The sequence below is a fragment of the Gorilla gorilla genome, chromosome 17 (assembly GCF_029281585.2).
Source record: "Gorilla gorilla gorilla isolate KB3781 chromosome 17, NHGRI_mGorGor1-v2.1_pri, whole genome shotgun sequence".
In the NCBI taxonomy this organism is placed as follows: domain Eukaryota; kingdom Metazoa; phylum Chordata; class Mammalia; order Primates; family Hominidae; genus Gorilla; species Gorilla gorilla.
This window is the reverse complement of record NC_073241.2, coordinates 57,188,986-57,477,343: the sequence shown is the minus strand read 5'-3', so window position 1 is coordinate 57,477,343 and position 288,358 is coordinate 57,188,986. Positions and strand designations below refer to the sequence as shown.

The window sequence follows — 288,358 nt, the reverse complement described above, 5'->3', positions numbered from 1 at the left end:
CAAAAGTTGAATGAAATGGGCTACGATGTTTTGCCTCCTTTGCCATATCCACCTAACCTCTTGCCAACTAACTACCACTTCTTCAAGCATCTCGACAACTTTTTGCAGGGCAAACACTTCCACAATGAGCAGGATACAGAAAATGCTTTCTGAGTATTCGTCGAATCCTGAGGCACAGATTTTTACCCTACCGGGATAAACAAACTTATTTCTTGTTGGCAAAAATGTGTTGATTGTAATGGCTCCTATTTTGATTTTGATTAATAAAGATGTGTTTGAGCCTAGTTATGATGATTTAAAATTCACAGTCCAAAACTGCGATTACTTTTGCACCAACCTAATATGTTTAATTTTAACAGTTTTATCATAGAATGATAAATACCATAAAAGACTACATGTCTAAAGTACACAATTTTATAAGCTTTGACCTATGTATACAGCCATAAAATCATCACCATAATCAAATAAATGAATATATCTATCATACCCCAGTTTCCTCACTTTCCTTGAAATCCCTCCTTCCCACCACTCTTCTTTATCCCCTCATTATCATTGATCTGCTATCATCATAGATTTTTTTGCATTTTCTAGAGTTTTATATAAATGAAATCATACAGTAAGGGCTTTTTTCCTAGCATTTTTCATTCAGCTTAATCAATGTGAAGTGTGTCCATGTTATTGCACATCAATAGTCCACCTTTCAAATTGCTAAATATTATTTCATTGTATGGATATGCCACAATTTGCTTATGCATCCACTTGTTGATAAACATTTTGTTTCTAATTTTAGTGTAATAAAAATAAAGCTGCTATGAGCATCCTTGTACAAATCCTTATGTTCATATGTGTTTTTTTAAAACTTTGGTTACTACATAGCAAAGACATGGCAAAAACATATGAAAGGTGTATGATTAGCTTCTTAAGAAACTGCAAAGCCTTTTTCCAAAATGCTTGTACCATTGTACACTCCCACCAGCAGTGTATGAGAGATCCAATTGCTCTAACATCGTCACTAACATTTGGTATGGTGAATCCTTAGAGATTCTAATAGGGATGTAATGTCATCTCATTGTGGTTTTCGTTTGCAATCCCCTAATGGCTAATGAGCATCTCTTTATGCCATCCCTTTATGTGTTTGTCTGCCACCCATTGTCTTCTTTGTGTCTGAATAAAGTTCTACCCATCTTTCCTTATTATTGAGTTTTAAGAGTTATTTATATATTCTTTATAGAAACCCTTTGTCAGTTATATGTCTTGCAAATATTTTCTGCCAATCTGTGGCTTTTCTTTTCATCTTAAGTGTCTTTAAAAAACAGATATTTTTAGTTTTAATGAAGCCTAATTTATCAATGTTGTTTTATTTCACAGCTTGCACACTTTTGGTGTTATAGCTAGAAATTTAGTTTATTTTGTAATAAAAAAAGATTGAAGTTCATTTTTTGCATTCTTTCAACATCATTTGTTGATATCTTTAATGTGTTTCATATTACAGATCATTATGATGAGTTCAGGTTAATAAGGAAAACTTCTAGCAATTTTTTAAATTAAATATATATATACACACATATATACACACACACACACACACATATATATATACACACATAGCTACAGAATAACATTTACCTGGTATTTTTTCTCTTATTCCATATATTCTTCCCTGAAAGTTCATTTGAAAATAGACAGTAATAAAGTAATAAAGTTAGATAAATGTTTTATGTAAATATATCCCAAAATATTTAAATAATTATATAGCTCATTATTTTATGGCCCAGATTTAATTATTAAAAGTAACGTATTAAGTCCAGAGTGTACAAATTAGAAAAGTTAAGAATCAATTGTTGACTTTTTAATAGTGCAAACCAACTTGGCCAACTTCCAGGGCATATTTCTATTTCAAAGTTGCTCTTTCCTTTTACCCTTTCTGATGGCAAACAGAGAAATGGAAACTACGTGCAGGGATGGGTTCCTGGGTGATCTTAAGGGGCAGAGCTCCCTATCTGCTTTTATGCCCTCCTGTGCATGAACCAGTACGTAAGATAAATATTTGTCCCATCTCATTTGAGACCTTTAGTCTCTATTAGAGCATCTTGGTCTATTCTCCATCATGAAAATTGATACTGGATATTTGGCACTTCCCTAAATAAAACAAAACATATGGCAACAGTGTAATAGTGTGGGCAGGAAGCTGGTGACTTCATTATGGTCATGCTATAATGAAAATTTGCAAAACTATTACATTGAAAACTTAGAAGATAGGCCTGATACACTAAGGCCATGGCCCTAGCAACATAGTTTAACAATGTCTGGGTATTGGTGCATGCTGTTCACTGTCTATGTCATGTAACAAGTGCTAAAAAAGAGAGAAGTAGATAATAACAGCTTCACGTTTCCCAAGCAGAGAACCAAAGAAAGGAACTTTGGCTAGGGGGAGTTCTCTGTCAATTTGCTGAGTGGTTTCAAATGTGAGCCAGTCAGGGGCAAAAGCAGTTTAAGAGTTGTCTTCTCACCAATGCCTAAAGTTTCAAATGTCCTCAAAGTAGCGAGGGTTAAATTAAGGAAAACAGAGATGGTCAAGAACAGCAACCGGTGAATAAATGAGAGTCTATATACCAAGAAACCTAGATAGGAAGAATTTTTGACCATGTTATTCTCAAATTAAACTAACTGGAAGCACTTCACTAAAAGCCTGTATGTTGGAGACAAGTCAGTACTAAAGAGCATGTCTTTCTGGGCCCAAGTCAGTATCACAGCCTGCTTCCCTAGGGGCAGAGGCTAGGAGCCCTGGTGAATGACTTAGGGGTCAATAAATCACCCCCTAACACTTTGGCCACACATGCTTGTGGCTTCTCTTCTTTAGCAATGAAAGTACCTCAAAATCTTGGTAAGAAAAATCTCCCAAAAACAAACCTGGGAGTCAAAGAGAATAATAAACAAGGCAATTCCTCAGAGAGTGGATCCACGGTAAGAACAAGGAATTTTCTTTTTTTTTTTTAATTTTATTATTATTATACTTTAAGTTTTAGGGTACATGTGCACAATGTGCAGGTTAGATACATATGTATACATGTGCCATGCTGGTGTGCTGCACCCATTAACTCGTCATTTAGCATTAGGTATATCTCCTAAAGCTATCCCTCTCCCCTCCCCCCTCCCCCCTCCCCCCACCCCACAACAGTCCTCAGAGTGTGATGTTCCCCTTCCTGTGTCCATGTGTTCTCATTAGAACAAGGAATTTTCTACATGGTCACAACAAAATCTTTACAATGTCTGACCTACAGAACTCCACTATTGCAATAGACCAGTGTATTAATCCATTCTCATACTGCTATAAAGAACTGCCCAAGACTGGATAATTTATAAATAAAATAGGTTTAATTAACTCACAGTCCCACATGGCTGGTGAGGCCTCAGGAAACTTACAATCATGGTGAAAGGGGAACAGGCACATCTTACATGGCAGCAGGTGAGAGAGAGCGAGTGTGTGAAGGAGGAGCAATCAGACATTTATAAAAACATCATATCTCATGAGAACTCACTTAGTATTACAAGAACAGCATGGGGGACACCGCCTTCATGATCTCATCACCTCCCACCTGTCTCTCAACAAGTAGGGAAGTTGAGATTTGGTTGGAAACACAAAGCCTAACAATATCAACCAGTGACTTCTGTGTCTTTCCCCATCTTCCATTTGCCAAATAAAAAAATTTATTGAGACTATTTTGATCATATTTGACTGTTCTTTATTGGATGTGGCCCAAGAGGTCAAAAAATGATTTTCTTATAGATCACTGGACATCAAGGACCCACTTGTGGACATGGTGGAATGCACAGCACATGACTCACAGATCCTGCACTTTGGGTTGGATACAGTAACTCCATGGGACTTTGGTCTTTCTTGCTTGGGGTTCAGGTTAGCGTGTCCTCTGTGAGAAGAAGGATGCACAACACAGATTGGGCCACAGCTGTGGACTTGGGCAACAGCAGTTGTCTGTTAAATTCTATTCTTCTTTTCTTCCTTTAACAGAACTATCCCTTGAGTTGTAGTTGGGCATGTGGCTGGATTTTCCAGCCTAACTTATATCAATTTCCTTTATTCCTATAAATGTCAAGTTTATTTATTGCACTTAAATAAACATTAAGATACCATTCTCAAAGGACCACCAAAGCAGAAGTGGTTGATATATGAAGCTGTTTGCCAGCATGGTAGAATGAAAAGTAGAAAAATTATTTGGGTCAGTCTGAAATAATAACATGTAAAAAAAGACAACTGTTTATCTGACAGTATTCAACAAATAATTCTCCATTTAATTTCTCTTTGAAAAAATCACCTTAATAATATTATTGCATTGGCCTTGATAAGTGTGAGCACTGGTCATATTTGTGTAAATAATGGTCACTTAGAGATCTGAAAAAATGTGGCTTTCTCAACATATCTAAATATATGTTAGATCTGGTTTAATGTGTGTATATGTATGCATATATATATATTAGAGTTATGTACATTAAATGTGGGTATGTATACTAGAGTTGGAATTGTTGTTTGAAAGCTAACAAAATTTTAACTAGAAAAAGATAGTTAATATCTAATCATAATTGACATGTAAATTAAAATAAGTAGTTATTATGAAAGTGGAAAAAGGTGATTTCAAGTTGATTCATAAGAACTCGCCCAGCAACTAAGATTGTATGATTTCCTCTTTTGAAAAAACATTGAGGTTCCAAGATGGCCAAATAGGAACAGCTCTGGTCTGCAGCTCCCAGTGTGATCGACACAGAAGACAGGTGACTTCTGCATTTCCAACCTGGTTCATCTCATTGGGACTGGTTGGACAGTGGGTGCAGCCCACAGAGGGCGAGCTGAAGCAGGGTGGGGCATCGCCTCACTAGGAAGCGCAAGGGGTCGGGGGATTTCCCTTTCCTAGCCAAGGGGACCCGTGACAGACCGTACCTGGAAAAACAGGACACTCCCGCCCAAATACTGTGCTTTTCCAATGGACTTAGCAAATGGCACACCAGGAGATTATATCCCACACCTGGCTCGCTGGGTCCCAGGCCCACAGAGCCTTACTCACTGCTAGTGTAGCCGTCTGAGATCGACCTCAGAGGCAGCAGCCTGGCGGGGGAGGGGCGTCTGCCATTGCTGAGGCATGAGTAGGTAAACAAAGTGGACGGGGATGCTCGAACTGGGCAAAGCCCAAAGCAGCTCAGCAAAGCCTGCTGCCTCTGTAGACTCCACCTCCGGGGGCATGGCATAGCTGAAAAAAAGGCAGCAGAAACTTCTGCAGACTTAAACGTCTCTGTCTGACAGCTCTGAAGAGAGCATTGATTCTCCCAGCATGGTGTTTGAGCTTGGAGAATGGACAGACTGCCTCCTCAAGTGGGTCCCTGACCCCCATGTAGCCTAACTGGGAGACACCCCCCAGTAGGGGCCAACTGACAACTCATACAGGTGGGTGCCTCTCTAGGACAAAGGATACAGAGGAATGATCAGGCAGCAATATTTGCTATTCTGCAATATTTGCTGTTCTGCAGCCTCCACTGGTGATACCCAGGCAAACAGCGTCTGGAGTGGACCTCCAGCAAATTCCAACAGACCTGCAGCTGAGGGACCTGACTGCTAGAAGGAAAACTAACAAACAGAAAGGAATAGCATCAACATTGCTGGTCTGCAATATTTGCTGTTCTGCAGCCTCCACTAAAAACCTTGAAAAAATATTAGATGAATGGCTAACTAAAATAAACAGTGTAGAGAAGACCTTAAATGATTTGATGGAGCTGAAAACCATAGCACGAGAACTATGTGACACATGCACAAGCTTCAATAGCTGATTCAATCAAGTGAAATAAAGGGTATCAGTGACTGAAGATCAAACTAATGAAATAAAGCAAGAAGGCAAGTTTAGAGAAAAAAGAGTAAAAGGAAATGAACAAAGCCTCCAAGATATACGGGACTATGTGAAAAGACCAAATCTACATTTGATTGAAGTACCTGAAAGTGACAGGGAGAATGGAATCAAGTTAGAAAACACTCTTCAGGATATTATCCAGGAGAACTTCCCCAATCTAGCAAGGCAGTCCAACATTCAAATTCAGGAAATACAAAGAACACCGCAAAGATACTCTTCGCGAAGAGCAACCCCAATACACATAATTGTCAGATCCACCAAGGTTGAAATGAAGGAAAAAATGTTAAGGGCAGCCAGAGAGAAAGGTCAGGTTACCCACAAAGGGAAGCCCATCAGACTAACAGCACATCTCTCAACAGAAACTCTACAAACCAGAAGAGAGTGGGGGCCAATATTCAGCATTCTTAAAGAAAAGAATTTTCAACCCAGAATTTCATATCCAGCCAAACTAAGTTTCATAAATGAAGGAGAAATAAAATCCTTTACAGACAAGCAAATGCTAAGAGATTTTGCCACCACCAAGCCTGCCTTACAAGAGCTCCTGAAGGAAGCACTAAACATGGAAAGGAACGACTGGTACCAGCCACTGCAAAAACATGCCAAATTGTAAAGACCATCAATGCTAGAAAGAAACTGCATCAACTAACGGGCAAAATAACCAGCTAATATCATATTAACAGGATCAAATTCACACACAACAATATTAACCTTAAATGTAAATGGGCTAAATGCCCCAATTAAAATACATCAACTGGATGAACACTCAAGACCCATCGGTGTCCTGTATTCAGGAGACCCATCTCATGTGCAGAAACACATATAGGCTCAAAACAAAGGGATGGAGGAAGATCTACCAAGCAAGTGGAAAGCAAAAAAAGCAGGGGTTGTAATCCTAGTCTCTGATAAAACAGAATTTAAAGCAACAAAGATCAAAAGAGACAAAGAAAGTCATTACATACTGGTAAAGGGATCAATTCAACAAGAAGAGCTAACTATCCTAAATATATATGCACCCAATACAGGAGCACTTAGATTCATAAAGCAAGTCCTTAGAGACCTATAAAGAGACTTAGACTCCCACACAACAATAATGGGAGACTTTAACACCCTACTGTCAATATTAAACAGATGAAAGAGACAGAAGGTTAACAAGTACATCCAGGACTTGAAGTCAGCTCTGCATCAAGCAGACCTGATCAACATCTACAGACCTCTCCACCCGAAATCAACAGAATATATATTCTTGTCAGCAACACATTGCACTTATTCCAAAATTGACCACACAGTTAGAAGTAAAGCACTCCTCAGCAAATGTAAAAGAACAGAAATCACAACAAACTGTCTCTCAGACAGACCACAGTGCAATCAAATTAGAACTCAGGATTAAGAAACTCACTCAAAACTGCACAACTACATGGAAACTGAACAACCTGCTCCTGAAAGACTAACTGGGTAAATAACGAAATGAAGGCACAAATAAAGATGTTCTTTGAAACCATTGAGAACAAAGACACACGTACCAGAATCTCTGGGACACATTTAAAGCAGTGTGTAGAGGGAAATTTATATCACTAAATGCCCGCAAGAAAAATTAATAAATGGTGCTGGGAAAACTGGCTAGCCATATGTAGAAAGCTGAAACTGGATCCCTTCCTTACACCTTATACAAAAATCAATTCAAGATGGATTAAAGACTTAAACGTTAGACCTAAAACCATAAAAACCCTAGAAGAAAACCTAGGCAATACCATTCAGGACATAGGCATGGGCAAGGACTTCATGTCTAAAACACCAAAAGCAATGGCAACAAAAGACAAAATTGACAAATGGGATCTAATTAAACTAAAGAGCTTCTGCACAGCAAAAGAAACTACCATCAGAGTGAATAGGCAACCTACAGAATGGGAGAAAATTTTCGCAACCTACCCATCTGACAAAGGGCTAATATCCAGAATTTACAATGAACTCAAACAAATTTACAAGAAAAAAACAAACAACCCCATCAAAAAGTGGGCGAAGGACATGAACAGACACTTCTCAAAAGAAGACATTTATGCAGCCAAAAAACACATGAAAAAATGCTCAACATCACTGGCCATCAGAGAAATGCAAATCGAAACCACAATGAGATACCATCTCACACCAGTTAGAATGGCAATCATTACAAAGTCAGGAAACAACAGGTGCTGGAGAGGATGTGGAGAAATAGGAACACTTTTACACTGTTGGTGGGACTGTAAACTAGTTCAACCATTGTGGAAATCAGTGTGGCAATTCCTCAGGGATCTAGAACTAGAAATACCATTTGACCCAGCAATCCCATTACTGGATATATACCCAAAGGACTATAAATCATGCTGCTATAAAGATACATGCACACGTATGTTTATTGTGGCACTATTCCCAATAGCAAAGACTTGGAACCAACCCAAATGTCCAACAATGATAGACTGGATTAAGAAAATGTGGCACATATACACCATGGAATACTATGCAGTCATAAAAATTGATGAGTTCATGTACTTTGTAGGGACATGGATGAAATTGGAAATCATCATTCTCAGTAAACTATTGCAAGAACAAAAAACCAAACACAGCATATTCTCACTCATAGGTGGGAATTGAACAATGAGAACACATGGGCACAGGAAGGGGAACATCACACTCTGTGGACTGTTGTGGGGTGGGGGGAGGGGGGAGAGATAGCATTAGGAGATATACCTAATGCTAAATGATGAATTAATGGGTGCAGCACACCAGCATGGCACATGTATACATATGTAACTAACCTGCACTTTGTGCACATGTACCCTAAAACGTAAAGTATAATAATAATAAAATTTAAAAAAGCAGGAAAGATCTAAAATCAACACCCTAACATCACAATTAAAAGAACTAGAGAAGCAAGAGCAAACAAATTCAAAAGCTAGCAGAAGGTAAGAAATGACTAAGATCAGAGTAGAACTGAAGGAGATAGAGACATAAAAAAACCCTTCAAAAAATCAATGAATCTAGGAGCTGGTTTTCTGAAAAGATCAACAAAATTGATAGACTACTAGCAAAACTAATAAAGAAGAAAAGAGAGAAGAATCAAACAGACATAATAAGGAATGATAAAGGGGATATCACCACCGATCCCACAGAAATACAAACTACCATCAGGGAATACTAAAAACACCTCTACGCAAATAAACTAGAAAATCTAGAAGAAATGGATAAATTCCTCAACACATACACCCTCCCAAGACTAAATCAGGAAGAAGTTGAATCTCTGAATAGACCAATAACAGGCCCTGAAATTGAGGCACTAATTAATAGCCTACCAACCAAAAAAAGTCCAGAATCAGATGGATTCACAGCCGAATTCTACCAGAAGTACAAAGAGGAGCTGGTACCATTCCTTCTGAAACTATTCCAATCAATAGAAAAAGAGGGAATCCTCCCTAACTCGTTTTATGAGGCCAGCATCATCCTGATACCAAAGCCTGGCAGAGGCACAACAAAAAAATAACATTTTATAGCAATATCCATGATGAACATCTACGCAAAAATCCTCAGTAAGTACTGGCAAACCAAACCCAGCAGCACATCAAAAAGCTTATCCACCATGATCAAGTTGACTTCATCCCTGGGATACAAGGCTGGTTCAACACATGCAAATCAATAAACATAATCTATCACATAAACAGAACCAATGACAAAAACCACATGATTATCTCAATAGATGCAGAAAAGGCCTTCAACAAAATTCAACAGCCCTTCATCCTAAAAACTCTCAATAAACTAGGTATTCATGGAATATATCTCAAAATAATAAGAGCTATTTATGACAAATCCACACCAGTATCATACTGAATGGGCAAAAATTGGAAGCATTCCCTTTGAAAACTGGCACAAGACAGGGATGCCCTCTCTCACCACTTCCACTCAACACAGTGTTGGAAGTTCTGGCCAGGGCAGTCAGACAGGAGAAAGAAATAAAGGGTATTCAATTAGGAAAAGAGGAAGTCAAGTTGTCTCTCTTTGCAGATGGCATGATTGTATATTTAGAAAACCCCATCGTCTCAGCCCCAAATCTCCTTAAGCTGATAAGCAACTTCAAGAAAGTCTCAGGATACAAAATCAATGTGCAAAAATTACAAGCTTTTCTATACACCAATAACAGACAAACAGAGAGCCAAATCATGGGTGATCTCCCATTCACAATTGCTACAAGGAGAAGAAAATACCTAGGAATCCAACTTACAAGGGATGTGAAGGACCTCTTCAAGGAGAACTGCAAACCACTGCTCAATGAAAAGAGTACACAAACAAATGGAAGAACATTCCATGCTCATGGATAGGAAGAATCAATATCATGAAAATGGCCATACTGCCCAAGGTAATTTATAGATTCAATGCCATCCCCATCAAGCTACCAATGACTTTCTTCACAGAATTAGAAAAAAATACTTTAAATTTCATATGGAACCAAAAAAGAGCCCGCATTGCCAAGACAATCCTAAGCAAAAAGAACAAAGCTGGAGGCATCATGCTACCTTACTTCAAACTATACTACAAGGCTGCAGTAACCAAAACAGCATGGTACTGGTAACAAAACAGAGATATAGACCAATGGAACAGAACAGAGGCCTCAGAAATAACACCACACATCTACAACCCTCTGATCTTTGACAAACCTGACAAAAACAAGAAATGGGGAAAGGATTCCCTATTTAATAAATGGTGCTGGGAAAACTGACTAGCCATATGTAGAAAGCTGAAACTGGATCCCTTCCTTACACCTTATACAAAAATTAATTCAAGATGGATTAAAGACTTAAATATTAGACCTAAAACCATAAGAACCCTAGAAGACAACCTAGGCAATACCATTCAGGACATAGGCATGGACAAGGACTTCATGACTAACACACCAAAAGCATGGCAACAAAAGCTAAAATAGACAAATGAGATGTAATTAAACTAAAGGGCTTCTGCACAGCAAAAGAAACTACCATCAGAGTGAAAAGGCAACCTACAGAATGGGAGAAAAATTTTGCAATCTACCCATCTGACAAAGGGATAATATCCAGAATCTACCAAGAACTGAAACAAATTAACAAGAAAAAAACAACCCCATCAAAAAGTGCGCAAAGAATATGAACAGACACTTCTCAAAAGAAGACATTTATGCAGCCAACAGACACATGAAAAAATGCTCATCATCACTGATCATCAGAGAAATGCAAGTCAAAACCACAATGAAATACCATCTCACACCAGTTAGAATGGCGATCATTAAAAAGTCAGGAAACAACAGGTGCTGGAGAGGATGTGGAGAAATAGGAACACTTTTACCCTGTTGGTTGGAGTATAAATTAGTTCAACCATTGTGGAAGACAGTGTGGCGATTCCTCAGATCTAGAACTAGAAATATCATTTGACCCAGCCATCCCATTACTGAGTATATACCCAAAGGATTATAAATAATGCTACTATAAAGACACATGCACACATGTTTATTGTGGCACTATTCCCAATAGCAAAGACTTGGAACCAAACCAAATGTCCATCAATGATAGACTGGATTAAGAAAATGTGGCACATATACACCATAGAATACTATGCAGCCATAAAAAAGGATGAGTTCATGTCCTTTGCAGGGACATGGATGCAACTGGAAAGCATCATTCTGAGCAAACTATCACAAGGCCAGAAAACCAAACACCACATGTTCTCACTTATAGGTGGGAATTGAACAATGAGAACACTTGGACACAGGGCAGGGAACATCACACTGTGGGGCCTGTTGTGGGGTGTGGGGCAGGGGGAGGGATAGCATTAGGAGAAATACCTAATGTAAATGATGACTTCATGGGTGCAGGAAACCAACACGGCACATGTATACCTATGTAACAAACCTGCACATTGTGCACATGTACCCTAGAACTTTAAGTATAATAATAATAAAAAAGAAACATTGAGTGGATATGTGTCATGTCACAATTAAATACAGAAATTAAAACTAACAATTGATGTTACCATTAAAGCAACATTAAATAGTTTCAGAGGAGAATAAAGAAGCTAAGAAGATGGCATCCGCACAGTTAAGATGCTCATGTAATTTGATATATTTAAACTGCAGAGCAGCCTGAAACCCATGCCTGCACAATGCTGAAAGAGCTAACCAGTGTTATATATTCAGTCTTAGATGAAATTGTGCATTTATTTTTTAAACACTGGTGTGCATTGTTTTAAAAATGTATAAAATAACAGTTAAGAATTAAAGAATCATAAGAATGAGGCTAAATAGGAAAAAAAATTTGCAATGCCATAACTTTTATGATGAAACAAATATATTTTTATCATATTTTATGCATAATATATACTAATACTTTTTGAATTCAATGAAATGTGGAAGAGTTTTGTGATTCTGATCTTACTAAAGCAATTGTTTCATAAACAAATAAAACAATTCAGGATTGCAAAGATGGTAAACTATTAAAAAGGTCTGTCGTTTAAAGTTTCATTTTATTAAATATCACATTATATTTATTTCTTTCAAGAAATTCTAGATAGGGTATGAGGGACATTTCTAATACTGATTGGGTATTAAATAATTCAACACCCAAGAGTTGTGATCAAACAGATCTGTAGGCATATGTAAGTACCACTGAGGTGAAAGTGCCAACCAAAGCAATTAGATTGAAAATTAATGTCTGGAGGTAATCAGTGGAAGAAGTGGCTGTGGACCTTCCCATCTGCATCATCTTTGTTTATTGCTGTAGCTGGGTATCACAGAAAAACCAACTCATTTCTCAAAGACAAACAGAGGATGCTTCCTTCAATGTAGGCATTTCTAAATTAAATTGGAATCTATAAGAAGTGATTCCATGCTCAGATCTTAAGCTGATTTTTATTAATGTTGCTGGCCAGTAATGAAGATAAATAGTAGGCACATCCACTGAAGCCAGGAACTGCAAATGCAAGGTTGGGAGACTTGGGAGTGGTTAATTATAGTCTCTCTGCAAGGGTTCAAGGGGGTCTGGGGTTACCTTTTTCTCTAATGATGTCCCTTACTCTGACATTAGCATCACTGATGTAGGATTTGGATATTTGACACTCTTTTTTTTTTTTTTTTGAAATGGAGTCTTGCTTTGATGCCCAAGCTGGAGTGCAATGGTGAGATCTCGACTCACTGCAACCTCTGCCTCCTGGGTTCAAGCAATTTTCCTTCCTCAGCCTCCTGAGTAGCTGGGATTACAGGTGCGCACCACAATGCCTGGCTAAATTTTTTGTATTTTTAGTAGAGATGGGGTTTCAGTGTGTTGGCCAGGCTGGTCTTGAACTCCTGACCTCAGGTGATCTACTTTCTCTTAAGTGTCCAATTGTGACTTAGAGGCATCATAATAAATGCTTCAAGGTGAGCCCATCTTGGGCATGTTCTTTACATTTTACAGTGTATATTATACCAGCTAATACAAATCTCAACAGGACCCATTTTAGATGGTATTTTATGTAAGGGAACCTCTGGTAAATTCTCATAAATAGAATTTTCTGGATAACTGGTAATTTAAATAGAAAAAAATTGTTTTGTTTCAACCTAAGTGGCTGGAAAAGATCTTTGCAAAATGTATTAGTCCACTTCACAGCCTTGCTAAGTACAGTATACTAAAGCTAATTTAATATTTCTTTTATGATTGATGACTCTCCAGTGCTTCAGGGCCACTATGAATTGTTGTTGAGGTAATAAGCTGTAGTATATTCAACACTGAATCTAAACTGACCAGATATTGGCTTATTTCATTGTGCCTTGATTCTTTCTCTCTAAAGCAGAGAACAGAAAAGAAATTTACTGGTGTTATGGTCCCAGTTACAGCTGTTACTGTGTATGTGTGTCATACATTGTGGTTCTTAGGACAAGTGTGGGATGTAAAACATCAAAAGTTTTCAATGGTCCTGACACATAGTCTTTGATGGACACTTCCACAAACCTGTTCCTGAATGCGATCAACTGCTACCAGCTCCAATTTACAGGTACCCCAGTGCTTACATGTCTTCTGAAGTTGCCATGATACCAATCAGTAAAGAAATAAGCACAAAAGTAATTGGACTGTCAGTATTGCTAACTGCTTCATGGTGAAATTGGCAGGCATGACACTTGTGCTCGGAATCCTGATCTTTTAATAAAGAGAAAATAATAAAAATTTACTGACAAATTACACCATCACTACAAAATTACATTCCATATAACTTGCCTACATGCACGTCTACAGAACTTCACAAGATTTCTCATTTTATTTGTGGAATATTATAGAAACACAGCATCCAGGATTTTTCCTAGAACTTCTCTTCAGGAGGTTAACGGAATCTGGCCCCATCACTCTGTTTCTGTTTTTGTTTTAGGATCTTTTCACTTTGTTCAGACAAAGAAACCACAATTCTGAAAAACCCTTGGGTAACAAATATAGAAACTGTGTAATGGGATAAGACTCTTCGGGAATACTATTTGTAAGAGCTGAAAGACTAGGTCTTGCTGTACCATTGAAAATATAAGAGTGGAGATGCCCATGGGAAATTAAAGAATACTGCATGGTAATGGTAATGGGAGATGGGTGAAGGTTATTCCCAATGTCCCCATAACTTTTCTAACCTAAAGACCCAAAATCCTTAAGTTTCATTTTGCTAAAGTTTCCACAACAGCACAACACACTCAAGAATTGGAGAACTTTTGGAAATATCTCTTTTGAAAGAACAAGGAAATTACTCCTTTGTTATATCAAGGAATGAGATGTAAAAAAAAAAGGGTGGGAGGAATAAAGGATAAAATCACTTATGGAGCACCTACACTGTGAAGATGCTTACGTAAGAGCTTCATATGTATAATTTAATCCACTTTTTACTCATATGCATAAATCAATGTTGGTCCCATTTATAGATGGAAAAATTGAGATGTAATGCTATTAAATAATGGGCCACAAGAATAATAACATTTACAATGGCAACAATAATAATTACCAATAGTTAATACTTATGGAAAGTCTAGTATATCTCAGGCATTGTTCTAGATTTTTTACATACATTATGTAATTTAATTTTCACCAAAACCACATAAAGTGTTACTTACTTTTTGCAGAAGCAGAAATGGGGGCTCAAAGAGTACGAAGTGACTCCCAATGTCAAAGTAAAAGGCAGTTGGGATTTAAATTTAGGCCTGTCTGGGTCCAAAACCTATGTTCTTTCCACTATACCCAACTTAAATAGGGAGATCGATGCACCCTGGTTCCCACACTTATTGGGTAATGGTTACAGATCCAATTAGGGTGGGCACAAATGGGAAGTTTGTTCATCAACTAAGCAAATGAGATTTTCAGAATATGTAAGGCAAAATTTTAGGCATTAAAAGGGTTTCTAAAATGCAAACAATATAATCTGTCTTCTAGGAATTTATAATCTGTAAAATACCCAAAAAAGAAACTAAAATGGCAGTTTATGATATATATCAAGTGGCTTCTAATAATGGCAAATATTTATGAGCACTGAGGTGCCAGACATTTATTATAAGCTTCATATGTATTAGCAACTTTGTCTTATAAGTGATACATGTAGGTAATATCATTACCTCCCATTTTATATAAGAGGAAACCTTACAACATAACCTATAAAGATATCCTAAGGAAGAGAGATCAGTTTCTCCTGGAGGCATTGGTAAATATTTTTTAGAAGCCATAAAGGAGATGGGTAGGGCTCTGTTAAGGTTTCAAAATGGATACTATTTTACACAGCAATAAAAATTGCATTGATTTTAATATCTTGTTAAGCCCTTCAGTAACAGTGGGGATTTACATGATGGAATATTTCTGATATCTTTATATAGAAATGGACAATAACAAGGAAGCAACAAGAATAGACAGTTTATATTTTAATCACTCAAACTTCTACATATATATTTATGTAAAGAACATAGACAAAAAATGTTCCATTTTTATTTCAATTTTAAAGGAATTATGGAAAAAGCCTTAATAAAAAAAGACTGAACTTTTGGTTAACTGAAAAAAAGGTAGGAGGAAGGCAATATAAATAACTTGAGATCATAATAAAATTAACATCATTTAAAAATTATCCAAAGGCAGATTTAAAGAAGAAATAGAAATGTTATTGTTAGAACTGGGCCATAGGGGAGGGTAAGAAATGACAGTGGCAATGGGAGATGGAACTCCCAAACACCACCCTGCTTTAAATAGAGTACCTATTCCCATCCCAGTTTGTTAGACAGCCTGGAGCAAAGCTAGGAATGAACGGGATTACTCTGCTTTGCCTAATTTTACAGAGTTTCATTGAAGAGCCAAGAACCACATTTCATCTAATATAAAAAGCCATCCCTTGAAAACACATCATTAGTTTAAACGTCATGAAGAAAGAAAAATTAAACTATCATAATCAACCTATGACAAATACTTTCTTATCATTCATTATAAGACAATCTTCATTTCAAAGATGTTAAATGTGAACAAATGAGTATAATATAATCAATGAAATAGTACACAATCCAATTCTCAGATTTTAACCTTAGTATACAAATCTATTCTGGATGAGTAAAAATCTGATTCTATGACTAGGCATAAATTAAGGCTGGAAAAGTTGAATTGATAATCTACTTTTAAGGCATAATATAACTGGAAAGAAATAGCAAATTGTTATAGAAAGCTCATGGGTTTTTAATTAAGGATACTTGAGTTTTAACCCTGTCTCCATGCCATAGATATATATCATGAGAAAAAATTATTTAATCTTTAATCTTCAATTGTCTAGTCTATACAGGGGATAACATCTCCTGGGTGTTCTTGTGAGGGTTAAATAAGGGTGTGTGTGTGTGTAACACATACTACAATTTCAGGCACAGGGAACAATTCACTGAACAGCTGAATAAGTGATTTGTAGGCTATTGAATCACACAACCAGGTGTGTTATTAATATTAATATTAAAGGCACAAGATTCTTTTCAATCTCATGAGCAAATTCACTGACTCTTCCTTTCTCACTGATGTTATCATATATTTCTCTAGTAATAACCTACCAAGATATGGAATCAATGGAAATAAACATTGAACAAAATAATAAATTAATTTTAAGCTAATTTCTAGATTGACTTCTTTAAGTGTATGTATTATAACACAAATGAAAGCAAAACTGGGGTGTAAAACATTATTATAATTGATTAAATGAATCAAAGTTTCATTGATAATATGTGGTGTCACATTCAAGGGGAAAGGGAATATCGGTGGCCACAAATTTTAACGTATTCGTTTTTCTAAGGAATAATTTGTTGTAAAAATGGATTTTGTTTGTTTTCTAGTTTTAATTTTTCTTTATGTCTCTTACAGTTATAATTATCTTTAGACTTAGATTTTGTTTCTCCCTAAGGTTATGATAAATTAAACTTTCCTATACTGTGGCTGATTACATTTCCCTACATTAAACTCATCTGATCTCTATCGTATGTGGTTGTAGCTTAGAAATGCTCTAGTGGACTTAGTTTTTTTCCCTTTTTCCTTCAGTAATATGTGCTGTCTATTGACTTGTAGCCACTGTGAAGAATAAGTTCAGAAAAATCAGACCAATAACATTCTGGGTTGTCTAAAGGACATTAATCAAGCAAATTTCCCTCTCAAAGAAAACGATTTTTTGAGAATTTGTTGAAATCAGGATTAAAAAAAAAAAGAGCCCTGACAATTTTAAAGAAATGCCTTATTTTCAATAATACCATTGAAGCAAGAGTCAAGAATCATATTTTATATCATTAAAATTAACAGCTAGCTAGAAATCTGAATATATATTTAAGGTTCTAATACTCACAGGGAAAAGCTTACATTGCCGTGTTTAGAAGTCATAATAGTAATTTTGTTTGCATAAAGTGAGATCAGGGCTAGGCATAATGGCTATCTCAAGTTCCTATTTAAACCAGACAATTAATTAAAACCAAGTCAATCTAAGTCAAGTAAAGTAGATTACTTAAACTAGCAGGCAGTATGATCTAAATAACAATTCTTTATAGCCACATCCAGAGCCTTTGCAAGAAGTGTATGAATTAAAATTAAAGTAACTACAATCAGGCAGAAATCACCAAAGGATTTCATTGCTTATGATTTTTATTGCAATCATCAAATATTTGACATGTGTAAATAAAACAGATTTAAGATCATGATTAAACTCTGAATTTTGGATGTGATACGTTGATCAAAGCAGTGCTTTTGAAAGGAACAAAGAAACACCATAAAACCACAGAGAAAATTCCAGTCCAAGCCCTTGTAGGCCAAATGTGTGTATATGAGCTTCGTGCCCACAGGTACATGAGGAAATTAAGATCAGTTAGTGAAGATCTCTTAAACAAGAGGTAACATGAGTTTCTGTGAGAAGATTCTTAAGGACTTTGAGGAAATCTAGTACACAGTTTCTTACTTTATTTTTCAAAGTTCCTCCATGATTGAAAATTATCAAGCAAGGAGGTTGCCTCTCCCTTCTCTGCTGCGGGATATAGCCACGAGATTTTGCTGGAATTACTACCTGGAATGGGCCCGGAACTAGTCTTCCCAATTAGGATAATCTGTATCTCTCACAGCCATATGGACGGGTGAATATGTGTCCTAAAATTGTCCCTGTCAGGTATTTTCTTCTATGGACATGATCAAGGAAACCTATAGCCTTCGTTGGTGCTAGCGGTGCTATCATTCATGATAAAAGCCACCTGAGGACAAAGCTGACTCACAGCCAAAGAAAGATCTAAAAGTGTCAGAGAGAAGTAAGAACATGCTTGAATTCTCTTCCATCCCTGAACGTTTTAGTTACATGGCTCAATAAATCCTCTTTATTATTTAAGCCAATGCACTTTCAATCAATGCATCCTAACTGAGGCAGTGAAATGGGCTGATCTGTTCATGCAGAACCTGGCTAGAGTCAGTGGACATATTTTCTATTTCCCAAGAGATAAGAATTAGTGACCCAGAATGTGTTGTGCCTTGACAGAAGCAAACATTCTGGTTTGTCGTTCTACTAGAAAATTTAGACAACAGCTACCTATTTGTGTCCTCCCAGCTTCAGTCGCCTAAGCAGACATCAGCTTTAGGTTGTCCCATAAAGCTATGGCAGTAAACCAATGTCCCTTCATATCTGAACAAATCTAGATATATTGCATATTGGAGTTTTAAATTTTATGTGAGATAATGACATTATAGTTTCAGACTTGGGTAATTGAGAGGCACTTGAAGACTTTTTTTTTTTTTTTTTTTAACCTAAAAGCAATCAAAAACCCTATGGAAATGACCAAGTTTCCAATGGGAACACTGGGGAGGTAAAAACTTCCCTTTCTGAATACAACTTTAAAAGGGATAATGGAGGCCAATATAAAGTTATTTAATAATTTCATTAAATTGGTTATCGAGGACTTTAAAATATATTCACATGACGAGATCCTTGTAAACAGGAAAGATTTTTCTGTAGGGAACATCTTGGCAATACAAAGAGGTGATGAAGTAATAGAGAAAAGGCACTTGGAAGGGAAAGGTTGTTCTTTATCTGATGGGTAAAAAAGCTTCCCACTCTGGAACAGAGAAATCATTCTTAGAGCAGACAGTACAATCTGTATATGGGCGGGATGCAAAGATCCGGAAGCTTTGTTGAATACATGAACAGTCTTTTATGTATAATGTCCATGCCTTTGAAATTTGTTATAGCCTAAATGTTTCCTTATAGTAGTATAATTGGATATAGTTAACAGTGAAACCTCACTAATGTATAAAGGTAATGTGTGTTTGTTTACTACTACAAAAATCCAATATTTTTATCAATATTCATTATAACTCTATAGCTCATGTTTCCTCCAAAGAACTCAAACCAAAGCAATTACCTCAGGTGCCTCTGTGACATAGGCAAGATAGCTCATTATCATGATGATTTTCCCAAATTCCCACAATGAAATGACCCATGGCAGCTAAAATTAACTACCTTTATATTGATTTCTAGTTCAGCGTTCAAGAGCATTAGCATGACTGCTTACCATTTTCTTGTTAAAATCTTAAAAATCAAATCAAATCACAATGAGATACCATCTCACACCAGTTAGAATGGTGACCATTAAAAAGTCAGGAAACAACAGATGCTGGAGAGGATGTGAAGAAATAGGAATGCTTTTACACTGTTGGTGGGAGTGTAAACTAGTTCAACCACTGTGGAAGACAGTGGTGATTCCTCAAGGATCTAGAACTAGAAATACCATTTGACCCAGCAATCCCATTACTGGGTATATACCCAAAGGATTATAAATCATTCTATTATAAAGACACATGCACACGTATGTTTATTGTGGCACTGTTCACAATAGCAAAGACTTGGAACCAACCCACATGCTCATCAATGATAGAGTGGATTAAGAAAATGTGGCACATATACACCATGGAATACTATGCAGCCATAAAAAAGGATGAGTTCATGTCCATTGCAGGGACATGGATGAAGCTGGAAACCATCATTCTCAGCAAATTAACACAAGAACAGAAAACCATACACTGCATGTTCTCACTCCTAAGTGGGAGTTGAACAATGAGAACACATGGACACAGGGAGGGGAACATCAGACACTGGGGCCTGTCAGGGGGTGGGGGCTATGGGAGGGATAGCATTAGGAGAAATACCTAATGTAGATGATGGGTTGATGGGTGCAGCAAACCACCATGGCACATGTATACCTATGTAACAAACCTGCACGTTCTGCACGTGTACCCCTGAACTTAAAGTATAATATAAATAAATAAATAAATAAATAAATAAAGGATAGTCTGAATTTGTATTCATTAAGTCAACAAATATTTTTTTGGTGCCTACTTTTCCAGATGCCACACAGTTTTAATTATTATAAACTGGCAAAACAGCCATACATACTAAGAATATTAATAATTATGAAAGATATTAGTAAGTGATTTAATTTTGTTACTAACACAAATATTTCAATTTTGCTTTTCCTAGCAATGGAAAAAGAAAAAATTTAGTCATGAAAGATTTTGGCTGAGTCACTTTCAAGTTACATCCAGCCAACAGAGACTTTATCTCACTAATTGGAAACAACAACAACAAAAATTGTATTTTGGATATCAAGGGCTTATTCTGTTTTCAAATATTCAAATATTTAGTTCTTCATTTACTTGTACTACATTACTTTTGCTTTTTGTTATTGTTTGTAATACACTATTCTTTTTTTTTGTATTACTGTAAGAAGCCAAGATATGACTCTTTCTATGTTTTTTTTTCCTTACCACAAAAGTATGTTAGCAAAAATCAGTCTTAGAATGGATGCATGCAGGCTCTGGTGGCTCTTGTTTGGCATTAGTTGAAACAAAAACTTTTTATCAACATCTACTGTGTAGCTTATCAATAAAGATATAAATACATAAATATCTGTTGTTCTTATAGAAGAACAGAATAGAACAGTGGTTATCAGAGATGAGAGGAATGGTGAGAGATTGATCAATGGGTACAAAGCTAGTGAGATAGGAAGAATAAATTCTGGTGTTCTATTGCACAGTAGTTTGCCTAGAGTTAGCAATATTATATTGCATATTTTGAAATAGTTAAAAGAGGCTTCTGAGCACTCTCATTATAAAGAAATGACAAATGTTTAAGATAATGGATATGCTAATCACTCTGATTTGATTATTGCACAATGTATATATGTATTGAAATACCACATTGAAACCTATAAATACATATGCTAATTATGTCAATTATAAATAAAAATAAATAAAAACATAAATACCTACAATCGTTCCCTTTTATACCAAGCCATTTAAAAAATCAAATCAAATCAAATTCACAATCTATGTTAGATTCCCAAAACCTCTTTGCCTTTACGTGAGAAAACACTGATACCCACCTTTCACATCAGCTCACCTGGTGCGTACTGCCTCAAGGTTTCAGAGACAGCCCCCACCTTTTTGGGCAGGCCCTTGCTCAAGACCTCTGTACCTTATCCCTAAAACCGTCCACTCTCCTTTAATATGTTACTGATCTGCTCCTGTGTAGCCCCTCTCAAAGAGACTGCAACCTCCATACTATCTCTCTTTTAAACTTCTTGGCAGAACAGGGGTACCGGGTCTCCCCTAAGAAAGCGCAAATATGCACCCCCTCAGTCACCTATCTAGGCCTAGCTCTTACCTCGTGAACCTGAGGGCTCACAACCAACCGCATATCCCTCCTCCTGTACCTCCTGCCTCCGCAAACTAAGAAAGAAATTCTCTCTTTTCTAGGACTAGCAAGATATTTTAGGCTCTATGTTCCCTCCTTCGCTCTACTTGCCAAACCGTTATACCAAACCACAAAAGGCCCTCTCCATGAGCCTTTAAACCCTGCACAGCCTATTACCCAACCTTTCCGTCTACTCCAGAAGGCTCTCACCTCAGCCCCTGACCTCACTCTCCCAGACCTCACCAAACCTTACTCCCTCTATACCAAGGAACAGCATAGAGTTACACTAGGTGTTCTACCCAGTCTAAGGGACCCACCTTCCGGGTTGTTGCCTACCTCTCTAAACAGCTTGAAGCCACAGTTCTCAGATGGCCTGCCTGCCTCCGAGCATTGGTGGCAGCTGCTATCCTCACCCTTGAAAGTCTAAAACTATGTCTCCATGCCAACCTAACAGTTTATTCAACCCATAACATCAAAGACATGCTAGCTCACCACAGTGTACTAAGTCTCATCTCTGCCCCATGGCTCCTCCAACTGTATGCTCTACTCATAGAAACTCCCCACATCATCATGCTAACCAGCTCCCGTCTGAACCTGGCCACGTGCTTACCTGAAGCTACAACCGCCCAAGACCCTACATATTTCAGTGTGAACACTGTTCAAACCTTTCTTATACCTTTTCCAAACCTAACAGACCAACCCCTTCCAGACAATACCTATCCTCCAAAGTTTCCATAATTCTTTCCGTGTCAGTTACAAACCTCTCTATAACTTCTCTGCCCTGTTCTCACTTGTTCTTACCTTTCCAGCTGTGCTCGAGAAATCACCCAGTCTTGCTCTATCTGCCACTCAGTGTCACCCCAGGGCTCCTTCCGGCCGCTGCCTTTTCATTCCCACCAAGCCTGGGGCCAGGTACCTGGGCAAGATTGGCAAGTAGACTTCACTCACATGCCGCCTGATAAATGGCTCTGCTATCTTCTAGTCTTTGTCTGTACTTTCTCCAGGTGGGTAGAAGCATTCCCAACTACTTCAGAAGGTGCAAATGTCATCACACAAACTCTCATCATGCATATAATTCCCCATTTCGGACTCCCAACTTCCATCCAGTCCAATAACAGGCCCGCCTTCATCAGCCAAATTAACCAAGGCATCTCTACATGCTTAGGTATAAAATGGGTTCTCCACACACCCTACAGGCCTCAATCTTCAGGCAAAGTTGAAAAAATTAACTCTGTCCTTAAAGCCCAACTCACGAAGCTCACTCTAGAAACCCACCAGTCGTGGACAAAAAGTCTCCCTTTTGCCCTCATAAGACTCCACACAACACCAAGCCACCCTCTTTTTACAGTCCCTTTGAAAACATGTATGGCCAAAATTTTGTCTTAGGGCCTCCACCCTTACCAGTCTCTGAGCCACTTGGGAATTACCTCCCCTCCTTAATCCAGACAGTCTTTCATTCGTGAAACAGCAAATGAGGCCATGCCCCTCCCTGTCAACACCTCCTTGTCCTCTCAACATAACTGTCTTGCAGACACAGACATGTTTATCTGCCAACTCAACCCTCACAAAAACCTACAACCAAAGCAAACAGGCCCCTACACTGTGATACTAAGCATGCCAACTGCAGTGAGAGTCCAAGGACTCCCCCATTGGATCCATCGCACCAGGGTCAAGCTCACTCCCAAGGCTACTCCTTCCTCCAAAACTTCAACAGCAGGCAACACCCCCAGAGTCCCTGTATATAATAACCTAAACAACAACAAAAAAACGATCCTTAAAGGTAGGAAGAAGGCAAGATGGCCACAGGACAATGGCCTCTGCAACAGATCATCAAATATTACGGTCCTGCCACTTGGGCTGAGGATGGTTCATGGGGTTATTGCACTCCCATATATATGCTAAATAGAATAATTAGACTTCAGGCGATTCTAGAGATAATCACTAACCAAACCGCCTCAGCCCTGGAAATGCTCGCCCAACAACAAAACCAAATGTGTGCGGCAATTTATCAAAACAGGCTAGCACTAAACTACTTATTAGCAGAAAAAGGTGGGGTCTGTGGTAAGTGTAATATCTCTAATCGCTGTCTTAACATAGATGATAACGGAAAAGTGGTTCTAGAAATCGCTTCAAACATCAGTACCAGCCCATGTACCAGTCCAAACCTGGAAGGGATGGGACCCAACAAACCTTCTAGGAGGGTAGTTCTCTAATTTAGGAGGATTCAAAACGCTGGTAGGGAATGTAATCTTCATCAGTGGGTTCATCCTGTTTCTCCCCTGTATTATCCCACTAATAATAAAAGCCATTAAAACTCTTGATGAAACTACAGTTAGCCACCAGACAATCGAGACGATGCTCCTGCTACAATGACAGGATGAATACCAACCCATCTCTCAAGAATACCCCCAAAATTAAGTTTTTCTTTTTCCAAGGTGCCCACGCCACCCCCTATGTCATGCCTGAAGTAGTTATTGAGAAAGTCATCCCTTTTCCCCTTTTATGACCAAATAGACAGGAATGAAAGATTCTCCCCGCTGCCCGAAAGCTTAAGGGAATGAATTACTCCTCCCTTCTCAGGCCCAGTCCCAAGGTGCAAGACCACTTGTGCCAGCAGCGTGTGTCAGTAAGATAGCAGAAGCAGGAAGAGAGCTGGCTGGAAGACACACACCCCCTGAAGACCGAAAGAGAGGCCGTCTGGGTACACATAGCAGTTACATCAGACTGAGACACCTCCTGTTTACAGGAGACTATAAAACCCCTGCCCCATTCTCATTTGGTGCTGATGCCATTTAGGGCCTCAGCCCGCCTGCACCCAGGTGCTCATTAAAACAGCATGTTGCTCCACACTTCCTCGTGCTGTTTGTTGGCACGCTCTCAGGGTTCGAAGCGATACAAGAGCCTTGCAGGTGCAACAGCCAGCATTTACCCATGCAAGCTTCCAGCTTGCTTGTCTGTCTGCAGCTCGATTTTACAGTCTGCTCTTTGTTAGAAAACCAAATGATTTGGGGGCTATTTTTCATTAAAAGGAAAACCTTACTGAGGACTTCCTTACCCTCACTACCTGCCTAAATAATTCCTTTTTAACTCCTATATCAATAACAAGAGTGACTTTTGCTCCAGTTCCCAATAACTTTCTCATTTCCATCTGAAATCTTGTTGGCCTGACTTTCACTGTCCTTATTTGTCCTGCATTTTGGTCACAACCACTCAACAAGTCTCTAAGAATATCCAAATCCCCCGTCTTCCTGTCTTCTTCTAAGAACTCCAACCTCTGCCTATTACTCAGTTCCAAAACCACTTCCACTTTTTCAGATGTCTTGACAGCAATGTCCCCACTCCTCAGTACCAATTTTCTGCACTAGGCCATTTTTGTGTTGCTATAAAGAAGTACCTGAGACTGGATAGTGTATAAGGAAAAGAGGTTTAATTGATTCACAGTTCTGCAGTATGTGGCATCGCACCAACATGTTCTTGGCTTCTGATAAAGGCCTCAGGAAGGTTACAATCATAGTGGAAGGCAAAAGAGAGCAGGCACTCTACATGGTGAGGTACTCTACACGGGAGCCAGAGAAAGAGAGAGAGGAGGGGGAGGTCCTAGACTCTTTTAGACAACCAGATCTTGCATAAACTGAGCAAGAACTCACTCGTCACCCAGGGGATAGTACTGAGCCATTCATGAGGGATCTGCTCCCATGATCTAATCATCTCCCACCAGGCTCCATGTCCAACATTGGGAACCACATTTCAACATAAGATTAAGAGGGGACAAATATCCAAACTATATCAATCACCTACTTTTGTTCTGTAGATAGTTGTGATCACTACTGGTAGTCTTCTGTGGCTTTAGAAATTCCCTGCCCTAAAGACAAGAAATAACAAAAATCAGAGCTGAACTGAAGGAGACACAAAAAATCATTCAAAAGATCAAAGAAATAGGAGTTTGCTTTTTGAAAGAATTAATAAAATAGACTGCTAGCTAGACTAATAAAGAAGAAAAGAGAGAAAATCCAAATAAACACAGTTAGAAACAATAAGGGGGATGTTACCACCGACCCCACAGAAATACAAGTAACCATCAGATAATATTATGAACAGCTCTATGCCCACAAACTAGAAAATCTAAAAGAGATAGATAAATTCCTGGACACATACACCCTCCCAAGACTGATCCAGGAAGAAATTGAATCCTTGAACAGACCAATAGCAGCTCTAAAATTGACTCAGTAATAGCTTATCAACCAAAAAAAAAAAAAAAAGATTATTACCAGATGGATTCACAGCAAAATTCTACCAGATCTACAAAGAAGAACTGGTACTGTTCCTACTGAAACTATTCCAAAAAATTGAGGAAGAGGGACTCCTGTATAACTCACTCTATGAGGCCAGCAAGAATTTGTAAACAAATTTACAAGAAAAAAATAAACGACTTCATTAAAAAGTGGGCAAAGGACACGAACAGACACTTTTCAAAAGAAGACACACATGTAGTCAATAAGCACATGAAAAAAAGCTCAACATCACTGATCATTAGAGAAATGCCAATCAAAACAACAATGAGCTACCATCTCACACCTGTCAGAATGGCTATTATTGGCTATTACTAAAAAGTCAAAAAAAAAAACAGATGCTGGTGAGGTTGCAGAGAAAAGGGAACACTTACACACTGTTGGTGGGAGTGTAAATTAGTTCAAGCATTGTGGAAAACATTGTGGCAATTCCTCAAAGACTTTAAAACATAACCTACCATTCAACCTAGCAATCTCATTACGGGGTACATATCCAGAGAGATATATCATTCTATCATAAAGACACATGCACGCATATGTTCACTGGACCACTATTCAGAATAGCAAAGACATGGAATCAACCTAAATGCCCATCAATGGTAGACTGGATAAAGAAAATGTGATACATATACACCATAGAATTCTATGCATCCATAAAAAAGAACGAGATCATGTCGTTTGCAAGAACAAGGATGGAACTGGAGGCCATCATCTTTAGCAAACAGGAACAGAAAATCAAATGCAACATGTTCTCACTTATAAGTGGGAGCTAAATGATGAGAACACATGGACACAGAAAGGAGAACAACAGACACTGGGGCTTATCAGAGGGTGGAGAGTGGGAAGAGGGAGAGGATCAGGAAAAAATAACCAGTGGGTACTAGGCTTAACACCTGGGTGATGAAATAATCTGTACAGCACATGCCCATGACACAAGTTTAACAAACCTGCACGTGTACCTATGAACTTAAAATAAGATAAAAGAAAAAAGAAATTTCCTACCCCTTAGTAAGAGAGTGGTAAATTTAAGAGTTAACAGAGATCTTCAATGAATGACCTTTGCTTCCCCGGTCATTCCAGAAATGAAGAAAGTATCTAATACCTTCTATTAAGTCATCTCCTGTCTGATAAGCAGTTGTGCTCATCCAGGTACGATTTTCTGAGAAAGTATTTGGCACTAAATGTGGTCCTAAGAAACAGTTTTTGAAAATGAGGAGGATCTGGGGTAGCTTATCTGCTTAGTTAAGATTAGAGATGGCCGGGCACGGTGGCTCCTGCCTGTAATCCCAGCACTTTGGGAGGCCAAGGCAGGTGTATCACCTGAGGTCAGGAGTTTGAGACCAGCCTGCAGCCTGGCCAACGTGGTGAAACCCCATCTGTACTAAAAATACAAAAATTAGCTGGGCATGATGGCGGGTGCCTGTAATCCCAGCTACTTGGGAGGCTGAGGGAGGAGAATTGCTTGAACTTGGGAGGTGGAGGTTACAATGAGCTGAGATCATGCCATTGCACTCCAGCCTGGGCGACAGAGCAAGACTCCATCTCAAAAAAAAAAAAAAAAAAAGATTGAGATAAAAGATTAATATCAGTACCAGTAAAGAATGGAATATCCGTATACCTGTGATGTTCAAAGATTTTTAAAAAATATTTAATTATTAATGTAAATACATAATTTAATACAATTATTAAATAAAGGACCTATTAAAGACAAGGATTTGGGAAATAAAGAGGCTGCTATATTAAAACATTCTATTATAAGTAACCACGAGGACTTTGAGGTAGACTATTTCTAACTGCACCACTTCTTTCTAATAAAGACAACTTAAAGATCTCAGGATTCTAAATGTTGAGCTCAAGACATGTTAAGAAAGCAAAAGAGCTTCTTAAAATGTAACTTACTTGCATAGCCAAATATGAGACAAATGTATTTGAAAACTAGACTCAAAGTCTGATGCTTCATATTGCAGAATTACAAAACTTGGTATCTCACGTAAAAGTTGACGCATTTATTGAGAGAGTGGGGACTTTTGGGTGGATCCTGATGGATCTGAACCTCCAAATTTCACTGAACCTCCTTGTAAGTAGAAGAAACCTTTCCTAATCCATCTGAAGCAGCTGTAAGGGCCATACTTCAGGCATTTACCTTCGTTGGTGTTACTGATTCTCCACAAGATTTGCCCCATCACCCTGTCTTGCTTCCAGACCCATTCCTAGAATCAAATTACAGGAGGACGGGTACAAAGGCCGACTTGGGAGGAGAGAGTTTACACATAGAAAGAATTGAAAGGTTTTGCTAATTTATATTGGCGGGAACTTGGCAAGGAATGGTAGGAATGGATTTTAGGGACCTAGACCAGGGAGAAAAAAAAGAGAGGCTTGTGTTAAGACACAGTTATTAATGTAATTGCACTTTTCAGATATTCTGGATTCAAAATGTATGATACTTGAGTATACGCTTGTGGCTCACCAGATTACGTGTTCAGTAGACTGAAACCTGGACTCCATGGTGGTCAAGGCTAAATAAAATTGAGGTGTCAGAACTTCCAGGAAATAATGTAGAGGAAGGTACACGAAAAAAGACAGAAGTCTAGTGTTGATGTATCATGCGTGACCTGCTTTATATCCCCTCACTATGTTATCTGGGAAGGCCCAGAGGACCTCCCTTCACCAAAGCACTAGGAAGTAACACTGAGGTGGTAACTACAGGTAGTTACCCTCATTGAAATGGGCTTTCAAAATTCAGTGAGGATAATGGGATCGTGGAGAGTGTCAGAAACCAAGTGACTGCACTTTAGTGTGAAAGCCAGAAACAAGGTGGGCATCATTCCCAATGTGGGCAGCAGGTTAAAGCAGGGATCAAAATGGCTTACGCCTCAGGAGTCACTGGTGATGGCTAATAGATCATAGCATCCCCTGTACTGAAAGGAACTGCTGCCTATTAGCTACTTGGTTTTCATAATTTAAAACATCATAGGTCTCATTATTAGAGTTTTGGCACAATAAAGAATTATGGCCTCTTACTAATCTCCAGATTCAGAGCCCTGGAATGAAAAGTATGCTAGGTTCCTTTGAGGAAGTGCCTTGCGTCTTTGCCAAAATAATAAATTCTAAATAACCCTAGAGATTCTGCAAAGGAACCTGCGGTCATTGACCAGGGTGACTGTGCATTTTATAAAATGAGGTGATTTCCTCACTTTTTGAATGTACACAGTGGGCAAAAATACACTCTGCTGATGCCAGAATACCTATATTAGTTCTTAAACCCATGAGATATTAGGAAGGGATGCTTCTTAGCCCTTTGAACTGCCTTTTTCCTTCAAATAGTGAACTGAATTGGGAATGACACAAATTAGTGCCACCAAAAAAAGACTAGAGGTGTGCAGATGTAAGATTCTTCTCATATCCACATTTAACTAATTATTTAACCAGGCTGAGAATAGATGGCCTTAAAGAAAGATGGTGGATTATTACAAACATAATCAGGAAGTAAGTCTAATTGCAGCCACTTTGCAGATGTGGTCTCTTTTTTTGAAACTAGTCAACATATCACTGAGGTCTGTTATATAGATATTGATCAGAGGCCGGGCTGAGTGGCTCACACCTGTAATCTCATCATTTTGGGAGGCTGAGGCGGGAGGTTCACCTGAGGTCAGGAGTTTGAGACCAGCCTGACCAACATGGAGAAACCCTGTCTCTACTAAAAATACAAAATTAGCCGGGCGTGGTGGCACATGCCTGTAATCCCAGCTACTCGGGAGGCTGAGGCAGGAGAATCACTTGAACCCAGGAGGAGGAGGTTGTGGTGAGCTGAGATTGCACCATTGCACTCCAGCCTGGGCAACAAGAGCAAAACTTCATCTCAAAAAAAAAAAAAAGATATTGATTAGGCGAATGCTTTTTCTATATGCTATTAGGAAAAAAATAATACAGTAAAGATCTTTGATTTCCCCTTATGAGGACAACAGTATATCTTCACTTTACTTCACCTCAGGACTGGGTCAACTGTCTGCCCCTCTGTCATAATCTAATCCACAGGGATTGATTATTTAGTCATCTCATAGGATATTTTGCTGATCTGCTGCATTGATGACTGTGGCAGATTTCATTTTCCAAGATGGATGATGGTCTGCGTAGGTTTCTTTTACTATCTGATGAATCCTATCCAAGACATGTGTCTCTTTTGTTTGAGAAAACACTGAAATGGGACTTTTCGATATGAAACATAAGGTGCTGAGTACTAAGAGGAGACAAAGTAAGCTAAATTATTCTGGTCCTTTAAAATCAATTTCCCATTTTATTTTGGTAGCTCAAGGGAGAAAAGTTGTAGAAAAGTCCCTCGACTTGGAGGAAAGAGATGCCAGAGAAAGACCTCAATAGAGACAGTGAGAGCAGGAGTCAATCCCAAGGCACAAAGCTAGGCCCTCAAAAGACAGGCAGTTCCCATGAAGGGAATCTCCGTGGCTCAGAAATCATGACATCTGATACTGATAGGCAGGAGCAAGTGGCTTATTGCTTCCGGCTGCAACCCTAGTTCATTAGCCCCCTACGTTTTAGAAAACCTCCATACACTGTAGAAATTACAACAGTAAACTAAGCTGATTTTTTTCAGTGCTGTTTTGTAAAACTTCAGCTGCCACATATTAGTGCTCAATAGGAAAACAAATGGATAAATTGAATGGGTTAATAGTGGTTTTAAAAATGTCTACAAGATGTTCTGTCTGTGCTTTGAATGAAGTGTGAGGAGTACAGAATGATAGTGCACAGATAAAACAACAACATGTGTGTGGGGGCCATGAGTTGGAGTTCAGAGTAAGAAGTGTGGACAATACCACGTATTAGGCATGTATACTCTGCACCCACTGAAGAATCCCTAGAATAGTGAGGAAGTCATTGGTTTTCCATCAGTTACTCGGAATGGAGGCTCATGTATCAAAGAAACAGTTGACTTCAAGAGGCTGAAAGATGTGGGGACATTAGATAACACATAATAGATTCATTTCAGCTAAATCTCATAAATGTGCACTCAGCTTTGGTGAGAGTTATAAATTACTGACATAGATCTTGTCAGCATAGAGAAAATGCAAAAAGCAAAGATGCACAATTCAATTTTGGGCCAAACCAGTGCAAAATTGAAGAGCCAAACCCTACCAGCTGTCTAAGTAAAGATGCCATCTGACGGGCTCTTACTTTTTACACTGGACCCTTGAAAAGAGAGAATCCCACTTCACTGGAGACTGAACATTGTTATTTGCTGTCCGTGCGTGAGGCCCCTGAGCGAATCATAAAAGGGGCACTAAGTCTGTTCGTGCAGGGGCCCAGATGGAGAACTGGGAATGTGGGAGCAGTGTTCCAAGCACACAGATGTTCTGCCTTCTCATAGTTCTCAGAAGGGCTATCCACTCAGACATAGCTCCTGTTTTCTCTGTTCTTTGAAGAGGCCCAGAGGATGAGTAGTATAATGGTGGTGCTGCGGCTATAGAAACATTTTACTTCTAGGCAGGTTAAAAAGCACAATGCTGCCAGGTGCATTGGCTCACGTCTGTAATCCCAGCACTTTGAGAGGCTAAGGTGGGAGGATCTCTTGAGGCCAGAAGTTCGAAACCAGTCTGAGCAACACAGCAGGACCCTGTCTCTACAAAAAACTAAAAAATTCAAACAATTTAGAAGAAAGATTTAGTGTAACAAAGCACAAAAACATCCTTTCAGGATGTTTCCTTTCCTGGAGTCCTAAACTTGTATTTAAAATTTAGTTCAGCATTTGTTCTAATATTGAGTACAAACTGTGCTAAATTTAGTACAGACTGGATACTAATTTTCATAGTAATAAATTAGACTTAGGTGTGCACCTGGTCAATTTCTTTCTCTTCAACTGGACTGAATTTAGCCCTCAAGCCCTAATTTCTGCTGTTGGTAAATTTTTGTGGCAGTCAAGGTTCCTTCACTCAAACTGGTGATTACTTAGCACTTTTGGGTGTAAACACCGTCTATTTTGGGTGACTTCTCAGGCTATCAGGATGTGTTTTCTCTTCCTCTCTCACTTCTCCCCAGGGGCCATTTAAGTTCTGGGTATGTGTGCAGAAGGGTGGCGAGCAGGGTGTGGGTACCATCTTAGACTATTTGGTCTAGGACAGTGCTTTTCAAAGTGAGGTCCGTGGCCAGCAACGTCAGAACCGCCCAAGAAATTGTTAGAAATGCAAATCCTCGGGCTCCACCCCAGACCCACGGAATCAGAAACTCTGGCTGAGGGGCCGAGTCATCTGTGCTTTAACAAGGCCTCCAGGTGATTATGCCTTTGAGAAGCACTGGTCTGAAGGCATCAGCAACCACCCACCTTGGTTTCTGAGAAGATGTACTGGCATTGCTGAGCTTTGGTTTTGTGGCTCCCAACTCATCCTGTCCATGGCTGGAATGTCTTCTCCTGCTCACCAGCCATCTCTGTGGTCATCCTGCTCCCTCCTTAGCCTGACCACAGTGCCTGGTTTCCCACCCTTTTGTGCCTGCTCAGAGCTTGGGATACTCTGGATGCTCTTTTCTAGCCACTTCGACTTTACTGCCTACGTTCCACGGCCAACACAGTTTCCCTAAAGGCTTGGATTCTTTCTACTATTGACTGGAACCTGGGTAATGCATCTTTTCTCTCAATTCCCCCCAACTACATGGAGTTTCAATCATCTTTACTTACCAGAAATTCATCTTAGGAGTGGACAGGGTGGTAGGTCAAGTTTTCAGGCCCCTGAGCCATTACTTATTACACATAGACTTTTTTTTTGAGATGGAGTTCTTGCTCTGTCACCCAGGCTGGAGTGCAGTGGCACGACCTCAGCTCACTGCCACCTCTGCCTCCTGAGTTCAAGTGATTCGCCTGCCTCAGCCTCCGTAGTATCTGGGATTACAGGTGCCTGTCACCATGCCCAGTTAATTTTTGTATTTTTAGTAGAGATGTGGTTTCACCATGTTAATCAGGCTGGTCTTGAACTCCTGAACTCAAGTGATCCACCTGCCTCGGTTTCCCAAAGTGCTGAAATTATAGGCATGAGCCACCACACCTGGCCTACACATAGACTTCTAAACCTACCATTTTTGAAAAGACCCCTGCTTTTTTGTACAAATTATTTTTTTCTCTAAGAATGACCATGCTTGTCATTAAAGCCCCCTTAACTTGCAAGACTATTGACTCTTAAGTTTCAAAATCTGTTTTACATCTCAAAAACTTAACACTGATGGTTCTTTGCAACCCTGCCTTAGTCATTCTAATTTTCCTTGAAACCTCTGACTGAATAGAGGAAAATGAAGTAGAAGGATGTGTAGAAAAGCAACACAGTTAAAATTTCAAGATATTATCATGCCACACCTGAATTGGAAACACTGTAACAGTTTCCCAAGTGTACTCCAATTCTAATCACCAAAATCATTCTACTACTAAAAAATTCTCATTAACTGTCCCTCTAACATGATTTTCCTCTTTGGGTTCTTTCAATAGGTGTCTCTTTTCAACTTCATGTGTAGATAATTCTTTAAAATTCACATTTTCATACACATGTAAAATGCTTGAAAATGAATGAATGAATTCCAAACCATCCCTGACCTGGTCTTGCCTCTTGTATTAAATCTTATTTCTAACATATCACTTACTCCACTTACACTCAGCCTAACTGACATCATAAAGAGACACATATTAAAACTGTAGAACGTTTGTTATAGAATTCCATCTTCTGGCGATGTATTCCCACTGGATCCCCATTTGTGGGCTCAGCCAGGCTCCAGGATCTAGCATCAATTTTCTCTTCGACAAGGAATATTTGAGCAACATCAGATCAAATGTCTGGACTCAGAACCAAATTACCCTGTGTCTCACCTGGCCCTGTTATAAATAAGGTTTCGACTTTACTCCCAGGAATCGCCCCTTGCCATATTCTCAGTTATTACTTGTTTAGTTTTCTTTTTAACTGAAATTTAACAGATACAGTACATATTTTAAACTGTTTTAATTCATTGAGATTGTTTTCATTTTCATGGGTTCTATGAAAGGATTTCCATTGCCATTTGCAAAATCAAAACTTCCTTCCACTTACTGCAGTATTACTACTATGCTATGACTCAGAATGTATTCCATTCATGAGGATTTCACAGGCCTGAAAGATTGAGCCCGCTTTAATAATTTATTCTGACACATTGGATTCAATAAAATAGTCATATCTAAATTCACAGTAACTAATAATAATTTATGCACTTGTATAATGTAATATTTGGCTGAAAGGTTTTTTTCATTAAATGTGATATATAAAAGTTGAAATGACAGTTTCTACTTTATATTTATAGTCTTATATTTCTAATATTTCATATTTCACTGTGACGTGAATATCTGAAACATAATGAAGGGAGCTATAATAATTCTTCAAATATTCCTCACCAGCAGACATAGTCATACTTCTTACAGTTTTGGTGTTCTGTTTGAAGACAAAATCATTTCCAACTCCTTTCCCAGGTATTATAGAGTATTTTATTGCAATGATGTGTCCTCTCTGTTCCATATCACCACCTCTCAATGCACTTCTGTAAGGAGATTGTGGCAATACAGAAGTGCTTCGTGATTATTTTGTGGTTCTCTATGACTCCTTTTGAAACCCTCTTTTTCTCACTCCCTCTTTGTCCTGGCAGCCTTTCAGGTTGGAGAAAGATCCACTTGTTCAAAATTACCCATATAGCCATGCGTTGAATTAGTTATAGAGAAAGGATCTCTGTTAAAATCGAAGGGCTCCATGATAGCCACATTCTGGTCTCCCAGAGAGCTGCGTAGAAAACGAAAGACACAGACTAGCCAGGATTCTTTTAAAATAAAATTTATGAAATGCACATTCAACTATGCTTACCTAATATATTTCTATTATGGGCACCTAATTCTACTGAGTTGTTTTTTAAAATTTGAAATAAAAATATTACAATATCTAAAATATAAACAACTCAGATTTCATGTCGCAGAATAACTATTTTGAGTGTACATATTATTTTTGAGTATTTGTATCATTGGGTTTGGAAAAGAATCAAGTCTTTTTTAAAGTATGTAAAATATTATACCTATAGGGAAGCTAATGTGAGTCCATTTTTAACCTACAATGATTTTTACAGCCAAATAATAGAGCTTTGAATAACAGAACTACTATAATTAACTCAGTTGTCAATGAAGGCAGTTTTTCCAGGGTGTCCATTCATAGTTTTAAATATTTCTAAATACTCTAGACTTTTGTCATTACTATAGCATTATAGAAAAGAACACTTGCCTGGGCCTGAATCTTTTTGTTAATCCTCGATTTAAAAAACAATTAAAATTGTTTCTCTGATGGGTTTTAAGAAAATAGCAACATGTAACTAATATCGTGACAAGAACTTCTGGAGAAATTGGTGGCTTTTTATTTGCAAAACCAAAGCAAAATTATAACTCTTCTATGTCAACAAAAACCATTTCATTCTGTAGCATAAATTGCTGTCTGAGTCAGAGCAGCGTCTGACCCAAAGGCCTTTATATTTATTATTTCTGCTTTAAGAAAAAAAATACTACAGCAAAATAATTTACTTAAATTTAAAAGCGGCAATCACCACATTCAGTAGATTCACCAGTTCTAGAAAAACTCATTTAATCTTGTTAATTATAAATTACACTACACACAGGATTATTTGATAAGTCTTAGACTAATAGATTGATTTAATAAAAATGTCTTTATAAGGTAGACAAATACATCTTTCCCTTTCTTAGTTATTTTCTTTAATTGTCTTGAAAAAGCAAATTGAGGTATTTATAGAAGTAAAGGGAAATATAAAAGTACAAAAGTATACAGATGCTCCTTGACTTATGGTGGGGTTACGTTACATCCCAATAAACCCATTCTAAGTAGAAAATATTGTAAGTCAAAAATTCACTTAATACATCTAACCTTTTGAACATCATAACTTATCCTAGCCTACCTTAAAAGTGTTCAGAACACTTACATTAGTGAGCAGTTGGATAAAATCATCTAACACAAAGCTAATTTATTATAAAATAACATTGAATACTTTATGTAATTTATTAAATACTGTACTGAAAGTGAAAAACAGGATGATTATGTGGATATTGGAAGTATGGTTTCTACTAAATGCATATCACTTTTGCACCATTGTAAAGTCAAGAAACATCTAAGTCAAACTATCCTAAACCAGGGACTGTCTGTATTCTAAAAAGATTGTGATAATTTATATGAAAACTACCTAAGTCTTCAAGTCTTCTTATTTTTTTTTCTTGCTATGTTGCCCAGGCTGGCCTTGAATTCTTGGGCTCAAGCGACCCTCCTGCCTGAGCCTCCCAAAGTGCTGGAATTACAGGCATGAGCCACAGTGCTAGGCCTCAAGCCCACAGAGAAAACAAACAAAACAAAACCTAGCAGGCCTTGGTAAGATAAAGCCTTCTTCAGACTCTGCTGGCGAGAAAAACCTTGGCTGTTTTTAGCCTTACATTGCTCAGAAATGGAGCCGGAAAGGATTAGGTAAGGGAGATCACAAAGTAAGAGTGTGCAGAAGGGGCCGGATGCAGTGGCTCACACCTGTAATCCCAGCATTTCGAGAGGCTGAGGCGGGTGGATCACGAGGTCAGGAGATCGAGACCATCCTGGCTAACACGGTGAAACCCCGTCTCTACTAAAAATACAAAAAATTAGCCCGGCGTGGTCGTGGGTGCCTGTAGTCCCAGCTGCTTAGGAGGCTGAGGCAGGAGAATGTCGTGAACCCGGGAGGCAAAGCTTGCAGTGAGCAGAGATCATGCCACTGCACTCCAGCGTGGGCAACAGAGCGAGACTCCATCTCAAAAAAAAAAAAAAAAAAAAAAAAAAAGAATGTGCAGAGGGCAGAGCAGGAGCTTAGGATGCTAGTGCTGTGCCTCCTGACATACCACAACTCCGCTGTTTGACTCACAATACTGGGGAAGAGATCTGGTGACCACAGAATTGGTGGAAACTTGGGACAGGTGAGGAGAGCTTTCCAGGGAAGCTTCAGCAGGAGCCAGGAAAGCAGGAATGCACTCCCGACAAGGCAGAGAAGGTGGTGCTAAATGGAACTATATCATGAGCCTCTAATGGGGAAATAAGCAAGCAGTTCAAAACAAAGCAAGCAGTCCAGACTTCAAAAATAAATCTCTCCACACCAACTAAAAAAGCATTTCTGTTAAGTGAATGCAAGAACGTTTCACTTCACCCCAAATGTTTAGCGTCTTGTGAAAATCTGTTGATCAAAGGTCATGATCAGAAAAGAGCATGTAGTTTGGGTTCAGTATGTTCTTGAAAGAGAGAAAAGAGTCTGGTTCAAAGATTTGACCCTCAACATTTTCCCCTTTCCTCTGATGTATGTGAATAGCAGGCTAAACAATGGTGGAAATAATTAGGTTGGTGGCAATTTTTCCATCTTTATGTTCTTAAAGGGCACATCAAATCTTTTTGATCATACTAGACTTAAAAATATATTATTATTTTCTAACCAAATTCAAGGGTCACTGATCCTCATTTAATCTTTAAAGGACATGCTTACCACCATGAGGTCTTGTCTTTACTGCAAAGAGATTTTATGAAAAAAGACTGCATGGGGAGATTAATATTACTCCCTAAAGACCCCTGACAATTTTGCTACACTGATTTCTACCACATTATGAAGTCTATGTCTTCTGTGCAAGTTAGCTATGTAGCAGAATTTCCCAGATGTCAGATGGCAAATGAGTTCCCTTTGTGGCAAATTTTTACTAATTCACAAAATGTGCATTTCTGAAAAAGGCTTCGGCCGAAATCAACTGGTGCAAACTTGTGGGTCCCCTGCCAGTGGCCCCAAAAGCCCTAGTGGTCTTGCAATAAGATCCAGATCTCTGGCACCAAAGACTCAGGGCGCTGCCCCTCCCCACTACCACTCCCTCCCTCAACAACCATTCCTCCTCCTGTCTGCCTAAGATTTCCAGGAGCCTCATTCAACATGGATGGTCTAATTTCTGTGCTTTAAGTTTATCCAATATTGGTCACAGGCTTATTCTGAGCCAGTTACTGCCCAAGGCACTAAGAGTCTCAAAGTAAGTAAGAAACCAGCTCTGCTCTCGAAGAGCTTAGGGTAAATAGAGGTAGTCAAACACTAACAGATGAGGGAAAGCTCTTCACAGGCAGGAAGGTGCCATGCAGCTCCAGAGCTTGTAGCTTCACCTGAGGATTCAATCAAGGCTTCCTGGTAGGGATGACCCTTCAACTAGTCTTGACAGATGAAGGCAAGTTGTCTATTTAAGGAAAAGTGGGAAGGGCTTTTCGGCCTAGGTTATAGTACGAATGAAGTCCTCAAGGGTTATAGCACTGCAATGTATGCCCCCAAAATTCCCATGTTGAAGCCTAAATCCCAATGTGACTGTATTTGGAGACAGTGTTTTTAGGGGGTATTTGTAAATTAGGTCATAAGGATGGAGTCCTAATCCAATAGAATTTTAACTTTATAAGAAGAGACAGAGATCTACACCAATATATCATGATAAGGCCATGGAAGCACACAGAAGAAAGGTCGCCATCTGTAAGCCAGTAGGAGGGCCCCCACCAGAACTCCATCGTGCTGGCACCCCATTCTCAGACTTCTAGCCTTCAGAACTGTGAGAAAAGAAATTTCTGTTGTTTAAGTCACCCAGTCAATGATATTTTGCTCTGGCAGCCCATGAAGACTTAGATAAGTATCCTCATGCATTTTGGGTTACTTTAAAAACTACACTTTTTAGACTGTAAAGTTTGAGGCCTGTGGTGGGTAAAACAGTACTGGAGATTCAAGGAAGTAGGATAGGGGAAAAGAAGGGAACAGGGAATAGAAACATACACCGCTCCCAATAGAAGCTTTGGATAAGGGGAAAAGAAAAGCTTATTCCTAAGATTCTTGGAAGTATGTCATGAATTTCACATTTGCAGAGCCTGGGAGGTCAAGCCTGCAGTGAGCAGTGATCCTGCCACTGCACTTCAGCCTGGGCAACAGAAAGACAGAGACCCTTTTAGCCATTCTTTTTTCTTTTTTTTTTTCTTTTTTGAGACGGAGTCTCACTCTGTCTCTGTCGCCCAGGCTGGAGTGCGGAGTGCAGTGGTACAATCTCAGTTCACTGCAACATCCACCTCCCAGGCTCAAGGGATTCTCCTATTCTCCTGCCTCAACCTCCTGAGTAGCTGTGATTACAGGCATGTGCCACAACACCTGGCTAATTTTTGTATTTTTATTAGAGATGGGGTTTCGCCACGTTGGCCAGGCTGGTCTCGAACCCCTGACCTCAAGTGATCCACTGACCTTGGCCTCCCAAAGTGCTGGGATTACAGGTGTGAGCCACTGCACTCAGCCCTTTTTCCTCATCATTCTGCCTACTGTGTATGGAGGGGTTAATTTTACTCCCTTTGGCTGGCTGCCCATATTTAGTGGAATTCTGATTCACTTCTACCTTAGCTCTAAAGCACAAAGAAACGAGAATTTAGGAACAATTCTCTTGGCCTTCAACTTGTGACAGTAGCGTTCCTACAACCACTGCAAACAATGACTACAGAGAATAAAACTAATGCTGAAAACTCAAAATAATTGGCATTATTAGGGTAATACAAATGCAACCACTTAAAAACTCCGATTTCTTGAAAAGAGAAATATGTATAGATGTATTAATGACAAAGTTTATGTAACCAGATTAATTATTAAAGACTGAGAAAGATATGGTAAAGGAAGTACAATTAATAAACAAGAGTCTTCTTATTGCTATTTTGATTAATAAACAGTTATGAATATATCTTAATAATTATGAGATAACCACAAACAGAATTAAACACTGGATGTCTGTGTTCTGAAGTAATGAAAAGACAAAGTAAACAAAACAGCCTATGGAAGAGAGGCCAAATGGTGAGCAAACAAAAAAGCAGACAACAGGCTGGGCACGGTGGCTCATGGCTATAATCCCAGCACTTTGAGAGGCTGAGGTGGGTGAATAGATCGAGCCGAGGAGTTCAAGCCTAGCTTCAGCACCATGGCAAAACCCTGTCTCTACAAAGAATACAAAAATTAACCGGGCATGGTGGTGCCCACTTGTAGTCCCACCTACTCAGGAAGCTGAGGTGGGAGGATTGCTTAAGCCTGGGAGGTCAAGGCTGCAGTGAGCAGTGATCCTGCCACTGCACTTCAGCCTGGGCAACAGAAAGAGACCCTGTCTCAAAAAAAAAAAAAAAAAAAAAAAAAAAAAGATATGTCAGGCCAACATAATTAATGAATATAGTTCATACTCTTCTATTAAAAAGGTGAAATGGGCTGGGCGTGGTGGCTCACGCCTGTAATCCCAGCACTTTGGGAGGCCGAGTCGGGCGGATCACGAGGTCAGGAGTTCAAGGCCAGCCTGATCAATATGGTGAAACCCCATCTCTACTAAAAATACAAAAATTAGCTGGGTGTGGTGGTGCACATCTGTAGTCCCAGTTACTTGGGAGGCTGAGGCAGGAGAATCGCTTGAACTAAGGAGGCGAAGGTCACAGTGAGCCAAGATCGCACCACTCTACTCCAGCCTGGGCAACAAAGTGAGACTCCGTCTCAATAAAAAAAAAAAAAGTGAAATGTATCAGGTTGAATGAAAATAATCCAATAATTTATTATTTTTAAGAAACAGATTTAAATAACAATAAACAGATGTGAAAATTTACACAAATGGGACTAAAAAGGGTTATTATATATTGACAAAATTATATAAACAGTAAAAGAAATAATACTGAATTTCTAAAGTTGAATAGTTTAAAATACATAAAATTATTAAGAACATAGGGAATAACATTTTAAACCTATAACCTTATCATTTATCTATCATCTGTCTATCATCTATATATACTGTTAAACATAGCAACATTCTCTGTATCTATAGAGATAGCTAGATGGAGACAGAGATAAAGAGATAGTTACACATGGCAAACATCTCTGTTTTTACATCTATGGCTATACTGAGTTGACAAAAACAATTTTGAAGACTTTGATCAAGGTAGAACTAATATAGATAAAAATTTATCCTCTACTCATATCTCAGGAGAAAATTATCCATGGGTGTCTTGCATTTCTGCACATCCTGCAAATACAGCCAATAGATGCCCTTGTTCCAGAATGTATTTTCTAGGATGTTTGTATAGACAATTACCTTGGAGTAAAGAGATAATGTGTCCCTCTGAAGGAAAGAGCTGGTTTGCTTATAGTCCAGGAAGATGGAGAGAGTGTCTCCCTCCAAAGCAAAGGTCAGACATGCTTGCAGCCCAGCACAATGAAGATATCTCCTTCCAGGAAAAAAGGGAGGCATGCCTACTGCCTTTTATAAAAGAATCAGATGCCCTAAGTTTAGGATTCCTCTCTTGTAATGCATCCATTCTGTGTGTTGGTGTCATCTCGCCCTCTTCACCCATCCTGTGTGAATTGGGATATGGGGAACTGACACAAAAATGATGATACTCTAGCTACTGCTATTACTGTGAATAATAAAATACATTGTCTCTGACAATGTACTGTTTGTCTTCCATACAACCATGAAAGGTAACTTTTTAAGTAGGGTAAAATCTCAATCTGTCATAGTTCTTGACATAACCAGTAACTTCCTTCATGTAAAATATGCAAGAAGCATGAATGAAAATTGGTATCAGACCCAAAACAGTCAGTAATCCAAATAAACTGAAATCATACACCATATTAACTGACAACAATTGAATGTAAAATATAAATTTTTCTGTTACTGGAAACAAGACTTTACCACCTGAGAATGAAAACAAACCTGTTAAAGTTACTGTTGGACTAAGGAAGAGATAAAAATAAACAAAACCATCAAAGCAAAATTGGTGCATAAAAGTTAATTCATAAGTACAAATATTTTTCTATATGTTTTAAAGAATGCAAACATACTAAATTTTAGAAAAAGAAAGTAAGACCAACATGGATTAAAAGAAGAATTAGATAACAAAATTAGTTAATAGGAAATTGTTTAAATTACCAAGTATTTAAAAAAATAGAATAAAAGCAAATGTCTAATAACATTATTAGCAAATATGAAATAAAAATGTGATAAATACAGTTAACATTGCTTTTAGAAATAGATGAAATGACAAATTCTTCCAAGGATATCAATTTTTTAAAAATGCCAACTCATTTCCAAACGATTTTTTTATATAGTGCTAAGCTCTATTTGTAAGATTTCCTTTGTGATTTTAAACATTTATATTCATCAAGTAGGATTTATTTCAGGAATGCAGAAAGAATCAATATTATATAGTTTATTATTATAATACCTTAAATTACTAGGTTAATTAAGAAAACATGATCATAATTTTTGAAATAAAGCCATCAGATAAAATTCAACAGTCACAATTTTGGGAAATACCAGTGGGTACAGAATCAACATGATTAAATTATTATTAATAATCAAGTTATTAATAATTAAAACATTTATTATTGATAATTAAAATATTTATTCACAATTACTTAAAATCAATATGATTTAAAAAATTCCTAATGATAAAACCCATGAGACCCTACCATTAAGTCTAGAAAAAGCTATTGCTTTTTCTAAATAGCATTTAACGTTCTTTTTTTGTTGTTTTTTTTGAGATGAGTTCTCACTCTGTCACCCAAGCAATGGCACGGTCTCGGCTCAATGCAACCTCTGCTTCCTGGGTTCAAGCAATTCTTCTGCCTCACTCTCCCAAGTAGCTGGGATTGCAGGTGTGCACCGCGCTAATTTTTGTATTTTTAGTTGAAATGGGTTTTCACCATGTTGGCCAGGCTGTTTCTCGATCTCCTGACCTCAAGTGATCCACCCACCTCAGCCTCCCAAAGTGCTGGGATTACAGGCTCAAGCCACCATGCCCAGCCTCTAACATTCTTACTAGAAGGTTTTAGCCAATGTTTTAAGACATACAGAACTAACAGATATAAATACAAGACGAAAAATAGTAACTCATTTAGAGAAAATGCAAAATGTCATCCTATGGAAAATGCATACAATTATTTTGTTTTTTACAAGAGGAAGCTACAAAAGCAGTAGCATACTCATATGCAGATACTATAGCAAATGTAAAAATAAAATTATGTAAAAAACTCTTAGGGGTTATAACAAAATATAACATTCCAAGGATAAATTTTTATAAAAACACATTTAAGATGAATAAAATTACAAATATGTTGGAGAGATAGAAAATACTTAGATGAGAAGACTTAATATGTTATTAATTATTATAGAATTAATCTGTAGTTTCATGCCAGTTAAATAAAATCAAATGTCATTTGTGATAATTTAACAAAATAATGCTAAACTTTTCCTGGAAGAATAATCAGGTGAGAATTACAAAATTTTTTAAAAAACATATCAGTAAGAGGAAAAAGAGGAAGTAAGTGAAAGTCTTCTCATACAGTAAATGCATCATGAAGCTGTAACAATTAAAATAACTTGGAAGTGATGCAAACACAGAAAGACTGATCCATGACAGAAAAAGATGTTCCAAAATAGAGACTTAGTACATGACCACATCACAAATCAATGGCTAAGGGGAGAAATATTCACTGATTTTCCTTGGGACTCTTTGCTAGTAATTAACCGTGGGGTTGGAGGCAGAATTGACATTTAATCTTCACTTCACATCTTTCATTATTAATAATCTGAGATTGACAGGTAGTGTGTGTAAGAATGAAACCTTTGTCAGAGTTTTAGGGAGTTTTTTTGGCACAGCATAATTTAGCTTATATGAACTGATAATCATATTCCAATAAGACTTTTCTAGTGAAATTTAACTTAATTCATAAAACAAAAGTACAGATTTCAAATATATTTTAGATAGGTAACAAAGGGCTTCAGTGTCTTATGGAACTAGGGTGCAAAATCCTGTCCTGCCAGTAGGTGTCATCATCAACATTATGCAGTGCACGCTTAATGCCTCTCTTAAGTCCTAGCAAATGCTTGGACTTAAGACATTATGAGTTGGGTGCCAAAGAAATGAAAAGAAATAAGATAAGCATTCCCATTTGCTAGGAGTTGACTCCAAGTAATAATAATTATTTTAAAGTTAGGCCAGGTGCAGCGGCTCACGCTGTAATCCCAGCACTTTGGGAGGCCGAGGTGGGTGGATCATTTAAGGTCAGGAGTTTGCAACCAATCTGATCAACATGGTGAAACCCCGTCTCTACTGAAAATACAAAAACATTAGCCAAGCGTAGTGGCACATGCCTGTAATCCCAGCTACTCGGGAGGCTGAGGCAGGAGAATCGTTTGAACCCGGGTGGCAGAGGTTGCAGTGAGCCGAGATTGCACTCCAGCCTGGGCGACAGAGCAAGACTCCGTCTCAAAAAATAAATAAAATAAAATAAAATAAAGTTTGCTTCCTGTTTTCTCAGGCATATAATTTTGAAATTTTGTGCATTGATTTCCTTTAATATGGAAAATTTTAAATTAAAATTTAATGTCAATATTGATTGTCACACTGAACTTGATAAATGACACAAGATTATGGAAGACATCATTAAATCAGTTAAGTAATTCATGCATAGCATTTCATGCTTGTACTATCTGTACAAACACCTATAACCCCTTAACAATAACTTCTATTATAAATAAGTAGGCTAACATTGTTTACTCTCCTCCAAACAGTGCTTTAGGGGCCAATGAAAACCCACCAAAAGATGGCGCATACTTGTCCTTCAGCCTTCTTTGCTCCAAACATATCCACACTTGTGCCAAAGGCTCGTCAAGTTGCCAGTCTGGGTCTGTTATAGCAAATAAAAAGCAATAATGGTAAAACAAAAATGAAAAAGTAACGGTGTGAATGTGTCTATAATAAAGAGCTGTGAGAGTGGGCCATGGTGACACGAGCCTATAATCTCAGCTACTCAGGATGCCTGAGGCAGGAGAATCACTTGAACCTGGGAGGTGAAGGTTGCAGTGAGCCGAGATAGCGCCACTGCACTCCAGCCTCGGTGACAGAGCAAGACTGCGTCTCAAAAAAAAAATAAAAGAAAAGAAAGTACACTCTACCCTGTAGGCATATTTCAGAATACAAATATGCCCTTTACTTTACAAAATTAGATATAGCCCTTGGAAACATTTCCTGAAGACCACTGCCTTACACCAGTTAATATCAACCATTTCTCTCTGAAAGCAAAATAGCCAAGAAGGCTTTCCTTCTCAAATACATGTTTTTCTTTTAACCTGATGTGGTTGTCTGAGGGCCTATTGGTGTTCTGTGGTGATAGATGCCATAAAACATTTGTTTTTTGGACTAATTGGATGACTTTGGTTCCCAGAGCTGTCAGCTACACAATTTTTACAAGTGGTATGTTCAAGTGAAAGAAAATTTCTGAAATTAAAGTTCTACAGAACAGAAAAACTAGACAAGTCTTAAAGGTCTGAAGAGTTTGTTCTAAACTGTGAGCACCTCCTAATGGCTGGTTCAAAGAGCAGGATTCCACCATACTCCCTTTAAGATTAGACATTTAAACAAAGCATAGAAAAAGTCAACAGTTCATAACTGAATTTGTTTTGTTTCTTCCTCCCCTCTACTCCCTCCTTATTTTTTCTTTCCTTGCTTATTTTTAAGACATTGTAAGCTGACTCAAAATAAATAGACCTTTTAAAAACTGCACCAAGTAAAGAGAACTAAGAAATTATATTAGCTAAGGGTTTCAAATCAAAGGAGGACAAAGATGAAAACTGTTTAGTGAAGAAGATTGTGGTCAAAAGCAAATATTTCTAAATGAAAACAGAAGTTAAGAAAATAATAGCTAGGGATACAAAGTATTTTTATGTTCAAAACTTTGTATAAAGATTTAAGAATTTTATTTCTGGAAAAAATATTAATTATGATATTGGTTATTTAAACACACGTGGGGGCACATATGTATTTTATTACCTAGATGGTAAAGATGATTAAACTTGTATTTTTAAAATATTAGCTTTTAAAAACTAAAAAACAGCAAATATATTATTTTGCCTTTGGTAATAATCCAATTATGCTGTATTGATTATAGGAGATGCTGTCAGTAATCCAAACTGCAGAACTTAGAGGGTGCAAAGGGATCTCTTAGAGGTTTGCAATGTGCAAGGAACTGGATTGACTTTGTGATTCTTAGAAATAAACAAACAAAAACATGTTCTACCAAGGAACATCTTTAAGATTTTAGTCAGCATCTTGAGTTAACTTTTCTAGGATCTTCTGAACCAAATGAAGGATTTTTTGTTTATTGAGATCTTAGGATGTTGCTTTTCTTCAAGGAGAAGATATATGAACTTAACATCTCTTCACTGCTAGCGTTTGCCGGACACACAGAGTTTAAGAATCTCATTGGAGCCTTCATGTGTCCAAGCTCCTGCTCACTATAGTGCTCCTTCCCTTCCACACTGTTGGTGGCCCCATCATTTCTTTTCTCATGCACTCTGTAGTCTGCGCCATAGCTGTGCTAAAGCCAGCTTGTCCTCCGTATGGCTAAGGGTGAAAGAAAAAGATAGGCAGTATTGGTCTTGTACTTTTTTGTTATTCTCAGGTAAGTTCTCCAATTTTGGACACAATCTTTAAAAAGTTACCTCTTTTTAAGAGAAGGTATTTGCTATGTAAATAAAAGTAGGATTTTTTCCTCTGGTATGTTTACAAATGTATTACTAGTAGGTGGTCAGCCTACCCAATTTTACTGTAAGGCAAAACTGGATATTCTAAGCAGTAGAGATGCATTTAATAAAACTAAGTATTTGGATGTAACTTCGGGTGAAATGGTGACTGATTTCTATGCATCTGTTCAATGGATCCTAATATCCTAATCTATTGAGTGAATCGTAGTATTTCAACTCCAAGCTTGAGAGCATCATGTGAATAAAATATTCACAAATACCTATAAGGTGAAGTGATGGCACACCACTGAATAGCAAGATAACATTCAACCTCATGAGACTTCAAATGAATACAGAAGATTTATACTGAATGAGAGTGAAGAGCAATTAAATATTAAATTGCGATTTTCAACAGGAGGAGTGTTAGCAGGAAAAGTAGCAATGACCTTCCCTAAGAGGAACATGTCACAATATTTGGGATAAAGTATAATAAAAGCACTTATTGATCAACGTATATTTATAAAGTACACCTTCCAAATGAAAGATGCTATTTCTAGGACATGTTAGCAAATACATTATGACAACAACAACAACAAAATTGAAGATAATTCTACTAAATGCTTTAGTTACTGACGTGTTTCTATCCTATCTACTGTAAATAGCAGGGTTGCACTACCAATATTATAAATTTATATTTCTTATTGTCTATTGAACACATACATTTTTTCATATTATGGAAATGGCTACTTCATTCTGGATAGATTCCGTTAGTGTGAATGGAGTGAACGCATTAGGGTGAAGGTACCTCCATGGACTGCTTCCACATAAAACCTTGAAAATCTGATTTCACATAACTGGTTTTTTGTTTTTTGTTTTTGTTTTTTTTGAGACGGAGTCTTGCTCTGTCGCCAGACCGGAGTGCAGTGGCATGATCTCGGCTCACTGCAACCTTTGCCTCTTGGGTTCAAGCGATTCTCGTGCCTCAGCCTCCCGAGTAGCTGGCATTACAGGCACGCACAACCACACCCAGCGAATTTTTGTATTTTTAGTAGAGACGGGGTTTCACCATGTTGGCCAGGATGGTCCTGATCTCCTGACCTCGTGATCCACCCATCTCGGTCTCCCAAAGTGCTGGGATTACAGGCATGAGCCACCGTGCCCAGCCCATGTAACTGTTATTATGTTATGCTGAGGATAAAGCATTTAGATTTTTTTTTAAGCTGAAAACTATAGGGGCCCAAACAAATAATTTGGGGTGAAGTAATTTGTGGAGATGACACTATTTCTCACAGGACATGAAGCACGGGAGGCCCATCATTAACTTCAGAAAGGGCCATGTCACAAAAGGAGTCCTAAGCTGAAAGCCTCTGATGATACTGATGTGTATCTCATCCTCGGGAAGAGGTAGATGACCAACTCAGACAAGAGAAAAGCGTTAGCAGTCATCCAGAAAATAATTTAGGGCTCCTGCTTCCCCTTTTATCAAGGAATAAATCACAGGTGACATCTTGTCACAGATAAGTAAGGTCAAGCCCCCCGCGGAGCACAGTGTGACTTGAGCCAGTCTCACCTGGGGAGGTTCTTTAAACACCTTTACAGAGCAGGAACTAGTCCCATGGTGCAGATGGGAATGAGGCATCTGGTGTAAGTGAGGGAATAACAACCCGTTTCCTCAGAATGGGAGGAGACAGTGGTTAGAAGAAGTGTGGAGGAGAAGGTTCCTGGGAAGAAGCCTTAGGGACAATCCGTGACCTCTTGCTTCAAGCAAAAATGAGGCAGGGTAGGGTGCCTCATTAAAACCTGGTAGGAGTAGGGCCGGGAGCGGTGGCTCACGCCTGTAATCCCAGCACTTTGGGAGGCAGAGGCGGGCGGATCACGAGGTCAGGAGGCTGAGGCCACGGTGAAACCCCGTCTCTACTAAAAATACAAAAAAATTAGCTGGGCACGGTGGTGGGCACCTGTAGTCCCAGCTACTTGGGAGGCTGAGGCAGGAGAATGGCGTGAACCCGGAAGGGGGAGTTTGCAGTGAGCCGAGATCGCGCCACTGCACTCCAGGCTGGGCGACAGAGCGAGACTCCTTTTCGAAAATAAAATAAAATAAAAATAAATAAATAAATAAAACCTGGTAGGACTAAATGAAATTCTGCATACTAAATAATATCCTCAAGAAAACCTCAAACATGAGACAAAAACAAACACTGCCAAAAAAAAAAAAAAAAAAAGAGAGAGAGAAAGAGAAGAAACTCAGATAAAGCAGAAGAAGAAAACTTTGAACAATATGTAGAGTTAGGAGAAGCTCTTAGATTTATTAAATGAGAGCAAAGTTCTATTAAAAATAAATCAGAGAATATTAAAACCTCTTGGAAATCAAAAATATTATCATCTCAACAGAAGGGTAGGAAAAAAAGGTAAAGAAACTCTCCAATTTTTTTTTATTTTAGAGAAAAAGGGAAAGAGGGAGAAATGGAGAGAAGAAGAGACGGAGGAAGAGAGAAAAAGAGAGATCAAAAAATTAAAAATCAATACTCTGGAAAGTTCTGCACCCAAAAAAACAGGGGTTCAGAAAATGAGGCAATAAAATTAAGAAAGCCAACTTACATCTTCTTCAGTTAAAGCTTATACTATCCCATTTATTTTCAGTCAAATAGTGCTTATTTTTGACTGAAAAAGACTGTAAAGTACAAAAACCATTTCATATCATTTCCATCCTTATAAAAACAAGTTGAGAAGTATAAATAGGTATTTCACATTTGTTGAAGTAGCAATTTTAGAACTGAGGATAACCCCACACATCCCCAGCAAGCATCTCATGAGAAGCTGCTCTCCCTCATCAAGAACTGTGCAAATCTAGGGACAGTACCGGGTGAACTGGCCTGGATGAACTGTTACATATCAGGTACTCCCTTTGTGTGGAGCTTCCTATCAGTTCTGGATACCGAAAGACTTGTCCCCACCCTCCTGTCCAAATCCCATGTCCTATTTTCCTGTATGACTCACTCCTAAATCTGGGCAAGTATTTATTGAGCAATTGCTATGATTATGACCTTCCCCAGATCCTATCGTTTGACCATAGTCCACACTGTATCCACATCATGAGCCCCTTCTGCTGACAGAATACAAACCTCAAGTGCTTTAGTCCTTCCTGATGTCCACTTGTGACCTTTATCCCTGTCTCTCACCTCCTTTCCCTCACAGCACTGACCAGCAGGCTCCTCAAAGCCCTCTTCCCTCAATTTGAGACAGCCTGTGTCCTGGCCTGCAAGACTTGGAAATTTCACATGGCTTGGATAAATTGGTCTTGGAATGCAAATGCACTTTTATTATTGGCTCTAGTAAATACTTTAGAAATGAGACTATCCCCATCTCTTGCAGACAGGTCTTTGAAAACCTTTCTGAAGGATGAGTCAAAATAATAGACCTCCCAGAGATCATGCTTATCTGTGATAATCACTCAGCTCTTTTTAGTTACTATGTAAAAAATGGGTCAGAGTGACATACATTGTAAATTCTGTAATAAATAGGAATATTGTTGATATTTTACATTCCCTGTTTAAAAGGAAAACTCAGACCATATCTGCCCAGCTGGTACTGGAATATAAGGATGGGTAAGCATAATCTATGAATGTTTATGATGCATTTAACAATATAATTTTCTCAAATATCTGTGAATGTTGCCTTTGTAATGAGAAACATAACTTACTTTTAAAATTTATGAATAAGTGGGAAAAAGGAGAAAAATTTAATAAGCACTTGGCTTGTTGATTATACCACATCATTAAAATGTGACTTAACGTTAGACACCAATCATTCCTCTTATAGTTGAATCCACAGCCTTAAAGAATAACATGTACTTATGTAGAACCTCTCTATGAAGAACTAAGTGGATTTTACTGACATTGTTTTCTTAGTCCTCTCAGCATTCTTATGAGAATAGTGGCATTATTTCTGTTCTATGGATTAGAAAACATTTAGAGAAATTAAGTGTCACACGTAAGATTATTCAGCCAGCCATAGACCTGGGAAGAGAAAACTGGTCTCCTGAATCCAAGCCAATACTTTATCCACTGCCTCAATTTTCACTGGAGGAAAGGGCACAATCAAATATAAGTTCAGATAGTAAATATGTTTTACTATCCTCTAAATACTGACAGTTGTGTTTCAGAACTTTCCTGAAGACAGATCATTGCTTTTAAAAGGACATGAAGGCAAAAGTTTTGCACCACTAAGAGTTACCAAAGTCTTCAGCATGATTTGTTTCATTTTCTCAAGATTTGTTTATCTTGCGAAATAGGCTTTCTGTCTTTTAAGTGATCCAAAGTGCTGGTATTCCCCTGTAAGTATCCATGCTTCTGGTGCAGAAGGTAGATTTCTTGGATATCATGGAAATCTTATTTTCTCAAATACAGCTGATCTTTAAACAAGACTCATGAAATCAACTATGCAAACCCGACTCTGGGAGCACACAGGCAGAAAGCATTCAAGAAACCATAAAAGCCAGGTTAGCAAAAGAAAGGTCCTAAGCAAAATGGAGTTTTAGCCCTGGTCTCAGTATTATCAATTTATGAGTTAATTCAAATATGAATTCATTCTCCTATACCAAATCAATACATTAATACTGATTATATTGTTTCCTGTGAATACTTTATGTCTAGACTTATTTTTCTGCACATTACAAAGCCACCAAATTTTTATTTCTTTTACCAGTCTGTAGATTATTTACTTAGCCATTGCTTTTTTACATTAGAGGTTTTGTGTTGTTTTGTAAAATTTGAACCTCCCAAATAAAATTTTGATTAAAAGCACTTTTTTAAATTGCAGACAGCAACTGGGAGAGGTGAAAGGGTGTTCACTCAGATTCTTAAGTAACTGTGCTCTGAATCCTCTGTGGAAATCAGCATACCTAATACACTATAGATAAAATGCTAAGGCCCTACTGTGCTCTATTGTGTTCCTATCGGACTTTATAAATACTGTCATTATCTGCATTTTCGAGATAAAAGAGCCTTAGACATGTTAAGAAATTTACTCAAGGTCATAGAGCTAGGTCTACTTGAATTTATAGCCATATCTGTTTATTATACTATACCCCTCTACATTCCAGAGTCAGAATGGGATTCTTTTTCTGTTTGTTTGGTGGGGTTCCTTGTAATTCAGGGCCTGCTTATGAATTACTCGCCTCTGTTGAGTTGCTCATCTGGCAACTTTATAACTCACTTATGTGACCATACGTACTTCAAGTTACTTCTTTGGTTATATGTTCCATGAAAATGTTGATTTTGATTTTCAAATACTGAAAAACAATAGGTAAATAATATCTTCAAACAAGAGTAGATTTTTTTTAAATAACCAGGTTTTTCTTCTAATATTGGATCAGATCACTACTTCTCTGAGCACCAGATGAATGGCTAGCTTGTGTTTAGCAGCCAGGTTGTATCAAATATATGGATCTTTAAATGCCAAAATCATAATAAATAAGATAATCACACTAAGAAAAGCATATCAAAACTGAGAGCAGTGAAGAGTTATGTCCTCAATTTCACACATACTTTGAAGAACAAAAAACTTGAGAAAAATAGTAGACGAATCCCTAGCATCATTATATTTTCTTCTTTAAAAAGAAAAATCTCCCTTTCGTCCCATATAGTTGAATTTTTCAATATTAAAGGAACTTCCCAGAATAAGATAGAGAGCATAGGTAAGAGTGGGAGTAAGGGGACCTGGGTCCCATTCTGCATTCCCTACTTTCCAGCTGGTGGCCTTGTGTACCTTTTTAAGTCTCAGGGTGTCCCATCTGTAAAATGAAGGGGTTGCAGAGACCATCTTTAATGTTTCATTTAGAACATTCTATGACTCTATGAAAGGGATATTACCCAGGGAAAGTCAGCTTTAATGTACACTAAAGCTAATTATGGAGAAAATGTAATTTGAGGGGTACTTTCTAAGGGAGAGGGACAATCCTAGTTTGCTCTGAAGACGGGGAGAGAAGGAGGAAGAGTGGAGAAGGGGGTCTTCATTCAACATTGGGAAGGACACTGCGCTAGGTGTCAGAGACAAAGACAAGTGTGGGGCCTGTCTTTGAGGTGTGTATCTATAGGGGGTAGGGAAGGGGAGGTGGGGGAGAGGAGGCCCCAGATTAGACTACTACTGTTGAGCATTTATGTCCAAAGCAAGAACCCTTGTACACAAACACCCACATGGTGAATTTGTACATTTAGCATCTCCTGTCTGACAAAACACACCAGAACAAAAATTATTACGATTTTCGAAATGAATGCTTAGAAACAAATCATGATCTCTACACACATATAAAAACTACACATATATAAAAATGAATGCTTAGAAATGAATCATCGTGACCTCTACATATATATATAAAAACGGGCCATGTGTTCAGAGCACATCATTTAATCAGGTTTCCATAACGGTTTGCAGACCTCTTATAGTCAACAGGCATCACTCCATAGGTCAGAAATGAAGGATTAGGTTGATTTTTGATGTGTGAATGCAGTCATGTTTTATATTATTCTATATTTTTTTCTTGTCTCCATCCATCCAACCCCTAATAACACCTGGTTGTTTCTCTGGGTCACTGACAATCCCCTACATCCCTGGAGTTCTACAGGCTGATGGAAAACCAGTCTTCAGACAAGTAATGCTTTGAGCAGGGGCTAAAAATCTGCGAGTTTGGTCATCACTTGCCCAGGACAGTGAATGGCCCCGTTAGCTAATCTTAGGTATGGTATTACTGAGGTAAAGCTGTGTTTGGATATCATAGTCAACACCAGATCTACTTTCATTAACATCAAATGGATGCACAAAGTCTCCAACAGCATGATTTTAGACTAGACTATTCCTTCTTGTAATCAGAGGCCTATTATTATTAGCAAGATTTGGCTGACCAGGTGATCAACTTAAAGTGAGGCAAGATTCTAAAACAATTCACAACCACTGAAGAGTGAGAGGCATGCAAATTGGACTTTTAAAAAATGCTGCAAGTGCTTACTTAAAGGATCAAAAACTGTTGGAATCAGAGAATTCCTTGACTGACAGCCATTCCAAAGGAGATTTTGAAATCATAAGTGTTTAATTTATAAAGGACATGATGCTTAAAGCTTCAAGTAAATACTACTAACAAGAAATAGAGTTATTCATGTTGAAATCTGTTCCACCTTTAAATTAATCAGAATGGCAATAAACATCAATGGGTACTGCTAGGAGTGATGAGGATACAGTCGAAACCCCACGTCGAGGGTCGAAGCTTAAATCTTAGCCATGGAGATGAGATCTCTACATCTCACTTTGGAATACAACAAACATATCCCCATATCTCAACTGAATTTTTACTATTATTTTGCATGACTCCCAGAAAGCATAATTTATAAATACTCTATTGCAAAGATAACTTTTAGGCTGACTAGCAATAGTGTGACAATAATATCTAGCAAAAAAAGAAGAGAAAGGGTAAGAACAAGCACTTCTGATTACTATATTAACTGTTTCATCTCATCTTTTAAATTTAATTAACATAACCTTTCTTATTCTTTTGAAAAGAAAGAAAATCCAGGAAAAATTTTGTTTCATAAAAAACTTACAATATTATGTTTTAATTAAAATTGAATAAGCCTCCCTATGAATATTAAATTTTTAAAAGCCTAGCTAGCAATAGTACATTATTAAAAGCTGTATCAGTTATGTCAAGAAATTAGTAGCTGATTTTTAAAGGTTCATCATCAGATTCTTAAATGATCGGTATCTTGAAACTCAAATAATGTTAATATTTCAGTCACCCAAAGCAGAAAAGCAAGCAATAAAGGCAGAAAATATTCATTAACTGCAATGAAGTTCACCGATCTCCCAAGTGTTGAAAAGCTTACATAAAACGGATACTTCTATTTACTTGTAAACCTTTTTTAAAAAAGGTTCCGGAAAATTTATTACCTCACCAGAATTAGAAAAAACAAAAACTGCTCCCCATCCCCCGCTCCATTCCACAAATGCCTGTGACTCAAACTTGTAAAGTCTCTCACTGTGTTGCACTTGAAGCTCATGCCTTAAAGGAAGCCAGCAGAAATCCTTTACATGGTGAGAATTCTGTATCAGTCATTTTATCTTTTATATAATCCTATTTTCACAAGTTCCGGCTTTTAGTTTCTCTCTTTTTTTAAAAACTGTTGTTAGGGGTGGTAGGAGAGGGTAAAAGTACCCTGAAACTGTTGGCCCCAAATGTGAACAGTACCACTAACGGGTATTAATAGAAATAGAAAACGGGAGATTTCAAATAAAATAACAAACATGCACTCTCAAACTCCCAGAGGGGACAAAAGAAAACAAAACAAGAACACAAAAACTTGGGCTGTTCCAGTACATCCGCAAGGGTGGGAGCTGAAGGTGCGACCTCCAGAGAGGAGCCGCGGCCTCCGCCCTCCCCCGCCCGCAGGTGGCTCCCGGCGAGCGGCTCAGACAACAATAGCTAGGATGAGCTTGGCCTGCGTCCTTAGTTTGCTGTGTCTGCCCCTGCCAGGAAAGATTACCCATCTCCAAAGAATGACAAAATAAAGAAGCGTACGTTAGGCTCCCAAGGAGGCACCCCCCCACCCGCCCCTTCCCCACCATTCTTCATCTCCATTAGATTCCCCACCGCGGACCAAAGATGAACCTGCTACCAATCAAGTTCCTGCCCAAGTTATTTTATTTCCCGCAGGCCCTCCACCTGCCGGGGCGGTGCTCGGCGCGCTCCAGGCTTCCCTCCGGCGACCCCCCGCGGGCTGCAGCAAAATACGGGGCGCTTCGGCGGGGCGGGGGCGGGCGGCTGCCGCGGATCCGGCCGGCTACAGCCGCAGCTTGGTGGCCTCCGATTGGCCACGACGCGGGCGGGGAGGCTCGGCGGAGGAGGGAGGCGGGGGCGAGGGCGGCGGCGGCGGCGGCGGCGGCGGGAGGAATAGGAGAGGGGAGCGGGCCGCGCAGCCAGGCAGCGCGTGGGGCGAGCGCGGGGAGAGCGGCGGCGGCTCGCCCAGGTTGCGCAGCGGAGGCCGAGCGGGGTGCGCGGTCGGCGACGGAGGGCGGCGGGCGCGAGTGAGCGGCGCAGGGCGAGGACCGGCGGGCGGGTGCCGGTGCGCGGGCAGCAGGGGCGGCTGCGGTAGCAGCTGCGCGGGACGGAGCCGCGGCGGGAGAGACCGCGCCGGCCCCTCGCCTCACCCCCTTGCGGCCGAGGCCGGAGAACAGTCTCCAACTCGCCGGGGGACCGGAAAGAGGAGCCGAGAAGCGCCCCTCGGCCCCCACGCAGCGGAGGCGCGGGGTGGCGGGACTGCTGCTCTTTGTGGGTGCAGCACGCACGACCCGGAGCGCCCTCCCCGCGGCGCTGTCCCCGGCGTCTTCGTCGCGCCGAGCGGCCCTGGAGCGGGGACCCGGAGGAAGCAAAACCACGAGCCCGAAACCTCGCGTGGCGGAGCTCTTGGGGAGCGCCATCCGCTCCACTTCCACCTCCGCATCCTCCACCGGCCAAGGTCCCCGCCGCTGCATCCCTCGCGGCTTCCGCTGCGCTCCGGGCCGGAGCCGAGCCGCCTGCGCTGCCACAGCAGCCGCCTCCACACACTCGCAGACGCTCACACGCTCTCCCGCCCTGTTCCCCCGCCCCCTCCCCAGCTCCTTGATCTCTGGGTCTGTTTTATTACTCCTGGTGCGAGTCCCGCGGACTCCGCGGCCCGCTATTTGTCATCAGCTCGCTCTCCATTGGCGGGGAGCGGAGAGCAGCGAAGAAGGGGGTGGGGAGGGGAGGGGAGGGGAAGGGAAGGGGGTGGAAACTGCCTGGAGCCGTTTCTCCGCGCCGCTGTTGGTGCTGCGGCTGCCTCCTCCTCCGCCGCCGCCGCCGCCTCCGGCTCCTCGCTCGGCCCCTCTCCGCCTCCATGTGCCGGATAGCGGGAGCGCTGCGGACCCTGCTGCCGCTGCTGGCGGCCCTGCTTCAGGTACGCGGCGGTCCCCGCGGGCCGGGCCACGGGCGGGGTGGGGCGGGCGGCGCCGGGTCCCTTTGTTCCCCGCGCCGCTGCGGGGCCGGGCTGCGCACCCGGGAAGGGAGGTGCCACGCCGCGCCGCGCCGCGCCGCGCGGCCGGGAGCTGCGCAGGCATCAGGCTCCGTCCGGGCGCCGGGGCAGGGCTGCCGGGGCCAGCAGGTCTCTCGCGCCTTTTCTGGCGGGGCTCTAGGGGCCGGATTGCGGGTCCCCTCTGCTCCTTCTTCGGGGCCGAGCAAGCTCGCGGGGGGTGTCCCCAGGCAGCAGGAGGGTGAGGCAGGATAACTCCCAGGTTTTGCAGTTTTCTGTGCCTTTCGCCCCTCGCATAGTACTTTGCTCCAATTTTTTTGTTTATTTCTGCAGGGATGGGTCGCGAGTTTACAGTAGGAATTCTCACTCTGGTGTCTTAGTTACGGGACTTGCCTCCACCTTACCCCACCCTGCACCCGTGCGCCTCCCGGTGCCCGAGGGCTCCACTGTCCTATTGTCTTTATCCCAGTCTGGAGTTGCCTCCTTTTCTTCTTCTTTTGCCCTCACGATATTCTGTGTTAGTCCCACCTGGAAAGAAAATCTGGCCCTTTTGCCCGGAGGAGTCTCTGCCGGTCAGCGCCTGCCTGCAGAAGGAGTCTGGCCTCTCACGCCCAGTATCTCCCCCGGGCGAGAAGTTCCGTTACGCGGCTGCTCCTCTCTCGCTTCTGTCCGGCTGCCTGTGCCCTACGTGCGCCCCGGGGGCGCCTTTGCCTGGAGCATTCCGTACTTTTCATACCCTCGGGAGAGCGCCAGCGAGCCTTTTCATTTAATCTCTACTAAGAGGCTCCTCCGCGGCAGGAAGCACCTGCTCCATTCCGGGCGCAGGTTCCCTCGCCACTGCACGCTGCGGGTTCCCAGCCCGGGGGCAGCCCAACTTTCCGCCGCCTCCAACCCGAGGATGTCTCCAGGCTCCTCCCAACCAGCCAGCCCGGGCCTGGAGGCCACTTCACACAGCCTCGGCCGGGACCCTCTAGCTGGGTGGGTGCAGTGCCCTGGTCCCAAGTCGGTCTCCGCCTGCCGTGGGGTCCCTCGAAGGTTGCGGGAAAGGGGCGTGCCCACCCTCGCCGCGGGGCAGGAAAATCCACGGAGGGTCCCCCTGCATGTCGCCCTCGGGGCAGGGGGAGAGGTGCTGTACTGCCAGCTGGCAGCCCCGAAAAGTGCGGACGCAGCTCGGAAGTGCCTGCTCCGGGGGTGGAGACAGGTGGTGTGGATTACCCCGCTCCGTGGTCTTCACGGGTCAGGGCCTGGCGCGCTCCGGCCCGCCGGGGGGTGAGTGCTGCTGGGGCGGGGGCAGGGGCTGGACGGGGCTGGCCTCCGCAGTCTCTCGCGCTTTTTTCCGCAACCCCCTAGACGGGTGTGGGCCGCCGCCGCGCGGAGCCCTGTCCATGGTGCGCCATGGTGCGGCACGCCTGGCCCTGCCCGGCTCCACGCTCTCCTCCCGGGTCGTGCTCTCTCACTTTGTCTCTCCCCACCCCTGCCTCCCAGGCCAGGGTCCCGGCGTTCCTTTTCCCTTTCTTGGCTTTCTTCTTTTGTTCTTTAGTCTCCTACCGGTCTTTCTCCCCTTCCCCCACTCGCCATCCCCCACTCGGCACTCTCCTGACTCGGGGATTTCAGAACTATTAGACTAGACATTTTTGGCCTTTGCAGTTTTGGAGAGTGGATGGAATTCCTTCTAACTTGGGGGAGGAGACCTGCCAGTCACTTGCTAACAAAAGTACCTCCTGTTATAAAACCGCCCTTTATTCTCCCAGCGCACACTCCTCATTCTTTGACCTCCTGTCACTTCATTTATTGTTTCTTCTTTAAAAATAGGGTTTATTAAAGAGGTTAGGCTGAAGGAGGAAGAAGGAAAAAAGTCCTGCTTCTGAAGTAGTTGAAGTTAAATGGAAGGCAAGACAAACTTAAAGACTCCTGTGTATTAGGATTTTTTTTTTAACAAAGGAGATGTGATACATTTTTTAAAAATCTTACTTTAAAAACACTAATTTTTGGACAGCATTGGGTCGTCTTATTTACAGACAGTAAATCCTCAGTGTGAATCCAGCAGCAGATGGTTATTTTCACAAACTTTTTCATCTAAAAGTGAGTTTTAATTGAATACTGTGCAGCGAAGTTAGGACACGAAGAGACATTTGTTGGTCATGAATACTGTGGGAAATCTGTGTGTGTTACAAGTGGAGCACTCTCATTTTCTGTTTTAGTCATCTGCCTTGAAGTCAGGTGTGAATTTTCTGTCAGTTTTTTCTTAAGCGTTTCTAAAAATATCGTTTATAAGCATTAAATAATGTGCTTTTCCATTGTATGTTCTTTGTCAGTTTCTTCTATACCAATGTTGAGTTTTTTAAGCCTTCAGGAAAGGAGAAATTATAACTTTCTCATCAAGTTATTTGGCAGTCCTCTAATTCATGAGTACAAGTCAAGCAGTAACATTGAATGATTTGAAAGGTCATTAGGAGTGGAAGCAGAGCAGTTTACGCAACACGAGTTTTAGGGTTAAGTGCACCATGTGGATTGTACAACTGAGATTAGAAATGACTTTGTGCTAATGGTCTGCTTTACACGCCCGAACAACAAAGCTCTATCTGCAAGGTGAAAGTGGCTGCTCTGCAGTCAGCTGCTATTAACAGTCTAGGGTTTTTTTTTCCTTTTTTTTTTAAATTCCAGACTAAGCAGCCGATAGTTTTAGAAAAGAGAATATGTAGGTTATTAGTTCAGATAAGGAGCACCCTTGTTTTTTTTACAATCTAAATATAATTGAATATTCAAAGGACTCTGTGCCTTGAATTGTTAACTGAAGTGTCTGTGTACCTTATTTTACTTAGAGAAATTATTAGTTTAGTTAGTCTTGTTACCTAGATTTACATAATTCTAGTCAATCTTGCATATTATGATGTTCAACATCAAGATTTTCTTTAGTCTTTCTCATTTTAAGATGTTAGCCTTTTTTATATTAAAAAATCCGAATTTGAGCATTCAGCTTACCTGATAAAAGTATAAAATATTATATCACAAAGTTATAACCAGCTTTCCTTTTAAATAATACAAGTGACTTTGAAATCTTTACATAGGTTTATTGTTAAGAAAAAAAAAATCAATGTTGCTTTTACCATTGACCTAGTTAATTAATATATTAGAAACCTGTGTTGTTTTTCTAGTTCACATCTTAATTGCATAACCCCGTTCTAATTTAAATACGTTTGTATGGGTTATGGGGCATCTAGGACAGTATTTTAATGTTCATAGAAATTCACTTCTAAGACTTAACAGATCCTGGTTTCAACCCTGCGTGAGGACCTTGGAAAAAAGATGGATAAACCTTATGTGTTTTTCACCTATTAGGTACAGATTTTAAAGAAATTAATATTCAACATATGAAGCATACATAAAAAAGAAGCAGCTTTGTTCTAGAATGTGGAAAGGATTCAGCAGTGATTTTAAGTGTAAATCGTGTTTATTCTCAGTATTTATTTGATTTTCATGTGCTTTTGAAACATAAGTTCTTGTGAAAATAAGAGTTAACTTAGTTGGTGTTCAGAGTTTACTTACTAGACACAGTTATGTATATTTCTTTGCTTTTCTTAACTTGAGGCATGCGGTCATTACTAATAGGTGGAAGGTTGCAAACATACTAGGTGTAATTTGAAAAACAGTATTTTATGTATCCTCACTTGTTTTTAAAACACTATATATTAAACCTTAGGTACTTTCTGACTTTTATACTTTCATCAAAGTCTGCCCTAACCTTCTAAAAGTTCAGACTGAGATTTTACAAGGAAATACTTTTTAGATATTTCTTGGTTTTTACGTGTAGAGACTAAAATCTTTCTGGAGCAGATTATTTTCATGATGGTATAGAACACCAAACTGTCCTTAATTTTCTTTTTCATTAACAATTTCAATTCTTAAATCTGTTGTGCCTCATTAAGCTTTAGGGTTATTAATAGGGAAATGTCAAGACTTAAAGCAACAGTTAATCTTGCTTTAAATCCTATTTTTTTTTAATCCTAAGTGATTAAAATCCCCATCTTGTTTTCAGGGGGATATTATGAAGTTAGAAGAGTGATTTTTAAAAATAAGAGCTGTTATTTAAGAAGTGTTGTGTTCGTATATACACTACCATTTTTCCCAGGTTAACATTCAGATTTGTTCTTTTGGCTCAAATACAAAAAAGTAATCAAGTTTAGGCACTGCTTAGATTTGGTGGTGGGTTTTGTCGGCCATTTAAAAATGTGATAGATTTTTAAATTTGGATTTTGTCATCTGAATAAGTATTTCGCTCTGACAGTATACTTGCTAGAACCTATTTTCAAGTTAAGAGTTTTAAGTTGAAACATAATTGGTACCAACAAATCAGTGTGTCTCACATTTCTGTTTTTTTCTACTAAAATTTTATTTTTATTTTAATTTTTCAGAAAAAGACATCAGTTAATTTGAGCAGATGCTAGTCTTTGTATTTAACGAAATACATGTAAGTTTTAATTAAACAACCTTATCCATGCCAAGGAAGAGGTATATACATATTAATGTTTTAGTAAGAGCTGTATCTTCTGCATGTATGAAGTGATAGGTCTAAAGTAAGCAGAACAAGGTGAATTCACAAGCTAAATGGGACTTTTTGAAAGATGTAGATTTAAACATGATTTATGTTATAATAGTCTCTTTAAGGAAAATTTAGATTAAATTCTGCTTAGATTTTTATTCCTTGTCACTCACTCGTTGGTACTCAGTGCACTTCCTCATCTGCTTCCAACTGTACTTACAGCACCCAAGCCCTTGGATTGCATACACACACACGCGTGCACACACACACACACACCCCAAATGTATGTTGAGGACTGCTATATACATATGAGTCTCCTGCAACACTGAGTACAGTCTGATATGAAGTGTCAATCAATAATTGATTGATTACTTTATGTCATGAAAGGTGGTTTAGGCACCAACAGTATAATAACTGATCTGTGCAAGTGAATGCCCTTGTGTAGTGTCAAGGGCAAGAGCTAGTGTCCAGGGCAGGAAGCATGGGGTTCTGATTTCGTCCAGATGTAGTCTACTCTCTTAAACTCCCGTGACCTCATTTTCCTCAACAATAAAATCTTGGGCCTAGTTGGATTAGTTGATCTCTAAGAGACTGTCCAGTTGCATGATTCCTGGGGCTACTTAAAAAATATCTCAAACACATCTCCTTTTCGAAGGTTGTGGAAAGGCTTTTTTCAGCCTAAAATGTAAGAATTTTCAGATACTTGGAGTGATAGAATGTGAGTTTTGAAGATTTATTAACCGTAGTTTATCGTGATAGGTTTAAAGTCATCTATATTTTTTATACGCCCGAATTTTAAACTTTAAATTTTCTTCATTGGCTGTGCTACCTTTGCCAGTAAAAGTAAACAATTTTGGGGAGGGGTTTAGGCTTAAAGGAAGGTAAGTGTGATATTACTGAGAATAAAAATTATTTTTAGGCTTAAAGGAAGGTAAGTGTAATATTACTGAGAAAATTTTTTTTTATTAGTTTTATGAGCTCATGTTTCTTTGAGAGAAGATAGCCTTCAGGAGAGCCATTGAATTGAGTGATAGGGGGTCAACATTGAAAATATAAGTGGGTCAGCATTAAAAATACAGCCCTAGCCCTTTGTCAAATTTTCCTCTAGCTTTTTTTTTTTTTTTTTTTAAAGACAAAGTCTCGCTCTGTCAGGCTGGAGTGCAGTGGCACAGTCTTGGCTCAACTACATCCTCCGTCTCCCGGGCTCAAGGAATTCTCCTGCCTCAGCCTCCTGTGTAGCTGGGATTACGTGTGCCACCATGCCCAGCTAATTTTTGTATATTTAGTAGAGATGAGGTTTCACCATGTTGGCAAGGCTGGTCTCGACTCGAACTCCTGACCTCAGGGAATCCGCCTGCCTCGACCTCCCAAAGTGCTCGGATTACAGACACGAGCCACTGCTCCTGGCCTCCTCTAGCTTTTTTTTTTTTTTTTTTTGGTACAGGTATGCATGTATTTATGACAAACACATGGTATAGATGCATATACAAAGATATTTATTGAAGCATTGCTTATGATTACGAAAGATTGGATTATTTGATCTCTAAAAGTCCATGAGTAAGAAATGATTTAAGAAATTATGGCATAATGTTAAGCTAAATTTAATAACCCCTGCTGTAGGGAACAAAACATTTTCTACTAGTTCAGGTTCAAGAAAGCGATTGTTAAGCCACCTCATGTTTTGGGAATAGTCATGAACCTAAAAAAGCTACAGAGGGCCAGGCACGGTGGCTGATGCCTGTAATCCCAGCACTTTAGGAGTCCAAGGCGGGTGGATCACGAGGTTAGGAGATCAAGACCATCCTGCCTAACACGGTGAAACCCTCTCTCTACTAAAAATACAAAAAATTAGCTGGGCGTGATGGTAGGCACCCATAATCTCAGGTACTTGGAAGGCTGAGGCAGGAGAATCACTTGAACCCGGGAGGCGGAGGTTGCAGTGAGCCAAGATCATGCCACTGCACTCCAGCCTGGGCAACAGAGCGAGACTCCATCTCAAAATAAAATTTTAAAAAGCTACAGAGAAGGACAACCAAAATAAATGAGGATTTCAGGCTTCTGAATGAGGATTAATTTGACACAGACCACAATATAAGCTATAACTGAGAAATATACAATCAAACAGTAGATTTAAGAATGAAGATAACCTAAACTAACACTAGGACAATCCAAGTTAGGTTTAGAACAACCTATAGCAGCCTGAGCTATAAGCAGATCCAAAGGAAGATTGGCTGAATTAATGGATAGCTAAATAATGGATACGTTTCCATGCTGACATCATGGAATAACCACTTTATGCTGAGTTCTCAGTGCCTGAGACATTATAATAGTTGGGTAAACCATGGTAATATTTCACATTCTCCTGACTGATTGAATGTTTAACTTTTCATCTGTTCCAATAGTGGGCGTGTAATTGAAAGTGGACCTTAGTAGTATCTGGAACTGGAGATACAGAAGAACATTTAGTATGTGAATGAGAGTTCTAGTGTACACACTGCCTTGATTAAGTAAGCAGTTTAACTTGGGTTTTTCAAAGTAGCATTGGGAGAATTAGTTGTATAGTGCTTTAAAGCAGCTTGAGCTATTTAAAAAGAGTTGCTATTATAAATATGGTATGGGAATTATAATGCAGAGATGTTTGATCCATGATCTGTTCTTAGATTTTCTTTCATAAAATATACCTAGCTATAATTTAAAAATTAGATAGTGTACTTACCTACTCCCATATATTGTAGTTTTAATTTTAATACTGATTTTTGTGTAATTAAAAACATTAATTGGCCATTATAATTTAAAACATGTATGCCCAGATTTTCTTTCCATTCTGATATGTTACTTAATGTTTGGGTGGATTAAATAGTTTTAAAAAGTAAATTAAAAGGTGCATAGTTTGGAGTTTTTATTATTCCAGAAATCACTGGCACTAAAAATGTAAAATGACTCTTTTCTCCCTTCATTACTAAAATACACTTTGAGTTTTCTTAACTTTCTTCTGCTGCACTAAATATCGGACTTTGATGTTACTGCTTTTGTTAAAGGTTGTAAGGATTGCCCTTTTAGTTTTTTCCCACATCTGCAGTTTTAAGACATTCCTCAATTTATTTTATATTTGGTAATTGTCAGTACGTCATTCACAGAACTCAGTAGAGCAGATACAGCAGAGAAAACCCTTGAAACTAGGTATTTGCTGCTGCCTCTTTAAAGAGTTTTTCAAGCCAATGTCCGGTAGTATTAAACCTCAGAAATTAAGTATTTTTAATTTCAGGGAAGGAAACTATTATGTTTCAGTTCATTGTTTCTGTAACCCTGTGAGATAGGTAGTTTTGCTCTCGTTTTAGAGATGGTAAAACTGGAACTCAAACATTTTGAATATGAGAATCCAGAATAAAACCATATTTGTCATATTCAAGTTGGGCTTGACTACAAAGCATACGGGTTTCTCCCTTTATCAGACTGCAGCCCTTTTTGTATAATACCCAGAGAATGACTGTCACAATAAAGAAGAGTTTCAGTTTCTCTCTACTTAGTTGATTTTTTTTTCTTTAAATAATTAACTTTTGAATTACACTCTCTGTTTAATCTTGGCGTTAAATATTTTGCTTTCTTTTGGCATCTGAAGCCGAAACATAATGCTTGGTTAAGATTTTCATTCATTTTTCATGTGGTCTTTAGGAGAGAAAAAACATTTTAGAAGCATTCATAATCAGTTTTTAAAAGTTCTTCTAATTGTTTTGATCAACAAATAATATGCTGGTAAGTACTCAAAAATAATTTTTTTTAATGAATCTTGGAACTTAAAATACTTTCTGAAAGCCTATAAACTCTCAGGCCACAAGACTACACATTTTTTTTTGAAACTCTTTTTTCCATATTCTTCAGGGTGAAAGTAAATGCAAGATATTCCACCACCAATTTTTGAAAAGTTTTAATGTTCAAACATTTCCATATTTGAACACTTTGCATTACTTTTTTGCACACTAATAATGTTATTTGGCATATTTTAATATACATGTCCACATCTTGAAATGACCCACTGCAGACAAGTTCCGGTGAATATTCTGTAGAGTAACTGAGTACAGATACTGATTTGTTTGCTGCTGGGAAAAACCTAGAACTATTTTACTTGTAACTTGACCTGTTGTTGGTGGGTGGATACACTTGGCTTGACTGTAATCTTGCATGAAATGTCTTGTTTGTTGGTTGGGAAACTATTAAGTGGAACCTGAAATAAAGGACTAAAAAAAATTACATTTACTAAATTGAAAGGGGATGTAATCCCCCCGCTCCCGCTTAACGTAAATCTTTAATAAACTTGAAACTGACCACTTTGTTATTATTTTTCCTTTTGTTGTCTTAATTGGTTAACACAGACATTCAAAGTCTGAAGTTCATTCTTTATGGCTCTCGGGTTGAGTAAATAAAGAAAAGTCTGTTTTTGCAGCGAAAATATTGGCCTTTGGCACCCACTCTCTTGGTAAAGTCTATTTGGTGTCAACACCTTTACGATTGAGTTCTAATATCCTGCTACCTGATACGATATTTTAGGGAACTCAAAATTCAGATTATGTACATATAATACACACATATACATTTACTTTACGGAAGTGTCAAATGCATACAGGAAAATATACATAGAAGTGGACAGCCTGCTAAATGTTCCTAAATGGAACATACTAGTTAATCAGCACTGAATCAAGACGGAGTTTTACCAGTACCTCCTTCCAATTTTAACCATCCCTCAGTGGTAACCGTTTATTTGACTTCCAACAGCATGATTTTTTTGCTCGTTTATACTTTGTGAAACCATATTCTCTTTTGTGTCTGGCATCTTCCACTCAGTACGCAGAATCTTTCTTATATTTATATCATATATATTTGTAATTGTCACAAAATTAGGAAAGACGGACACTATAGAAATACGTTGGAGGTAAGGAGGGTGAAATTGGTTTAAAATGGAAAGATTAATCGTTTTTTGCAGCTAAAGACCACTCGCACATTTATGGTGTCAAGCCACTAAATACCTTTTGTGGGTTTTCTTACAATATCTTTTGCCCTAGTTCTGGTAGTTTGGCAATATCACTTCAGCCAAATGCCAAAGACATTTGGAATTCTGTTAAGTTATAGTCTCTCTTGTCCTTCCTTTTATTAGAACGAGAGTGGAGACAAAGAACTAAATATCTTTCTGACCTGAAGTTTTTAATCAGAAGATTTAGGTGTTAACAGACTGTAATCTTTTCAGCGATGCTTCTTAATACCTTCTCTGAGCTTACTAGTGACCCAGTTTTCAACAAGGCTTTACCCAGTTTTTTATTTTTAATTTTGGAAAGGTTACATTGAGGGGTTTCTACTTCCACACACTGTGTGTATCCGGGTACCATTTACCTTTTTTTATGTTTGTATATCTTTTTTAAAGATCTGAGAGTCTGCCAGGAGGGATGCAGATTGTCCACATTTGTCGCAGCATCTTTCTTTCTGGAGGCCTTTTCTGTTTATAATGGTTTAGTAGCTCTAGATTGTTGGTAGAGGCTTCCATGCATAATGATGAAGACTTAAGGAATCAAATTCCATAGGTAATTGCCCACCAAGGATTTGTTGGCTTCAAAGCTTCTCTAATTTATTTATCTTCTTAAACTTGTGGACTTAATTTTACCATATTTTAAAGATTGTGCTTTTGGTGTGGCCTTAGCTTATTGATAGGTAATTTGTATTTCACTTGCTTTTGCCTCTACACATTGTTTTGCTGCCATAAAAGTAATTGTGTACATACCATGTTTGTGTTTGAGGACTTCACTTCTTATTCACAGTTCTATCTTTTTTTGTTTGACAGATAAGAACATTTGGGGAGCATATCATAACCATTGATTTAATTTACAAATTGATTTAGAATTAAGTACCTTGTAAATGAAACTGAGTTAAATTCATGATTTGGTTTATGATCCTTCTCTTTATTTGAGGCCTTCTTGATGAAGCTGTGTTTTAAAGGGAGATAGTGGTGTACTCAAACGTAGATAACAGTGGATTATTTTGCAGATTGCTTATAACATTTTAGGGTGCAAAATAAAGCATTTGGAAAGACAGGTTACTTTTTTTAGTATTTGCATATATAATAGATACTGTCAAGATTGTGATTCCTTATTTTCATAAGTCTTGGTTCTTCATAATTAAAATACAGACATACATATATATATATATATATATGAGTGTGTCTGAATTACTCCTCTTTGGTAGGTAAGCAGTCATATAAATTGAGACCTGTCCACCTCCAAAGACAGCTTCCTCAAATCTCACACTATGTCAGATATTACTTATCTGTTTGTGTTTTCACATATAGATATTTTACTTACCTGAAATTTACTTTTCTATGTGTTTTGTGGAAAGAGGTCTTGCTTTATTTTGTCCCCTGGATTTTGTATATGTGGTGACATATATACACACAATAATACATTTGGCATTTGTTAAAGTTTCTGTTTTTCTGAACTGAAATGCTTCTTTTTTCAAGTACATCATTTCTGTAGATTTCTAAATCTTTTTCTTTCTTTTCTCTTACGTTACACTGACTTAGCCTGAAGAAGCAGTGTGACACAGTGGTTAAGATTGGGGACTCTGAAAAAAAAAAAAAAAAAAAAAAGATTGGGGACTCTGAAGCCAGATTTGCATTGGTTCCCTGGCTCTGACACTTGTTTTTTGTGTGGACTTGGACAACACATTTGATATTTCTCTCTCAGTATGCCCATCTGTAAAATAGGGATAATAAATAGTATCTATCATAAGGTTGTTATGAAGAATAAATGGGTTAGTGTGTGTTTGTGCATGTGCATATATAAATCACTTAGAAAAGTGCTTTCAGGCTGAGTGTGATGGCTCACAGTTGTAATTCCAATACTTTGGGAGGCTGAGGCCAGAGGATAGCTTGACCCCAGGACTTTGAGAACAACCTGGGCAACACAGTGAGACCTCCCTCTCTACAAAAAATAACTAGCTGGGTTTGGTAGCTGGGTGTGGGAGCACACACCTATAGTCCCAGCTATTCCAGAGGCTGAGGCAGGAGGATCACTTGAGTTCAGTAGTTCAAGGTTACAGTGAGCTATGATCACACCACTGCACTCCAGTGTGGGCAACAGAGCAAGACTGTGTCTCTAATAATAGTAATAATAATAGAAAGAGAAGTGCTTTCATATAGTGAGCAAGATGTTGGATATTTATTTGAAGGTTTTGGGACCTGGTCATTACCATTGTTTTACACAAACATAATCAATGGATAATGTAATTGTTTGAATAAGTTTGAGCACTTAATGCATGCAAGACTTTGTTCTATATTCAGTGTGACAACCAGATAAATTATAGCTCAGCAGGGACTACCTACCACCAGTGTTCCATCGACCACACTTGGAAACCACAATTGAAGGGCAAATATTTTAACAATCCTCCTTAAATTTTAACAGATGTTATCTAGGCTGATATAATTCCACTGTCTTTATAATTAGGGGAAGGAATTAGTGTATGTAGAGTGTTAATTCTGCCAGTGATTTGATTTGGAAACAACAGGTATATCAGATAGGAGCTTTTCTGTTGTCTCCTCCTAGATCTGTCTCTTGCTTCTGTAATTTAATTGTTTCATATGCTAGTAAGGACCCATGTGTGTGCACATGTGGGAGTATGTGTGTGTGTGTGTCTGTGTGTGTGTGTTTTGAGACTAGGCTAGAACCAAAGTTACTTGGCCTCTGAATGCTTTTAACATGATGATGACAACCCTGTAGAGGAGAGGATTGAGTGTAGTGGTACCATATTGGTTGATGCCAGCACAGCATCTGGGAAAACAGGAAAGGTGGATTCATTGTTCTCATAGGTGCTGATGGTTTATTGATGATTAGATGCAGGAAATGTTGCCTTTAACTTAGTATCTTTCTATCCTAATAGTAGCTTTTCATTTTTTTTAGTAATTACTATGTACCACACATGATTCAAAGCACTTTACATGTATTAACTCATTAAATTCCTCCCCAAATATACCCAGTTTACATATTAGGACACCAAAGCATGGTGAGGTTATCTGAGCTGCACAAGGTTATTTTGTTAAATGTTGGAGCTGGGGTTTAAATGCAAGTAGCCTGATGTCAGGGCCTGTGTATCTAGGTTTGATATGTATTTGAATCTAGGCAGAAAAACACCGAAAGCAGATTGACATCCATTTGTATTTTATATATATATGAAGGTCACTTTTTAAAAATAATTTTTTATTGTGAAGTGTGATATGATAGAGGAGTCTATAAAGTGTATGTGTACTATTTAAAGGACAATTAAAGCATATAAAGTACATCCGTGTAACTACCAGCCTGGTTAGGAAAACAGAATATTCCTACTTCCTTGGACATTCCCAGAGTACTGCATCCATTCCCCTCTCTCCACCCAGAGTTAACTACTATCTGGCACAGATAACTACTATCTGGATTTTTCTAACATTTATTCATTGCTTTCCTTTGTAGTTTTATCATCTATATAGACATTTTTATATATGCATATACATCATGCATAGATGTATACATGTATCATGCATGTGTATATATATTTTTCTGTGATTTGCTTTTTCTACTCAGTGTTATGTTTATAAGATTCAGCTGAGTTGTATAGCTGTAATTTATTCATTTTCACTGCTGTAGAGCATTGCATGCTATGAATATGGTACAATTTACTTATTTGGTTTATTGTTGATGGACTTGCGTGTGTGGTTTCAGTTTTTTGCTGCCGTCAACATTCTTATGCATGCCACCTGGGTATAAATGCCAGGGATATTCTAGGGCTGTGTTCCCCAAACTTTATATGAGAATCACCAGAAAGCTTGTTTAAATGTGGATCCCTGGCCCTAGCCCTGATAGTCTGATTCAGTAAGCCTACAGTACAGCCTGAGAATTTGCCTGTCTGGCAGACTCCCAGGTGATGGAACACTGTTCTGCTCTTGGATGTGTACCAAGGAGTAGAATTGCTAGATTGCAAGGTATGCATGTTTTCATCATTACCAGCTAATGCAAGATTGTGTTTTCCATACTGGTCTGCCAGCAGTATGTGCATAGTTTCCCCCTAATTTTAGGATACTTGTTGTAGTCAAACCTCAACATTTAAAAAAATCTGGTGGACTGCATAATAATGTTTCATTTTGGCTTAAATTTGAAATCTGGTTTCTGATGAGAGTTTTTCTATGTATTTTGACCTTTTGGTTTGCCTTGAAGTGTCTGTATGAACATTAGCCTGTTGGATGAAGTTTGTAACTTGTCTGTAGCTTGGCCTTGCTGTGTGTTGCTCATTCTCTTCACCTAACATTTTCAGTCATGGCTTGTGTAGGTGTGTTTTGAAGCATTGAGAACCTTCTAGATAGCCGACACAGGGGATTAATATTTACTGAGTGCTTACTATGAGCCAGGCCAAGCACTTGACCTGCATTTTCATATAATCCTCACATCAATCCTCTGCAATAGGTAGACGTTATTATCATTATCCATCTTACAGATGTCTGAACAGAGATTGGCTGAAACCACTCACCTGAAGGCACACTGTTGTGAGGTGGCTGGCCAGGGCTTTAACAGTGCTTTACTTTCCTGGTAACAACTCGGCCGGTTCCTTGAAAGTCTGCAAAAGAATGGACCCAGTGGGAGCAAGATTAGTCTATTCTGGACTTTGAAGGATTGTTGCCTAAAGGAGGATTTGGACTTTAGAATGAGGATTTAAAAGATCTCAGTTTCATGGAGCAAACTCGGCTTAAGAATGGGAAAATCTAACAGATTGAGCCAGATGCAGGATAGGCTACCAAAGAAGCAGGCAGTTTCTGCCGCTGGCCATGCAGCTTCTTGGTAGTGACTCGGAGATGCAAGTGTCTCAGGAGCTGTTGATAGTTCCTTCTGTGAATCACTCTGTTTCTCCTGACCTCACCCCACCTTGGCCCAGTTCTGTACTCACCCAGCAATCTAAGGGCACATGTGGCTTTCTGTTCCAAGAATTTGTGCTCCCCTAAGTACATGAGGGGTCTTGGTTGAGTGCCTCAAACTCAGCACAGAGACATCCTAGTGGGCCTGAGGCCCTGCTGACACTTCAACAATGTTATTTGGACCAACTTCTTTTTGATCGTTTAGCCTTGGCCTTTGAGTATTCAGTAAGATTGAGACTTTGTAGATAATTTTGTTGTCTTTGAAGGGACCTAAGGAATAATGCTGCTTATCTATTTCAGTTCTGGAGAAATAAGACAAAAGAATCAGTAGATAGAGAACCAAAATTACAACATTTATTACTGATAAAGACAAGGTTAGAGAATGTGGCTTAAATCTTTCACATCTCAGATTTAGTTGCCCTTGGCCTCCCATCTTTGACAGTGCTCCCATCTGTCGAAGCTTACGGACCTATAGCTTAACAGTATTTGCATGACATAGGTGGCGTGGCTCTGACAGGAAAAAAAGGTGATGAAGAGCCTGGGTTCTGTATGCCCACTTGTTTTATCTAAGTTGGCCAAAGGTCAAGAATGTTATTACTAGTGCAGCTCCCACTACATGGAAGTAGAGGATGAGGGTTACCCTCTGACGGTCCCCAAATTTTGGATTGACTGTTGAGCTCATGTTCTTAGTCATCAAGTGTGTGCTTATTCCAAAATGTGGCAACTCCCCTCAGAGGGCGAGATGGGCATCTGTCAGGACAGACTTATTCCCAAGTTCTTGAAGTCTTGGAAGATCTTTAGCTTTGCTTTTTTTCTTTTTTTCAAGACAGGGTTTCACTCTGTCACCCAGGCTGGAGTGCAGTGATGCAGTCTCGGCTCACTGCATTCTCCTCCTCCCAGGTTCAAGCTATTTTCCTGCCTCAGCCTCCCAAGTAGCTGGGACTACAGGTGTGCGCCAACATGCCCAGCTAATTTTTGTATTTTTTGGTAGAGATGGGGTTTCACTGTGTTGGCCAGGCTGGTCTTGAACTCCTGACCTTAGGTGATATGCCCGCCTTGGCCTACCAAAGTGCTGGGATTACAGGCGTGACCACTGCGCCCGGCCAGCTTTACTTTTTAAAGAGTTCCCAAACCAAATGATGATCACAGCAACAGTCTTAACAGTTTTCAAAGTTAGAAAGCAAACCAGGCTCTGCTCCTGGAAGAGTCATCCAGGCGAAATTGTTTCTCAGTGTTCCAAATAGCACAGTAGAGAGCTCGTGGTATGTGAGGGATGGACTGATAGTGGGCAGAGAAAACATTCTTCATTTTAACCTTTCCTGGATGCTGGTCAGTCTAAGCCTCTTGTCTGTAATCCGCAAGCTTTGAACTAAACAAAGTTGAAAGGGGGAAGTGGAAACAGAAAGATACTGAATATGCTAGATGAGAAAAAAGGCACCTCAAGAAGGACAAGGACCATTGGACATTTCTGAACCTTGTGCTAGGTGACAGTATGTCAGATGCCAGCTTTCTGAAAGAAAACCCGGTATGCATGAGGTACCCCAAATGGTAAATAGGAAGTGCTAAACAACCTCCCACTGGGAGCCTCTCCCCAGTTGGGTTTTGGTTTGCAGCCAGCCTGTTCAAACCTCCTTTCCCTTTGAGACTTTCCCTTAGTCTCCCTTGGATCTGACAGCCCAGTGTTATCACCATGTTGGGTTCGGTCTGGTGGTTGACTGGTGGAACAGGTGTTTTCAGTCTCGGGCCCCACTGGCTCTTTCTCTGCCATTTACTATGGAGTTGCTTTGGCCAAAGACAGCTGCCTCAAGGGAAGATTTCTTGTTCACTTGTAAAGGCCATCCAGACCACTTGGTGGAGGCTGACCCTTGAGCCAGTGGTCGAGCTGTCAGAATCCACGCTGTCCCCACCTTGCCCAAGTGAGACCCTTGCTAGTGTTCTTGAACTCAGTGTTATTAAAAAATAACAAACATTGCTCATTGACTAGTCTTTAGGCAGTAGATGTTGAAATAATCCTCTTTTTATGCCCCTCAGCACGTTCAAGCTGAGGCCCCTCAGCACGTTCAAGCTGAGGCCCCTCAGCACGTTCAAGCTGAGGCCCCTCAGCACTTCCAGAGTCCTGAGCTACCTTAGACCATTGCCAAGGCCAAATTGCGGCAGCCTTCACCCAAATTGTGGCATCCCTCACCCAAATTGTTCACCACTGAGCTAAGGTCGCTGTGCATCCTGCCTCTTTTCTATTCTAGGATCCTTGGCCTATAGTCTTTCCTGAGGTCCTGCTGGTTTTTTTTAATTTTTTTCTCGAGGTGCTACCTCTTAAACAGCTATCATTTTCCTCGAGATAAGCTACCCTAAGTGGTGGTCAAGCATCAAGGTCAAAATACTCTGTGGTTTAGAAATTTAAGCCTTTTGATGTTAAAAGCCACCTCTCCAACTATAAAAACCAGCCACCCTACACAATCAAGGCTATAAACCACCAAGTTAAAGAAAAGTGCAGGGGGCCAGGTGCGGTGGCTCACGCCTGTAATCCCAGCACTTTGGGAGGCTGAGGTGGGTGGATCACCAGAGGTCAGGAGTTCGAGACCAGCCTGGCCAACATGGCGAAACCCTGTCTCTACTAAAAATACAAAAATTAGCTGGGCGTGGTAGAGGACACCTGTAGTCCCAGCTATTCAGGAGGCTGAGGCAGGAGAATTGCTTGAGCTGGGGAGGCGAAGGTTGCAGTGAGCTGAGATTACACCACTGCACTCCAGCCTGGGTGACAGAGTGAGACTCCCTTTCAAAAAAAAAAAAGAAAAAAAAAATTGCAGGTCCTGAGTAAAGCACCCTTTTCCCACTGCCAGAAGCCCAAGTTCCTCCATGAGTACTTTCTTCCCCTACATTGGACTCCTTTTTTATTTCTCAAGATTCCCAGATAGTTCACCAACTGCTGAGGTCTTTGAAAGGGCCAAGTAAATAGGACCTGTCCTCCCTGTCTTGAATTCTGAACCGAGGGAAATGTAAGCCAGCAGAATCAGAAAATACGAAAGGAAAATATCACCGTAGTCCTGATAAGCACTAGGCTGGCAGGCATGGCCTTCATCTATTGGCATGTCCCCCTTAACACTGAATCCCAGAATCCCAGCATTTCAAAGACATGCCCACTTCCTTCCACTGCCAGATTGCTGCAGGGAATCTGTGAACTCCCAGCATGGAAAATGAGATCACCAAGCTTCTTTTCTGTGGACCTGTGACTCCCAGATGGGCGGAGTAGGGGACAGGGTTGGGCACCAGCTGCTCAGATTATTCTTTCAAATGCAGGCTTCAGGTAAGTTTGGTCCATCCCTCTCTGTTTAGCATAACACTTTAGAAACTTTTTAGTCTCAGGACTCTTTTACATGCTTAAAAAATTATTGAGTTCTTCAGTGAGCTTTTCTATTGTAGATAATATCTATTGCTGTTTACCATAGAGAATTTAAACTGAAAAAATTATATATTTATTTAATTCATTTAAAATATTAAACCAGTTGTACGTGTAACATAAATAACAATTTTTATGAAAAATTACTATATTTTCCAAAAGAGAAAAACAAGATTAGTGGGAAGAGTAGCATTGTGCCTTTACATTTTGCAGTGTCTTTAATGTCTGGCTTAATAAGAAGATAGCTGGCTTTTCATATCTGCTTCTGAATTTTCTCTGTTAAGGTATCACACATAACATAGCCTCTGGAAAACTTTACTTTACACTTGTGAGATAATGAGAGTGAAAAGGGCAAATATGTTGTAATATTATGGAAGTGGCTTTGATTTTGTAGATCCCCTGAGAGGGTCGTGGGAACTCCTAGGAGTCCACTCCTCGGACCATAATTTAAGAATTGCCATCCAGGGTAAGACTGACTGGGCAGTGGAAAGCACTGGGACAGTGAGAGTTAGCAGAGCGCCTTCCCATGGAATGAAGCATCAGGAAGGGAAGAAGCATTTCCTCTATGGGTTACACTGTGAAACTATCCAGATGCCAAACATCAGTCACCCAAGATATCCATGGGTGGACAATGCTTGTCCTTCACCCTTGAGTTGAAACTGGAACTGATGATATTAGCTCTGCAACCTCTCAGCCTGCAGGGCTTGGAGATTTATTTCTTTATTGCTTGATCTATTAGAACACCACTGGATGGGGTGCTGCTTCCAGAATAAGTTCAGGAAAGGCTTTGAACTATGGCGTTATGCCTCCTTTCACTGCAACGCATTTCTGGAAGCTGTGCCTTGAATGTTGTTTTCTCACAAGAATAATGCTATAATTGGGTTGTGGTTATCTTATCAGGGACTCAGAATTACATAAATCATCACTATGGCCAGCTACTCAAATTAAATCAGAGTTATGGGGACTGTAAACATCTGTAACCATTTTTAAAAAGTGAAACCATGCTCCAGGTTTTATGAAATGGGCCTAATTGTACATGAATACAGGGGACTCCAGAGCAAATAAAGTGTATAAAGAGTTCATTATAGACTATAAAATTATTCCTTCATCAATATCACCTCTGAAAATTAACATACTAGCCATGATAGCTATTGACTGATAACTTTCCATGTATACTTTTAGAAGAGTTTGGGCTGGGGGGTGTGAGGCTTTGATTTGGAGGAGTTAAAATGTTTAAAAAAGTTTTACCTGAAGTCTTTTTTTTCTTAATTTTTTCCGTAGTGAACAGAAACATTGAAATTGTTTTATTAGCATGTATCACATATCATATGTGAGAATCATATTTTAGGAGAAAGTTTATTATGGCAGCAGGCACATTTTTCACTTAGTCTCAATTCATATAGGACAATTTCCAGCCCTTAGCCAGTTAGGTACTATGTGTCAATGTATGTGAATGCTTCCTAATGGAAGTTGTAGTGGTTGGGTTAAGGGTAATCCCCAAGGCCTTTTGATGCCGGTTTGAATAGTGTCCCTAAATTGACTAACTAGATGACTTAGGGCAGTTTTTTTTAAGTTAGTTTCCTTGCCTGCAAAATGGCGGTACTAACAGCATCTACCTCATAGGGTTATTGTGAGGACTATTTAAGATATATTGCATGGAAAGGATTGTAGCATGCTTTTTGGCACATATTAAGCACTCAGTAAATATTTGCAGTCACTGATATTGAGTGTCTTTAGTTGAATGAATTTCCAAGTTCATTATAAACAGTCTAATGCCAAGTGCTATACTATTTGATAACATTTTGAGTATAAGCGTGTTGCAGTCTCTGCTGAGTGTAATGAGTTGATGGGACAGAATCAATCTGAGCCATGGTTGGCCATCTCTCCTGGAATGCCACGGGCACTTCTGGAACTTTTTCTGACTGTTTAATTGCACAGCTGCCTGGGCCATTATCTAATGATAGTCTTAGCCTTTTACCTGCCAATTAAATCTGTAGGTACATTGTTACTACCTGTTACATTAAGCATCCACTTCATGGTAAGCTCCTGTCTATCTTTTGAGACTCTACTCAAGGAAGCCTGGAAGCCTAGGAAGCCTCTTCTCACTTTGGCAGAGGAGATTTGGGATTGCACAGAGGTCTATGTGGATGTCACTCGATGTATGTTTTCATATTGTCCTAAGCCTTGATAGGTTCTACTCCTGGGAAGGTGACATTCTATACCCCATTTTGTATGCAGACCCAGATTTTGACCCAGATTTTTGTCCATCAAACTCTTGTATTGTGGTGCTGCCTTTTAGCTAAGAGTTCAGTTTCAACAGTTTGCAGGTTCCTGTGCCAGCATCAATGCTGTTTTTGCCTATTCTCTTTGTCCTTACTTGATTAAAAGAAATGACAATGAGAAAACTAAAAGTACTGATACTAGAGATACTCAAGGACACATCCTAATAAGATAATTAAAATAAAGATGAAAATTACTAGGCGGTCAGATGGGGCAAATGTGTGGCCTCAGTGTGGTATTCATTGAACCTAAGCTGGTCTAGAGCACATCATGAAGGCAAGAAAGAGTTAAAAAACCCATGCAAGACAAGATAATCTCCTTCCAGAATGGTACTTGACAAAACAAAAATATTGCAGCTGTTCAGGGTTAAACTTCTGCACGTTTTAAGCATTTTTGCAGGGATGTGAAATTCAAAGTGCCATCAGTGGCATTACTGACACAGAGAAAATCTTGAAGAGTGGCAGTAGCTCTTGAATAGTCTTCTTAACATAGCCTCCAACATCATGGATGGAATCCTGTGAGATGTCGAGAATCTGGCAACTGTAATTGTATGGTGAGAAATTGGATTAAAAAATAAAAAAATTAGTCATGCCGAATGTTCTTGAACAGTTTCATTACTCTATCACCATGTACTCAACTAACCACGTTAACAGTGTCTTCATTAACTTTATGTTCGCTTATGTCGTTTGGAAGACATAACCGCATAATAAAAGTATTACCATAGTTGTCACCCTCCCTGTACTGCGGCTCCATCCCCCAACCCACAAATCACGTATCGTGAAAGGAATTCCACTTGTGCGTCTTTTGTCCTTGTTTGTGAGTGAATTTCCGTTTTTTTGCAGGCTTGATTTCTTTACGGTATTCCTTCTTCACAAAATAATTTAAAAATATTTCTCAGTTACTTACAGAACAAAGAGATAAAAGTCTCCACAATCAAAACAATACCAGCATCATAATAGCTAACCCTTGTCCTGTGGTGAATCACGTATTGTTTTTTAAGCCCTTTGTATTCTTCACAACAATCCTAAAGACCTGTACTTTACCTATTATTATTATTATTACAGAGGAGGAAGCTGAAGCACAGATGAGGTTACATGGCTTGCCAAGGTCACACAGGTAGTAGATGGTGGAGGCTGGATTTAAACCTGAGCAGGTTTGCTGCAGAGTTCTCAGTCTTAACCCAGTCCTACCCATTATTGCCCTTATTTCCACAAGGAATCAGGGGAGCAAACATAATGCAAAAGAAGGCCTCAGCTTTGTTGACTGCATTTGGTAATTTCCCAAACAATAACGTAATTGTTACAAGATTGTGACCATGGAATCTCTGACAGGGAAAAAGTAAGAGATCAGTGTTTTAATCCGACATCCGATGGATTACATTTAAGAGTTTATGATAACTAACTTAGTCTAGGTTTTGGTTAGGCAGTCTTCAGAGCCAGAAAGAAAAGTTATGATTTCCTTAGGTTTAGGCTGCTTTCAGAGGTGAAATTTTTAGCCAATAATCATAAATGATCTTAATGAGGAAGAGAGTGAGGAGACAAGGCAACTGAAGTCTGTCCATGGTGATTCCACATGGAATATTTAAGAGCTTGGATTTAGGAGTGACTTGGAGGAAATTGGAAAGCAGATTGAGTGACCAAGGATGACTGTGAAAAAGAATAATGAGAACAGGAACCAAAAAGAGTAGTGGACTCGGCTTTAAAGCTCACAGCATTGAGACCGTGGAAAAATTTGAACAAGAACAAAAGCAATGTCCCTGCGAGTGCAGAACCAGAACAGAGAGACTGATAACTCACAGGCAAGCAGAACTCCTCAACTCCTTTTACACTTCTGTCCTCTCTAGACAAGGAGGTCGATCTTCAGCCTGGGAAGAGTAGAGTAAATACTTGTAAGAGGAAATTGAAACTCAAGATAGGTGAGCTGATTGTGCGAGAGCACAGAGCGGCACTAAATGAGTTCAGATCCTCTGACCAGCGTGAATTTCGCGCTGGTGGGCCGAGAGGACTTGTTGACTGCTTGTCATCCTTGAGGAATTGTGCAGAAGAGGAGAATTGCTAAAGGACTGGAGATGGGGTAATGCTCTGTTCAAAGCAAAAGAAATTCAAAATCAAGGTGTAGTTTTCAGAATAAAGAGAGCATGGGATTAAGAACAGAAAAATCATGGTTTCTGTATTCCTTTTTGTTGTTGCTAAGCTATTGGGTTTGAAGACTAGGGTCAAAAGGTAGCTGTGCTGTTTTGAGAACGTTCAGAAAGGTTTCCAGAGGTAAAGATAAGGGCTGGATGTGTGGCCACCACTTGCAGCACAGGCACTTGTTAAATACACAGATTTATCCATCATGCCTCTTGAGAGTCTGTTTTAATGAGTCTTGGGCTAGGACCCAAGAATCTGTATTTTAAACAAATGTCCCAGATTGCTTGCTGTGTTGAGTAAGTTTGAGACCTACCGGCCTGTATGGCAGATGTACTATGAGTTGGATTCGTGTTGCCCCAATAGTATTAATACTGTGATGACAAATAGCTAAGACATTGAATAACCATGTGCCAGACACTATCCTAAGTGCTTTACACATATTAACTCATTTAATCCTCTCATCTGCCCTATGAGTTGGTGCTATCTTTAGTACTCTTGTTGTACAGATGGGGAACTGTTTCTTCTCAGAGGTCTGGCAGATAGTATCCATGGGACTGGGATTTAAAGCCAGGCAGTCTGACCTGTTGGAAGTTCATGCTGCAGTCACTCTGCTCTTCTTAAGAGCCCAGGGTTTAGGGCCCCTGGGGGGTTGGGGGGTGTTGCCCCTGGGCAAATTTCCCCAAACCATGTCTGGGCATGTGACGTACCCTGTTTTTAGCATCTAAGTAGCATCTACATGAAGACTTTGGGGTATCTCATTAGACTTTCTTGATACATAAAGCTGGAAGGAATGACTAAAGCCAGCTGGAATTATTAATTTATTGAGACCAAATTTTGGAGGGTTAAATATAAATTGCTCCCCCTAAGGACCCAAAATCAGCAGCAAAGATAATAGAGGAGGAAGCCATAACTTAACAGTTGCCTGGAAAAAAAAAGATCAGGATGGTTTTGGTGGACAAGCTCAACATAAATCACCAGGGGCTTTGTTCTGCTGTACCTTTTGCCTGGAATGCCCTTTTCCACTTCCCCCTCTTTCTCCTGGCAAATTTTTAATCATCTTTAAAGTCAGAGCCTAAATGTCACTTCAGCTATGGAGTCTTCCTCGACTTCCATGGACAGATTTATCATCCCATTCTTTCTGCTTCTTTAGCACTTTGTTCCTGACATTATAGTTTTGCAATTATTTTTCCTACTTGTGGCACCCGTGTTCACAGCCACTCAGCTGGAAACATGAGGGAAGGCATCATTTCCTCCCTCCCTCCCCCAGTGAGTCCCTGCCTCAGAAGGCCCTATCGATCTTAACTATCTTGGTATTGACAAAATCTGCCCCTTTTTCATTCCTTGCCGCCCCTGCCCTGACTCAGGTCTGTGTCCTAGCTTGTCTCCCAGTTGTCACTTGTCATCCCCTATCACACACACACTTTCCCACAAAACTATCAGAGAATTCTCTGTCAGATGCATTCGGTCTGTGCTTAAAATCTGTCCCTGGCTCCCCCAGCCAACAGGATAACCCTAAGCCCCCAACCATTTGTGATCTAACCCTGTCTAACTCTCCAGCCTCAACTTTTGACATCCTGCCTTGCTTCTTGGACTCCGGCGACACTGAACTCATTGTTATTCCCCAGGCACTATGCTGTTTCTTGCTGCCTTGTTTTAGTTCAAGCAGTGACTGCCTAGGATGGCTTTCCTGCCACTCTCTAGCGCCTTGCTACTCCAGCTCTCTGCTTGGGAAGCCCCCAGATTCCCTGCCCTGGGCTTTGCTCATATCCTCTGCATATCTTAACCTCCCACATTAAATCTTGAGCTCCTTAAGGGCAGGGGCTATATCTTGTTTTCTGTTTCTAGTGGCAAATGAACACTCAGTACATGTTTCTTGAAAGATTGTATTGTAATTATTTGTTGTACTTGGAAAGACTACAGAGTTTGAATCCTGCCTCTTTCTCTCTTGGATGTGAGGTCTTGGGTATTTCACTGTACCTCTGGTGAGAATCTATTTGCTCATTAGCAAAATGCAGATAGTTTAACCCCCTCTTAAGGGGCCTATTGTGAGAATGAAGTGAGATAACAATGTGATACGAAACATAACACACTATTCGAGGGATCTGCAAACTACACTCCTGCTGCCATTATTTTTGTCTGGCCAAGAATATTTTTTACATTTTCAAATGCTTTTAAGCAAGAAAAAGAAGAAGAATATCTTTCAAGACTTGAAAATGGAATGAAATTCAAATTTCAGGGTACATGAAGTTTTATTAGAATGAACACAGCCATGTTCATTCATATACTGATTGTCTATGACTGCTTTTGCACAACAGCAGCAGATTGAGTAGTTTCAGCAGAGATCCTATGGACTACAAAGCCTGAAATACTTAGTTTACCCTTTACAGGAAAAGCTTGCCAACCCATGCACCATTCAAATATTAGGGAAATGTATGTTATTCACAACCTCCTCCTCATACCCACAGATAACTTGTTGAGGGTAGGATGCCTCTTTCTCCTCCTGGAAGTTCCAGAATTTCATCCTAGGCCTGGCAGAGTGATGACTCTATGTGGGAGTAAGCCTCAGGGGCTGGGTTTTGGCTTTCTGGGATGCAGGATGTTCCAAGAGTGATGAGGCTACTTGAGGAGACAGTGATCCTCATACCGATAGCAGTGTTAATGGGTAGGTAGATACCTCTTTTTCATGTGTTGCTGTAGAACAGGTTTTCTTAACCTTGGCTCTGTTGACATTTTGAGCTTGGCACTCCTTTGTTAGGGATGTTGTGCTGTGTGTTGTATAACGGTTAGCAAATTCCCTGCTCTACGTATTTTATAATGAAAAAGAGAAAATACCAGAAACCAACTGAGAGCCAGTAGCCACTAGTAGCCAGTAGCACCCCCTCGCAGTTGTGACAGCTAAAAATGTGTCTGCACATTGACAGATGTCCCCTGGGGAGCAAAATTGTCCCTGATTGAGAGCTACTGTTGTAGAACATTCAGGCATTAACTATGGGTTAGACCAGAGAACCTCCAATGCCCAACAAGGATTACCACCACAGTGCAGTCAGCCCCCCTAAGGGGATTCTGCTTATCAGCTCTTGGTCTCCTGCAGTCTCATACCTGGTATCAGCCACAGCCTTGTAGGGTTGCAGGGAGAATTGAATGAGATACTGATTTACCAACACAGTGCTTGGTGCAAAGTAAGCCTCCACTATGTCCAGCTGGGAGCTTGTATTCATTTGAGTGCTTCCTGTTTGTTTTTTGAACTTGGTAACTTTGCTATTTTTTGACTGAAAGTTAAGAGAGGAAATAAATAGGGAGAATATATATTTTAACAATTTTATGGAGATTGTTTTTAAGAAAATACATTATAGATTAGTATTGTGGATCCAGGATTATATTATTTTGTGGATCCGTTTTGTCTTGAGGAAGAAGAATTTAGGAAAGTTTCAGCTATTTAAGATGAATATGAAATTATTCAAAGTATGACATGACTTCCATGGATATTTAATATTAGTAGTCAGTATTCATTAGAGATGTGCTTTAGGAGCATTCTTTCAATAATTCTCATGGCCAACCTGGCTGGTTGGTACCCTTTTTTACATGAGGAAAATGAGCATGGAGAGGTTTAGTAAGGGGCAGCACATTGAGGACAGAAGGTCCCTTTTCTGAAATAAGGCAGAGAACAAAACACAGAGGTGAACATTCACTGTCTTCCTGACAGCTTCGACATGGCCCTGAAGTCCTATTTCTGTGGGTTTGGACCAGGAACTTGGTGCCGCTGATTCTCCTGCCTTAGGGCAGATCCACTGGGAAACAAGATTGAATAAAAGCTTACGGTTTTCCTCTAGTCTTGAGACTTTCTTGATCTCTGAGTTCTTACCCACAAACCCGCATACTCTACTACCCTGAATGTCCCCATTTGAAACGTGACCCCCGTCTGCTCCGTGCCTTCCATCGCTGGCTTTTGGCCACTGCGTTTCTGGGCTCCGGCCTGACCTGTCCTGGGCTAGCACCTGCCATGTTTCACTGCTCTTAGAAGCCTGGGCTAGAAGGGTGAAGAGGCAGACTCGTAACATGTTGGTGGGATACAGGTTTACAACACATTTGTCCATTTTATATGGCAAACTGGGGAGTTCCCTGTGTTCGTTTGGGTTAGCTAAAAACAAAAGCTTTCCTTCACTCAGTGCCTGCACTGTGCCAGGCATGGACAGTACCTGGATGTTTACACGCGTCAAGTATCAGACTGTCTCCCAGTGTCCCAAATTTGATGGGTGTTGGAATCCTCACTTCTTATTTCTCAATTGGTTTCTGATATTTTCTCTTTTTCATTATGAAATATGTAGAGCAGATAGTTTGTGAGGTGAATACTGTAATTTGTACCTATGTGTCTATGCAGATCTTTACATTTTACCTGGTTTCCTTCAGTCTTTTTGAAAGAAAGTAATTATTACAGATAAAATTGAAGCCACTTGTACAATCTTTCCTGATGCCTTTCCTAGTTTTCCTTCCCCTGGGGTAACCACTATCCTAAATTTCATGTTTATCACTATGCTGTTTTCCTTTTCTTCTTACATAAGTATGTGTTCAAAACATTATGTTATCTTTTGTGTTTAAATTTTATGTAAGCGGAATCATCAGTCACGATTTCTACTTTTTTTTGCAAGATTTCATACTGCAGTGTGCCTTGTCTTCAGTCTGAATTTGGGATGTCACACAAATGGGTTTCTGAAGTTACTAAATAGTCATCTGTAGGTTGATTTATAATAAAATTTATATCTTAATCATACATGGAACTTAAAGAAACTGACTTTTTGTTTTGTTTTAGTTTGCCTCTGAGATGTAGCCATTTGGATAAATGTAGTTCCAGTTCTTTCATTTTAATGTTGTTTTCTTCTTTTGGCTTTGTGATGATGTATTAGTCCATTCTCCTTTTGATGGACATGTACAGAATCTCTGCTATTACAGTCATGTTTCAGTGGACATTCCTGCACATGTCAACTGGAGCACTCATGTGGGGTAATATTTCCCTAGGAATATGGAGGATATATCCACATTCATCTTTACTAGAGTTTGCCAAAATATATGCCAAGGTGACTGTACCAGCTTCCACTCACACCTTTTTAGGGGACTGGTTCTTCTTTATTCTTCACTTGATACAGCCCTTTCTTGCACATAACAGACTTAAAACTGCTTACTCATTCGATGGGCCTGAACTAGTATCTCACTGTTGCTCCTAAAAATTTTTTGAGAATAAATACTGTGATATTTAATACTGTTTAAATTTAATTTATTTCTTATTTTCTTGGATTTGAAAAGAACAGTTTATTAGATTGGTCTAGATTTTTGCAACATTAGTATTTGCAAAATTTCACATGCATAATTCAGGTAGTCATTTAATTATAAAGCTGCCCTGCATTGCTTCATCCAGACAGTTGTTCTGAGATCTCTCTGTTTCTGGGACTTCCCTTCTTCTTCCTCTCAATTTCTGGTTCTCACTAGGGTGGACTGTCCCTAATGCTGTCCCTGTGGCCACTGGAATCCCTTCATTGGGTAGCCTCATTCTACTCGTCCTTCCTCTATATTTGAATCCCCATTAGTACATGGTAGAGTTTCCTATAATTAATGCAGATGCTACAGGAGCTCTGCTGAGGGCTGACTGTCCTCCAATTGTGTCAGTAGGGCTGAAAGAAGTAGGGCAACTAACTTGGAGGGTTAGCTAGACAGTAGTAGGTATGACTGAGTTTTAAGCACACTGAGTAAATTAACTGTGCATATGATGATATAGAAAATGACAGATACTTGGTTACTTTCTAATTTTAAGTGTAAAAACATAGTTGTATTAATCTTAAATTTTTAATGTATCACTGTCCTTCAAATTATAGAAATAAATATATAGTTTTGATTGGTTTTACTTGGTATAAAATATTACCTGTCCCACTGTTGTAAGTATATTATAATTTTATTTTTAAATGAACATGGCATCTTGAAACCAGTTTTATAGAAAATTAGCTAAAAATATAAAAATCTGTGTACTTGAATGTATACATTTTTCATGAAAACTTAAGTTAGTGATGGTGATTTGTGGAACCCAAAGACTGTTTGGCTGTCCCCCAAACCCCGCGCCCACTTGGTAGTTCTTCAGTCACAATGAGCATTTTAATGGAAATGTTCAGTCCTTAGAAGAACCTAGAATGTGTATTATTTCGCTTTTACTGGACTAGACAAGTGGGATTTGTTTCTTCTACTCCAGTTATCAAAATGATTAACCCTTTGCCCTCTACATTCTAATTGTAAGCACTTGGAAACAAAGGGGTTGTTTGTACAAGATAGTTGAAAAAATGAGGCTTTATGCCAAGTGGAATGTTTCTCAGTTGAAGGAGGTAGCAAACATTGCACACATTTTTTTTTTTTTTCTTGTGTTGCAGGCATCTGTAGAGGCTTCTGGTGAAATCGCATTATGCAAGACTGGATTTCCTGAAGATGTTTACAGTGCAGTCTTATCGAAGGATGTGCATGAAGGACAGCCTCTTCTCAATGGTACTATCTCAAAAGATATATTTGTACATGCAGTGTCCATGCTCATGAAACAAATTAGCCATTAAAAAAGCCTAAATCATTTCTACTGTATAACAAGTATGAATTTTTCACAATCACTATGATGAGACTGTAGGGACTTTATTTTAGGATTACAGAAGAGCTCATGAATCTCTTATATACATAATTAGAAGGCTCCTGATCTCTTGAAATCGTCAGATTTCTTCCATTTTTAATTTACAGAGAAACCGTTATGTAACTGATTATTACCATTTTTGTGTATACATTTTATTTAAAGAATAATATTTTGAAGAATATGAAACATCTAGTTCTAATGGCTTTAAAATTTATTTACAGCAAAAAATTACTTAGTATTTTGAATTAAAAAAAGGAAATTATTATAATATTTTATTAGATAAAACGTGAAGCTTTAATATATAGCTGAATTACATTGAATGAATTTAACATGTAAAGTCTCAGTGCAAGAGTATGAAATTCATATTTTTGTTATGACATTGTTTATAGCAATTACTAGAAAGCTAATTTAGTTGTAGCATATGTGAATTTTAAATATAGTCTCATTTCCCATTTAAATATGGATCAAGTTCATTATAGTTATCATATGGAAACTCTTGCCAATAAGTCTAGATAAAATCTGAAATAAAACCTAAGTATCAAAAGGAAAACTGAAAGCCCTTTCCTTTAGCTCTAATTGAAAGCAAATAAAATTTTGGTTAGTAGTATTTTCATGGACTTATTTATTATTACGCAAAATGTCATTGAAATGTGAAAGCAAGAAGAATTGATTAGTAAGTTGTATTTAAATTTTAATTCCCCACAAATCTTGCATATCTCTGAGGCTGTTTTAGAGAGCTGCTTTTAGAAAATCTGTGTAACCTCAACTAATTAATTTACACAGAGCTCTACCACACAGCCTTAATTGAAGTGTCTCCACAGTACCGACAAACCTTAGTGGTATAGTACTTAAGAATACCATCGACAGAGGACTTTGAAATGTAAATGGCCTCTTAGCTACTAACGTTCTTGGGTGCAGGTTACATTTTATTTTAATTTCTATTTAAATTAGGATTTGCTCTCACCTATGCTGTCTTTCTGAAGTTGATTTTTAATTTTTTTAAGGCATTCTCTTGTCCCTGCCTCATTACATGGTATTTTAATGGGTGAATGTTTGAGTTAGTCTGTCTCAACACTGAATTGCTATCTCATCTGGTGGGTAATGGAGGTTTAATTTAAATGCGTGTACAGCCTTTCTTTAACTTAATATGACTTTTGGAGTTCTTCTGTGTGTATCCCATTTTCTTTAAATCTTTAAATTATTACTTGGCACCCTAGAACTTGTAGGACCTGTAAATGTGTATAAAATATATTGATATGATTCTGTAGAATAATTCAGACAGATAATAAAAAGTGGAATTTGTTGCATTTCTGCAGCATATTTTTGAGATTCATTTTTAAATGGGTAATTTCATTTTCTAAAAGCTTATAATTTGTTGTTTAAAGTAAACACATGTTGTGTCACTAGCAGCCATTGATTTAAGATTAATTACTTTGGCGCGTTGAATAGTTTTGAAAATGATAGCTTGTTTTCACATTATTAGATAATGCTGGTGACAGGAGAAATTGGACGTAGCTTTTTGCCAGTGTCTTTTTAGGATAACTAGAAACAGGATTTTTGCTAAAGTTGTAAATGTGAAAGATTGAAAATATTTTTTACTTTGTGCTCTAGCCATCAGTGAGAAAAGTATGTATAATGGTCTCTGGTAGATTTTTACAGTTTTGGTATATCCACTTGTTCCCAATTTTAGGTTTTAGCCATTTTTTTTTAAACAGTTTTTCACATGACACCATTACTTTTTTCTTTATCATTCTCAGAATATGTTAAAGGATACCAGCATCTTAAAGCTTGAAACATACTGTTTAAAATATTGATTAGTAGAAAAAAACAACTTTTTGGAAGGAAGAAAATTTACACAGGCTTTTGTGGAACATCAGCATTTCTATTCAACACAAGCATGTTATCTCCAGTTAATGTTTCTTCTGGAGAATTGCTACTTAGGATAATTCTGGGTTTTTACCTTTTACATCTTTTTGGAGTTTTTATTAGAAGGATAATTCAATGCTATAGCTATACACTGAAGCCAAATACCACACCATAATTATATCTATGAATTCTGTGTACTGCAGTAAATCCATGTACTGTATATTTGCCACAGCTGAAAGGGATATATTACTAGGCCAACCAGAGTGATGACTTTTGCCGTGATTTTGTCGCCTATAGTGTTTAAGGAAAGCAGTAATTGTACATAAGAGGTATGTGACAGTTTTCCAAGGCATTCACCTCATAGCATGTTCTACCATATATTGGCTGACTTTAGAGTCCAAGGCCCTGTTGGAATCGTAACTCCTAACTCTGGATGCTTCCTTTAATTTCCCATTGATGGCATCTGGGGACAGGATGACAATGGCTCACCAGTATGTACAATATACATTCTTAGGATACATCTGACACACTAGACTTTGTATAAAAGTTTAATATGTTGGTGTATTGGTACCATGAACGCTGATGATTTTTCCAACAATTAACATAATCTTTGCAAAAATGCTTGAGGAACATTGAATGTAAGGTAGAGACATAAGTTGGTATTTGTCATGTTAGAAAATTATATAGAAGAAGCATGAAATGTACAAACTGGACTGTGGTTTAAAGAGCATTCTTTCCTACCCATTTCCCTTTATTTTTTGCTAGTGTAATGAATTTTATCAAAATAACAAACTCAAAGAACTAACTGTACAGCTTCCATTTATCTTCTAGTTTTTAACCGTGTGTTTTTTGTGAAATCATAAAAAGGGTGTTCTGTGATCAACCTTAACATTTTATGTAATATCACATGAATACATCCACTCTTTGAAGATAGTTCTGTATTTTAAAAAATGGCTATATAGGCCTTTGTCCCATTTTGTTAGCAAAACCAGATTCTGCTTAACTGTGCCTCTATTTTTGAACATACAGGTTGTTTCTAATTTTCCTCTCTTATATGTAGTGCTGCTATGGAGATTCTTTTTAGAGATCTTTGATTTTTCTTTAGGGATTTTTTTCGGGGAATTTGTGTTCAAAAATAGAATTACTAGGTCAAAGGGAATGTAGAGTTTGACAGTATCTTTTTTCTTTGCATTTTGTAGCATGCTTCATTACAAGGCTTGTGTGTTAGTTCTTTTCAACATCCTCATCACCATTTAATTTCATAATATATTGTCATTTTGCTCTTTCCCCTCTGGTGAAAATCATTCCTTTTTTATCCCGTGGCATATATATGTTTGCCTTTATAAATTAGGATTAATTTTTGTATGTTTAGGCAGTCATTTTTACTTTGCGTTTTTCTATTCTGTTTTAAAAGCATTTATGGCCAAACTCTTCATTTTAAAAATAAGCAAATTAGAGCTCAGAGATCATAGGCTTTTCCCGTGATTATATAGCTCTTTTTTTTTTTTTTAATTTTACTTTCTGGGACACATGTGCAGAACATGCAGGTTTGTTACATAGGTATACATGTGCCATGGGTTTTTGGTTTGCTGCATCTATCAACCTGTCATCTATGTTTTAAGTCCTGTATGCATAAGGTATTTGTCCTAATACTCTCCCTCCCCTTGCCCTCCACCCCCCAACAGTTCCTGGTGTGTGTTGTTCTCCTCCCTGTGTCCATGTGTTCTCATATTTCAACTCCCATTTATGAGTGACGACATTCAGTGTTTGGTTTTCTTTTCCTGTGTTAGTTTGCTGAGAATAATGGCTTCCAGCTTCACCCATGTCCCTGCAAAGGAAATGATCTCATTCTTTTTTATGGCTGCATAGTATTTCATGGTGTATGATTATATAGTTCTTTAGATTGTTGGCAGCAGATCTGGAATTAGAACCCAGGTTTCCTGATTTCTAATTTAGTTCTGATGATGGTGATGATAAAAAACTATTATGGTATAACACAGAGAAAGGATCCAGCCTAAATATCCAAGTGTCTTGTGGCCACTTTATTTTAGAGCAGGTCTTTATTCCCCATTTACCACCATGACTTGTGTGTTAACTAGATATGTTTGCGAATTGGGGAATATGTTAAGCAACTCCTTATAATTAAAAAGCATCTTTCAATTATTGTCACTGTTAGTATTTTGTACACACCTGTTTACAAGCAGAAGAACCTGGGGCTTTTGAAGATGATATGTAGTCCTTAATATGACTTACACTCCACTGACTAGGAAAAAAAAATCTCTTGTGGTAGCATATTTCTTGAAAATAAAATAACTGCAATCATACATTTTCATTTTGTCACTAGCAGTGTATCTAACACTATGAAACAACAACCACACTGTGACATTGCAGAGAGGATCCTGGGCTGTTTTTAGTGTGGATGTCAAGAGTGATATTCTGTGTGTTTTGCATTGGTGGTCTGCATGCTTAGATATTTCTCTAAGTAAACTCCTCTGAATCTGGTCAACAGAAATAGCAACCTGCAATTACCATGAATATTTTCAGTAATCCATTCATGCTCACCATCTCTGGGCAGCACATGATGATTATTTTCAACTAGATGGAATTTGATTTAGATTAGTGTGCTTACTGATTGAGGCTTGTCTACATTAACATGGTCAGAGGAAGCTGCGGTATGGTATCTTAAGATAACAGAACTGAAGTACTTTTTATTAGTTTAGTAGGACTATACAATTGTACAACTCTTCTATTTTTTAATAATATGAGTACTTTTGTATGATGTATTACTAAATTGGGAAAGAGACTTGAATTGTCTGTTAATGAGTGCATGGCTTTTGTTTTTATGTATATTTTTATTTTGATACATCTTTTTATCAAACGTGTAAATATTTTAAAATATTTGTAAGGCAGGTTTATAAACATCTTGTTAATAAAGCCAGCCAGACCCTTGCACTTTATGATTTCCAACTGATTGTGGAAAATGGTTCCAAGACAGAGATTGTTCTCTTGGATATTGATGATAAACTCTAAGGAGGAAAAAATGAAATGTCATCCTGTACATTCTCAGGGGCGGAGGACATTTTTTTTAAACCTTGGGGTATTTTTTGTTTGTTTTTAAAAAATAATTGAATATGTGATAAGATCAATAAAAGAACCAAGAACTTTCCATCCTTCTTGTTTTTTTTTTTCTATTTCAATCCTTATTTTCATAGCAATCATTTAGGCTTATTTAATACTTGGAATTTTTTATATCCCTTTCGATGTATTTTAGGTCTAGTTTTCTTAATGCAGTGCAGCAAGCTAAGATAAGCCAGTTTGGGTGGTCACTTTTCTATAAAGTCCTTTTGTAGTTCTTCATAGCCTTCAGTAATTTGGACTAGCTGAGATCTCCTCCCTCACAAACTTGGAAGGAGGAGATATGTGTTAAAGAAAGCAAGTCACAGCTCCACATCTATCATGCATGCATACAGACATATTAGCAAGCAGACACCCAAATGGTTTAAAACCTGTCCTTTTAAGATCACAGAGGCCGTTACTCTTTATCCTTTTAGGCTTTCTCTAGTAAACATCTAGTAGGAAGTAGAAAAGAAACTCAGTAAATAAGTAAAATATACTGAATGATAGATGGTGATAAATGCTATGGAGAAAAATAAAGCAGAGAAGGGAAATAGGGAGAATGTGTGCCTTTGCATTTAAATAGGATGGTCTGAGCAAATGTCATTGCATAGGATACCATTGAGTAAGAACTGATGTTGGTGATGGTTCAAGGATGTTGGTGATGGTTCAAGGGCCTTACATATTCAGGGGAGAAGCATTACAAAGAGAGCTAACAGCAAATGCAAGAGTCCTGAGGCAGAAGTGTGTCTGAGGTCAGATGAGGTCAGATAAGTCATGGGCCACTTTGTGTGGGGCTTTGACTATGAGGAGCTAATGATCTATTGGAAGGCTGTCAGTAGAGGTGAAACATGATCTGACTTTCAAAACAGGATCATTCTGGCTGTTGTGTTGAGGAAAGAGCAAAATGACAAGAGAGGAAGGGGAGACCAGGTAGGAGGCTAGTAATAATCTGATGAGAGAAGGTGGTGTGGATCAAGGTGGTAGTGGTGGAATTAGAAGAAGGGATTAGATTCTGAACTTTAAAAAATAATAATTTATTGAAGTGAAATTCATGTAACATAAAAATAACCATTTTAATGTGAACAGTATAGTGGCACTTAGTACATTCACAGTGTTGAGCAACCATACCTCTATCTAGTTCTAAAATGCTTCCATCACTTCAAAGTAAAGAGAAAACACTCTAGTCATTAAGCATTTTCCTTCTGATTTCCCTTCGCTGTAGCCCCATAAACCTTTTGCGACTGACTGCTTTCATTTAGCATAATATTTTGGAGTTTGTTCATATACTAGCTTGTATTAGTACCCTGTTCCTTTGCACTGCTAAATGTTTTCCATTGTGTATATATCTGTATACTTTTCTGAGTTCCTGTTTTCTCTTCTTTGGAGTATATACCTGGGAGTAGAATTGAGGGATTATATATTAATTTTTTCTTTAACTTTTTGAGCAGCTGTCAAATTGTTTTCCACAGCATGTGAACCATTTTGCATTCCCACTAGCAGTGTACAAGGATTCCAATTTCTCCACATACTCAACACTTGTTATCTTATTTTACATTTATTTTGATTGTATCCTAGTAGGTGTGAAATGGTACCTCATTGTGGTTTGATTTGCATTAATGACTAACGATGTTTCATACCTATATATATATAGGTATATATATATATCTTGTTTGGAGAAATGTCTATTCAAATTGTTTGTTAGCTTTTTAAATTGAGTTGTTTACCTTTGTGTTTTTGAGTCGTAAGACTTCTTTGTATATTCTGGATACTAGATCGTTGTCAGATATATGATTTACAAATATTTTCTCCCATTTCACAGGTGATTGTTTTAGTCTTTTTGAACTACTATAACAAAATCCATAAATTGGGTAGCTTATAAACAATAGAAACTTATTTCTCACCTTCTACAGGCTGAGGAATCCAAGATCAGAGTGCTTGCAGATTCAGTGTCTGGTGAGGGCCTGCTTCCTTATAGATGGCCATGTTCACATTGTAACCTCACATGGTAGAAGAGGCAAGGAATGTCTCTGGGTCTTCTTCTGTAAGGGCACTAATCTCATTCATAAGCACAGAGCCATCATGACCTAATCACCTCCCACAAATTCCACCTCCTAATACTATCACATTGTTGATGAGGATTTCAACATGTGAAATTTAGGGGGATACAACCATTCAGACAAATACAATAGTACTTGTCTCTTCACTTTCTTGGTAATTTCCTTTGATGCACAAATGTTTTTAATTTTAATGAAGTTCAACCTACCTGTTTTTTGTCTGGTTACTCTTGCTTTTGATATTGTATCTAAGAATCCATTGCAAAATCCAAGGTCATGAAGATTTACCCCTATATTTTTTTCTAAGAGTTGTTTGGTTTTAAAACACTCATATTTAGGTAAATGATCTATTTTTAAAATTGTTGTATATAGTGTTAGGAAGAGGCCTAATTTCATTCTCTGAATATGTTTGAAGATAGAGTTGACAGGATATGATGGACTGCATGTGTATGTGGGAGAGAGGAAGGGTTCAGGGATGACTACATGTGGTGTTTGAGCACTGCGAAGGATGTGACTGACTGTGATAGAGAAGATCGGGAGCTTGGTTTGAATCTGTTGAGATGAAGATCAGAGATGTCAAGAAGACATTTGGATATGAGTCTGGGGTTCTGTGGAAAGGGCTTGGCTACAGAGTACTCAGTGTACAAACAGTAAGTAAAACCTTGACACAGGGTAATAAAATCACTGTGGAGCTGAATGTGAGGACGAGAAGCCTAAGAAAGAAAAAACAGTTTAAATATCAAGCCTTTGAGAACTGTAGTGTTAGGAAGTTAGAGTTAAGGGGAGAAATGGAGACTGAGTAAGAGTGATCAGCGAGGTAGGAGCGGAATCAGTAGGCTGTGATGTCTTAGAAGGTAAGTGAGGGAGTGTTTCAAAGGAAAGGAGTGATCATCTGTGCCAATTGCTATGGAAGAGTCCACTCAGAAGAGGACTGAGAAGTCACCATTGGATTTAGCAACATGGAGGCAACTGGTGTTTTAGATAAAAACTCTTCAGGACAAGGATCAGAAGCTTGATTTGAGTGTGTTCAACAGTCAGGTGGAGTCTGGAAACTCAGTTTGGATACAGATTGAGTTCTTCATTAAAAGAAAAAGAAGAAATTGGGTGGTAGTTGGTAAGAGAAGTGGGGTCAACTGAGGCCATTTGTTTTTGAAGATGGGAGTTACAATATGTTTGTGTAATGAGGTCAAAGAATCCAGTGGGGAGGGAAAAAGTGATGGTGCAGAAGAGGGGAGACAGTTGCTAAGACAATATCAGCGACTAGGCTAGAGAAATAAGATCAAGGAGGTTTTAAAAATCTGCGTTTTTTAACGCATCCTGCAGATGTTTTTATGTACCTGCATTTTTAGAACCACTCTAACACATTTTGTTGAGTCACTCCTAAAATGGTTAAAAACTCTTCATTTTGTCTTGATGATTTTATGTCAGCAGAAGGTTTTCTCCACAGAAATGGCAGAGAGGATAAAAATGAAAGCCTTGTGGTGTTCAATGATGTAAACAGCATTTTCATTGCTGTAGCATCCTTGACAGATGGTTTTCCAGTTTCTGCAAGAATACTACTGTCGCTCCCTTCCCCCAAATGAGGAGGAGATCGCTCTCTTACCAAGTCTTCCCCATCTTTGGAGTGCTCTCACCGTTAAAAAGTGATTCAAGTTTAACTGAAGCATAAAGTTTATAAAATTTTTACCCGCTGGTGACTTTGGCGTCACACAGAGCAAGTATATCCTTTTTTGCTCGGAGGGCATTCATTTTATTATTTCTTCATTTGACAAGTCATGTTGAACGGTGATCATGTGCCAGGTCTTTCTCAAGGAACTGCGCAATAGGGGTCAACAGACAAGCAAAATCTCTGTAGTAGGAACTTATGTTCTAGAGATTCTTCAAATACCTGAACATAATCACCTTGGCTCCTTTAATCTCCTCTGCTGCAGGCTAAACATCAAGCAATTTCTTCAGTGATGTTTGAGGATTCTTGTTTACTCTTCTCTTTCAAATAGGGGAAACTGAGGTTCCCTCCACAACTGAGCTCAATACTTCGTGGGTCTTGATACATGGTACTGAGGCATTCTTCTTGCCTTTGATGTAGATGCGGGAGTTCTAGTACAGCCCAGAATGGATTTGGCATTATTTATGGCTGCATCATTCTGTTGGCTCCTGTTAAGTCTGTGGTTAACTAAAACTCCTGGGTGTTTTTTTCAGACAAACTGCTTACCATCTTACACTTGTAAAATTGATTTTTGAACATAAATGTTAGACCTTTTGGTTGATTTTTTTTAAGGTCCTAGCTTCAACGTTATCTGGAGACGCCACTGACGACCCAATCACGTAATGGCCCTAGGAATTAATACCAGTACTTATTTTAAATCCTCATTTGAAGAAAGGGGTATGCAATAAAATCGACAAGTTTTAGATGACATAAGCTGTCAAATTGATGGAGTAAAACCTTCACACACACACACATCCAGACACACACACATTCTTTAAATAATTAAATGAACAAAAATTAGTCCATGAATTTCAGCCTACAGCAACTTTAAGACACATGTTAAGACTATATTTTAATTCTTGGCCTGTGATTTTCTTAAAATAGAATTCTTAATGCCAGGCAATGGAGAAAAGGCCTACTGCAGATATATGAAAGTAACGGGATTTAGATCATTCCAGTTATGACTGCTTTAGATCTCTCCTGAAAAAAGCATCTTATTCTTTTTAACAAAAAAATAAAAATTATATATTTCTAAGAATGTATTTATCTTATTAAAGAACATCTGTAGTTGTTAAAGAGTGTCCATTTCATCTTGAGGACTTTTATATCAATAGAGGGTTGTCTCCTAAACTTATAGAACATAGAACAAAGATCCCTTATGGTGTTCGGACATTTGAGCACAGTTTTTTGTTTTTGTTTTTGTTTTTGTTTTTTTGCCTTTAATACCTTCATGTTTTGAACTGTGTCTCTGCAAGAGTCTAAAGTTTGCTTTTTAAATTGTTCATTGTTAAATCTTTTATACATCACTCTGGTTGGGATTTGCTCACTTATAAGGAGAAAGTCACCAACAGCTTGATCTATTATTTTTCCCTCTTCAATGTGGATTAAGGTCTTTTTATGGATGCTTTCCTGTCATTAAAAAATATATATCGTTTAGACTTCTTTCCAAATGGAATCATCTTTGATGCTAATATTCATACTCTGTGTTGTATGAAGAATAAAACTAAGAGCCCCAGCCACTTTTGAAGATGTGTGTCTTTACACCAGGGCCAGTCTCTGCTGCGCCTCCCTGAGAGCCAGTCATTCTTTGTAACAATGCATTATTTCACCTGAATTGAAGGTTTTCATTAGTGTGAGGAAGTAGCCCTTCAACATATGGACTCATCAGATTTTAATTGTACTAACTTTTAAATTGACTGCTACCTGATTCTGTGCTGTTTATGTGCCTTTATTTTTCCAGTTCAACTTTTTTTTCTAGTGTTCTGTATTAAAAAGTGTAGGAAATAACTCAAAGTCCTCATGTTTTAACTCTTCTAACCCAATAGCATTGGTTTTCAAATTTTAGAGTTCTTAAGAGTTATTCTGGGGAAGCTCGTTAAAATGCAGATTCCTCGGCCCCAATCCAGAGTTTGAGATCTGGGTCCTAAGAAATGTATTTTCTCAAGTGAATTCCGAGTGATTCTGGTAGATTATTTTCTACTATGCTTAGATATTTGGCCTTAGCGTGTATTTCCACAACAGAAATACAGATTATCTTCAGTTATGTTCACTCTGTTTTTAGATAGTCAACCATATTAGTCTAGATGGATTTTTGGAGGTGTTGTACTTTGGAGGTTATAAATTAAGTCTTCTTTCTTGTCTTTTATATAGAAGTCTACTTTATGTCCTTGGGTAGACATTACCATCATCTAAAACAGATACTGAAGAAACCTTTATTCATGTTAACAATTGATCAGAACATGTCTGTATACATTATTAGTACATTTTTGTTTTTAAATATTTGAATATTTATTTCACCAGATGCTCAAATAAGGAGATGAGTAAACTCTGATAAACGTGTTTAATGACAAATTGCGACGAAGATTCTTCACTTTACTTGATGGTAAAAAAAAAAAAAAAAAAGATTACAGCAAAGAACGTGGCCCATAAACTACTTCTCAGTTCATTCCTAGACCTGAAAGCTCCTCCTTCCTTCCTAACCACTTCATTAAACTGCTGATGTTATCATCTGACCACAGACATTTTTGGCAAAGAGGAAACACCTGATAATACTGCCTTTGATTTTCTTCTGACATCAGCTGGCCTTCCTGATGTTCTTGACTTTAGTTAGCAACTTGTTGGATTATATTTTGAAACCCTGTAAGTCAGGGCCAGTTCATTATTACTTTGTCTTTCATTTCAGAAGTTAACTTTAAATTAAGTATTCTCAGATTTGGCATGTATTGTGCATTTGAGAAAATGTTGATAAGGAAATTCTCAGGTTCTGGGAAGTCTTTATATTCTGTACATTCATTCAACAGATACTTGTTTTATGTTTTGTGTAAGGAAGTCACTATGTGTTACCTTGGAAAATGCCAGTGCCCAGCTAACAATTACTAATTGTGGTAGTGGAAAAATATGCATAATTTGTGGCAGTCATTTAAATTTAAATGTCTCTTTGTAGAATTTCTGCATGGTTTTCAAGGCTTAAAAAATAATGGACCACCTTAATGAAATGACCAGAGAAAAATCTCAACACAGATGAATATTTGTCCTCCTAATTTCTTTGTGAGATTAAATCTTTCAGATTTTCACCTTATGCATATATGCAATTATTCCTTCAGTTCAGTCACTGAGATCTGGTATGGCATCTTTGTTGACTTGTCATCTATATTCTATTGATGCAGAAGACAAATTTATTAAAGCATCTCTTTGCATTTATATTGTAGGAAAATTGTCCCTTATGGGATAATCTCACACTAACTACTCAAACTGATAAACCTAAGGTATGGTATTTTCACTCCACTAATGATTAACAGATTAGTAGAGGGTGTGAATTCTCAATCATATTGGTACCTCATTGTCCAAGTTTTAGTAGTTTTATATTTAAATGTCCTAAGGGTTTAACCCATCTCAAACAAGAATTATAATTTATTATTTCCTAAGCAATAATTAAAAAATAGGAAATGAAGAAAAGATCCATTCTTCATTTGGCTGCCTATTGGTAGATCATCTGTCTGGTCACATGTGGACATTTCAGCAATGATACATTGATATTTGTAAGAGACACTTTACCTTTGCCATTTAGATTGGTTATTTATAAATATATTACATTTGCGTAGCATTTTTTACTTCTTGAGCAATTTCATAAATTTTATTTAGCTGCCCCACACCCTATGAGTCAGGTAGAACAGGGGGCATTTCTATTTTCACATAATGCTGAGTCCACGGAGCTGAAGTGATTCACTTAGTATCATGAGATGAATACGTAGCTGTACGCAGTCTGGATTATTGTGTTCTCACTTCTGTCCACTGTGGAGGGCCCTTTCCCTCCAGCCCATGACGTCAGTGCTTCTCAGAACGGCTGCTTCTGATCGAGCCTTTTGGGCACCTTCCACTTTCCCATCCCCTACATGCCTGTACTCACTTGCTTATCTGGGTTTTTAAAGTCCATGTTGCTAATTAGGGTACACATTAATTTTCCCATCCTCTTTTCAAGAATGATCACACAACTTTGCTTCGTTTCTCTGAGGTGTCAGTAAGTGCACCCAGGATTCTTCTCAAGTTTTGGTTGTGCTGCTGAACATTTTGTTTGTTTGTTTTTTTGAGACAAGATTTTGCTCTGTTCCCCAAGCTGCAGTGCAGTGGTACGATCATGGCTTACTGCAACCTGAACCTCTTGGGCTCATTCCGTTCTCTCATCTCAGCCTCCCAAGTTTGCTGGGACTACAGGCATGCACCACCATGCCCAGCTAATTTTTTAATTTTTTGTAGAGACAGGGTTTATGCCATGTTGCCCAGATTGGTCTTGAACTCCTGAGCTGAGCAATCTTCCCACCTTGGCCTCCCAAAGTGCGGGGATTACAGGTGTGAGACAACTTGTCTAGATGCTCGACATTTTTTTTTAACCCTGACGGGTTCTGAGCAATTTTTAGTTCTTTTTTGTGGGGGAAAGGCTGGGGGAAGGGGACAGGTAGTTGGTATCATCAACCATCTTCCCAGCATACTTTAAGCCACAAATGTCTTCTATTTAAGAAATATAAATTCTTTTTTCTTTTTTCTGATCTGTCACTGCTGGAGTGCAGTGGCACAGTCTTGGCCCACTGAAACCTCCGCCTCCTGGGTTCAAGCGATTCTTCCGCCTCAGCCTCCCAAGTCTTTTTTTTTTTTTTTTTTGTAAATTTAGTCAGAACTGTAGTTAACACCATTATTGTTCATGGCAGCCTCAAGCTGAAGGGACTCTTTTACTTTAGCCGCCTGAGTAGCTGGGACTATAGGCGTGACTCACCATGCCTCGCTAATTTTTAAATTTTTGTTTTAGAGATGAGGTCTTGCTATGTTGCCCAGGCTGGTCTCAAACTGCTGGGCCCCAGCCATCCTCCTGCTTCGGCCTCCCAGAGTGTTGGGATTACAGACGTGAACCACTGTACCTGGCCCAGAAATACATTCCTATGGATGGTGATAGAAGACAAATGTAGCCATCATGAAGCAGCATCACGGTTTTGCAGTTTACAGTGGCCAGCAGTTGATTAGGCACAAATACAGATATAAAGATATAAATCTTCTTGTTTGCCCCAGAATACTTGTTGTTAAAAGCTAGCATATGAAAGCACTAGAAAGCAACAAAAACTGCATGCGAACAAGAGATTTCATGGCTCTGTAATGACAATAGATTTTATTTATTAAGCAACTTATATATGCCAAGTTCTTTTTTTTTTTTTTTTTGAGACAGAGTCTCGCTCTGTCACCTAGGCTGGAGTGCAGTGGCGCAATCTCGGCTCACTGCAACCTCCGCCTCCCAGGTTCAAGCGATTCTCCTGCCTCAGCCTCCTGAGTAGCTGGGACCGCAGGCACCCGCCACCACACCCGACTAATTTTTTGTATTTTTAGTAGAGACGGAGTTTCACTGTGTTAGCCAGGATGGTCTCGATCTCCTGACCTCACGATCCACCCGCCTCGGCCTCCCAAAGTGCTCGGATTACAGGCATGAGCCATCACGCCCGGCCGGCCAAGTTCTTATTATAAATTTTCTTTAGTTTTTAGCCCTGCAAAAGTGGTAATCCTGTGTTACAGGTATGGAAATTCAGATATAAACAGTTTTAAAGTGATTTACTGAAAGCATATCATTAGCAAATGGCCTGTGGGATTTCCTTTCGTGTTCTTTTTGTGACATACCATGCTATCTCCATAGGATTTGCCTGAAAAGTCAAAGTAAGTGAGGAACCAGATCAGACAGGTATTGCTGATTTCAAGAAGGGCAGTTTGAATGGATAAGGAAGAGATATAGATAAGGAGAATGTGTGTGAGATTGGTTTGACATGGGAGGAAGATTTTAATTGGAGAATACTCCCCCCAAATCTGAACTATTTGGTGAGACTAAGTCTTGAGGATGCTTGAGTGCCAGAGGGAGAATTAGAATTGGCTGATAGGGTGCGAGTCGTCTAGACCTATGAAGGAGAATTAAGCAGTTAGGGACTTGGGAGAGGACGGTAAGGATGAAGCTGACCGTAAAGGCCATAAGCAGTCTGTGAATAACATTTTGTGTGAAATCAGTTGCATAGGGGACACTATGGTGGCCTCCCCTGAGATTCATTTTTTAAATTAATGTTTGGGTATCTGCTCCCTGCTGCTCCTGTGCCATCCATAGCTTTAGGAGGGGCTAGGTCCACCTCTGGTTCTAGGGATGAAGCATCAAAGTCCTGTTCCTCTGACTGCAGTGGAACCCCTTTGGATCAGTGAGATCATATTTAGGGAATTGTTGCTCCCTCCCACCCTTTGCCTCTGTCTTTTGCCCCCTTCCGTCCTTCTCTCCTCACCTCCTTCCCTTTCCCTCAGTGGTTCTCTCCCTCCTTGACTGGAGAAAGGGAAGCCAGTAATCTCAAGAATCCTTGTCAATCATCCACTTCCAGGCAGAGTGGAGAGAAGGAAAGAAACTGGCCCTTAATGAAATCATTGAGCTGCTGAATTAATATAATCCAGAAGCTTTTCCTATCCCTGGGCCTCCAGTCACGTTAGCTGATAAGCACCATTGATTGTGTAAGGCAGCGTGAGATGAGTTTCTGTTCCGTGCAGTGAGTTGCATCCTAACTGATAGTGGGTTTCACTGAAGGTCTCAGCAAGGATGTGAGCGCAGACTGCATAACTTTGGGGGAATGAGAGGCTGGTGTACATGGCGAAGACCAGAAAGGGGAAGTATCACCTTAGAGAGAAATAAAAGGTGTTTTTTTTGATCAAGGGGTCCATACTGCTGTGCTTTTTCGCTGAGCCTGAGAGGAGGTCACCTTTGTAAGGCAGGGACCTTGTCACATTTGCCTGGTATTCCCAATGCCTAGCACAATGCCTGACGAGTCCTGGCCTTTTGATACTCATTGATAGATTAAATGAGTGTGAACACAAGTTTGGATGTTTATTGAGAAATAAGAAAATAAGGTGAAGGGGAGTAATATCTATTGCAGAGAATAGTATGGAAATATTTTTAATGACATCGTTAAGTAATTTAGAAAGATGGAAATGGGATGCTAGCTTGCAAATTAGTGGAAAATAGTAGGTAAGATGAAATTTTAACTGAGCTGTAGGATCACACTATTTCAGGCCACACACACACACACACACACACACACACACACACACACACACACACACACACCACAAATGCTTTTTGAACAGTATCTTCTCTCTTTTATCCTTAATTTTCTCCCTCTCTCAAAATGGACCAATTTTCTTCTAAATGTCTTCCATAATATTTTGGTTTTCTCATAAAAACATAAGATGGAGAGTACAGGAAAAAAATCAAGGGCTTTTTCTAGGTCAGATCTTAATATAAAATCACCACTGCAGTGATTGATGTTCTGTGTGAAGATTCTGTCAAATGTTCTGTAACTTGCCCAGATGTGAGGGAAGGTGGTGTTAATTAAAACCCATGATGAGCTTGCACTGAGATCTTGCTACCTCTTTACTCCTGTGGCCTCTTTTTCCCACAAAGTTGGGGTATAACAATTACTCAGAGTGTTAGATTATTGAAAACTGACAGAATATTTACTATCTGAGAATTTTTTTTTAGTTCCTAGCAGTTGTATGTTTTAGTATTTTTGAAAAAAAATCAAGATGATATAATTCTAAATTTGTGAATAGACCAGATGAAACTTCTAACTTTCAAATACTGAAGAACTTAAAATATCTTTTTTGTCCTTTTTGGTGTAAGTTATTTTACCAACAAATTATGTGGTATTTATTGGTCCTACATGGCATTTGCTCTTTCGGAGTTTTGGAACTGTTTATTGGTTATGTCTGGTTAGCCGAGGAAATGGTGTAAGGAGCTGTTTTTATTAATAAAAATAAAGATTCCATTGAATAGATTAGTGTGCATGTCCATGCATGTGGTGTCTGATTCTAAATTTTTAATTAACTTTTGCTTTTTCAAGGGTACCTCATCAAAACTTGGGATTGCCAAAACTTAATAAGTCTCACCCTCCTATAGAAATTTAGTCATTTTACTATTCTAGACCACTTTGAAAGAGGGGTTATTGCTCTCACAGTCTAATTCCACTTCAGAAAGTCTTGGCAGCATTACAGCCCTCTGTGCCCCTAAGGAGGTAACACAATTTTCAACTTCAGTCACTGGGGACAGAGCCCAAATCCTCTCCCGCAGGGCTCCCTGGAAGAGGCCTGCTCAGCAGCCATGCGCACATCTGGATGCGCTCCATTTTCTCAGGACTTGTGCCAGTGAATTCTGTCTTCTGCATCTCAGCTAGGCTTGGTGCCATGGTTTCACAGGTGTCTCTGATTTGGAGTGGATATATACCTATGTCTTTCAGAGCAGTAGTTGTCAGAATGTTATGTCGGAAATACATTTTACATCACAATACTGCACTTACATGTGTATTTCACAGGATGTGAGACTTACTTTTGACTGTGATATACTCCATTTTCCATTCCATTCCTTTCTAAATTATAGCAATAATGCGTTGCTGTGTGCACTTTGAAAAGCATTTCCTCCTTGCTTTCTTGGGTGGAGGGAGTACTTAGCCCCTGAGTCTCTCAGAAGTATTTCTGTCTTTCCTGCAGCAGTGTGGACCTCTGATGACCAGCCAGGACTTGCTCATGTCCACAGTCCTTCAGTTAGTCCTGAGCCAACTACAAAATGATCACGATGCTTCTCACTAATATTTATTGAAACCTGTATCCTAGACATGAAAATGTTTTACATGAATTAGTTTCTTTATGCTCTACAGTCATCTGTGAGGTACAGGCATGGTGATTGTGTATCTGTTTTACAAATGGAAACGGAAGACAAGAGAGGTTCATTCTGCTAAGGAAGTAGCAGAGCAGGGACACTGTGCTTAATGTCACATTATTGCAACAATTCTGCTTTGGTGGCCTCATAACACTTTTCTTATGTAGTTCTAGATGTCCTAAAAATGAATAATAAGAAAGATCTATGAATTATGTTTACTGGGACATAGACATTAGAGTCATTTAGTTTTTTAAAATTTAATTAATTAATTAATTGATTTTTGGAGATAAATGTACGATCCCAGCTCACTGCAGCTGCAGCCTCCTGAGCTCAAGTGATCTTCCTGCCTCAGCCTCCTGAGTAGCTGAGACTACAGAAATGCAACCACCACACCCAACTAATTTTTTAATTTTTTGTAGAGACAGAAGCTCACTATGTTGTCCAGGCTGTTCTCGAACGCCTGGCCTCGAGCAATCCTCCCACCTTGGCCTGCCAGAGTTCTTGGATTACCAGTGTGAGCCACACAGACCCAATTTTTATGTTATTTATTTGTATTTTCCAAGTTGTAGCTAGGCCTAGAGTCTAACTGATATTCATCTGTTTTGGAAATCGTAAGCTGGGCTTTCATTAAGGAAAATAAAGTTTTGATATTTTGGTTCATGTTTACCTAATATATCACGGCAAACTCCTTTCAAATATTTTTTGACAGTTAGCACAATTAAAGTGTGATGGCTTATATTATAGATAGGTTTTTATATGCAGGTGGTTATGTTTTGTGAGTTTAAAATTTTACAGCTGTGATTTAAAAATACCAGAATGATGGAAGTAAATTTTTTCAGAGAAAAATAATTTAGCATTAGCAATGCATCACCTTTTGACTCAATGGTATTTTGAAAGACAGATTATAATTTTCAGTGGAGTAGCTATTAACCAGAAGATCACACAAAGCAATTCTAAGGCCTGTTTGCATATATCAGGGGTAAAAATTACTTAACATACAATGCCTAATTCTTTTGAGTGGACTGGGATATATCTGAAAACTATATAGGAAGGTTTGATGTACTTAGATCTTATGGGTGTGGCCTGCTGTTGGTTGCATCTGAAAGTAGTTTACATATTGACTTTCAAATGTAAGCAAAAAAGCAATTCAAATAGGCCTTTGGTTTGTACCACTGGCATATCTACCTGAAAAAAATAAATAGGATGCCTGTTGCCTGTGTGGCCGAGTGCATCTTGTTTGTGTTTTTTGTGTCCTGTGGAAGGTAGCCTCATTAATCATGGGGTTAATGCTAAACCCAGCATTCACTTAGCTCCTTAATTCATGAATGCCACTGAAGCACGTTGAAACAAAACTTTAGGTATTACAGTTGAATAGTCAGACTTTTTTTTTTTCTTTTTTTTGAGACGGGGTCGTGCCCTGTTTCCCAGGCTGGAGTGCAATGGCATGATCACGGCTGTCTGCAGCCTTGACCTTCTGAGCTCAATCAACTCTCCTATCTCAGCCTCCCAAGTAGCTGGGACTACAGGCATGCCCAGCTAATTGTTTGTTTGTTATTTGTTTTTTTGTAGAGACAGGGTTTCGCCATGTTGTGCAGATTGGTCTTGAACTTCTGAGATCTGCCTGCTGAGGCTTCCCAAGTGCTGAGATTAAGGTGTGAGTCACCGTGCCCAGTCAGCAGTCACTAGTTTTTGAACAGTAGCCACATCATTAGAAATAAATATACGTACATCTGATATTTTAGGTGCACAGACAATATTATATTGTACACCTAGAGTTATTGATGCAGAATCTGTGACTTTACGTAAGTGATGAGATTATGAGACTTAGCCGAATTGAAAAAGTTTTTCAGAACATAATTATGTATTCTGATGTGACCTATTTCACTTTTACTACACACTTGAAAAACTGACAGGGAATTTTATGATACACTTTTAAAAAGTGTGATCATGAGTTGCCATAGACTCCATCTTGTTGTTAGTGGTATACTAACCATATTTTAACCACTTCCTTTAATCAAATGTCCTGGGAATGTGGGAGGTGTCCCAGGATGACAGCCAACCTGTCATTGATCATCTGTTTATCTTTTTATTGTTATCTAAACTGTTTGCCACTGAGCATTCTTTTAGGATTTCTGGTTAATATTTGATAGGTTAGCTTTGCAAAATATTTGACCACTGCCATTCTTGGCCAGTATTACCCATGTACTTTGATACCTGTGCACATAAAGCTTCACAATATGTTAACCATACAATTAGCCGAGTTTATGTGTGTATATAAAATGCAAGAAAAAATGTCACACATTTGTGTCCCTTTATGAAAGAGTTTTCTATTTGAATTCGTCTTGAAATAGCCTTGAAGGACTTGTAGGCACCCCTACCTCCAGCTGTAATAAACTCTGTTTTTTTCTGATGTAGTTGTATTCATAAGTATTTGCAGGTTTTTTTTTGGTCATGGCTTAAATTGCTATATTGTAATCAGCCTTGGTGCTCAGTTAATAGATTTTCTTGTTAAAAAGTGAAATGAGCATTATTTTAGGAACATTAAATAAAATCTTAAATGTATTTTTGCCTAGGAAGATTGGCTTGACCATTGCGCCACGATAAGGAAAGTATTTTCCCTTTGCCGCAGGGCCTTGCGCTTATGGCTGCGTCCCAATTTCAGATAGGGCTGGAACGGCCTGTCACTATGGCTAACAGAATTGGAAAATTTGCTATTATTAGGGGGAAGCTTATAAATTCCCAAGCCACTCAGAAGTTGAATCCATCCACTAAGTCCGTAACTGCTCCTGTGGGAACTAGGAGAAAAGCCAGGTAGATTTTAGTATTATTTCCCCTAAATCAGGTTGGTGGATAGGATGATGTAACAATTAGTTTTTTTTTCTACAAAAGAAAGTGATTTCATAAATAACACAATACTCATCATTTTTAAAAATTAATACAGTTTTTCTCCAAGCTGTCTTCCATTTGGTTTCTTTATACACAGCAGGTAGCATGTCTTTCTCCTGCTTAAGAACTCATGCGTGGGTCCACAGTGCCTTGAGGAGGAAGTCCACCTGCCTGGCCAAGTGGGACCTTTGGGTCTGGCTCTGGAGCACCCCTCCAGCATCTCTGCCTCATCATCCCTCTGGACATTCTAGGGTTACATGGAACGCTTCCTTATTGATGCGTCCCGGCTGCACCATGTGATCACATTGTCATATCTTTTCATGTTCCGGTCTGTTTCTCTGGAGACTACTTGTCCCCTCTGTCCACCTTTCAATTTTAGGAAGTCACTTTTCCCCACCAGACTGCTAGTTCTGCCAGGATGGCCTATGTCTCAGTCATCTCTATCTTCTGTGTCAAGCACAGCACCCTCAATGAATGTTTGAAACAAAAAATGGATAGCAGGCACTCATTCTCTTTATTTAATAGAAAATTGGAGCAATTTACCCCAATTATTTTTTTCAAAGTTAATTATTTGTAGATGAGAGATTAGAAGCCCCCTGACCTTATTTTATTATACTTATGTAAGTATATCAAATTTGCATGAATTCCAGATAATGTCTCGGGGTTTTAGATGTATTACTTAGCTTAATTATCATCACAGCCAGTTGGAGTGGATTTTATGTATATTTTAAAGGGATTCAGTAAACAGATTGAGAAAAGCTAGGGAATTTGCACAAGCACCCAATGAGTAAATAGAAGATGATGTATTTTTTCAAAGGCCGTATGCCATCTTTCTTAAGCTAGGTTATGTTATGTGCTATGTTTTAAATAAATAGTTCACTTTGATTTTTGGAAGTTTTATGATGTAGCCATATTAACTGTCCCCCACCCTGCCCCATTAATCTATTTAAGTGTTATTCCATATATCTATTTGGTAATAATATATAGCGAACAGTCATGCATATCTGTAGTTCATTTTTCTCATAATGATAGCAGTTTTCAAAATAAGAACATTTGATTTTAAAGCATATACATCTGGATATTTCCTATAGAATAAATAATCTATAAACTTTTAACAATCTCATTTTTATTAAATATCATGTTTTTCTTTAAATGTGAACCCTTGTCCAGCAGTTCAAAGTATTAGATAATGCAATTGACCATAGACTCTTTTCCTGTAAAAATACTATACTTGAGGTAAGCTTTCATATTTCTAAATTTTTATACTATTTTCAGTTCAAAATTAAGGAAAATGATGAAACCACCTTGTGTATTTTCTACACACTAAAATATTTCTTAAATGTAAACTTAACGCATTTTGTAATCAGGAATACTGATCTCTGGATTGTAAATGAAACCTGAGATTAACCCCTTCAGTTTCTTTATTGAAAACTGAGGATACTAATGCTGACTGTCTTACGTGCCTGTTAGGGTGCATACATGAGTTAATATTATAAAGTGCTTAGAACAAGCTCAGCACATAGTAAATGCTAAGTAAATGCTCAGTAAATGCTCATTATGATGATTTAGGGGTTTTTAACCCAATTTTTTCAAAATGAAGCTTTTTCTTAAATCAAGTGAATTTACACTTAATGTTTACATGTAAAACATGAATATGTTAGGGTGGATAAGTCCATTCTTATAGAACACATTTTTTGGATTAGGTTTGCCATTTTTTCCCTCCCCAATACATTTCCACTTCATCCTGGCCTCCTTTTTTAAAAGAAAGTGAATTTTGAAAAAAAAATTTTTTTTTTTACTCCATTCCATCTCCTATCTGCCTTTGGAATCACTGCCAGCAGATATTAGTTTTTACATTAGGTGTTGCTGTATTAAGCAGCAACATTGCTTAATGTATTATTCATCCTAGGTACTTTGTAAATATTGGGTAAGTTATTTAATGACTGTCTAATAATGTACAGGCAGTCCCGGCTTACAATGGTTCAATTTACAGTTCTTGACTTTACAGTGAGTTTCATTGGAATGTAATCCCACCAGAAAGAAGTTGAGGACCATCTGTCATGAGTTTCTGTCTTCTTGACATTTAGAGGAAGGAACTTAGAAGTTTTCTAATGTCTCACGTACTGGAACGTACATTGTAAAGTAGAAGTCTCTCCCCTTTCCCTGCCCAACTAAAAAGTATGTAAGGTCTTTTGACAGCTGTAGTCTTCTCTGATAAAGTGGACATAAAGATGTTAGCATTTAAATCCCACACAGTTTAAAAAATAACTCATATTTGTGTCTAATGCTGTTTTCAAATAATTATCGTAAAATGTGAGAACCAACCCAGTGAACAGGCAGCATGTACTCCATATCTTGAAACTGAGAGGCATAGCAACTTGCTGAAGATACCACACTGTACAGCTATTTAGTGGCCAAACCCATATTTGGATTGCATTCAAGCTTGAATTCAGTTCCTGGGCTAGAGTTTTCTCCCTCTTGACTGGAAACAATTACTTTATTTGTTTTAAGTTGAAAAGAGTTAAGAAATAGAAAAATTAATGCAGTGGTTGAATACAAAATCATTGTTTTCTTCTCTTTTAAATACCAAGATATCGAAGTAGTAGATCAGAGTACTTAAGTCCTTGAATGTGAAAGACTAGGTGGAAAGCCTTTTGGGAGATGTTCCAGTAGCCAATATTTAGAAAAAACAACTAGGCTTTCTTTTTGTTTGTTTTAAAATTGAGAACGCTTTGAATGTGTAAAGATGGGTGCTAACAGAAACTGGGAAACACATGCTTGGCCTGTGTTCTGAAAACCAGGATAAAGGGGTGTGGTTTTCCTTTTTCTGAGATAAAAGCCTGCTGTAAATTTTGGCAGCAATATTTTATTATAATAAGATCAATTCGCAGCACATTCAGGCTTATTTTGAATGAGAATTGAGTTTGACTAAAGAAAATAATGTCCTTCCAAATGAAAATGAAAATGAGCAGATGTACAAAATGAACCTTAAAATTAATCTTGGATTTACCCCTCCCTGTATGCATCATTTAGCAGTCAGTGAAAGTGATGAGGGTGGGGAAGAAACTGCTGTGTAGCCTTAAAAAAAAATCACTACAGGCATATTTTCGGGGTTTAAAGGAAACAACTGTATTAGAGACTGAGTTGCTTTTCTGTTTAGAAACATGCAAATAAAATATTCCTCTTTTAAAGATAGTTTTACCTTTCACTTGTTACTACATCATTCTTAAAATTGAGAAATCTTTGAATTTAACATAAGTTTTATCTCCCCCACCTCCCGCCATCCTGTAACTGAATGCTGTCTATTATTTTAATCGTGTTAATCTACTACTTAGTGTAAATTGCTGCTCTGTGGCTGCCTGAGAACAAAAGTGCTTTCAGTTCTTCCTTCTTCAGTGAACCAGGGCTTCACATCATGCATGGTCTTGCAAACAGTTAGCGGTTTAGTCTGAGCTGGTCAATAAATTCAGAACCCTTTATTTAGTGAGATCGATACAGTGTAATGAAGCCTGTGCTTCAATTCCCTTCCAAGCATCACTGCCAGGGTAGGAAGGTGTCTGTTTTTCTTTCTAAAGCACGATCAAAATTATGTTTGAGGTTTTTTCTTATTAGCCAGGATGGAGCAATGCATTTGAACCCCCTCCAAACAAGCCTGAAAAGAGCTTGCTCCTGGGTTCATCCAAAAACCTATCGTCTCTCTAGTAATGAAGAATGAGTGAACAGAAATCATTTGATTCAAGAAAGAAAAATTGAGTATTAGCAAAATAATGCTTCAGTTAATATCTATGACTTAATCACATAAGATGATTGCTGCTAAATGATTTTGAACAAAATTCTTCATTTTATGAAACTATACCTGCAGGTTAGCAGCATGCTTATCAAAAATATATGGATCATCATAGCATCTGAGAGGTGATCTGTCAACTCTTATTTTACTACAGATACATTTGTATGCAGCATGAATAAAACACTTTGGAATATATTGTACTTTCTTTCTGAATTGTTATGCTTAGTTCAGGATTTGCTTTTAGTGAGACTTTTAAGCAGTTTTTATCTTTAAAAATATTTATATATTTGGAGTAGTATTTTAGACTATTTGGGATATCAGCTTTCTAACACTTGTATCAAGATAGGCAGAACTGAGGCCTGAAAATTGATCTCTTATATGAAAAGTGTTAAAACACAATTTGTCACCTTGTTGGCTACCATATCTTAACATTTTTCATAAACTTTCATCATGATCTAAAATTGTCTCGAGATTGTTTTTTACTAGAAACATCTATCTTGATAAAGGTTGTCCTATTAATTAGAAATTACTCATTTTTAATACATGACTGTTAAATAATTCATATGAGGCCCACTGGAGAATTTCTTTTAGTTACTAAGTGTTTTAAGAAAATGTTTATAGTCAAAGGCAATAAGTGTTTATATTCTTAGGCATTAAGAGTGAAGCACCTCTAGTCTGCTAAAAGAGTTGTGTTTAAGAAAGTTTGATGGAATCACCTTATAAGGTCGTGATTTAAAGAGTTTATTTCTTAGTGTTTTATAATTAGAAATCTTCGTGCTAACTTGTTTTTCCGTTAACCATATTTTGTATGATCAAAGACTAATAGAATTCTAGACTTGGAAGGAATTTTTCAGATTACATAGCACCACCCCACTCTTTACCATGGAGTCCAATAATTAATAAAATGAAAAACCCAACTTAGCTAACTTAATTTATGTTGACTTTGCTAATAGCGTAAAATGAGATTTTTGAAATACCGAAGATTACAAAAGCCAGTATGTAATAATGAGTAGGGAAAACAAAAAGAAAACTCCTAGGAGAAAAAAGGCAGCACCTGCTGTGCGCAAATACCGTAGTACAACACTGAATAGAAATAGTCTTGCTTTCCATAAGCTTTTCATTAAAAAGGGGGGTTGTTTGATACAAATACAGACAATATTAGTAGATCCTTGAAAGAGTGAGTACTTTTTGCTGTGGTGGAGGTTGAAAAAGGTTTCCTGGAGACATGGCATCTGAGCTAAGCCTTAAAACATAGGTATAAATTAGATGAAGCCAATTGAGATGTTTTGCTTGGCATTTTTTGGGCATATGGTACAAGGAAGAGAAAGGAACCTAAAACTTTCAAGGTTTTGAATATAAGTAATTAGAAGAATGTGAGTACCACCAAATGAAATCCAGAGGCACCAACACCATGTGTCAAGAGGGAGAAGGGAAGACCACCCTCATTTTCTATCACCTTTAGTTCTTTCTCTACCGAAGGAAATCATTGCAGTTCCCAAACTCTCTGGGCTGTACAGCTTTGTATGAATCACTTACTCATCTCACCTCCACCCTCCCATTCTGCCCTGCTCACTTCGCTGCTTGGGATTTTTACAAAACCCAGGCAAAGTATCACAGCTTTGTGCACAGCCACTGAGACAGGTGCTTCTATGCTACTGGTTCAGACTTCTATCATCTATCGCACCAATGTGAGTGTGGTTTTAGTTTATGGGACTACAGTGTCTGTTTTTTTTGGTAACCCTAATCCCCAGCACACAGTCAATACTTAGTAGATGAGTGTTGAATTGATGAAAGTGATAAAGAATTTGAATTGTTGGAAAGGTAGCTACAGGGAGGACATCCAGAGCTGGAGATTGGGCCTAGCTTTGTGGAAGAAGTTAGGGAATCTAATGCATGAGAGTTGGTGCAGAATATAGAGAAGAGTAAAGAAAGCTGAGGCCTGAATTGTGGGACCCAAATGTAGAGGTTAGGGAAGAAGTCAGTACCACATAAGCTAAAGACAAAGAAAATTCCAAGAATTAAGGAATGACCAAGGGGTTAGAATACTGCAGGGAGGCCAAGAAAAATGAGACATAATGAAAAGGTTGCATTCAGTGAATGGGCAGTTTTGAGGCCCTTTGAGAGTAGTTTAAATAGAGTGGTTATGATGAAAATGCGTGTTCCTTTAAGAAAACAATCACATGTTTTCTCATGTCATTTGTAATGATCTCTTGGACAATTTAGTTTATTTAGGTGTTTTCTATTGACCCTAAACCCCTGGGTAACCAGAAGGCTAAGGATTTCTTGTGGTCATTTTTAGTTGATTGAAAGCTGGTTACTGGGTAAAACATATTCTAAGCACTGGATACTTAATGTGAAACCGCACAGAATAACATTAGTGTTTCACTGTGGTTTCCATGGATTTCTGTATTTGTCCTTGACTTGGAAGGAGCCTATCAAATATCAGCTTTTATAGTGCCTGTGAGTAGAGTCAGATTCCCTAAGTAAAATCTTACACCTATGGCCAAAGGGGCTTTCTCTTGAGTAGGGCTGAAACCCTTACCTAAGAGTTTAAGATCATTTTCAAAGGAAATAAAAACAACAACAAACAACTTAATAGTGTGGGTGATATCTGTGTCTAGGGGTGACCCATGTGTGTTGTGACTGAGTATTTCTTCAATACTGTTCTTTCATTCATAGGTTTACAATGTAGAACAGGATAGATGGGGTCGATGAAGTTCCATAGGTTTTTCTCTCTGACTTGGGCATAAATCATGCCTCCCTTTTATATCTGTGTGTTTTATAGTACTGTTCATCTGTCTTCTTTATTATAGGTATGACATATCTTCTAAATACATACAGCCTGTTCGGCCATGTACCATTACAGGAAATATCAATTCTGGTCATGAATAGACATATATTTGTTTTATATCTATGACTATGTAATAGCAAAGTTTTTGGAGAAAACTAAGTGATGTATATATTTTATATATCAAAATATACGGATATATTATTGAACATCCTGTGATTTCTTTAGTCAAGTTCTCAGTTGGTCATATTTTAAAACATCTGGTTGAATGACTTGAGAGGAAGTTGAGGAAGTATCTTGGACCTATCAGCATGATGAAATGATATGCCATCTGAAAATGGGGCCTATATGCATACATACAAAATATATATATGACACACATTATGACCCATATGAATGTGCCTGTGTGTATAGTTTCAATCATGGTGTGTGCATGTGTGTATGACAGAATTTAGTCAGAGTACTTAGGGATAATTTAGACATAGTGGTTTTTGTTCACTTGGTTTATTATGAGTTAGGCAAAATGCAGTTTTGGCTGTGTGAAACAGGAAATAGAAAAAACAATAACTTAAACAAGGAAGACGTTTATTTCTCTCACATGTAACCATTTGGAAGCTGGCATTCCAAGAAAGATACGATGACTTTGTTCCATGAAGTCACCCAGGGATCCAGGCTCCTTCATTGTCATTTGGTCCTCGTGTAGTATTGCCCTCATTTGTAGTCTGAGATGGCCAACAGTCAAGTTCACTGTCCAAGCAGCAGGCAGGCAGAGAATGCCCTCTTCTTTTTAAAGGCATGACCTGGAAGGTACACATATCACTTACCCATGTATCCCATTGGTCAGAGGTTTCTTAAAAGGTACAGCAACCTCATGGGAGACAGAGAAATGCACTTTTTATTGTGAGTGGCAGTATGCCCAGCTAAAACATCTATTACTGTGGAAGAAGATGAGAATGAATATTGGGTTACAGTTTCAGTCCTAGGGCACAATAGAGGTGGCGTATATAAATAGCAGACATATATTTTCTATATTTGCATTATTATTGATCAGTTGTAGAATGTCCACTCAATATTGCTCAATATTAAGGCATTATTGAATGCTTTATAAATTATGCATAAAACATCTTCTAAATTTGCAAAACCTGATGATCTCAAATTCTAGAATTTTAATCTTTAAGGATCTGATTGTGTGTAGATGACAATTACTGATGGAGATCTGTTTCTTTTCTAGCAGGTTGTGGTGGTCTGTGTCTGATTGCTTCTTGAACATTATTCTATTCACGCATTCATTTTGGCTCTTTATTAAGCTCCCCATATGGTGGTCCATTGCCAGGCTGTGCGTGGGATATACCTGAATGGGACACAGGCCCTAGCATTAAGGCATTTACAGTTATGTTTACATGCCTATGAAAAGCAGTCCTGACAGTAGTGGCTGTACTTGGTCCGAGTCACAGGAAAAGTTTCCCAAAGGATTCTTCCTCCTTGTTCAAGAGTCTGCTTTGCACCATTTTCCCTGAACATAACCCACTTTGGACTTGGTTGCTGCTGTGGGGAGCATTTTTTGAAGATTCAAGTTCTTTATGTTCCGTGGATTGTTCTTTAGGTTTTGAACTTTCCAATGGATTATATAGGAACCTTTTCTGTGGTATATAGGACACATCAGGGAGCAAGGAAAATAACTTTATTTATGTCTATTTAATTAGAGATTTTTCAGGATTTGGAAAGTTATTTTTTAACATAACAAAGTATACTTTTAGCTAGTAATTATATATGTTGTTTCCTTTCATAAGCAATTCAGAGTTCATATTTTCCCATTTAATTAGACTGTAATTTTGGGACTTTTTAGAATGAACAATCTTAATAAAAGGCTGGTTTTGATATAAAATTAGTGGAATATATCAATAACTACTAAGGTATATGGCCTAAGTCTTCCTTCCTTAGGTGCACTGTTTTGTTTTTATTCTTAAAATCCAAAACAGTAAATTTTGCTATGATTCCCATACTGCTCACAACCTAAAGTCAGCACACACACACACACTGAACTAAATTTAAAAACAGACTAATTAAACTGTAAATGCATTATAAAACAACAACAACAACAAAGAACACTTGGCTCACCCAGTTTTGTCTGGCTTTGTGTCATTCTTTTTAATGAGAACTGTGGAATTTGTTCTTTTTAACAGTATTCTTTGAAAATAGGTTGATTATTTTCTTTGATTATTTAATTACATTAAAATAGTGAGGATCAATATTGATGTTACTAGAAGTCGTACATAATAGAAGATGGAGCACTTTGGCTGTAAATGTGCAGCAGTGCATTTGTGGCAAAATCAGCATTTGCTCCTAATTCCTTTTTTCCTGTTGCATTTCTGTCCCCTCACTTCTTACTCTTCTTTCCATCTCAAACTGCTCTCTGTTCTTTAACACAGGTGTATGTGAATATTAATGATCATAGAGACAACTTTTGAAGGATTCGGTTTTATTGTATGGATAGAACATCATTGGGGATATATTAAAAAAAAAAACAAAACAGAACTCAGCAGAAAAAAAGGAAAGTGTATGTGTTGCCCTAAACTTGATGGGAGGGTAGATAATATTTAAATAAGGATGCAGATGGAACATCACTGCTCTTTGCTTTTATTTTTAATAAATTAAGTCAGATGAAGCCCTTAAGTTCTGATATATGAAAACTCTTAATATTTTTCCCAGGGTGGTGCATGTCATTTAGATGACAGGTGGCCTAACATACTAGAAAGAGTAATAGTCTAGGAGTCAGGCAACTTGGGATAGGGGTTTGGCTCAGCTGCTAACTTCATTATAAACTTACCTGGTGTGTATGACCTCTGGGTGCCATTTTCTCGTCTGTAAATTGCAGGCTTTGCACTACGTGGTTACTGAAATTACTCTTAGATCTGTGATTATCATTTTACTGGCCACTTTTGTCTTAAAACCAATATAAAGTAAAACAAAAAATGAGCATTTTTCAAAAGCCGCCTTCTGCAAAGCGGGATTTGTGCACACATCTGTATAATTCATCTTCCTTTGAGGCTATGAACTTTTCTTGATAGTTTAAACTCTCTGTGAATCTATTTTGTGACCTAGTGATCCTAGGCTCTGGTGTCTGTGGTACAGCATGGAGCCTCTTTCTACTGTATTGTAGGAGCACTTAAAATCTCTGAACCAGCTCACAAGTGAAGCTGTTGGTGTGTGCTTGGTGTAAGCAGCCCTAACCCTAGTGTATATGCCACAGCATGGGCCAGGTGGCCAGCCTGGAAGGGATATCTGTGTCCTGCTAGTTGTGAACATTTATCCAAGTCATATATTTTTCCTTTAGCCATATTCCCCTGCAATCACATGTCTGGCCATATGGATTTAGTTTGTTTAATTTGAGATTGGTATATCCAGTCTCAGTTAATCTTATTTAGAACAATTTGTTTTTTTACAAGTGTGTGAGTGGATGCCTTTTTGTGTGCCATTGCATCCCCTTTTTGTGGCAGCAATTTTAATTTAAAGAGAATATTAAATAGCAGCATAAAATGAGTAAGATAAAGCAAGCCACTTCTCAAACTTCAAAAATTAGAAGATTTATCTCAAATACATTGTAATTTGTGAGGGAGGAAGAGTACAAAAATCAGATTGTGGGCACAATTGTAGGAGATGAGGCTGCTTCATGAACCCTACTCCGCCTACAAAATTTGAGTAATCTAGTTTTTTAAAAGATAAAATACTGATTCTTCTCCCTTCATTTCTGAGACAGTTACTTATTACATAAAACAAGCAGCTATTCCTTTAGAGTATGCCAGTGTTAATTCTTTCAGGTAGCACCGGTATCTTTAGTAAAGCTGGGTCAGTTCTCTAAGTCAGGAGTTCACACTTTGAGGCACTCAGACCTTGAGCATTCATTGTATTACACTGATTCTGTGCTCAAGATCAAAGACAAACAGGGAAATGACAATCATTAACTGGTTTTATATAAAAACCTTGAATGTCAGTGACCTTTGGTATCATCTGGCTTAGTCTACCCTTTTGGGAGTTGTTTCTAAAATAGGCACATCCATGGTCATTCACTCTCCACTGAAAATCTTGCAGTGATAACTGACTTCCTATTGAAATAGTGATTTCCTCAAGAAACTTTGCTTTGTTCTAAGCTAAAATTCATGTGGCTTGACTCAACATAGTTTATAAAAGGACACTCAAAATAATACCTAGAGTCTGATGAGAAAATGTGCTAAAACAGTAAAATTTAAAACATGATTCAAAAATATCACATTATTATTTTCGTTGTTATAGATGCTTGGGTTTCAAAGCCCAGAAATTGTTTGATTATTAAACTATCTTACCTAGTGGTCTCTCCCTAACAAGTTGTCTTTTTTATATGCCAGGCCATATGGATTGAAAAGTAAAATTTCAAGAAAAAATACACCTACCGAAGACATTAAGCCAGAGTTTTTCAACCTCAGCACTATTGGCATTTTGAACCAGATAATTCTTTGATGTATAGGGTTGTTCTGTGAATTATAGATTGTTTAGCAGCATTCCTGACCTCTACCCATTAGAATTCACAGGTGTGACAACCGAAGTTTCTCCAAAGATTGCCAGATTTTACCAGAAGCCAAAATCACCCCTGGTTGAGAACCACTTCATTAAATAAACAAACGATTATTATCACTATTTAACATAGAAAAATGTTTGAATGAATGCTTTTCCAAGAAAGAATAACGTGGCAAACTTCAGGTGACCTAATAAAAATGCAGTGTAAAAACTTCATGAGATTTACTGAATTTGCTTGTTTTCTTGATAGCTGTTTGAAAAATTCAGAACAGTATGAGATGAAGTAGAGTGCGGATATCCCACGTGTTCTGTCACTTAAAAAAAAGTGTTGTAAAATTCACATAGACATGTTTGTATAAATGGAAGTCATCATTTTAATTCAGTTTCCTGACTTTGGAATAATCTTGGAAAATTGGAAAGCTGGCCCATAATAAATTGGTTGTGGTGGTTCCTGTGTGGTTCTGGATGAGGGCCGCAGCCATCTTCTGTCTATCCTCAGGATTGTGTAGCTGGGGGCCCTGGTATCAGGAATTTCTCTGAGCAAGATACCAGGAACCAGTGGAAGCTTTGTCACCAGCCAGTAGGAGACAGTTGCCCTGGCCCATGTTTGATAATCCTTAGGGTTGACTGGTTTCACTTCTGCCAAGTCACTGGTGGATGTTGTGGTGGTCAGCACCAGGACAGCACAGTGATTCACACTGGGATATTCCTGCATCTTCCAGTTTGGAGGGTCTGGAGAACAGGGGAGTAACTAAAACAGTATGACTCATGCCCCCCTTCCCACAAGGCATTTTTTTTGTGGAAGTAATTGCTATGGGCAATCCCCTGTGGGCAGAGGAATCTTTGTCAGGAATCTCTTTCGTAAAAAGCTGCAGCCTCAACACCTATCCCAGGAGCTAGCGCTCTGAGTAACGCCAGGTCTTTCCGGATATCAGTTTGTTTCCCAGGCTTTAAGGACAGGTTGAAGACTCCTGGCACTCCAGGGTTCTCAGCCCACTGAATTTCTGTAGGCAAGAAACGTTCTCCTCCCCCTTGGAGATCACTGGAACATGTCTTAGGAACCCCTGTTACACTTAGCTGGACTGGGCAAGAAAACGGTTGAGAACAAGAAGGAGCCTAACAATTTTTGACAAACTGAATTTAAACCTTAAAGCTATTCATTGTAAGACTTTTTTTTATAATTTTTTTTTTTTGCATTCTGTAGGCAGCCTGCAATTTAGATGGAGAAGAATACATTCATTTTTTTTTAAGAAGATGGACAGGTTGAGTCTAAGGTTGTAGTGTGCCTAAGGTCATGGCATATTAATAACAGATTCTGGATGTGAAAATTTAGAAGCCCTATAACTAAAATCTCTCATGACTTAGTAACTTAAGTATTTTACTGACATCAGGTCCAGACAACGTCAACTTTGAACTACAGCTTGATATGTGAGTCATTATTAAAAACCACCTTTGACAGCTCCATGGCAAAGGAATTTAAAGGAGAAGAATATAATTTAAATGAAACTAAAGCCCATTTTATTGCTCATCAATTGTCAGGCCAATTTAGGAAAAATTCAAGTATAAGTTTAAGTAATCCAGATATAAAATATTGAATCACTTTTTTTTCCGATTGGATATATGTTTCTGTTTATATACTGTTTATATGAGGACCAATAGAAAAAAATAGTGTACTGTGTGCATAGAGGCTTGGAATCAATTGGAAGTACTCTAAGATACAGTTCTCTTGCCCCATCTAACATCTTTTCTTTTATTTTTTCTTTGACCAATAATGGTTGTACATATTCATGGGCTACATAGAGATATTTCTATACATATAATGTATATTGATCAGATCAAAGTAATTAGCATATTCATTAGCACAAACATTTGTCATTTGTTTTGTTGGGAATGTTCAGTGTCTTCCTTCTAGCTATATGAAACTATGAAATATTGTTAGTGTCATCCTACAGTGCTATAGAACACTAGAATTTATTCCTCCTATATAGTGGTAATTTTGTATCCTTTAACAAATCTCTCTCTATCCCTCCCTCCCCAGCCTCTAGTATCCTCTCCCACCTAACATCTTACTTGTTGGAGGATGCCACTACTAAATACTATAAAATCTGATTTCATTCCAAATGACTGCTCTTGTTTTAGATAGTCTTTTTCCTTTTTCTTTCTCCAGATACTGTCATTTTTCCTTCACGATTTTTAAAAGAAAAATGCATATTTTCATTGTGCCTCTTGGGAGTTTGTATAAATTACTCAGTCTTTTATAAATTACTCAGCCTTTTATGGAGTGTAACTTTATATACATTAAGAGTCATCTTTAAAAGCTCAAAGGAATTTATAGCAGTATTGAATATTCCCTGTCTTTTTTTCAGAGCTAATTCTGTTATTTTTTTAAACTATGTGTATTTTTTACAGTATTCCAAGGAAGAGGATTCTGTAAAAATGCCCATAGTAGTAGAAATGTTTTGGTCCCATCTCATCAGCTATGAAGCTATCTAAATCCAAATCATTCTTATTTTAGTTATGCTAAATCTACCTTGCCTTCCCTTCTTAGGCAGTGGAGAATATTTGTGCCACGTCTTTGGTAAACATATTTCTTTTTTTCATCATCTTTTTTTTTTTTCCTTTTGCTGGCTTACCTCAGTATATTGACACTTCTGCATTCCAGACGATTAACTATGTAGGTATTTAAATTTTCTGTTCAATATGGTAGCCAGTAGCCATATGTAACTATTTTTAATGTGGTTGCTCTGGATTTTGAAGACCAAGTACCAAAAAAAGAATATAAAATGTCTCCTTTTAAAATATTGATTATATATTGAAATGATAATATTTTGGATATATTGGGTTAAATAAAATATGCTATTAAAATCCATTCACCTGTTTCTTTTTACCTTTTTAATCTGGCTGCTGGAAACTTTCAAATTACACATGCAGCTTACCTCATACTTCCACTGTCCTAATTCCTATATAGATGCTTTGCACTATAGTATCCACATTCAGTGTTTTATTCAAGGTCTGATAAATATCAGTTGTATTGAAAGGAGATTTATTATCATCATAGTCCACACATACTTCCCAGTACATTTACCTACCCCCCTGGCATTCTTAAATTTTAGCAAAGTTGATTTATTTTTTCTTATTGTTTTGAGTCCACAGATTTGGCCTCTTTGATTCGTTTTTCTGTGTCGTCTCTGCTGTTGACTTTTCTTCAGTAAGAGAATTAGGATACACTCTTGCAAAGCCTGCATGCCTTGTTTGCTTGCCAGCCTGTGGAAATAAGGGGCCTTAGAGTGTGGCTTTGATCTCCACTTTGAAGTAGGTAAATCTGCTACTCTGAATGTGGGCAGGGATCCTCGGGAAGTTGTTGTTGTTGTTGTTGTTGTTTTTCTCTTTTCCTGTAAAACAAGGTTTGAATGACTAATTAGAAGATATTTATAAGAGCCTACATACTTCATGGTAGTAAAGGTTATTGGCTTATTAAAAAGATGATCATGAGAACTATAATGTAGTTTTAAGAAACTTTCTTTTAGAAAACCTGCCTGTTAACTTATTTTAAGCGTGTTTGAAGTTATGAGTGAAATTTTACATAAACTTCACAGCCTTTTGCTGAATCCACCACCTCGGTGCCTCCTTCAAAGGAATTTGAGTCTGCCTCTTTACTGGCCATTTGGTATCATCTCTGCTGTGAGCCAGACAGAATCTTTTTCCACTCATTCAGATCATGGTGTGGAATTCTGTGGGCAAGACATCACTAACCCATTTTAGGACAGTGAAAACAGCAAGTCAGAAGGTTTTATTTTGGTTCAGTGAATTTGCCTGTGACCGTGGAGCTAAAATATGAAACAAACCAGCTCTGGAGACACAGAGTCTTGCATTTATAGTGGGGGTGATTAGATAAGTGGTCTGCTGGTGACATGGACGTGATTCATGCTCTATCTACTGATGACTAAACTTTCCAAATACTTTCAGTGTACTGATAATACATTTCTTAAATGCTAAATATATCTAACTGTTAACAGCTAATTGTCTGTCGGGCTCATTGTCTGTTACCCTTAAATGCTAAGGTCAGACTGTCCTTCTAGTTTTGTAGATAGAAGAATATGTGTGGCAGAGGCCAGGGAAGAAAATCTATAAAAAATGAGGGTATACTTGTAAAAGTTTGTTAGTTTAAAATTTTGAAAGTAATTATTTTAACTGCAGTTTAAACTGTTTACATTTTTTTCTTGTTATTTATTCTTATTCAGTTCAGAACAGAATCATAGAACTTTACATCTGAGAAAAAAAAAACTTGAAAGATCATGTGTTTCAAGCTCTTAATCTTTCCCTGTTGCATATTAGTATACTGGGTTTAAACAGGTGAATGACATTGTCAACCTTTATGCTAATTGATAGCATGGGTTAACCCAAAATTTGGCACTCTGACATTGAGGTTTAGTGTTCTTTCTGCCAGGGTTTGACTTCACTCAAAAGTTTCAGGTTGATCAAGACATCTGGGAACTCAGTGTTTTGAATTTCAGAGAGCCAGCACCTGCCTCTCTGATTCTCAGTTCATTTATAAAATGCTAGGTCTTGGATAGATCATTTCTAAGATTATCGTTTTGCGCCCACAAATTATAGGACGGAGTGCTTTCCTTCTTTTTCTTTGATGTGGACAACATTCTTACCTCGAATACATGTTTTCAGTCTTTTAAAAAGCCACTTCTGTTCCAAAGTTATGCTAACTAATATTGAAAATCCAGATGAAATTTCATTGCTTGGGGGTTTGGGGTTGGGGTCACGTATGCATGTGCTACACCCATGCCTCGAAATATCTCTGTCTAGGTCAGCAAGTGGGCTCCGGGACAGAGGAGGAGGCTGAGGCTAAGCTGCGGAGGCTTTGAGGTTTGATAATAGAAGTCCTCCTCTGTTGTTTTCTTCCCTGGCAGCGTTTGATTTGCCTCTTTCCAATGCCTGTAAGTAGGCCAGGGGCGCCACTGCAGACTGGGCTTGGGAGTCGATAGGAGAGCTGATAAGAACTCTCTTTTTGCAACACTGAGCAAGAAGGCCCATCTTCCATGACTCTGCACAGACCGATGGCTGGATGGGCATTTTCTTTCTTTTTCAGCCTCTTTCCTTTCTCATGCTAACCTCATTTAGCTTGATGTACTCCGAGTCCTGCTTGATCTGGAAGTGGACCCCGGAGAGAGTGTGGCTTGGCGAAAAGAACCCACAATTTAGAGAATAGTGGTTTGGGTTCTATAGCCATCTTTGTCCTGTGCAGCTGGATACCTTTGGCCACATCTTACCACCTCTCTTTGGCCTCCATTGCAGCCTATATAGATATAGACGTCTTTTTCGTTTGAATTCTTGTTGCAGTAAATAACATATTCACTTTAGCAATTACAGTATGCATTGATTTCACGATCATTAATTTCTTTCTTTTAGTGGCAAAAAGAAATCCTCAGTCTACTTTTAGTTTCCCAAAAGCATGTATATTCATGATCCCACTTCTCATGACTCCTGCTATTGCTTAGGTGGATTGGCCCAGTAGCTTGCAGAACAGAGTCGTTATTTCAGGCATGAGGAACAAAAGCAAAGGCTTTTGCAATGAGAATTGACCATTGCTGTGTGCATTTGGCCGCAGTCAACTGACTTCTTTTCTTGGTCTGTCTGCATTACTCCCTTTTTCCTAAGTTTGATTCTGACTGAATTCCTGGCTGAAGTGGCTGCAGCAGTCTCTTACTCCTGGCCTTAACTCAGCATCTCACAAAGGGCCCAGGTTTATTCTCAAGAAATAATTTACGCAGTGAAAGCATGTGGCTGACAGAGGGTCCCATGTAGGGAGACACTGTTTTGTTATGTTAGTCTTTGGCTGCAACTAAAGCAAAGCAGAATTAACCACGGGATAATGCTAAACAGCGGAGATAACAGCAGAGGTCCCTGTATGTAATTAGTACAGCATGAGTGTGTTCTCATTTCATGTGTTTACATGGGCAACACCGAGTTCTTAATTCTGAAAGGGAATAAACTCCTAAGTGTGTTGGGTTATTGCCTCTTACCTCAGGAAAGGACACCATATGGCCTTGTATTTGTATGCTCTTGCCATGACAATTCCTTCTGTCAAAAGTGATTTTCTCCAAAAGTATGGTATGTACATTCTTGGGCAGTCATTCAAAAAAGGAAGGGAATAGCCTTTGTTAACCCGCATTTTTGAAAGTAGTATTTTAGCATATGAAAGATGAATCAATAACACTTTATACATGCTGACACTGTGTGCTTTTTGTTATTGTAAGAATCTATAATTTCATGAACTGTAAGAAAAGCTTTGTTCTTGATCTTCAGATTACCTGGACGTGGAATTTTTAAAAAAGAGTTTCATATACTTAAGTGTTAGAGAAAAGTGTCAAGAGATTTTTGACACCAGTTATTTGTGAATTCACCTGGAAGCTAAGACTTGGTTTTGTCTTGAATGATACTGAAATTTGCAGTAATAAATAATTCTCCAGTTTTTGAGAATAACAGTGCAGAGTTCCTTATTTGTGTCGTTATTCCCTATCCAGCTCCTCCTATTGTCTTGTTTCTATGTATTACTATAATGTAACAGAGATGTGGCCAAAGAATTCAGCTGTAAGTTTTCATTATGTTCAGTGAATCTTCCTCTTTAAATACCGCATGAACTGTGTAAGGAGGAGGAAAACTTTACTGTTTACTTCCAACAGTGTAGGGATATAGGAATTCCTCCACTTAAAATTGGAGGGCATTTCATGTTTTGTCACTTCTTTGCAAATTAGTAAAACATTTTCTGGCATAACAGTGTTAAACATTTGTTTTAAACAGAAAAGGTTACTTGTGGTCACAGGCCAGTCTACTAAAATATATTTATTTTGCAGCATAGATACCTTGTTTCTATGGAAAATATTCTTAATTTGATTGGCCATTTTAAGCATGAATATTCTCTCTTATTTCTTATTAGCTCCAGTAATAGGAGTTTGTAGATACAGTATTTAGGTCATTAGCAGCCTAATTATTCTCCCATGGCATGGTGGCTGTGGTTCAGATGCTGGTTTAATAAGATTAATCATGCTGCTTTTAGCACTGGAGAAGGCGCTGTTGTGTTGTCAAAGTATTTAATGTTCAACAGGAACACAGCCTGTTGAGGTATGACTAAACTTGAGTTTTATGATTCTGCCTTTCATGATTTGCCAGGTAAATGGAATTCTGCAGAGTAGGAGGGAAGAGAGGGGAAGTTTTTTTTATTTATTTAGACACCCTTGCTTCTACGTGAGGTTAAGAAAATTTGGGGAAAGCTGTTTCTGTCTTTTTTTTTTTTAAGTACATCTATGTTTTTTGCAAAGCAGAGTTTACATCTTTAGGAAATGGCAAGTAACACCTGATAAAGCTCTGCTTAATGCAAAATAGTATCGCAGAATAAACTTGAATTTGTAATTTTGTAATTGAAATTTACATATATTGAGCATGCGCAAATGCATTTTGGAGACTTAGAATAAACTTGATTTTATGAAATTCCTCATTGGATGGGTTCTGTTACAGGGACACAAATGTGTCTTTGAGCAGCTGCTTGATTAAAAGCTGAGCCCCAGTCTGTCTGGGTGAGTTAGACTTGGCCAGGACTCAAGTGTATGTGATTGCATTTCATCTATTTGCTATCTCAACAAATGGATCTTTTCCTTGAGTATTTGTAGTTTGTCCTTCAGCAATGACTAGATATACCAATGATTGTAGATTCCAGTAACCAGAAAGAGTTAATGATGCTTTTCTGTAGAATGTTTCTCATAGTAGTTTAAACATTTATAGATCCAATAAGCAACTGAGAGTTTTCCACACTTTTTCAGATCTTTGGAAGTTGTCTCCAAATCCTGATCCAAAGAAAATGAGGCCATTTATCTTTCCAGGGGTTTCCATGCCCTCTCAACACCTATCTGTTAATGGGATAAGTAAGGGTAGTTTTTACTTCTTGAAACCTGCAGGCTATCAAATAGAGAGGAAAAAAAAATGGGAAGGTTACTGTTTCCTCTGTCTACCAGGTTTTATTATGGAAACTGTTCGCCAGATAATTGGGTTTAATTTGTAACAGAGGGGAAGATTTGTATTGTAAACAAGAAAGTTCTTTGAAGATAAATCTCATCAGTAGCTGTTGGAAGGATACTGGAGGAAACTGTGAATGTTTTTTAATGGCCTAGAATGGAAGGGTGTTTTTCTTTTTTCTTTTTTCCTTTTCTTTTCCGCTAGACTACAAAGTGTTAGCGGGGTTAGAAGGTGATAATTGGTAGTCTTCACCTCATTCCTTTTTTTTTTAAATGGCTAATTAAAATGCATAAAAACCTTCCACTTTTTTGTCCCCAAAGGAAAACATACTATTTTTGACATCTGCCTTTTTTGACCTGCTGCACTCTTTCCTGGCATGCTCTGTGTTTTATTGACTGCTTCTTTATACGGTTGAGAAGAGCTCTAATATGCTTATTTGTAACTTTTAAATATTAGGAGAATAAGTCCTACTTGTAAATGTAAGGTATGTACCAGTATTTATCAGTGTTATGGCATACATATTATACTCCTATTAAGTCATTTATTTGGTTCTCATATTTTCTACATTGGACTTTTTATTATTTAGTTTTGCATCATTTTAAGTGTTCTCAGGTATACAGTTTTCTATATTACAATATATCACGGATTCAACAGTTTCCATTTTAACATGCATACCGTCATACACTCCATATTCTGTGGTCACACCAACTAATTTTTTCAACATTTTAAACACAATATTGGTAGGCTTTGAGTTTGGAGTATTTTAGTTTCACTACAGTACTACAGACTTCACTTTAAAGCTGTAGGTGTCTTCTTTCTTTACATAACAATAATATATTATTTATATTATATGTATAATGTTTCATAAACGAAAAGAAATTTATTAGATCTTTGAAATGATTAACTTTGATTTTGTAGTCTGAAATGGTGCGAGAATTTTCTGAAATATTGCTGCAGTAAATGGACTATAGTAGTATATTTTAGTTTTGCCTGATTTTCATTGTCAAACTTGTGGAGTTTTTCAGCTTCACTGTTTTCAAGTTTCTCATCATCTCACAAAATATTCATGGAATTGGTAATGAATGCCCAGTTGTGTGTGTGAGTATGTATTTAATCAGTGCCAGATTAGGTTGTCCCTTTGTATATAATTTTGACTTTCCTTGCTTATATCTATAATAATTTTCACTAAACATTTGTGTAACTAGGTAAACTGTAAAATAATTATCTCATGATATCTGTGACATAAATAATACAATTAGACATGCTAAACTGAAATTATAAATTATACATTTTAAAGACTTGAATTTGATTTCTTTTAAATGCTTATACGTATTTACCATCATATAGTAAAAAGGTTTTAAAGAATAGTTAAGACAGAAACAAGGTCTATTAAATGGGACAGAAGTGCTGAAATTTACAAACAGAAAAGTAGCTCATCTTGTGGTCTTCCTCACTGTTCAGTGGTTACATGTGACATCATATTTTTAAATCATACCTAGAAATTTTTAACTGTAGTGGATAATTTTTGTCTTCTTTGATGATAAAGACAAACTATCCATCTGGGAAGAAACAAAAAAAAAACTCTGGTAAGTTGATGTCCATAACACAGATATAACACTTGTTTTTTTTTTTTTTCTTTCTTGAGATGCAATCTCACTCTGTCACCCAGGCTGGAGTGCAGTGGCGCCATCTCGGCTCACTGCAACCGCTGTCTCCCAGGTTCAAGCGATTCTCCTGCCTCAGCCTCCTGAGTAGCTGGGACTACAGGTGCACACCACCATGCCCTGCTAATTTTTGTACTTTTAGGAAAGACAGGTTTTTGCCATGTTGGCCAGGCTGGTCTTGAACTCCTGACCTCAGATGATCCACCAGCCTTGGGCTCCCAAAGTGCTGGGATTATAGGTGTAAGCCACTGCGCCCGGCCAGATATAACACTTTCTTATCCCACATTTGCTAATGGTGACTGACTACTGGCAGGATATTAAAATTTTCAAGAATCTCACATTAACTGCCTGAGCAGAGAACTTGTGAATAAGCACTGTGAGTTAAGTAACATCTTGAGGATATTAAAGAGAATGAATTCTACTCAATTCGTATCTATTACAACTTCTGGTTATTGCTTTTACAATAAATCCTCAATTAACTAATCTGCATAGTAGAGAGGTTTTTGTCTGGTAAATTAAGTCATGTAGGAGTTTACCAGAAACCCATTTTAATGTGAAGCTTTAATTTCAAACATCTTTGTAAGACATATTAGGATACTTTGGTTATTAAGATTCTATTAATGAATGTAATTATATTTTAAATTAAGAACTATACATTGATCTGGGTGGATATTTTTCTGAATTTGAATTTTTATTTTTGAGTTTAAGGTCCATGACCCGGAAGTTAGAGGTGTGTGAAAAAGGTTTACTGAATGACTGATATAAATTTGTTGTCAGTTTGAACTTTCCTTCTAGGTTTGGAGAAAAAATAATAATAATTTTTTAATTTATGTATAATTGATATGTTCTGTTTAATTGAGACTGTATTTTTTTCTCATGAAAAGCTTATTTTGAAAATGATAGCAGGAATTTGGAAGTATTCCAGAACTCTGTAAAATTCATAGTTAATAATTTGCTTCATTCAGATTTATTTTGATTGGCATGTGATCCCTATGTTGTGTTCTGAATTATCTGAAATCACAACATCTTGATAGAGTTTGCTCTATTTCTGAATTGTTTTAAATAGTAACTTTAAAATTTGCATTAATTGAAAGGTACCTTGTCACAACATTTGCTTTGTGTCATGGAAGGTTATCTATATTTGGAAGTAACATTTTGGTAAAAGGAAGATTATGGAATATTTATGAACTTTCTGTCTCACAGATTCATAGATTTTTAGAACAGGATGGAACTTTAGAGCTTTTCAACCACAACCTTCTCAATTTACAGTTGAAGGAAATGAGTTCCGGAAAGATTAAATGACTTGCCCAAGGACACACAGCTAGAATAGTATAAGAAGGGTTGTGACCCAAGAAATCTGGCTCTAGATCAAGTGTTTTACCATTGAAATTTTTCTTCAATAAACATGATATAACATTTCTAAAAAAAAATCATAGTATCAAGCTAGACAGGAGTGAACTTTTACATATATTTTACATGTATTTCATTATGGTGAGTATCTATCTACAAGTAAAATTATCATCCAAGATAATCATCTTCATTCACATAATTAATTCACAAACAGAATTAAGCATAATTCAGTAGGCGAAAAAGCATTTGATTACCTAAACATACATATAGGTGGAACATATATCTATCTAGATAGAAGATAGATATATATTACAGATAGATATGTATTTGCATCTATATGTATGTTTAGGTAATCAAACGTTTTTTTGTCTATTGAATTACATTTAATTCTGTTTGTGAATTAATCATGAGAATGAAGATGATTATCTTGGATAAAGATAATTTTACTTACACTTCTCACCCATTTTTAGGACTATTACTCCTTAATAAGAATAGCTCCATAAAATAATGGAAAGGCTAAGAATTCTATGTAAAAGAGTTAGTTTGAATTCTTGGATTGCTTCATGGTTTCTAAAAAATATTTGAAGAAGGAGAAAAATTAAATATTATCTGTTTGTTATCCTTGATTTCAAGGTATCAACAGTTACAATCTCCATTTGCCTGTTATCAAATTTTATGATAAAGAACAAATACCTGTGCACTTTTAAATCATTTTGATTTAGTCAGTTTCTTCAGAAGAAAAGACTTTAGGGTTCTTTTAATGAATATATGGTAAATATTTTTATGGTCATAATATATGTTAGAGAACCTAAAGAAATTTTTGATAAGAGTGTTTATAGTAGTTCTTCATCATAAGTCTGTTTTAGTAACAAAAGTCAATAATACAACCTGCTGGAATTAACACTGATTGTTTTCTTGGATAGGCAGACAGGAAAAAGTCATAGCCAGCTGGCATCAGGAATTACTGCAAGAGCTCAATGCCACTGGCCACAGCTGGCAGACTTTGCCAGAAAAAGTGGTGCCCCAACTTCTCCTGGGCCAGTGATATTCATACTGTGTCACCCATTTTTCTATTGTAGAACCAAAAAAAATTAATACTATTTAAAATTTCTGGTGATTTTTTTTTATGTGTATATAAATATATAATAGACCATGGAATACTGTGCAGCCATATAAAAGTATGAGTTCATGTCTTTGCAGGGACATGGATGAAGCTGGAAACCATCATTCTCAGCAAACTAACACATGAACAGAAAACTAGCTACCGCATGTTCTCACTCATAAGTGGGAATTGAATAATGAGAACACATGTACGCAGGGAGGGGAACATCATACACTGGGGCCTCTCAGGGGATGGGGGCTAGGGGGAGGGATAGCATTAGGAGAAATACCTAATGTAGATGACGGGTTGATGGGTGCAGCAAACCACCATGGCATGTGTATACCTATGTAAGAAACCTGCACGTTCTGCAGTGTATCCCAGAACTTAAAGTATATATGTGTGTGTGTGTGTATGTGTGTGTGTGTGTATATATATATATATATATACACATACTTTATGTGTATATATATAAACATACTTTATATGTACTTTATATATATACATACTTTATATGTACTTTATATATATAAAGGAGTTTTTATATATATACTTTATATATATATAAAGGAGTTTATATATATATATAAGGAGTTTATTATTTGAGCATAAGTGTTTTATTTACATTACTTCATTTGTTTCTTCACTGACAGTTTACTGAGTATCAGCCTACTCTGAGTACCTAGTATTAAGTAACTAGTGAAAACAGAGTATTTTTTATAGGCAAATAATAGGTTTTGATTATTTAAATCAGCACAGATATATGTAAGAAGTACTTCACCTGACTTCAAATTTACCCCCTAATTTTTTTTCATAATCTGAAACCAGTTTTAATTGCAGTGTTAGGAATTCCTAGATATTTAGCATTGCTCACCATAAACTGTAGCCTATGTTTATGCTTTATATTTTCTTCCAATTTCCATTTCAGTTTCTCAGATAAGTACTTTGAACCACTACTGCCCACCCCTTGCCACCTTTCCTCCCACAAATAAGTCAAGTAAATAAGGCCTCTCAATAGCAATAATTTGCTCCAAGCCACAGATAAGTTTTGTATATTTAGGATTTTGTATATTTAATTTACATTAAGTGGCTAAACTCTTGACTTAAAAAGGCAAGGGAATAATTTGCATATTCATTATAAAATAAATAATCTGCTCTGCAATTGCTGTTTCCCAAGGCACCAACTACTGTCAGTCACTACTGGATAGTCAATGTGAAAATAAACCTCTTTTCTTGCACGTAGTCCATAGCTTTGCTCACAGGGCTGGTTATATAGAATCAAAAAGCAAGGATATGGATAAGGATTGCCTTCTGTGTTTCCAGTTAAAAAACACCAGAACATTTCAAGAAATGATTCTGCAGAGATGGATCAGAATACCCTGACTGTGCTTGAAATTTTCATTTCTTATTAACAATTCTTTAGGCAGTTTGTAGTCAATCAATTCCAAACACTTGGGATTTCATTTCTCCATTTAATATAATGAAAAAAAATAAGATTTTTTCTACTAAAATTAACTCATGATTTTTGGGTTTACGGAGAATGTAATACTTTGTCCCAAAGAGAGGGAGGAACCAGTTATTTTTGCTCTGTCTTCTAACTGGAAAAGTAGGACACAGGCAGATTTCTAGGAGACAAAGTTTCTACTCCATGATTAAGGTGAGTAGATACGACTTGGGCATTTCTTTATGGATGGCTGTGGGAAATAGGAACATGCTTTAACTTCTCAACCAGCACATTCATCGTTTTTTTCTCTTGAGCAATTTGAGAAATAGGAAGAGATGTAGGTAGAGATGGAGAGGGCAGAGAAACACTGAAACAGGTGCACAAGTGGCTAATTTTGCCTTTGGTAGGATACTCACTGTGACCAAAGTGGGGTGTGTTTGTAGGGTGAAGTGGTTTTTTTCTTTCTTATATTTGGAATTCTTAAGCAATCAAGGAAATTAGAAGCCCTTTCATGCTTAGGGTAGATTCTTTTTAATCTATTGTGTACCTCAAACTATGCAACTTAGTTTCCTGGATGGCAGAAAAGTTTATGCTTGTACTTCAATCAATCCTTTTTCTTTTTTAAAACTGATCCACAAGAACAGCTATTTCAGCAAACATAGCATTTTGCTCAAATTAAATTGCACATAGGTATGAAATAAGCTTGGTGAGATTAAATTCTCAAATGTGTGACGATGTATTTGTTTATAAATCACAGGTGTAGTTACAGTCAAGTCCCCAGGTGGCTTTTGGAGAAATATAAGTTAATAAGGTGCTGTTAAAGAAATGAATACAGGTGCAGATGACTTTGAAAGGCAGGAGAATTCACCACTAACTTCATTATGGCAGATGAAAATTAAGTTGTGTTTAGTCAGGAGAGTCATATAAATAGCTACAGGGGTCGTATGACTGATACTGCTAGGGAGGTCGAGTTTTTGTGTATACTTTAACATTTGAGGGCATAGGAAGGTCTGAAATACTATACTCTTGAACAAAAGTTAAGATACATAAAATACTAAGTGGGAAGCAGACTGCTAAGGTGTTCTAGAGCCAATGCAACTAGAAAGTTATTTAAGCCATTAACATCAATTCTAGTCATTAGCAGTATCTGTGTTAAAGGTACAATTTTATGTTTTATGTGTTTAAATCATCATGTATACTGGATGGTCAGTTCTCCACTGGGGTGTTCTAGAAAGTGTGTGTTGAGAACAAATATGAAGGGTCACAAGTTATATAATACTGATAATTGTTTAAAAGTTTTGCAGAACTTCACATTTTAAAAGCATATGTCAGAGTGAATTCTAACTCACTCTTTTTTATGGTATTAGCTATTCAGTGGGATAGCAAGATGTAATGTTTCAGCTAGTGAGCTGGGCAGTGTACACATTGCATTCATGTGGCCCGTAGTGAGTTGGTTTTTTATATTTACACTAATAACTGTGAAGATTCTATTAATTCCCTTTCTTTAAGTTCCAACAAAAAGTTTTTAGGTTTCATTAGAAATTTCTTCCAACTTTGGGAATGCAATGTGTATGTGAATAACATAGGATTTTCATGGTTGAAAAATCTGCGAAGCTAGACTGAAGACCACAGGTAAACTGCCATACACCAGGTTTGGAGAAACTCAGGACTCCTCTGACATGCTCATGTATCCTGGTAGCCCAGCATAGTGTACTAGCCAAGGTTCTCCAGAGAAACCGAGCCATAGGATTTTCTTTCTAAGGAATTAGCTCATGGGATTATGGAATCTGACAAGATCCAAGATCTGCAGGTTGAGTCAGCAAACTGGAGACCCAAGAGAGCTGATGGTGTAGTCCAATCTGAAGGGTGGCTGGCTTGACATTTGGCAAGAGCCATTGTTTCAGTTTGAGTCTGATGGCAGAAAAAAGCTGATGTCCAAGTTCAAAGGCAGTCAGGTAGGAGTTCTCTCTTACTCAGAATAGGGTCTGCTTTTGTTCAACTGATTGGTTCAACTGGTCTTCAGCTGATTGGATGAAGCTCACCCACATTAAAGAGAGCAATCTGTTTTATTCAGTCTACTGATTTAACTGTTAATTTCATCCCAAAACACACTCATAGAAACACCTAGAATAAAGTTTGGCCAAATACCCAGGCACCCCATGGCGCAGCCACATTGACCCATAAAATTAACCGTCACATGTGGTGTTTATCCAGTGCCCCAAACAGTACTTTGTAAACATCAGTACTCAGTAAATATTGGATGGATGGGTGGATGGATGGATGAATGCTCATCATAGAAATTAAACAAACTTAGTTTTCATATCATAGATAAAAAAAACTTCTGTTTTTGCTGGTTAAAAATGTATAACTTCACAGATGTTTGTCTGAAATATAGTAATATTTGATCATCGTATTTAATATTTAGGCCACTCCAAAGGTGATACCTACCTTTGAAAGTAAGATTTTCAAAAGAGATCAAATATTTTTCTATCTGAAATTGCACATGCTTTCACGTGCTATTTGCTTTCTCTAATATCACACTGTCTCTCAATTTTTCTTATACTTCCATGGCCTTGTTTTCTTATCAAGGTGTATTTAATATTTATATTTAATTTTTTATCTTTATATGTAGTGGTTATCTGCTCTTCTCCCTAACTCCTTTTGGATTTGGTTGGTTTTTCCCTTACTAAACTTCTTTCTAGTGGTTTCTTGCCAATTGTCATTATTTTTACTGTGTAGTTATAACATTTTATATTTTAATTGATGTGGAAGTGTTCAGTGAAATCTTGCAACTGGTTAGCAGCCATATTAGTGTGACTACAAACATAAAATGTAAGATATGACATCATTGTTTTGGAAATGAATTGTATCAGCTATAAATAACTTGAGTCCATTTTCTCTTCATGTAGTATTATCACCACAGAAAGTTAAAGTCCTCTTGACCTGCATTCTTTTTAACTCCTTAAAATTAGATACTGCCAATGGTTAAGGTAAATGGTTAATGGCAAATAACTCTCAGTATCACAAACTATTTAACAGTGTAAGATAGTTCTTAAAATATAACGTAAACACCACAATTGTAAAGGATTTTGTTAGTGTTAGTTTTCTTCCTATAATTCAAAAGTTAGTAAATATTTGCAGTAGATAATTAGAATAGGTAATCAGATATGTCATTTTTATAAGTAATTGATGCATGATAAATTTACCTTGAAACAGCAGATGAGCAAAAAGAAAATAAGTATTACCTGTAACACACTTACTTAGTTACTCCATGGAGAGACTTCTGTTTATAGATTACTTAAATCCATCCAGTTTTTCCCCTATGTATATATACAGTCACTCTTATTTGTGAAGTCCATATCTGAAAATTCACCTATTCCCTGAGACGTATTTGTAACCCCCAATTAATATACATAGCACTGTCTTGGTCATTGGCAGACACATGAAGAGTAGCAAAAAATTTGAGTCAGCCAGCACACACTTTCCCACCTGAGAATGAACAAGTAGATTCTCTGCCTTACTATTTCAGTCCTCAGACTCTAAACAAATGTCCTGTTTGCAGCCTACTTAATATCATGTTTCCTCATTTGTGTGCTTTTTGTTGGTGATTTCACTGTTTAAAATGGCCCCCATGTGTAGGACTGAAGTGCTGTCTAGTGTTCCTAAGCACAGGAAGGCTGGATGTGCCTCACCGAGAAAATACGTGTAGTCAGTAAGTTTTGTTCAGGCATGAGTTACAGTGCTATCGGCCATGTGGTCAATATTAACAAATCAACAGCCAATGTTAAATAAGGTGTCTTTAAACAGAAATGCACATAAAACAAGGTATTGATCAGTTGATGAAAATCTTGTGACCAGAGGCTCATAGGAACCTAACTTTGCATTTCTTCTAGGAGCAGTGGTTCAGCCTTTGTAAATTCAGTGTTTTTGGCAACTTTACGGATCATAACTACTGCAAATGATAAGAATAACTCCAGTTATTTTATTTTTTCAAAAATTGAGTTCCCTCTTTAATGCATTTTTCCTAAATGGTATATTTTAAGTTATTTTTCCTGATCACTAGATCTTCTTCAATGTAATTGTCATATCTGTGTAGCAGTACAGCATACAGATGTGCTATTAGTATATTTAGTAAAAGCTCTTTTATAGACCATTTACAACTTCCCATTCCCCAACATTTTGCTATTATATAAAATTCTGGAATAAACATCCTTGGCACTTAATCTTTATCAGAACTATGATTATTTCCTTAGGATAAATTTTCTGCAATAAAATTTTGGGACACAGGATATACAAATTGAAACTTTTGCTATTTGCAAGAGTCCTCTATAGTCTTTCAAATATGCTGTTTCTTTTTCTGAACAAAAGGAAATTAACAAAAAAAACTCCATTTTATCAAAAATTGAAAATCTTTTTAGGAACATGAAAAAATTATAAAACTTATTTTTAGCTCTTATTTCAATGGCCATTTATAGTACATTTTTAAATAATGCATTTAAATAGCAATGCAGAGTACAGATATCCCTCGGTATTCTCAGAGGATTGGTTCCAGGAACCCCTTTGGATACCAAAATCTGCAGATGCTCAAATCTCTGATAAAAAATGGCATAGTATTTGTATATAAGCTATGTGCATCCTCCTGTATACTTTAAGTTATCTCTAGATTACTTATAATACATAACACTATGTAAATACTGTACTTTTTGCAATATTGTTTTCATTTTTTTCAAATATTTTTTGTTAGCAGTTGGTTGAATCTGTGGATGCAGAATCCATGGGTACTGTGGGTCAACTGTACTTTAGAAATGGACAGAAATGCAGATTAGATATGAATGCACTTGCAAGAACAAAATGCTGGGATTATAGACATTAGCCACTGTGCCCGGCTGTGAGTTCCATTTTTTTTTTTAAAAAAAAAAAAGAACAAAATTCCATAGCTGTATTTCCTTTGGAATATTGTAACCATAGGTGTGTAGGAGGACTCAGACTGTCCATCTCCATTTTCAATCCCATTTTGGTCTCTTTTTTCTAGCTTTGAAACACAGGTATCTAAATTTAAGAAATACAAATACACATTGATTCCTTGTAGACACAGATGCAGAAGTGAAGAAAGGATACTACTTTCTTTTATCCTGCACGTCAGAGCAGGTACACCCTCAGCTACAAGGGAGACTCTGATAATGCCTCAGGGGGACTCTAAGCAGAGTGTACTGGAAATACAGAGGTAGGAGAAAATATTACTTGCGGCTGTGAGAATTGGATGGCTGAATGAGGTGGCATGTGTGCTAGACATTGAAAGATGGCTTAAAATTATCATGGGAGAAATTATCTACTGCTAAAAATTTGCATATTTTCACTACATTGGCAGATTTTTAATTTTGATCTTTCTCAAGTAGGGAGCATGCTTAGCTTGTCATTATTTTAAGCATTGCTGCTACAGAAGAGCAAATGTTGATTTATGCTATTTAAGTCTTATTTACAGAGTGCACGTGGCATTTCACATTTTTTACATATCCTCATAACAAATTTTTGTTTTGTTTATGCAGTGCCTTCATGATCATAAACTATTGAGTACATGATATTAGATTGTGTCGATACACTTTAGTTTGTTAACATTCTTCCCTGATTTGATAATTTTGGATTTTGCTTCACTTTTTGATTTTTACAGATAATGCCAAATAAACAACTTAATGCTTATAGCTTTTTTATTTCTTGTGGTGTATTTTTGGAGAATGTGTTCTTAAGAGTGGAATTATATGAAACTACATTTTTTGTTGTCATGTATTTTCATATTGCGTTCCAGAAATGTGTTACTAATTAATAGTATTCTCTACCATAGTTACTTCATCATTGTGTGTTATGTTAAAAAAAAAAAAGAACTTGCTGCCTTTGCAGCCATAAAATGGCATCTCAAGGTTGCTTTAATTTATACATCTTTGATTACTAGCATGGACCAATCTTTTTCTAATATTATTTACTATTGGAATTTTGACTTGTATAAAATTGTTCGTAATTTTTGCCCAAATACTTGCCTGGTAAAGCTTTTCCTTTGTCACAGTAAAGGTCATTCCATTCTTTCAGGAATAAAACAAGTTATATATGTTTTTATGTTTGTAAAATTTAAAGTCTGTAATACGTACCTTTACATACCCAGTGGTATTGAGGGAATAGCACCTCATACTGTTGGGTTTCCACTTGGATCCAGACACGTTAAGACATAAAAGCATGTCTGAATCACTCTCACAATGACCTATAAAGGAAACAGAACTAGTTTAAACTGCATAATTCCCAAATAGTTTGTTTTCTGATGTTAGGATGCACCATAATTCATGCTGTAACCTTTATGCCTCTCTCCAGTTTTTTCAGGCCCTTTTGTGTTGCTATTGTACCTTGTATGTATTCTCCATTTCCATTGAGGAACTTAGTCATTAGTATGTGGTAATTCTCTTTTCTTTCTTTCTTTCTTTTTTTTTTTTTTATGGAGTTTCATCCTATTGCCCAGGCTGGAGTACAGTCACATGATCTCAGCTCACTGCAATCTCCACCTAATGTGTTCAAGTGATTCTCCTGCCTCAGCCTCCAGAGCAGCTGGGACCACTAGCGTGTGCCATCATGCACAGCTAATTTTTAGTGGTGATGGGGTTTTACTGTGTTGCCAAGGCTGATTTCGAACTCCTGACCTCAGGTGATCTGCCCGCCTTGGCCTCCCAAAGTGCTGGGATTACAGGCATGAGCCACCACACCCAGCCTGTAATTAATTATTTTTTACCTGCCTGTGTCCCCTTTTCTGGATGCATCCTGAGCAGTGGAACCCTGTAGTTAGATTCTTTTTTTTTCAACTTTTTATTTATTTTTTATTTTTGTTTTATAGAGATGGGATCTCACTATGTTGCCCAGGCTTGTCTTGAACATCTGACCTCAAGCAATTCTCCCACCTTGTCCTCCTAAAGTTCTGGGATCATAGGCATGAGCCATTGCACCCGACCCTTCTTTTTCTTTTAAATTCCACATGCCTAACTCACAGCAGTGCAGTCACTCCTTGGCTTGTTCGTTCATCTAGCAAGCATTTATTAGATGTCTGAATACTCTCCAAAGCTTTATTGGACATGGAGCATATACAGATGAAAAAGTCCTGGTACCTGAAGCCTGGCCATTTACAAGGAGGAAAAACTTGAGTCCCTAGTTAACTGACAGAATGTGAAAACTGATTTTAGAGCTTAGAAGGATCTTAAGGCACTAAAAAATATGAGTCAAGACACCTTATTAAAGCAGCAATGAACAGAAATTGTTGGAAAACATATGTTATAACATGTCATATAACATGTTATAAATTCTTTAACATTTATTTCCCCCCCAATTTATAGGTTTTGAGTTAAATTGGCCTGGCCCACTGAATCCTTGCTTTCATTTTTAAAAAATGTGAAGTCTCAGAAAGGTAGCATTTAGAGTGGGGAGGAACTATAGCAGTCATTTTTTTTTTTTTTTTTTTTTGAAACAGAGTCTCACTCTGTCGCCCAGGCTGGAGTGCAGTGGTGCAATCTTGGCTCACTGCAAGCTCCGCCTCCCGGGTTCACGCCATTCTCCTGCCTCAGCCTCCTGAGTAGCTGGGACTACAGGCGCCCGCCACCACACCTGGCTAATTTTTTGTGTTTTTAGTAGAGACAGGGTTTCACCATGTTAGCCAGGATGGTCTCTATCTCCTGACCTTGTGATCCGCCCGCCTCGGCCTCCTAAAGTGCTGGGATTACAGGCGTGAGCCACCGCACCTGGCTTTTTTTGTTTTGTTTTGTTTTTTTTAAGGACAGAGTCTAACTCTGTCTCCCAGGCTGTAGTGCAGTGGTGTGAACTTGGCTTTCTACAAACTCTGCCTCCCAAGTTCAAGTAATTCTCATGCCTCAGCCTCTGTAGTAGCTGGGACTACAGACTTGCACCACCATGCCTGGCTAATTTTTGTATTTTTTTGTAGAAACAGAGTTTCACCATGATGGCCAGGCTGGTCTCGAACTCCTGGCTTCAAGTGATCCGCCCACCTTAGCCTCCCAAAGTTTTGGGATTACAGGTGTGAGCCACTACACCTGGCCACAATCATCTCTTTTAACTCCTCATTTTTATAATTGAGGAACTCCAAAACGGTTGCAACATCCACTAGGCTAACTGGGGTTTCTTTTAAAGGGAGATTATTTCAAAATTGTAGAAGGATATATTTTCTCCTAAATGTGATGAGGAAGTTTATTCACATATTTGCTCATTTGAGTCTAAGTTTTTAATGTGCTCCAAGAATAATTTAGATTCATTGGTGTGTGGGCTATGGGACGTGTCCAGTTGAATTTGAGGACCATCTCTGCTCAGGCACCCCGCTGTTTCCCTTCATTCTGTGTAGACCTCCAAACATGCCTCAGGGAGCTGAGAACTGTGATATTATATGTGTATGCTCTTCACTTTTTAAAAAGTAAAAGTGAAATTTACTTTTGAGGTTTAGTTATGATTCTCTTTGTGACAAAGACATGTACAAGTTACTACTAGGTTTCAAGTTTTAGTTTTTCAGTATAATGTATAAAAGAATGAAATAGAATATGTCAAGGAAAATGTATTAATCATTTAACTGGCTGGCAGTGATGGTGATTTTTCACAATGTTTTATCTGAACCTTATAGCTAAATTTTTTGTTGGTTTTGAGAACATCCTAATGTGTTTTGTTTTGTTTTCTTTTTTTTTTAACTTTGCTTAGACTTCAAAAGATAAAGACATTCATATCTTAATCATACCAGACAAAGCTAAATAGTATCTTCCATATGGGGGTCGAATGGTGTAAAGAGTAGAAAGAAACCTTTGAAAATCTATATTATTGATTCCCAGAATTTTAAAAACAAGTTAGGACTCCCATCTTATTCCTTTATTACATGGAAACAGTCTTTTAGTTGAGATGAGGGATCAGGAAGAAGAGACTTTACCCAGTATCTTCTAACTTGGGCTTTGTTTTTATTTATCTGATTCAGAGGTTTAAATATTATAATAGTTATTGGGGGATATTTTCAACTCTCTGAAATGCCAGATTTTGTGTGTGTATATATCCATCTATCTGTATAGCTATATATGATTTTTTTCTTGGAGAAAAGCTTCACATAGTCGTCAATTGTATTTTAAAAGGTGTTCTTTGAGCAAAAATATGAGTAGTAGCATTGTTTCAATCTTTTATGCAGTACCTACTAGATCGTGATGACTTATGAAATGTCCAACCGCTCTGTTGCCACTATCCTTTTTAATAAGTCCTTCGGAGGGACAGATGTGACAACTCGGTGTTACCTACATTTGTGATTTGCTCAATAATAGAAAAATATTCAAAATCATTGTTTGCCTTTGAAAGAGCACAAAATGTAAATGTAGGGGGTGGCATAGGCTGGAATATTGGTGGATTCCATTTGGTTGTTAAGAAAGTAATTTCTTAATGGACCTCATCCCTCACTGTTAAAATAGGGGGACAGATGTGAAGACTTCTACAATTCTGTTGTTTTCCTATAATCTCATTTATTTTAAGAAAGGTAAATAAAATTAGAATTATAGTAATGTCATTTGATACCACCTCTGAATTAGGGACTTTTTCTTGCTGTGGTTTCTTCAAAGATTTTGCCTTACAAAATAATATTATTTAAAATAATAGTATATGTTAATATTTTCAACTGCAGAGTTTTTATGGGGCTTTTACAATTTTAGATTCTTTTCATCCTTTTGTTTTTTTTTTTCTCTCTTCTAATCAGTATTTCATTCCTATTCCTTGAAATAGGGTAGCAGAAGGAATTTTGATAATTGGATAGAGCAATTTATTACAATAGTCTTCTGAGGGTGACAAACAAAATTATGTGTGCTACTTTTCCTCTGACTTATTTGTTTCATTTCATAAATAAGCATTTTATATTTGTACATGAAAGTAATCATTTCTTTAGTAAAGGCTAAGGTGAGACCTGTATTAGCACTAACTATTGTTGATTTGGCATCATGGTCAGTAATTTCTCTGCCTTCTGAAAGTCTGCCTTTCTTGACCTTTAAGAAGCAAGACTGTCATTACATGTTAGACTGAGAGAAGGAGACATTATAGAGCCACTTGGAAATGAAGAGTTAATTTTTGGTTCATAGGTGTGTTACAGGCTGAATTGTGTTCCCTTAAAATTCATATGTCGAAATCCTAAACCGCAGTATGTGATGGTATTTGGAGAGAGGATCTTCATCAGGTGGGCCCTAGTCCAGTATCATTGGTGTTCTTAGGACACAGGCATACCCAGAGGGAAGACCACGTAAAGAGACAGGGAGAAGATTGTCTACAAGCCAAGCAGAAAGGCCTGCAAAGAAGCCAACTCTGTTAACACCTTAATCTCAGACTTGTAGTTTCTAGAATTGTGAGAATACACATTTCTATTGTTTAAGCCAGGCAGTCTGTAATGGCAGCCCTAGCAAACTAATGGCGGTGGTGGGGTGGGGGGATGTTGCTTAAACAGTGATTAAAATAGCTCAGTTAATCAAATGAAAAGATATGTTTACCATTTTCTTTGGAAACAACATTTGTATTAATGTCATTTTCAAATAACTCCTATGAGAGCGTCCCAAAGCCATTGGTATTTTAATTAATTTTCCAGTGGTAGCTTCTTCAAATAATAAATCAGTAAGTTGTCTTTAAAGTATCATTTTCTGTGAAGCTTCAGGAAACGTATACTCTAAAAAATAATTTGAGTTAATCATTTAGAATTAACTGCTTTATTCCCATCAAAATATTGTCTTTGTCTTCTTTGATGGTAAGAGAAATGAATAAGGTTTTTTTCTTTCCACTACTTTACAAAAACATACAGAGAGAATTGTGAAATATTTACCAGACAGACTGAAGGACAAAGTCTACTAGCTAACTGAACTAAAGGGAATTAAATCCAATTCGTTACAGAGTAGGCGAAAGGTATTTAAGTGTCAGGGGGTGTTTTCATTTTCTTCCCATTTCTGAAAGTAATTTAAGAACAGAGGGGGGAAATGAGAGATTGAGGAGAAAGTACAGTTTTATCACCTTTGCTCTCAAGTTGGTTTGTGATCCCCAGTGTCAATTTCTAGTAGGAAAAAAACCAAAACTTTTTGCAATCATATAGTTATTACAGAAACCAGTGCTCTTAAGTTTACTTTCTTCTTTTGGCTTCATAGCAGAATACATCTAGATCCTTTCATTTTGACAACTTTGTCCTGGAAAATATGAGAAAATCAGCCTATGCAATTAAATGCAAAATCAATGTAAACTGCCCGGAGGACTAGCATATTAGGTATTATCTTGTAGAGACAAATGCTTTTTCAGTCCTCTTGTGATTCAACCACTATTGGATATAGAAATTTAAGGCTTAATCTCTATTATCTCAATGTTCTACTTGTAGGCAGAGTGAAAAGGAATAAAAGGATTATTTTTTCTTCCCCAAACCAGGAAGATACGTGTTGTATTAGAAATATTATACTGGCTTCTGGGTATTTGTAGGCTATGATGGATACAACATTCTTCAGTACAATAAAAGAAAATTTGTCTTTTGCCCTGAAGTTATATTTTAGCTTTCACTGAATTCTTATCTACCATAAGGTTGGAAAGGGAGAGCATTTATAGCATTGCCACCAGTTTGCTGGAATACAGTACAAGCTACTCTGATAAACATACACAGAGGTGACTTCTGAATTTTGTAGCTAAAGGAGAATTGTCCTCTGTGGAGGGAAGGTTATGGGTAACACCTGAGCAGATGCTTGTGGACGCTACCTGGGGGGAAGGAGCTGTAGTCCTCAGTGTTCTCGCTAGCCAGTGGTATGACCTTGGAAGATAGTGCAGTCATTTCTGGACTTCATTTGTGCTGCAATGAGGACATGAAGGAGATGGGTGAGATTTTTGCCTTTATTGACTGTTAAAGGCCCTTGGAATTATTGTCCAATACACAAATCCATACGTCAGCCAATGCCACACATTTGTCACTGTGAGACAAATTAATTTAGATGTTATTGAGATTACTGTAATAGACGTGTATTTAAAAGCATAGTGAATTCAAAGTAGTTTATAGGCATTGTCTTAGTCAACAGATGCAAAAAAGAACAATTACTAATATGTGGGGTCCACATAGCTCTGTGTTTGTGTATAATTCTGTTTTGTTTATAAATTAAAAATTGATACTTATATTCAGAAAGGAAAGGAACCACCAGACTAATTGATCTCCAAGTTCTTTGACATCTGTGGCATCCAATAATTTTTTGAGGTATGCTAACTACACTTTAGTTTCTCATCACTGAAACCTCATAGATTTACTAAGAATGTAATAAAACAGTTTATAAGAGCATAGTTCACAGTGGATATGGAAGATTCTGTCAGGTGAATATGGATCTGAAGTGTGGAGAGCTCTATCAGGACAGGAATTGGGCTCTGTCCTGTTTACCTCTGTATTCCTGGCACTGTTCACATACCCAGGGTAGCAGGTGTCCATTAAATATTTATTGCTAAATGCATCTCTTGGAATAAGACCTGGTAAAGAGTACTAATTATGAATTTGGCTAACCTTACTTTCTTTAATCTTGTTTTAAGAAAACCAGTTACAGATTGGTCCAATTAGGAAATGCATAAATTAGATATAACCATTTGCTTTAGAAAAGATTATTGGACTTGAGCAAAATTGCAATTGAAATTGCTTTAAATTGCTTAAATAATTCAAGGACATTTAAAATGTAACTCTATTTACAGACTATCAATTTATATGCATTTTTTTGTTAAAAAAAAAGATTATGGAAACTAGATAACCCGTATGTATAGTAAGGCATAATAACCCTTTAAAAATTTCCTTCTAGGAAACGCTACTGACTATAATGATTAAAATGTGAAGATTTTATAATTATAATGTGAAGAAATATATGTGATTGGTTATTGTAAGTTGTGACTGAATATTGTTGTTTGATTTTTCTGTTGTAGTTATTACATAGAAGGAATTTCATTGTATTTATCACTCTTTTATTTGAGGTCCTAAAATCTTTTTTCTAGAAAATTATCATTTGATGGTGTCCTCATCTGGTAGAGAGTCAAAGATCTAGGTTTGGCATTTAGGTTTTTGTGCAGTTTCTGTATATTTGTTCTTTATTATAAGCAGGCTTTTCCAGTGTGCTAGAGTTGAATGGCATGTAAAGGAGATGTACTCTTGATGAGCTCTGTTCCTCCTCTCTTTTCTGTTATACTTCTATTCAGTTATGAGAAAGAGCAAATGAATGAAACTAAGTCACAGTGTGTAGGCTTTTGTTTCCAAAGCTCTTTAAGAGTGGCTATTTTGTAAATTATACTAAAGTGTAATAATCTAGATATTAATATTTTTTCAAGTCAGATTTGTTTCCCCTTGAATTGGCACTGTAGTCTTTTTGTGACACCCAGCGTAGAATTTGTATTTTCTTTCCTGATATTGCAATATCTGCCTCCACTCATTTCACACTTTGGCTTCTTTGTATGGTGGCTATCTTTGCTATGCATAGAAGGCCCCCAGTTTAGAAACACTTGACTTGCTGAGAAGGTGGCTGTCAGGGAACATGCCCGCCCCCTTAGGAACCCTTTAAAAGCCCTGCAGGTGCTGTGCTAGAAACCCTCTTCCTCTGTCCACCTCCTTTGGGAGGTGCCTAGCTCACCAGATGCCTCTCGGACAGACTTACATAGGCCCCAGGACATTTCCTCCCCATCACCTTCAGGGTCTGAAAGCCTTCAAGCACATGAGGCTGAAAGGCAAGATTGCAAGATTCCTTGTGCTGTTAATTCACTCTGCTCTAATTTAGGAAGGGTATCTGAGCTAACTTGGAGACATCCAAATGATTTTCAATTTAATTTGAATGAAAAAAATTATGGTTCAAGTGTCAGATTGATAAATTAACATTAAAACTCATTTGCGTGTTCAGGGCTTACGTATGTTTTATTTCTCACATTAGATTTTGAGTCTCAAGGGGCAAAGACTGTGTCTACAGTGATTTTTGTTTATATCTTCAAAAATGTAGTTGACTTTATGAGTATCAATATATTCCTTCCCCAAGAAAAGTAGAAAAAGAAAAGAAATTATACTTTAATCTGATGTGAAACGGCCTCCTTTTTCTTTAACCTGTTTTTGTCAATGTAATGTTATAAATTAGTTGCTTCTCACCCATTAAGCCTGATTAATCAAGGTAGTATTTAATTTTCTCTGACTTACTGTCTGGTTTAATATTTTCACCAAGCAGCCTAGTTACTGAAGGGTCATCTTTCCATTTGACAAATCAAGTGTATCTATTGAGGAGCTTGTCTGTGTAAATTTCACATTCACTCCCTCTTTGAGGGGGAGAAAAAAAATGAGGGGGGAGAGAGTAAAAAACCGAGTATCTGTAGTGTGGTTTGCCTGTCCTTTATAATACAGCTATAATTTCCCGGTCCCAGGGCTCCTATCATGAAAGTTTGGTCAGCCTTATTTTTTGTTTTGTTTTGTTTTTTATTTTCATTCATTCTTTTTTTGTTTTGTTTTGTTTTTCTTTTGAGTGGCTGAGCCTGTGAAATTTGGAGCATTGGTGAGTATGTGTGTCAGTAGAACATGATGACAAGTGATACTGCCACAGTATTTTTAATATAACAATATCCTATCAAAGGAATACATATTTGGATTTTGAAGTGTAGAGAGAAGGGTTATTTTTTTTTTCTTCTTAACCCAATGTAATAAAAAGCTTGGTTGAAGACTGTCCCAGGAGTAAAAACCCAGTGTATCTAACTGGTGTCATTTCAGACGGCACGATGCCAGTGGAGTTCAGCCTCCGCAGTTTGTTTGTGTTGGCATGCCGTCACGTATAGAGGGCATTTTAAAATGGTCTGGCATAAGAGAGGAAGAAGATGCTTCAAGTATTTTAACCTGGTTACTGCTCCCGTTAGAACATGTGCTTTTGCTTTCTTTAGGCGGGCTTGTTGTGTTTACATCTTTGTCCCTCATGATGGTGTGGGGAGAACCGCTTTATGCTTTATCATGCTTCTCTTCACACAGATGCACAGCCCTTTGTGTGCTTTGCATCAAACTTGTCTTTCATCCTGCCTTTTGTATCTTTCTCAAGGAAATTGATCTCGTAAAGAATGGTATCAAATTCATCAACAGGCAAAAGATAGCATTTCAAAGTATAAGTAAGAGACATAAAAAGGATGCAGTCGTAAGCTTGGCTGTCTCAGCAGAGCTGCTTAGCAGAAAATATTAAATTCAGCCTGCCTGCCATTCAGTCACTCTGGGCATAACTAGCCAAAGAATTTCACAATGTGGATAACCTCCAGCCCTCTGACTGTATGCAAAGTAGGAGGCCTGAATGAGAGCATTGTGTTATAAAACCTTGAACTGGAGCAAGACTAAAAAGCCCAATCTCTCTGGTTATTTTGGACATTCAAATGCTGTCTAAGAGAAAAGAACTCATTATGACTCAGTTCCGTTAATTAGACGTAAATTACCATCTTTTGTCTGATACAAAAGAAGGTAAAGGGAACTCTGCAAGACCAGAGGATACTGAAATTCTAATGAGATGAGAGCATAGGCTGGAAACTGAGTGAAAACAAGAAGCCATTCAACTAGAGGCAAGCCCCTAGTGTGTCTTGTGTGTGAGCAAAAAGCAAAAACATACATTTGTAATTGCCAGATTCATATACTATTTAGAACCATGGTCAGTGTCCCCAGAGAGCTCATAGGGTCCTGATTTTTGACAGGATATGATGCTGACCCACACAGAAGGAAATAGTCTCTTTTCCCGAGTACACTCTGAAGATTTTTGTTAGGTACACAGTCTTTCTCAGTGGGAGACCATAGTGTGATTGAATGATAAATAAATGGACCTTTTACTTAAAAACAATGAAGGCTTAATAAATAAAAGAAATTAGCAAAGTTTGACCAAGAGATTTAAGGAACTATACAGTAGTAGAGGAAATGTTTAAGCATAACAATAACTGAATAACTATAGAGTTCTAATGTTGGAAAGGACTATAGGGTAGTTATAACACTGGAAAGCCACTTCTTTAGGATAATAAAATAGTATAATAATCCTGTTAATCCCTTCTTTAGAACAGTATAAACACATTTTCTTAATTGTACCAACTTCTCAATTGCAAACCAGGTTGTTCCAGAGTGAATTTAGCTGTACTGTTGCTGCTTGCTAGAAGGTTGATGTTCTCCCTTGTGTTAGGCGAAAATTAACACGGTCTCAAAGGTCTTGTATTCTGGTCACTAAATGTCATTCCTTTTAAAAACAAGTTTATAATACAGTGGTGAGCATGATTCCAGATGGATAATATTTTTATTCTCCTTTAGAGAAGATGGGTACAATGGTAGTTAATAACCTGTGTCCTGTGGCATTGACTATCGTGATTAGTTCACATGACCTAAATACTAATTTTGTAGGAAATTATAATATTGAAAGTAATTAATCATTTCATTCATTCAGCACATTAAGTACTTACTAAGTCCCAAACACAGTGTTATGCACTAGGGATTCAAGGATTACTGTGACTCTAGGGTTGAGAATAGGAATATAGAGTATGGGACCAGATTGAGAACAAAGTTGAAGATTTCCATCGGACGTGTGACTTTGAGATGCTTATGGACATGACAATGTCAGTCAGTACGAAGTAGGTATTTAAAGATGATTTTCTGAAGATGGAGGTTAAATCTTGGCTAGAAGGTGCAGATGTAGCAGTCAACAGTGGGGAGTTGTTTGTTGATACTATGTGGTAGTGGTTGCAACCGTACAAGGTGAATGAGAAGAGCCATGATATGGGAATGATGCCTTGGACAGTTAAGATTTGAGGGGCAGGATGGAAATGAGGATACTGAGGTGGAAAATCACATGTGTGCAGAGGAGTGGGTGAACAAGTAGAATGCAGTGCTTGCGGTCCTGTGCTTGCTAGCTAGGGAAGTGTCTTTTCTCAATATATTTGAGTTGGAGGCGATAGAGAGAGTGTGTGTTTGTGTAAGTGTAAGAGAAGAGAGACGGAGAAAGAGACTGCTAAGTAGAGCTGAGAACACTAAGATAAGGCCGGTGGCGGGAGGAATGACCCATTTTTTAAGTTTATGGCTGTGTACAAGGAAAGTTTAAAGAGAAAAATTGAAAAAAGGAAAGGACTGAGGATAATCTATCTCTCTAGAGGAAGTCAGGGTCAAGAACTCAGGGAAGTAAGTCTCCAACAGGAGGAGGAGTTCGGAGTTAGGGATGGGTGTGGCTGTCTATACGTATAATATATTTTAGATAGAAGAGTAGAGTGGGGAATTCAGCTTTGACCAGGGCTGGTGGCCTTCATCTTTTCAGGAGAGCAGGAGATAAATCACCTGTGAGTTGGTCCAGAGCCTAGTGATGATCTAGAATAGTCTCTGAGGGAATTGAGAAAGAGCTGTACCAAGGACAGCTAAAAACGTTCATTGTTACTGGTTACCAGATTAGGACTCAAGTCATGGATTGGAGGAGAAGCACAGCCCAATTTTCCCCCAGAAGTTTTCAGCTTCCTGCATCTGAATGAGAGATCGTGCTTTGCTGTATTGATCCCAAGTTTAGGGTTTTGCTGGGTGGATGAGGTTGAAGGAACAGGTCAAAGTGGAAGAAACAGTTGTTTAGCTGGCCTATAAGCTGGTAAGAGCAGTCTGGTACTTTTGATATTTTATGCTGTGTGTGTGTGTGTATGTGTGTGTGTGTGTGTCCTTTTTTTTTATTTTGCACTGCATGTTACTTCCAAGTACTATTCCCTTTCTTTGAAACAGTGTTAAAACTGGCTTTCTTCTGCTATGTGACTTGGAGAAACCAGGCAAAGAGGAAGATTCTCTGGCCATTTTTCAGAAGCTTGACCACAGATGAAGACAAATAAGCAACTCCTGAAATGGTGGTGACTCTTAACTATTTTTGTTGTTTTGTACTATTTTGTACTATTGTATCTTCTCATAAAAACAAAATAGCAAAGAAACAATAACATGAAATAAGGAAATCCCTTCCCTGCTGTGTTAGAGTTCAGTGACATTTTTGGAGGCTCTGCCCTGTTGGATTTTTCCTCAGTATTGCTTGCGAGTTCTCAGGCAAAATAAAAGTGATAGGCACTGCCTGAGTGATTATTTCTAAAAGCTCAGAGGCTAATAGGTATACGGAGAATTAAATAAATCAGATTCATGTATGCCAGCTCCTGTCACCAAGTGTTGTATTGTTGTTGTTTGTTCATTTGAATTTGTTAGACAAAAGTCTTCATGGCTGATTTGCTTACTGGCTACCCAGGACAGACTTCAGATTGTATGTGAACCAAGTTAGACACAGCTCTCTAAATGCGGCAAAATTACTGTCCACTGAGCTCAGAGAGAGGTAGAATTCATTAAACCAAAATACTTACCCTCCCACCCTCATGTGAAAATGTGAATGTGAGGAGTTGCTCACAAGCCGCCATAGTGTTTTCTCAAAATACTGGATTAGAACAGTGATTGTCAGCCCTGGCCTGGTGCTAACTAGTCTTATGTCCATTTGCCTCAGCAGAAAAACATGAATTCAGTCAACTATAGGATGTATATTTATGTTTTCAATCGACCTTAAAATCCATCGTACCTTTTATGATCGAAAGAGCATATTCACATCAAACTTATGTAAGGTATAGGGAACTAGTGTACTAAATCTTGGCCTGAATATAAATAAGAAAAATCTGTAGGCTAGTTCTTATTCAGCAAGTAACTAGCTCTGTGACCTTAGAAAAGTCACGTACCTCTGGGATGTTAGTTTCCTTAATCATAAAATGATCTCTAAGGTCGTTTTCAAATTTTAATAATTAATTAAATTATACTTTAAAGATTTTTAAAACAATTTCTTTCTTGATGTTTTCTACTCAGTCCAGTGTGGTCCAGGTTTTTCCTGGCACAACAGTGCTATGATCAGTCTAGCTATCCATGTTTCTATTGGATCAAAGCCTTTCATTTTCTTCTTAGTTCTGTTTTCCAAGTGATTTTTGGCTATTTGTCTATTAGTATCTTCAGCATAGGGTGGACTGGGACAATACAATACAAAATTCAGGCAAGGCACTACTGCAGTCTTGGTCTGGTGCTGAAAATGAGTTTCTTGGGGGGTATTATCTTTAGTTATTTAATTATACTATCTGTATCTCCAGTAGCTAATTGAAAGAATAGCTCTGCAACCAGATCAACAGCAATAAGCATGTTTTACCAAGTCTCTCCCATAGGAAGTCCATAGGCAGGAAATTGAATATCAACATTCTTTTTTGCTCAGTTGGCATCAACTGTTACTTGCTTTTAGGGTAATCAAAAGGTATTTTTAAACTCTGCTACTTTCGTTGACTGTGAAGAACAGCAAACCCTAACCCTGTTGTCACAGGAGGGTGGGAAAGAACCTTCTAGTTGGTACAATCCAGCCTTCCACCAGTGCTGAAATACGTTTCTTAAGAGATGATATTAACTCTTGTCTGTGGGTATTGACAGCATTTTCCTGTTCTTTTTCCATGTCTCCCAAATAAGGCATTTTTTGAAAGTATCTTTTCATTATATTCAAGAAACCACATCTCAAGTTCAATTAAGGCAGCAACTATTTAAGGAACAGCTGTGTGGTCATAAAACAACATGTATAATGCACCATTTTATGATCTAATATAAAATAGGATTAATGAAATGATAAGAATTGCTTTGTGTATCTTTGAGCAGTTTGTAGGAAAAAAATGTAAATTAATTTTTGAATGGGGGGGGTACCTATTAAAATCTCTGATTGGCAAAAATACTCAAGAACTTGATCTACTTTTGTTAGGCTGGCCAACCTTTGTTATGATGTCTCTAGTGAAGGAATGTAACCATGCCTATAAGTATTATGTTCCCTATTATTTATTTATTTAGAGTCTTGCTCTGTTGGCCAGGCTGAAGTACAGTTGTGTGATCATAGCTCACTGCAGCCTCGGTCTCCGGGGCTCAAGTGATCCTCCCACCTCAGCATCCAGAGTAACTGGGAATGTAAGTGTGAGCCACTACACTCAGCTAATCGTTTAATTTTTTTTTTTTAGAGACAAGAGTCTCCGTATATTTCCCAGGCTGGTCTCTAACTCCTGGGCTCAAGCAGTCCTCCTGCCTCTGCTTCCCAGAATGGTGGGAGTACAGGCTGATGTCAATTTAAACACTTTTTAGAAATCCTAAATTGACTGTGATCCTTACAACAAGAAAATAATAGATCAGTCATTTTTTCACAAAAAGTTTCTCAGTAGTTTATAGCAAGATTTTACAAGGCTATGAACTTAAGCTTGGACTTATTATGTGACTTGAAGAGCTGACACTGAAAAAGATGGTATTCAAAAGATGACGAGGAAAATGCTATACTCCTTCCTTCCTTGCTGGCTTATGTTATATAATTTGATCAGATGAAATACCCTGTTCTAAAATGTGTAACCTTTGATAAGCATTATTCACATATATTTTATTACCTTAATGCTAACTTATATGTGAAGTTCAGCGGCCTCTGGGCTAACCATTAAACCATTGTCAACTTATGATAATGCTGCAGCATAAGAAAGGGTCAGTTTTATAAATGCAACATCATCATTATTCAGGGAAGTCTTATGGACAGTCCTGAAGCCAGATGGTATTTTATCCATCAAGCATTGTTACACATAAGTGGAATAATACAAGTAATTATGTATTTGATTTATATATGGCAAAAATTTACTTTTGTTGGATGTCCAAGAAATAGATTTATAATATCATGACTTGCTAAATATTTTCAGTTAAAATATTACAGCTTGTTTATAAAAGACTTTTAAATTAGCCTGTTTGTAGGGGAATTTCTTATAATTTTAAAACATTTTCTAAAAGTTGCTCTTACTGTCTAGCTATCAGTCGTCTGTTTTTTAAAAAATGGATTTTCTCAGGCTTTCAAGGATAAATGAATTAATGGTCAGTTATTTTGACTAGTGCTTTAGGAAGTGCTTCAGTGTATATGATGGGATCTGCCCTAAATGGTATGAAGTACAGCTAGGGAGAATCACTAACATAAGTAAACAATTTCAAAAAGCAGTGATACGCTAAACTCTTAAGAGTTAAAGGAATCCAGAAAAGGAGAGCTTATCCTGACCTAGATGAATGCATCGCATTTTGGGCTGGATCTTGAATGATGAGACTCTGTGTAACTAATTCCTGTGGTGTACAGGAAGTCAGGCAAGGTCCTTTGCATATGGTTGAGCCTCACAGCGGCCTCTTCTCAGATGAGGAAGCCAAGGCAGAGAGTTTAATCATTTACTCTTGATCCCATAGCTAGGGGCTCAGTGGGCTGCTTGCTTCTGGGCAGAGAAGACTTTCAAGATGGAAGGAAAGGTGCTGACTCAGGCACAATTATGCTTTCCAGTAGTTAATAGGTGCTAAGTTTATAGGAAATCTGTATATCACAGGAAATCTGGTGTGAGCAGAGGCATGGGCCTTTTTCAGTTTTGTTAAATATTTTTGTTTGTATTACAAGCCGTTCACAAGATTGTATGTGAAGGTGGAATGTTACTGAGGATCCACAGTGCTCAGTAATATTAGCTGATTGAGTGAAGGAGTATTGCATCTTTCCCAATTTACTGTATAATTCTTAGTTTGGTCATTTGTTTAAATCTTAGCATGAGCATGATTTCACAAATAAGCTGTAAGCATTATACAAACAAAATAAATTTAAACTCTGTTAAGATTTATGGTAATTTATTTCAGCATTTTTTGATAATCAAAGGTTTCCAGGTTTTTTTTAAGTATTTCTTTTTCTGTTGTCTTATGCTTTGTTAATTTTTGAAAGACCTAGTTATTAAATTTGGGTGCTGTCATCTCACAACCTCAAAATTTAGAAAGCGAGGCAGCTTTATGGCAGAAACCCATTGGAACTGTAAACTTGTGTTTTAACATAATTTCTGTGGAATTTTAATTTCTTTTTGAATGGGAATAGAGGTTCTTTCAAATTGCCTTATTAAATAGGAAGTGAAAACATAGATTGCTGAATTCTGGTGTTATTCGTGGTTTTCAGATCATTGCTGTGAGGCTTCGTGCTTGTGTTGGATTTCACAGGTAGTGACCTTCCTCTTTATTGCTAATTCTCTCTTTGCCCTTAAAGCCAGTGTCATTTTAGTTTTTGCTTTGCCCTCAGGGTCTTGTCTTTCCTCCACCTTCAGGTAAATTAATTACCAGCACCTTCCTGTTTCTGTTTTGAATATCAGCACTGTGTCTTCTTCCTGAGGAACCTCTCATTAGTCACTGAAAGCTCCTCAAGGTCTCTGGATCATTCTCTAGTAATGCTGTTCTGGAGAATTTCAATTCATGTGTTAAATGTAAGAAGGTGTTTTTCTGGCCTCATGCTTCCACTTGCTAAAATTATATTTTGCTGCTTTAAAAAATTGCTCATAAAATAATGGGCCATTTCTAAAAAAATCAGTTAAGTCCCTATGGTCACATGACACCTGTTTTCTGAGGGGGGGTGGAATTTACCTTTAAAAAGCAGTGACCCACTACACATGCTAGAACAAAGTGTCCATCATAGGGCATTACCGTGATGATGCAGTTCCGTGGTTTTACCACAGTGTCCTGCTTAACAGGGCTCTCCCCTTATCAGGGGCTTGTTGGCTTGCCTCTGATTTGATAGCAGAACTGGAATTGAGAATCTTTACCCCTTAAACCATTAACTGTAACATCAATTTTTGTTTTGCCATGGTTTTGTTTTAAAATAAATTTATCCTGCAAAGGAAAAAATTTTCATTCAGTGGGATTATGAAACAAAACTGTGATCTCTTAAAAAGCAGAATAATTTGTATCAAGGGAAGACACTTAGCTATAGAATAACAAATAATTGGGGAGACCCAAATACAGCTGCATATGTATTCTGATTCTTTATAGACAGGACTCAGACCCACACAGGATTGAAAGTCATGTAAACTTTACACTGTGCTCTATTGTAAAATATTACCTTCTGCATGTATTACATCCTAAAAATTAATAGAGAAATTAAAGAAAGCAATAGAAAAAATGTTTAGAGAGCAAGGGTTTTTGTAATCTGAAGGGAGGATGAGAAAAAACACTTATCCCATTCATGGATGATGATGAGGGGAATTATGTTTTACCACAGCTTTATCTTGAGAAATGCTAAGCATAGGTTGGAACTGTAGACAATTTAGATAGCTAAATGTTAGACGATTTTACTATTTTATTGAGCAAATATTTGTTGAGGATTTACTAAGTTGCTAGGTACAGAGTTAAATGAGAAACATTCCTGAAGACTTAAGAAACCAAAAGCCCATTAGTAAAACAAGATAAGCAGATAATGACAGTTGAAAGTAGGCTCTACTCTGATTAGTGTGTGGAGGAATGAGGTTATTATTAATGTCCAGAGGAAAAATCCCTTTCTAAGTTAGCACGAATTTGATTGTTCAACCAAATGTGAAATAAGCATGCTCACAGTGGAAGAGTGAGCAGCACACTTTGTCTGCATAAATGACTGGGATTAAACTGCTGGGGCGAAGAGTATAGAAAACTGTTATTGTGTGGACATGTTAGGGTCTTAAAAGGTAAGTAGAAGTTTTTCAGCTAGAGAAGGGTGTTTCAGGCAAAAAAAAAAAAAAAAAATCAATGTACAAATGCCTGGGTGCTTGGAGGAGCACTGTATTGGAAGGGAGAATTTAGTATAGCTGGAATATCAAATATGAGGGAGTTGAGGCAGTCAGGCAAGGTCAGGAAGAGCCGACACTGCCACTGTTAGGAGTTGGTACTTTGTCCTGAAGTCAGAAATAGCGTCATTGCCCTCCATCGCCTCAGTATCCTAATGAGTCACCAACTATGGTCTCTGCTGTCTTTATCTTTAGTTAAGTTCCTCCCCAACACTCTACCTTTCCCATTGCTGAAGTTCAGATACCCTATTATTTTTATCAAGACATTGAGGTTAATGAATCTCCATTTTCGTTTATATGTGTACATCACTACTTTGCTTATATATATTAAATCATATAGTGTTTGCACAGTTCCAGGAGGTCAACAGCTGATTGGGGTTCTCTCAGCGCTGGAGGATCCTGTCAGTTAACCTAGAGAGTTCTGAGGCACAGAATGTATCTTGAGAAGCATATTCTAAAATTTTAACTTTGAACTTCATTTTCATGACAAGCAGAAATGCAAAAGGAATGTAATCTGTCCTGCCTGAAGGACATTTTACAAATAGTCCGAATATATTCTGTGGGAGGGATATCTTTTGATACAAAGTTTATGTCCAACTTTGATGTTGATAAAGCTGTGGTAAAAACACGTCCTTGCAATAGCCACAGATTTGATTTGGTATCCAGATTTTGCAAAGCTTAAATGTTAATGATGTTCACTTTTCCTTTTCTTTCTTTTTTTTTTTTTTTTTTTTTTTTGAGACAGGGTCTCACTCTGTCGCCCAGGCTGGAGTGCAGTGGCGCAATCTCAGCTCAGTGCAACCTCCACCTCCCAGGTTCAAGCAATTCTCCTGCATCAGCCTCCTGAGTAGCTGGGACTGTAGGCACACGCTGCCACACCCGCCTAATTTTGTATTTTTGGCAGAGACAGGGTTTCACCGTGTTGGCCAAGCTGGTCTCAAAATCCTGACCTCAAGTGTTCCGCCCGCCTCAGCCTCCCAAACTGGTGGGATTACAGGCGTGAGCCACTGTGCCCGGCCCTCACTATTTCTTTTCTTTGGGAATAGGATACGTGTTTTGCAATTTGTTTTCATTTTTTCTGCTTAGTCCTCTATTTTGGAGGACTTTCAGAGTTAAAAAATGATGACATTTCTGGGATTTCAGACCACACTGACAGATGCCTTGGTCTAACATATGCAGGAATGTTGAATGTTCTTGCACTGATGATTTTTCTTATTAAAGGATTTCATTCAGTCTTATTTTAATTTCTGATCCGATAACATCTTCCTTTGTAAATTTTCATGTTGTTCGTTTAGGAGATTCTGTGAATCTTTGATGTAATTCATTATTTGACTGTTTACTCCAAAGATTATGATTTCTGCTTATAACCTTCTGATCGTAAACAAGCAGAATACTATGCCATTACTCAGTAGTTGGCTTTTACCAGTTTTAGTGGGCTTAAAACAGCAAGCAGTGTGGCCAGTGTTCCAGACAACAGTAACTATTTAAAATAGGAAAGGCAAAATTAACATTTATTACGAATTTAGCTATTTGATGAAAATTGTTTAGTACCCACTTTTCCTTCCCTGGTACTAAAGTAGAAGATGAATAGGTGCTTCCATAGTTGATGATGACTAATGATTAAGATAATTATGCTAATGATAAAGGCAAATTTTTATCAAGGCAAGTGACAACTACTATATAGAGTACTTCCTATGCATTATAGCATTTAATTTTCATACTCTTTTGCTTTTCCATATATCAGATTTGCAGAGTTATTTTATTTGGTTATAATTTTGTGAGAGATCTGATAAATTAATCCACACATTTCCTGAAAACAATGTTTCTCAAGCTTGATAAATGAAAAGGGCCTCCTCATTGTTCAATTGAACAGTGAGAACACTTGGACACAGGAAGGACGAACATCACACACCGGGGCCTGTCATCGGGTGGGGGGAGGGGGGAGGGAAAGCATTAGGAGATATACCTAATGTAAATGATGAGTTAATGGGTGCAGCACATGAAAATGGCACATGTATACATATGTAACAAACCTGCACATTGTGCACATGTACCCTAGAACTTAAAGTATGATTTTAAAAAAGGAAAAAAAACTGTATCTAAAATGTTAAAAAAATTATTGAGCAATTATCATATGCAAGTCACTGTGCTAAAACCTTTATATGAATTATATAATCATCAGAGTGATTATAAGGGGCATATATTATTTCCCCCAGATGTGAGTCTCCATCTAACAGATTAGAATATAAGTCTCAGTGAAGTAAAGTGCCTTGCTCAAGTACATCCAGCTAGCAAATAGTAAGGCTAGGATAAGAAAACAATCTGACTTTAAAGATTGTGCAACAAACAAGACATCAGCAGGTAACAAAATGTTAGTCTAGAAAAATAAAATAAAATAGTAATTGGTCTGGGAGGAAGCCTGAACTTGAAAGTGACATCTACCCTTGGTTCTGCTGTATGAATTTGAACAAATCATATCACTTATCTAAACTTGCTACATAAAGAAGGCTGGAGTTTTGTGAGTCTATGAAAGGTACCTAATTCCATTTTAAAGCTGTGATGCTAGGGGCAGAATGGATTGCTAAAGAAGATGGTGTGATCTGGCTGCTAGTAATATCACAAATAACAACAGCTCGTATGATGAAATGATATTTGGAATTAACCACTGTGTTCAATTCTTACTTACCCTATCTCCCTTGGTAGGGTAAATAAGAAGAATTACCATTCTTTCTGTATTCCTCATCCCAAAGCAAGTTTTTAGATCAGAACCAGAGTACCGTATGAGAAATTCTTTGTTGTTCAATTTAAAGATCTGTGGTCAAGGTGTTAAGAGCAAGAGATCTGGTCCTTCCCTTGACTATCTGAAGGTTCCACAGTAAAGCGATAGGCAGAGATAGAGTCTACAAAGGGAGGATGCTGACTCATTGGGAGCAAATGTCCTGCGGCTGCTGGTGCCAGGGAGCAGCACAAAGCCATGGAAGGGCTTTCTGGGATACCAGCCTTTTCTGTTTGAGAAAGCACTGTGCATCGCTTGGAAAATTAGATGACCCTTCTCACTGTAGCCTGATGAGGATGACCTGCTGACAATATCTAGATCATTGCCCATTGCCCAGCAACATGTCAGTTCCCTGTTTGTTCATCCCATGGAGACCTTTTCCACCCATTTTCAATAGTTCAGAGCACTCTTAAGCCTCTGGAATCTGGTGTGTGGCCCTGGAAATAGAAGGATGAGTCTTGCTAGGGCACAGGAGAACTGGACCAGAGAAACTGAAGCTCTATTAGGAGCTCAGACACGGGTGGGACACACCTCCCACACTCCTCCTATCTAGCACTCTGTGCACTCATATTGTATGCATCCCTTGAGATGTATTTGATCCCATATGGACTCTGGACATACCTCTATCACAGCACTTTTTACTTTATGTGCTTTCTTCCCATAGAATGTAGGCTACTTCAGAGAACTATTTGTGTCTTACTTCATGTTGTATCTGTAGAACTCAGTATAGTCACTAGAATAAAGAAGGTGCTGAAAGAAAATGACAAAACTATAGAATGAGTGAATAAACTCTATTAATAGGATACTCTGTTAACAGATGAGGAAATTGAAGCCCAAAGAAGATGTGAATTGCCCCACAGTGGCTAATTTGAGTCAAAGAATGTCCAGAATCTCAAATATATGATTCCCTTTCCAATACTCATTTTTTGACACACTGTTAACTCAGTGTGTTAACAGTGAGGTCAGTTAAATCATTCTAATTTATACTCTTATTTTTACTTCACAAGTTTCTCAATTCTGAAATATGGCAGAATTTGACAAGATTTTTTTTTAATGATTAGGCTGAACCCCATAATTTTTAGACAAGAATTCTCGAAACCAGATGGAGAAAGCTGTTCAACAAAGATGAATAAAAAGATTTAAATAGTTAAAAAAAAAAAAAAAGAAAAGGGCCTCCTTTAGTTAGGAGTTATATTATGATAATTATAAACATGTAAAATATAAAACTAGTTAAACCTTTACTATAATATACGGCTCATAAGTTTTAAAAGCAAAATAATTTTAAACACACCCAAAAAAACTAAAGACCCTTCCGGGCGTGGTGGCTCATGCCTGTAATACTAGCACTTTGGGAGGCCTATGCGGGTGGATCACTTGAGGTCAGCCTGACCAACATGTTGAAACCCATCTCTACTAAAAATACAAAACAAAAACTAAAGACCCATTAAAACTGGAATTAGAGAGTTAATTTAATGTCGTGGATAGTAATGTTTTATTAAAAATAGCATTGCACAGTTATGCTGGTGGCTTCAGCATTCTCATGTATACATGTGTCATGACAGCTGAGTTCGTCACTGCTTTCCTTATTCAAACTAGCTGAGGTCTTCATACAGCACGGAATGGCCTCATTTGATCTTTGCTTGAGAAGTGAGTGTCATCCACATATTAAGTTCACCTTTACATGACTACTTTGTACCTCTTTGTTCATGTAAATACAAGTTGTCATTAAGTATTTTTGTTAACTTCAAAAATTATTATATGAATAAAAACCAAAAATTAATTTTAAAAATTCTTGCAGAGAATTTGTAGTCTCTCATAATTTTTTGGGAAGATCTTCCTGCTTCCCACCACCTCTGACATGCTAATGATATTAATACAATGTAAATAACAAGATAGTGAATGGCTAAACACTGTGCTGAGCTCTTTGTATGCATTATCTCATCGAATCTTGCAGCAACCCCAGGAGCAAGGTTGTCTGGTTAACACTTTTTTGCAGATAAGGCTAGTGGACCTCGGGCATATTAAGTAAATGCCTCCCAAGGTCACATGGCTAGTAGAATATCAAACTGATTTTGAACACAGATATTCTCACTCCAGAGCCTGTAACACCCCCAATAGTAGCTTGATTACTTTGTCAGTTCAATAAATGTGTTTAACATATCTGTTTACCAGGTACCAGTCCAAATGCTTCTCATACATCATCATCTTTACAATAATCTCAGCAGAGTAGATTCTATCATCTGCCTTTAGTAAGCTAAGAGGGCTCAAGGTCACCCTTTTAGTAACACTATCCCCCCACCTTAAGAGATGTAAAAATGTAAAGACTCATTGTAAGGGACAGTTTTAAAAGCAGAATTTAAAATAGTATCTTTATTTTCTATATCTTCAAGGTTTGATTTACAATTTGCAAGGAAAAAACAATCAACTAAGAGATCCTATCTTTATATTGATTTTTTAAAAATAGAAACTCAAAAAATGTCGTTAGAATTTAAACCCGTTTAAGCTTTTTAAAGGCCCTCATTGTATCTGAACCTTGACAATGGATATGAAATAAATACCTTGTGAAATGAACTTCTCTACATTGAAAACATGTTGGGCCAGTAAATTTTTTGGCAAATTTATCGATGTAGTAAATATTTCATTTACTAATAGGGCTATTTGGAAGAAGATTTGTTTACACTAGAGAACTGAAGGAAATGTAATCCAAATTACTGGCATGATGATTCTCATTGGTATTCTTGCAGTATCCTCTGTATTATGTGCATCTATAAAATGATTATATTTTGAAAAAAAATTCTGTGCCACCATCTATGTAATTTATGTGACGTTATTGACAGTTGGTATTCTGACAGCTAAGACAGTAATAGGGATGCTAGATGAGTATGTATGTGTGAGTATATATGTGTGTATATAGATCTACACATACATATAAAGGTGTGTGTGTAACCCATGACTCCAACTAGGGTTTATTTACTTTTGAACATTGATAGATTTTTATTTTGAACATACGTTGTCGCTTTTATGTTCAAATACTACTCTTTGCGTAAAGCAGAAATTATTGCTTTGTGTATAAACAACTACTTAAGGTTATTTTGTTGATTACTTTTGTTTGAAAAATAAAGCATTGGAATAGTAAGTACATCATAAAGCTCAGAAAGCCTTCCTGTGTTTTATGTAAAAGTTGTATGGAAAATTGTTAGTTGGTTTTTAGTCTCTATTATTTGGACATGATGTTCTAACCTACTTTATTATTCAGAACTCTTAATTGGTTACTTGCTGCATTGTAGAGGATACAAGTGTTTAACAGAGTCCATGACCTGAAGGAACTAGTGGGACAGATAGTTAACAAGTGCATGATTACAGATGGTGGTAAGGAAAAGGACAGAGAACAACTATGCCAGGTGGGATCTTCTGGGTTGAGTAGGCCTGTCAAAGGGGATAGGAGGCACTGAAGAGGAAAGACAGAGCCACATGAATACAGGCGCTCCAGTGCAGGACAAGCACAGCAGTGCTTAGAAGCTGGAAGGCGTGTGGTATGGCGGTCATATAAGGCTAGTGTTGTGGACAGGTAGGTGATTAGGAAAGGACTTTTTATGGCATATAAAGAAAATTCATCCAGGGCGCCTAGGAACACACCCATACCCAAGAGAGAGGTAGAAGAGACTGATAAGGAAAAGGCACGAAAATGGGAGAGGAGAAGGAGAGAATGAGAACCTGGTAGTTGGGGACAAGGTGCATGGGGAGAGGGAGTTTCAAGGCAGAGAGAATAAGTGATTCTCTGTCAAACATTGCTATGTTTTGACAAGAATTCTATAGAATCATTGACTTTAGTAATTAGGCTTAAGCTGTCATTGGTGACCTTATCAAGAGCAATGTCATTATCTCTATTGTAACTTGAGTTCCTAGGATCTTCGAAGAGTAATTGTATCATTAAAAGTCGCATAAACCTCGTCATTTTTTTCTAATGGAACTATCCTAGGCATATTATTGCTACCTTTAGGGTTAATAGTGTAATCCCTAAGTGTGAAAAGAAACCAAACTTGGGTTAGAAGGAAGCTCAAAGGGAGAGAAAGCATTACTCAAGCTACTGCAAGGAAATGGATAGTGGACATAGGCTCATCTAGAATACTTAAGTGACAGTATTTATCTTAAGTAGCTTAGAAACAAAATTACTGGGTTGCTGATTAAGAAAATGCATGCCAACTTGTCAGAATGCCAGTGGTTTGTTAATTATTTAGCAATAAAATAGGTTTAATTCTTTCCTGCTTTCTGGCTAATGGGGAGATGAGAAATGGAGGAAGGGAGAAAAGGTCAGACTTGTGCAGTCCTGGGAAGGCAAAGATCAGCCTTCTGTCCTCAGTGCTCTGATGATGGTGTGACAGTTACGGACAGAATGTCCCTCCCACTAGCCTTCTCTACTCCCTGCATTCACTTACCCTTTTCCTGCTTGACTTCCTGCCTCATCTCCAAGGAGCAGAGTGACCTTCTGACTAGTACGCACCTGCATTTTTGCTCAGCAGCACTTATTAGTCTGTCCCTTTAGGAACCGGCACATACGTATTTTCCCAACTCTTCCTCTTACTCAAAAGAAGGGGAAAAAGAGAGAGAGAAAGGGAGGGAGCAAAAATTGGCAGAAAACCGTGAAAGAAAATTAGTTTGACAGATTTTTCAGTTCTGGATGTCTGTCTTCCTGTTTCCTAAATCTGTCAGAAAAGCTAAGACCCTGCCCCAACAAAGAATAAAATCCCCAAGGCCACTCTCTGAAAAGAGGGGAGATACACATCATTCTTTTCCCAAATTATCAGAAGGAGATCCATGCAGGCAGAACCGAGACACAAATCATTATCTCCAAATTATTGGTATGAAATCATATCAATGCTTGGGGCTTTAAAATGGGTGGGCTGATGTGGAGAAGAAAAAAAATTGAAAAACAGAATGTCTCCTGAATAATAAATAAGTAAAATCGAATTGTAATTTAATTCAAATCCTACCACTGATGGATTGCTCATGATTCGTGGTGTGACATGATGTGCTGTTTACCATTTCCTGACATGCTGCCTTACTGCCTCTTTGTCTCCCCTACATTTATCTTGTGACATTTAACTACTTGTTTACACTTTGTTGTCCCCAGTTACACCATGAGCTCTGTGAGGGCTGGGAGTGGGCATACTGCCTTCACAGTGTCCAACTCACAGTAGGTATTCCAGAAGGCTTTGTCATCTGGTTTAGTGAAGCATCCAGCCCAGGAATGGAGGACAGGCTAGTTGTATGTATTCCCTTCTCAGATGCATTAGCTTGGCAGTTTGGTCGGCATCCTCTCCCTGTCTCCTTTTTGTGTTGGTCGATTATAGTCTCATGCTACAGGAGACAACCTGGTGCCATGGAATGAGAGCATCTGATTTGGAATCAGTGACATACCAGTGCAAATCCCACCTCTGCTCCTTAGCAACTACTTTCTCAAGCTTTAGCAGCTAAAACAGGGATAATTATACCTATCTCATAGGGTTGTAATATGGTTCAGATGAGATAATAACTGTGAAAGCACTTTACAAATTATAAAGGTGGTAGTTGTAGTTGAACTTGTAAGGTGGAATAACAGTAGTTGAAAATACTATACTTTCTATGCAACTTTTTACTCTTGACAAATTTCCTTACGTAGACAGGGTGGTGTAACTATCAGTTTAGCATACGTTTTCTTGACCTACAGAATTCCAGCTCTCTTCTAAGCCGTGTTCCCAAATCACATCCCAGTTTTCACCCTATCTATGATTCTGTGAATATTGGATTAACTGTCTGGTTAGTTGCCGTGTTTACTAGTCTATTGATTCGCCTCTGCCTACTAGGCTTCTTATGGATGTCGATACACTGGAGGCCTTAAAGTGGACTTTAACTTTATCACGTTATTTTGGTTGAGGGTTGGGAGGAGCCTACTTGCATTACATTTTTATGGCATTCTCAGGGAAATGGTACCTTGAGGGGAGTTTCTGATGGGCTGGAAGTTTAGACAACCAGTTCCCAAGATGCCTCCAGAAAAGTTGCAATGTCAGCTCTGAATGCAGCTCAGGGTCATTATGGTGGTGACTCCATCTCCCACATAAAATATGGTAGATGCCTTAATGTGTCCCGCATTCTGGTGGGGCAGCTAATTCTCTCAGTGTGTGCTTATAACACAGGTATCAAACAAGTCTGGGAGAGCCCAGGGACTGCATCCTGATAATTTATAGATGAGATAGTAAATGTTCTCTTTTATTTTTAAGATCTGAGGGAGGAATGTTTAAGGTAATCCACCTGAAAAAGGCTAAGGTACCCTGGAAAGCAATGTTAATGTGAATTGGTTGTCACCAAGTCTGTTGGTTCTGGGTACTTGAAAGTTGGAATGAAACAAAACATGGGATTACTATTATAGAAAGACTTCAAAATGAGGAGGGTAATTCCTCTGGAAGATAGAAATTTGTCATCCTTTGAGCCAGTGACAATGGCAAGTTCAGAATAAAATTGATTATTTTTTCCACTTACAGAATAATCATATAGACCTTTTTAGATTGTTGCCTCAAACAAATTTTGAAGAACCATGTCAAATTCTACATAAACAAACCAAGGAAAGGTTGGCATTAGTGTGATCACATTTCCAAAACTGAAAATACTGTCATATAAAGATAGGTGTAAAACTTTGTGCACAAGTTGTGAAATAATGTGCATCTTTACTTTGTCAAGTTTACTATAATTTTCAAAGTGGTTGAGATGAATTAATTTTCATATTCCACTTCATAGAGTAAACAGAAATACCTTTCATTCCTTGTTATGTTTAGTCTGGAATTAAGGGGGAACTCCAGGAATATGGCCCCTGTATAATATGTGACAACATTGTGTTTTTCTGTTTTCCAAAAATAGCAAAAGAGAAAGAATAAAGATGGTTTATTATGTGGTAGAGACTTGTCCTCTATGTAATCTAAGGTTTTTATGTTATTAAATAGATTGAAGATTGAATAGCTTTTCAAATGCACACTCCCTATCAGGTTGTATCTAAAATAGCATGGGATCTAATTCACCATAATGAGTTAGTTCTTGACTCTGTATATCTTCTTCAGCAAGAAGGGATTTCTTGTCAACCTTCTTAAAACCAAGTGTACTCTTAAATCTGCTAGCACTGCGTGATGGTCGCTAATGTTATTATTTTTATATGTGAACATCAAGTGTCAATAGTCTCGAACAAGGCTCAGTGAAGCTCTTTTGGTCATACTGTTAATACATCTTCCACTTTTAATACAGAATATCTGCATTATAAGCTGTATGAGTAAATTCAGTTTATTTTAATTTGTTGATGTTTTGTACTAGCTAGGAACATTTATTCATCTATTCCATCTCAGAATGTTCAAAGTAGTGTTGATAGTGACATGAGTGTTCGTGTGTGTGTTTGTTAACTTAACCTTTGAGCTTCAGCAGTGCATACTGACAAGTTCTTAGATTTAGACTGTTTGGCACCTTTGTATTTATATTTATAGATAGCCATTGTTCATGCTAATAATGTTGAGACCTTATAACTAGCAGCTCTGACATTTTTATTTCTTCTTTTACTGTTCACTTTCCAAGTCTGAAAAGCTGTTTGAAATGGTTTGGGGATCGGGGATCTTCTCTTTGCTCTTTCGCATCTACTCCTTGCTTCAGGAGGCTGATTTGTATGGACTCAGCGGTGGGATCCTCCCTTGTGTTTCGGAAGGATTTGCCAGTGAGAGCCTTGGCAGAATTGGAGGGAGGGAAGAGGGGAGGATCAGGATATTTATTATTCTGTTTTTCTCCCTATGGAGTGGTTTTACCCTGGTGTCACTGTACTACATTTGGAGTTCTATTCAGCTTTATTTTGATAATTCTTAACATTGCATTATAAGCATCAGTTTCTAAATAGTTAAAACTTTACACTCAGAAATAGTCTTGTCTCATTATAACTAGATAATTTGTCATTATAGAAATGAGAAAATTTGAGGCCCACATAAGATGATATACCTTACTTAAGAATATTAAAACTTGACCCTAAGGGACATTCAATACTTTTGACCATGGTCTTGAACACAAAGTAATTTATTTTACTTTGAGGAGATGGTGCTTTATATGCCTTGATTGGATGAATATTTTTAGTCAACAAAGTAAAACAAAATAAGAGATACTGTTTAAAAAAAATGAATCAGTTGGAAACAACCCAAATGCCCATCAGCTAATGAATGGATACATAAAATGCAGTATATCCATCTAATGGAATATTACTTAGTCATGAACAGGAATGAAGTACTGATACATCTACTACATGGATGAAACTTGAAAACACTGTGCTAAGTGAAAGAAGCTAATCACAAAGGACCACATATTGTATGATTCCATTTGTATGAAATGTTTAGACTAGGTAAATCTTATAGAGACAGAAGGTAGATTAGTAGTTGCCTAAGGTTGGGTGGTAGGGGATTGGGATTGGGGAGAGGGGTGAGTGGAATGGGAGGTGATGGCTGTGAGGGGCAGAGTTTCTTTTTGGGTAAAGAAAACATTCTAAAATTGGTTGTGGTAATAGATGTACAGCTGTGAATATACTAAAAGCCATTGAATTATATACTTTAAATGAGTGAATTGTATATGTGAATTATCTGAATAAAGCTGTTAGTAACACTAGAAAATAAACCAAAAGTAAACAAAACCCAAAACACAAAAATATATATTTCATAATCTATATGAGCATGCAGATATTTACTTTCAGATTTTGTGAAGGTTTTTTTATAAGCTGCTAATTACCAGGAAGTATATAAATCCCTGCAGTCTATTTGTTAGTACATTTATAGAGTTTGTTTTCCCCTGTACGTTATGAAGTTTTGTTTTTATAGGTTTGTTTGTGAGGAGAAAGACCCAAATAGAAAACTAAATTTCTATATGTTCTTATTTTAGGGTTTTATTTTGAGTTTTACTTAAAATTTACTTTCGGTTTTTATCTTTTGTGAGTTTTGCCAATTCTTTCACATTGGAGGAGTATATACACAAATGATGCAAGAGTTGAGTCTAGTAAGTACTAAATGTGCTCATATTGTGGATTTCAAATTGTGACAATAACCTTTTTTTTTTTTTTTGTAATTTACAGATTAATTTTTTTCCATCTAATCCAGTGGTAAAACTTACCCTTTGTACAATTCAGATTCAGCTTGACTATAATAGAAATCATTATTCCAACAGTAGAGTTGTAGCAGCTTTTCAGTGGCACCTAAACTAAAAAGAGAATTAGTAAAATGGTTTTAATTACATGCTTGTCTGCTTGATAGGCAGTAAGAAAAGGAGAGTTTTGCCTTTGAAAAGTGAAAAGGGGTCTATTTGGAGAAGGGGGTTGTCAATACAATTCCATGCATTCCTATCAAGAATTATTCTGAAAATTCGTAATGCATTAAACATAAGAGCCTTTGTTCGAACTCTTGTGCTAAAGGTGGCAACCTTAAAATCTAAAAATACTCTGATTAGACACCCAAGTTTTACTTTAATAATGTAAAATCAGTGTTTCTCTTTATGAAATATCTGCATTTTGAAGTTTATATGTAATTAATTTTGAAAGTACAATTATTTTATATTTAGTAAGTGTCTGCTTTGGCTAGTTTTTTTCTTCTTCCTGTGTGCAATTGAAATATTGTTTAGTATTGTTTAGTTCAGTCCATTGTAATTTCAGATGCATGTTTTGAACTTACCAACAACTTTTCAAATGGTTATTATCAGGGAGCATTGTGACACAAATGAACACGCAAGTCCTAGAATGTGGCCAGCTCTTGAATCTTTGATGCACAAATAGGGAGAATGGCAGAATGCAGCCAGAAACCTGTCATACCCCTAGCTCCACCTCCACTAGAAAGCTCCAGGATGCTTTCTTTGTCAGAATTGGTACATATCTGGGTGGATAATCCTCAAAGCCCAGGGAGAGTGCAATTTAATGTTGTGGTCTTCTTAGAACCCCTAGCATTTAAGTTTGGTGTTGCCGATAAGAAATAAAGGGTGGTGTATCACCTCATACCTAAGGGACTACTGAGATCTTCGTATACTTCTCAGATATCGTTGGTTATGTTCTCCTGCAGAATTTAATATTGGAGAATTAGACAGGATGATAATGATGATAAAGATGACAATGACAGAGGAAAAAAGGGATGATGTAACATTTCTTACAAAGTCAGGACTCTGGGCAAACGAGAAACCAATTCTACCGCTAGTTACCATGGATTTCCTTGAAGGTTGACAATGACTGGATTATCAGTGTAGCATTCCTGGCACTTGAGTTAGTGTCTGGGAATGTAGAAGAGTAATCCCTCTTCCATATTAGGAGATGGAAGCATGTATTGTTGAAAAAGCAGTCCTTTTGAAAAATCTTTTTACTACAGTTGCTATAGAAGGGATTCTTGTTAACATGTAGTGACCCAAGTGCCGTTTTTGTTAATTACTTCTTTGGTAATTAAAATTCTGTTTTGGATACTCGTCCATTACCCTACCACCTGTATCCTGATATACGAGTGTTATGTTGTATAGGTTATCAGCTGTGATGCCTGATAGAGTTGGGACCCTAGCTTAGATCTTGGCTTAGATCTTGTCACATCTCTTAACAACGAAATGTCAACAGGGGATAAAAACCCTTGGTGAATGAGTTTCTGGCTCAGTTCCCAAAAGTTGCCCTTTATGAGAAGGACTGAAGAGTATTACAGTGAGCTACAAACTGGGATAGTTACTGTGAATCTAGAGTTTTTTAGTAGCCACTGAGCATGGCACTTGACTTGTACCACAGCTTCATTTGTGACTTCCTTGGGTATGAGAAATCTTATGATGGTAAGCAGCTTTGGGGAAGGAAAGGGAAAATTTATGGTCCTTGGAAAGGACAAGCTGAGAGAGGCAGGCTTATCATGAAGCTAGGGAAGTTCAAGGTTCAGGACCCTCACTTTCAGGCCCTGAGTAATGGGGTTTGCTGGAAATTATTTTAAGTGTCCTAGGAGGAGAGTAGAAGCAAGGTTGCAATTTGAAAACATTTCTGGTAAATTTTCTCAAGAGATCTCCGAAGAAGGGGACCCGATTCTCTCAAGGCTCCAGTAACGTTGGTGATTTATTTTCTCATTTTAAGTGACTGTTCACTTTATAGTTCATACTTTTGTTAAATAGGGCTCCAGTTTTTTTTTTTTTTTTTTTTAATTGGGGCTTTTTTGTTCGCATTTCTTTAAACCACCTCAGAACTGGGGGTGGGTGGCCAGTTCCATTCATCCCCATCATTCTGTTTTAGTCTCTATACCTATTTTATTTTTTATTTTTTCTTATTTTGCCACTCTTGTATTTCCTTTCTCCCCACTGGCTGGTATGACCCTATAGGCTTTGGCTGATGCCTCATGGAAAAATGAAGTTCAGGAAGCCAGTGAAAGAAAAGGGGATGCCAGGTGTGCTGGTACACACCTGTAGTCCTAGCTGCTTGGGAGGGTGAGGCAAGAGGGGATTGCTTGAGCCCAGGAGTTTCAGGGTGAGAGACTGCCTGGGCATCTAGCCTGGGTGACAGAGTGAGACCCTATCTCTTAAAAAAATAAACTGTTAATAAAATTTTTAAAAAGAGATGAGAAAAATTTCCCAATCCCCAGGGATTGCCTCCATACAGATACCATGTTTAGAGTGGGAGTCATTTTGAGACAGAAGAGAGAAAAATCTCTTTCCATCCCCCCTACCCCACCCTCTTTTGAGAAATTCATAGTTTTAAGAGATTTCCAGATGTTTCTCATCCAGACATGTCTGGAGAAATAAATGAAGGACAGCATATATTTTAACTTGTTTTGGTTGTTAACGCCTTGCAGGCAGGCAATAAATATTCTATTACCTTTTCCTGTGTCTAAGTCGATCTTAAAGGTAGAATAAATTGGGGCTGGTTATTATTTGCAATATACTGTGCTGCTGGTGATTTTTGAAGATTACAGAATATAGACAATAGCCAATAATATTTTGAAGTGGCTTGAAGAAGAAAATGTAGAAAAGCCTGTTCATAACTTTCTGAAGCATGAAAGAGGATACTTTTGTCTGCAAATCCCAGGATATGTAGTTTAAATGGTATGAAGTTTTACATACACAGTTATGCTGTCAGATCTGTCCTAACCAAGAAAATCTGTCTCTGCAGACACCCTGCTGTAGATCATTACCGGGTTCAAACTTCACTTTATGGCTTCCTGAAGCTATAGGCCTCCTGCTGACATTTAGTTTTGCATGTTGATGAGAAAGGGAGCCCCTGTGAAAAGTTTTTATTAGGATGTGTTAATGATGCTTTAGTGCTCTACACAATGGCTGACAGAGATGGGCTGAAGTTGTGGGTGTGTGCCACTATAAATAACCTGCCAGAATTCCCTATTTTTCTTTGCTCCAGCTGAGAAAGACTTCCATAGCCTTCACAGAACAATTCCTCAAAGGAACCGTCTCTTCTCATTTCCTGAAACAGTGTGTTATTCTTCTGCCTTTAGTTAATGTACTTCCTGCGTTGTTGGTTGTTGACTCCTCTACCCACTTTGTTTTGTTTTTAAACACCAATTGGTGAATATGTTCAGTAGTAATGTGAAATGTTCAGTAAAATGGTTAAGCTTCAAGATACAAGAAAAGCAGTATAAGCATTTCTTTTGTCCCATAATAATTTTGTTTTTTTCCCAAATAGTTTTTAATGAAACAAATAGGATTTTACAAAGCTATATACTTTTATTATAAAAAAAATCACCATAACAAAGACTTATGAGGACATACAGTGCTACTTATATCTAATGTTTAAGTAGCTACGTTTGAAGTACTGCTTTTTAAAAATGCTATTATAATATAGTTTTAACAGTTTGGGAGCATATTAGGCTTTTATGAAATGTGTGTTTCTGAGACAGAGTCATGATCTGTCACCCAGGCTGGAGTGCAGTGGCGTGATCTCAGCTCTCTGCAACCTCCTCCTCCCAGGTGCAAGCGATTCTCCTGCCTCAGCCTCCCAAGTAGCTGGGACTCCAAGCACGTGCCACCACTCCCAGCTAATTTTTGTAGTTTTGGTAGAGAAGGGGTTTCACCATGTTGGCAGGCTGGTCTCAAACTCCTGACCTGAAGTCATCCGCTCGCCTTGGACTTCTAAAGTGCTGGGATTACAGGCATGAGCCACCACGCCTAGCCTGGACGGTGTATTTCTCAACTGGTGATAGTTCATTCCATTTTTCTTAATGTTGCATCATTAAAATTTGGAAAGTTTTAATATATGCAGTTGCCTGATTTTATGTTAGTGTGGTGAATATTTGCATCATGAACTCAGTTGCACAGCGTGGATTACTTGACTCACAGAATAAGGGCTGTTATAAAAATAGTTTTATTGTTTTAAAAACACTTGGAAATAACAGTTTTCATCTATAGTATGCTATAAAAATAATGAAGACAGGACAGGCAAAACTCTATTATTGACTCCAGCTGAATATATTGGATTATAAATTCTACTTAATTAGTTGAAGAAGTTATATGTTTTCTGTTGGAAAATTGACAGATTGTTTCATTTATTGGACAAATTAATAAATATTTACCAGTAGTCTTTCCTATTGCATTATATTCTCTTTCTTTTGAAATAATTTTAGCCACTTTTCAATTTTTAAAAAGAAATAGATAAATGGCTAGAAAAATATTAAATACCTCAAAAATTTATTGCAAAAAATAAGGCTGTTCATTGTATCTGTTTGTAAAATTTAAAGACTGGAGCAAACCAAATGATTATGAACCAGGAATTGCTTGAATAGATTATGGTATATGTGGTACATCCATCTAAGGAAGTACTGTGTGGCTGTCAAAAGGAATGAGGGCTGTGTACAAACTGCTGTGGAGAGATCTCTAGGTGATACGGTTTGGCCGTGTCCCTGCCCAAATCTCATCTTGAATTGTAGTTCCCATAACCCCCATGTGTCATGGGAGGGACCAGGTGGGAGGTAATTGAATCATGGGGCAGGTTTTTCCCTTGATATTCTCATGATAGTAAGTCTCATGAGATCTGATGGTTTTATAAAGGGGAGTTCCCCTGCACATGCTATCTTGCCTGCCACCATGTAAGACATTCCTTCGCCTTCTGCCATGATTGTGAGTCCTCCCCAGCCATGTTGAACTGTGAGTCAATTAAACCTCTTCCCTTTATACATTATCCAGTTTTGAGTATGTTTTTATTAGCAGTGTGAGAACAGACTCATGTGCTAGGATAAAGTATTTGTTTGCTTTTGGGTTTTTCGAGACGGAGTCGTGCTCTGTCTCCCAGACTGGAGTGCAGTGGCACAATCTTGGCTCACTGCAACCACTCCCGAGTAGCTGAGGTTGTAGGCATATGCCACCACGCTCGGCTGATTTTTGTATTTCTTTAGTAAAGATGGGGTTTCATCATGTTGGCTAGGCTGGTCTCAAACTCCTGACCTCAAGTTGTCTATCTGTCTCGGCCTCCCAAAGTGCTTGATTTCAGGCATGAGCCACCATGCCCAGCCTAGGATAAAGTTTTAAGTGAAAACAGCACAGAAGAGGGGGAAGTACACTTAATAAACAATGCTTCCTGTTTGTGGAAAGGAGGGTGTTTTGTGGACTTGACTGTGGAAATGTGTACAAATTTTGCTTTAAGTTTAAAACAAAACCAAGATAATGAAGACAACTAGTAAAAGTACAATATATAAGTCCCAATGTAAGTCATGTTGCTGGTATACATGGCCACACTGAGAAGAACCATTTTAAATGATGTTATGTCACAGAAATTTTAACTATATAGTACAACCTTAGTGGGATATACATTGAAGTTCAAAAAAAGGCAAAAGAAAGTTTAACTTGTCTCACAGTCATTTTTAGTGTTAGTGCTAGTTTTGGAAGAAACACAGAGGTGTAAGATTGGTATGATTAAGTAAAAAAATGAATTTGCATGAGAAGTAGCAAAATGATTTATTTTTTTTAAATGCCGATTTTGTTGATTTATCCTTTGGAAATGCCCGAAAACAATGAGTATCCAATAGCAGTGAATACCCTGAGGGTCCATACTGAGGTTCACCAGAAGGAGCCAGGGTTCTTTAAAGAAATGGCTGGTTCCATGTCCAAGGCACGAAGTATATGAGATGACCTGGAATATCATGTTATCTTACAAGATTACTAGTCTTACCAAATGGTCTCCCAAAACTAAGCCAACTTAGTTACTAACAAGGTTACTAATTGAAGATGAGGAACAAAACCTATCCCATTTTGTTTATGGTTTTGAAAAAGGTAAAAAGAAAGAATCAAGTGCTTGTTTTGCTTTTTCTAGAATGACTGTACTTTAGGGTAACTATATTAGATAGGCAGGTTCTTCTGTAAAGAAATACTGCAGTTAATAAGTAAAGAAAGGGCTAGGCGCAGTGGCTCATGCCTGTAATCTCAGGACTTTGGGAGGCTGAGCCAGGCAGATCATTTGAGTTCAGGAGCTCGAGACCAGCCTGACCAACATGGTGAAACCTCGTCTCTACTAAAAATATGAAAAATTAGCTGGGTATGGTAGCACGCACCTGTAGTCCCAGCTACACGGAGGCTGAGGCAGGAGAATTGCTTGAACCTGGGAGGCAGAGAGTGCAGTGAACCGAGATTGTGCCACTACACTCCAGATTGGGCAAAAGAGTGAGACTCTGTCTCAAAAAATAATAATAATAATGATGATAAGTAAAGGAGGAATTATAGAAACTGATCATCACAATTTTGCATCTCTTATTGAAATAGTGGATCTAAGTGATGATCACCAGTGACTAAAAGGAAGACTGTCTGTTATGTGTTGTTATGTACTCCTGATAGGAACTTGTTTGCCAAAAAAAAAAACAACCAGGGTCTGATCAAACTTCTAGATGTGCCAGCTTCTAAGTAATATAGAGTGCAGAGGATCATATTACATGAAATTACAGAATTTGAATCTGCAAAATCTAGATCGCAGGGGAAAATGTAGGACAAATGATCCAGTTTCTTCCACAAAAAAGTTTGAGAGGAAAAAGAGGATGAAGAATACATAGATTAAAGAGGAGACCTATCAACCAATCTCATTGGAATCTGATTCAAACAAATGTGTATGTGTGTGTTCAGATATATAATATACATACATTTACACATATATGAAACATACATAAACATGCATGCATATCTGCATACCTATGTGTATGTGTCAAAAGATAAAATCACAACAAATTTTATTCAAAGATCTTAACTGGCTTTTATTCACAATTCTAGAGTTGGGCAGCCCTCAGAACCAGAACAGGTTCAGAGAACTCTGGGGCTGCAACTTGGTCAGACGGTATTTATGGATAGAAAATGGAAGTTAGTTACAGAGTTTAATTGGTTATAATCTTATTTGAATTAGTTGGCTGCCTATGATTAACTAAAGCTCAGGGGCTGTTAACTATCTGAAACCCAGCTACTTGTCTCATGAGTATACTCCTAAGTTAATTAGTTTCCTTTAGCATGAATGACTCCATATTAGTTTGGTCTGTTGGACTAAGTACAGGAGCCTAGTCCAAATCAATGGTATTTCCCCCTTTTTGGTCAGGCTGTCACTTAGGTGAGAGTATGACCACAACTTAGGTCATCAGTGCTACTCTCAGTTCTTATCATTTTACATTTCCAATCTTAACCTGTTATTCATAGGTTACAGTGTCATCATGATCATGCATTTCCTTGGGTTTTTGTCATTCCAACCAAAGAGACCATTTGGTATTTGATGGTTGGTTACAGGCAAACATTTAAAACTTTTGAGAAAGTACAGCATACCCAGGGAGATTGCCATTATGACTCTCAGGAGGATAATACCAAGAGTTTGGAGTTAGTGCCTTAGCAAGGGCCCCCATAAATCAAACCAACTAAAATCAAATAGATAAGCTACATGAGGAGTTCACCTGTTTTAACCAAATAGCCTGTTTCTTTTAATTGTTTTGTAACCAAGTGTCTACAATACTTAAGATATTTATGCACAACAAAAAATACTAGCAACTGCACAGACTCCTACTTAGCCAATAAGCAATCTAGCGTTCCATGACTGGGCCAAATCAAAGCAGGAAGTGAAAACAAGTGGGTCTAGAAGTCCAAATCTATAAAACAGAACATTAAGGAAATTTAAATAAACAGTCGGATTAGGGGTGTTGCTAATATTAACACTAAGTGTACTAAGGAATCTCTGAGATCATAACAGATCCGACATTTCATACTGGTTATAAAGCTCTAAGTTCCAAGTGAAAAAAGTAGGCATAAACAAGGAAAAATTAAGAGGGATAAAAGTCACATTTTGATGAAGAGTTTTGTTCTGATTTCTTAGAAAACACCATCCAGGCTAAAATGTCATCTGTTCCTAGGGAAACTTTTCCCTAATCAGCTTTACCTTAAAGTCTTCAATAGGTATACAGTTGCATGAGCCTGGAGGGGCCATTTTAACCTTGAACCAAGGCAAGGTCCTAAGCTTTACTGCAATATACGGGGAGAAGAACTCTATGCTCCCTCCCACTGGGATTCAAGAGCAGTCTCTCTCTCTGTCTCTCTCTGTCATGTCTTGTCCAAAAGATCCAGTCTTTGGGTTCCAGATCACCAAAGGTCAGATTGTCATCAATGGATTATGAAAGGCTTGTTTTAGCTATAAAAATATGCCTTGGTATCAAAGTTTATAAGAATGGGTGATACATGAGGTTTTACTGTTATTGTATTGGCTTTCCTGCATGTACTGCTTTGATCCAACCAGAGAACACTGTTACAAGAACATATTTACATCCCATTGGAATGGTAACTGAATGAAATACATGTGTAAATGGTCCATCAGATAGCAGAATTATATGACTTGAATTTTTGATTATCTTCCCAAGATGATGGGTTTGAAAAACCAAACAGGGGTCACAAACCACCTTAGCAATTCTAGAACAATCACCAAACCAATATTTTTTCCATGACTTGTATTATTTTGTCTACTCCATGATGAGTGATGAAGTGTAGAACTTTTAATAATGGAAACTTTAAGAACTCAAGACCAGGCGACTGCTCAGGTTCTTCATGAGCCTACACTTAATACTGGATTTATATCCTCTTAAATACCAATTTCGATTGTCCAATTCAGGTGCATTCGACTGCTTACTATTAATAAATAAGTTATCATAGGTAATTTGACCTTGATCAATCTAACAGTTTATTCAAATTTCTTTTTTTTTTTTTTTTTTTTTTTTTGAGATGGAGTCTTGCCCTGTCACCCAGGCTGGAGTGCGGCAGCATGATCTTGGCTCACTGCAACTGCCGCCTCCGGGGTTCAAGCGATTCTCCTGCCTCGACTACCCAGTAGCTGGGATTACAGGTGCACACCACCATGCCCAGCTGATTTTTGTGTTGCTTTAGTAGAGACAGGATTTCACCACATTGGCCAGGCTGGTCTCAAACTCCTAACCCTGAGTGATCCGCCCACCTCAGCCTCCCAAAGTGTTGGGACTACAGGCGTGAGCCACCTTGCCTGGCCTCAAATTTCATTTCTTAGCAATTTCAGTACTTTTAGCATGAAATTTCAGTAATTTTAGCATGAAAGTCTGCCAAAGCATTTCCTTGGTACTTAAATAATTCTTGTTCTGCTTGATGTTCATTTAGCAGTTTTATAAAACAAATCAGTTTCTTCATTAGATTTCTGAGAATTCTTACCCAGTCCAATGATAGGTTCTTAAAATTATCAGAAACTTGTACTTGTCAGAGTTCTTTCCATGAACCTCCTTGAAGATGAAATATTTATACTTGCTCAGGAATGTACCAGAGTACATAACCGTCTGTGAATGACAAGACTTCAAATGGTCCTGGTTAAAGATCTGATTAGAGTTCCTTACAATAATGATGCCGTTGACAAGGAAATTTGGTTATTTCTGTGTCATACAATAATTCAACACAATAACCAAAATTATGGCTAACATCGGATTTCTAAGAATTTTATACAGTTTCTGGAACATACCAATAACATATCCATGCAAATATAATTCAAGGTTTAGAATCACTTTTATTTGACAGTGCTTCCCATATAACTTAATATATCAAATAACCTTAATTAGTTGAGTATATCTCTTTTACAAGAGGAGAGACACATTTTTGGAGGGTTTCAGGGACTCAATAGGAAAATTCCAGAGTTAATTCTAAGGCAAAAAGTCTTAATTTAGAATTTCCTTTCGGGAAGTTTGTTAGAATTTCCTTTTGGGAAGTTTGATCAAAGGTTTGAAACACTTGATCAAAATGGGATCACAGGTCACTGTGAAATAATAGTCGTTTATTTAGCCAGAGTGATCATTAAAGACTTCAAAGACAAATAAAGAAAGTTACATAATTGTAGGAAAAGTCTTATTTTTAATAGAGAGAACCCAGTTTTCTTACATAATCAAAGACCTAAGAAAGACAAAATGAAGCGCAAGGATTCATCGTGATAAAACATAGAATCTTTGTATCCTAGGCCAATTACCTAAAAGATAAAGAAAAGCCTTTTACCATTTCCTGTTAAGAGCAAATAAATACTTCAAGAAAACCTGTTTGTTTTGACAGAAAGGACCAAGTTCTAGTTTTGCATCAGTGTAGTTTTGATAGTAAAGTTCAATTTTTAGAAAGCCTTACAAATAATTCCATTCTAATCTTAGCCAGCTTGGTCATACCTAAAATTCCCTTCACAAAATCCATGTTCTACAAATCCTCCACAACCTTCTAATATCCTTTTCATCATTGGCCTTATACTTCTTTCTCATTTTGAAACAACCAGTGCTTTTAGGACAAAAATTACTCTTTTTCTCTTAAAAAAAAATCTTTTATACCGCATAGCTTCACTTACCAAAAACATGTTTTACTTTCCCCGAATATGGAGTCATTTGCCCTACTATTTCCAGTTTCAGTTACCATATAGTCATTAGAATATTTAACTCTTAGTAATCTTAATTTCTACTAAAAACCTAGGAAGTAAAGTAAAGCATTTTGAACTTTCTGTCATATAGTAACACTTTCTGTATACACATTTCAGAGTTTCTAACAACATATGGGGCTTCCCCATAGAAAAATATTTTTTCAACTAATAGACCCAAATATAATATATGTAGCTTCTTTGCACCATACGAAAACAGGATGCCGAAGTATATATATAGCAGTTAGTTTCAGTGTTTAAACATACTTAAAATTACTCAGACATTTTATAAATACTAATTAACATAGATTTAAATGTTTAAATTACTTTTTGAAGCCAATTAAAGCTTTTTATAAATTTTAGAAAAATATCACACATATATAACATACAGACATATGTAGATATACACAGCCATACAGACAGAAACGTATCCTAGAAATATCATTAAGATTTTTCATTTGCCAGTCTCCAAATAACTCTTCACCCTTTACACTATCACTCTTTCAATTACCTGTTTCATTGCCCTAAGCAGTTGTTAGCTAGGTTGCTCACTGTAGTCAAATTTCAAGCCTAAATACCATTACTTTCTGAGACAAAGGCATAATAAGCCTAGTGATATGGATTGGCTGTGTCCCCACCCAAATCTCATCTTGAATTGTAGCTCCCATAATTCCCGCATGTTGTGGGAGGGACCTGGTGGGAGATAATTGAATTATGGAGGCAGTTTCCCCACACTGTTCTCATGGTGGTTAGTAAGTCTCATGAGATCTGATGGTTTTGTAAGGGGAAACCCCTTTTGCTTGGCTCTTATTCTTGTCTGCCCCCATTTAAGACATGTCTTTTGCCTTTCACCATGATTTTGAGGCCTCCTCAGCCAAGTGGAACTGTGAGTCCAGTAAATAAAATGGTCCTAAGTGAGGCATGTTATATAAATTTAAGCGTTTGGCTTCTCCATTGTAAAAGTTTCTAGTGACTTAGCTCTCTCTGTCTTCTCAGTATACAGAGGGAGACACACTTACAAATTGAGATTTCTTTATAGATACAAATTTTTCTTACAGAAGGGTCTTGAAATAACCAGCTGAAAATAATCCTTATGCCATAAATGCATTTTCTTGACCAAGAAAAAATTTAGGAGTATAGCAAAGATTATGACAAGAAAGAAGTGGCAACAAAGGTTTGAGAGGAGGGATTTCAGTCAGCTGAAAGTTTCCCATTTTACAGGATCAAACAGGAAAAAACAAACAGAGAGCTAATTTGATGATTATTATCCTGGGAGTAAAGTCTTTTGGGGCTTCCATTAGTAGGGAAACAGTCCAGGTCATAGAGAATACATTCATCAAGTGGCTGGTGTAAAAGTGGACAATATCCTTTCTAATGGCCTGGCTGTTTACAGTAAAGGCAGACATCTTGGGCACAGAGTTTTTTAGTTTGGAACATCATGGTTTTGGTTTAAAATGTGTGCAAGGAAGTTCTTTTGATTTCTGTAAGTGTTGTAGCTGTCAAGACATGCCCGTTTGCCTTTGGTAAGGAGGCAATTTTTGATTTGTTTAATCTTTTAGCCTCTGTGTTCCAAACAAAAACTGCATGTCATTGTTCCTGTGGGGTTCTGATCTTTTCTTTCCTAAGGAGCCCTACAAGTGAACAATTTTATCTAGGTTAGAACTTCACTGTGGGCAGTCTAACTATTTTTGGTAAGGTTTACCCATTTTGCTTAAAAATAAAAAAGGCACAGCTTCTGAGTCCATGGTTCTTATGCATGAAATTGGCTGGAGTTCTAGACTCCTTGGATCCAGATGATCCCAGGATTCCTTGTATTCTAGTAACCTTACCTATCTGTGGAAGCCAGTCCACTTTTAATCTGACTCAGACACCTGACTCCTCCCTACAGGATCCAGTCCTGTTTTTGTCAAGACTTTCTAAGTTTGTGTGCTCTCTCACAGCACAGACTCACCCTTGGTACCTGGCCCCAGGTTATGCAGCCTCCCATGGCACAAACTAACCCTGGATTCAGAAACCTAAACGGTTAGGGGCTCGATGCAAAAAGAGCAGAGTCCAACCCAAGAGAAACTTAAAATTCTCGGGAGCCCATAAGAAAGATAGAGGACTTCAAAAAAGATTCAGTGGTACCTCTCCTGCATTCCTCAAGGGATGTTTGGATTCACCATCAATGTCCTTCCGGTGCCACACTGGGCACCAATAGTCTTAAAAGACAAAAGACCAATAGTCTTAAAAAACAAATTTAGTATAAAGATGTTAAGTAGTTTGTATTTATGAATCTTGAAACGGGCAGCCCTCAGAACCAGAACGAACTCTGGGGCTGCAGCCTGTTCAGACAGTATTTACAGAAAGAAAACAGAAGTAAGGTATAGGACTTAATTGGTTATTTGAATCAGTTGGCTGCTTCCAGTGACTAGCTAAAGCTCAGCTGCTGTAACTAACCAAAACTCAGCAAGTTGTTACATGAGTGTACTCCTAAGTTCATTACTTTCATTTAGCATGAATGACCCCATCTTGGTTTGGTCTGTTGGGCCCTACAAATTTTATTTAACATGTGACAGGTAAATTACTCACTGGATGTTTGATAATCTTAATGAATTATAGTTATCTTCTTAAGCATAATAGGTTTTATAATCTTTAAAAGATATCTTTAAAAATGTCTAATACTTATTAAAAAATTAAGGTTTTACTAACTTGCCTGGTTATCTAAGAAGTCAGTGAATAATTTGCAGAGTTTGACGATTTTCAAACTCTACAATTACATGGTGGAATGGCTTGCTTGGGCTGACATAACACAATACCACAGGCTGCATGGCTTAAACAACAGAAATTTATTTCTCATAGTTCTAAAGGCTGGAAGTCTGAGATCAAGGTGCCAGCAGGTTTAGTTTCTTTGAAGGCTTCTTCTCCCCGATTGCCTTCTAGCTGTGTCCTCACATGGTCCTCCCTCTGTGCACATGCATGTCTGTGTCCAAAATTCCTCTTTTTATATGGACACCAGGCATATTGGATTAGGACCCACCCATACGACCTCATTTTACCTTAATTACCTCTTTAAATGACTTATCTCCAAATATAGTCAGATTCTAAGGTACTGAGGAGTTAAGATTTTAATGCATGAATTTTAAGGGGACACATTCAGCCCATTACCCATGGAATATAATTTTCTAGTGATTTGAAGAGGGAGAGATTAATTTTTAAACTGCATAAAACAAGGCATCTCGTTTCAATGAACTGTTTCATGATGTTGAGCAGGTAGGCACACCTGAGAATGTCTGGCCACTTTGTCATGGCCTACATTTTCACTTCCAGTCCTTCAGTGGTTTGTATTTTGTTCCAATACTGTTTTCCTTTTAATTTTCCCCAATATTGATACTTGTGATGCATGTACCCATGTAACACTGAAGTTAAAGTACTATTTAATGATTTTCAAATACTTCTTTGCCGTTTTTGAAATTTCTCTATCTTTCCAAACAAATACCCATAAGACCTTATAGAGAGGCGAACCATAAAATATAGTAGCTTTTCATTTCAGAGTTTTCTGCTGTATACTCTTCAATGACAAAGGACACTGAGAAGTTAAAATTTATTTTTTCATTTGCTGTTACTACGGCTTAAATATAAACTAAAATTCAAGTAATAATTTCTTTTTCTTCATCTGTTTAATTATAAGTTTGATACAGATATTGATACCATGTCTTCTTTCAGTTATACGTCCCTTACACAAATTACTTCCCATGTGGAATAAGTTGAAAATTGAAATTATGAATCTTCTAATTATTTTTCATTTCTTAATTTTCTGGAGGAAATGTACTCTAGAGCTGGGAAATACAAAGAATTGTCTTTGTAAAATATACTATGGTGGTAAAAAAGCTTGCTTTAACTTCATATATCGGATATCTCATAACAGTTATTCATTACGTTTGGGCTATAATGACATCGTTGTTTTACAAAAGTGTCTGCATTTGTAGAGATGCATACAAATGGGATCTGGTATTTGCTTTAAAGTACTTATGCAACTGCAATAAAATGGATATATAAAACATGCGTGGCAAAATTCTGATAGCTATCCAACCTGGATGATTGGTATGAGTTTTTTATACTTTTCTCTGTTTTTGTGTATTTTGCAATCATTCCCAGTAAAAATTAGTGCTATGACATAATTATCATTATTACATAGTGATTTCGTAGTAAAAGATATAACAGTACACTTTAGCACATTCAGGAGTTTGATTCATGTAGTTTCCCTATAGATTTAGAGGCATTCTTAGCAGTCCTCGTAGGATGTAGGTTAGAAAACTACTCATAAACACTCCAGGGCAAGACAGTTCTATAGTTGGTAAGAGACATATTTTCAGTAAGGTTAATTTACAGAAAAGGTTCTATTATCTTTAATAAAAATGTTTGACATTTAATATCTTAATTTTAAAAAGTTCAGCACTCCTGACAGAAATAAGAATGATTCTGACAAGGAGTCTGTCATCTTACATGGAAATCACTTTCTCTTACTTTATACACTGCATTTCCCAGGACAAGCAGACATTTTTAGTTGCGAGTCTAGTATTACAGACTGTAGAGATAACACCATCCTATTAATTATGCAGGGATTAGTTTGAAATGTATTTAGTATTTTCCCAAGGTCATTGTTACTTCTAATCATTGTATCTATTTTGTGGTATTACACTATCTTCAGGTTTTGAATGATTTTTGCCTAGTATCATGTTAGCTATACTTTAGTTTTCACTACTATAAAATAGAGAAATCCCGACTACCCTGAGGTACTAGGAAATATATCTGATAAAAGTGTAACAGAAATATTAACAATAATATAATACCTGGAAGGATTTAATCTCTTCATCAGTATCTTCTAAAAGCTACCTCAAGGAAAATGTTCATAGTTACCTATTTTTTACAATATGCATATGGATTAGAATTGAGAAGGAAAAATTGTTTGAGAGAATTAAATATTTTCTTTTCAGTTGGTAACATGGATTAGTTAGGAATATGCCTGGTTAAGGAAATACATATTTTTAAAAATAAAAGTCTGATTTTTCCTTTGTATAGTCCTTATCAAGACTGAATTATCTTAATGATCATGGATTAAAAGAAATAAGCTTTTTAAAAAGAATCCTCTTGAGCTAAAACTTATGACTATCTTAGGAATTTTCTAGGCTGTACTTCTCCTGTGCAAGAAGAGAGCTTTCAGGCATCCCCAGAGGCCTCTCCTTGTCAAGTGGACCATCTGGGGGTGGGAATGGGAGAGCTATTTCAGTGCTAGATGAGTCCCTACAGAGCAACAAAAGTGAAAAAGGCATTATATCTCCTCTATGCAGCCTGCTGGTTTCCCCTTTAAACATTTTTAAATAGAAAAAAATCTTACTCTGAAATATGGTAAGTATTAAGGAAGCACCTTCTTGAAACCTAGAACTGCAGCCCATTAGCTGTGGGATCTGTGAGTCTTAATTTCCTCATCAGGAAAGGAGGATAATATTTACATTACAGGAATTGTTTTAAGAATGAAATGAATAGAAAGTGACTGCTCTAGTGCCTGAGACATAGTATTTATTAAATGGCAGCAGCTACTTATGTGGGTGTAGAAGAGTCAGAAGGGGGTAAAACTAAAAGAAGGTCCAATTGTATAATACTAAGGCTTATAACTATATGCTATCAGCAATACTGCAATGTCTGTATTTTAATTTTACCCTATACCATTTAATTAAAAATGGGCTCTATTTATGTTGATGTGTTGTTGATATTGTTCTCAGTTAGCATTTGCCACAATGATGCTGCATAACAAACCACCTCGGAACTCAGTGGCTTAAAACGACAGTCACTCTTCTTGCTCCTGCATTTGTGAGCCAAGTGGGGCTCAGCTGATCCAGGCTGGGCTTAGATCCACGCTGCAGATTTGGTCTAGATCTGCTCCACATGCCTTCATCCTTAATTTGGTGGGTAGGCAGAACATGTTCTTTTGCATGGTGGTAGCATACTCCAAGAAGGCAGGCACATTTCAAGCATTTACTGACGTTATATCCACCAACATCCCAGTGGCCAAAGCAAGACATCTCACCACACTAAACATCAATGAAATGGGAAAGAATATTCTGCCAATAGTTGCAGTAAGAGGGTAGTGACTATTTGCTATGCAGTAATCTAAACTATTTAAATGATTATCATCATAATAATTATTAGTTGCATACGGGTTAAATTGCACCAAACATTTCTAACAGCAGTGACTAGGTCTGCAGGGTGTGGCTGAGATTGTTGTTGTGGTGGTTGGTTGTCTTTTGACACGTAATGTGCATGTGGCCTTGCCATAGATACTATTCAGTGGTGAGTTAATCCATTTGCTTTGTTTCCTTATGATCAATATGCCATTCATGATGTACAAATACATATAAGAATTATAAAGCACATTGTTGCTTCTCTGGTATCATTAATAATCTAGTCTAGCCGAGGATGTTTTCCACCCGTGTTATCAATCTGCTTTATTCGGTCTAAATTTCCTTTTAGTACTACCATAGTGTATATTTGTCCTGTTCATTTCGTCTCTGTGTGAAAGTTTCCTCTCTCGCAGAAGGTAGTGTTTCAGGAGCGTGTTTAGCATTGTAACAGATGAATTGGAAATAGCCATATAGCAACCATCGGCAGTTATTTTGGTGCACATAGTACATGCCCATAGCACGTTTTTGTGTAGTCATCACAGAGGAAGCTTTTGAAATGCACTCACCTTTGCTGGTTGGATTTGCCATTTGCCACTTGTAAGTGCTTATTTTTTTAAACTTTTTCTTGTACCTCCACATGACCCCAAGCAAATCAATCAGAAGCCCTCTGCTTGAAAAGTTTTCCAATAGATGTCGTGACACCGCCAGAATCTTTAAAAAATAAAATCACTGTGTATTCCTCCAAATGTACAATAACTGGGAGTATCAGTTAGGTTCACGGAATGAAATAGAGCCTAAAGAGGAGTTTGTGGCTGCTCTAGGTTCATGCTGGAGTGCAGCAAATAGACCCACAAGGTTTGTCCTCCTGCTTGCATGCAGATGGTATTATCAGTTTTCTTTTCTTTTCTTTTTTCATGCAGAAGTGGGTGGAGAGGGCTGTTTCAGCTGCCATTGATGAAAATCAAACTCCCAATGTCTGATGGCAGGCTGCTATTTCACGCTCTGCTGTTTCTGTTTCAACAGAAATTTCGTTTGTTGTTTTTGCTGGCAGTGTTTGCCTGTTCTGAAGTAAAGGCACTGCTGCATTTAGTTAGGGGATCGGCATTCTTTGTTTACATTCAAATTTGTGTCATGGTTATGGTGCTTCAGATTTATTGAAAAGAAACACCTTCATGAAAGCCGGAGAATAGCATTTTGAATAGCATTGTAGTCCTGAAGAAATGCCAAAACTTTAATGCCAGTCTCTCCGTGCCCACTTTGTATGCTTTGGGAGCATTTGACCCATATCAAAAACATCGAATACAGTTATTCTTTATAACAACCAGAATCATTATTTATCGCCCTTGTGAGGTACATTTTTGCAGAGTTGTTTCTGTATACACATTTAATATAGTAAGATATCTGCCTATAATTTCAAATGAAAAGCAGATAGTTGAAGCAAAACTGTAATGGAAAAGTTTACTGTAGCTCCCCTCCCTTTTAATATTTAGCATTAAACACTAAATGGAGATAAAAACATACCACAATTCAAACTTACCAATAAACCTAGAACTTATCTTGAAACCTAGAACTGCAGCCCATTAGCTGTGGGATCTGATAAATTGCTTAACCTCTGTGAGGCTTAATTTCCTCATCAGGAAAGGAGGATAATATTTATATTACAGGAATTGTTTTAAGAATCAAATGAATAGAAAGTGACTGCTCTAGTGCCTGAGACATTGTATTTATTAAATGGCAGCAGATCCCTGCTAATAAGATCTCTGCCCATAATTTCAAATGAAAAGCAGATAGATGAAGCAAAACTGTAATGAAGAAGTTTACTGTAGCTCCCCTCCCTTTTAATATTTAGCATTAAATATTAAAACATTAAATAGAGGCAAAAACATATCACAATTCAAACTTACCAAGGTTTCTTTTTTTTTTTCTTTTTTTTTTTTTGAGACGGAGTCTCCCTCTGTCGTTCAGGTTGGAGTGCAGTGGCGCGATCTCGGCTCACTGCAAGCTCCGCCTCCCGGGTTCACGCCATTCTCCTGCCTCAGCCTCCCGAGTAGCTGGGACTACAGGCACCCGCCACCACGCCTGGCTAATTTTTTTGTATGTTTAGTAGAGAAGGGGTTTCACCGTGTTAGCCAGGATGGTCTCGATCTCCTGACCTCGTGATCCACCCACCTCGGCCTCCCAAAGTGCCGGGATTACAGGCATGAGCCACCGCGCCCGGCCGGTTTCATTCTTTATATGGAAGCAATCTCTTTATGTCAGTCTCAAATCTTACGAGATCAGAACTTGAAAGATGAAATGAACACTCTGCTTTTTCCTGTTCTGATACCTACTGAACTGAAATCTAGCACAGCTTTATAGGGCAGGTTGCTTCCTTTGTTTTAAAAGGATAAAATCGTTAAGTATGGCCGTCTGCTGGCTGAGTGCTTGACAGGCGAAACATAACCTCTGTCCTTAAGATATCTTCAGATGTAAAATGAAGAGTATTTTGATATTTTTTCTTGCTTAGCCTTGAATATTGAGGGCCAAGACTATGATAGATATCTAATTTTAATCAGTATCTCATTTCTTTTTGGCTTCTAGCAAGCTTCTAGGTATTTAAATCTCTTGGTGCTTTTTTGTAACTTAGTTGCTTCTCTACAGCTAAAAATCTACTTCCTATGGAAGTGACGGTAATTTGTTTGTGAACTGCCTGGAGCCTGGCAGATTACAAAGCTGTAGAAGATCTGAAGTGTAAAGGAATCCCTCTAGGAATCACATCAAATACATCCATTTGGTTTTCAGCACATTCCAGTAATGTATAATTCTTGAAATTCATAGAATCTCTATTTTCCAACTCTCCACTAGATTTCACAAAGGTAATATTGCATACCTGCCTTAAGGCTGCTTTAGAGGAAGAAATTTACTTCCAGTTAATCAGTCATGGCTTCTGTCACTTTTATCCATTACTCCAATTGAACATCAGTGAAATCTGAAAAGCAAAATTATGTTTTTGCTCAGAGCAAAGTTCAGTAGAAAGTCCCCCACATTTTTTAAAGGACTATTTATAAAAGTTAAAATAAGTAGCACATCTAAATGTCTATAAAATGGTCACTGATTCCATTTACTTATTTAATTGACTAGGCTGAATCTTGACAACTTACATAGATTTTATTCAGGTCTGTGACAAAATTTCATAGAAGACTTGTTACACAGGATGCATTCTATAAATTTGCAGAGCATTTTTCTCAGCACTGAGTCTTGTAACTTAATTTGATTCAGTAATATATGATTTTTCTCTAAATTATGACTTTTGTTTATATTCTTTCCCACCCAAAGCATCACTTTATGCCAAAAAATTCTTACTTTTTGGGTTTCTGACCACATCTTTGCATTTATTCTTAAGTTTTTATTATAGCATAACTATCAACATTTTTAAAGAAATAATTCTCTGTTTTAATGAGCTCGTTAAAATATTCTTCCAATATATTTTTATCCTCCAGATTTTTTCTAAAAGTTTAGTTACCTACTAAGGAGGTTATGTGTAAATGTATTGAAGTGCTTACATTTCCTAATAATAAAGGAGAAGATCACAAAGTGCTAGATAACAATAGCTTTTTTTCTGGTGCTGCTCTGTAATGCACCGTATTTAAATTATTTATACTGTGAAGCCTTTCTGTTTCTCAAATTGTCATTTAAGGGGCAATCGCCATCTTATAGAAAGGAATGCTTGACTCAGCCCCTTTTGGAATGATGCATCAGCTTTATCACATACTTGACTACCTTAAATAAGGCATCCTGCACAACTCTGGTGGAGTGTTTTCTTAATGAGCAGAAATCATAAAGATGAACAGTTATTGTATTCAGTATCATTGTCGGTCCAGTGATAGTCACTGAGCTGAATGTCTACAGACTCCAGAAAATAACCTGAACTTTACTGTTAATTATTCAGTTCTCTCAATTGTCTTTTTCTGCTTTCTACCTTTATTCATTCAGCGGGCAGATCTCAAGAGCCTGTTTTGTGCCAGGCTCTGAGCTGAGCACCAGAGCTTCTAAAGGAAGCTTCGGTTTGGGAAAATATGTAAACAAGCATGTGAAATTCAGCTTTGAGTGCTGTGATGGAAGCATTTAAAGAGTACAGTTGAAGCACACATGTGGGGGAGGGCTTTGTCTGCTGGGGCGTCATAAAGGAAATGACCCTTAAAAGATGAGTAGCCACTGGCCGAGGTGCTTAAGTAAGAGTGTTCCACTCAGATGGGCTAGCATGAGCAAGGCAGAAGCCTGAAACAGTTGGATGTGTTCCAGAAACTGTAAGCAATTGAATACAATGGAAATGAAGTTCATTAACAAGACCATGATGAGAGAATTGACTTTTAGGCTGTGGCCACATTGTTGAAGGACATGTGTAACAGTCAAAGGAGTAGGTCTTTCTTTTCTAATCAATGGAGAGCTATTTATAAGTTTAAACCTGATAAGCTTTGGGTTTTACAAAGACATGCTGTTGGGAGGGTAAATTTGGTGAGTACAACAAGGACAAACTAGCTCAGTTAGGAAGCTATTACTAGAGGCCTCATAAGAGGTTTAGAGAATCTATGTGCCTGGGAGAAGTGGAGAGGATATAACCTTTATCCTTAGGGGTAAAGTCTAGAGGGCTTGAAGACCAGTTGGATGTGGAAGAACTATAAGATTATCATACTTACGGCTGAGGTACTGGTAGATGGTGAGCGTTGTAGGAGAACCCACGCTTAGAGGAATGTGGATGTTAATTTTTCTTTTTGAATTTGGAATTTGAGGTCTATCTACATGACAATTTCGTGTAGGTACTTAGATCTATTGCTCTGAATAGCAAGAAAGTTCTGGGATAGAGATAATGAATTTAAGTCATAATGAAATATAATGAATCTCATTTATAGAAAACATTCTATGTGCCAGGACCTGTTTACACACACACACACACACACACACACACACACACACGATGTTATATATTATCTTTTTAAAATCTTCAGTATAATTCTAGGAACAAGATATTATCTCCATTTTTTTTGACAAGTAACTAAGGCTTAGAGAAGTTGAAAACATGTGCAAGCTTCCACATCTAATAATTACCAGGCCCATCATTGAACCATTGAACCCAAACATACTGTTAAAATAATGTTCACTGTGTTTTCCATTATTATTTTTAATAGTGTTTTAGAATGGGAAGCAAGGCTATGTATGCACTTTGCATGACATTGAGTAGATAGGCCTGGATTTGAAAGCCTATAGAAGTGTCATAACAGAGAATATTGGAATATTTATAGTCTTAATTTTATCTTATTGACAGTAGGAAGCATTGAAAGTTTTTAGCAAGATGAATAGAAAAGGGGAATGGATCAGTGGGAGGGGGTGTGATAGTATTCTTTTGGATGGAAGTAACAGAACCCAGTTTAAGCAAAAGGAATTGTTTACTGGAAGAATATACCAGGAAAACCTTGGAGAAACAATGTAAGGGGTTAACAGGAAAAATGTGAACAGTTTCTAGAATTCCACCTCCAGGGTACAGCCAGCAAATTAGCGCAGCTGCCAACTGGTTCTTGTCTTTATTTACCTCTGTTCAAATGTCCAGGAGGCTAGCAGGGCGTGGTGGCCCATGCCTGTAATCCTGACACTCTGGGAGGCTGAGGCGGGTGGATCACTTGAGATCAGGAGTTACAGACCAGCCTGGCCAACATGGTGAAAACCCATCTCTACTAAAAATATAAAAATCACCCCGTCTCTACTAAAAATACAAAAATTAGCCGGGCATGGTGGCGCGCGCCTGTAGTCCTAGCTACACGGGAGGCTGAGTCAGGAGAATGGCGTGAACCCGGGAGGCGGAGCTTGCAGTGAGTCGAGATCGCGCCACTGCACTCCAGCCTGGGCGACAGAGCGAAACTCCGTCTCAAAAAAAAAAAAAAAAAATATATATATATATATATATATAAAAATCAGCTGGGCGTGGTGGTGGGTGCCTGTAATCCCAGCTACTCAGGAGGCTGAGGCAGGAGAATCGCTTGAACCCGGGAGGCAGAGGTTGCAGTGAGCTGAGATCATGCCACTGCACTGTAGCCTGAGTGACAGAGCAAGAGAAGTACTCTGTCTCAAAAAAAAAAAAAAAAAAAAAAAATCCGAGATTCTGAGAAAGATGAGACTGAGATGAGTGGCCCAGCCTGAGGATGGCCACTCACAGCTAAAGCAGTCTGCTGTGATCATTCACTTGTAACACATCTCCAGCTCCTTTAGGTCTTTTGTTCAACTCTTGACCTTAGAAAATCATTTTCTTCTTTCTTTACTTGTTAACTCAGAATGAGACTTTTCAAAGAGGATGATAATAAGAATAGTGCTGGTGGGGAATTTATTTCAAGAGGAAAAACCATAAAGTTTGGAGTGAAATTAGATGTAATGGAAGAAAACTCAGTGCCATCAGCCACTAGGGGTCTAGTTTAAGTGTCCTTAAAGCTCATAAGTCCCCATCAACTACTTCAAATCAAACCTGTTTATATATTTATTTATTTATTTATTTCAGTAATTTTTAGGGTACAGGTGGTTTTTGGTTATATGGATAAGTTCTTTAGTAGTGATTTCTGAGATTTTGGTGTACCTGTCACCCAAGCAGTGTACACTGTACTTAATGTGTGGTCTTTTATCCTTCACCAGCCTCCCACCCTTCCCCCGCTGAGTCCCCAAAGTCTATTGTGTCATTGTTATGCCTTTGTGTCCTCATAGCTTAGCTCCCGCTTATAAGTGAGAACATATGATATTTGGTTTTCTATTCCTGAGTTACCTCACTTAGAATAATGGCCTCCAGCTCCATCCAAGTTGCTGCAAAGGCCATTATTTTGTTCCGTTTTATGACTGAGTAGTATTCCATGGTGTATATATATATCACAGCCAACAAATAGTTGATTTCTTTTTAACTATATGCTGATGATAATTCTTGCTTTAATATTGGCAACAACTGACTGGCAGTGCCAGAAACAAAAGCAAATCTCTTCTTGACTGATTGAATACAAATAAAATTTGCAAATAGTTTTTGTTATGATCCATATCTTCAGTTTTCAAATATCAACATTATGTTTCCTTAGTAGGAAGGAGCTTTGTTATTCCTTCCATTCCTGTATGAGGCCTAGTTTCCAGCTAGAAGCATTTACTCTGATTTTTATTATTCTTTTTCTTTGCTGGAAAAGACGAGATCCTAAATTTATAGACTTCAAACAGAAGGAATGCTAACATTGTACTTATAAATCCTTAATTTCCTGTAGTAACTTGTTCTTATCGATGCAAATCTTGCTTTAATTTTTCATAAACTTGTGTGTATGTATATTTTTATGGTTTCTCTTTTGTTCACTGCAGTATCCCTAGGGCCCCTCACAGTGCCTGGAACATAATAGGTACCCAGTAAGTGCTTGTTGAATGAATGAATAATTTTATAAGATATGTTAAAGTGAGACAACTTGTCTCCTTGTTTCCAACATGAAAATTAGAATGGAGTTTATCAAACTTCAAGATTTGTAAATATTTTGGGAGTATAATACCAAGACCATCACTGTATATACACCGGCCATAATACCATTCTGTAAAGAGTGGATTTAAACATCAGACAGATCACCTTAAATGTCATCTGAGTCAGGTTGATAATGGAATTACCAAAGAACTTTTAAACTGGAATGCTACTAAAGTAATAAAACGTTATTTCCCTAATTCCAATGCTATCTTATTGGGTATTTTAAAAGTAGAAAAACTTGTCTATGAATAAGCAAAATAAATGGTTCTAGTTATATAATAATACTAACAATTTTAAGTTTCTTACATTTATATTAAAATTAAGACTGGAATGTACTAGTAAAATAGAAAAAATACATAGTGTAAATGAAAAGTGCTTATTAGCAGTTCGGCATTTCAGATGTACCAATTACAACTTTCATACTTGCTGTTTTTATGGTGATGATTACCCTCTTAATATATGACTGTTTCTCAGTGGTGTCTACGGTGGGCATAGTAAAAATTAAGGACTGCTATTTAAGGGGCTGGGCATTATTTGGTTTCTTTAATAAATAAATTATATTTAAATGAAATCAGGGTAAAATTCTTAGGTAATTGGAATTATTTATTATGGTATACTTTTACATGTTTATGTTATTGTAGACTGTAAAGTTGTTTATAAGGTACAAGAAAATATTGATACTGTAGGAATGTTGAATAGTGGCAGCACTTAGGTAGAACATAAGTCCTGTACGAATTCAGGAATAGGTATAAAAACGATGTTGAGGCAGGCCCATACTGCCTGCACTGCTTCTTAATTCTGTTAAGAATGATTCGTCTGAAAGAAGGAAGGAATCACTAGGCTAATTCTACCCTAATCTCTTTGAGTCTGCTAACAGTGTTGCGTGCACTGCTGTGGCATTTTTTCCTGTTGTCATGGACACTTATCTGTTAAAAACACAGTTGCCTGCTGACTGTTCATCTTTGCACATTGCCTGGTGAGGCTTGAGTGTGATTTCGGGCTTTGATTAAAGTAGAAAGTATTCAGTAGAAATCCATTCTTTTTATTTTATATAAAATGCCGTGTGTGATTACAATGAGAAAATAATTAAATTCTGTTTGTTTTGTGCTTGTTTTCAGCAAAGTCAAAAACATTTATGTAGCGCTGGTCCCCATGTATACCTTATTTCTAAGTAAAATGTTTTTCACTTCAGAAAACCAGTTTTGTAAACATGCCAATTAAAAGTGATTGTTTAAAGAATGTATCAAATGATAAAGATTTCATTTTCTAAATTTATAATCTAGTGCTGCTCCTAAGGAAAATAAATTTTTTTCATAAAGTTACTAATTCATGGTTTATGTTTTTACTCTCAATATATACTCATTGTGGACCCCTCCCCAGTAACTGAAAGCCAGTGTGATTTTTTGAAGAACCATACCAGGATTTGGAATCACACAGTGATGTTCAAACATTCTTAGTTCCACCACTGTGTCATCCCGGGTCTGGTACTTTATCTCCTTATGACTCAGGATTTTTTTTATTTCTAAAGTAACATCTACCTTTTAGAGTTCTTAGGAGAAAATGAGATGATCTGTGGAGTGTGTCTGGCATAAACATCCAGTCAGTGGATCAAAGATCTTTCCATGTGAGAATAATAAACTAGAATACTTGGTATTTGTTGTGCTCTCACTACACTGTGAGTCTCCAGTAAGCTGGGATGGGAGTCACCCATTTGGTATTCTGTGTATAATATTTTTGTTGCGCTTAGTAGGGCAATATTTGCTATATAAGGGTTTGTAGAATTCTACATTGAAGCTTGGCTGGAATGTGTTTTTTCAGCATCTACTTTATATTGTTTGCTCTGCTCTCTGCATCTGTTATTTTTCCAGCAGTTGCCATTTTTGCTGCCTGTGGTTAATTTTGCTCTGAACATTTCTGTTAACAGGAGGTAAACCTAAAGGTTTTTGTGTTGACTGCAGATTGTTGGAACGTAATTTTTATCAGGATGCTGACCTAAGAAAATTAACGTTGTCTGTTCATGGAATTTTACCTACTTGGAAGTGACTTAATTACTTTGCTGATGTGTTGGAACTTGCTCCACTGGCATACAGTTTTTGGAGTACTGCCATGTCAGGAATTATAATTGGCCTTCTGCTTATATGAAGGCAGTTTTGCATCATTTAATGTGCTTCATAGCTATAAGTTAGGAGTACTATTACTATCTTGATCATACAAGAATTCTGGGGTGGTTCTCTTTAATAAGAGTAGTATTTTAGCTGTAAAGTGAGTGATTAGGACCCCAGCATGCCACACACTTGTTTGGATTCACTCTGAGGCCCTGTGCACAAATGCTCAATCAACTTTCAGTAAGCGTCATTGCCTCTAACTAAACAAATAGTTATTCATTCATCAGTAATACCATTTTAAGATATGATCATAATACAAACTATTTGCAAATTTTATTTGTGTTCAGTTAGTCAAAATGAGATGTGCTTCTGATTTTGGCATTGCCGGTCAGTTGTTGCCAGTATTAAAGCATGCATTGTCATCAGCATATAGTTAAAAGGAAATAACTATTTGTTGGTTGTGTAATACTCTCTTTTTCTTGAGCCATAAATGTTGACCAACCTTTGCTTTCTTGTGTTTATACTAATCACTGTAAAATATCAAGATCTGTTTTATAAACCACACAGAACTCCAAATTGTGTGGAATTGCCTAACCCTACAACTTTTAAAATTGGAGGAAGAGTATCCTTACAAATAAGTGGTAAGGAGAATTTGACAAAAAAACACACGATACAGACTGAAATCCTGACTTGGCACTGGTAGAGCAGAAAATAGGTAATTATAACAACCCATAAAGTAAGTGTGAGCTAGAAACCTATCATTATTTATAGTTCATTTGGTCCCTAATAATGGCAGTTTGTTCTGTCTGACAGTTGTGGGACGTAGGGGCAAGTTGCTTAATCTCCCTGAGCCATAATTAATTCATTTATAAAATGGAAATGTGAGTTGCTGCCTGCTCAGACTGGAGTTCCAAGGATCAGATATGATCATGTATGCGAAATCAGTGAAATATCAATACCAGTCTCCCAAGTCCAAGAGAAGACTGGAACTAGCATGGAAGGAATGCAGCCAGCCAGTCAGAGTTCCTGTGTAGCACCCTGCCCTGACCTCAAACACAGGACGTCCTGTGAGTCATGTATCCTTGCCCTTCCCTATGCCACGCAATCCTGAGATGTCAGAAATGTGGATTCATGCAAGGGGCTAGGCAGTAGATTATGTACTTGCTAGCTTCCAATAGCTGTGGAAAGGAGAGAAATGAAGGGACTTTGCATGACATTAGACCCAGTCTGGTGGCAGGGCATTAAACAAGGAACTAAGAGTATGAAGGAAGACACATAAAGTTCACTATCCTGTGTACAATCCCAGAGATGAGATGTGGATCCTTCAATTATTATTAATACATTCAAAGATTTTTAAGTCCACAAGAAATTGCCAAATCTTCACAGGAGTTCCAGAAGCTGTAAAGTATTTTGCATTCAGTAGGTACTCACATGTTGTTGTGATGACAGTAATTTGCACCAGCAGTTGTGCTCTTAAAAAATTTAGTTTTGTGAGTTTTACATTTGAAAAAGGTGGTAGCAAATTAGAATGTGGTGCAGAGGAAACACACAAATTATCAAAGATCCATGAGTAAAGAAACTAATAAATTCAATAAGGAGAAAACACGAAACAAGGCTGACATCAGTACATTTTGTAAAATACCTTTTTGAAGAGATGTCTGTATACAAGATGGCTATCAGATGTTTTCTGTCAATAAGACAAGTAAACAAGATAATCTGTGACTTTCTCCCTGAGAGATTTCACTTGATTCCTGGGACTTCAACTGCACAAAAAATGCATGCATTGGTTCCTGTAATTGGACTGGGGAAGCTCCTGCAGAGTAAGGCCTTTGGGGTAGTTTAGGAGTCCTTTATACCTAGCACTCAGAACAGGCACATTTCGTACACACACACTTGAGACAAGGTCTCACTGTCACCCAGGCTGGAGTGCAGTGATGCAATCACAGCTCACTGTAGCCTCCACCTCCCAGGCTAAAGCAATCCTCCCACTTCAGCCTCCTGAGTAGCTGGGACTACAGGTGTGCGCCACCATGCCTGGCTAATTTTTGTATTTTTGGTAGATACAGAGTTTTGCCATATTGCCCAGGCTGGTCTCGAACTCTTGGGCTCAAGTAATTGCCTGCTTTGGCCTCCCAAATTGCTGAGACTATAGGTCTGAGCCACTGCACCCAGCCCTCATATATATTTTTAATGCTAAATTAAATCAGCAGTTCTGAAAAACAGTCTTTCATAAAACTATTTCCTCCTTGAGATTTAACCTGTTTCTATTCTTTTCCCAAGTCAACAAGATTCAAAACATTGGCATCCTTTTTTGACTCCTTACTTCCCTTCAATTACCATTTTCTATGCCCACATCCTATTAGCTACCCATTCCTATGGATTCTTTCTTCATCATCTTTTTTTATATGTTTCTTCTTTTGAGATTCCCGTTCCCATTACTCTGGCTAGATCTCTAGTTCATGTTCAAACAATAACCTCTTGAGAGCTTTGCTAGCCTTTAGCTTTTCATTTGTAATTTCAGCCTGTATATTTAAGTTGAGTCGTTTGTCCCAAAACATTACTTCTCCCTCTCAAAAATGTTTGACACTTGTCTACCAAGTTTTTGTAAGTTTGCCCATATCCAATTTACAGATTTTTTTTCTTGTATGAATTCCATATTTTAAGCAGTGGTTAGCTTTGCTTTCCCTTGGAGGTGTCATTGCCTCCTTTCTTCTGCTCTGGGTTATTTCTGCAACTTACTGGAACTCGCTTCTTCCCAGTCTCACCTCTCAGAATCCTAAGGTTCAGCTTTGTCTCGAAGTATTTCTCTAAGTTTTCTCGCTGCTTCTCACGATATTCTTATGCTGTATCAAACACCTTAGCATATGGTGTGAACTAGAAAGTTGATTGTTAAAAGGGGGATGTTTAAAAACAAGACATCTGACAATCCATTGTTAAAAGTAGCTCTGCCTTCGTGCTGGCAACCTATCTGAATCCTCAGAAAGTTTCATGGTGTGTAAAAATCTGGGAGAAGAAGCACTCTTTGGGAATCTTGTATCTACCCATTAGCAAAATTATTTATAGGCATGGTTTGCACTTAGAGCATCTTTCATTTTACATAAAATGCATTTCTTTATTTATGAGATTTTGTATTTTAACAAGTACTCCCAGATACACTTTTTTTGACATTTAATCTTGGATTCATACCCAATTTAGGATATGAAACCAACTCCTTACAAATCTTAATTATGTTATAAGCACTTTGAGTGCTACTGAGTATGCAAAGCATATATATTATTGACTTTTCACCCAAGTTCCTTCTTTAGAGAAAGCTGGGACAGCTATAGATGTTTTTACTTAACAGATTGCTAAATGACAAGTGATGGATTGTTACTAGCTGAAAACACTAGATAGAAAATGCATCTAAGACAACCAAAAGGGAAAGATTTTTCCAAACAGAAGTGCTGTTTTACCCCCTTAAAGTTTATTCTTACGTTGTATTTTGTTTTGCAAACAGACAAAAGGACCAGTAGAGCTCAGGAAGGTTTTGTGTTGTGCCCAAGGTTGGGGGCAAGAATTTGAAAGGGATCAGTGAATCAGATGTAATAAGGGCTCTGTTTGAGCCACCCAATCTCTGTTTTGCTGACGGTCAGTATTCCAGTTATAAAAAGCTGCATCGGCATTTCCGTCAGCTCAAAAGAACTTTATCCCTGCTTTCATTCTGACATACCTTATTATGACTTTGTTCACTAAGCAGAAGGAATTATGGGAAATGGAAACTTGATGGCATATTTTTATTAAGGCGTTATGTGTGTATCTTCACTGAGAAATTAAAGAACCAAGCAGAATTGTATGTTTTCCTTTCAGGTAACAAAAATTGCCTTATTCATTCCATATCATGGTGATTTAGTTAACTTGGAAAACAAAGTAGCATAAAACGAGAAGACTTATGTACAAAGTACATTTTATATTTTAAACAAGGAATTTAATGCTTATGTGAATTTCTGTTAACCTAAAATCAAACTAAAGCATAATCACAGAAAACTGCAAATGTATTTTATGGGAGTGGGATGGTGATGATTTAAAAAAACGAATGTTACAAAAGCTGTATTTCACTCTTCTCTAGAGTTTTAGGCTTAGAGAGTTGTACATTTGTATTTCAAAACAAGGGATACATTTTCAAATCTAGCTGATAATACTTAACAACGAACTGTATTTGCATCTTTTATTATAGCAGACATTCTTCTGCAAACTGCAGGCAAATTAACATTTACAAGCCAAATATTTTTTGTGGTAAAGTTTATACTTTCTGTAATACTCTATTTAATTATGTTATATAAATGTCAACTTCAGCTTTTAAATTTCTTAACCTAATTTCCCTAATCCCCACTAAGTAGATCTTCATCTTAATTCATATAATTTACTAGAGAAATTCTTAGATACAGGTGTGTCTTCCTTGCTGGTGAAATATATGCCCAATTCACTTTTATATTTTCAACTAGCTCACAGTGCCTGCCTTGTAATGAGACGTACATATTCAGGCATGGAATGGAAAAAGACAAGAGACTCTCATGCAGCTATGATAAGGAACTTTATACAATGAAAAACATTATTAATATCTCTTTAAATTTTAATGCAGAGGTTTTTATTTTCATAAGTCTCTCATTTATTATAAGTGGAATTAACCTGTATTTAGTTGTCTAATAAATGTCATTTGTGTTACATACGTCTCCTTTTTTGTACCTATGCAGAGCTTAGTAAATTTTCCTAAAAATAAAGTTAAACAAGATGAATATGAGTCATCCTTAAATGAGAGGTCTCTGTTAACATAAAGTAACTTTGAAAGTCTGAAAAATGAAGGTTAACCTCATTAATTTTGTAAAAATTCGCCAAACATCAAGGGGTTTGAAAACACCGAGAAAAACAATAAGATATTCAGCAAAGTTGCTTGTTTTAAATTCTAAACTGTAGTCCGTGAAAAGAATTATCAAAAGGTAGTATGTGCATGTAAAATAGGCTATTAAAGCAAATAACTCTGAACCTGAGAGAAGGAACGCTGCTCATTAGAAACCAAAACTTGGAGTGGAATGTCTGTGTATGGCCATTATGATAAGAAAACTGAATAAAGAATGAGTTTATTTTATTAGAAACTTTCAAAAAGAAAGTATGTCATGTAAAGTTAAAGAAGAGCCTTTTCTGGTTTTCTTGCCACTTATCTCCTAAGGAACTTTGTAGGTCTTCAGTTAATCTTTCCTGAGGAGCATTTATCCTACCAAAATGATAAACTCGAGAGAAATAATGGATTGTGTCCTTAGTTGTCTTGAAAGCTTAATTTTCTTTTCCCGAGTTACACCTGTTTTGTATTCCTTATTAGGTAGTTCCAAAAAACTATTTTAAAGAATTGTGCTCTAAAGAGTTTTCCCATTACCATTTGACATCCATTACTTTTAGAGGGGATGAGATATAGAATTTGGAACTTGAAGTACGGGTAGTATTGTTTGAACTTCAAGGATTTATACTCATTGTGACACCTTAGTTTTGAAATGACTGAAATCTGTTTCATGCAAAAAAAGGCGACTGGTCTATTCTAGGGAGTTGTGTTTCAAAAGCTTGAGTTTTGTTTTTGTTTTTTTTTTTATTGTGGTTGTTGTTTTCTTTTTGTGATGACATACAAACTTTAGCAAAAGAAAAGCACCTAGATTATAAATTAAAATTCATTAAGGCCTATGTAATTTTTTAACGTATTGGAAGGAAGAATGACAACTGAATAATTGCTATGATTTTTATCTGCAGCAATTGCTGCTCTTTCATCCATAGTTCCTGGAATGTGATATTTGGATTTTAACTTTGCTTTGGGATATATAACTGTTTAAAAACCAGAAAAAAAATATATTTAAAACAATTTTATCCCTGTAGGTTTTCTCCTTTGCTTTTTGTCTTAGAAAAACCATTGTATTTTTCATAATGACTGCTCAACATGAACAAAAGCAAACAGAACTTGAGCACAGCTTTCACTGGTGATATTCACTCGGGTACTTGTTAAGATATCAAGTTTGAGACTATAGCGTATGCATGGTTTTAGTGCTGTACGAGATATTAGCAGAGTAGTCATCTAGTGAGAGTCCCTCATATTACAGCTGAAGAAATGAAGATCCAAAGCTGTTGAGAGATTACTATCAGCGCAACCACGACCATAACTCGGTTTACTGGCTTTTAGTTCATTGCTCTTTTTATTTTTTTTCACCAAACCGGAAAGAATTGATAAAAAAATGATTATCAGTGTAATTTCTTCCAATTTAAAGAAAAGTATAGTATATCAGACTAATCGAGAGTATGGCTCAATTGAGTATAAAATGATAGTGGCTTATTGAAGATTACTTGTAAAATACATAAGACTACCATTGGCCTTTTTAATACAAGCATTTTTTTAGTATCTTTTAGCATTTATTAATAATTCATCTCATTAGATAGTGAGGTTACTTCTGTACTGTACTCCAAATTAAAGTGCATATTTAGTGCCCCTGTTGGCTGGACTATAATTTATACAAGGCATGACTGTAATATAATGAATCTGATTTTTCTGTGTGACTTGTGGAATGAATCCTATTTCTTTATAATCACATCTTGTATATTATATTGTGTATTTTTGAATGATGCCTGTGTTTCAAAAGTGCCACTAATGGTCTTCCTCATATTAATATGTCAAACCCATGGGATCAGAAAATGGGGAAATTCTAAGCCTTTGTACAAAACCTACAATGGAATTTAAATTTTAACACTTAATCCTGCTGTCAGATACATCTGTTACACACACACATACATACACATACACACACAGAGAGCCCCTAAATTCAGTGAACCAATTCGTGTGCATCAGTAATTAGATCTTTAGTTTGTGCCTCTGTTGACATTTCTCCCTTCAGACTAATGGATTTCAGTCTACCTAGAGACTGTTTTTCTCAATAAAAGACATTAGTCCATAAAAATCCCTCCCTACAAAAATAATACGTCCTAAAACCTTGCCGAACAAATTTGCCCTTGAAAAAATACTTCCCAAATACTAATCATTAACAAAGGCATTGAGGGAAGAACTGCTGTGCTGATCCAGACACCACCCTTTCTCTACATATTGATACCTCTGTGAATGTACCATCACTGCCTGGCGTCCATGCCCCTGTTTATTCCGAAGCTGCCATCTTTTGTCTGTACCCTACTGGGATTATGTTTATTCTTTGGTGCTCAGATCACAAGCCACCTGCCATTTCCATTGAATCTTCAGTTATTTCCCTTTCTCCCTTGAAATGTAATTATTAAGCACTTTAGTTTTGCACATTATGTTACTTATTTTTAAGCCCTTTCTCCCTAAATTTAAACTCTTAGAGATCAGGGACCTTGCCATGTCTATCTCTATACTCACTGTAAATGGTAGATTAGGAATCATGTAGTTCATTTTCATTGAGTGTGTGGCAGTTCAACAAGAAATGGAAATTTCCCTTGGTGCTAAAATGGAATGGGTGCTTCCCAGGATGCCCCAAAGAGCTTTGGGCATCAGTACCACCCACCACTTTCAATGTGACCAGGAAACTTACACTCTGTGACCTTTTGTTTTGCTACTTGTAAAGGTGGGAAACCATTGTCTAAACAGCAAATAAATTTTTTAAAAGTACTTAAAGGATTTGAATCATTATAGATGATATCCAAATGAGATATTTTATCACAAACATTCTGAACTCATGACTTAGAAACAGTAGTAATGAGAGTAATATTTGATTACTTATCGTGTTCAGAGTATAGCACTGTATGCTACACTTTTATATTTAGATAGATGAATTCACACATATGTAAAAAACACGTTAATGTAATATTGTTCCCAGTGCTGTTGGATATGAGGAAGTGGGTGCAATCTTTACCTTTGTCTTTGTTTTCTTATGTTACGAATCATTCAACACACATTCTCGTTGAAGCAGGGTTATAATCGATGGTTCAGATGCTGAGCCCACAAATTTCTTTGTGCCTAGTCCCCAGTTTTGAGAGGATGTAATACATATGTGAATGAACCCTGGCTCAACACCAGACTGTTGTTGTTGGCCTTGTATATTATTACTGAGAAGCTAGTTGGAATTTGTTCATTCTTTGTGCAAGAAATTCCAGCGCTGTTTGAGAGGGAGTGTGATACATAGTCAGAGCTCAGACTGTAGGTGATCTGGGGCATCTTGGCCATAGCTACATGTTATGATTAGTAGACCAATAACTACACTGCAACATCAAAACACTTTTATCTGCCACTTCTCCACTTTTTTAGATTTTATTGAAGAGAGTACTGTACTACACCCCTCCCCTAAGCAGTTTGTGATTCACATCACTCATTTCTAGTAAAACCAGCTGAAAAATAAAACAAGGTCTCATGTTTCTTTTATTCATTGTCTGATTTGACTGGACAAGTCAGCTCTGATCACCCATTGAACAGCAGTGTCACTTAAAGAAAAAGGAAGAAAGTTAGAAAAACTAAGGAAAAATAGCTTTAGCTATAAAATCTATAAAAGACAAAAATGAGCCTAATCTCTTATTTTTAACATGGATTTCGTCTCCTGCCTGGCTTTCCAAGTTCTCGTGATTCCCCTTTTCCTCTGTTCTTTCCTCTTCCTTCTCGTCCATTGTCCAGTATTTCAAATATACAAACAAGGCCCTGAAGCAGGACCCAATTTAGCTTGTTGGAGGAATCACAAGAAAACATATGTAACTGTAGAGACCCAGTGAGCTAGGAGAAGAGGAAAGAAGGATGAGGTTAAAGGGCCAGGGGCTTTGTTAAGGATTTTGTTCTGTGTGTAGTAGGAACCTTTTGAACATGATCCAGTTTGTTTTTCAAAGGCCACCGTAGATGTTGTGAAGAGTGGAAGTAGGAGATCAGTTAGAGTCTTCTATATATGACTTATGCTGGATAATGACTGATGGTAAGATGTTAGCTGTGGAGGTGATGAGAATTGGTCCTCTTGATGATATATTTTGGAAGTGGAGCTGTTAGAACTTGCAAATAGATTGCATTTAGGTAAGACAAGAGTTAAACTCAACTCCTAGACTTGTAGTCTGAGCATTTGGGTAGAGGGTGAAACTACAATGGAGTTGGTTGTACAGGAGGAGGGTGAACCCAGAGTTGGCTTTCACATCTCTGTAGTTTGAGTTGCTTATTAGATTTCCAAGTGGAGATGGCAAGCAGGCAGTTAGATGTAGGATACTGGATCTCAGTGGAGTGGTCATGGTTTAGACATATATATTCAAGATTCATCTTGGTACAGGTGGTTTTTAAAACCTTAAGATTGGTTAAAATTACCTAGGATGAAAATATGGATCAGGGAAGGTCATGAGCTAAGCCCTAAGGCATTGAAGGAGATGGAGAGGGAGTCATCAATGGGATGGGGGAAACCAGAAGAGTACCCAAGGGAATTAATTTCCTTTGCAGTGTGTTAGGTTCTGGTTACTGATTTTTTTGTTGGCTTTCTTAAGCACTAGATTTTTTTATGTGTAATAATTTGGGAATTTCAGGCTCACTATGAATAAGATTTTTGTTTTCATCTCTCTTTCATTCTGCCTTTGCTGAAGCCCAGCCTCAGCCCCAGCCCAAGCCCCATTCTTTGCAGTCAAGTAGCATCCTAGCTGCTGTACCAGCTTCCTGTCACCTTCATGTTCCTTTACCCTGCAAAGGCTGAACTTCCACTTGTCCTCCACTTGTTCCCTATCCAGGCAGCAATTTATACTGGTTCATTTATGGTCCACTATCTTGTTTTTGATCCTGGCCAGGTTTTTTCTTTTGTTGTTGTTGTTTGTTTGTTTTTACTTTTACATCTGATTATTATTGCTGTGTATTTGAACAAGGTGATAGTTCCTCAGTGTGGACCTATTGTGCCATGCCATGCTCTCCAGAAGTCTTCATACCTCATTTCTATATGTCCTTGGTTTTATATCCCTACATTTTTTTTAAAATGTCATTTTTTTTAGACAAAAAATTTACACTTAATACTTTTTCATTATTCCTGTTTAGGTGTGTGTTTTTTTCTGTCATTGTCCCAATTATCCACATCTGTTGTTTTTCTTCACTTTTATGCTTATGGAAGTCAAATGTCTACTGTAAGTTAGTTTTCCAAAAAAATTGGATTTTTAATATATTATCCTGAAACATTAATAATGCCAGGGCTTTTAGGCAAAGGATGTAATTCAGACTAGTCTGCTTATTGCATCTATTTATCAGGACAGGATAAGGATATTATTTTAGCCTAACTCGATTTGTTTTAGCTAATACATACAGATTGAGAAATGTAAATGGGGAGCAAATAATACGTGCACAGGATGCTTGCCTGGACATCATCTTAGTTAATGTAATGGAAATCCTTTAATACATGTTTATATATTTACACAGGGAGAATTAAATGTGAAAATTCTTTACCTCTGAAAAATTTAAAGATACCTTGACCCTTTACAAGTACACCTAACAGCTGGACTAAGAGTGTGTAGCAGTATTTGGGAGGGGTCTGTGTGGAATTCTCCTAGGCAGAACCCTAGAGCAGCCATGCACCTAAGATGTTTTCCAGATAAAACACGTGATGTGGAGCTGGAGCATACCTGAGATGGCCATCCTGTTACAGTGTATGGCGATTAATCCTGTTCACTTTGGTGTAATTAATGAGAATGGTGAAATAGAAGTGTAATCATTTCTGCAAGAGGAAATGTCAGCCCATTAATGAGAATAAGGATTATTATTGTCAGTTGAAGCAGTAACTATTCAGATTGCTGAGTTGGTGTGTTCACATAGGTAGATGTTCATTTCAGGGTATAACAAAGAGAGGGAACATTTTTCAAGGGGATTAAAAAAAAACCAATGATGGCATTTTGACATGACTGCAGTTGTGGACACTAATAAAAATTTAGTAAGCATAAAATGTAATTTCTAAATAAAAATAACTGGCATTTTAAGAGTCTTACCCAAAGTCAGACATTTTTACATGTATATAAAATTAAGTAACCTTTAAATTGCCTTTTATTATTATGTTACTACATTAAAAATGGAATCCATTTCTTATTATGTGCCATAGACTACTTGTGCTTGTTTTCTTTGTGGCTCTGTATGTTAGACCTGAGTGAGTTGAACTGAGTCTGAGAAATACGACCTATCCCTTTAGATTGTTGGAAGAATATCTTCCCTACTAGAGCAGCTTTCTAGGGTTTATGCAATAATTCTTTGAAAAGTTGGAAAGTAGTGAACTGAGATAATCATAAAAAGATGCATTGGGAAGCCATGATTTTTTCCTGGTTACATGATAATATTTCACAAATAATAAGGCATCAGTGAACTTATATTAGAATTAATTGATTGTTTTTAGTACTTAAATTCTATTGGCAGCTTAAAGATTTCATCTCATTGCTTTGAATATCTTCATTGCCTTTGTGAAAGCATAGGATTACTGCTGAAATTTTCATGGAATTCTGTATATGTTAAATACTTAATACACATCAGGTTGCTAATGTTCAGAAAATGTAGGTAGCCTTTAGAAATAATGGGGTTTGGATATTTCTTTTGTTAAATTCTTATAGTTTACTTGAATAGTACAGCTTTTCAGCTTACAAAGTTCTTTCCAGCAGCTAGTGATCTTTTTGTTCAATTTGCAGTAAATATTGGGAATTCACATTTTAAACTATCAGTTATGTATTATGATGGTAAATTTTCAAGACCTGTTTTTTATATATATTATTTCTTCATGTATGATCCTGACCTTTTTCTCCTAAAGAATAAGCACTTCTTAAATTGTATTAAGTATTTAGGATGAAATCTTATCCTTTTGTTTGTTCTGTAACTTTACTGTCAGCAAATGATTTGGGGTTTAGTAGTTTAATAGCCCAGTGGACTTTAATTTTAGTTAGTGTGATATCACATCATACCAGTGGGGCTAGTGTGCTTAATGCACATCATATTCTATGAACCTCTTTTTTTAAATTCAAGTTTCACAAAACAGTAACGTCCATTTGTTCCTTGGGCTACCTGTATCTTAGTAAGTTGGTTACTCAGGGGACGCATTTGTTCTTAATGGTTTCTGTAGCACATTTTGAGGCCACATTGTGGAAATTCATTGAGAAACAGGTTTAATTTAGTTTAGGTTTTTTTTTTCTTTTAGAGTGTTGTCTTCGAAAATGCCAATTAGCAAAATTTCTGTTATGAGTAAAATTTATGTTGAAACTCTTCTTTTTCTTTCAAAGTTAACAAAAACCTGTTTTAAAAATTAGGAATTAGATTTCTTTCTTTGTTGACATAAGTAGCCAGAAATATGGAGCTAACTAAATTACATCAAATTTCAGAGACTAGTAATGATACAGTTGGGAAAAGGGAGCTTCTACACCACCTGTACTCTGAAAGACTAATTTAATTAGAGGTAGTGATATTTCAGTGTAATTTGTTAATGGGTACATTCTGCAAAAAAAAAAAAAACAAACAAAAAAAAACTGCCTAAGCACTGATAATTTTATATATATTTTAGCTGGATTCTGTCAAAAGAGTTTTCATTGAATTTCATAGCATAGAAATGCCTGGAGGAAGAATATCAATGAAGTGAAGAACAGCTTAAAAACTTTTGAGTTATTAGAATGTATGCAAGGGAGAACACAATAATCTTGCTGCTTTCCCAGTAGTTTAATATATAAAATTCTATGCATAGCATTGCTAGACTACTGAAAGCTAAATTTTATATTTTTGATATCATAATCATTCTTCTATATCATCCCTACTGCTGTTTTGATTTTTTTTCAGTTTTGTATTAAAGAAGAATAACATAGCACGTTATTTCTTTCTTTTATTTGTGGCAGCTTGTATACGTTAGTTAAATATGACATGACTTTTCCTGGAAAGGAAATGAAATAGCAGCTCCTAATAGACTTTGTAATATTTTGGGGAACATTATCATAAAAACTTTTTGGTAGGGAAATATCAATACTTGTAGTAATTTGAAAAAGTTTTTTTTTGAACTTAACCTACAACAAGTTTGATTCTGATTTATTTCATTTTTATAGACCTTTGGTCCTAATTTTACTGTCTTGTTGTAGGTCACTCAAGTTGAGGCCTTATTAGACATGATGGGCTAGGATGTGCCACACTAACAGTTACCACCAGTTTTCTGTGTTTAACACAAAAACTGATATTCATGCTAAGTCCATTGTAGGTATGGATGACTCTCAGGGCAGTTCTCCATGGGGGTGGTTCACTCATCCTGTGGGCTTGATCTTGTGTTACCTCCAGCTGGCCCGTTCTTTCATAATTACCAGAAAGAATGACCACTGCAGGGGAGGAGGGCATCAACTTTTAAATGCTTCTGCTGTAAAGTGAGATGTGTCCCTTCTGCCTGCTGATTCTGTTGACCGTGTCGTCATGCTTAATGTCAAGGGAGATGAGAAGTGTAATCTTTCTGAATATCTAGGAAGGGGAGAAAAACTGAAGATATTTCTGAGCATCACTAATGCTTACATTTGTCTTAATATTTAGCAGCATGGCAAGTAGATCCATGTTTCTGAGCTAGAATGCCATGAATGGAATACAGCTGTGCTACAGATACTCACTGCAACTGTTTTTTAGTTTTTAATGTGGCTGCTAGAATTGATGAAATAACATACATGGCTGACATTGTTTTTCTGTTGGACAGCGTTTGCCCTCCAGGCCATCAGCAGGTAGCTCCTTGGGCTGAGGAAGAATAATTTCCAGGTATCAAGAGGATGATCTCTAGGAGAGTGGTGGTGATGTCAGGCTATGGTTGTTCTAGCAAGGACTTGGCCTGCCTACCCTTGATACCTCTGTCATTCTGGTGTGATCCCTGGAAGGCTGTCTATAATTATACCTACTCCCCATGTCTACTACCATGTTCAAAAGACATTAACCAAGATTTCTCAGCCTGTTCAAGCCACCATCATGTTTTGATCCAAATAGCCTTTACATTATTGGTAGACTAGAAGGAAAGTTTGGTAATGGAGAGTAAAAGGACAAAAAAGATTTTGGCTAGAACTTCAGTGGTCTCATTTGATGGGCAAATCAGTGCCTTAGTTTTATCACCTGGCCTCCCAGGGGGAAGTAGAAGAATCAAAAGAAAATGACATTATTTTGTTGAAATGCTACATGGCACAAACAAAGCATGGCTGAAGACTAGACCAGGGCTACATGAATTTGGCCTCTTCTCTATGATTTAAAGTTTCACAGACAAATTCTGGTTTCTAGCTTTTCATAAAGCGTTGACTGGCCCACAATACTTATTGGTGACTTCATAGCCACTAGAATCCATGCCCCCCATGAATGATTAAGATATTAATTAGGTAATATAATAATGATCCCATCAAATTAGAATTCATGTGCCCTTGGGCTTTTTTATAGTGTTAAAAATGTGAAGACTTTTTACAATAAAATAGATAAAAATTAATTCACAACAGTTAAAATAATATTTGAAGGGATAATATTCAAAATTGTATATGCACTACTAAATATATACTACATTGTTATTTGCCATAGCAACCCTATGTTATAATAGAACCACGAAACTCATTCTTCCTAACTCATAAATATTTAAAGTGATGGCTATGGTAATTACCCTGATTTGATCACTGTAGTACATGTACATGTATCAAAACACCACACTGTACCCTATAAGTATGTATAATTATGTGTCAATTAAAAATAATAAAAATAATAATATTTAAATACTCTTATGGCTTGCTCTGAAAACTTCCTGCAATTGCAAACGCTTATTATTTTTATTATTATTATTATTTTTTTTCTGGAGACTGAGTCTCGCTCTGTCACCCAGGTTGGAGTTCAGTGGTGTGATCTCAGCTCACTGCAACCTCCACCTCCCAGGTTCAAGCAATTCTCCTGCCTCAGCCTGCCGGGTAGCTGGGACTACAGGTGTACACCGCCACGCCTGGCTAATTTTTTGTATTTTAGTAGAAACTGGGTTTCACCATATTGCCCAGGCTGGTCTCGAACTCCTGAGTTCAGGCAGCCCTCCTGCCTCAGCCTCCCACAAGTGCTAGGATTAAAGGCATGAGCCACTGCGCCCAGCCTATTATTTTCTGTTATTTTTCTGAATAAGACTTGTGTAGACCCATTGCAAGAGAGGTCTCCTGCATAACACTTCCCCAGATCATCTCCCTGACCAAGACCTCACTCATGGAGCAACCACCACAAAATTTCCCAACTTTCTCACCAAAATTCTTCAGTTAATCTCATCACAATTTTAATACCAATGTGTTTATCCTCAGTGAAGATTTTATGCAAGTATTTGTTTTTCACTATTCTAAAATAGAAGTTATGTAAATTTTATCATTTACTGTTTTAGTGTGGTATCAGAAAATTATTAATTTTGTAAATTTTCTTAATTGCTTATTCTGTCTTCCCTCCCTTTTTCTTTTTACTCTTTCTTTGCTTTCATTTCTTTTTTCCTTCTGATTGGATTTCAAGGTTAACAATTAGTCAAAAGTCTTATTATTGATGGAAATCAATAATTAATTTTGTGTGTTTTAGAATTAAAGTGTTTATATTATGTTTAAGATACACATTTTTAGGAAAAAACTCCTTTCAATTAAATTAGTTGATTTCTCTGGACACTAAATTACTAAAGAGAACAGTAAGTTCCAGAAACTGATGGTTTTCAAAATATATTTTGGTTATCTAGGAATGTAGAAAATGATTATATTGTATATATTTTTAACTTTTAATTACTAAATTAAATTCTAATTTAGATCGCTGTATGTTTAATTTTGAAGCTTTTTATTCGCTTTATTTTAAAGCATTTAAAATGCAGATAGTCTTTATATTTTAAATACATATACTTACTTTATATTATTTATATATATACTTTATATTATTAACAAATAGATTTTCTAGATTTGTACATGCCTACAATCTGTTTTGTCTTAAGATTTCATTTCTACATATGTTTATTTTCCCAACACAAAGGATATTTTGAGAATAAATGCTGAAAACCTCTGAGCATCACTAGAATCCACCCCTCAAATTATTAAGATAATTGGGCAATATAATGATGATTCTCTTAAATTGGAATTCATGTGCCATTATAATTATTCTTACACATGGAGTAAACATTTCATTTGCATGCAAAAGTGATGAAGTGAAGCTACTTGCATGATACATTTTTGTGGCAGTCTGCCCCAAAACAGCCATGTTAGACGTAAGTAGTTTTGAATTCTCTTACACAAAAAGTAAGAATCCTTCTTTATGAGATTATATACAGCACTATATGATCAAGTTTTAAAAGCCATCTTTTACACGGTTTCACATATAATACTTTAAGCCAAAGTGCTTCCCTGTTATATGGAATTTCTTATTTTACCAGCCTATATGTTCACTATCAGTAGTAGACTGGAAACGAATGAAGCAGAAGAAATAGAAAAGGAGCCGTGTTAGCATAATGCTATCAGAACAAGCAGTGAGGGCATGTCACACATCGTAGTGACAACGTTAATCAAATAGATTATTAAATTTAAAAAGTTATTGTATATTGATGATAAGACATTAATATATTTGCTAATTAATAGACTTTTTAGAATCCTTGAAGATCATTATTTATTCTGAACAAATCAAAACAAACTTCTGTAGATTATGTATGCAGGGAGGCAAATAAATATTCATATTTCATGTTTTAAAATATTCATATTGGCCAGGTGCAGTTGGTCTGTAATCCCAACACTTTGGGAGGCCAAGGCAGGTGGATCACTTGATCCCAGGAGTTTGAGACCACCCTGGCCAACATGGCAAAACCCTGTCTCTACTAAAAAATAACAAAAATTAGCTGGGCATGGTGGTGCACACGTGTACTCCCAGCTACTTGGGAGGCTGAAGCAAGAGAATCATTTGAGCCTGGCAGGCAAAGGTTGCAGTGAGCCAAGATCACCCCACTGCATTCCAGCCTGGGTGACAAAGCAAGACTCTGTCTCAAAATGAAATAAAATAATTCATATTCATACATGAGGCTGGTGCTCTGGCCCTAGTGGCACGAAGCTATAAAGGCTATAGATGATATGAAGGTGTAAACATCAAGAGTTTCATCTGAGATGAGTTTTACTCACATAGCAGCTCTTGTACATAAAAGTTTGCTTATAAATCGTGATTCCGTGTAAGGTCATATGAAAATATGAATCTAAATAAATCGCTACAGCTTTATTTAAAGATAAGGGATTAGATTATCACATTTACTGATATTTGCCAATGTGTACACAAGCTGTCCAAAAAGATACCTTTTTTTCAAGAGTTAATTAAAAAAATACATTGTGTGTTTAAATGTTACTCTCTTTAGATTTGTTGAAGGAGAGTTATTCACTTGAAAAAAAATAGCTTGCTTACCAGACATTTTGGAGCACCTGAATGAACTTAATTGAAAATTGCAAAGGCCATATAAAAATATTACACACACAGAGTTTATAGATATAAAGCAAAAGTTAAACTTTCAAAAAAGGATAAAAATGATTCACTTGTGTTATTGGTGTTATATTGAAAACCTAAAAAAAGTATTAAAACTATTAGAGCAATCCCTGTGAATGTTTGAAACTCATTATTTTGAAGTACTTAATAGGAAAAATTTTGAAAAACATTTGCATTTCCAAAGGACTTTCCACATTACATTTGTCTTTGTAAGTAAAGGAAGGACCATGAACTTTAATAAATTTAGCCCTCATGGCTCATGACAAGAAAGAACTTTCTATTATTTGGAGAAAAAGTGGTAAATACTATACTGCCCTTTACTCCCACTAAGTCTTGTTAATAAAGTTTTCGTTGATAGTAATTAAGAATTTGATATTTCAATCAGGAAACATACAAAGATATTTTGTGAACACAAGGTCAAATTTATCATTAAAGATTTAAAAAATATTTCAGTTGGAAATTTTATGCATATTAGTTTACATATTCCCTAATACTCTGTATTTGTTTTCTTATCATAATTATATGCTGTAAAGAAAATGGAATGACTTTTCTCACCAAGCTCTGTATAGACGTTCTCAACCTGTCTGTAAAACTGTCCCGTTGTACATGTGTGGAAAGGATTGGTAAGCCCTGACATGGCAACTAAATTATTCTAGAAAAAAAAAATCATTCCTGTATGAAATTTAGAAAGGAACTATTGTGGCAAAATGATACCTAAGCAGATTTTTTTTCAGATTTATGAGCAAATTCGTTATGTGGTAACCATTCTCCGTTGGAATATATATGTAAAAACACTGTGAAATACTTACTGTTGAGGCAGTTTCTCCCTACCTTCCTCCCTCCTAATGCCTTCATTAATTGAAATCTCATTCATTAATAAATACTGCTCTGTGGCTGTGGAAAAGAAGCTTTTGTTAACACTGTGAAACTATTTCTGTTTTCTCAATGCCTTTGAAAATAGCAGTTAGTATGGAAAAAAATAAAAAGTCAACGATTACTTAGACATGAAAATATTTGAATGTTCTCATATAATTGTTTCTAAATATGGTATAATGTTTACTTGAGCAAAAATTATAAACCATATGTGAGTATTTCCACATTTTCATTCATTTGGTTTATGTAGTGCTATTAACTGCTAATACATTTAATATATAAGATCTGTGGTTGCTTGTTAATATTTTATAAGGATATTATGGTTTTATGGTTAACATCATTTTGAGGTATTACCTTCAGAGCAAAAAATTTCTTTAAAATAATTATTTCCCTGGTGATTAATTTTATGTTCATCATGTTCACACAGTTTTATGTGGGCATTACTTTCAGAGCAAAAAATTTCTTTAAAATAATTATTTCCCTGGTGATTAATTTTATGTTCATCATGTTCACACAGTTTTATGTGGGCTAGAACACAGTAACTACATCTGATATATGTAAACTATGCAATATCTCTAATAATAAATTTGTTGTTTAATAGTATGATTTTTTTTGCCATAATCATTTAATCGTGTATAGACTTAATTAATCCAGAGGATCAAGCCTGTTCTTTCAGTTGTCTAAGGAAGCGTATTTTCTTTTTTCCCATGTTATGATATTCTGGAGTTTCTACTTGAGATTATCTGAGCATGAGAAAATTTAATGTTGATGGAAGGAAGGTTGTTCTCTCAGGAAAAGATGTTCAAGCCAAATTTTAAAATCATTTTTGAAATAAAATTTTAACTGTTTACATGTGTCTGTTAAAATAGCATAACTTTCATTAAATATCAACTCAGTATATTCATACTTAGGATAATTACATAAAGGTATTGATTCGATTATATTATCCAACTCTGACTAATACCAGCTTGAGGCAATTCAATGGAAGTCATGTTTGTGAGAGATTGGGGGTATTGACAACGAGACAACCATCCATTCCTTTAAGATATATCTAATAATTAGCATGTTTGACCATCATCTGTAAGAAATCTTATACTTTTTTAAGTTAATAAACTTTACTTCTTGGACCAGTTTTATGTTAGCAGAAATACAGAGTTTCATATATCTCTCCCAGTACTTGGTTTCTCTGTTGGTAACATCCTGCATTAGTGTGGTATATTTGTTACAATTGACAAATAAATAACAATGCATTATTATTAACTAAAGTTTCTAGTTTGCAGTAGGGTTCATTCTTTGTGTTACACAGCTCTATGGATTTTGCCAAAAGCATGGTGTTATGTATCTACCATCATAGCATCATACAGAATAGTTTCACTCCTAAACGTGTATTTTAAGATAAATTTGTCATCATCTCTTCTTGAAAGCCCATATATTAAAAATAATAAAACTGCTTCATATTTTGAAAAATAAAAGTTGAAATCTTGTTCATTATGTTACTCAGAGTTCTGTACCTGCCATTCATAAGGAAAATGTTTTAATAACAGAAATAGGTTGGCTCCGGTGGACTATGTATTTCTCCTTACAGCAGTCAAATGTCCATGATATTAGCCTTATTTTCATCATCAAAGTTTAATTTTTGAAGCTAATTTAAACAAATTAAAGCACATCCCTTGTATATCTTCTCCCTTTCACATCGTTTGTATGTACTATTTTTATTTTTAAGCCTTAAAGTCTTTTTGAAAGGCTATGAACTATATGAACTAAAAAATATATAACTTATAAATTAAGTATATATTACTGGTATACCTAAGATTCTGTAACTTAACAGTTTTCCACTTTTTTCCTATTAACTTTTAAGTTTGTGTAAAATAAACAACTTGAGTAAGTTTTAGTGTTTGTTCCTAGAGCAGAGGTGAATCTCGTCAAATTCAAGAAGATATTCCTAGCTGCATCTAAGTCATAGGTGAACCAGACAACAGGCAATAAACCTTGACCAGTGGATGATAAATGGAATTCACATGTTATCCATTGAAATTTGAAAGCTTTTTAATTTGTGTGACTTGCAAATAATAAAATATGATTCACATGGAAGAAGCATATAATCATGAGCCAGGTACCATACATGGATTGCTCCAAAACCACAGGATCAAGTCAGGACTAATATTTCATCAAGGAGAACTTTTTCAGTTGACTTAGTTTTATCTAAGATATTGACCCAACTGATTAAATGTACAAAGGGAATTATGTAATACACCACATTCCATAGAGCCTGAATAATGCCAAAAGATTTTGTGTATTTTAATATTTGAGCAAATGAGAATTAGCACCTGTTTTTAAAACCCTGAAAATTGTAATAACAGATATATTAAACCAATTCATATTGGTCATGGGTTAGGGGCAGAGGTGATAGAAAAACCAATTGACTTTAAATGACTGACCTTTATACAATTTCTTCTAAAGTGTTTTCTCTAGTGTCAGACTCTCTTAGGTCAACCTCTTCTCATTCATAGGATGTGCAGTAAGTGACTTTTTGCAAATGCATTTTTTGCAAAGTCCTCCTTCTTTCCTCCCTCAAGCACTGTGACACCTGAATCCAAATAAGTAACAGCACAACATTAATAGAACAAGTGCCAGTGGCTATGAAATCCCCGCTTCTGTCTGTCACACCCTTATCCCACCTTTGTTTCTCTTTTTCTTTTCTTTTCTTTTTTCTTTTCTTTTCTCTTTCTTTCTTCCTTCCTTCCTTCCTTCCCTCCTTCGTTCCTTCCTTCTTTCTTCATTTCTTGTTTTCTTTCTTTTCAAAAAATTACAATAGGTTTTTGGGGGAACAGGTGGTGTTTGGTTACATGAATAAGTTCTTTAGTGGTGATTTCTGAGATTTGGGTGCACCCATCACCCGAGCAGTGTACAATGTACCCAGTGTGTAGTCTTTCATTCCTCACCCCGCTCCCACCCTTTCCCTGAGTCTCCAAAGTCCATTGCATCGTTTACACCTTTGCATTCTCACAGCTTAGCTCCCACTTATGAGCGAGAACGTAGGGTTTAGTTTTCCATTCCTGAAGTTACATCACTTTGAATAATGGTCTCCAGTTCCACCCAGGTTGCTGCAGATGTCGTTAGTTTGTTCCTTTTTATGGCTGAGTAGTATCCCGTGGTGTGCATATAAATATATAAATATATATATATATATGTATACACACACACATATATATGTACATATATATATATATAAACGTGTGTGCAAGTATCTTTTTCATATAATGACTTCTTTTCCTCTGGGTAGATACTCAGAAGTGGATTTGCTGGATCACATAGTAGATCTACTTTTAGTTTTTTAAGGAATTACCACACTCCGTTTCATAGTCATTATACTAGTTTCCATTCCCACCAACAGTGTAAAAGCGTTCCCTTTTCACCACATCCATGTCAACATCTATTTTTTTTTTATTATGGCCATTCTTGCAGAGTGAGGTGGTATTACATTGTGGTTTTGACTTACCTTTCCCTGATAATTAGTGATGTTGAGCATTTTTTCATACATTTCTGTTCCATTGGTCTATGTGCCTATTTTAATACCAGTCATGCTTTTTTGGTGACTGTGGACTTATAGTATAGTTTGAGGTCAAGTAATGTAATACCTCCAGATTTGTTCATTTTGCTTAGTCTTGCTTTGGCTATGTAGGCTCTTTTTTGGGTCCCATGTGAATTTTAGTATTGGTTTTTCCAGTTCTGTGAAGAATAATGGTGGCATTTTGATGGGAATTGCATTGAATTTGTAGATTGCTTTTTAGCAGTATGGTCATTGGTCATTTTCACAATATTGATTCCACCCATCCATGAGCATGGTATGTGTTTCCATTTGTTTGTGTCATCTGTGATTTTTTTCAGCAGTGTTTTGTAGTTTTCCTTACAGCAGTCTGTTGCCTCCTTTTTTTTTTTTTGTAGCTATTGTAAAAGGGGGTGAGTTCTTGATTTGATTCTCAGCTTGGTCACTGTTGGTGTATAGCAGAACTACTGATTTGTGTACATTAATTTTGTATCCTGAAACATTGCTGAATTTACTAGTTCTAGGAGCTTTTGGGATGAGTTAGAGTTTTCTAGGTACAATCATGTCTTCAGCAAACAGCGACAGTTTGACTTCCTCTTTATCAATTTGGATGGGCTTTATTTCTTCCTCTTGTCTGATTGCTCTGGCTAGGACTTCCAGTACTGTGTTGAATAGAAGTGGTGAAAGTGAGCATCCTTGTCTTGTTCTAGTGTTAAGGGGGAATGCTTTCAACTTTTCCCCATTCAATATAATGTTAGCTGTGGGTTTGTCATAGATGGCTTTTATTACCTTAAGGTATGTCCCTTCTATGCCAATTTTGCTGAGGGTTTTAATCATAAAGGGATGCCGGATTTTTAAGGTCACACCTTAAGGAACTAGAGAAACAAGAACAAACCAAACACAAACCCAGCAGAAGAAAAGAAATAACCAAGGTCAGAGCACAACTGTATGCAGTTGAAACCAAAAAAGATACAAAAGATAAATGAAAGAGAAAGCTGGTTATTTGAAAGATAAGTAAAACTGATAGACCGTTAACGAGATTAACCAAGAAAAGAAGAGAGAATATCCAAATAAGCTCAATTAGAAACGAAACGGGAGATATTACCACCAATACCACAGAAGTACAAAAGATCATTCAAGACTACTATGAACACCTTTACATGCTTAAACAATGAAATATACAGGAGATGGATAAATTCCTGGAAGTGTACAACCCTCCTAGATTAAACCAGGAAGAAATAGAAACTCTGAACAGACCAATAACAAACAGCAAGATTGGAGTAGTAATTTAAAAGTTGCCAAGAAAAAAAATTCAAGGACAAGACAGATTCACAGTTGAATTTTATCAGACATTCAAAGAATTGGTACCAACCCTATTGACACTATTCCGCAAGATAGAGAAAGAGAGAATTCTTCCTAAATCATTCTGTGAAGCCGGTATCACCCTAACCAGGAAGGGACATAAGAACAACAACAAAAAACTGCAACAGACCAATGATGAACATAGATGCAAAAATCATCAATAAAATACTAGCTATAACAGAATACAACAGCATATCAAAAAGATAATCCACCATGATTAAGTGGGTTTCATATCAGGAATGCAGGAATGGTTTAACATCTGCAAATCAATAAATGTGATACACCATATAAACAGAATTAAAAACAAAAAATAACATGATCATCTCAATAGACACAGAAAAAGATTTCTTTTTAATGCGCTATTTACTGTGGTACTCTCAGAGGTCTGAATTTGGCATTATTCTCTTCATATGCATTTTTCAGATCTTTTTGTTAATTTTATTGTTTTAATTAAAGCTTTAGATATGAGTGACTTATGTAATGAGTTTAGATTATTTTGCACTTTTGTATGGGAGTAAACTGCTGGAAATCAAACAGCCATGTGCATAGATGACTTGAAGTTTTCATCCTCATCTGCAGAACAGAAACAATGATTCCCACCTCAGGAGTCATTTTTAAGGTTAACATATGTGACATAATCTGAAGTGTCTTTTTCAGTGCCTGGCATTCCATAAGTATTAATTCATTTTCTTCTACCACCAACAACCTAATAAAAAGTAGAATTTTTTGAAGTCCCTGGGTTTTGTTTGTGTTGCTAGACGTTACTATAGTAGGCTGTGTGTACTTCTAAGGTTCCCATCTGTTTCCTACTTTTTGAAAAAGTTGTCAGATATTAATGGATATTTAATGAGCACTTATACTGTTCCTGTGACCATCAAGTGTCATAAGAAACAAAAGAACCAATACTTAACTCTCATGAAGCCAAAGTGAGTTTATAGTCTGCTTAGGGAGAGAAGATCCACTCATATGAAATTATTAATAACCATCATTATAACTATTATTATTATAAACGTAAAGTATCAGTGTGTTTCAGTGGACAGGAAATACAAATAAAAAATTTAGAGCAGTTCCAAATGAGGGCGTAGGCCGAAATCTTGTGAAAGGCATCATGGTCGACTCTTCACCCAAAGTGATGGCCTGGCTCTAGGGCTTTGGTATGGAAAATAGGAGAGTGTCCCAGATAAGAATTTGAGCCTGTGGGGTGGAGCAGCACGAGGTAGGGGATGACTGCAGCCTCTCTCACTGGGCAGTATATGTTTTAGAAAGTGGTGTAAGTAAAACTGAAGAGACCAGGTGACCCAAGAATTAAGAGAGCATTGTACTCTAGGTTAAAGATCTGACATATAATGTTACAGATTTTAAGCAGGGAGGAGAAAATCACAGCAGGTGTCTAGTCTAGCAGTGGGCGTGCCATGACCAGGAACTGGGAAGACTACCCAGGAGGCTTATGTAACAGTCCAGGTGTTTATGGATGACAATTAATAATACTAGAGTGATCACAGTTAACAAAAAAGTGTGCAGAAGAGTGTGTAATTTTTCTAATCCAGATTATGTTTTTAAGGACCATGAATCCCTCTTGTAATATAAAAAAGTACTTTTTATACAAAAATATGGCAAAAGTCTCGTTTTGATTTCTCAGCAGGGTTCCAAAAAACAATTTTACATTTCATTTTTTGTCTTTAATGAAAGATGAGCAGTAGATGGCATTGTTCTGTAGAAAAGATTCCCATTTTTCACTTTTAAATCATGGGGCATGGAAGATGGAGTAATTAAATATCTTTTGGGATACTTCTACTCCAAAGACAAACATTTTGACTTAACATTATTTAGTTTGAGATATAACTTTTATTTTCACTTTGAAATGATTGAAATATGAAAGATAATATAGATGGCATTATGTGGAAAATAATATATTCAGTAGTTAAAGTATTTTATGACTTCTATCAAGGATTTTATGGTTACTAAGGGAAATAAGCATGCCTGTTATTTAGCTGTGGCTGTGTGTACGTCTCAGTGAATTTATTCTAATGACTGCAAAAGAACTGTCAGCAGCTCATATGTGCAGTGGGAGGGTTCATAAACACTTTACTTAGATCCTTGAGAAATGCACAAGGTGTATTTGATTATGTTTTGTAATATGTCCCTATTAATTACATTCCAAAGAGTATCCTATGTAATTATAGCCAGAACATAACATCAGACGTTTACAGAAATAAAAAAATCATTTTTTATTTGATCCCTTTACTTGCTATTCCCATAGAATTTTTCTTCAGAAAGAACAGTTAAGGACTTTAAAGGAATAATCTTCCTTAGAGAATAGTTTTGTTTTTATTATTTTATTACATCTTGAATTTGTCTAGTTCTACACAAGTTCATGGTTTAATTTTTGTTTTATTACCTGTTGAGACAAGCTGTCATAGCATTTAAGACAGCAGTAGTTGTTTTTTTTTTAAGTGTGAAGTCATCGCATGTATGATAGAGATAAGACACATTTTTGAATTCTTCTACTCTTGTCATCATTTTTTTAATTTAAAATTTCTTTTGGGATACACCTTTACTTTTATTTGTTTAAAATTTTTTAAATATGTTACTGCTTAATGGAAGTACTGTAAGCCCTAAGAGGAATAGAAATTTGTAAATTATTTACCTGTTAATTACCATAAGGTCTTACAATTCTAGAGCATAGTAAATATTCAACATTAATAAATGCATTGCTTTCTTCCTGTAAGCATTTGTTCCGAAATTATGTATTAAGACTGTGTGCCAGAAAGTATGCAGGGTATGCAAGATAACTAAGAACATTTGCCCCAAACTGCCTCTTCCAAGCAGTGTCAGACATGACTAAGAAACTGAGGTAGCAGAGCTCAGATCACTACATGAAGACTGAGAAAAAGGGGGTTTGTTCTACTTTGAGTGACTTTAGACCTGGGACTGAAGAGTGAGTGGAAGTTTGTAATTGGGTGGGAGGAAATACCAGTGAAAGATGTCAGGGTGAAAAGCAGGTGCACCTGAGGACCCAGTGTCCAGGAAGTATGAAAAGAAGGGGAAAACTTTGGAAGAAGGAAATGCTAGGGCACAGCTCAGAACTACCATCTGGCATTTCATAGTATGAAAAAGCTTTTGATATAATAAAATAAAAATAAAACTTCTGTGTTTCATGCTACTGTATTTTTATCCTTTAACCTAAGCAGGATATAGGTTTAAGTATTAGGGGTTTTTTTTTTTGCCTTTTTGGTATAATTATAATAACTGACCTATTTCTTATCTTTTACAGTGAAGTTTAGCAACTGCAATGGAAAAAGAAAAGTACAATATGAGAGCAGTGAGCCTGCAGATTTTAAGGTGGATGAAGATGGCATGGTGTATGCCGTGAGAAGCTTTCCACTCTCTTCTGAGCATGCCAAGTTCCTGATATATGCCCAAGACAAAGAGACCCAGGAAAAGTGGCAAGTGGCAGTAAAATTGAGCCTGAAGCCAACCTTAACTGAGGAGTCAGTGAAGGTATAGTATCCAAATATGGCTTTAGGGCTGGTTAAAAATCAGATTTATACAGTTTGAACTAAATATATGCTTTGCTTCAGATCACATTAATGGATGGCCACTATTTGCATTTGTATCAACTTTGGTCATTTTAATAATATTTTGTTGTGTTTGTAATCTCTTAAGATACGTAGACTAAATATATTTTAAGCAACTAGAAATTGTGTTTTAAAGATTTGTTTATACTTTGAGATTTATAATTTAAGTTAGAAGCAGTTTGTTTTAAATTTCTTAGAAGTTTTACAAGCTGTTAAATAAAACCACAAAATAAACAATTCTTTACAAGATGTCATCAGTCAGATTTATTAGATGAGAAGTACAGATTTAAAGTAGTAACAGGAAAACATTTCAGGCAATGAGTATTGGGTTTTTGTCTTGTCCCTTAATAATCCAATTGGGGGGTATGAATTATGTATACTACCAACATGACTTTTTAGGAATGATATACTCCCTCTGGTGGAAGCTGCTGTGAGCCAAGATAAAATAAATGAGGTACATTTCCAACAGAGTGCCATTCAGTTCAATTCAACAAATATTTATTGAGCACTTAATTTGTATAAGTCATTGTTCGGAATTTTAAATAAAATACAGTAACTTCAGTAACGTTATGATAATATTTTCTGAATATTTTAGTTTTTTGAGTTAATTCAAAACAAATATGATGGGACACACCCATATATTCTGAAGTCCATGAACTATGGAACTATGACTACTACTTTTTTTATACTTATTTTACTGTGAGAGATAAAAACACACACATTCATTTCTGGTATTTAATTGTAAATGTGATAGACATACCCACAATCAAACATGAATAATATATCAGAGGAAAATATATCATTTTTCTCTTATTTCAGTGTTGTGGTTTTATTATGTGAAATTTAATTTGTTAATCTATTAACTGTTGAGGGAAGTCATGTCATTGGGTAATATAAAGTGAAAACCCAGTAACTAATGGAGTGAAAAGATGCTTTTGTTGTTGATTTGCTGTGTTCCAGCAAACTAGCTTGGATATTTGCACTGAAGCAGCAAGGGCTAATGGCTAAAATGTCTACAGATAGAGGAAGAAACAGAAGAAAATGTTGACATCCAGCAGAGATTAATACCTAATGTGCAAAGTGGGTCATCTGCAGCATCCATCATGGCTGACATAGGTTTAGAATAATTACAGCATTAATTCTGTGGGATATAATAGGGTCATAAATATTTGAGACATTCCTTAGCAGTATGTATTAAACTTCTCTTGGAATTCAAATTATATTTTAGCACATCAAGATCTAAATTTAATGTACAGTAGCACATTACCTGAACTGTGGTTTAAACTAATGAGAAATATATAAAAGGGTACTATTAAATTTTGCTCAATATTAACTGCTATCTAAAAAGGTTTATAGAAACTGCAAATAGTTTACACAGCTGTGCCATATAATAAATTGTTTAGAATTCAATTTTTCAGATACACAGTATAACCCAAAAATTTTATGGTATTTTTCTGTTATTTTAATAGGGGGCCAGGGAAAAGGGCCTCCAGACTTATTTTTTATTCATAATAAACTGTGATTCCTATGCTTTCAGGTATTCAATAATATTGATGTACTTTCAGAAAATGTGTTTCCTAGTACTCAGGAATGTCTTGTATTTTAATGTAAAGGAGTCAGCAGAAGTTGAAGAAATAGTATTCCCAAGACAATTCAGTAAGCACAGTGGCCACCTACAAAGGCAGAAGAGAGACTGGGTCATCCCTCCAATCAACTTGCCAGAAAACTCCAGGGGACCTTTTCCTCAAGAGCTTGTCAGGGTAAGGTGGCACAATTTTAACTGTTTTCATACCACAAGACAAATGTATGTTAAAAATATTTCTGTCTATTTTTTTTTTACAAAGTAGAATTTATGACATGTATATACTAAAAGTGTTTTTCTATACAGATAGAATTTCTATAGTGTTGTAGAAAGCCTCTTCTCATTTTCTTTGTTACCTTTTGGATTATTTATAAATAGAGCTCACTTGTAGGTCCTGCACACTGTGGATTAGAAAGCTTGTTCAGTTTGTGACTACACAAGCCCTAAAGCCAACACATATTCCCAACCATACCATTTCCACTCTTATAACACACACACCCCTAAACTTCCCTGTCTGAAAGCTGGGCTCTCTGTGATGATCTTTGCCCTCTACAGATGGTTTTTGGGCCACAGAAAAAATAAAGGGCAATCATTGTTAAAAATGCCAGCACCAAATGCATTTGAGAGTTTTTTAAAGAAAAGAATGACCTCTGATACCATTAACAGAATCCCCAGGGCAGTGTAAAATCATAGGCTTTCAAATCTGAGGAGTAAGTTTTTTTTTTTTTTATTTACTCTAGATACATACCATCAGCTACAGAAAAAAAATGCAGATATTTTTGCATTTTAATAAACCCATTATTTATTACAAAAGTATAGTAAGACAAGGCTGCTGTATTCCCACTTATTAAAATGTTAATGTTTCTGTATATGATTATTTTAGCATTCTAACACATACTTACTGAAAGCCTTTTTTTTAAAATAAGCCACTTTAAAATATGTTGTATATTCTGTCCTAATGTACATTATAATTCACTTTAACAATGAATGTAACTCTAAATTAAGATACTGTCTCTTCTTCTACTTTAATGAAGTTTGAGAGAAAAGAGAATTTTGCTTTAACTTAAAAAAAAAAAAACAGGCCGGGCACCTGTAATCCCAGCACTTTGGAAGGCTGAGGTGGGCAGATCACGAGGTCAGGAGATCAAGACCATCCTGACTAACACGGTGAAACCCCGTCTGTACTAAAATACAAAAAAAATTAGCTGGGCGTGGTGCTACTCGGGAGGCTGAGGCAGGAGAATGGCATGAACCCGGGAGGTGGAGCTCCCAGTGAGCCGAGATCATGCTACTGCACTCCAGCCTGGACGACAGAGTGAGACTCCTTCCCCAAAAAAAAAAAAACCTAGATTTTATTGATCGATTAAGTATAAGTACCTAATACATAAGGATCTCTTATTTTTTCTCTGTACCTGCCTCCCTTCGTCCCCTTCCATAGCCTGTTCTGTCTCCTGTGACTGCTCATACATTGACTTAATTTTCTTGAGAGTAGTTGTATTTGGAGAAGGCAGTGAGCCTATAAATGATATAATGTTTGCGAGCATAAAAATATATTTTAAAATGCTTTCTTTTGTGCTTTATTATTAATGAAAATTTCAGATGTCACTTAAAATGATATGGAAAGCTTTGGTGCAATGAACAGTGTTAGTACAATGCAAGTACAGAAGTCTGACATTCAGGGTCAACCATAACTGTATTAGAGTTCCATTTGAGTATATTTCACACTATGGATAGACAATTCTTGTTGTTACTGATGCAAAAAGGTAAATAATGTTTATTTTAATGAAATTGGACAGCTCTTACTATGTTAAATCGTCTAACCTAGAGACTCCCAGGACAGAGTTTGATTGTTTAAAAACTGACACTTGTAGATTTGGAACTTTTGCACTGCTCCTAGTGAGTTTTCTTTTAGATGTTAATGTTGCCTCCAGTCTTTCTGGTGATAGATGACATCTCTTTTGAAGCCTGTCACCAAGAAGCAGAGGAAGAACAGGCACTAGGAGAGTTTCAGTGATTTTCTGGGAAGAGGTGGTATAAGTTTGTAGCTGAAAAAGGGCATGAAGTGTGATGTGTCCCATCTCTGATAATGAGCTCATTTAGTCTCTCACTTAATGTCATTGTTTTCTTGATCCTCAGATCAGGTCTGATAGAGATAAAAACCTTTCACTGCGGTACAGTGTAACTGGGCCAGGAGCTGACCAGCCTCCAACTGGTATCTTCATTATCAACCCCATCTCGGGTCAGCTGTCGGTGACAAAGCCCCTGGATCGCGAGCAGATAGCCCGGTTTCATGTAAGATTCCAACCAGCTGATAATTCTGTGTATTAACAGTTCTAAATGTCTGCAGAGTTTACCATTGCCTCTTATATCAGTCTGAAAGCCTCAATACTGAGAGTTTTAAGAATTGTATCTGTAGTCTTTTGGTTTATTTTAATAATGTTATTGTTTTTATAGAATTGATAAATGCCCTGATAGAAAAACAAATAGTGCCCACAACAAAGAAAGAAGGAAGTGAAATTGCCTAAAATCTCATTACTCTTTACATATTGATACTTGCCTTCAGATATGTGGTTAAGAACCTATAAGAACAAATTTATATGAATGGAGTCAAATCTGTTACATGTAAAATATATAGAGGTCACAGCATTGTTAATGAATGCATAGTATTCTAATCAAAGTGAATCCCCTATTCCTTTCTTATTTTGAATTTTCTTTGGGATTTCTTATTGCTAAGAACCTTTTGTCTAATTAGGAATGTTAGTGCTTGGTTTGTCCTACATTTTCTCCTTTTGTTTATTTCTAACATTGTCAATAATTTTCCCATAGTATAACATCGTTTTTACACTGCAAAATTCATTTTTAAAAATTTTATCATACATTCTGTCTTTCCAGAGATGTTGATAAAGGCCTTCCCTACTCCAGGATGCCAGTCTCCCCAGTTTTACTCCAGGATACCAATCTCCCCAGTTCCCCAAATTTTTGTTGTATTTACTTTTTACATTTGAATTTTTAACCTCTGCGGAGTTATTTTAATAAAAGGAGAGACCCACTTTGTTTTTCCTTTATGACTAGCTACTTGTCCCAACAGCATATATTGAATTAGTTTCCCCATTGATCCATCATCTACACTTAATCACTAAAACTTTCATCCCACATGTGCATGGATGTGTTTCCAGACTCTTATTTTGCCCACTGATACATTTGTTGAATTCTTGTACTTTTACCAACTTTTAAAATTACTGAAGTTTTTTCTTTTTTTTATATATTATACTTTAAGTTCTAGGGTACATGTGCACAATGTGCAGGTTTGTCACATGTATACATGTGCCATGTTGGTGTGCTGCACCCATCAACTCATCATTTACATTAGGTATTTCTCCTAATGCCATCCCTCCCCCCTCATCCCACTCCACGACAAGCCCCAGTGTGTGATGTTCTCCACCCTGTGTCTAAGTGTTCTCATTGTTCAGTTCCCGCCTATGAGTGAGAACAATTATTGAAGTTTTTAAACTTCAATAGATTCACCTAGATCTAACAGAAAAATAAGCATATGAGAAGTTTAAAATGTCTTATGCACTGAGTATTGCTCTATACTTTCTCTTCCCAAAGACCTTGATTTCTTCATCATTCCATTTTTTAAAATCATTGGAGGAATAGGTTATTCTAATGCTTTCCATATAGTTCTGAAACATAGGAAAAGAAGTAAAACTTCCAAACGTCTCACAAAGACAACATAGCATTAATAAGGAAACTTATTTTTAGATAGCACACAATATACCTGCCTCTACTTAGACTAGTTTCTAATTCATGAATATAAGTAAGATCAATTTAAAATTCTTAAGGATCTCTTCTTATAGGAATTCTCGCTATCTGAATTCCTGTGGTTAAAACTCAGGAAATGAGTATATTCAGGTCAATTTTGGGGTAAATTATTGCTAAGTGCTTGCTACTTGCACATTAAAAGAGCAATACCAGTCGGGTGTGGTGGCTCACGCCCGGAATCCTAGCAATTTGGGAGGCCAAGGCTGGTGGCTCACTTGAGGTCAGGAGTTCCAGACCAGCCTGGCCAACATAGTGAAACCCTGTCTATACTAAAAATAAAAAATAAAATTATCTGCGTGCGGTGGCGCACGCCTGTAATCCCAGCTACTCAAGAGGCTGAGGTGGGAGAATCACTTGAACCTGGGAGGCAGAGGTTGCAGTTAAGCTGAGATCGTTTCAGTGCACTCTTACCCTCCAGCCTGGGTGACAGAGCAAGACTGCATCTCACAAAAAAAACCACAAAAAAAACCCATAACAGAACAGAATTAATTGTAGAATTGAAAGTATTAAGGTTCAGTATTCAGATTCAATATTTTATATAAGTATAATTGTTTTAGTATTAAGAATCTATTAATGTAATATAAGATATTAAATAAGCCAAGGGAAAAAAAAGAATTATCTCTGTAGGTATTGAATGGCAGTATTAAAATTTACATTGTTTTTATGTGTTTAAATAACCTCTGAATTTAAAAAAGGATATGTTGAAGCTTTTTTTAATTTGATAGAGTGTATCCAGCAGCAACCAATGGCAAGCATCAGACTTAACATGAAAACTAGAAGCATTCCAGTCCAAAAGAAACAATTAAAGGAGCACTAAACAGCCATTGGAAAGAATGAAATGAATCTATTCTAGAGGAAAGGATTTTGATGATATTCTGCCAAGTGCAACCAAATGAATATTTTTGTTTAAAAAGAAAAATAAGATAAAGTTTCTAGAAGAATACCTAGAAAACTGAGAACTGGGCTGGGGAGAGGAACAGCTATCGTATATACTCGTATATATATATATATATATATTTTTTTTTTTTTTTTTTTTTTTTTTTTGATGGAGTCTCACTCTGTTGCCCAGGCTGGAGTGCAGTGGCGCGATCTCAGCTCACTGCAGCCGCCGCCTCCCAGGTTCAAGCAATTCTCCTGCCTCAGCCTCTGAGTAGCTGGGATTACAGGCACCCAGCTAATTTTTTGTATTTTTAGTAGAGACAGGGTTTTACCATGTTGGCCAGGCTGATCTCGAACTCCTGACCTCAAGTGATTCACCTGCCTCAGCCTCCCAAAGTTCTGAGATTACAGGCATGAGCTACTCACTGTGTCCAGCCATATAGTAACATATTTTTAATGTTCGTGAATGACTTTTACAATTAAGGAAAAGAAAAAAACTAGTGTCAAAATTTCCTATGTACACTTCTTTCTAGATTATTTTCTGTTGCCTTGATCTCTATCACTACTTTGTGCTACTTCCACTTCTTTTTTTTTTTTTTTTTGAGACAGAGTCCCGCTCTGCTGTCACCCAGGGTGGAGTGCACTGGCACAATCTCGGCTCACTGCAACCTCGGGTTCAAGTGATTCTCTTGCCTCAGCCTCCCAAGTAGCTGGGCTTACAGACATATGCCACCAGGCCCGGCTAATTTTTTTTTTTTTTTTTTGTATTTTTAGTAGAGACGGGGTTTCGCCATGTTGGCCAGGCTGGTCTCAAACTCCTGACCTCAGGTGATCCGCCCTTCTTGGCCTCCCAAAGTGCTGGGATTACAGGCGTCAGCCACCGTGCCTGGCCTACTTTCACATTTTTAATTACCTTAAGTCTGTCTTCTCAACTGGTTTAGGGAAGGGATTTTGGAGCTGGACACAACTGGTTTTGGATCTAAGTCCTGTCAGCAGAGACAGCAGTGACCTTCATAAATTTCCTAGTCTTTCTGAGGCTCAATTTCATCTTCAAATGCTGACAATTTCTGCCTCACTCTTTTGTACATGAATTAAAGGAGTTAAAATCCATTGTGCTCTGAGAACAATGCCTAGCATATAGTAAATGATGGCTTTTTGCTACAATATCTATCCTAATTATATGGACTTGGTGTAACTTAAATTTTGATGGGAAGAACCGCTTTTGTTTTTCAGCTGTGAGTTTATTCTTGCTATTTTAGTAGCCTTATGATGATGTATTTATCTTCTCACAGACATAAATCTGTTAAATAGTTGTTTTCTAATTACTTTTGCAGTTGAGGGCACATGCAGTAGATATTAATGGAAATCAAGTGGAGAACCCCATTGACATTGTCATCAATGTTATTGACATGAATGACAACAGACCTGAGTTCTTACACCAGGTTTGGAATGGGACAGTTCCTGAGGGATCAAAGCCTGGTAAGTTTAAAGATAATAATTTGAAGATGACTTGAGGAAAGTATGGTGTAACCAGCCCTGTTATATGAGCAAGAAATGGAGAAATCATATGAGGCTTTTTGGATCCTTTTCTTTCATTCATAATGCTTTTGGGAAAGAAGGAAGGTAACTTAGGGAAAAACCAATTGAAGAGAGAAAAACAAAAAAAAATCCTTCTTATTACTCATACTGATTTTTCCCACCTTTGAAAAAATATGCACTACAGTATTTGATTCTGTCCTGTGGAATACATAGGATCCTTTCATTCTGCTTTAGTTGATACAGCCAATGCATCTTGAAAGTGAGCCCCAGAAGACGAGAGGCTTTCTGTTTATCAAGTACAGATGTGACTGTATGAGACGTAGCAGCAATTTAACACAGTGAGAAAGCCTTAAAGATACTTGACGTTCCTGGGACTAGGTGGCGAACTCATAGCGAAAGCATGGAAGGGGCTTAGTGACATCTGTGATTGCTGCCCTCTAGCTCCACAGGACAGTTATTTTCAGGGTGGCCAGTGTGTCCCCTGCAGTCCTATCCCTTCAACCAGCAAAATGGAAAATGCCCTGGCCTAGAAATAGCACTTGTGGAAAGCCACTCATGATTGTAAAGTGGTATTTGACTAAGATTTTAGATACTCGTATTAAAAATATGACACACTTCAGTCACTGTAGAATAGCCAGGCCGCTAGAAAACCAGTGGACAAGACAATCAGTTGGTATAGAGATGGTAAAAGTAAGTGTTTGACCAGGCTTCCTGAGATGGCGTGGTGTTCAGAGAGATTTAATTAGCTATTGTATTTTTGTTTTGTATTTTTAAAAGCCTCAGCATTTAAAATTGTGCTGCATAATACCTTTGTCATCGACACCAGTTTATGCAACTCCCTTATGCATAAGTCAGTTTATAGATATAACCAACTATGCCTCAAACACATACATTTTCTTGGTCCAAGTGCATATCTCTGCCTCTTCAGAAAAGATGTAGGGGTAGGGTGGGGGCAGCTGGAGGGAGACCAGGGGCTGTGCAGGAAGTTCAGCCATCTGTGACTCCTTCTAAGTCACATCGTCAGAGTAGCTTTCTTCAGTATTTTAAAATACAGTAAAATTAAAGCAAATTCAGCATTTCCTTACTAAAACACAAGTCTTAGACAAATCCTCCAAAGAAAACAAACATTGGGCTTTTGGGTCTGTGGAAATTTTTTTATATTATTTTCTTTTTTTCTCTATTATTTCAAACTTTACAAGAATAGTTTCACAAAAATTGTTTAAAATGTGCCACTAAAGCTATATTTATGATGCATTTTACCATGAATTTCCATATGAGCCACCCATAAATAAAAGACTCTCAGCTATTGCTAGAAGTAGACATATTGTGAGTATATTTCTTGTGGTTCTTCTATAAGTTTGAAAACATCCTTCTAGGCAAGATTTGTGATGAATTTTGAGCTAAACTGCGTTGTGATCTATATTTTGGCTCACACTTCTGAAACATACCTTTTTATTCTGATGATTTATTCATTCATTCAGCAAATGTTTATAAAGCATATGCTGTGTGGTAAGCCTTGTTCTGACACTGGATACAGTGGTGACAAGCTAGTTCCTGCCGTGTTGGAGCTTAAATTGTAGTAGGGGAGAGAAATAAAAAACATGCAAACAAGCAAGTACACACTGAAGGTTTTGAAAAAAATAAGGGTGTAGGGATGACACGTAATCAAAATAGGTAAATCGTTTAAAGGGACAAGGTCTGAAATGAGATTTGAATAATATTACCAAAGCACAGTTCAGAACCCAAGGTATACCATGGAGAGAGAATACCCAATGTAAACAGGCTGTAAGGTAGAACTGAACTTGAGTATTCAAAAGGAAGGTAGACTGGAGATAAACATTTCATAATTCAGTTCTTAAATGGATCCCACAGAACAAACCATTCTAAACAGTAACTACTTCTCACTCTACTTCTAAATTACAGTTTGTCTAGCTAGTTTGAACTAATTCGATACAAAGGCTTTGAAGATTTCTTTTCCAAAATATCTAATAAATTGAAGTCTCTAAGTTGGATCCAATGTTCTTTTAATCACTGAGGAAATAATGAACCACAATGCCAAATCTCTATGCAATGTACCAAAACAGCAGTGCATGAAATGGTTCCTTATGACCTGAGGAAATGGAGTGTGCCGCGTTCTGCACACAGCCTACATTCGGAAAGTGACTCAGGCACTGGGGAGAATCATACTCAGCATGTTATTTTAGTCATCATTGCATAACGGAAGAAAAGATGACAGAGGGAAGAATCAGCGGCAACAAATTACGTTTCTAATGGTATCTGTATTACCCATTATTTGCATTTTATATAAATTAAGGTCTAAAATGAACATTTTTGGAATGATAAAGTGAATTTATCTTCTAAGTTATGGAAAAATTGAGTTTTTATAAATATGTATGTTGTATAATTTTTCATTCAAAGATCCAGACCAGGTTTTATCTTTTTTGAAATAAGTACTGTTCTTATGAGTAGCATTTTTAATCAAGTCTAAATGACTTTAAATATTTGTTTTTAAAAAGTGAAAATAAGACATATCAAAACAATAAATATACCTTCTCTTTTGGGGTCCCTGGAATGAAGGGTAACCATTCATTTTCCATGTACACTGTCTCTAGGAACGTATGTGATGACTGTAACAGCAATTGATGCTGACGATCCCAATGCCCTCAATGGGATGTTGAGGTACAGAATCGTGTCTCAGGCTCCAAGCACCCCTTCACCCAACATGTTTACAATCAACAATGAGACTGGTGACATCATCACAGTGGCAGCTGGACTTGATCGAGAAGTAAGCCAACCAAAAACTCTATTTCTGTTTGCTTTTAATTTTAAAGGTGCACAATATCATATCACATACATTTTATCTCCACATCACAATATACTCACAGTGTTATTCAAATGCTAATCGTTTTCATTAAGTAATCTGTTGTATATTTTTCTGCAGAGCTTCAAATTGGTTAAATGATGTATATATACTGGATAAATCAATGCTAGCCTATGTAGTTTTTAATGTGACACTGACTAAGCAATATTCTCTGGTATCTAATTTTTAAAATTTTTAACATTTCCTCATTTTCCTTTATAGTCAAAGGTTTTTGTGAGGAATTAAAAATCACAGCCAAATAATTTGCACACAAACTTAGGATAATTGTTAACGCTTGTGTTATTAAAAGGCTGCAAATAACATGTATGTGATTTGGTTTTTTGTAGCCCTTGTGAATAGGCTGACATAGTATATAGTAGATTATCTTCTTTATTAGAACTAGCCCCTTAACTCTATGATTAATTTACTTAAAAGATTTAATCAGTAGTAACTGCATTAATTCTACTCACAAGTATTTAAAGTTAGAAATACAGAGAAACACATTTCTGAAATAACATTTAGTTGAAAATGTATGCAATGTTGAAGGCATTGAAATACTATGCAGTATCACAGTCTGAGATGGAATGGGTACTTCTGTTAATTCCCAGTGGGCCATCTCAGTGTTACAGGCCTCGACCCACTGTGCTCCTACATACCCCTGTGTTTTTGTACATGTGATCCCCTTGGCCAGGCATGCCTTGCACCTTTATCTTGATCTTGGATCTTCTAGTTCTTCCGGTTCTGATTCAAGCACTGCTCATATTCTTTCCTGAAAACCCCACTCCTAGTGAAACTTTTTCATCCTTTCTTGATTCTGTCCTGACTATTTTCTTACAGACTCTCAAGGTCATTATTTTGACCATATGTAATCATTGTTTGAGTGAAATATCAAAGCGCCAACTCATAGGGAGATCTGTGCTTTGTAGATTTCTCACTGAGCCAGCTTTTACTGTAATGAGACTTAGATTATGTATGTCAAAAGGAGACATTATACCCATTGCAATAAAATATCATTGATGAGGATTTCAGAAGTTCGTGTTTTTTGACACTTTATTTGCTGTAGAAGCATTCATTTGAATTGAATAGAAGAAAACATTACTATTGCAATTGTTTACACAAAATAGTGCTAGAGGCACTATAGTAAAGTAATATGAGCCAATAAAGATTAGTTTATTCTGAGCTGAGAGCCTTACTTAGGAGTTAGTGTATGCCTATGACATTGTACCTATTGACTTGTAGGCATCAACAGTTGTTTTTCTAGAAATGATTTGCGTCAGAGATTGTTGAACTCAGTTTAGTTTCTTAAGTAGTACTTTTAGTTCAGTAACATGTATATATTTTCACCTCTTCATCACTATATGAAATACTATTTTTATATGCTGATAAACTCAGCATGAATGCCATAATTTATTAGAGAATATCGGGTAATTTTCAGTATTCTTTCTTCAGTGCCAGGTTGCTCATATACCAAGTAGATTTAGTTCATTTCGTAATCCTAATATTTCTCTTTCATTGTCATTGTGAGATACAGAAATGAGACTTCATCCTGTTTTCATACAGTAATATTCCTATCTCATTTAGACTGGATGTTTTATGGAAAGAGAGGCATGGAAAATTAAAGATACTTTTTACTAAAACAGACCAACCATGTTTAAAAATCAGACTGTATTTCGTTTAGAGGATGAAAGCCTGACGTGAGGCCATAATTGTCATTAAGTTTATCTTCCAGTGGATAGAGAAGCTGTTCACTACCCCTCGATGAAACTAATGTGTAAATGGATTTGAAACTATAGAATTATGGGTTAGATACAGTATGAGAAATAGCTTCTTGACAGTGAAATTATTAAACACAACAATGAGTTACTAGGGAAAATTATGGAAAACCTTTCTTTTCTGAAAGTCATTTAACATAGAAAAAGTGCATCTATCTCGGATGGTTTATGATAATTCTTCCTGAGGCCAGGGATAAATTACTTTGACTTTTTCAGGCCTCGTGCAGACTTGAAATTCTTTTATTTCTATTAGAATTCACAGTTTCCTTTCTGTCAAAAGTAATGTGTGTTCTCATGCTCTCAGGATGTATGACACCTTTAAGTGATTGAACTCCTAATCATTGAAATGCTTAGTGAGATTCAGCTTTTTATTTTTGTTTAATCTTCAGGTTTTAAAAATTTAGTTTTAATTCTTCAGCTTCTCCAGACCTAAAGGTGTATTTGCCACATTACCCAGTCTTCAGCATTTATTCCCATCTGTCCTCTTGTGACATTACTTGCTGGTAGTATTCCTGGCCTTTCCATTTCATGTCCATTTTCTGCCCTTTTTGTGCAGGACTGTCAAAGACTCACCCCTGCTCCCCCCAGGTTTGAACTCTGGCTCTGCTTAGTATGGGCTGTTTGACTTTCAGTGTATTAACCTGAAACCTCAGCTCCTGCATCCGTAAATGGGGATAATAGTATTACCTACCTCATGGGACAGTTTTAAGAATTATGTTACATGACACATAAAGCATTCAGGCCAGGCATGGTGGCTCATACCTGTAATCACAGCATTTTGGGAGGTTGAAGTGGGTGGATGGCTTGAGCCCAGAAGTTCAAGACCTGCCTGGACAACATGGCGAAACCCCATCTCTACAAAAAATACAAAAATTAGCTGGGCATGGTGGTGTGCACCTGTAGTCCCAGCCACTTGGGAGGCTGAGCGGGAGAATCACCTGAGCCTGGGAGGTCAAGGCTGCAGTGAGCCGTGATTGCAACACTGCACTGCAGCCTGAGTGGCAGAGTGAGACCCTCTGTATTAGTCTGTTCTCACACTGCTATAAAGAAATACCTGAGACTGGATAATTTATAAAGAAAAGAGGTTTAATTGGCTCACAGTTCCGCATGGCTGGGGAGCCTCAGGAAACCTACAATCATGGCAGAAGGCACCTCTTCACAGGGCGGAAGGAGAGAAATGAAGAGGGCAAGCAGGGGAAATGCCAGACGCTTATAAAACCATCAGATCTTGTGAGACTCATGCATTATCATGAGAACAGTATGGGGGAAACTGCCCCCATGATTCAGTTACCTCCACCTGGTTCCATCCTTGACACATGGGTATTATGAGGATTACAATTCAAGGTGAGATTTGGGTGGGGACACAGAGCCAAACCATATCACCCTGTCTCAAAAAAAATGTGTATATATATACAAACACACACACATATATACATATATATATACACACACACATATATATACGTATATATGTATACATATATAAATTTAAAAGCGTTTTAAAAGGCATTCAGCACAGTGCCTAATAAATCTGAGCTATTGTTTTCCCCACTGCCATCATGAATAGCAACAGCAGCATCTCCTGGTTGAGCACTATCTATCACCTTTACTCCTCTTCATAAGATGAAAGAAATACTTCCTGTTTTCCAAACCTAATAATCTTTCTGTGTGTGCCTTCAACTCCTAGTTCCATCCTGAAGGGGTGTTCTCCTGTTTTCTGTTGTCTTCAATCTTCCTTTCTCTACAGGTTGCTTCATAATCTACAAACCTGCTGGGTCTCCACTGTAGTAACATAGCTCTCAGGTGCCCTACAGGATGAAGTTAGAGCTTTTTAATAGTGCATTGCAGACCCTCTGTGACCTTGGCCCCAAAACCCTCCTTAACCTAACCCCCCAGAATTACTTGCCTTTCACATACGAATGATGCCCAACCACTCATTGAACCACACACAGTCCTTGTGCAAATAGGAAGTTTTCTATTATTCTGTTCCCGTTTCCTCTGCCTAAATATTCTTCTCCTACATAACAGGCTAATCCTTACCCTCTGAGAGCCAGTTCTCAATCCCTTCTCTGATCACCCACAGTAGTCGCTGCATACCTCTATATAGACTGTGTTACATGGAAAGTATATCTAGATTCCCATTCTCAACATCCAGTGGGGCAGATATTCCTTGTCTCATTACCCTGAACATGAATTGTAAAGAAATGTTTAAGTTACTATACTTTACGTGAGTTCCACACCATTCTTCTCCAAGGGGCAGCCAGCACTCAAGGCAGGTGGATCAGTTGAGCCTAGGAGTTTGAGACCAGCCTGGGCCACATGGCGAAACCCTGTCTCTACTAAAAATACAAAAAATTAGCCAGGCGAGGTGGTGCATGCCTGTAATCCCAGCTATTCAGGAGGCTAAGGTAAGAGGATCACCTGTTACCTGAGTCTGGGTGGTCAAGGCTGCAGTGAGCCATAATCGCGCCACTGCAGTCCAGCCTGTGTGACAGAATGAGACCCTGTCTCAAGAACAAACAAGCAAAAAATACTTCCACTCCTTCCTCGTCCACTTGAAGTCCGGCTTTCCACCTGCTTCCCCCGCTTGACCTGTGCACATGCTGCATGTGTGCAGTACTCTTACCATCTTAGAGGGCACTCACGTAGTGGATTGATTAATGGTACAGATTCTTGACTCATACCTGAGTTCAAGTCTATTCTCTGCCTCTTATGGCTGGGTGTCCATGGCAAGCTCCCTTACCTTCCTAAGCCCATTTCCTCATCTGTAAATTGGGGTTTCAAAACCCCACCTGCCTCATAGGATTATTGTGAGGACTAACTGAAATAATGCATAGTGCATAGCACTGTGCTGGGCACATAGTGCTCAAACTCAATAAAAGTTGCTTTTTGTTTTTAAATCAAGGCCCTTGGAACAGTGCCAGCATGTGGTATGTATACAAAAGAAAGACCACATTTATAAGGTAGATGGTACTTTTAGTCCCATTTCACAGATGAGGGAACTGGGGCTTAGCAGTTAAGAATTTGAACAGAGCTGGCCAGGAGTGGTGGCTCACACCTGTAATCCCAGCACTTTGAGAGGCCAAGGTGGGCGGATCACGAGGTCAGGAGGTCGAGACCATCCTGGCTAACACGGTGAAACCCCATCTCTACTAAAAATACAAAATATTAGCCAGGCGTGGTGACGGGCACCTGTAGTCCCAGCTACTTGGGAGGCTGAGGCAGGAGAATGGCGTGAACCTAGGAGGCAGAGCTTGCAGTGAGCCGAGATTGTGCCACTGCACTCCAGCCTGGGCGACAGAGTGAGACTCAGTCTCAAAAAAAAAAAGAATTTGAACAGAGTCACAAATCTATACTTCCCTCCTAAGTTTCGGTGACATTATTATTCAACTCTCTGTCCCCAACCCAATTTACCTAGAGGCAAATCTGTCATCTCCTGAAACCCATGATTTATAATGAATTTCCTATTTCACGTGACCAGGACCTTCTCCTCAGTCTCCCAAGGTCATCGTTTAGTTGCCTTTCCCATGCCCTGCTGTCCCTCTACCTGCAGTCTGTTTAGTCATCAAGTTCTTCTCTTTTTACTCAAAGTAATGACATTAAAAGTAATGACATTAAAAGTAATTGCCATTAAAAGTAATGGCAAAAACTGCAGTTACTTTTGCACCAACCTGATAGTTGGTATGCACTATTGAAGGTTCTTCCTATTACTTCTTCCTACCATTTCTAGACTTGCACTCATGCATTTGGTGGCTCTATATGGTCCTGTGATCCGTTACTCTCTGCCTCCATCACTTAGTGAAAGCAAGGCTGTATCTCGTTTTGGTCACTGTTTTACCCAAGTAAATACTCCATTGCCTGGCATTTAGAAGACATTTCATTAAATGTCTGCTGTATGAATGACTGAATGTTCTCACCTCCTCATTCACTGATGTCACTCTAGTTCAGTGTTTCAAAATTGTGCTGCACGTGCATAAGATTTTAATTGGTAAATGCTGAGAAGCCTCTAGGACAGCAAGCGGACACAGCCTTTCACGTGCTACTTCATCAAGTAGAGACTGCCAGAATCCAAGAATTTCGTCATGTTTATTTTTTACTGTCATGTTTATGATAAGTGATGCTAGCTTTCCATTTATGGGACTTTTACAATAAATTAAGCTTTAAAAAGGGAAATTAATGTCAATATAAATAGGAAGTGACTCATAGTATGAGGAAATGTTATTAGAATTGGGACTATTGTATATGAATCACAGTGGTTTTGGGAAAAGGTGAGCTAGTTTATGCTCCCAGTATGGGTTTTAAGAAGTAAATTATAGCTATCCATGTGAATAGAAGATGGTTTTTTCTTTACCTGAGATAAGATCATGCAAAACCCAAGGTTTCTTATGCATTCACCCATCCATCCACCAAGTCAGAAGCATTTGTGGAATTCTTACTCTGAGTCAGGCACTGTGCCATATGCCAGTGGCACAAGCATCAACAAAGGGCCCTTGGGACACCTGTGTGTGTGTGTCTCTTTATGCACACACATGCACAGTGAGGCAGATACAGACATACGACTGATAACAGCCATATAAACTATAAACAGTGATGGGGTGTGTTGTAAGGGCTCCGTCCTGAGGACACAAACAGCTCTTCCTCAAGAACTTTCAGAAGTCATCTCCAAAGTGACTTTTAAGCTGCATGTTAGCCAGGCTTGGAATGAAGGGAATGGTATTCTAGGCAAGGGTTTCTCAGCCAGGACACATTTTTACTTGGTTATGAGGCCTGTCTCGTGCATCATAGGATGTTTAGCAGCATCCTTGGCCTCTACCCATTAGATGTCGGTACTGAGTTTGGTTGTCACAACTAAGGAGTGCTTAGTTGTAACAACCCAAAATGTTCACTCTGGGTAACATCCACTTGTCTAGGCAGAGGAGAATGCCAAATGCAATGACACAGGATCATGACAGGGCATTTGAAGATAAATGCAAAACAGCTCCAGGTGTGGCGTAAGCGAATGGGAGGAATCACTTTTGTAAAATAGGCGAGTTTCGGAGAGGGAAGGATTGACAGCAAGCAGATGAGTTTGGATTTTATTCCATATAGAGCAGGAAGGGAGGAGAAGTTTTCAAGCAGAATCCCCTTGATCAGCTGAGGTACTATGAGAGTGGGAAGTCGAACACTTAACGGAATCTAAATGTCAGTCATTCACAGCCAGATGCCCAGTGACCAAATTAGGCAAGAAGCTCTAAGCAGTTCAGTTGTCTAAAACACAGGCTATCAAGCCTTCCTTACTAAATGTAAGAATGTTTCAGCAATCAGGCATTTGAAAATGGAGATGACATTATTTACTGTTTACCAAGTGGAATTTTTTTTTTATTTGAAGAGATGTTGTACTTTGGAAATAACAAGTGTCCTTTTGTAATTTGAAATTTCCAGACTAGCTTGCAGCAATAAGAAATTTCAAGTATTAGCTACTAATTCCAATATTGCAGATCAATGGAAAATTATTGGATGTATTATGCTTACATAATTCTAAAGATTTTTGTAGACTAGACTTTAGGAAATAACTATACTTTCATGTAATACCTATGTGAGTTAACTTCTTAAGAAATAAGCTTCTTTTTTTTCTCTCTTTTTGAGAATGTTCATCTGTTTCTGCAAATAGCAGCTAACAAAACTGACATTTCAAAAGTCATAAAAGTTTTTGTTTTCATGGTTTTCAGCTGGGAGGCTGAACTGAATGTCCCGTGGAATTCTCTCACTAACCATGAAAGCATTAAGCTGAAGTGACACTTCTAATTGGCGAAGGAAAGCAACTGAGGAAGTATTATAGCCTGTGTTAACATTTTTTTTTTTTTTTTTTTTGAGATGGAGTCTCATTCTGTCGCCCAGGCTGGAGCACAGTGGCACGATCTCGGCTCACTGCAACCTCCGCCTCCTGGATTCACGCAATTTTCCTGCCTCAGCCTCCCGAGTAGATAGGATTACAGGCGCCCACCACCACGCCTGGCTAATTTTTTTGTGTATTTTTAATAGAGACGGGGTTTCACTATGTTGGGCAGACTAGTCTCGACCTCCTGACCTCATGATCCGCCTGCCTTGGCCTCCCAAAGTGCTGAGATTACAGGCGTGAGCCACCGCACCTAGCCCTTAGCCTATGTTAACATTATAGTGAGGTACTGTGGGTTAAGAAAAAAATTAAATGACTCAATCAACATTATTTCTTATTGCGCGTGTGTTTTTTAATTCAAAATAGTGTCACATTTTCTCTTTTAGGAAGACAAAAAATAACTGAAATAAATAACTGCTAGAGATTGGCATTTGGGTGGACAGACAGAGACTTAGCATCTAATGTGGGCGGTTTGGCTTTCCTTCCTACTCCTTTCTTTTCTTTGCCCCTCCCCCTGACAACTAAATCAGAAGCTACAATTTGTGTGTGTTCTATCTAAGCTCCAGAAATCCCTTAAGAATGGCCATTCATAATGTTAGCTATATTTAGAAACAGGGAAAACTGCACTTTGCAGTGACAGTTTATTTTTGTATGTAGTGGATTTTGTTGTTCAGAATGTTTTAACATTTATGAAAATGATCACTGTTTTTGATCTATCTGTGCAAATTTCCACAGAGATTCCAAATGATTTTAGATATTGTTTAAAGTTAGGTTTTCCTAATGTAAAACTTACTCAGCAAATGCCTGACTTCTCAATCTCAGCATTTTCTCTTAGATATATTATAGCTTAATTTGGCTCTTTTAAAACAGTCAACCTGGAATTTGAAAGTAGTGGATGCCTCTCTAATAATAATCATCTACATGTAAATGTATCAATATTTATATCCATTGTAGGTCTGTGCTTAAAGCAGTGGACACAATGAGTGTTATACCCAAATCCTAATCCATTGAATATGCAATTATCAAATATATGCCCTGTTAGAAGACTATAGAAATAAACATAAACCCTTCAAGTTTTGACTTTGTTTAAGAATACTGTATATCTCTTCTATATGGTTTTGAATCATATGTATTAATGGAATTTAAGGGGAAATATTGCATCTACCCTGTAATAATAGAATATATGTAAGAACATATAAAAGGAAAGCTTATATACTTTGTGAATTATGTATGTGTTCTTCTCCCTGTCTTGAGATTCTTCATTGTTTTTAGTATCCTAAACTGGGTAGAAATTAACATACAAGAAAGTAAATACGAACCAAATGACTTGAATGCTTGATCACAATCTCGTGAAGTGAAAAAAGGCAAAAGTTGGAACCAGATGGAGGTTTCAGCTTAGCTGTGAATTTCACACATCTGCAGTGCATTCATTTCTGCCAGTAGAGGTGAATATACACAGTTAAATCTCTCTAGACAAGGACCAGACCTGTGCTTCATAAGTTAAAGGAAACTCCACTTGCGAAATTTCAAGTCATGTTAATCAGAATGAATGATGCCATGCTCTCCTTGCATTATAAAGAGCCGTTTACAGAACAACTGTTATGTCTTCTTGAGGAATTAGTTTCATTTAAGTTGTTATCTTTATGTCTTTTTAGAAAGTGCAACAGTATACGTTAATAATTCAAGCTACAGACATGGAAGGCAATCCCACATATGGCCTTTCAAACACAGCCACGGCCATCATCACAGTGACAGATGTCAATGACAATCCTCCAGAGTTTACTGCCATGACGGTGAGTACAGCCTGTCACTCACACAACTTTGGGTCTGTAGTTCGTTACTGAGAAGGTTGGTCATGAATAATAAATGTGTTAAATAGAGGTGGAACTTGCTTCACCTAATAGTAGCATGGCTGCTAACTCGGACATTTCTGTCATCAGGGCCTTACATGAGGCATCCAAGTAATTTGTTTCTTCGTAGTCTTCAAGTCCACTGTTAAAGTTGTTAAAATAAGCTGCCTGGAAAACACGTCCTAAAAAGACTGTGCTGTTACAACAAAATGCTTATGAATATTTTCAGGTGCATGAGCTGCATGACTGATTTATGCTACTTTGTCAGCATATAATTATCCATATCTGGAGTAAAATCATTTTCCCCCATCCCACCATAATCACCCAGAGACTCACAAATGGATGCTGATTTTAATATTAATGAAACTGTAAGGTAATTTGGAAAAAAATTGGACTACTGAAAAATGTTACAGTATTTTTAAAGTCAGACATAAATGCTGTGATTACCTGCATTATCAGTCTCCTCATTTAGTGTAGATAATAAAAATCTAATGGGGCAGTAAAATCGGACGGTGTTGTCATCAAGACAAGTTGTCCTTCAGTGGTCCATGCTCCTCCTCTGACTGAGGTTTGTCTTTCTCGCAGTTTTATGGTGAAGTTCCTGAGAACAGGGTAGACATCATAGTAGCTAATCTAACTGTGACCGATAAGGATCAACCCCATACACCAGCCTGGAACGCAGTGTACAGAATCAGTGGCGGAGATCCTACTGGACGGTTCGCCATCCAGACTGACGCAAACAGCAACGACGGGTTAGTCACCGTGGTCAAAGTAAGTGTTCCTCGGGCCACTGATCTCTCCAACAGCTGCTCAGCAAGGACCAATATATGTCCCCCACTCATTGTTTTGCAATGGAAACTTAGGATGTTTTTCTTTCAGACATCTCCAGATGTGGGTCTGATATATATTTGGGAGGTTATATCTTACTGTTTAATTTATGCTGAGGCTAAGGCCAACATCAGTACTCTCACATCATCACTGATGTGAGGGTTTTTGAATGAGTTTTGTGATGAGAGTTTTGTGAGAGTTTTTGAATGAGAGTTTTGAGTGAGAGTTTTGATGACTGTTTTTGAATCAGTTTGGACAGTTTTTACCAATCTGAGGATAGGACTGGCCTGAACAACATTAACTGTCAGTGTAGTTGATATATTCGTGATATATCACATTCTGAAGTTTTGATCACCATTGATAGCTATTAAGAATGATGCCTCACAGCTGCTATTTTCATGTCTACAGCTATTAGAATATTGGCAGATAGTGAACAAACCAGAAAAGCCATAGAAGTAAAATGTAATGAGTAGGCAAGAAGAAAGCCTGCATTTTAGAAAGCTCTTGCATTTGCATGGCTGTTTTTAAATGCTATTTCCGAGACGTTAAGAAATGTATTCTTCTGATCTTTTGGTCAAAAAGGAACCAAACAAAACAGTTGCATGCTAGAAGCCAAGGGGATGTTCTTCAAGAATAATAAATGCGTAGCTATAATGGAAAAGCCTGTTAAAGTGAACATCCCTTCCTTTTAGCCACCCAGTAAAGAGATTTACTTCTTTGCCTCCCACCTAAGCACTCTTGATTTGTAAGTGAACCTAAATGTTGACCTTACATAGAAAGATGTGCTAAAGTGCCAGTTGCCAATAATTATGCAGATGCGGGAGTAGAATGAAATGGGAATGGAAACTCCCAGAAGGAACATAGTGATCAAAAGCACCAACTCAAGTCTGCTGTCTTTGTTAGAGTCCCAGCTCTGCTCCTGATATCTGTGTGATCATGGCCAGCTATTTAACCACTGTAAATTCTAGGTTTCTCATGCAGAAAGGGGCTGATAACAGTATGTTAGTCATAGTGTTCTGAGAGATAAATGAGCTTCATACACATTAAAGGACTTTGAACTGTGCGTATACCCCTTAGCATAAATGTTACATCAGGGGAAGGTTTCATGTGGCTAGTGAAATCACTCTAAATATTGCAGTCTTAACTTTCTGGCTTTTTTTCTGTCTTGCTTAAAATACTAGAGAAAGGAATGTTGAATTGGGGATTTAGACAGAAAAAAAGATGTGCTTGAAGATTTTTAAAAGGTGGTCTAGGGTACGAAACTGGTGCAGTTTCTGCTGATAATGAAGCTTTCTTATGAGCGTCACCTCTCGATCATTCTTAGGCTACCAATTATGAGCCTAAGAGATCTTAATGCTCTTGTTTTTCCTGTTATTACTGCACAGTAATGCTTATTTGCACATCCATTCGCAGGTGAACAAGGAAAATTAAGAGTGAATGTCCAGTTTAGTCATTTGACTCCTGGTAACATTTCTAGTGACAGCAAGATTCAGTGAACTTTGGAAGTTAGTATTTACATGAAGGGTTATTTGTGCATTGCATTTATCTAGAGTGTTTTTCTTAAATTTGGGGGTTTTACAGACCAATAAAATACCCAGAAATATTCCAGAAGACAGCAGAGTTTTAGTTTGCTAAGAGGAAAAGAAAAATATCTTCCACCTACCGACAGTATTATTTTTAAAAGGTGTGTTTGCGATTATGTATACATGTTTGTACTGCAAAATGTGTACTTCAAATTATGAAAGGTACTTTTAAATCAAATAAGTTTAGCTGTATTTAAAAATTACATTTTCTGATTTTTGGTTTGTTTTCTTCAATTCATCATAGACTAGTGAAAGCTTTCCGGGGTGAGGAGTGATCTTTGTACTAATGTTTGAGAGTATACGTTTAGACCATCATGTTCTCACTTGACTTTATATTATTTAGTATTTTTAGTCAACAATGCTATTCTTAAGAATAATCAAGTTTTTAGATGTACCTAAATAAATAAATCTGTGCAGTAATCATGTGCACTGTTTTGTGAACATAAATCTTTTAAGTACTCAAGATTTATAATTAGGTTAAATTGGGATAAATATTTTGATAAGTGACCATGCTAATGCATGTTTTCCAGAAACTTGAGAGGAACCTTGTTATATAGTGAATGAAGAAATTATTTTTTTGGAAATGGAGTTGATAGAGGAATAAACTACAGAATGCAAGCATTCTTATTTCCTGCAAAAATATGGCTTCCCTTTTATTTTCCAGCCAATCGACTTTGAAACAAATAGGATGTTTGTCCTTACTGTTGCTGCAGAAAATCAAGTGCCATTAGCCAAGGGAATTCAGCACCCGCCTCAGTCAACTGCAACTGTGTCTGTTACAGTTATTGATGTAAATGAAAACCCTTATTTTGCCCCCAATCCCAAGATCATTCGCCAAGAAGAAGGGCTTCATGCCGGTACCATGTTGACAACATTCACTGCTCAGGACCCAGATCGATATATGCAGCAAAATATTAGGTATGAAATGCTGTTTGTAGTGTTTTTGTAGCTTACTTATATTCTATGCTATGCATAAAATTTATCTAATTCACTATTTGAGTAGAAATTTTCATTGCAATCGAAACTACTTATTAAAAGATAATTTAAAATTCTTTGAATTTTCTTCTCAGTAAGTCAATGACTATATTAGATATAAATAGATATCTGTATCCATATTAAAATGGATTTACTATTTGAAGAAAAAGCTGTTCTTGTTTCTCTGTATCTGCCATTTTTACTTAAAAAATACTTTAAAATTATTTAGCCTGTGCCTTTATGCCAAACATCACAAAAAGGTTCCACAGGGAACTTTCAGAGGCTTATAACATTTATCTCTCCTCCATGCATCATGAAGGAAAGAAAGCTTATGCCAAAACCAGGATCTAAGAGTTAATTATTTTCATTCCTTACCTGTACAGTAGTTATTGGACTTATGAAACCTATCTGTAAAGATTTCCAAACTCAGCAAAATCTAATATATCCTTTCTGATGAGGGAGTGGTTGGTTGCCAGAGCACACCCCATGCGACTGTTCTCCAGAGCTGGTGATGATCATTTTTAAAATGAACTTATATTTCATTAAACTTCTTACAGAACTGCTGCTAAAAGATAACTTTCTATTGTTATCTTTTATTAAATGTTAAATGTTCTCCATTTCTCTATTCACTGAAATCAAGATAACTATTAATAGATAGCCAGTTAATAGATGTATTGAAATCCTACAACTTTTACCTCTCCAAACATAGCATACCTTTTCCAATCCAACTGGTTATCTAATCTTTAAAAGTTAATCCCCACTCCAAATTTTAAAAAGGAATTTAAGCTGGTAAATCTGCCAATTCAGACTCAAGACTGTAGGACTTTCTTTGCAAAGGTATAGATCTGAGGCTTGGCCCAGTGTGAAAGATTCAAGTAGGAATGGGATTATGGTGGTCTCTCCAGTGTGGCTTCATGTTGGCCATGATAAAGTGTTAAAATGTTTTAGGAGTGTTCTGTGATGCAGTATTCAATTTCTATTATAATTTCTCTTAACTCCTGTACATTGAGACTACTGCTTATCTAGAAACTATATTCAAGCTATTTTACCTGAACCATTGATATCTGTTGAAGTGGACAAGAACCTAAAATGATAACTTTCCAATCTGCTTTAGCCCACATTAGGGAGACTGTGCACCTAGTCTTGTCCCTCAGACACCTGTAGAATGTTTCCTACATGCCTGACCAAACACAACCTTTATGTGCCTCCCAATACCACTGTCACAAAAATACTTTTTCCTGTTAAAGCTGTATGTCCAGCCATCATCTACAGAAATGCAAGTTAATGAGCCAGTTGCATGTGGAACTAAACCTGTAAAATACGCTTTTTTTAAAGTTTCATAAAAAGAAATTAAACTTACTTCACTCTCATTTTGTAGATACACTAAATTATCTGATCCTGCCAATTGGCTAAAAATAGATCCTGTGAATGGACAAATAACTACAATTGCTGTTTTGGACCGAGAATCACCAAATGTGAAAAACAATATATATAATGCTACTTTCCTTGCTTCTGACAATGGTATGTTTGCTGTTTTTTCTTGTATGTTGATGAAAGACAGTAGATCCTCATCATGCATGCTCAGGAATTAAAGTTTTCTACAAAACTCAATTGCCTGGAAAACTGACTTTTATAATTCCGAGGTCCAGCTTTTATTTATCATTTCAGACAGGTGTTCTGGAACATCCTTCACTGTCTTTGCAATGACTGTTCTCGATGTCCATCCATCGTTCATGTAGACATACCTTTGTTATCTTATTGTCCTGTCACATGTTGATGCCTTAAGTCCATCCTCAGTGGCCCTAGACACTGGGTTTTTTGAGTGGCTCTTTTTATATGTCTTCTAGTCACTCTGTTGCCTTTCATATATGCATCTCTATCAGTCTTCCTTTTTATAATTCTCTGCCTCTGTCTGCCATGGGCTAGGAAACTTAATTTTGTGCATAAATTGAGATAAGTGAGTAGTGAGCTTCAGGGTATGGGTTTTAGAATACATATGTAGCACCTTTTTTTCCTTTCTGAGTCTCTGCTGGTTTCTAATTGGTAAGATTAATAGATAAGAACTTTTTTCAGATATGTAATATAAAGGGGACTTTTGTAAACCTGATGAGGGGCTTATTTTGCTTCGTTAGCTCTCAGTATGATGTGTGTTTTAGACTTCAAGCTCTGGAGTTCTACAGGACCCCCAGGTGCAGACTCCGGCTTTCCCACTTTGAATCTGTGGGATTGCCATGAGGTTTTAAATATATCTGTTTCCTTTTTTTGTTGAATAGATACATATCAGCACCTCAGTGTTTTAACTAAAATATAATGACTTCTACATATATATGAAGGATTTGAAACAGTGGCTGACACGAACTAACCACTCAACTAAGTATTCCTATTGTGTATTAATAGTTTCAAAACTGAACCACAACTATATTTTAAAATATTTTCAGTATTAAACTATGAATATGAATGTTGGTACTTAATAAAAAATAGCAGGCTTCAATTTGGTGGTTGAAGTTGGTGTTTGCAATTTTCAAATTGTAAAATATTTTGCATTACTAAAATAAGACATATCAATACTTTAAGAATAATGTCAGTGAACCTTTCTAAATCTGTATACTAAGATTTAATGAGATTACTATCTGTAGAAAATCTATGTAGTGACCAACCAAAGAAATATTTCTTATCCTTTTTAATATGGGACCTCTTGTTTAAATATTTAGTGTTGGAACTTTGTAGGAATAGCTTTTGCCATTGTACATCAAAGCATGTCATTAGTACCTGTTTTATGCTTTTTTGCCATAAACCGTGGCTTTCTTCTACAGTGGTACTGAAAGTAATGCATCTTGAATCATTATGTTAAGATCTAAAGAGCCATAAAATTATATGTATGTATGTATGTATGTATATTGGTTGTGAGTTACAGCCAGATTTCTCATTCACCAAGAAGGATTGTTTTCTAATTGAAAGGGCTTTTGATAAGAGAGAGAAGTGACCTGTTATAATGTATGTAGCTGTGATGCTTTGCAATTGCACTTTACTTTAAGTCACAAGGCTAGACTTGGAGCCCCAGCTCTGTTCGTTAATGATTAGTCAAGCTCTTATACTCTGTATGCCTTAGTTTCATTATTGATAAATTGTTTCACTACCTACATATTCTATATAGTTGTTATAAAAGTATAATAATATTAAATGTGATAGTAAATTTCAAAGTCCCTCAAACTGTTGAGTATCATAGTGGTCATGGTGGTGTTGGAATATTGTAACAGCCACTATACCCTTCCAGTTCAACTCTCCCTGCTCTTAGAACCATCATATTCCTCATAGAAGTTGGTAAACATTCCTCCTTATTACCTCCCCAGGATTGTGTATGTATGTGCACCTTCCTAGTTGCATGACCTTTGGCAGGTCGCTTAAGTCTCTGGTCTTCAGTGTACAGCATTATTTATAAAATATTCATAAACATATTATATATTTGTGTGTGTGTGAATATTTACAATGTAGGAGAAGCAAATCACCAGATTAAATTATCACACGAAGTGGTGGAGACAACATTTTATTATAGTGGAATGAGAATGGGTTTGAGGTCAGGCCGACCAATATGTAGTAGCAACTCCACCACTTACAAGAGTGTGTGGCCATGAGCAGTTTACAGACTCAGGTTCATCTGTGTAAACCTGTGTCATAGGATTACAATGAAAGAGTGTACATAGAGCAGCCTAATATGATCTCAAGCAGGTAGTTGGTTGGTTAGTAAATATCATTTCTCTTCTGCATGATGTTCCTTCCTGAGTTGAGGTCTGTGGTTCTGTATCACTTGTCTGTAGACTGTTTCATTAAGTCAAAGCTGTGTTAGAGCGTTAAAAGCATTCTTATGTTCTTTCGTGCATATGTCTTGGTTCTCCATAAAAAGAATAGGGTCCACAGGATCACGAGCTCTGTGTTTGCATCTTCAACACTCCTCACAGTGCCTGGAGGAGCATGGTCTACGCAAGCCCTGAATAATGGGCAGGAGGGGCAGGGAAGGTACGGGATTCCATCGCAGGGGCATTCTTCGTCACCTTGCTCAGCTCCTGCAGAGCAGCAGTGGCAGCTCAGGGTCATTCTAGCAGGGAAGCAAGAAGGGGCTTTGTTCTGGAAACGGTCTGCCCAGATGCCATAGCAACTATGTTTTTCCAAGGTTACACAGTTAAAAGGGCCAGAAGGTTAGAAGCTTTGAGAATTTCACCATAATTGAGGCTCATTGGAGAGAACTGTTCAGCATCATTTGTGATTTTTCTCTCTTTTCAGGAATTCCTCCTATGAGTGGAACAGGAACGCTGCAGATCTATTTACTTGATATTAATGACAATGCCCCTCAAGTGTTACCTCAAGAGGCAGAGACTTGCGAAACTCCAGACCCCAATTCAATTAATATTACAGCACTTGATTATGACATTGATCCAAATGCTGGACCATTTGCTTTTGATCTTCCTTTATCTCCAGTGACTATTAAGAGAAATTGGACCATCACTCGGCTTAATGGTAAGAACAGGTTAATTATTTGAATATATGTGCAGTTGAGAGATTTTGAAGCCTGGCATGAAAAGTTAATTTTTATGTGCTTCGTAATCTTCTCATTATACATATTTTAAAAGCTACTTAAAGTTTAAGTAAGATATTAAAGGCCTTTATGGCCAAAAAAGTATTTAGAATGCAGCATAGTTGTAATCCGCTTTATGTGTACTATTAGGTAGTAAATAACATCCTGAACAATGCTATGTGTTTTTTTATCGCTTTAAGTATTACCTATCAAACTATGTTTTTCCTTTTTCGTATAGGTGATTTTGCTCAGCTTAATTTAAAGATAAAATTTCTTGAAGCTGGTATCTATGAAGTTCCCATCATAATCACAGATTCGGGTAATCCTCCCAAATCAAATATTTCCATCCTGCGCGTGAAGGTTTGCCAGTGTGACTCCAACGGGGACTGCACAGATGTGGACAGGATTGTGGGTGCGGGGCTTGGCACCGGTGCCATCATTGCCATCCTGCTCTGCATCATCATCCTGCTTAGTGAGTACTTTTATTGTCTTTTAGATTTCAGTTCTCTTGGCTTCTAGGATGTTCAGCAAAGTCATGTGTTGCTATTGCCTGGCAAAGTAGTCTAACAACCCTTTGACCTTTCAGCATTTCCTCGCCAATCATATATGGGTCGACCAAGTCCACTTTAGAATGAAAAAACCCCAGAGCATTGTTTCAAGCACTTGAGGTTTGCAACAAGCCGCCTCAGCATGCCTCTTCCTTGCCCTCTTACCCTTTCTCATGCTTATTGCTTAGGGAGCTGTAGTAAACGCTTTTCATAGAAAAACATTAAACAATCCCAAGTTTGAACACTTTTCTTATGATTTGAGTATGAATTTATGGCACGTAGTTGATGATTTAGGAAAATAAGTATATTGCTTTCCTTCACCTTCCTTCATATAAAGCACAGTCAGCAACGTGCTCCAGTCATGCGAGGATCAAGGTATTTGTTTCTGAAGGGCTGTGTAAAAGAGTGAGAGATTGTACTTCACATACAGCACGTTTGATAATAGAAATGATTACACAGCTCAATAGATTGTCTGTCTTTAGAGTAAGTGTAGATTAAGGAATTGCTTCTTTTTAAGGTACTTTGCAATCTTTGGTTCAATGGAATGCAAAAAATTAACCACTGGAAAGTACTTTAGGAACCACTTCTAAGCATGCAGGTTAAAAGAATAAATTGCCTGGGCCCTGTGTTTTATTGTGAATAGCAGCAGGACTTAGTTTATTGTGCGATCATGCTATGCACCAATCACTTTCTTGAAAATGTTGGCCATTTCTTTTATGTTTTCTCCATTTACAAGTGTTCTGGTAATTTAGAATTCTGTCCCTCTATTCTAAGCAATTACTATAGAAGTCTAAGCATTTTTTACTTCCTGTGTGGAGACTACTTTGGCTATAATTTGAAACCTGCATGCTATACTAATAATCCACTTGCTAGATTTAGCCCTGGAACAATAGCAAATGAGATCATGTTATCTGGCTTTAAAAGGAGGATATTTGCTTTTATGGCCAATAATAAAAATGTGCTCCAATAGGAGTCATTAAATCTTTTGCTTCAGGATGTAAACTGATACCCCCAGATTTTAGATAGAATTTGTTCCTAGATGTGCACCTAGGGATATGTTTCCATTTCAACTGAAATGTGGCATAGATGCCAGTGTTATCAAGAAAGACTTAGGCATGATGGATTATGGCAATGAAGAAGTAACTGACATTTTGAAGGAAACTGAATTGGTGCTGATTTTAACATCAACTCACTGGAAAATTTATGGTTCTAGACCTGGCGCAAAGTGTAAAACATGAAAGTCTAATATTATTTCAGTGTTCAAAGGAATCCCCTAGCTTTCTTAGCTGAAACATGCACCGGCTTCTGGGAGTCAAAACCTCAAGATCTGATTCCTGACTTAGTTCCAATTTACTACCCAGGTCATCTGGGCAAGCTTTGTCCTCCTGGATAAGTGTTTTCTTCTGTGAATTTCAGAGTGTAATGATGACTGACCAACCTAAATAACACAGCAAGTAACACCTTACTGCTGTTGTGTGTCTCTAGAATTTACAAGGCCCTATGAAGGGCAACTATCCTCTAGCAAGCCAAAGGGAAGATAGAAAAAGTTACTGTCCCCATATGTGGATGGTAAAACTGAGAACAAGGATGATCACCTCTCAAGTGAGTTTGCAGAGGGCACCAGGGATGGGAGCCTAGGCCTTCATACTCTAAACCCAGTGCTTTAGCTTGCTTTGTCTTGTCTCTCTTAATGTGAGGCCAGAAATAGATAGTAGAGTGAAAGACGCATTTCAGGCCTTCAGTTCATATAAGTCTAAATTATTAGTACTGAATACTGTGACTAAATAGGCCAGGCTTTAAAAATGACAATATTATGTATTTTTACTATTTTTCTACCTAGTCCTTGTGCTGATGTTTGTGGTATGGATGAAACGCCGGGATAAAGAACGCCAGGCCAAACAACTTTTAATTGATCCAGAAGATGATGTAAGAGATAATATTTTAAAATATGATGAAGAAGGTGGAGGAGAAGAAGACCAGGTGAGCAGTGCTTTAAATCTTTAAAAAGAAATTTTATGATCGTATAAATTTAATAGTGGGAAGTGTTAATACATCAGTAAGAAAATGGTATCAGGTTTCCCTCCTGTTATCAGTCATTTGGTGAATTGTTTCCTATGTGTGTTGAATATTTTTCAAATTTTTTTTCAAAGTACCAAATGTCATTGTATTTATTTTGTAAAAAAAAAAAACCTTGTTTCAAAGGCTTTAAACCCAATTCTAGTTATATCTATGTAATGATAAATATACTTTACAGTTTCTCCTCACTGGATATCCAAAATATATTAAAAGCATCTTCTACTTTGGGATCTGGATAATTATATGTATGGTAGAAAAACCACTAAGACTATTTATTCCCCAAGTATTTACCAAGGAAATCCAATATTTCAGGCACTGTTTTAATCCCTGAAGATACCTCCATGGGCAGATATCTATCCTTAAGAGTCTTACATTCTTGTGAAATATTTGAAGTTAGAGTTAACATCTAGTTCATCTTTGTATTTATAGTGTCTGTAGTAGTTCCTGGCTTGAAGTGGTTATTCAATAGATGTCAGAATCCCCTTCTGACCATTAACTAATGTGAACCTATATCACTATGTGCATATGGGATTGCATACCTCTTCAAGGATGAGAATGACCATAAATGGAAAACAAAAATCTCCATCTGCTCTGAAGCAACATTTTCAATGTTATCATAGCAAACATCTGTAAGCTGTATACTACATGTCAGGCATTCTGTTAAGTATATTAGGTGCTGCTCTCTTAAATTCTTGAAACTTGTGATACTAGTACTGTGAACATCTCCACTTTTGTGGTATAAAACCAAGTTAAGGATGGTTAGATTCTACAAAATCATGCACTTAGGAAGTAATAGATGCAGAGTTTGCATTCAGGTTTCTCTGAATTCACAGCCTAAACTATTCTGATACAGTTTCTCTTGAAATTATATGGGCGATATTAATGTAATCCATGAGAAATCACTATGACAGGTAATTCTTAGATACATTTGATAGTCATCTAATTTCTACTGGCTAATGCAAATGTCGGGGATAACAGTCTGAAAGAGAACCCAGGATTCTTTGGTTTTGCATCAGTATCAGTAAGTTAAAATGTACTCTCTTAAGTGTATATGCAGATATTATTGATAAGGCTGCTAATTGAATAAAAGCAAATTTTCATGAACATATTTTTCCCTTGCTTCACTCCTTTGAGGAAATGATATATCACTTTTCATTTTACAAAGCACATTTACATCCATTATTGTATAATCTTTGTGGCAGCCCCTTAGAGTTTTCCATTTTACATTTGAAAAAAGTTGCATGATTTACTTTCAGAGTTTGTAACCCACAGAGCCAGGACTCAAGGCCTCATGTTCTGATTCCAGGTTCCATGCTTGGTTTACAATACCCCAGCTCTCTCATTTAGAAGAGATGCATATTTAAAGTACATTGAAAACTTGACTCATGTGTAAAGCTGTTTTGAATACTGACTAATTAAAGTGGCTCTATAAATATACCTTAGGGTGTTTTGCTTATAAATGTCTCTGAATATTAAAATTCATGTTTGGCTTAATTCTTTAATTAATCTATCCTTTCACTTTCCTAGGCTATTTTCAAGATCAACAAACATATTGATCACATTCTCTCATAAATCGTCTACTTCCAGTATTTTATTTTTTGTGTAATTTTGCATACTTTACAAAGGCATAAACCTAAAACCCAGCTCAATTAGGCTTCAGTAAAAGTAGTAATAACTGTAAGACCACCTGTAGTAACTGGATGCTGCCCAAAATTGGAGGCTCAGAGGCAAGAACCAAGAAAATTCTCGTATAGGGACTGGACCATGGGGTATTTAATGTCACATAATCTGAATCTTCCTCTCCTTTCCCCACCAGTCCCTTCAATAAATTGTTTAATATGGCCTTATTGTTATAGTTATATTAGGAAAGACTTATTTTATTTGTTGACTTTATCCACTTAGATTGATGCTTGAGATTAAGTGGTAAAACATCTATTGTAAGATTTGTTAAAATAATTATCATAAATCTACAACTTCCTCTTTACCTAATCTCTGAAGCTTGTTGACTTTTGGGGTTTTTTTTTTTTTTTGACCCCAGCCAAACTCTTGGACATAAATGTGTTGCTTCATATCTGCTTCCCCACGAGTCCAAAGATTTTTCTGGAATTCTATCTGTATCGTACTCTGGGGCTAATTTTTTTAATTTGGTACCAATCTTCCTGTGGTGTCTTTTTGTAGCCTCTGGGTTCTTTGATAGCATATTAGTCTAGACCAAGAGCTTCCGTGATTTCTCCATGCAGTTCTCATTCTAGACAGTTGTGACAAAATTATATAATGGGGTTTTTATGCATCTAATTTTTAACCTCATAACAGAATAAAATATGTGATGTAGGAGTGCCACACCAAGGCTCTTTCTCCTCTATCTCTAAACTGGTTCATGAAATCCATTCACTTATCCTCATTTCCAAGGCCTCTACCTTCACTTACCTCCATCCTACAACAGATTCCTAAACGGTGTCTTGTCTGTGCTTTAACATCCCAATCCACCTTTTGGAACTTCTTCCTTAGCATGACAGCTCTTCAGCGCTGCACCCATCCTTTGGTTTACCCCCTCATACACTAGGTAAAGGCCCACGAGAAAGCGTCAGTGGTGGGTGCAGTCTCCCTGAGGATGTGAATTCATCCAGCCTGTTGACTCACGGTGACTTAAGTTTCCTTCAAAGTTTGGGTGATTATCCTTATGTTTTTTTAAAGGCAGAGTTCTGTCTTCCTCCTCTCACTCTTCCTTCAGGGATAAAAGCAGCTATGGATCTTCTCCTAGAAAGGGCTTGTCTGATTCTATATTTTCATTCAGTTAGGCTTTATTTTGTTCTCTGCTATCTTATGGTTTCAAAAAGCTTTGATTGGGAACTTAGCTGGTTTGTTCTTGGCATTAGAGTTTGAATAATGGTCTCATGACTTTATCCCAACCAGAAGCAGATGCTTTCTGTAGGGTTAAGAGTGTAACTACAACTCACACCAACAAAGAACATTTCCAGCACCCTAGAAGCTTCCCTTATACCCACAAACAGGTGGTTTGCCCTCTGTCCAAAGTAACCACTCTTTTTTATTTCTGTCACCATAGATTAGCATCCCCTGTTTTTGACTTTTATGTAAACGGATATCAAACAGTCGGCACTCTGTGCATCTGGCTTCTATTACTCAACATTGTACCTGTGAGATTCATGTGTAGAAGTCGTTCATTTTTGTCACTGCTGAATAGTATTCTGTTGGAAGAATTAACTACATTTTATGTATCCATCCTACTTCACTTGGGCACTTGAGGTTTTCCAGTTGGGTTATTACGAATAAAACTGTATGAACATTTGTGTGCATATGTTCTGGTGCATTTTCTGGTGTGTGCACAGGAGTTGAATGTCTCCGCCACGGAGTGTGCATATGTGCAGCTCGACTACAGTCCTGTACGTTTTCCAAAGTGATTATACAATTGACACCTCCCTTCCCCACTGTGGTACATGAAAGTCCCAATTGCTCCACATCCTCTTCCTCAGTTAGCACTTGGATTTTTTTCAGTCTTTTAAAATTTAGGCCACATTGATGATGTATGTCTCATTATTTAATTGGGATATTCCTGCCTACGGTTTTACCCTTTTGATATGTTATTTCATGACGTTTGTTTAGCCTGTTTGTCTACTTTTCTATTGGGTTACCTGTCTTTTTCTGACTTGTAGGAGGTCCTTATAGATTATAGATATGTGTTCCTTGTTAGATAAATATATTGTAAATATATTCTCTCATTCTATAGTTTTTTTATTCTCTTAATGGGTCTTTAGGTGAACAGAAGTTTTTTTTATTATTTTTTATGTTGTCCAGTTTATCATTTTTTTTCCATTATGGTTAGTGCTCATGTTTCTATTTAAAAACTTTGAGTGGGGCACAGTGGTTCATACCTATAATCCCAGGACTTTGGGAGGCTAAAGCAGGAGGATTACTTAAGCCTAGGAGTTCAAGACCAGCCTGGGCAACATAGTAAGACCACATCTCTTAAAAAAAAAAAAATTTGTTAATTAACCAGGAATGGTAGCTCATACCTGTAGTCCCAGCTACTTGGGAGGCTGAGGTAGGAAGACTGCTTGAGCCTGGGAGGTCAAGGCTGCAGTGAGCTGTGATTACGTCACTGCACTCCAGAGCCTGGGCCACAGAGACCCTGACTCAGAAAAATAATAATAATGAGAAAATAAAATGTCTACCCCAAGGTAATGAATCCCCCCCAACTACATATATTATTTTCTTGAAGCTATATTGTTTTACCTATCATATTAAGTCCATAATTTATCTGTAATTGATTTTTCATTTGGTTAAGACATGGGTCAGGACTTCTTCATGTTCTTTATGAATATCCAGCACCCCTTGGTAAAAAAATGATGTTTACCACTGCATTGCGGTGCTACGTTGCCATAAAGCAGGTGATATGTGTGTGCGGCTTTGTGGGTTAGCTTCCTGCTGTTCTATGTGGTACTACCTGTTCTGTCTGTTCTTGAGTCAATCACATGTTGTTTTGATTACTGTAGCTTTCTAGTGTCTTGAAACCAATAGGGTAAGTTTTCTGACTATATTCTGCAAAGTTTGTTTGTTTTTAGATTTTTGGTGGATTCTGTTTTACTTTTTCTTTAAGAAAAATAAACCATTTATCTTATTTTTTAAGTGTACTTACTACAAGTACTCCACTTTCTAAATAGATGTTCTTACTTTAAATCTTAAAATCATGGTCAGTTCCTGAGAAGTTCAGTGGTATGAAATACACTGGGTTCTATTTTCCATAATTTACATGTGGCTGCCTGTTAGAAATTCTGTTTCTTTGTAGTGTGAAGTAAGAATTTTTGGCAATGGAATCTAATTCATAATATTTATTATTTTTTTGAAGATACTCTCTTTCTACAATAATAGGCCTTGGAAATGGGACTGGTGCCATGCTGTGTTCTGGACAAGTTTTCATCGATCTTTATTATCCGTTGCTGTTTTTTTATGGAGCCTGTGTGTACCTTCAGGTGTGAATGGCTGGTGATGACGAGATGCTGGTCTGGTCTGCTTCATGTCTTAGCTGGACAGTCTTAAAGAATAATTTTTGCTGTTTCTGAATAGTATTCCATTGTAAACTGAACCACTTGTTGTTTATTGAGCTTTAAAAGTTGTGTAGATCTCAGAGATCAGTTTAAGTATTCGCTGGATGCCAGGTAATGACTGTGTTTACAGCAAGGCAGGTCTGTACAGCAGTCTCCAGAAAATTAGCCTGAAACTGGCTCAGCTAAGATTCCTATTCTTCCTGCCAAGACAAAGTATCCATACCAGCAGCTAACTGATTACAAAGAAAACAAAGCAAAATAGTCTTTTACAAGGGTAGTTCTTATCTTACCTGTCTTTGATTGGAGTCTCTGTCTGTATAAGTTCTATGTCAAGGTACAGGCTGCTAATTTCTTTAACAAAATAACTAAGAGGGGCCTAAGGGGGTAAAATGGGAAAAAGAAAAAAAAAACCAACTACTCCGATATCTTTTTTCTTACCTTGTGTATAACAGAGATTTATTAGAGTTTGTGGATCTTCTGCTGTGGCTTAGATTGTCAGGAGGCTAGGTTGGGCCCATATTTGAAACTAGCATTAGATGTGTTCTGTTGAGAGTGTTATCTCCACACAGGGCTGTTAGCAGTTGAACAGACACTTTTAGTATCATATCTAGTCTCTTTTCAGAGAGTGAAGTTCTTTCTTTATCTGTTTCACTGCTATAGTCAGCAGGGCTTTTTTTGCTGGTTAGTAAGGCATGCTTAATTACCCTCATTAGTAAATGTCCTTTAGTGCCCTTTTGGCCAATGGGGTTGGTTGCAGATACGGTATCGCTTTCAATGATCTTTGTATCAAGTTCTTTCCATATCAGCATCACTAATAAAATCAGGGTGAATGTACAAAATAGCCGATATCTCACTTTCCCTGGGACCATCCCCTTTCAGCCCCAGGACAGGAAAGAGAAACTGTTAGCCTTCTGCTTTTTAAGGCTTAGAGTTAATTACAAACATTTATCAAGTGTGTATAAATGGTGCTCAGTCACTGGTGCTCACTTTAAACCTCTCCCTACATCACCTGACACAATGCAGTTTCATTCTCTATACTAATAGCAAAAGCTGTTATTTGGTGTACCCTGTGTTAGGCACTGTACTAAGTACATTACTTCGTTACTGAAATATACATTAGTTCATTTGTCCTTCACAATAGTCCAGTAAAATAGGCGTATATTGTTAGAAAGTAGCAAAGTGAAGATTCAATCTTTGTCTGCCTCAGTGCAAAGAAAATGGTGTCTATCATATCTTATACCATCCTTGACAAAGCTCATGTTCAACCAGGCAACTAAAATACTGCCTTTTGGAATGCCATGCGAATTTGTCAGAAGGCTCTCCCGTCCTTGAAGCAGAACTGGAACATCCAGCAGCTTCCTGTGCTTTCAGAATTTGACTTGAAACATTAACCATTCCCAAGGCCTTGGGCTGCTGTGGGAACTCATAATCTATGAAAAGAGGTACTGCTGTTCATCTTGGCTGGGGTCACAAATGATAATTGATAGAAACTGGAACCCTTCAGACCATGAGTTCTGGTTCAAGGAGCAATGCCAGCCTCAAGGTGATAAAGGCAGGAGGCAGAGAAACTCTAGGCAGACAGGGACGGGTCCTTGTCAAAGCCCCACCTTAAAGCTGAAACGCCTGGAACCTATGGCCCAAAGTGAGAACTTCTGTCCCTGTTTGTCTGCTCTCTCACGATTGGTTCCTTCTGAATAATGTCTTTTTACCAATCAAATGTTACCTTTTCCAAAACTACCTATGGCCTGCCCTGCCCCCCATTCTGTCCCTATAAGGACCCCAGACTCAGCCGGTAGAAGACAGAAGCAGCTGGATGTCAGAGAGAGGCATTTGATTGCAGAGGAGAGGGGCAGAGAGGTGACTTGACTTCAGGGGAGAGCGACCTGCCCTTCCCATCCCCTTTCCAGCTCCCGTCTCTGCTGAGAGCTGCTTTCATCGCTCAATAAAATTCTCCACATTCACCATCCTTCAGTTTGTCCACATGACCTCATTCTTCTTGGGTACCAGACAAGAATTCAAGACCCACCAAGTGTGGGTACCCAAAAGGCTGTCACACGGACCTCTTGCCCACATTGGTAGGGGGCAGCCACCCCATGCAACAAGGCAAATGGCCCACTGAGCTGATAACACACTGCTGTCTGCGGACAGCAGAGCTACGAGAGCATTGTAACACGCCTCTGGGGCTTTGGGGTGGCAGGCACCCCACCTAGACGCCACCACAGGGCCTGCACGGAGTTTGCTTCTGCCAGTGCCAAAGTGGCCGGCTGGTTCCCATGCTCACTCACCTGTGCACTCCCTCCCACAAGGAATTGGCTCAGCAGGCTGAGTAAATGGGGCACCCCTGTCACCAGTCCCACAAAGAGGTCAAGAAAATGTCCTGCATCAAAGGGATGAGGACTTTTCTGTCAGGCAGAGTTAACTTGTGAGAGACTGAAGCTGATGCTGGGCAAAGGAGGTTGTGACAGTAAGGCTACGTGGCTGTGGAAAGATTCCACATCAGTTTTCTCTTGATCACTCTTGGGTTCTTGGCCCTTGTGATGCACCGTGTCTCAGATCTTTCTTCTCATACTCAAGTCTGTTGCTGACTGGAGCATGACAATTGGCTCCGTTTTCTTCTCAGTCTCTCCAGGTAAGGCCCAGCACCCCTTAGGCTCAGAGAACACTATATAGGTTTCCCATTCCAGGACTGAGAACACTCTGCCTGAATTCTGAAATGTGTTTTTTTAAGTTTTAAAGACTGACTGGCACCTGGTTCATTGGGGTGTTTTTTTTGTTGTTTTTTGTTTTTTGTTTGATCTGAGATGGTTCTGAAATCACAAAGAAAGTAGTTCAGTCCGTTCAGGCTGCTATAACAAAATTCCATAAACTGTGTAGCTTATAAGTAAGACAAATTTATTTCTTACAGTTCTAGATCCTGGGAAGTCCAAGATCAAGGCACCAGCAGATCAGTGTCTGGTGAGAGCTTACTCTGTGCTTCATATAAGGCGCCTTTCTTGCTGTGTCCTCATACAATGAAAGGAGCAAACAACCTCCCTTGGTATTCTTTATAATGGCACTAATCCCATTCATGAAGTGTCCACCCTCATGACCTAATCACTTCGTAAAGGCCCCACCACTTAATACTATTGTATTGGGAATTCAGGTTCAGCATGTGAATTTAGTGGGGGACACAGACATTCAGAGCGTAGCAATACCTCATACCAGCCCCTATGTTTTGGGGGACATGTCTGGAAGATGGATTCTGTGTCACTTTAAAGTAGCATTTTATAAACTGAGAATCTGTTCACACATAGTCCATGACTATGTTTTCTTGAGCTTGCAGAATTAAAAATGGAAAATATTCACATAAAATTCTTGTTTCCTAATCCTTTCAAAAAGCGGAAAGATCTGGAAACATGGCCTGCATTCTGACATGACAATTGTTGGGAACTAAACAGAGATTTTCCCTCTTTAAGCAGGACAAGCATGTTCCAGTATTTTTTTTCTTTGTACCAGACCAGCTTTATTGATATATGTTATCAGCCCATTCTTCATAGATACTTATTTTGCAGACCCTGATTGAATTATACAATAATAAGTAAGTCTTAGATTAACAAAAACAGGTTTATACAAAGAGGAGGTGATTTTCTAAGACAGTTTTATATTGCTTAAATAAGAGAGAAAAAGAGAGAGAAGTAGCCACACAAATATATTTAGCCAAAGGTATTAGTTAAAATAGGCTAGCCACTGTAACAGACTCTAAAATTTCAGTGACCTAAGTCTAGTTGAAAATGTATTTATCTGGGTTTCAGGTTGTGGGCATTTGGGATGGAGAAAGGAGGTCTGCTTCTCTCCACACAGTCATTCAGGGACCTAAGTGCCAAAGACTCTCCCATCTTTCACATGTGACTTCTAGGATCACCCTAGCCTTAAATCCATGCAATCACTACATGACAACAGGGCATGGAGGATGATTTTTGGGAGATTTTTATGGGCCAGGCCTGGAAGTGGCACACATCCCTTCCACTCCTAATTCCCTGGGAAATAACCTTCAGTGTGTCTAGAAAGAAAAATAAATGGTTTAAGTGATCAGCTGGAAGTCTTAACACACCCAGGTTAGGTACTTGAATTTAGAGAATGTTTTTGGAGATTGTATGAGAACCCTTTTTACCCCACCCACAATGGGTTGCACTGTTCTGACCAATCCAGGTAAGTCACAGGGAAGTAGGTCCCTTGGCACAGAGGAGATACAGTAGGCACAGCTCATGAAATACAACACTGTATAGGCATGAGAAACGGAATGTAAGGTTCACCAAAAACAAGGGAAAGCAGCTTTCCTTTATCTGAAGAAAGCTTCTAGTACTTTCTGTGATACTAAAGTCTTCTAGATCAGGATCCAGCACTGGCACATGTAAGAAATCACATACAATTTCATGATAAAGGGAATTTTAATAGAAGTGCCTCTTAGTGGCCTAGGTTTTCAGAACCCAGAAGACCTAGATATAATTACCATATGAGTGTCCACTGACTTTTTTTCAATGAAGTTGATTTTTTTATGTGAGTTGTGGAAATTAGTTTCAATATTGTTGTAGATGAGATCCCTAGAGTCTTGGTGACACAGAAAGCACATTTCGCCAAGTCCAAGTGCCTGAGATGGGGTAAGAACCCACAGTTCCTATGACCTGGGGTTTGGCTTTTAGGATTGCGAACTTCAAGGGTTGACAATTCAGTTTCTTCTCTCATTACCCCTCCACTTTGCATTTTGAACTGCCTATACTTGCACACCTGTACCACACTCTCACACTTTTTTAACGTAGTCCATTTCTTCACCTAATTCTGTTTAGCCATCAAGATTCATCTCAAGACATCTTGTCTTAGAGTCCCAGGCTGAATCAAGTTTCTCTGCTCTGTGCCCCCACAGCATTCCCTGTCTACCTCTATTTTGAGCTTTTATGTCCACTCTTGGTCCTGACCTTAAGCTCTATAAGGCAAGGACTTGTCATACTTTTTATTTCAGTATCTAGGACAGTTGGCACCTGGCAACACTCATAGAATGTTAGTTGAACTGCTGTGGGTCCTCTTCCTGAATTTCTTAGTTTGCAACTCTATCTGTGGCTTCATTGAACCAGTATACTCCTGATAACTTCACTGTCATCCTTAGAGATCTCTGATGTCTTCGGGAAATGATGATAGCATTCATAAATGCTAGCATTGTTGCATATTTGTTCTGTGTCAGGCACTGTGCTACTCTCTTAGTTTGCATGTCCTTTATAATGTTCCTGATGACTCCATGAAATGGACACTGCTGTTAGTCCGGTTTTCAAACCTAGGTCTATGTGACTCGAGAGTTCGAGCTCTCATGCACTGTGATAGAGGTCATATGATAGATATTTTATTTAGTCTCACTGGTCTGTAGCAGGCAGGAGGTGTTACTGGCTTGGACCAGTATGGCTAGGCTCATAGCCACAGCTTATTAGATGACCACTGGTAATATGACTTTAGAAGACATAAGGGTAATCAATTGATTAAGCTTGCAGAATTGGACCCATTTTGACATTAACAAAGTTAAAATCTGGAGAAGCAATCTAAGCAGCCAAGTTATTAAAAAAAATCTGAGTGTACAGTCTGGAGCTAAATCTAAAGTCCAGGCAAGATGCCTAGACAGAAGGATGGGGCACAGGTACAAGAAAGCCACTTGAGAACAAACCCACCACTTTTCTGAGTCAAGAAATCTCTTCTTGAGCCAGGGGATCTCTGTGGACTTCTGCCAGTCTCAGGAACCAGACCTAATGTGGGCAATCAAGCCCAACTATCGGACTTTAACTGTTGGAGAATGAAGCTGTATAATCTAACTATGGTATATTTGATTGCTTGAAATAATCGCTTTATAAATTTATTCTGCCTTGTAAGCAAACTTAACAGATGGCTGAATCTGGACATAACTGTGGAGACCACTTTCAACACTTTTATTGTTGGCTAAAGCATGCTTTGTTAATGATGTTCCCAAGTTATTCATTCATTTTTACCAACCTGCAAACACTGTTATGTATTAGTTATTGAAAGATTCTGATTTCACAAAAGGAAAGTTTCACTAGGGATTGGGTTAGCACATTGTCATTCCCTTTTTGCATCCTATTCTCAAAGCACTCGTGGCCAGGGTACACATTAGTGGGCTGTAAAAGCATGTGTTCTGAACTGGTCAGTGCCCATCCCCTCCCAGTTATTAAATACTTTCACTGTGCATATGATTTGCATATGACTTTTCCTTCATCATTCCTGTCACTTCATGCAAGTGACACAGTATTTTAGATAAGTCATTTTAATATTTATTCTTCCTGGCTGATTACAAATTTTCTATATTTCGTTTTAGGGAAATGGAAAGTTATTGATATTCTACTAGTAACAATGATAAAGATTTGAATACCAAGTATGTATTAGTACTATGCAAAAAAAAAAAAGAACTAACATGCAAAAATGCTATAGGCCAGTGTTCTAGCAGCTACCAAATCCACCAGCTACCTAATTTTTTTTTTTTTTTTTTTTGAGATGGAGTCTCTCTCTGTTGCCCAGGCTGGAGTGCAGTGGTGCGATCTTGGCTCACTGCAACCTCTGCCTCCCAGGTTCAAGCAATTCTCCTGCCTCAGCCTCTTGAGTAGCTGGGATTACAGGTGTGTGCCACGACACCCAGCTAATTTTTGTATTTTTAGTAGAGATGGGGTTCACCATGTTGGTCAGGCTGGTCTGGAACTCCTGACCTTGTGATCCATCCTCCTCGGCCTCCCAAAGTACTGGGATTACAGGCATAAGCCACCGCGCCCAGCCTACGCATAGACTTCTGCCTCAGCCTCCCACCTATCTTTATAAATAAAGTTTACTGGAGCATGGCCATGCACCATGCCCGTTGATGCCCATTTTTTATGTATTATCTATGACTACTTTTATGCTGCAGCAACAGCAGAGTTGAAACATCGTGACATGGACTATCTGGCCCCAAAATCCAAACATATTAATATTTACTATCTAGACCCTACAGGAAAAGATTGTTGAACATTGTTATAGACGGATTTAATCAATGGAATTCTCATTGGCTTTTTTGTCTAAAAGTTGAATACTATTAAGTTTAGCATGGGAAGTTTATGTAATCTGCTCAAGGTCACACAGTTAAAATATGATGGAGCCAGGATTTGAATCAAGGATTTTAAAAAATCAAATACTTGGCTCCCTTTGCAGTATTTACTTTATGTGTACATTTATCCTAAAACAAATAATATTCTTTAGGACATTTCAAAATGATGTGTCATAAACTAGGGAAGGATTTTGATGCTCTGCCACCATATTCTCAACCAAATTACCTATTTTTATGTTTTCTCTGAGATGAATTAATAGGTCATGCTGAGATAGAGTGGCTTTGATCTTTATCCAAGTGGTCACATTTTTTGTATTTTGCAAGAAGAAGTTGGAACTCGAGGTGAAAACATGGAACCCAACATGCATTTAGATGGCTATACTTTTGTCTCCCAAGACAGACAGTGGCTTGGAAGGGTTAAGAAATGTGTTTCTCTTTATAGGAATGTAACTGGATTGCATCAGAACAACAGGAAATTATTTCATATTTCAAGTGCTCCATCTTTCTGAAGCCCTGTTCCTCTGCATATCTGCATCCTCCCTTCTTCCAACAGTACTTCCTTCATAGCTTCTGACACCTTCACTTTCCGTATTTTTTGTAACTTTAAATATTATATTTTCATTATTTTAATTTTTTTATTATTTTGTTGAGACGGAATTTGTTGTCGCCCAGGCTGGAGTGCAATGGCACGATCTTGGCTCACTGCAACCTCTGCCTCCCAGGTTCTAGCGATTCTCCTGCCTCAGCCTCCTGAGTAGCTGGGACTACAGGCACCTAATTTTTGTATTTTTAGTAGAGACAGGGTTGCACCAGGTTGGCCAGCTGGTCTCCAACTCCTGACCTCAAGTGATCCACCCGCCTCGGCCTCCCAAAGAGCTGGGATTACAGGCGTGAGCCGCCGCACCCGGCCAAGCTGAGCTGCCGTACCTGGCCAAACTTTCATTATTTTAAAATATGTCCTTTTAAAAGACATTAGAGTAAAGGCTCAGTGTTGTTAGTAACCGAGTCTGTTTCCCAAGAGAGACTCCTCTTATGAAAGAATTTGTGGAATCAAGTCTAATTGAAGTGTGTATATGCCACATTTTCCTAAAAGAATAAGCCATAATTTGTAACAGGAAATAAGTTGTGATAGGATTTCAACAGTCACAGTTTCTAAAATAGAAGTATAATTTTACATCAAAGAGTGAACGTATAACTCATTCATAATTCTGAAAACAGGTAGCATGTTAAAGGAAACTGACATGTCAGCATTAACAGTAAGCCACAGGGGCAGAAACAATGACTGTTCCCTTTTAGTGGGGACTCAGTCCTCTCCCTTGTGGGAAGTAGAAAACTGGCTACCAGTAAGATTAAAATGTATATGAAGAGAGAGAACAGAGATCCTTCATCTGTATACTGAAAGTCCCCAAGTTATTTTATTTGTATTAGGTTTATGGTTCAATCCAGAAAAAGCTTTTAGCAAATTTTTTGTTGGTGGGGGGGCTTTGATAATCCATGGAATCTAGTTAGTTTTCCACATCGTTTCACCTGTGAAGATAGTTACCGTCATAACGATATTTCACTGGGGAAGAAAATCAGGTCGTAATGTAATTTACATAAAGCTTGCACGGGTATATTTGACTTACTTGTCAGCAGTTGTTTGGTAATATGTTGACACCTTATCACTATTTTATTCAATTATTTTAATGCCGGGAGCTATAGAGGGTGAGATAATAGTGTTCTTCTCTCCCACCTTCCATTTCTTTTTGTGTCTGAAGTTTCTTGCCTGTGCCGCAGTCAGCTTTTTTCCAGATATTTTTTTCCTTCAGAATTTTGTCCATTTACTTCCATGTGAGTATTTTAATTTCTCTCAGTCACTCAGTCTTGAAACATTTTTAATGTTTACCTTATCTATATGGGGATTTTAAAGTCATTTGCCTTTGCAGCTATAAAAGGAAAATGTTCCACTTGAACCAGCCCATGCCTAAGAGATAGCAAAACTGTTGTGTTTCATCACTGGTTCTAACCAGTGGAGGCTGATAAAGGCCCGTGAACTTTGAGTGTCCACCCCTCTCCTCCATGTGTCAGACTCTTATTTGACCTAAGTGAGGATTCCTTCCTGCCTAAACAACAGTTAGTCTTATTTTAACCAACTGTGCACAGACCGAAGAACTCATTTGTTCTATGCAGAGTGCTAGTGCCCAGTGACTGATAAGTGGAACCATCTTAAACTCCCCCCTCCAGCACTTCAAACCCCGGATGTTTTCCCCCTCAGTAAACTCTTTCGTGCATTTCTTCACTGGCAAGTGACAAAAAGATGCAGCTTTTTGATTATTTATTTTGCTTGCCCTGGTGGGTTCTGTGTTATCTTTTGACATGCTTAAGTGAGTCTGTGACCTTGGTCAAATCATTAACCTCCCTGAGTTGTGGTAATCAATAGAGTGGGAACAATAACACCCACTTAGAAGGGTTTTTGTTTGTATTAATGCAATACCACATGAGAAAGCACCTAATGTAATTCTTGACAGATGATGAGCACCAGATAAAGGTTGCTTGCTTGCTTTCTTGCTCTCAGACCTGAAAATGGCATCTGGCACCCAGTAGGCATTCCATAAATACTGGTGGAATGGTAAATGAGTGAGTGTTTGCATTACTCCATGAAATGGGTTGACTATACAATTCTGTAGATTCTACATGCAATGTAGTTTTTGGAAATATTTGCCTGGGATTCCAGAATTTCAATTTATACTGATGCAACATTTTATTTTATTGTAGCATAACCAAATGCTCTCAGTTAAACTCGTTGTATCATTTTCCAACCTAATTATAAATCATTGCAAGTCATGCTAACTTCTTACTAACTCCCCCAAAACTGTATCGCCCTTAAGACATTTTAAATCATAGACCAAAAAAATTTTAAGTTACTTGCCGTGTTAATATTCTCAAAACCCAAATTCCATGCATACTTTTAATGATGATTGCCGATTAACACATATTCCAAACATTAAAATGAAGTAAAAAAGAGATTTTCCTTGGCCTTTGTTTGAAAATTGAATTTCTTTGGGAAGTTAACATTGTAAAGGTTGGCAATCATAAGAGAATTTTCAGACCCACTCTTTGAGTTTTAGGAGCCAACTAAAGATGTCTTTTTGGATTGTTTATAATCTTCAGGAGTAAGGCCATGAACCCAATGACGTTGAGAAGATTTTTGGTCTTTGTAATTCTCTTTATAATTCTCATCCTACATGTTGTCATTTGTGTGTTTATGTACATCATTATGGGATTGTAAAGATGTATAATTAGGGAGCGTTTTTTTATCAAAAGGTCTAAAATTAGACTCTCAGGTCAGGACTTTTGCCATACAACACAGATAGACGTCAACAGAAGAGCCCACTCTGTGACCGGAGAATACTTCCACACGCTGCCTGCCATCATCAGATTTTTATGTCCCATATTTGCAGTAGATAAGGAGAAGCCATCACAGAGACACTCTAAGCCATGTATTTTAACCTTGTGTCTAACTTCCTGCAAACCAGTGATTTTTTGCCTCTTCTTGGACACCATCACCATGGAGGAATTTAACAGGTTTCCATCATTATGGGGTGATTCACCATGGCAATGATTCTCAGCAATGGGACCAGGAGGTCTTTCTCTCCTGTCTCATCATAAATTAATACTATAGTGTATAATGTGATCCAAGTCACATTTCTTGAATTAGCTGCTCCTTTGATATCTGGCATAAGTATCATCACTGAGATTATGTTCAACACTTTTTTTTTAGTGGGAACTTTCTATAAGCCTGAAACATTGATGGTCCAAAGGTCTGAGCAAGACCACCTAAGTTTTAAGACTCTTCCTGCTCTCTGGTTCTTAAGATAGTAGGAAAAAGCTATCAAAAGAAAGATAAAGAACTGTAAATTATTTGCTATTATGTAAGTATGTTATATACACATTCATCTATGAAGCAGGTTAGGAGGCTATCCTTTCCTTGTCCAGAGGGGACAACTGCTGTCAGCTGTAGCAAATTGTTGTCAGAATGTAAGATCTCTTTTGCCAGATCTTGTTATTCTCAGGTGAGATACACCTATGTCTAAATGTTGGTGACCTATTTGAGTATATTTAAAAGTCTGCTAGCCAATCAAAATGCAATTTTATTTGCAGCCTCTGGATACTTCTTCTTATAGAAGAAGTCAGAGTAGAATGGCTCTTCCCAGATAGGGAGTAGCATGAGCAAAGCCCACATGCCTCTTTTATCTCCAGTTATATGAAAGAAATTCCTCTATATTCTTATATTTGTCACCCTGAGCTATTATGTAATATATCCAGGAGTATCAAAGAGTATGTCACCAGGTAAAAGACAGTGCTTAAACATAAGATTCAATTACCTTTTTGTGTGTAATTTAGACTTCTAATAAAACATTTTTCACCCTTAGGGTAAAAACATTTATTCACTGTCATCAATATACTTGCCATCTATTTTCCCCCGATTTAGGGACAGCTTTGGTAATTGAATAAGAATGCACACTTATTCATAGTTCACCCCACTCTGTTGTGCTTGGTAGTTATACAATTAAACATGGCCTGGAAAAAAACATATTTTTTAGTGTGAAAGCATTAAAATTTCTCTGAATAAATCTTTTTTTTTTTTTTTTTTTTTTCTTTTAGACAGAGTCTCTCTGTCACCTGGGCTGGAGTACAGTGATGCGATCTTGGCTCACTGCAACTTTCACCTCCTGGGTTCAAGCGATTCTCCTGCCTCAGCCTCCCAAATATCTGGGACTACAGGCACCCACCACCACATCCGGCTGATTTTTGTATTTTTTAGTAGAGATGGGGTTTCACCATATTGGCCAGGCTGGTCTTGAACTCCTGACCTTATGATCTACCTGCCTTGGCCTCCCAAAGTGCAGGGGAATAAATCCCTCTTTTTGTCGTGTATAGCATTTTAACATTTCAAGGGCTTTCCCATCTGTTACATCATTGAGGGCCTTTTCTGAGATATTCTGTAAATAACTCAAATTCTATAAAATTGAAAATGGAGCACATTTGGGCAAGATCAAGGTGTTTTTTCTCAAGTTTTGTATGGATGATTTGAAATACTCCATCTTGACAAGAGAAAGCAGCATTCTGATGCCTTTGCTCCTGCTGTGGACTCCCCCAAAATGGCGCTTTGTCGCCAGCCCATAGATGGTTCAGAGCTAAAGCTGATTTCCCCCTGAACATTTTATAGTTTGTGATACACCAAATGTATATCCCACTCTGGCGGGTTTGAAGTCTCTATACCTACCTCGCTTTCCGCATCACATTGCACACACCTAAGAGGAGGAGCTTTTCCATCAGCGTATGTGAGTGCCTTCACCTGCCAGCTGAAGTTCTTGATAAGGAAATATTCAGGGAGAGTGTTGCCAGGATCAGAGTATCTCAATTAGCATAAATTTTAAATCAGGTGCTATGAAGTCAGACACTCATGGTTTTGATTCTCATTTTAGTCATGTACTAGCTGTGTGACCTTGGGCAAGTTACTCAACCTGTTTCTCCACCTAAAGAGATGATGATAAAACATTTTTCATGGGTTTCTTAGACACCATTGATAGTGAGAAAACACTTATCAAGAGTCTGGTATAGTGCCTGACCCACAGTGAGTATGAAGTTACTGACCTTTTCCTTCCCTTTGTCTCCTTGTTATTTTAAGCATTCCTCACATTCCTGTGCCTCCAAGCTCGTTTATCTAGTTCCTTACCTTTAAATCCAACCTTGTAACTCAGTCTTGATTTACTCATAGATGATTGCGAAGAGAGCCAGGCTTTGGAATCTAATACACTTGGAGTCAGAATCCTTTTCTTAATAGATCTGGGACCATATGCGACTTACTTGGGTTATTTGAAACTCAGTTTTCTCATCTCTTAAGTGGGGATAATAAAACTTAGTATCACATGTACTAAGAGGATCAAATGAGTGAACATATGTAAGACACCTAGACCATTGCCAAAACATGGTAAACGTTCAACAACTGTCAAATAAATGAGAATCATTCTAGAGATAACAACTGCAAACGGTTTTAAAAGCTAGTTTCAGACAGAGAGATGAAGCCTCAACTAAGAAAAGCATAACTACATCTATGCTTTCTGCAAATGTCAGTTTTGAATTGAAAGAATGTTGGGTAAGCTGGGGATATGACATTTTGTATCACCAGAATTCAGAGTTTGAATACTACCAAGTATTTGTCCAAACCTTAAATGTGGATTATTTCCACATTGTAGTCTGTTTCTTTATACATTCCTGTCCAGCTGTCTGATGCCTGAGCTAAAAATAGTTCTGAGGGCCCAACCTATGGCCAGAGAATCCTTCTTCACAAGTTGTACTTTGCCTCTCTGAAAGCGGACAGATTGTTTTTCCAGGACATTCCCACAGGGCAGCATTGGAAGAAAATCCACCCTCTCTCTGGTCTAATACCACTAAACCAGAGGTCAGCAAACTTTTCCTCAGTAGGGCCAGATAGTAAATAATTTAGGTTTTGTGGGCCACATATATTCCCTGTAGCACATTTTTCTTTATCGTTTGTATTTTAAGTAACTTTTTAAAAATGTAAAAGCTAGTCTTAGAGAAAAATAGGCCATAGGTCACACTGGGCCCAGAGATCATAGTTTTCTGACCTCTGCGCTAGAGTTTAGAAGGGAGAGAGAGAAGGAAGACGGGTGGCTTGAAACCTTCATGAACTAATGCCTTCCTTTAGGGAAAAGGAAAAATAACCACCCTCGTTTTAAAAAAATGTTAAAGACATGAAGTTAGCACCTTTGCTTGTATGGTACAACTATATTGTCTAGTCGGTTTTTTAGTTGTTTTATAGTGAGACCTCATCACACTGCTGTTTTTCATTGGAAACTGATGAGGAACATTGTAAAGCAGATGGAGCACAGACTGTAGAAATGAAAAGCACAGAAGAAAGAGCTGTGTGAAAGAAATATTTAATCATAACATGAAAAACTCATAGTGGCAACTTTTCCATTATGTTAAATTTTCCTCATTTCTATGTGTTCTGAGTATGTGCTCAAAAAGCGAGGTTGTAATTTTCTATCTTTGTGCCCATCTCCCATCGGTTTTGGATTTTGTCTTTTTGCAGGACTATGACTTGAGCCAGCTGCAGCAGCCTGACACTGTGGAGCCTGATGCCATCAAGCCTGTGGGAATCCGACGAATGGATGAAAGACCCATCCACGCCGAGCCCCAGTATCCGGTCCGATCTGCAGCCCCACACCCTGGAGACATTGGGGACTTCATTAATGAGGTACAGAGAGACACTCGTTTTCTCTATAAGAGTTTTCATTTCATGCTAATGGTTAGATCTCTGTAGGCCACAAATTGCTTGGAATACAGCTATATAGTTCACTAAAACATACTTGTGTTTCTGAAGTTTATCTTGTGTGAAAGCAAATGTGGCTTCATTAACAAAGAACAAATGTAATTGCTTTGATCAACCAAAAAGAGATCTATCAATTAAGATTCTGCATTTGTAAAATGACATACATCATATATTATCAGAATTAGTCACACTGTCTCCGAGAAGTATTTTTTTTCCTAGATTACAAGTAATAAATAGACTAACAATATTATAGTGCATTCTAATTTCATTTATTAGCATTAATAAATATAGCAGTAGTTCACTTCAATTTTCCTCACACTGTACCCTTTGAATCCCACAAATCGTGAGAATTCAGTGCCTGCCCAACGACTCCATCAAAAGAGATTAGTTGGAAGAGCTAAATTAAATATTATGTAAGTGATTTAAATACTTGTCTAGTTGAGGAGTTTTAAGAGCTTCTGTCAAAGGAAGCTATTTCTCTGTTGCATATAACAGATATGATTTTCACTGTCAAAATTATTATGACATTCTTTTATTACTGACCAAGAGTTCTGTTACATTTAATATTTAAGTTTTGAAGTTCAATGATTTGTGCTGCTTCTTCTGATCATGTCTGTAGTCTTACTGTAATTCTTTTGAATTTGTATTGTGAATGTAAGAGAACACTACATATTGATGTTGACTGTGAATATATGGCAGAACTCCTGTTTTCTGGTCATATCATTGGTGTCTCCAAGATCAGAATAGGTCTCTCAGTGCATTACAAAGTGGAATGCATCTGTTGGATATGGCCTTCAGTCATAGGCTGATAAGACTCTTGTATCCTGGGCTTCCTCAAAATTCATATAATATTAAACATAATCTACATTAGGTTTTTAGATATACTTATTGCTTGTAGAAAAAGTTTTAAAACAAAATTGGAATAGTTGCCCGTCTCTATAACTATCCATTACTGTCTGTTCCTAAAATATATGCAGCCTTTCTGAACATATGTATTCATTTCTGCTAAATAGGTAATAAGGTTAATTTGTAGTTGACATGATTTAAAAACACATGGAAAGCAAAAACAACAGAATGCTAGTAACTCCCTCTATCCACAGAAATATGTCCTGACTTTGCCAGCTCTTAGTTATATATAGATCCAGTTAGGAGAATTTGCAGAAATTTATACATATATGCCTAGATCTTTTAGAAAAATGTAAGAGTGCCTAATGATTTTATTTCTAATTTCATGTTTGTCATCATAAGAAATTGTTGAGTTATTCTGATGGTTGTCAATTCAAGATATAGTGAATCTTTTGACTGTAAGTTTAGGAACTGGACTTTAAAATTTTTTTTTAATTTTTATTTTTGTAGAGACAGGGTCTCACCAGCCTGTTTCCCAGGCTGGTCTTGAATTCTTGGGCTCAAATGATCCTCCTGCCTCAGACTCCCAATGTGCTGGGATTACAGGCCTGAGCCGCTGTGCCCAGCTGGAACCATACTTTTTTGAAGCCAGAATTCTAGCTTAAGTATAATTTAACAAATCCTTACTAAATATTTCTGCCTGTCCCTGAAGTACCAGTGTTCTGTGGATTTCATTCCATCCCTGATACTCTTCTTTTCTCAGTGCTAAAGATCAAACGAACAGTAAGGTTTATTTATAAGGCTATTCCTCATCTGATTCCTGCCTTCTTCTACCCCTCACGTCCCCACATTCCCTTTCTGTGCTGCAGCCCCACTAAACTATTTGCAGTTCCTCAAAAGCATCAACACTTTTGAATATACTGTAACTTCGGCAAAGCCCTTACCTAATTGTCCATCTGCAGGACTGCCACTTCGCCTTCAGGATTCAGCCAAAACATTTCTCTGTGAGGCCTTCCTTGATGCCTGTGGGAAGGGATAACAAGCTGCCCCTCGGGTCATAGCCCTCACCAGCTGGGGTGTAACTGTCAGTATTTCTTTCTCCCACTCAGTATGTGGTTCTCTCCAGGACAAGCGCTATTTCTTGTTCATGTTTTTATAACTTAAACATCTAGTATGTTACCTAGCTCTTAGATTTTTGTCATTTTCAGGCATTCGCACTCTGGCAAATGTGTAGGGCATGATGCTATGGGCACCACCCACTTTACATCTGATTGAGATTCAATGGATACTGAGTCTAGAGCCTTTCATCCTACTTGTCAGATTACATTCAAATTCTGAGTTTGAGTGTGTGTTTCTCTGTGTCTATGTCTATGGTCATTGATTTTTTTTTGTTGTTCTTTTTTTAACAATGACTACCTCTTCTTCAGTAGACATCTAGTCAATAAGTTTCACTTACCCAACCCTTCTCGGCCACAGTAGGAGGAGTTACAGTAGGAATTTCCATTTGGAATTTTCTTTCTCCTAAACAGTGCTCAGGTACACAGTTTATTATGGCTGGAGACCATTAACAAACAGGTGTGATTACTTATATGAAAAACCATCTTCCAAACAACTGACTGCAAATTGACTTCCAGAATACAATCTCTTCCTAATTTGAAGATTATCTGCATATGTGAAAAATGTCTCATTGTGAAACCATCTTGAGCTCAATGTAAGATCATCCATTCAGCAAATCACTATTGAACATCCATGTGTGTAACATAACTGTGCAAGTAATGTATAGATAAAAGCATAAATTAGACATCGATTCTCTTTGTGTGTATACCCTACTTTGTTGCTAGCACGATATTTGTGCAATGCAAATGTGCCAGTATCCGAAGCCTTATTTGCCAGGCATAGGAGGCCAATTGTGTCTGGTTCTTATTTGGCTTTCCAACTTCATCTCAAGGCCCTCACCACCCAGCATCTTGCAGGCTATCTACAGAGAACTCTACTTGTCATTTACAATCTCAGCTTACAATTTCATGCTGGTGCCCATCTACAAGATGTTCTTCTTGTCTAGAATTCCTTCCCCATTTTTCTAGCGTTGGGTGAACTTCATTAAGTATTTACCAACCCAGGAAGGGTCAGGCATACAGAGTATGGGTTAGACACCATCCACTGGCATCCCATGGTACCCAGAACTCACCTCCCTCAGATCACAGATCCCATGGTTCCATCCTGCCTCCCCCTGATCCATGTTCCAGGGGAGGGGAGACAGGCTTCTCCCTGGAGGGGCCAGTATGGGGCACAGTGATTTGATGAACAAGTGAATGAATGAAAGGATCCAATTTGGAAATTATTCCGAAAATGGCAACTAAATCCACGAGTGTGTGTGTGTGTGTGTGTGTTTTAAGAGGGTCTCTCTCTGTTGCTCAGGCTGGAGTGCAGTGGCACAATCATAACAAACTGCAGCCTCAGCCTCCTGGGGTCAAGCCATCTTCCATCCTCAACCTTCCAAAGCGCTGGGATTACAGGTGTGAGCCACCACACCTGGCCTAAATCCATGAATTCGAATATAATTACAAGATAGAGAAATGTGAAGGAGAGGAGGAATCAAATATCTTCAGCTAGAAATGCCCCTAGAGTTGGAGACAGAAAATCTAAGGAGGTAGGTATAATAGAAAACAATCAAAACGATAGTTTTAAGGAGATGATGGTCAGTTCTGTGGGACTTTTAAGGGAGATGAAAGTCTAATGTAAGTCAGAAGGCCTAAGCCAGTAATAACTCTCCAAAATACCATCTAGACTCTTTCATCCAAGATAACTGTTAAGACTTGTTTAGTGTCTTCATTTACTGGACAGACAAAAATGAATACTTGTAGAGTTTTAAAACAGTTGAAAGCACCTAGAAAGAAAGAAAAGCACATTTTATAAAAATATTTAAAAGGCACACAAATTTATTTATCTGCAGGTCTTATTTGATTTAGCAGAGCACCAAATGTTCCAAAGGAAGAATAATATAGTGGTGATTATACTTGGAGTGCTTTTATAGATGTAAGGAATAAGAAAGCTCATGAGAACATTTTCTAGTTTGTTTATTTAAATAAGGAATGAATGTTGCCTTGAATCTCAAAAATGATAACTTATTTCCAGTCTGGTAGGCAGAGTAAAATAAGTCACATGTTTTTGAATTTCAACTGCAGAGTTTCATTCTGTTTTGAATTTTTAAACATGACCTTCAGAGAGTGAAAAGTTCAAACAAATTCATTTAATCTCAGCCCAACAGTTAGATATTAATATACCTCCAATAATTTTACTAATACTAATCCTGTATATTTCTTTGTAAAAAGAAATAAACTTCTTTATATATATATGTGTATTTTTCTGTTTTCACGCTGCTATGAAAAACTGCCAAGCCTGAGTAATTTACAAAGGAAAGAGGTTTAATCAACTCACATTTCCACAGGGCTGGGAAAGCCTCAGGAAACTTACAATCTTGCCAGAAGGGAAGGCAAACACATTCTTCTTCACATGGCAGCAGGAGAGAGAAGTACTGAGCAAAGGGAGAAAAGCCCCTTATAAAACCATCAGATCTCATGAGAACGCACTATCGTGAGAGCGGCAGCATGGGGGTAACCGCCCCCATGATTCAATTACCTCCCACCGGGTCCCTCTCACAACCTGTGGGGATTATGGGAAATATGGAACTACAATTCAAGATGAGATTTGGGTGGGGACAAAGTCAAACCGTATCATTGTGTGTGCACACACGCACATATACACATATATCACATATACACATATATACAAATATACACATATTTATATGTGTATATACAAATATACACACATATATATATAAATATGTATATTTGTAGATACAAACATATACATATATAAACATACATATATAAAGAGATTTTTATTATGTGTATATATGTATTCATTAGTATATGAAGTATATTTCTCTACTCAAAAGTATAAAAACCAAGTGAATAATTCTGTTAAAAGACCACCTTGTCATTAATATTGTTTAAAACTTATGGAAGCTTCTTACAACGTGCTTGAAACTACTAAAGTTTAAAATGCTTGTCTTTTTCTCCTATTAATTAAATTTAATTTCTGTTTTTTAAAATATCTCGTTCTGATCTTATAGAAGTTGGGCATTTGTGTAAGTTCAAATCTAGCCATCCCACCTAACAGCTCTGTTACCTTGTTACAAGGTCAAGATCCTTGCCTTTAACCTTTTCAGTTTTCTTATTTGTAAAATGGGAATAGTAATAGAACCTCCTTTTAAGATTGCGTGAGAACTAAACGAGATTATCTTTGTAATGTGCTTCATATAGTGCTTGTCACATAGTAAAAATCTCTTAATTATTATTGGTGTCATATTAGTAACTATTACAGGTAAATTACCTTTTAGGAGTAAAAGATTTTCTGCTGTTCTCTAATTGTAAGAAAACAATTAAAATCCACTCCTTCTGCATCAAAAATTGCTTTAAGTAAAATGAAATTCCCAGAAAGAGGGGTAGTAATGTTGGCCTTGATATGTTCAGTTCTACTGTAATGTAAGTATGGTGTACTTTTATATCTACATATGTCTTAAATCTAGATTCTAGCTGTTTCTGAAAGGAATGGATATAAATATGAAGAGGATGCTGAGCAGGAAAAACTACGCCCAGGACAACAATGCATAGTTACCTTATAGAATACCTGTTGAATGTCAGGCAGTGTGTTGGACAGCGAGATGTGAATACAAAATAGCCTCTGTAGAAAGGGATGTCACAATCTAGTGTCATCCAAACAAGATGATAAAAGTAGATGAGGCCGGGCACAGTAGCTCACACCTGTAATCCCAGCACTTTGGGAGGCTCAGGCAGGCAGATCGCTTGAGCCTAGGAGTTTGAGACCCACTTCAGCAACCTGACAAAAAACCCTCTATACAAAAAAAAACAAAAATTAGCCGAGCATGGTGGCATGCATCTGTAGTCCTAGCTACTCAGGAGGCTGAGGTGGGAGGATCACCTGAGCCCAGGAAGGTCAACGCTGCAGTGAGCCATGATTGTGCCACTGCATTACAGTCTGGAGTACAGAGTGAGACCCTGTCTCTAAAAATAAAAAATAAAAAAGTAGAAGGGACCAGAGAGACCACAGGAATGACTCCTAGTCATGGTTGGGGAAAAAAGATCTGTGCAGTCGAAGTGATATTCTTAATGAGCTTTTGGATGGATGGATGGATGGATGGATGGATGGATGGATGGATGGATGGATGGGATGGATATTAATGAGATAAAAAATATAAGAAGTATAATTTAAAAAAATGAATAAACAACATAGAAGTGCACAAGAACGTGATGCTTTGGGGTTTGGGGGGATTCCCTTTGGGGGTGCTAATTCAGTCGTGGTTGCTGGAGCTGAGAATAGCTGAAACAGAAAAGGTGGGTAAACAGTCTTGGTTCACTGAATGCTTTCTAAAGAGTTTTACTGTATGCTGTAGGTTACCCAACAGCAGGCATTTGAGTTAACACCTTCCAGTTTTTTCCCTCTCTGTGTACTTCTTATTTTCTTAAACTGTTCATCAATTTTTAAGTTAATTTTCTTAAATAATTGTTTTAAAGTGTTCATGCACCAATTAAAAATCATTTTGCCCATTGTCGGGGGAACTCTTTCATTTGGAAGGAGTCATAGAGAGCAGTCAGAGGTCTTACTTGCGGGAGTGATATCAAATAACGTTTGAGACAGAAACCAATAGTTTGTAGGAAAGAAGCTGGAATAGTGCTGGAGACAGGCGAAGACCAGTTAGGCAGGCTTTTTCTCTGGTCCAGGCAGGATATAATGATGACCTCCACTAAAGCAGTGGCACTAGGACTGTAGAAGACAGAATGTAAAGGAAACAGTAAGACCTCTTTTCTTTTACATCCCTCATGTGTTCCTCGCTGGATAATGTGGGTTTTTATCCTCATAAAAGCATGTCTCCGCCCATAAAGCCTGGAATCAGAAGTCTATAAATACAAGCTCAGCAAGAATTCAGCCAGAGCCAAGCTCTCTCACTCTGCAGAGAAGCCTCAGTCTTTAGAAGATAGTTCAGCTTTATCCAGAATTCAAGATCTACCTCTCCAGGAAAGGTGGAACAAGAGGATACTTTGCTAAATTTAGTCAAACCTAGAGAAACACAGGCGGTTAGTTTGTAAATTTGGTAACAGTACATCCTGTGAAATAATGTTCATATCCAAGAATAAAGGAATCCCATAAGGGAGAACCAGAAGGTTCTGTTGCCCACTGGATTTCTTCTGTACATTCACTCAGATTTCGTGCCTGTTACTGTCAGTTTCTTAGGACTTCAGTGCGATCTTTTTAGAATTACCAAAATATTACCAAGAGTTTATATAATACCTCGTTCAGAAGAGTCATATTTTATTCTCAGATAAAAATCAGTGCTATCCAAATGGAAGGGATTTAAAGTACTTAACCTGCATAGAAAGCTGGCTTGCCTAAGAACTCTTGAAAAGTTCAGTGATTTTGCCCTTTTGTAATTATTAAAACATAAGGCAATGTGCCGTGCTCTAGCATAGCACAGTGGTCTCTAATGGATTTTATGGCCTTAACCTCTTTAAAAAAACACACACACATACACACACACACACACAAATAAAGAAAACAGAGATTTGTAAACTACCAGGATGATCAGAAAGCCAGTGCAGGAGCTAAAAAATAAAGAAAATAATATTTTTTAGACTCTCAATAGTGGATATGGGAGTTGATTATCACAAGCATTATATTTATTTTAAGGAACTGAATTAAGTGGCTTAGTCATTTGATGAAGAGTCCTGGGGTCCGTGAACACACCAGGGAAGACCAGACCACTTCTTGTGTTTATTCCCTGGACATAGTAAACACAGGCCATCCCTTTTTTCTCCTCCAAATCCAGACACACTTGAGGCCTTGCCATTGACTCTTTCGGGCTAATTTGAGTCTTTTTTTTTTTTTTAACTTGTCATTCTTTTTTCCTTTTTTTTTTTTACTATTATACTTTAAGTTCTGAGATACATGTGCAGAATGTGCAGGTTTATTACATAGGTATACACGTGCCATGGTGGTTTGCTGCATCCATCAACCCATCATCTACATTAGGTATTTCTCCTAATGCTATCCCTAATTTGAGTCCTGACCTCTCCATATTTCCAGTTTGGTGTTGACATCATAAGGATTGGGCCAGGGCTCTGTGTGTATTTTCGCTTAATAATTAAATTGTGGTAAAGCAGATGACCTGAACAAAGTGATCTTAGCCATTGTCTCTGTTGTCTGTATTATAAAGCAATTGTCATAATGAAAATTTAATATTTGTTTTCAGGGACCCATTCTCCTTATCAGGAATTTCCCTGATTTTTCTTGTTTTTTCTTCAGATCCTTCTTGGGCCTACTTGTATGACCCCAAGTCAGACAATGCTGAACTAAGGGAATCCGCTCTTGGTTAAATTTGCAGTTGCTAGATCTTGTAGGGAAGAGGAGTGTAGGCTAATATGTGAATATTAACTCCACGAGGGCAGCCATTGGATCTAGCTCATTAGTAGCTGTGTCTCTACCAGTTAGCAGAATACATTGCAATAATATTAATAGATAATCAACAAACACATCTTGAATCTAATGAATAAACACAAACAAAATGAATGAAGGTGCATTCTTCGGCTTTTGTTAGCTAAGGTACCAATCACTGACCACTCCAAAATATTGCTGCTTATAATAATGAAGGTTTACTTCTTACTTAAGTTGTAAGTCAGCTGTAGTCTGTCAGTGACTCAGTTCCTGATCCATATGTCTTCTTTGTTTCAGGATCCAGGCAGATAAACTTCCCATCTGGAGCAGGCCATTCTCCTGGCAGAGGGGGTAAAGGGGGATTAGTGGAAGGGTGGAAACACATTAGATAGAGTTCTTGAAGCGGCTACTTTTCACAGCTACTTACATTGCATTGGCCAAAGCCAGTCAGACAGCCAAGCCTTACAGTGTGGTTGGGAAAGTAAACCCTGACCCCAGAGAGGCACTGTGGGAGTGTGGGTGTGTGTTCTGCCTTCAGAAAAAGAGCAGTGAATCACTGAGGGCAGTAACACAATCTACCACAGAAGGGAGTTACAAGTTTTGAGAAATTGTAGGTTGTGGTTCTCAGTCTTAGCAGAATTGCCTTGTAGCTTAGTCTAAAAATAAGATAAAATCCTATCTAAAATTATTTATGTTGTATATATCAAAGTATTTTGCTGAAACCTGCTTTATTTTATTTTACACAGGCTTTTCTGGAGTATAAACAGTATAAAATGACATGAGGAAAAGTAGTAAAGTACTGCTAAATTTCATGGATTGTTAGTAAAGAGGTACCTGGAGATGAGAAAACTGGTCATGTGTACTTTTTTCTCTGATTTTTGACATGAGTCAAGCAGCTGCCATTTTGTTTCTTAAAATATACCTTCACTGTTTCTTATTTTTTCAAATACCAAGGCAGGACATTTTTCTCAAAACTTAAATTTTTTAAAAATACTAACTAATATTCATTGAGCTCTACATATGCCAGTCACTGTGGTGAGCCCTCGGGTCCCTTTATTGCATTTGGTCTTTATAATAGTCCTATTATTATGATTACAGTTGTAGATGAGGTTATGCGGAGGTCCCACAGCTAGTACTGGGGAGAGCTAAGGTGTCATCTCACAGTCTGATCTCTTAACCACTACACCATACTGATTCTGACCTTAATTTTTTTGCTCTTCTTCCCTGTTTCTCCTTTGTAACCTTGAAAGGATAGATGAACACATGCTCATAAAAACCCATGTATGCGCTCATAAAATGCATGTGTATTGGCAGGCTTGATCTCTCAAGGGTAGGACTGTCTGTGACACGTCTTAGATAGGTGAGGCCATATAAGCCAACTAGCATTTGACAAGTAGAGTGTGGAAAAAGCAAACGATTGTTTGGAGACTAATGTTAGTAATGTTAGTATATCTAGGAGTACTAGAATGCAATTGGGAAAAAAAATTAGAAAATATACCAGAGGACCTAATACTAAATCCTTAGAAGTTTTGCAGAGCATAGAGACTCTAATTGTATATTAAAAAGCATCTGCTTACAAAAGTTACAAATATAGATAGTAGTTATTTCCTTGTTTCTTTTTTCTTAAAATTCTTTATAAGAACCAGATAACGCATGTTATTTTAGATTGACAGGAGCCCTCTTTTCAATATTTATACCATGTACAGATATTGGATTATGACATTTCTAGGATTTTTTGGAAGTTAGAAGTTACCCTATTTTTAAAAATACCAGTTTACAATTAATCAATTAATTCCACATTTTATGCTATGTTAGTCACATAAATGATTTTCTGAGTACCTCCCGTTATGTAGTAATCACATCTGACCTGTCTTCAGTCTTCCTTTGATGTCCTTCCAAAATGAGGTCAAATACAATGCTACTTTCTCTTTGAACTCCTAGCTCTTAATGCTGATGTGAATTTTTTTCCCCCACAACCTGATGGCTTTTGCTTTGACTTCATAGTTTTGTCACTTGTCATTTGCTTCACACAGTAGTAATACCTGTTATGCTAGACTGTAAGCCTGTGGAGGGATATGGACCACATGGTACTCATTTGTATGTCTCTTGTATTTCAGTGAGGTGCTTTTTTTTTTAATTTAATCTAGCAATGCTGCTCTCTATATTATGTTATTTAAGATCCTTTCTTCTCTGCCTCAAGCAGGGCCATTCATTTCTGCCACCTGTCCAACTTATTACCCAGTTAACCCCCTCCCTTCATAAGTCTTGGCCTCCCTGAGCTTGACTGCTTAGGGTTGTTTCTTTGCACCGGAAAGATATAATTTTTGTCCAACTTTCAAATGGTTATATCCCCCTTTTCCATGTGTTGAAAATATGGTATGTAAATGGAAATTTACAAACAAGTGTTTGTTTGATCCCGTGAATTCATTAGGATCTGCTTGTGGTTTTGTAAAGTGTAACCCTCTCTTAATTCTTTCATTCTTTGTGTTTCCAAATTGCAGGGCCTTAAAGCGGCTGACAATGACCCCACAGCTCCACCATATGACTCCCTGTTAGTGTTTGACTATGAAGGCAGTGGCTCCACTGCTGGGTCCTTGAGCTCCCTTAATTCCTCAAGTAGTGGTGGTGAGCAGGACTATGATTACCTGAACGACTGGGGGCCACGGTTCAAGAAACTTGCTGACATGTATGGTGGAGGTGATGACTGAACTTCAGGGTGAACTTGGTTTTTGGACAAGTACAAACAATTTCAACTGATATTCCCAAAAAGCATTCAGAAGCTAGGCTTTAACTTTGTAGTCTACTAGCACAGTGCTTGCTGGAGGCTTTGGCATAGGCTGCAAACCAATTTGGGCTCAGAGGGAATATCAGTGATCCATACTGTTTGGAAAAACACTGAGCTCAGTTACACTTGAATTTTACAGTACAGAAGCACTGGGATTTTATGTGCCTTTTTGTACCTTTTTCAGATTGGAATTAGTTTTCTGTTTAAGGCTTTAATGGTACTGATTTCTGAAACGATAAGTAAAAGACAAAATATTTTGTGGTGGGAGCAGTAAGTTAAACCATGATATGCTTCAACACGCTTTTGTTACATTGCATTTGCTTTTATTAAAATACAAAATTAAACAAACAAAAAAACTCATGGAGCGATTTTATTATCTTGGGGGATGACACCATGAGATTGGAAAATGTACATTACTTCTAGTTTTAGACTTTAGTTTTTTTTTTTTCACTAAAATCTTAAAACTTACTCAGCTGGTTGCAAATAAAGGGAGTTTTCATATCACCAATTTGTAGCAAAATTGAATTTTTTCATAAACTAGAATGTTAGACACATTTTGGTCTTAATCCATGTACACTTTTTTATTTCTGTATTTTTCCACTTCACTGTAAAAATAGTATGTGTACATAATGTTTTATTGGCATAGTCTATGGAGAAGTGCAGAAACTTCAGAACATGTGTATGTATTATTTGGACTATGGATTCAGGTTTTTTGCATGTTTATATCTTTCGTTATGGATAAAGTATTTACAAAACAGTGACATTTGATTCAATTGTTGAGCTGTAGTTAGAATACTCAATTTTTAATTTTTTTAATTTTTTTATTTTTTATTTTCTTTTTGGTTTGGGGAGGGAGAAAAGTTCTTAGCACAAATGTTTTACATAATTTGTACCAAAAAAAAAAAAAAAAGGAAAGAAAAGAAAGGGGTGGCCTGATGACACTGGTGGCACTACTGTGTGTTTTTTTTAAAAAAATGGAAAAAAAAAAAAGCTTTTAAACTGGAGAGACTTCTGACAACAGCTTTGCCTCTGTATTGTGTACCAGAATATAAATGATACACCTCTGACCCCAGCGTTCTGAATAAAATGCTAATTTTGGATCTGGTGACTGGTTTGAACTTTTTCTTTTCTACTTGAGCTGCTTTGAATGTTGCAAAAATCCCAAGTACTGGAGAACAACAGTACAAAAAGTATGTATTTGTTCTTGCACTATTCACCATTGAAACGCGTAGCATGGCAACCATGTACAGTGTGCAGCAGAGAGAATCATTTTGGACCTTCCCATCATCATAGAAGAAAAACATCAAGTGATTCAGGAATAGACCCTACTGGTGGTGATAGAAAAATCACATCCTTTACCTTCAGTGAACTTCAGTGTTAATTCTTAATATAACTCATGTTTTAATTTGTTTCTGCTCAAGTTAATTGTTCTGTTGACTGACAGGCCTTTCCCATTAGAGCCACCACCATAAGGGAAACTTCAGTAAAGTGGGTTATAGGACTGAACCTGGAAACTGCAGTGGACACCTGGAATTCTTGTGCAATTCATTGAAGCCATCGTTTTATGTACTTAGTGAAACACACTTAGATTTGACTGGCCTTTATCCATTGACTTGATCATTTGCTTCAGTTTGATATAGTAATGGTTGCAGAGGGCAACAAAAGGAAACAATCTTGCTAAATTTTGTAAAATTGTTTATGTATCTTACTATGATTCATTCTGAATTTTAAGAGGCAAAGGAATTCTCCACTTGTATTTATCTGTTTGTTTCTTAATCATCACACCATATAGTCTTATACTGTACGCATTGAAAACACTTACATAATATACCTCCTCTAACTGTATTTTTTGCTTAACATAAAGGTTATTTTATATTAGACAGTGAAATTTACTTTTCTATTGATTCACTTTGTAGGCAATACTTTCTTGTTACTTTTCTAATCATTAAATGCCAGAGCTTGCCTCTGGGAATTTCCATAATGAAACTTACTAAATTTGCTAATCGGAATAGTCTTTTCTAAAATTGATTCTTAGACTGTGCCTCCATGCTGTTGTACATCCAAATGAAACTACATTTTCAGATTCACACATCATAACACTTAATGTTTATACCATTTAGATAAACACTGTTTAAATGATTTTCTTACGGTTGATGTACAATTCACGGGCCATATCTAGTGTGTATATATATAAACTTTAAGTGTTTGTAAGGTTTTATATATACACAATAAATATAAATATTAATTTTTGTAGGCATAATAAACAACTATTTTCTTTGTAAAAACATTCTTTTTATATTTAAACAACTAGGAAACTAATAAAAAATGGAAACCCGCTGCCATGCTACAGAAGGAACTTCTGTTTAGCTGGTTGATCTAGTTTCTAGTCCTTCCAAAAAGCATTTTTACACACACATGTCCATAATGATTTTCTTTTGTTTTTATGAAAATGAGATTGTACATTATGTATTATTCTGTAAGTTGCCTTTTTTCACTAAGAGTGTATCTTGGTAATTTTTCCATATTAGTATATATGTACACCTACCTCTTTTTAACTGCTACATATTATTCCATAATATGAACATAATAGTTTTATTGAACCATTTCCTAATTAATTTGTTGTTCCCAATTTTTTTGCTATTAAAAACAATGCCACAGTAAACATCCTTGTGCATGTCTCTTTGCATGGGAATATTTCTCTAGTACTAGTAGAGTCTTGGAGATGGAATTGCTGGATTAAAGAATGTGGAGATAAGTTAATTAAATATGGCTGAAATTATAAATGTTTTAGCATGCTTAAAAGTAAGTGCCTTTTAGCTGAAAGAAGACAAGGCTTTCTAAAAGCCAGTAACTTCCTCCCCTGGCAAAAGGATTTTGTGCAGCTCAAAATAGTAACCACAAAATGTAAGACAATCTAGCCAGGGCCGCCTTCTTTTTTCTTTGGAAGTTAGCTTTTGAGTCAGGCCACAATACTAGTTTTAAGTATTCTGTAAAATGACTGTAACCATGTGACGTACTAAAACCTGAAAACTATACATTTATCAACATGGTTTATGGATCCCATCCAGAAACATGTTTTTCTAGGCCATTCCTGGTAATTTGGATCTCTTCTGCAATATTGCTAATAAAAAAACATGCATACAGAGTGTTAGTACCCCTTTGAAATGGTTATTTTCAGTGATAAAAGTATGTGTAGTTTAAATTTTAGTAAGACGTTGCCAAATTTCTCTAAAAACTATGCCAATGTACACTCCTACCAGCCTGTGTACAAAAATATATTTACACTCATCCTCAACAGTCCTGGACATCACACACATTTAAAAGTTTTGCCATTATGATAGGCAACAAAAGATACCTCATGTTAACAATTAGACTTTTCTGATTACTAATGAGGGGATTGGAGATTTTTTTCTTATGCTCATTATCCATTTGTGTTTCTTTGAATTACGTATTTTATTTTCCCTGTTGAGTTATTTGTGTTTTTCTAATTAGAGCTTATATGCATTTTTTTCATGATCTTTTGCTAATCTAGTAAATTTTCTTACAGAAATGTATAGCAAGTTTCATTTTTATGTGGTTCTCACTATGTTTGACTAGATTTTTGAGAAGGTCTTAACACCTTTAAACTATAAGATTAGTATTCCATATTGTTCTCTTCCCATTATTTTGCATTTATCTCTTTAATCCACCTAGAAATGATTTTGTGTGATGCAGAAATCTAACTTTCTAAAACATTTCTAGATAAAGGTCTGTTTTCCAAACACTACTTGTTAAAAACTTCAGTCTAAACCCAACCATGTGGAATGCATTCTTTACCGTCTACATACTTATATCACATACAGTTATATCACTTATATCTGTTTTCCAAACACTGCTTGTTAAAAACTTCAATATAACCCCAACCATGTGGAATGCATTCTTTACCATATACACACATATCACATACACTTATATCACATATACTTATATCACATATACTTACATCACATACTTATATCACATATACTTACATCATATACACATATCACATATACTTACATCACATATACTTATATCACATACTTACATCACAGTTGTCATATAAGCATGTGTTTGTTTCCGGATCTTCTATTCCATTGACCTTTAAATTCCTGTACAATACTCAATTTTTACACTAAATTATCAGTTCTGAACAAGCCACTTAAAATTTCTTACATTCTTTTTTTCATATTTTCTCTTGTGCATAAATTGTAGAATTATTTTGTGAAGTTCCATAACAAATTTTATTCAAAATTTGATTGAATTGTGAAAAGCTAACAGTTTCATTTACTATTCTATCCAATACTATAATATTATTCTCACTTTTCACATTGTATATACTTTCATGGAATTTCACTAAACATCTCATTTTATTACACTCTAACAATTTTCATTGCTATTATGAGTGGGCTCTACTTTTCATAGCATTTTTTCTAGTGATACTTTACTGCTCTGTTGGAGATTTATCAACTTTTATTTCTCCTGTTACTGTCTTATTTTACTGTTGTATTACTTTTAATAGCTTTTTGGCGATTCTCTTGGATTTTCCTGACAAACAATCATAACTGCAATTAATGACAGTTTTTTCCCTTTTCCAAGATGAATAGTATTTTTTTTCTGTACCATTAGTAGCAGTGATCATTACACGCATTGTTTTATTATTCCTGACTATAATAGGAAGGCTTTGTATGTTTCACGATTATGCATAGCATTTAGTATAGATACAAGTTTATACTTCACTTACCTTGAGATTTTTGTATGTACATGTTGAATTTTATAACACTTTCTTCATCTACATAGATGATTGTGTATTAGCCCATTAATAAGAGTGAATTACATCATTAATGCCATTAGATTTTCTAATATTGAATTGAACTTTCCTGGAATAAACCTACTTGGTCATAATGTTATTCTTTTAATGGGTTGATATATTTTATTTGCTGCTATATTACTTAGGAATTTTAAGTTATATGTGGTTATCTTATACTTTGTTTTTTCAATATTTTGCTCAATGTTAGTCTCAGGCTTATGCTAGCCTACAATAAGTAATTAGGAAGATTGCCATTTTTCCTATGCTCTGGATTATATACATCACAATGAACTCTCCATTAAAAATGCTCAAATTCTCCTAAAATTTTACCATTTTGGGGATAGGTTTTCTTCAGTAGGAATGGGTATAATTCAGATATTGCACTTATTTTTGAACAAGTTTCACGATTTACATTTTCCTGAAAAGTCTCTTGCAGAATCTAGCTTTTAAAAAATGTATCAATAGAAAATTCCATACAGTATTATCTTCATAAAATCTGTATCATACCTTAGGTTATGTTTTCTTTCTCCCTTTTTTCTTTTTTACTTTTTTCTTCATCAGGGTAGTCAAATATTATTATTCTGTTAAAAGAACCAGCTTTATATTTATCGATACAGAATATTTATTCATCTGGTTATTGGGTACACATTTCTCCAAGCCTATTAATTTGTTTTTCAAATACTAGAGTTTTACTTCCATTTGGTTTATCAGTTCTTGAAAGGAATTTGTTAACATTTCCCATGAGCTTTTTGGATGTATTTCCAGACCATGATGATATGTGCTTAAAACTTGGATTGTAACTTTTACCAGTCCTTGCTCAGTAACTTTCAGTACCTTCAGTTCTAAATTCCACATTATTCTATATTAATATAGCCATACCTGCTTTCTTTTGCTGATTTTTTGTTTGTTTAGCCAAATATGTGTGTGATTTTAGTCTGATGTAGCATGTCCATCTCTTCATTGTTAATAACTTGAATAATTTTTCCTTCTACATTTTAAACAACATGTATGTCCTAAAACTTTCATTTCAATGCCATTTTCAAACAGACACTGTAACAGTGGATTGGTAAAACATCAGTCCAGACAATGATTTGATTTTTGCAGTTTACCTCCTTTTAAGCCAATAACAATCCTGCATTTTGAGTTGTGACCTCAATAAACTAGGCTCTCACTGGTTGTTCCCACAGCTCTTCAGGGTATCTCCAGGTCACCAGCGTGTTAATGGACCCTGATGGTATTAAAAAGAAGAGACATTCAACAACCAGGCTCCTTTTCCCTCTCATGTTTACTGCATTGTAGCTTTATGTTTTGATTTAAAAGTTTTTCCTCACTGGGGGGAGAAAGTATCATTTTCATATTCAAAGGAAAAGTTGGAAGACTAACTCATAAGGAAAACTGGAAGACCTTAGAGTTCATGTGATCCTGAACTGTCACTTTTTTGACTCATACAAGATGACTTTGAGATCATACAAATATAAACTACCTGACAGTTATTATCACCATATCCTTAGCAACAACAAGCAAACAGCAAAAAAAAAAAAAAAAAAAAAATCTTCCTTCCTGGAAAGTATCAGTTGATTGACCCCCATTATGAAAGGACTCAGAGGGGAGAAAGCAAGAGCACTTCTCTTTTTTTTCATGCAGCAAATTCAGTCTTACAGGTCTTGCTTTTTCATTGATCATCAGTACTTCTGTAAGGTTTGCAGTAAGAGCTCACACATCACCATTTTTTCTGCTTCTTAGCCAGCCTAGTTAAGCACTGGGTGGGTGGAAAAAGAGGTGATGCTACAGCAGCTAAAACAAGTTTGAGAGAGATTATTTGTATATTTAAAGCAATTCCAATACCTTCAATTTCTAGTACAACAAATGGATGTGCTAACGATAGGTACAACTTAAAATCTGAGAATTATTTTTTATGATTGTTTTAGCAAAAACTAAGTCTACATGAGAATTACAGTTTTTTTAGACAGGGTCTTGCTGTGGCACCCAATCTGGAGTGCAGTGGCATGATCACAGCTCACTGCAGCCTCAAACTTCTTGGGCTCAAGACATCCTCATACCTCAGGCTCCTGAGTAGCTGGGACTAGGGTGTGCCTGGCTTTTTTTTTTTTTTTTTAGAAAGGAGGTCTCACTATGTTGCCAAAGCTGGTCTTGAACTCCTAGCCTGAAGTGATCCTCCACTTCAGCCTCTCAAATCACTGGGATTACATGCAACATGAGCCACCACACCTGACC

The 288,358-nt window shown here is 37.5% G+C and overlaps 1 protein-coding gene across 1 annotated transcript; it reads left to right on the top strand.

The window, feature by feature from the left end:
- Positions 1-56,141: 56,141 nt before the first annotated feature.
- CDH2 (cadherin 2) lies at positions 56,142-282,395 on the top strand. Its single transcript, XM_031003668.3, has 16 exons — positions 56,142-56,980; positions 85,725-85,836; positions 219,580-219,806; positions 221,497-221,643; positions 223,602-223,757; positions 227,501-227,645; positions 230,318-230,490; positions 239,868-240,005; positions 240,648-240,833; positions 243,138-243,391; positions 244,827-244,969; positions 247,727-247,960; positions 248,257-248,490; positions 250,407-250,546; positions 269,910-270,074; positions 281,012-282,395. Exons 1-16 carry the CDS (start codon positions 56,921-56,923, stop codon positions 281,216-281,218), a joined length of 2,721 nt encoding a protein of 906 aa, XP_030859528.2. The 5' UTR covers positions 56,142-56,920; the 3' UTR covers positions 281,219-282,395.
- The last annotated feature ends 5,963 nt before the right edge of the window (positions 282,396-288,358 follow it).

Coding starts and splice junctions, on each gene's coding strand:
- CDH2 (XM_031003668.3), top strand. CDS start 56,921: ATGTGCCGGATAGCGGGAGCGCTGCGGACCCTGCTGCCGCTGCTGGCG. Junction 85,837..219,579: donor AGGACAGCCTCTTCTCAATG/GTACTATCTCAA, acceptor TATCTTTTACAG/TGAAGTTTAGCAACTGCAAT. Junction 244,970..247,726: donor TTTCCTTGCTTCTGACAATG/GTATGTTTGCTG, acceptor CTCTCTTTTCAG/GAATTCCTCCTATGAGTGGA.